This window comes from Trichogramma pretiosum, unplaced genomic scaffold, assembly GCF_000599845.2.
Source record: "Trichogramma pretiosum strain Unisexual culture from Peru unplaced genomic scaffold, Tpre_2.0 scaffold53, whole genome shotgun sequence".
Taxonomy (NCBI): Eukaryota; Metazoa; Arthropoda; class Insecta; order Hymenoptera; family Trichogrammatidae; genus Trichogramma; species Trichogramma pretiosum.
The window spans coordinates 598,748-887,105 of NW_019641626.1; the positions used below are offsets into that span (position 1 = coordinate 598,748).

The 288,358-nt window shown below is 41.6% G+C and overlaps 11 protein-coding genes across 17 annotated transcripts; 6 read left to right on the top strand and 5 right to left on the bottom strand.

Moving 5' to 3' along the window:
• Positions 1-17,911: 17,911 nt before the first annotated feature.
• Positions 17,912-112,070, top strand: LOC106651213. 2 transcript variants are annotated; one of them, XM_014369646.2, is made up of 7 exons: positions 17,912-18,395; positions 28,602-28,945; positions 94,142-94,350; positions 97,732-97,867; positions 100,917-101,056; positions 102,938-103,208; positions 108,769-112,070. In XM_014369646.2, exons 2-7 carry the CDS (start codon positions 28,882-28,884, stop codon positions 108,888-108,890), a joined length of 942 nt encoding a protein of 313 aa, XP_014225132.2. In that variant the 5' UTR covers positions 17,912-18,395; positions 28,602-28,881; the 3' UTR covers positions 108,891-112,070. The 2 variants fall into 2 exon arrangements, with proteins under 2 accessions (XP_014225132.2, XP_023314825.1); XM_023459057.1 differs by having other exon boundaries at positions 108,802-112,070.
• A 100-nt stretch (positions 112,071-112,170) lies between these two features.
• Positions 112,171-113,755, bottom strand: LOC106651578 (ribonuclease H2 subunit A). The gene is made up of 2 exons (XM_014370141.2): positions 113,310-113,755; positions 112,171-113,237 (listed from the first exon to the last, which is right to left on the bottom strand). The coding sequence occupies exons 1-2, from the start codon at positions 113,673-113,675 to the stop codon at positions 112,395-112,397; spliced, it is 1,209 nt and encodes a 402-aa protein (XP_014225627.1). The 5' UTR covers positions 113,676-113,755; the 3' UTR covers positions 112,171-112,394.
• Positions 113,756-114,980: 1,225 nt separating this feature from the next.
• LOC106651568 (putative sodium-dependent multivitamin transporter) lies at positions 114,981-119,732 on the top strand. Its single transcript, XM_014370114.2, has 8 exons — positions 114,981-115,172; positions 116,617-116,746; positions 116,827-117,048; positions 117,125-117,465; positions 117,558-117,677; positions 117,777-118,215; positions 118,311-118,576; positions 118,652-119,732. Exons 2-8 carry the CDS (start codon positions 116,633-116,635, stop codon positions 118,944-118,946), a joined length of 1,797 nt encoding a protein of 598 aa, XP_014225600.1. The 5' UTR covers positions 114,981-115,172; positions 116,617-116,632; the 3' UTR covers positions 118,947-119,732.
• A 37-nt stretch (positions 119,733-119,769) lies between these two features.
• On the bottom strand, positions 119,770-125,157 carry LOC106651572 (cytochrome P450 4C1-like). Of its 2 annotated transcripts, none has more exons than XM_014370128.2 (12): positions 122,670-122,960; positions 122,360-122,472; positions 122,179-122,269; positions 121,909-122,094; positions 121,731-121,827; positions 121,530-121,632; positions 121,279-121,387; positions 121,083-121,189; positions 120,929-120,997; positions 120,689-120,857; positions 120,433-120,612; positions 119,770-120,355 (listed from the first exon to the last, which is right to left on the bottom strand). In XM_014370128.2, the coding sequence occupies exons 1-12, from the start codon at positions 122,824-122,826 to the stop codon at positions 120,180-120,182; spliced, it is 1,557 nt and encodes a 518-aa protein (XP_014225614.1). In that variant the 5' UTR covers positions 122,827-122,960; the 3' UTR covers positions 119,770-120,179. The 2 variants fall into 2 exon arrangements, with proteins under 2 accessions (XP_014225614.1, XP_023314824.1); XM_023459056.1 differs by lacking the exon at positions 122,670-122,960 and adding an exon at positions 125,078-125,157 and having other exon boundaries at positions 120,180-120,355.
• A 3,718-nt stretch (positions 125,158-128,875) lies between these two features.
• On the top strand, positions 128,876-133,806 carry LOC106651453 (sodium-coupled monocarboxylate transporter 1). The gene is made up of 9 exons (XM_014369963.2): positions 128,876-129,302; positions 130,928-131,314; positions 131,390-131,615; positions 131,697-131,764; positions 131,833-132,128; positions 132,203-132,421; positions 132,535-132,718; positions 132,976-133,263; positions 133,348-133,806. Exons 2-9 carry the CDS (start codon positions 130,943-130,945, stop codon positions 133,615-133,617), a joined length of 1,923 nt encoding a protein of 640 aa, XP_014225449.1. The 5' UTR covers positions 128,876-129,302; positions 130,928-130,942; the 3' UTR covers positions 133,618-133,806.
• Positions 133,807-134,258: 452 nt separating this feature from the next.
• Positions 134,259-136,430, top strand: LOC106651591 (45 kDa calcium-binding protein). Its single transcript, XM_014370167.1, has 5 exons — positions 134,259-134,565; positions 134,721-135,206; positions 135,294-135,557; positions 135,646-135,815; positions 135,886-136,430. The coding sequence occupies exons 1-5, from the start codon at positions 134,457-134,459 to the stop codon at positions 136,063-136,065; spliced, it is 1,209 nt and encodes a 402-aa protein (XP_014225653.1). The 5' UTR covers positions 134,259-134,456; the 3' UTR covers positions 136,066-136,430.
• A 39-nt stretch (positions 136,431-136,469) lies between these two features.
• LOC106651586 (PDF receptor-like) lies at positions 136,470-177,674 on the bottom strand. Its single transcript, XM_014370153.2, has 14 exons — positions 177,467-177,674; positions 154,058-155,159; positions 152,124-152,231; positions 147,922-148,082; positions 147,220-147,323; positions 146,684-146,831; positions 145,814-145,916; positions 145,636-145,753; positions 144,556-144,625; positions 144,298-144,383; positions 143,320-143,503; positions 140,584-140,695; positions 139,240-139,336; positions 136,470-138,682 (listed from the first exon to the last, which is right to left on the bottom strand). The coding sequence occupies exons 2-14, from the start codon at positions 154,137-154,139 to the stop codon at positions 138,670-138,672; spliced, it is 1,386 nt and encodes a 461-aa protein (XP_014225639.1). The 5' UTR covers positions 154,140-155,159; positions 177,467-177,674; the 3' UTR covers positions 136,470-138,669.
• Positions 177,675-180,376: 2,702 nt separating this feature from the next.
• LOC106651228 (chymotrypsin-2-like) lies at positions 180,377-181,846 on the top strand. Its single transcript, XM_014369669.1, has 6 exons — positions 180,377-180,434; positions 180,506-180,704; positions 180,802-180,913; positions 181,232-181,393; positions 181,466-181,618; positions 181,694-181,846. Exons 1-6 carry the CDS (start codon positions 180,377-180,379, stop codon positions 181,844-181,846), a joined length of 837 nt encoding a protein of 278 aa, XP_014225155.1.
• A 190-nt stretch (positions 181,847-182,036) lies between these two features.
• Positions 182,037-193,679, bottom strand: LOC106651310 (O-glucosyltransferase rumi homolog). Of its 5 annotated transcripts, none has more exons than XM_014369753.2 (8): positions 193,390-193,679; positions 193,140-193,318; positions 192,415-193,070; positions 192,223-192,343; positions 191,807-192,156; positions 191,467-191,739; positions 191,117-191,332; positions 184,087-184,180 (listed from the first exon to the last, which is right to left on the bottom strand). In XM_014369753.2, exons 2-6 carry the CDS (start codon positions 193,234-193,236, stop codon positions 191,494-191,496), a joined length of 1,470 nt encoding a protein of 489 aa, XP_014225239.1. In that variant the 5' UTR covers positions 193,237-193,318; positions 193,390-193,679; the 3' UTR covers positions 184,087-184,180; positions 191,117-191,332; positions 191,467-191,493. The 5 variants fall into 5 exon arrangements, with proteins under 5 accessions (XP_014225255.1, XP_014225265.1, XP_014225262.1 ...); XM_014369761.2 differs by lacking the exon at positions 184,087-184,180 and adding an exon at positions 187,385-189,202; XM_014369769.2 differs by lacking the exons at positions 191,467-191,739; positions 191,807-192,156; positions 192,223-192,343; ... (1 more) ...; positions 193,140-193,318; positions 193,390-193,679 and adding exons at positions 182,037-182,429; positions 182,508-182,740; positions 182,816-183,094; positions 183,197-183,398; positions 183,465-183,636 and having other exon boundaries at positions 183,959-184,180; positions 191,117-191,285.
• A 108-nt stretch (positions 193,680-193,787) lies between these two features.
• LOC106651486 (ankyrin repeat, SAM and basic leucine zipper domain-containing protein 1-like) lies at positions 193,788-195,313 on the top strand. Its single transcript, XM_014370011.2, has one exon. The coding sequence runs from the start codon at positions 193,919-193,921 to the stop codon at positions 195,260-195,262; it is 1,344 nt and encodes a 447-aa protein (XP_014225497.1). The 5' UTR covers positions 193,788-193,918; the 3' UTR covers positions 195,263-195,313.
• Positions 195,314-198,147: 2,834 nt separating this feature from the next.
• Positions 198,148-253,772, bottom strand: LOC106651235 (discoidin domain-containing receptor 2-like). The gene is made up of 16 exons (XM_023459055.1): positions 253,500-253,772; positions 249,355-249,460; positions 242,100-242,331; positions 232,480-232,627; positions 231,870-232,180; positions 223,286-223,493; positions 220,620-221,025; positions 216,066-216,256; positions 214,608-214,831; positions 207,811-207,933; positions 207,292-207,401; positions 202,718-202,918; positions 202,231-202,323; positions 198,714-198,855; positions 198,388-198,636; positions 198,148-198,312 (listed from the first exon to the last, which is right to left on the bottom strand). The coding sequence occupies exons 1-16, from the start codon at positions 253,633-253,635 to the stop codon at positions 198,148-198,150; spliced, it is 3,045 nt and encodes a 1,014-aa protein (XP_023314823.1). The 5' UTR covers positions 253,636-253,772.
• Between the last annotated feature and the right edge of the window lie 34,586 nt (positions 253,773-288,358).

The following is a 288,358-nucleotide window of genomic DNA, read 5'->3' on the forward strand; positions in this document are numbered from 1 at the left end:
GTATGTATTAGGTAAAAAGAGACTTCTTCAACGATCTTGCAGATTATTCATGCAACGATCGCGTGTAAATTTCGATCCTTGTGTAATCCATTAATATCTCGAGCCGAAAGACTTAACATTTCAATTAAATCCTACACAAGAGGATCAGACGTTCTCCTTGAAACTTGGGACTGTTTCACCTATATATATTTCGGATTAATAAAACGAAACATTTCCACTGTCTTGCGAGATTTCAATTTACCATAGTGTCAGAACTGATGCTCTCTCATTGAATTTACCTTGAAGTTTCTCCGTTGCTTAAAACCTCCCGGTAATGATTATTACAGGGCCACTGGTCACGAAAAATCAAATAATTTAATCCGATGCAGCAGATATTGACTTTGTATAATAACTCTTGTAACTAGAATTCATCAATAGATGTATGTAACTTATGTTATAATATTTGCGAGATATTTAGCGAGGCTTCGACTGTTTGACAAGATGTCCCGGCACGCATCCTAAATCCTGTGAGATATCGTCGCAGGGAGTCGATGCTCGGATGGATGTGTATACGTGTTAATGTATGCACGCGTCGATAGGCGCGCACAAGTGTCGAGTATGAATATATGTGCAGCGCACACTGCACATGTGGCTTCGATACACATAGACGTGCAGAGTCCTCTCATCCGAGTCATCGCGTAGATGTATGTATTATATATATCTTTGAACTTTGCCGACTGCTTAATAACGAGCTTTGGGCGTATATAATACTCTCTACTGTTTAGCTCACTCTCTTGCTCCTCTTCCTCTCTTTCTCTATGGGCAACTCGCTTCAACGTACGACTTGAATTTCAAACTTTGATATTATACGCAACTGCAGATACTACTGCTTTATTAAGCTCATCGTTCTCATACATATACATATGTTATAATATCGGCGCTTTAATTGCGCTCTTCGATCAGAGAATGATTATAAAAATGATTTAACACCAACGGGGAAAACAATCAGTGCGAGAGAAATCAATTTTCGGTGTACATTTTCAGACGATAAATATACAAAAAGAGAGGTGGTAGTGGAGTTTCCGGCGTAGCTGCTGGAGTGGGAGCGGAGCAAAGAGATTTTCAATGTTTCCCGCGAGCACTTGGTCAATAAATCAAGATCAACGTATCAGAAACAATCTATCATTGAGAATTGGCCATGCGACCGGTTGGCAAGGTCTCTGAACGCGTAGTATAGCCACTATAAGCTGCCATACAGTCACACGCCTGTGCACATATTGAGAACTAAATCCCACGACTACTCGATCCGCAGATGAACCTATCCCGAATGGTCTCCATATTTCTCCCCGCGTATAAATATCATCCTGCTACTTGTCTGCATAAAGCAACTATTGAATTCCGGTCTTTTGCAGTGCGCGTATACGCTGCGAAATTGTTATGCGTCCTGGAAACTGTCGCACGAGCGTTGATTCGACTCGCGCACGCACGAAAAGCTTCAATTATCCACTAAAACCCGCCCGTTGCCAACGCACAAGTCGTCGAGCGATGACTGCACACGTCTGTATTGTCTATCCTACGCACGTTACCTGTGTAGATGATCAAACGCGACGATACTGCAACAAAAACCGCAGATTTTTCGTGTTCGGATTACTCGATGCTCTTGATGTTTCGCAGCCTATCCTACGAATACACTCTTGTATCTTTTGCTAACAAACGAATATTTTTCACCCAGTCTACAAAATCGAGTTTTTCCAGTATTTTCGTTTGATTAATTTCTTGTTGTTTCGCATAATAAAATTGTTGCCTATACCACTACGCGTTAAGCCCAGTTTTGTTGTGTACAAATCAAAGTGGCAAATATATTTTTCCCCTCTGTGACTTGTATTTTAATTATGATTTTACATTTTCATTACAGTTGCTATGATACTAAACCTTTTTTATATTTTTTATATTCATTTTTATAATTATTTTGATTGAATATTACGGTTTCTTTTTTTCATTTGCTTATGAGCACAAATCGATAAGTAGTATCGATGAGCGTTAAGTCAGACATTCCGAGGAATTATTTGCAGCAACGTTTAACCATTATGAGTTCCAATAAAATTCGTATCGTTCTGTTTGAATCTTTCAACAAATCTATTATTATTATAAAAATATCTTATTATTACAAAAAAAACTTAATTTGCTCTAATCACCTAGTTTTAATTGGAATGTAGCTTTCGTAGCAAAAGTTATTTCAACTCTTTGATAAGTCTTGATAAGTCTTGATAAGTCTTGATAATTCTTTTAAAGAACGATTCTCTAAAACAAAATCTACAAGATGTAAGGCCGTACAAATTTTAATTGAACAATATTCAAAATCAAATATTCTTCAGGAATAAAACTTTTTGAAATTGTTCGGTCATTTTCCAATTAAATATACCAGTTTATTTTAGTAATAAAAACATTCATTCAGAAAAAATTGGCTTCATCTAATTTTCTTACTTATGCTTAATTATTATAATAACGATAACGAGTAAGAATTATAATTTAGTTTAACAAATACATTTTCTTTTAGATTTGAACTTTTAATTCCACATAGATCTTGATACTTGCTAGTGAGAGCATCGCAAATCCAGTCAGAAATGATATTTGATTTTGTTCTCCAGTAAACCGTAAAACTTAGTATGTAATAGAGTAGAAAAAGAAAGGGAAGAAAGAAGAAAAATAAATATAGAAAGTGATGCGTGATAGCTTAGTAAATTTCATCTCCTTCAGTCAACTTGATAATTAACGCTCGCTTCGCACGCACACAGTGGTTATAAATTAATCAAATCCTTCTCCATTTTTTTTTTCAAGATGAAAACGAAGAATTAATTAACCATGCTGACCGTCTGGTTAACTTGTCTTTCTCTTTCCAAAAACTCAATTCAATGCAGCTTAGTAAATTAATGCATATACTTTTTAAATATTCCAAAATAAATTTTACATTTTTTATTTTCCCCCACCTAGATTGTTTAATCAGTGCGCTCAAATAAAGAGCATAAATGAACTTTGAACATCTATAGATTCTCGTGACTGTGACATTGAAATGTCGAAATTTTGTACGATTTTCACATTTTAATGTACTGTTTGTAAAAACACATAATAGATGATGCAATTTTTCATGAGCCATCGGCCACACACAGCACTCGAGCAATACATATATCTATACGTACTTCTTAATTTTATCCATTAATGCGAGATATCCTTACACGCGCAAAGACGTAGGTTTGTGCAGGAGTAAAGCGTAAATTTTGAATCAAAGGGACGCGTGTGTTAGGGGGCGGCAGCTTGGATTTTGGAAGTGATTTAAGTTCCGGCTATTCGGTAGTTTCCGTGGGATTGTCCTGCTCCTTTGGTCTTTGAGCTCAAGGCACTATTTAAACAGACTCACACAAGCTTTGCATTATCATAGAGTTTATATGTATAGGTTCGCTCACTCACGAACTACAACGGACAAAGTTAAGCAGTCCGAGTTTTCCGAGCGAATAAGACCAGTTCCTCGACAATCACACTTGATTTGGTTTATACCAAAGAAACAAAGTGTTATATCGCCTACGTTGTTGTTTATTAGCAGCTCGATCGATAATAGATACTTCTTTTTTTGCGTATACGCGGAGGTCTTTTAACGAGATACCTGGTCGAGCGAAGGCAGATATCAGCAGAGCTCTATCTCGTCCACGTAAGATGTGTTTTTTACGATAAGTTGAAAGTAGCGAGTGTGGCGCAGAAACACACGTTTCCCTCGCTCGTATAGTCAACCTCCTTCCTCATTATTTTTCCTACCTCTTTCTGCTGCTCGTTTTTTCCCTTGGCCATCTTTATCTTCTTAGCTGGTTTAACTTTTACGCTCTGTTTTCTCATCTCTTGTGCGCATTAACATTTATTCTTGATTTTCTCTCGCCCGCTCTCAAGTCGGTCGGTGCAAAAGCTCGAGTCGCTCTCTTTCTCCGGCATCGCAGTCGCGTATTCATTGTTACGTCGAATTTTATTTTATTTTTTCTTTCTATTATGACTAGAATTCTCTCGCTCTTCTTGCCCCCACCTTTTTTTTCTCTCTCTCGTCTCACTCGACTTTTTAACATCGTCGATCTCTGGCTGGTTGAAAAGATTGGATCCCGTCTTTTTTTGCTCGCTCATCGTTTTTCCATCCCTTGGTATTCCGCTGGCTGCTGCTTCTTTTATTGAGTGCGCTCGTAATTCATCAAAAGTACCGAATATATCTCGCGCCACGAGCTCTCTGTAGCGGAATGTCCGTTTTCCTGTGGCCCGGTGCTCGAGTCGCGCGCGTGTGTGCCTCCGCTCGGCAATGACCATTGAAAATGACAAGGCAGAACGTATTGAAGCGTTATAAAAAGGGGTGCAGAAGCAGCAGTAGCCTGCCGGCGATTTATTTCTTATTATTTCTGGCCCGTAAGACACAATCACAGTGCAGCTCTGACTTTTATCGTTGTTCACGAAAATGCTCGGCTGCGCGCGCCCCAAAAGACTCGCCTATAATGTATAGGTGAGCTGTAAGTGTGCATGTGTCGAGGTCGCTGCTTTCGGCTTGGCCTCAACTCGCTCGAAAGGGAATCATTAAACATTTTTACTCACTGTGCTACGTGTGTGTATGTGCATGTGTGTGTGTGTGTGTGTGTGCGAGAAGATGGAAATCCCATCATCGGATGAGGAGCTAGCCGAGGAAAAAAAAAACGAATGGATCGCATAGAGAAGAAAACTTACACGAGGAGAAATTCAGTGCGCTCTGGTAGTATACGCGCACGCTCCCAAAGAATAGAATAAGATAAAGAGATTTTTCGTAAGAGGAAAGCTGATCGTTCCAGCGTCAAGAGATCTTTCTTTTCTTTTTTCTTTCCCCGCCTCTCTGCTCTCTCTGCTCTCTCGCTCTCTCGCCTTGATACTCGCCCGCTGACTATATCCTCTGATTTTTTTCCTCCCTCTTAACAAGAGTGAGAGAGAGGTAGCATGGAGCAAAAACGATTTTCTCTTTCTCGATCGCAGCCTCCACCACGGCGCTGCTGTTGGTGCGAGAAAACGAGCTCGAAGAACGGCGATGAGTAAACGATTATGCGATCAGAGCGAAAAGCAGTAGCAGATCAAGTGGCTACGAAGGAAATAGACTTGAAATACGGAGATCGGAAGTAACTATAGAGTATCATCGAGATATATATATAACGGAGCGGTGTGTGTGCGCGACGCTCTCAAATTTTCCTTCCTTCCTTCCTCTATCGGTGCGCGCCCTATCCCATTCGTGTAGCTATACTCGTGATTTCCACTCGCAAGCTTTATTACATCTCCGGGGCTAACTGCTTTTTCGACTAATGCAATAGAATTCGAGTGCAGTTTCGAGCTCGTATTAGCATAATTTTCAATAGTTCTTTCTCGCAGCGCGATCGAGAAATAAACAGAGGTCGAGTTGATTCGACGACATGCAGCGAGTTATACGCTCTTTTTTTTCCCCCGCTTGTCTCGCTTGATAAGATAAGTCGAAGCTTTGTGTGTATAACACGTTGCGCGCGTCTCGATGGGAGTGGAATTCGAAATGACGTCGCGATTCTCGCACGCGAGTCGACCTCGTAAAATCAAGCTCCCTCCTCCTCCTCCTCCGGGCCAGAGCTGTAAAATATCGCTGGAGATGGATACACGCAGTGCGCATTCGAATGTTGCCAAAGTCTATATCTGTGTGCGCACTCCAACTGTGTCGTCTTTAATCACTACTTGGACTTGATCATTAACCAGAGCGATTAAGCTTTGGCGTGCTTCGATGCTCGAGCTACTACTACGTGCACGTAGTCGATTACATCGAGCTGCTGCTGCTGCTACTGCTACTGCTTCTGCTTGCACCAGTCCATTCTCCCTTGGTCAAAGTGTTTATTATTGACGTTTAGCTACTCATCTCTCAATGGCTCCGTTTCCTTTGCTCGCTCCGACTGAATCCCAGAGATTAGATCGTTGCGAGTCGAGCTCTCGCTCGGCATTACCTGTATATCCACTGCGATTCGTCGACTTTCCCTTCAGTCGTGTCTTGTACCTGCGTCGTAGATCAAAGCATATTTCGCAGAAGCTTCAAGCCAGCTGGGATCGAATATAATTGCTACGCTGGCTGCACGCGAAACTCGGCTCAATATAATGATTCGCTGGCTCTACTCGGACCCAGTCGTAAATAACGAATTCGTTAATGCCCGAAAAACATAAAAATTACGATGTAAACACACAAGTCATTGGGCGCGAATAAATAACGGCCCGACAGGTATTTTGAGCCCTGCACAGGCGCACATACACACACTCGTGCTTGCAGCAGGTATAACTACAGCACAGCTATGCAGAGAGAGCTATATATACGCAACAGAACGAGAGAGGCAGCTGCAAAAAAAAAGTCACACACAGCTTCGCGTAGGTATGCGAGCGAGAGACTATTACCGTAAATCGTCGGGCGCGACTGCATTTATACGTATACACGAAGCGCACGTCGCGTGTATTATATATCTATAAGTCTTCTGGGCAGATCTGCATTTTACATACATATACAGCAGAGAGCCGAGACTGCAGCCGAGCTATATAGCAACAGCAGCAGCGTTCTAACTTATTCTTCACTCGAAAACTCAAAGGTCACTAAAACTCAAATAAATTAACCATAATCCCGAGCGCAAATCCTTTTGTGACTTAAAAGCTTTCAAATAGCAGCAGCAGTCGTTGCAAGCCCGGGCGCAGGAGTAGGAATAGGCAGGACGAGGAAGAGGCGGAGGGCAAAGGGTTGGCGCGCAAGACGGAGCTAATAGCACAGAAACAAAGCCTTATTTGGAAATTCCGTCTCGGGCGAAACGAGTCTTGTTTCCGGGGCAGAAACGTCAAACGTGTACACACATTACCTACGTCCACTAAATCCTCCGGAGACACTGCGTGTGTAGTCGCAGTACACGTAATGCCTGTATATACCACTTGCTTTTCTATCGAGCTTCCAATGGAGCCGACGGAGCTGCACAAAAAAAAAAATAAATAAAGAAACGAGCGCGAGAGCTTCAATCTAGCCAAGCGAGACAAAATGATCTCCCAGGATATCCAGTACTTATTTTGCCTTATTATATCGTACGTAGCCGAGAGCATTACGAGTAATTCGTTTTCCTGGTGCAGCTCGTCCTTACCTGCAGGCTACATACACACAGACATACACTCGTAGAGAGCAGCCCCCCCGAAAATCCACGTGCGTACCCATAATAGCAATCTCGACTGCATGTATAGCGAACACGCCTCGCGCAATACGCTGCGACTCGGGGCTTTTATTTACGAGCGGCCCTTTATTGTGGTCGATGTATCGGAGATTAGGAAAACCCAAATGCTTACTCACGCTAACCTACATTTGCTCATTTGAATCTCTCTGCGACCTTCTCCCGAATCCGCTTTAATCAAGCGTGTAACCATATTTTTTTTCACAGCTATACCCAGCTGCCACTCTCGCACCACGGACATTTTTCCAATTTTTCCAAAGAAAAATCCCTCCGCAAAGTGTCATTTCGTTTCCCTTTTTCGCCCCCTTTTCCACCCGCATCGACTCGGTTGCATTTCAGGTTTTCCAAAGCAATACTCGGAGTGTAATTAAAATGTGCAATTACAAAAGTTTGCATGCCGAAACACTAAAGAGGTTATCAAGTAGCTTATAAGTTGGAGCAATGGCGCTGCGGTTAGACTATAGCCCAAGATAAGAGCTTCGACCATAAGTCACAGCGGCCCGTGCTGTACGATTCTCCAAGCCCCAGCCATTGTATAAAGGATATATATACGTGTGTTTGTACACGATCGCGAGAGATTACATTAATAGAATTAAAAGTTTTTTCCTTGCCTCTCTTTTTGCTCGCTTCGTTTTGCCTTCTGTTTTTCTCTTGGCGCACCGCCTGAAATAGAAATCGATTATAGTTTTGCTCGCTAGCTCGGGTTAATGTATTCAATATGAAAGGGCGAGCGCCCAATTAGTTCCTGGCCAACGTTCTGATCGTTAATTGGCGTGAAATGATAGCCCAAATAGCTGCGCGCAGGGCCGAGCGGATTTAGAAACTTTTTTAAAGGAGCCACAGCGGCGGGCAGTTTAGGGCGCACAGCGAGTTATGTCCGACGGTCCTTAGCACACGCGGGGGGTGACATCGGAAATATGTCCGCGACTAACTAGTCGGCGCGCGCCTCGATCCTCCCGCAGCTGCAGGATAGCTCTCTGCCATAGCTCTCCCATAGCCGCGCGCGCCACGTCGATCACGTTTACGGCGTCCATTCTTTACGAGCCATCACCTTTTCCGGAATGCTCCGCACGAGCGAATATATACTGCCGTATATACTGCCACCTCCACTCGTCCATTTGACTTTTAAAATACGAGTCACGTTATTATATGTGTGAAATTTTTATATGCGCAAAGACTAAACTCGTCTCTCTTCTGAGCCAATAATTTTTTTGTTGCAGCTATCGTCTATTTGTTTAATGCGTTGACGTTCGTGTAAAAAGTGGCATTTTTTTGTCGACACGCAAGATCTTACAAGAGCTCGATTCAAAAATAGTTCTAGGCTCGATAAAGAGGTTTGTTAGTTACAGGATTTTTAATGTAAATGGAAAATTTGAATTCGTATTTGCCGGCTATAAGCGAGCTTTTGTAAAATTGCGAGCTGTCAAAGCTTTCGTCTTTTGTATGTAAAGTAATTACGCCATTAGCAGGTGTGCAAGACATTGGGAATTGGAAAATTAGTTGTAATTGAATTAAGAGCCCATCCTTGCTCTCGCTCTGTTCTTTGGGTTAAAGGAATCGACGAGTTTATCGGCAGGCGAAGACGGAAACAAAGGCGACAAAGACGAACTGCTGCGTCGGGCTCGGATGTCTTTCCGTCGAGAGCTCGTACTACCTAGGACGGCTCACGTAGAGCCTCTGAGCAACGGCTGCAAGCTTGTGCAGTTCTTGATGCAGACGCCAGACTGAAGCAGCGTATACCAGTAGCAGTAGCAGTAGTAGTAGTGGTAGTAGTAGTAGCAGTAGCGCAAGCAGAGATCGAAATTGTAACTCTAGCATCAAAGCGCCTGCCGATATCCGCCAGGAATGTTGAATATTTGATGGTGTGCGAGCTACAGCCGAGTTATATCTCCCGAGCGCGTGCACACACACACACACACACGTACACACATACACACAAGCGCACAAACACAATAGCAGCAGCAGCAGTCATACTCGGCGCAAGCACGCGCGAATCGTCAAACTCGTGCAGTGCCCGGCCACAATATGTACTATCGCGCGGCCAAATTCGCATTACGTCTTCGCAGCGTTGCGTATATAAAGGAGGCAGACCAACGTTGCGAATATAGGTGGGCGTTAGCCGAGGGAGGCCAAAGATTCTCGAGGTAAAGAGCGATAAACACGAGCGCGAGAAGTGGTTACGCGCGGCTCGCTCGCGGAGCAAAGGTATAGTATCGCGATTTTCCATTATGCAATAGGCCCTCGGGGCGAGACGAGAGGCTGAAAAATAAAACGACTCCGTAGTAGTGTCGCTTTGGGCTATACGTGCAGCGCCGCGAATTCAGGTTAGCTTTCGTCGCGAGCGTCTACCAGCTGCTGGGGGACGTATTATTTTTTCGGAGCTTTCAAAGCTGCCGCCTCGATGATGGAAAATTCGAGTTTGGCCGTGTGCGATATCAATCCGGCGTACGAGAAGCACGTGCCAAGTGACTTGACTCGATACCTTCGCAACACCTCCACACATATGAGCGCGAGATTAAAAATGTACCGCGCGGATAGTGAGATTATTTTGCATCGCTGCGGCGCTGTTTGTTCGCTTTGGAAATTGCTGCGCGAAGCTGTCGTACGCGCGCGCGCGCGCGGCTCAGGCTCCAACTTTATTCCGAAATCGCTTTTCTATCGCTTTTGCGAGCTCTGCAGCGGGCCCGGCCACGCGGCGCGAGCTACCTCCAAGTGTGTGCAAACACACCACGGTCTATAGTTCTTTTTGATCACGCTGATTGAATTGAATTTTACTTTCTTCTTTGCGTATACACGACTAGCTGTACATGCTATGTAACGTACAATTATATTATCAATGTTACGAGCCTTCGCGCGCTTGATTGAATTGACTTGTTTATCTTTTCTATCGACGACCTTTTTAGCTTTTTGCCCTTTTTATTTGTTTTCATTTATTATTATTATTATTTTTTTTTTTCTTTTTACGCACAAATGCATTATTTCATTTTATGTAGGTATCGACTATGCTGCACTTTGTCATGCAGCGCTTAAATTTTCTATATTTTATGTTTTACTATCCATCGTATAAAATATGTCTCGCGCGAGACTGTCCTTTGCCGCGCGATCTTTCGCCTCTTCCGTACACACACCAATGGTATTATGTCGCTGTTTACTAGTAAAAAATTGATATCTTTTACGATCTAATATAAACTTTGTATAGTTAGCGCGTGAGTATATATTATGTTTACGTACACTACATATACTGCGCATTCGTTTACTACTCTCGTTCGGTCAGTATAGAAAAATACCCGACCGTAAGTTAGTGGACAATAAATATTGCCCTTCACCATCGTATATAGATGTGCATCGGGAAAACGACTCGACCGTCATTGATGTTTTGGTGCTATTCGAACTGCGCGCGGGCACAAACCTCGCAGGGAAGTAGAAACTCAATAAATGAAAATTATTTGCTAACTCGTTTGTTCGTTGCTTTCTAAACAAAGCCTTGGAATGCCAACGTTCGAATCGGAAAATTGAGCATAGGGCAAAAGTATCGCGAACCATCAGTGTCAATCAGCACTAATCGCCGCCAGTGTCTCGTAAAGAAAAAAAAAACCCGGTCAGCTCTTTTGGGACACGATCTCTCGCTGCCTCTCTCTCTCTCTCTCTCTCTCTCTCACTCGTATGCAAAATCCCAACGCACATTTCCGTAATTGAACCCAAAAAGCTCAAATGTTTCCGTGCATTTGTGTGGGTGAATGTGCACAGCGCGGGGTAGCAAAAAGAAACAGGAACTTATCGATTCGAACGCGAGTACTACGTGCGTGCATGTCTACATCGTTGACAAAAAACAAACGCCAACGACGACGGACTCGAAAAATACAAGAGAAAAAAAAGAAAGGAGAAAAACGACGACGAGCCGCACGTGCGACTGTGAGCGTGCATACGCGTACGCGGCAGCACCTACACACACATACACCCACACTGTGGATAGAAAAGAAAAAACTGCGGCAGAAAGATAGAAAGAAGATGGGAGAAAAAGAGTAGTGGGCTAAACGAAACAAAAACAGCAAACTATATGTATATTGTCCAGTGGAGCATGCAGAAAGGTTAGACTTGAAATGAGTATATACATGTACGTACGTTTACATTGGTACAGGTTTGTGCATTTGTACCAGAGGTAGTGCTTCACTATGTGTCTCATTGGATTGCAGCTTTGCTCCTATTTTAGCTCTTTCTCTTATTCGTTTATTCACTCGTTTCTGAAACACTAAAAATGTATGTGCATGTCTCGGCGGCGTTCATTATACATCCAATCCTGCTGACTCGGCTGGTCGATGATCTTCGCAACTTATGCATTCACGTTAATGAGCGAGGAGTAGCTTCGATTCGATTGCGAGCAAGTCGACGCTTGCTTTCGCACCGTCCTTGCTATTTTCTGATCTTTTTCATTTTCTTGCCTTGCATCGTCTTATAGCAGCGTCTGTTTTTTCGTCGCTCACCTTGAACACCTTTACTTGGTTAATTCAACCCTTAACTGTCCAAAAGTATATAAGTGTACATACTAGACCCTTTGCTCATTCGCCTACTCTTATGTAAAGTAGTATTTAGAAACATACCACATGTTCGAGGCCACCCCCGGTCCAGTCGTCTGACTGCAGCACTGCCACATCCCTTCTGGTATATCCCTGTTAGTGGAGGTTCGAGAAAGAGAAGAGAGGGAGAGAGAGAGAGGTCGATTAGTACAAAGTCATTCCTGGTGGAGCCATTGGAGTATTGGATCTCGATTCTCATTTTGTTATGTACCTTCTCTGTATACCAACTTCTCTACTGCTTCTCACTCCTTTATCTCGGCTCACTCTCGCTCTCTGCGTTTTATCTCCATTATTCGATTTTCCTGCGAGAATCAACAATACGTAAAGTTATATTGTGTAAGTAAAGCTTAAACTTTGGTAAATGCTGTCTATCTGTTTTACATCAAAGTAAAATTATTTTTTACTATGCGCAACCAAAGAAAAAATAAACTCGAGTCCTGAAATCCAATTAGGCATTATTTATAAAGATCATTGCGATTGCTAAGTGGACGATGGACGCGAAAAATAAATTAGTAAGTGTAGAATATAAACTTTACAGAAAAATTGCTCGTATAGATTAGAAAGGTAATTTATTTATTTTTCGTTAATTAAAAAAATGCGCACATGCCATTATTTTGTCTCGATTGAACGCATCTTCAATCCTAATAAAAGATCGAAGTTTCATTGCACAATCGATTAAAATCAAAAATGTCGACATGCCGTAATTGAGAGCCGAGTAGATTCAACGATACACTTGTCACTGCGCGTGCGAATTTACGCCAAGTTTATAAACGTGCGCGTATATAGGATAGGCTAAAATTGCACGTATACAGCAGCTACTGCAGGCTACACTACAAGTTTTTTAAGAATCGCACATTTGCTCTTTGGCAAAGTTAAATATCAAACGAGCAACAGGTCGTGAGTGCATCGTCGTCGTCGTCGTCGTCGTCGTCGTTGTCGCATTTGTGATTTACAATAAGAGTCGGAAAAGTAGTTGTACGAACTTCTCCAAGTGGAGTTTGAATCATTTGCGACGCGTACGCACTCGACAAAGACATCGGTCGTCTTTCTTGTTATTAGACGTGTAAATATTGGAAAAGAGGTGATTCGATGTGTTGTTGTTTCAATCAAGCTGAGTGAACGTATAAAAAGAGATGTTTATCAATAAGGTTCATCGAGCCAAGCTCGTTGGAAAATGTTTACGGTCCACTCGTTCATTGTAATTGTTTCAAACAGAGAGATAGTTCGAAAGCGTCAGTTTTGCACATGAAATTACTCGATTAGAAGAAGCCGATTTCCCGGCAGGTTGCAAAAAAAAAGGAGGAAGCTCGTTGTATGCTCGTTCGAGCGGTAGCCTCTCTCTACTTGCGACAGTCAAAATTTCGCATCTGCTGCACGGGCGCGTCGAGCAACGATAGCTGCCGTAATAGTTGCAGCTAGGCGAAATAATATACAGGTATAGAATCCATGTATACAGGGTAAACTTGTGGCGCACTGTAGACAATTTAATTTTAGCTCCACTTAATAAGATTGTGCCGAAGCAACCTTGGGTGGGTGGCAAGCAGATACTGCACGCCTGAGAAATTAATGATAGACGATGCATCGAAAGTTTCGATGCTAACCTCTCTCGCTGCTCCTCGCGTTATGTTGCTCGGCGCTGTATATATGCAACGCACACATTTACACACACACATATATACTAGGCTGCTGCAGTAGATCGCGCACACTAGCTGTTGCTTTGTATGCAGTTCATATAGCGCCTGGCTACATGCTCCGCTTCGTGCGCTCCTTGATCGATAATATCACCTCCCTCACTCCCTCTCTCCCTCTCTACTTGGGCCAAGATTAAGCTCGAGAGCATATTGCTGAACTTTCCCATATACCCGCAGATGCGCAGATGCCTATATAGAAATTCATTTTCGAATCGTAAGCTCAATAATTGATTTGTCTTGGCTCAATGTTTGAGCTCCTTAATTTTAGCTCCTTTATTATCTGGACTGTGCATAAAACGGTTTGTCTATCACGTCGGTCGATTGGCACGTCGAGCTCGATGGAAAAGCTATAATTCCATTGCTTTTCATGTTTCGATTCAACTGTTCAAAATATAACTTTAATTAACCCCAGCGCATTAAACCTCTACATGATTATCTTCCGTAAGTTTATATAAGTGATGGTCGTTGTTCGTTCGATTCATATAGTTTAAACCGATTAAAAACTGACCGAGAATTAATTCAAAACTTTTAAAATTAAAAAGCCCACTTGCAGAAACTTTTGGAGCTTTTATGATGTAAAATTAAAGTATAAACGGTTTGCGCGCGCGCTCACATAAATTATAGAATGAAAAAATGATTACGGTCTAGTTTAATTTTATTTTTTATCAACAATTTGATAAAAAGAAGAAACGAGCATTTCGTAGTCAAGAGAGCACGCTCGAAGCAATAGTCACAAGTGGAAACTAAATCAGTAATGGATCGTCAAAGTTGTTATTTATATTTAATCATTACGCCTCGCAGCAGAGAAATAAAAAATATTGCCAACTATATAAGGCATAAATTATAAGTGCGCCCGGCTCGTTGTAGTATTAACAAGCTCGGCTCTGTATGCTATTACGTGCAACGCAACGCTCGTCGAGGCGGCTTCATGGACTCTGCTTCGCTGATAGTACATCTGTGCCGCTGTAAAATTACCTCGCAATGTGTTGGAATAAAAAGAGAGAGAGAGCGAGAGAAATGGAATTCCTTTATTTTTCGTATCATATAGAGGTCGGTATACGAGGACGCGTACGCACATCGGAGAATATAATATCTGTCCTCGCAGTGCGCGCGGGCCCGTTCGAGAAGATTATATGGGAGTTAACTTTTTTTTATTATCATCACGTGGAGCTCATATGCTTTCCTTGTGGGTGGGGGCAGGCGCTAGCACGTGCTATAAGGTGAAAAAAGGGAAAGGAGCGGTAATAAAAGTCCTACTTACTTTTGTGGAGCCCATTGACCAGCGAGGCAATGCCACCTAGCGCATATGTGTGTATACGTGCGTATTTGTCCTCTGGGCTGAAAATGAAATTTGCATATTTCATATATATCGTCGGGCCGGGGAAAGGAGCTGCTGCGCGTCTAACCTGTGCGCGTCTGAGATGGGGAGAAGGAAAAGTCGGTCCGGTGCAGCCGTCGAAATATTCGCGCTTAATATCGAATGAGATGTCGCGAGACGAGCAGTCTGGGTGATTTTCGCCGACTCCGCTATACACATACATACACACAGGCGTATTACGCTACTTAGATGCGACGGGAAGACATGAGCGAGTGAATAATGGAGTAGCTGCTCGAGGAATAACGTCGATGCGTCTCTTATATAATTTACAAGTGTTACAACTAGCGCAGGAGCTCGAGCTAGACGCTGCATATATATATTATATATATATATATCCGAGATGTACGATCCGACCTATGAAAATTTCACGTATTCCGCGACTGAAAGGAGCTCACGTATGAAAATCAAAAGAAAATCTCGTATAAAAAGCGCGATATTGCCGCGTCTCTCACGGCTTAAGCCGCGCGTCTCTCACGGCGAATCTTTTATTACATATATGTAGTTTTCAAAGCATAGAAAGAGGACCGTAGGACGCGGGTCTCGACGCATGCGCCGCCCTTACAGCCCTTATATATCGTATGTATATCATATGAAGTTCGTTTCCTTCAAAAGCCAAATGTAACTCGCCCGCGACCTTATATGCGCTGTCTAGTCTGCTCTCCAAAGGCCAATGCATACGCGGATGTAGTTCGAAAACGGCCGCTTATCATACACACGTATTCGCATCAAACTCTCTTCAGTTTCAGTCGGTTTCATACCTATGCATAGGCATACATATAGCTGTAAAAAGTCGCGTCTAATAATAATAAGTTCGAGTCTGGATGCGGCACAGGTGTACACCTCTACGCCTACATAAGCTATAGACATCCAAGTTGGAAACTCAGGCGCTATATCTATATAGCTGTATACGTTTACGCGAGTATTTATCGTATGGTTTCGGAGCGAATCTTTTGCGCGAGTAGTTCCGCAACCAAGGCCCTAGAGCGTATTCCTATGCATGACAAATACCCATACGACTCGTGCCGTTGGCTCGTCGTATCAATTTTTTTTTCTTTCTCTAAATATAACGGGGCTTCGCTTTTCCGCGCGCACACGCCTATTTTATTCGACTCCGTATGTGCTGTGGTCGCATTTGCTTGTCGCCTATAGTGCAAGCCACGTACGAGGTGCACTACATTTTCTCCGCACTCTTTTTCTTACCCATACGTGTACACGGTCTTGTATATACATACCGAGACCTTTTTATCGAGCTTAATGTTTGTCGAGTTTTCCACGAGAAGGTTCCAAGAACACCCAAGGAAATAAAAGGATGAACGAGTCGTCGTTGCTCTACAACGCCGATTTGTGTGTGCGAGGAAAAAAATCCTGCTGCTGCTGTGGAAGACGACGACACCGAGAAAGACAGGCTTTCGACCCGATATAGGGAGAAAAAATATTTTTATTCCTCCGCGAGCACGAGTAGTGTGTTGAAAATCCCAACTGACGTCGCTGCACATAGCTACAGAGCTCTGTATAATATCGGGTGTTTTTCAAAATACCCCGGCCAACGATTTTCTCGTAAATATCGGGCAAAATTATTTTTTCCTTACCTCGTGACAATCAACTCAATCGAAGATGCTCCAGTAGAAAAATTGACATTTATTTTTTACAAATATTTATAAACTAAAATCAAGATTTTTATTAACGTTCTAATTAAAACACTATACTACAACAGACAAGGATTCATGTAATTAAAGTAAAAGTTGAGTCGAGAGTTTATTAACATCGTTGGCTTTTACATTAATTTATACTTATGCAGCAGCGACAAGGTATATTGAATTTCTAGAAAATAATTTTTATTCCACTGTCATATATTGCATTGAATTATTTTTTGAAACGTCTTATTTTTGAACATAAGTCTTGTGATTATTACTCTGAAACTTAATAAAAAAGAGCCCCAATGTTTGTTTGCTCGAGCATAGCCACTCTATACAAACAGTTCTGGCTGAAGAGCTTGAAAATGCTCACGAAAATTGTTATTGCGCATTACTGAAAATATTAAACAGCTTGCTCGTAGACGAAAATGAAACCAGAGAGCTACTTCGATGCTCATGGAATAACTTTTCAAAATTAATATCGGCCGTCTATTTTTTCGAGTCTTATATATTTTAACGAGCTCTCTCTCTCTCTCTTTTATGTTTCCTACTAATCAGCACTTGAGTAGCAGCTTGCTTCATTAAATGTTCCGGGTTCCGAGTCGACTTTACGAGAGAGTCATCACTGACACTCATTTGTAAAAGTCGAAAACAATCGCTGGAAAATAAAAGAAGCTACTACACACGCCCTGCCGTATAGATATGAAAAATTACGCCATCATGGAACGAGCAAAGGGGCTCGACGTAATTTTCGGCGTTTCGTTCTTTTGAAATATCGACAGGCCATTAGATTCTTTATTTCATTAAATCGAAAGAATAAAATGAATTTTTGTAAAACGTTGGGACGCGCGGACATTGATGAATTTGACATTATCGCGTAATATTTTCAGCGGAAGTTGGACACGCGTATGGAACAGCGAGAAGCAGCTGCACAGATTGAAAAAAGGATGGATCGGTCAATTATCAAAGAGCGAGGTTCAATTTATGAGATATCGTTGACGTATATATATGCGTGCAGGCAATCGTCAATCCGAAACATCGCTAAACAGCAGCTACGGTAAATAAGCAGAGCTATATAACGTCTATGCAGTGGCACATGCGGCGGCGGCGTCGGCGGCACAACGCGCGCGAAAGCGAGAAAGAGAAAGAGATAGAGAGAGAGATGTGGAGGGGATAGAGCGCAGACGGATGGGAGGCAAAGTGCGCGTGGCTGTGCCGCACGCTATATATACATCTATAGTCGCTATATACATGTATATATCTATACGGAGCACATAGAGCGCGGAGCAGCAGAGTACGAGGGTGCGGAAAGTTCCAAGTGACGGGGGCCAAGTAAGAGTGAGACAGGGCCAGTAGCCGAGCGCAACTGCTGCCGGCTGGCCGTGCGTTCTATCACGCGCTCTCTCTGTGCTCCGCGTCTTCTCGTTCTCTGTTTTTTCTCTCTCGAGCTCTTGTTATATTACGCCGCTATTACTCGTGCGAATCGCGTGCGTTGACTCTGTCCAAGCGACGTTTCGCGCATTGCCTGCCGATCGCTCCGACGACGAGATCGCACGTGTGCCTCCGGCTAAGCTACAGTGTGTGTGTGCGTGAGTGCGTGTGTACTGGCTTACGCGAGGATCCTCGTTCGCGGCTCCGAACTCCGCGCTGTGTCACTGTGTGAAAACTGCCAATGAAACTATATTTTGACCGAGTGAGTGCTGTATACGTAGTGCTACATCGTTCTCGACTCGCGCTCCCTTCCTGCTGGGCCGAGAGCTCGTTATATAGCTCTTCGATCGACTCCTTCTTCCCAAGTTTTTTGCTGCATTGCAGCTGAATTTTTATGTAACTACACACCGGCGTTCGCTGCTTTCGAGCGCACCGAGAGAGACAACAAGCGCTTCAACGTAAGTCCAATGTGTTCTTTCAACTTCGACGACCCCTTTCGAACGATCAACGCGAGCCGTGACAGTCGTGTTGATACGCATTCACGTCCATCGTATACACCCGGCGTATATAATGAAATACGTTTATAACAAATGCGAAAACAGGACGAGCCGTATAGGTGTACATTCTATTATTTATCGATTGTTGTCGACGCCGAGGACTGGATAGCTCGTTCATCTATTCAATTTGCTATCTCGCCTCGTAACGCCGCGTATTTACGAATATAACCTGCTGCAGCTTTGCGCTTCTATTATACAGGTTCTATATATTGTCGCGACCGATCGACATGCAATATACACATGTGCGCGTTTGCGAGGCTCTCGACATAACGTGTCATTATCGCGTACAACTTGGCTGCAACGGCGCTGAATATATATATCTGTAGATAGAGACGCGAGCCAGAGCCATCTGCGCGCGTGTGGTGTGGCCTTTGTATAAATCAGCGACGAAGATGGCCCGAATTCGGATTGCTCTTCTCTTTTAATATATATAAGAGACGTATACGCAGGCAGGCTTGAATTTTAAGCTATAGCCATTGGATTCGCGACTCCCAATTTTCCATTGAAGCGATTCAGCGACCGATGAATAGGAATAGTTTTAAACGGAGGCGCCATGTGTCAACGCGCATGCGTCTCTTCAGCCTCTGGACCATATGATTTTAAAACCGCAAACTACCGACCGCATACATGTGTGTCTATGCCTTACTTTACTGCCAATTCGAGTCGTTTCTCGGAAAATCGATAAAAATCCCTAATGACGATTCCAACGACTTCGACTTGTATTCGATGTATGAGCAGCCAATGTGTTTTCCTATAAGTACCAAGTGCCTTAACAAGATAATTCCCGTAATGAAAACTTTAATTTTTTATTACTTCGCGATTCGATGGGAAATTGAGGAATCTTATCGAGCAATTCCAGTTTTAAAAAGAAAATTAATGTCGGAAAATGAAACAGTCGATGGAAACCGTATTTCAAGTAGCGAGCATTGTTGTTGTTGCGTGCGCGCGGGCGCAAAATCTCGGAAGTCTACTTCTATGAAACGAGCCTGTGTCACGCCGCATTTCCGTTAAAATTTTTCCTCTCTCTCCAAAGTGTACTCTCGCACTATCCGAGAGTATATATATTTAAAAAAAGCTTTTCATTGTAGAAATTACATTATTCTCCATTTTATTTTGCCCCCTTTTTTCCAGCTCGCGCGCTATATTTAGTTTTATTTCCTTAATGCACAAACAATGTTGGATGTAATCATTAATATTCGTACAAAAATGCGGAGAATGCGAGCGCACGCACCTTGTCAAGCGTGCAGTCGCAACTTGGCGTTAAATTTCATGGAAAATGTTTCGCAGAATGTTTGGCGCGAGGATAATTGTAAAAAGTAGAATTTTCAAACGGAGAAAAAATTATTTTCCTACGAGTCAGTATATTAAAAGACTTTGAGTACACAGCATCCTCGTGGCCCTTGGTAGCCGAATAATGAAGAAAAAATGTATCCATAATAAATGCTGTGGCCCGAATCTTTCATTTTTGTCTGCGCTCGGGCTTGGGCGTAGAGAATTTTCTGTCGAAAATTTCTCGCTGAGCGTCCGTATTTTCGACCTTTTCGTGAAAAAAAAGGTACATGGCTCGGTGTGGTACATCTATATACAGCTCGGTACCAGGTAAATCACAGTCTGGGAGCAGCAACACTTTGTCTGGCTCATACAGATACAAGTAGCTCCACTCACACATTTCACGCGGCCTCGCTGGTGTATATGCCCGTGCAAGAGCGATAGTAAGGGTGTCGAGGCATTTTTAATTTATGCTTCCGGCTTATTGTACCTAATGCGCTGGCCAGTCGGGCCAGAGGTATTATGCTTGTATATTGTCAAGTTCAATGCGCAGGTGACGGCTGTTTCGGTACACACACTCACTGATTCTCTATGTACACCTACACGTACACACACACACCCACACAAGTGAAATAGGCTATTTTATACCGAGAATCTGGCTCTATTGAAAGACAAGGGGGTGTCGCGCGCCGCAAATGCTCTTTGGCTGACTTTTTACCTACGGCCTATAATGGAGGGATATTCAGGCGAATTTTTTTTTTCCTTACTTTACCTTTATTGTCAAAGAGTAGACACAACAATAATCACTCGGAGAAGAGGCATGTTTATAGTGAGACGTTTTGAGTGCTATTATGCGAGAGCCCTCGAGTATTATGAGTTCGACTCGACCAATAGAACGTGCGAATAAATTTCCAATGGATTGGGAAACACCTTTCGACGATCATCTCGAATATAATTGAAATGTCGTTGAAAAATGAAAATCTAACCGTCGGTTATCTGCAATCAAAAACTCGTCTACAAACGATAATTCTACAAGAAAGACGATTCGACCAGGAACGGGTCATGGGAAAATTCACGAAAAATGTCTCGTATAGGATTTTTATCCAACCATGCGATCCAGAGAAATTATAAAGATTACGCCCACTAGAGTCCACAGAGAAACAAAGCGGCTTCGGCTGTATAAATATAAATCTTGGGTCGGGTGCGCTAGATTTCAAAGTACAGTAGCGAAGAAGCCGATTAAAAAGCCAAGTTCGCATCTCGTCCCTCGTGAATAAACACACGTTCCTCTCTCTCTCTCGGCTAGCATCCTAGCATGCACTGCAATGAAAAATACGAAAAAATATATAAGTTGCCTACGGAAATACAGAAAGAGATTCCCCGAGCAATCGTAAACACGCAAGAGCTCTCTCAAGAATGCATCGAAATTAAGAAGAAAAAAAAGGAGGAAAAAAGAACGGGAAAATTTTCTTTCTCTTTTTTGTATAAAACACGGGGCGCCACACGAGGAATCCGAGCGAAAAAAAAGGAAAAAGAATAAGTTATAGGTGTAAGTGTAATACAAAGCTCGGCAGGCAAGTCTGGCTGTGTGTGTGTATGTGTACGACAACGGCGTCGGAGTCTCGGAGTCTCCGCTATACTACACCTGCAAAAGTCAAGCTCGGCGCTCTCGTGTACGTGTAGTACACCGGCGCTTCCAGTTATATTCGAGTTTAATTCAGCCCGAAAAGCGTAAACGTAGCCGAGTCGGGGCTCCGGCCATGGCTGGCCTCGATACCATTGTTATTGTTGGCGCGTACTCTTAGCGCAGGCCCGAGCCCCCCTACGCTGGATGCAGCTTTTTGCTCGGGCCGTGTGTTGCAGAATTGAACTCGAGAAGCACGCCGGTGTATGAGTGCACGTAGTAGTAGCCGAGGCAGCACCAGGGAATCCTATACATAATATACAGGCCACGCGGCGTTGGTGTAAAGGCGAATTTCATGAAATATACATAGGAGGCAAATAAAGTGTGCGGATTCCCGCGCGATAAAACCGAAAAGATCCGCTGCTGTGCCGGTTTGGTTGTGTATATAGAGGTGAGCTCGAGGAGAGGAATTGATAATCTAGAGCCGTATATACGCAGTGCGATGCGATGCATGTATATAGCAGAGTCTCGTCGCGTACACGGCGCCCAAAGAGGATGCATGCATTTATCTTTGGCACGTGGCGCACCAGAGATTCTTACAACGAAAAAAAGTCTTACAGCCAAATGTCGAGCCCAAAGGCCAGCAGCTCTGCCTTTGGACTTTGCAACGTAGAAACGAATCAATCGATTCGCGATTCGCTTATGTATACGTGCGGAAACTTGGATTTATTAAGACGTCTTGGCAAAAAGTTTCGCTACCGTTTCCCGAGCGCTAAATGATCAATTTTCCATGGCTGCAGCAGCGGCTACTATTATATATTGCCTCCGCTCCGCCAAATTGACTTTTTGATTCGAGGCTGCATGCATATTGTACGCCACGACGTCTGGCGCCGCGTTTCAATCGTGAAACGCATTTTTATTAAATGCAGATCGACTGTCCAAGTGAACGCGGTATAGAGAGATAAAATTTTATGTATCGCCCGCCGAGATCGACGCGCCAATCTGCGATTCGATCGTTTTCTAATCGCTGATACGCGTGTGCGTCGTAATTCAAGCGCGCACGAACCCGACGCCGATTGACGAAAGAGCCCCGGATTAAGGGAAAGAGACACGATCGCTCGTCGTTCCATATACATGCGTATATTCAACTTTTCGATTTATTTTTCTAGGCAACGGCTAGGCGCGCGCGTATAATAGTCGAAAAATCTCGCGCGATAACAAATATGCATACGTGTATACGCGGCGCCTAAAAATATATGAGTCGACACCCAGAGAGAGAGAGAGAGAGAGAGAACAGAGAGCAGCAGGTGGAAATAAAAAGAAGAAGCTATACACGGTGCTACGTCGGGGATATAAAAGTGCGCCAGCGAGCGAACGCTCCGGAATGGAAATGGTGACTTGATGCTCCGAGCACGCGTGTGCGCGTGCAAGCATAAACACATACTCTCACACCGAGCCGAACATTGTTCTTTTCATTTTTTTGGATCTCTTTTTCGCCTCTTTTTTTCCCGCTCGATTTTTAGCACACGGCACTCGTTTCCATATGCACAACGTACTATATTCATTTTCTTTCTCGGATTTACGGATTTTTATTCCTTTCTTATTCACAGCCGAATTGTTACGGGCTCCCGCGCGCGCGCGCAGATCGTTTGATGAGTTTGCTTTTGAGCGCGCGCACACTTCGCGCGCGAGCTCGCAAGTATCGACGATGAAATATTCCAGATGGAGCTCAAAGTGTATATTATCTTTAGCCTTGGCAGTGCGCTACATTTAATAATGTTCGAATTTTCAACTTTACACGTGAGATACGTACGAGTTTCTCGAGCTGCAGTGTGTAATACGCAATTGACTGCAGGGCGAAGCGGATTACATGCAACTTTTTGTCTTGCTCCTTTTTGTACATATAGGCTCGAGTATATAAGACGCGCGTATAATATAAGACTCGCGCGCGCGCGCGTGGCTGCCTCCTAAGTTACACGAAAAGCTTCGGCGCAGATAAATTTCGGCTGGCGTATAAAGCCTAGTCAGCAGAGCGCCGGCAACTCCTCGAGATAACTTTAATGTAAGGCTAGGTATAGTAACTATACGCTGCCACGCTGCCATGCCCTATAATAATATGTATAGACGTGGGCGAGAAATTATCGACTTTTTAAGCACGAGCTCTAAATGCGTGCGAGTGGTTTGGTGCAGGTGGGGCTGGAGCAAGTTATAAACAAGTTCATCTGAAATATCGATTAACTTGGTATATATGCATAATAACGCGATACACGTCCAAATTCTATATGCGCCCCCGCGTACGGCACATGCACTCGCTCTCTCTCTCTCTCTCTCTCTCTCTCTCTCGAGCAGTAAAATCAAGTTTATCTTAGCATGTTAATGGGCTATCATCGATGCATAAAATTTAGTTATATATACGTACGGTCGGCAACCGCACATAGCCGCGCACATAGCCGCACATGGATGTAGCCGCCTGCGTACGTGTACATATGAATACTTTGTCGAGGAGATATATGCAGTCGGCCTCGATGAGCGCATCATCCTCGTTATATTGTAATTTATGAGTTTGAGTTTTATGCACGTATATATATACATATATTTATCGCGTAGTCGATCGACTAACTCGAGCCTGATCCAATTGCAGTAACATAGTACCTTCGGATTACAATAATTCAGTTATCGACGAGAAGCCAGTTCGGGGGCATTTTTTACCCCTTTTTCCAGGAGCGCATTTCCTAAAAGTTCCAGGCTACACCTACGAGCTATATGGAATTTCCAAAAAGACGAGCAGGTGTATATATTCATGCGAGCCGCAAAGCAAAAACAAAAGTAGAGGTTGTGTAGTCGTCGTCGCGTATACACGTACACGCGAAAAGCAACATATGCTTGGGATAGCTGAGCCGCGAATCCATAGGGCCAAGCGGCGCAGCACGCAGTGGGAGGCAACACCGTATATATATATCCTCATGCATATATATGGTATACATCTGGCCGAAATAATTCCCGCTGTTTCTAGAACCAAATTATTGCCTCCTTAATTCAAACGTATTACATCCGCAGTGCCATACAGTCGCTAGCCGGGCCGGCCGTTTCGCAATAACGAGATCGTATCGAGATGGAAAATCAAGTTTGCCGCGCTTATAATGCGCGAACGCAATTTACCGAGACTCCGCAGCTCGTTGAATCGTCATCCAAGGGTGCGAAGGGAAAAAACGAGGCGACAAAAAGCTCGGCAAAACTTCGTTAGGAAAGGTTTGTTTACGACATGCTGCTGCTGCACCTCGTCTCCGAAAGTAAACCGAAGCGCCGTAATTCACGTACTGTGTCGCGTGCCTATTATGCATCGTGCCTGCGTGTGTGAATTTCATGTGTGTGTGTGTGTGTGTGTGTGCGTGTGTATGAAGTAGTGCTCCCCCTCGATGCGCTGCACGTACTGCACGTATAGATGCACGTATAAAGAGCCTCCCTCGCACTGCAAGGATACGCGCGTGGGTATAAAGCCACACAAGTACACGCGAGCGCCGAGCCCGAGTCATTTAAAGGCGAAAGAAAGAAAAAAAATACGCAGGTCGAAAATGAGATAAAGCTCGTACGCGTCCGGGCCCCTGCCTGCACTGGGCGCGAGAGATCGAATGCGCGCGACTGCCTAGGAGCTGCTAATCGAACTTCTTTTTTATTCAAGTGACCCTTCAGCCTCAGCCTCGCGTGCTGACGTCGCGGCTGCGTTGCAACTTTCATCGCTGTATATATATCCTATAGGCCCTCGACTCTTCCGTACACACACGTACTCGTTGCCGCTTGTGTATAAAACACTTACCTGCGATCCTCTTTATAATAGGCACTTCATTTCTTCTTCTTCTTCTACTTTTTTTTCTTTTTTTCTACCTGTCTGTCACGGTGTAAACCATTTACGACGTCTACACTCTTTGAATAAATTGAAACGCATGGAAGCTCGATTTGGCACATAATTGTAACAACCAACATTTGGGCAAATCGAAAAAGAGTAATCTACTTTCATCGTAACAAAATTGCCGACCGGGGATTACAGTCGAAACTCGGACGGATCATTTTTTTCGGCATGGAAATATGACAGAAGCCCCGGAAAGTATCAAGGTGCAATGCCCTAAAAAACTCGGATCGTTGCGAGCGTATTAGACGTACATAGTAGTATATTATATATAGAGAAGACTGTCAGGCGTGGAGTGCAAAGAGCTTAGTTGAAATTGACTAAGCGATTTTCACTTGGCGAAGTTCACGATGGTAACATCAGCAGCAGCAGCAACAGCAGCACAAGGTCTTTTTCCAACATTTTTTTCAATCCTGTAACTGCAGACACGGGTGTGCAGCATAAAAGCGTCGATATATCGCAACGCTACTTCGAACCTAATTTACGAGTAATATACACATAAGTTACAAGTTAAGTAAAACTGCTTCGAAGCAATTATCAAGTGCAACTTTTGCCCTTATCAAACTTGTTTAACTATCACACACAAAGTTTGGCTCCACAAGAAACGGATGATATGGGTCAATGAGATTTCGATCTCGGTGAAAACACGCGTACATAATTGCTCGAAATTACAACTTTTATCTCGCACAATCGCACGTAAGTTTTTTTCCTTAAAAATCGCTCTCTCGGCTGATGCTAGAGAAGCCGCACTGCGGATATAAAAAGTATAATAAAAAAATATTCGCCGTGATTCCCGTGACGAGCTGTAAGAATTTTTCGGACGACGATCGTCGTACACTGTAGGCCTCTCGATACCCAAACCACGTGCCAGCAGGGCAATCGGGCGATTTCAATCTCGATTTGACGCACACGCCTACGGGCCAGCAGCCATACCCAGTTGACTACTCCTGCGCACGGTAAGATGGTTGCACTGTTCCTCTCACGGTGAATTCGGCCATTTGAACTTTTCTCAGGTGGCGTAGTTAGGGGCCTCGCGCACGGCTACGGCGTTTTCCTCGTGAGCTGCCGAGAGCACAGCGAAAGAAAGGCGTGTGCAGCTGCTTTGTGCGCTCGGTCTTTTGGAAAAGATCCGCGCGCACGCTCGTGCCTCGACAAAGCTCCCAGCTATACACACGCGCGCTCGGCTGCCTCTGCACTGCCGCCCTGCGCGTGCAAGCTGCCTCTGACTTTGCACGCCTCGAATTACCGGGATTACTAGAGCTTCGATTTTTCTCTCCATTTTTAAAGAGCTACTGCAGCGGATGATTTTTTTTCTTTCTCTTCCTCTCTCTCTCTCTCTCTCGTGGTATTGTTCGTTAGAAAATGAAAAACGCAGCTCGTTTTTCGTGATCACCACATAAGTTCTATAACTCTTATGAACCTTCGTTTTTCCTTGATCATTATTGCTCAAAATTATTTCGTTTCTCCTACATTCTATCCTCATTTGTACGATTAAACATGAATCCTTTGAAATATTTGATTTGAAATAAATAGGTTATTTTGGACGCACTTGCAAACGAAAAAAACTAAATCTTTTGTACTTTCAACTGTTGGATATTCTTACCACTATTCCATTCGAGTGATTTTCATATATTTTTATTGCAAATTAAACGTCATAGGATCCACGTCTACTTTCGGCTTGAATTTCGCGTAGCTACCAGCTTACGCGCACAAAATGTTCATATATATTAAGTAAACATTTCTCCAAACTAGTTTAATGAGAAAATTAAATAATATTTATTCAACTGCTAGGCGAGATGTCGAAAAGTTTTCGAAAGCAAACTATTATTAACAGCGGCGGCTCGTTCGGGAAGGGGACACGGAGCTGCTGCTACAAGTTTTCTTATCTACCGAAACAACCAATCGAAGAAAAAATTTCATTCGTATATATGATGTTGATTATTGTAGCGCGAGCAGCCCCGGTGTATGCTCATTTTTTGCTCATAAAACTTTAGCGCAAGCAAATCTTCCACTCACTGGTGGAAGCTACTATAAAAAAGATTTTCAAGTTTGATAACTTTTTCTTTTCGCGTATACAGGAGGAAGAAGAAAAAGTTATACATCCAGCCAACTGACCCCTCGGGGCAAGTTCTGAGCCCGAGCTTTTACTTATTCTCAACATCTACTCGATTGAGATTTTTCAAAAAGAAAACATGTATTTCTAGGATTGCTTCGAGGCTGGCGTACGTGTAAATAATCTACGCGGTATTAGGCATTTTCTTGATCGATTGCACAAAAAAAAGATCAGTAATCGCTATTATAGCATGAAAAAAGAGTCTTTGGTATAAATTTGGCGCGAATAAAGGCGAGCGTATAGGCCGAGACTTATCGCGCGCGACAACGACCTGCAGACGCGACGCGACGCGACGACGAGGCCGAACAAGAAGAGAAGAAAAACAGCTCGATCGGGAGGAACGTCGTCCGAATACGTGATAGGAATGACGAAGCGCGCGTCCTGCATGTAGCTCTCGCGCCTGGAACATTTCAAAATGTTGAATGAATCGATGTCATCCGCATTGACCCGAGCGATTGTTATACAATGCAGATTGCCCCCGAGGCGTCCGGAGGCATCGCTCGCGCGTGCAGCCGCAGAAAGAAAAAAGCCCGTAATTTCAAACAATATAATCGATATATATTCACGCTTAATGCCCTGTACAAACGGCTATGCGTTGAGCGAACCTGTAAGAGTATTGGCCGCGCGCGCGAGTTTCGGGGTAATGTAACCACTGAATAATTCGTGCAGTATGTAAAAAGCCATGAGCCGCTTGTAACTGTGAGTGGCTGCTTTTCGCGTGTATGTGTATGTATAAATTATTATACGCCGGTGGAACTTTCTACTACTACTACTCGGCTAATATATTCTATTTTATGTCGCACTCGAAAGTAGTTCAAGCCGATTTCGGTGGCTTTGCTTGAGAATTTCGATCATCGTCACGACAGGCCCTGCATATAAATATTGGCGGCCAACCGCGCAAATATTCCCAATTTTTTTTTTGTTCCAACTACAAGGGAAGGATAATTATTTTTATCTTCTCGTTCGATCGCGAATATTTAGCCTACCGCTGCATCGTCCAAAATCTCTGCGTGCTGATTTTTTTTCTTCTTCTTCTCGGGTTGGCCCAGTTTTGTGAATCATGCTCTATCCTCGCGCGTACATGGGAAGGTATATAGAGATCGAGGCGCGTCAAAGTCACGCCGTTAGCATATATATATAAAAAAAGCAGCAACTCACCTGATGTCATGTTTACAAGTTAACCTTTTATTTTTTCAGCAAGCATAAAGAGTCGGCGACGGCGTAGTGGAGCAACTGCAAAAGGAGAGCAGCAGCAGCTATGAGCGGCTTCTCGCAAAAAAGTAGCAGCGACGTCGCCGTCTTCGTCTATGCTGAAAGAGGCAACAGCAGCAGCAGCAGCAGCAGCAGTCTTTGAGAGCAGATCACTTATCGACGAAGCTCGGGCAACTCTTTTCCTCTCTCGTTCGCTCACTCGCTAGCTGTTCACTCACTTTCTCTCTCTCTCCTACAAGCAATCTTTATCCTCTTTTGACTAGCCATGGATTGGCTCTTCCGCAGAATTGCCTCTGCTTCGCTATTACTGCTCACCCTCGTTTCTATAGGTAAGTTTTTCTTTTTCCAGTTTTATTTTTAATCTCTATATAATATTGCGTGTATACAACATGTATCACATGTATCGTGGATTGTACCACAAGTATTACCTTTTCGACTGAAAATGTAATTCGAGTGCTTATAACAATGATGCTTTAGATACTTATTCTTCCGAATTCGAGTGCCGCTCCAATTTTTTTACGGAATAAATTCACTCCCAGCGCATTCATACAATCCGAAATAATATATTCCCGCGAAAATCTCTCGCCATATAGCAAAAAAATAATTTCCTCGTCCCATCGGCCGAATCATCGAAAAAGAAAAATAATGCATCAGCCCATGAACGAAAAGGGAAATTTGAACGGCGTTATGCGCTTGCACGCATTATCCATCGTTCGGAGTAGCTACGCGTCGAGTAAATATATACCGCACGCATAGTCGCAAGCGGAAAACAAAAGAGAGCGAGAAAATCGAAGGGCACGAGGCACGCTATGAATGATTATAGAAAAACAGGGAGCTTTGTCAGACGTGAGCGTGCAAAAAGCTCATAGATAAATTCACGCGTCCAACTCTTTGGAGTGTCGAGTACCGCCTGCAACGACAAGTTGTCTACATTTTTGTGTATTTAGCTCGTTGCAGGCAGCAGTAGTATCGAGCGCGGCTATATTTACCTCGTTTCGTCGGTCGCTCGAAACAAATTTTCCGTCCTTTTTTCTCGACGATCGTATAAGCTCGTCGGTGTGTGCGCGCGCGTCGCGCACAATGCCGCGTCAACAGACACGCAGCCGCACGAACGCAGAGAGTCTCGCGCGCGCAAAAGGACATAATCCACGCTATGAATTCTCGAGTGGGGCCCATTCAAAGACAAAGCTTGGCTTTGAAGCGCTACAACACATACGAATTGCGACGATTTCGCAGGCATCGCCATGTACGCGGCAAACACGCTCTTTTTGTGCGCGTTTCTCTGTTTTGTTTTTTATTTCGCTGGGCTATATAGATCCAATGCGCGCGCTCTGCACTCGGGTGGCACTCGGCCTGTGCTGCTCTGGCTTTCTTTATTCTCGCGCCCACGCGCGCCTCAGTGTGGCTTTTACGATCGGCGCTGATGGACACTTTGTGTTGTTTGCCATGCGCGCTGCTCGTAGTCTCGTTCGACGCACAACACACGCGCGTTTAGCCGCAATATCGCAGAGCACTTCTCTCTCTCTCTCTCGGCTTATAATTTTCGCGCCTTTGCTCTATTCGCTTCGCGCTCATGCAGTCTCGAGTGGCTTCGCGGACGCGCGTATTTGCTTTTATTTCGCGCCGCAACTCGTCCGCGCATGTATAAGCTGGCCTCGCTCGCCGTCGCGTTTGTCATTTTGAGTATTAACAGAGCTTCGCTAGAGATGCATGTCCCACAGCAAAATCGCCACGCAAACCCGAGCGACGTAGAGACAGCCGAGAGAGATAGTGTATTGTGCGCAGTTCGCGCGAAGAATTGATTTACCGTATTACTCGCTCCAACGTGCGCATATGTATATCACGTAGTGCTGACGAGAGCTTCTCACTCCCTGTACAAGGTGTGTGTGTGCATCCACGCGCGGCTATGAATTTTCCAGAGCTTATCGCCACGGATAGCCGTGTTTTTCTGCGCGCTCTCGCCTCGCCGATCTACTTTTTTCTCGCCCGCGTATTACGCCTATATGCGAGAACCGTTGCCGTTATTAATAATACATATAGCGAGGGCAACAGCATTATATTGCCATTTGATAAATTGAATATTTCATTCATCAGTTATTCGAGATCGAAACTCTCGATGTAATGTGCCCCAGAGACATCTCGTTGGAGCCGTGCCTAAATTTTCAACTTTTTTTGCGCCCACGTCCTGCGCGCGTATTAATGCCGTATTAATGATTCAGCGGGCCAAACGAGTGCATATATTTATGAACGCTGCTAATGCAACACTGCGCAGCCGCTGCGGAATATCTTAATTTTATGTACAATATATTCGCGCAGTTCGAGCTTATTTGGTAATTGTTATATGAGTAGAGCGCGAGAGAGAAGCGAAGAGAAACGTAGAGGCGAGTATCGTTTCGCCCTGAAGTAGAGGCGCACTCGAGTATGATTTCATATTAAATAGGCGCGCGTGCACGACTCGTAAATAATTACATTTTAATTTATTCATTAAAAATGCATACCAGCTCGGCTTATGATATACGCATATTAGCACGAGCCGAGAGCTTGTTTTACACGTCCGTCGACAGATCGTCGTCGCTCGAATCGGCTCTGCGTCATATTTTCACGACTCGACTCGATGATACGAACGAGAAGAAAAAATTACTATGTGCAGTGTATGTTTCATTTGTTTCTGGTTAACGCGAAACGACTCAATTTGACACGGCTTAATTCGATCCAAGTGACCTGCACCAGCTGATGTTTCGTACTTAAAACGTTCGTTCATTAGTATCTTCAAAAGTTTCAACGGAATACATATTATATAGCGTTATCGCTTGATAACACGATCGTTAGGCCGTTGCGATCTACTGCTCTACGAGCTGCAACTGAGTAGACGGCGTCAAAGTCGATATACGCGTAAACGATTGCGCAGCGTCGCTCGCTCGTATAATGTTGCAGTGAGGCCGAATCCAGTACAGAGTCACCACTTGATACTTTGAATAGTACGAGCATCTGATGTTGCTGTTTCTCCTTTTTTTTCCTTCTTGATTTTGCTCTCGCGACGACGCTGATGACATCGAGTCTGCGCGATAGTCGCGCGCGCGTTAAATATAAATACGAGCGAGATAAGAGAAAATAGTCTGTTTCCTGCGAGGCTGCGCTGCATCATGGAAGTAAATAAATAGCTGCACGAGGAGCGAAAAGAAGCCGAGGAAGCTAGAGCGAGCTCGCTCAAGTAGTTGCGCAAGTGGCGCCTTTACTCGATACTAGTTTAGAAAACACCTTTGGATTTTCTGTTTATTATACGGCTGTGCGTTGGCGTATAGGTATCCATGTACATAGGCGCAAAAGTAAGCCAAAGGGCCTCTCGTTTTCCCTCTCTGAAGAGAGTGAGTCGCATTAGAGATGTGCGTGTGTGTGCCATCCCACGCAGTGCAAGTGCAAGTAAGGTAGCTGGCTGGCGCCGCGCTGCTCTTTGAAAGAATTTTAATTAACTGATGAATATTTAAATAAAGTGAAAATAGCATATGCGCACTCAAACAGTCCTTGACTGACACAGAGCGTGGCAGCGGCAGCGGCAGCAGCTTTTTCCGACGCTCACGTGAAAAGCTCAAAGAGTACGTGTATATTCGCGCGCGCTGTCTTTCCTCGTCGCTTTCTGACACACACGGACACGCGTTGTACATCCGTGCTAGAGAAAACATAATGTAACTCTTGAAGAGAGAGAGAGAGCGTGTCTGTACGAGCTCGCTCACGTGTGAGCGAACGTCATTATATAATTTACGCGCGAAATATGCGGGTAGTAGCGCGACATTGTGCTTTGGGGGCTGCAGGGATTAATTAAATGAATGGCCTGTGCGTCGCGCCGTGTGTGTGTGTGTGTGTGTGTGTGTGTGTGTGTGTGTGTGACGCGAGCTCCGTGCATCTACTGCGCATTACTGAGCAAACCCAATTCGAGCCGCAGGAGTACTTCGACTGGACCAGCGCGTCGACGGCTCAATTTTTGTTTCGACGCTGCATCTTTTGCTTTTGTCAACAATAAGATCCTTTTACACTCGCTATGCATTGTCGAGTACGACACTGCACAAATAAATCCTGCACTCAGTTATCATTATTAATATGCGCACCGAGCCGAAGCACTCTTGTCTCGCGAATATAATAAATTCACCGAGTCTCGCGCGCCCAAGTTATTTTGAAAAAAAACCGCCAGGAATTCATAAAAATTTAGCCCAACTATGTACAGACTGCATTCATATTTGTAACTTTTACGTGCTCCTCCAGTTCTTTCTCTCTCTCTCTCTCTCTCTCTCTCTCTCTCTCTCTCTCTCTCTCTCTGGTATAAGCCTTTCATGAAATTAATTTTTGAAAAGACAATAAACTTTCTTTAAAAGCAGCTAGCAAGCTGCGGCCTAATGCCGGGAATATGTTTTTTCGAGCTTGTATATGCATACAAGAGCACACGTGTTTGCGCGCGCGAAATTCAGCCGCAAAAGAGTAAATTCCCTCTCCACTTAGGAGAACGAGAGAGTGAGAGAGAGAGAGAGCGCCTAAAAACTGTTATATAGAGCTTTCGCGCCGAGGCTGAGTGGGAACTGTTCTTTCTCCAGCCACGTGTAAGATAGAAAAAGATGGCCTGGACTCGCAGTAACGAAGTATATATTCCGGCGACTAACTTCTCCTATCTGAATTTCATAAATTCGTAATGGACGCGCGCGCGCGCGCGGTCAAACTGAAACTACTGGGTAGGTAGCGCCCCATCCGCGTACGCTATATGTACGTGGCGGAGAAGGTGCCGCTAAGTAGATATATATTATCCAGCGAAAAAAAGCTCTGGGTTTGTCGTCGCTGCGTAGAAAAGGTTAATTATGGAAAGTAGGGAGCAGATAGAATGAGAAAGAGAGAGGCTGCCTCGAGAAACAAACTTTAGTAATAAAGCGTGGCCCTCGCTATATACGCGCTACCGAAGAGAGAAAGAGAGAGAGAGAGAAAGAGAGCTTAGCTCTCTACATCGAGTTATTTTATGTTTTGTAACTTGCCTCTCCGAGTATTATCCTTTGCTTTGTGAATGTAAAAGAATGTCTGCGTATCCCTGCCTGTTGGCAAACAAAGCTATACGTGTGGCTACAGTTTGCACGGTCGCGATTTTAAAAGATCCACTTATACACTCATCTATTATGTATATACACACACCCACACAAACCCACACAAACGTAGCGTAACAATCAATGAGATATACGCGTTAATTAGTGCTCACACTAGAGAGAGCCAAAGTTAATTAATACTTCTAGTTTCTAGTGTAGAATTGGCCGAGAGTGCAAGTAAGAGATAAAGAGTACTAGTGAGCAAGAGAGAGAGTGAGAGAGCAAGTGGGAAGAAGAGCTTGCCTTTGCTCTCCCAGCTTCAAGGAGCAACGATTTCTGACTTAAAGATGGAGTTTATAGCGCGCTAGAGTGGATAATTAAACGGAGATCTCTTCGTGCGCGCCTTATCAATTGAATTTTTCCTTAACGTATCGAAACTTCCTCACCTTTGGATTCAAATGCTTTTCCCAGCTATCTGTGCGCTTCGATTAGCTAAGCTCGTTTCTGCTCTATCGAGTTTCGTTCCTTTTTTCCAAGCTTCTTTGTAAATGTTCCCTGCGCCTTTTTCTTCATTCGCGTTATTTCAATGGAGAATAAAATGGTAAAAATATAGTCTATTGAAATTTCCTAGACAAAGATTGTAAAAAAGCGTGCTATATCGTTACATTATTATTGAGCAGGTGATGCTTGTTACAGTAAAAAATCTCAGGCATTCATGATTAATGTTGCTAATAATGTTACGAAGGGTTTGAGTAACAGTTGGAGAGAAGAAATGATTGATTAATAATATTGTAATCAAAACTTTCATCTCATTAAAAACTAAAAGGATTATTCCATAAATATAAAATAAGCCTGTCAAGTGTGTACGGAGTTTTTAAATAATCACTCGTTCAATTAAATTCGTTGAAATTATTTTCAAGGCTCATTTTGAATTCACATCTATTTCCAAGCTTATGTTTTTTACGAAAATATGAGTATTTTAATTTTACACGTGAATTTATTTTAAAATTTATTGAATTAATATTTTACAATTGGAAAACGTATTAATTATTAAGAGAAGTTCTCCGAGTAGAGTCGAGCATTTAGGAAAATCGTTAAGTCATTATGCTTTACGATGCAAGAGCGGAGAGATATAAAATGGTCCTAAAGTTAAATGAAAGCGAGTAATAATTCAAAAGCTCTGTCATTCAATTGGATTTCTATCGCGCTTATAAATATTTGCGAGCGGCATTTTCTCTCCCCTGCTGTTTATCACTCGTAGGCCAGTTAATATATAGAGATCTCGCTCCCCAAACGTCAGTCACGCTCAAACGCGAGAAATAAGTCATAAGGCGCGAGTCCGATGTAGATAAGAACGTGGAAAGACGATTCAGTTCGTTAAAAGTTTTAACTCGCACAGCAGTGAGTTGGCCCCGCGCGCGCCACCTTCTTCATATCGCTACCTCGAGCCCCATCATTCTTCGGTTCTTCTTTTGAAATTCATGAAGCCTCGGTACGGAGCTACTTGGCTCTTCGCAAATATTTAATCCTTGATTCGGACCCAACAGCAGAAGTGTATAACTTCGAGATTCGAGATGTGCAGCTGTGTATGTTTGCGCCTCTGTGCGAGTATGAGTATAAAACTCGAGCTTTTATATTGTATATATATTGGACACGCTGAAAATATAAAGGAAACCCACTTGACTCTTTCGAGCGCTCCAATAATCCCATCTTTTTCGATTCAAGTACGTAATCGACCTTTTCCTTTTCTTTGCTCTCCGACTGCGTGTGTGTTTGCGGTACAATCGAATTCGCTAAAATTTCATACAGTCTGATGAGTGCACGTGATATAATCGAGATTCCAATATATGAAATACATCGAACGTGTTGCCGTCTTTATCTCAGATACCGAACGATTTACCAAATCTTTTCCTTCGATTCGTTTTGGTTTCATTTTTTTTTATTTACATGGATTTCCAAAGATGTAAAAAAATGTTTAAAAATGTGTAGTTGGATCTTTGATTCATAAACTACTTTTGCATGTAAACTTGAGTTGAAACTTATAAGATGCAGGTTAAATAAATGCAAAAATGCAAGATGAATGTATTTCTCGATATCTCATGCCTACACCAAGTTTCATTATTTATTATGATTAAAAAAAGAAAATAAAATTTAACTCAAAAAGGTAATTACATTTATTTACATGCCATTCCGCAAAATTCAATTTAAAGTTATGACATAAATGACTTAATTTTGAATAATCTAAAGAATAATATCGCATGAAATATAAATGGCCGGATTGATTCGTTCGGATCGTTAATATCGTATATATGAGCTAATAAAATGAATACCCATGAATACTTGAAAGAAAATGCAGCTTTATAGCTGATTTAGTCGTAATGTAATTGACTGAACGAACGATCCGAGCATTTGAATTTTTATTAAATCTGGACGCAGCCGATCGTACTTGATGCGCGCACCTCTTCTCGCACGCACACGTCCACGATTAGCCAGAAAAGTTCATATAGACTAATTATTTGCTCGCCTACCTGTAATGCAGCCATCGGCCGTGAAACAATCGCTAATAATAATCGAACGCGATTATATACGATGCCATTGTTTCGTCGAGAGATACATCCGAGGATTGTTTACCAAACGATCGCAGCGATCGATTCGAATCAGCGGCACATGCTGCACACCAATCGAGGGATTGATACATATCGAGAGAAGAATTGGCGTCGAAGCGAGCACACGAGGTGTGCAGGTGGTTTTATCGTCGATTTTCAATTTTTCCGTTTGTTATTGCTGGCCGCGCTCTCTGTGCCCTTTCTACGCTTTCGGAGCAAGAAAAAGAGTTTGATTGATTCGCTCGACGCAGGGAAAAATAAAACATTAATCGCGCCTAATAGCCTCGTACGCTGGAATATTTAATACTCATTCCCGTTGAAATTACATCTGAATAGCATTTCACGAATGTTTCCCCGCCTCCCTAGTCGTCGAGCCCTTTTTCCCGCAAATTGGATCATTCGCACCAAGTAAAAGTGTACAACTGCTTTCAGACCGTGTGCGCATTACATACTCGCTCGTGATCTACTTATTATTGTTCCGACTGGGTAATAATAATTCTACCACTGTACTTCGTTCTCTACTCTTGTGTTTCTCTCATCATCGCCACTAACCAAGGCACATAACGAATCGGTAATTTCTTCGATAATTTATAATGCTCAATTTACTGCTGTTTATGCCGCGCTGCTCCATTCGTTTCAGTGCAGATCGCTTATCGACGTGAATTGATTTGGTATATTTCTCCGCTCGCGGTCAATGATTGAAGAATAATTTATCGATTGGCAACTTAACAAATACACCATTTGGCAGCTTAATAATGGAAAATCAAAGCGGAGCATCTCTCGACGCGCACAGAAATAAAAGACTGGATCTGCTCGTTTCGAGCGAAAAGCGAGAGTTTAGGGCTGGGGGGAAAAAAATAAAGGCTTCGGCAAATATGAGCCGGGGTCAAAGGACGTAGAATACGTCGGATCGCCCTGATCGGCCCATTGAAGATCAATCAAAATATCGCGCAGTTCCCGTGTGGACTTAAATACCTGTCGCGGTAACTAATGACATCCCGGAACGTAAACCGCAAATTCGGTTTACAATAGCCTCAGCTACGCGTACCTATTGGACGCAGCGGCACTCGGGGAATTCAGGCCGAGATTCGGACTCAACTGACTGTATATAATATCCATTCGTACGGTCGGCGACGACATACACCAGAGACAATTCACAGATCTCTCTCTCTCTCTCTGCCTCTCTCACTGCTCAAAATTTAGAATGGTCCGGGACGAGTTTCCCCGAAACAATCGGCCCTCCTGTGCGTACATGTATACACACGCGGTTTGGTGGTCCGGAAAAATTAAGATTCTCAAATCGACTGTGTATAGCAGAGCTCGGGTTTTCGTTCGGAAGATAGGATCGCTAAATATGAATGACAAGGCGCGCCACGCTCGTTTTGTCGGCCGAGCCTATCATAACACAGGAAGTGCAGAGCTTCGGATTGCAAACTTTTCTTCGGCAACGATATTTTTTCCTCCTCGATACGGCAAAGTCAATAGTGGCTTATTTTCCTTACGCGCAAGTTTGCCCGAGTGATTTTTATTCTAATGCGATCGCTCGGTGCGGTATATCTGTGCAACTTGCTCTCAGCCCTAAACGAGTAACTATAGCTCCAGCTCGTGTAGCTGTAGTTTGCGAAAAGGAGAAACGACTATGGCTTTGTAGCGCCGAGAGTTTGTGGAAAAGAGACGAACAAATACGAGCGTCAGAAAGCACGTGTCTGTATACACGCGAGTATGGAATATAACCTGCAGACAATGGCCGATCGCTCCGGAGTACAAAGGCCGCATGTGAATTTGCACTTTCTCTGGGCTGTCTTTCGAGAGAAGCGAGGAGCTGTGCTCCTGCGGGATTAAAATACACCGCTAGTCGCGTCGACCGGAGAGGGGGGGAGGGGGAGTCGAATTGAAGTATCCACAGGCCGGCGGGCTTGCGCGACCAATGCTGTATTATTCAATCGGTGACAATACCCTCGCGCACATGCTTCGATTGACTTTGCTCGTACGACGACGTTTTCCCATATCGCCGCCACCGACTCCCGGCCCTTTTAAATTTTCAGCTCCGATTTTTCGCCCTGCTTGATCGCATATTTTATGAACTCGAGTGAATACATGCAAGTTTGAATTATTTGTTAATTTTAGCGGCACCGTCCATCTACGTACGATCGTGCGTCTCTATAATGATTTACTTTGCGGGTTTCTGCAACTTTTTACTATATACGTACGCGTGCGAGCTAGTGTCGTGGCATCCACGAGAGGTTTTACCTGTATAAACACGTAAATTATCACGGGTACTTGGCGGGCTTCGAGCTTCTCTACAGGCTATGAGCTTTTATCGTCGGAACAAATTTCAGCCTGAACCATAGCACACATAATGTACGTACACACATCGGTGACTGCCTTTGCGTTAAAGACCATAAGTGAATCCATACAGAATTCCGCCTGCGATGAGAAAAATTGAGGCAAAAAAGAGACGAACGCACATAACTTTTCGCCTAATCAAAGTTTAAGTACGAACGCGATACGCGCACGCAAGGACGTGAAAAATGAGTTTGTGAAAATTCAGATTACACTGCCGTAACTGTGGGCTCGAGTTAGGGAGAGATAGATGTGCGCCAACATCGTGTCGGGGACGAGCTTGGAGCCAGACGCATCAAACAATTCAAAAACAGAGAGAGATATTGATATTTGAACAGGCTCCGTACACGAGTGCTGTTTACGCACTGTATATGTATCTGAATAATTGCAGCATGAAAAAAAAAACAGGCCGGAGAAGCGGCTATAAATTTTCATTAGCGCGCGGCTGCATCGTGGCGCGCTCGAAAATGTATTATTATCGCACCCCATCAGCAGTCCATCAGCGGGAAAATAATATCCGAGAGTGTGGGATGAAGAGAATAAAAGGTATAAACGGCCGGGCGTTACGTATATAAACGCGGAGCAAGAAACTTTAGACTCGAGCTAGAGGTAGGCGCGCGATTGTCGCGTGCCGTGTGTATTCAAATGCCGTAGGTGGAGTTGGCATGCATGTGCATATAGTTTCTATATACATATGTAGGTAAGCTGTCAGTGGAAAAATCGAAAGTTTCAGCGAGTCGCAATTAGCGCGTCGCGAGCTCGAAACTATATAGGGGAAAGCGGGGCACGTAGACGCACCTAACTAAAATGCTCAATATAAAGTTTGTAATAAGAATAAATGAAAATTTAAACAGACCAATATCAAGATGAGAAGTCAATGAATACAATGCAATAGTCAAAAGTCATAATTTTTGCATATTAATTAAATGACAACCAAAATAAAGGAAGCGTTGAAATCAGTGCTTCTTGCCCCAGCGTGGGTAAGAGTAACTGGGGTGCGGGGCAAGAAGAGCGCACTAGAGAAGTAGGTTGCTCATGCTTGATACTGTCTGCGCGCACATTGTTAATAGACGTAATTTGTTTATGAACTGAAAAATTATGAAAAAAGTTGAATACATAAACATGTAAGTGTAAATTTTTAGCTATGATTCAAATTTTTACAACACAAAATCTCTAAAATATTCAAAAAATTTTTTATTCGAAAAAAATCGAGTTTAGAGGATAATCCTCGAAATTTTCTGAGATGACCTTAGAAAATTAGATTTTCCGTAATTTCGGGAAATAAACAATCTTCTCCAAAAATATTGAAAAAATTTACGGATGTTTTTTAATTAATTATACAACTTATTCGTTCTATTTATTACTCAAATCAATCGTTTTTGCGATAAAAAATAATTGGATTTTTTTGTATAAACAATTAACTTCGGGAATGCCGTTTTGCTAGAAAAAGCTAATTTGAAAGTCTGTGAAAATTTCTGAGATACAATTACACTATGACAAACTTTGATCATATTTATGGAATTTTTCATCGTAAAACTTTGAAAATCATTTTCAGTTTAAGTTTTGCAGAAATTTTTACTGCTTGTTTTGTTTAGATATTCATAGCTTTTTTACTACGTTTTTAATCCTAAATCTGAACCCGGATTCGAAAAAGGCATTGAATTTCATACTATCATTGTGAAATTAATCGTTTTTGTATTGAGTTAATAATTGCGATCGGCGACGAGCAAAACAACAACACGGTAAAATGAGGTTAAGTTTGAACGAAAAGTCAGCAGACCGCCGTCACGAATCGTCGCAATGCCTGGCGTACCGCGACACTAATGCCCCGCTTCAGGCGCTACTCTTGCCCCATTAAGACATGTTTTTAAAAATTAAATATTTCATAAAATATTGCGTTTAATGAAATTTTGAAAAAAGCCTTTTCATCGGGAAGACATGACTGTTCTTATGAAAAAAAAGCGGTAGCATAAAAATCATTATCAAAAAAGATACAGAAGTGTGAAATAAGAAATTTTTGTAATAATTTTAGCGTATTTTTGTTTCGAGCTAAAATTAATAAAATAAACGTTTTTTCGCGTCGTTTTTGCATGCAATCGATAGTTACAAGTATATTTCAACAATATGTGGGGAAAAAATTTATTTAAAAAATCATTATCATTGAAAAAAACAAGAAGTCGTATTACCCCGCAAGTTACACTTGCCCCGCTCTCCCCTAATAATCGTGCCCGAGCGCGCAAAATTCATAAGCAGTTGGGGCTGTCGTTGGTATAGCGGGTAGTAGTAGCTAGTAGCGGTAGTACAGTGGGATAGGATGTGTGCACAAGCGCGATATCGATCTCTCGCGAGCTCTCTCTCTCTCTCTCCCACTCCAGGCTCGGGGGCAGGCAGGCAGGCAGGTATCGTTGCGGCTGCTATCCTATATACATATATGTGCGCGCGCCTGTGTGTGTGTGTCTGCGTGTGTGCGAACATTATACGGTGTGTTTAGAGTGATCTTCTCTCTCTCGTCATCCGATAAATAGCGTGCGCGATGCATTATCCGTCCGAGCGCCTATACAGCTCTAGCCGCGCGCGCGCTTCAAACATCCTCGGCTGTGCTAGTAGCACACGTGCCCGACCGCCACACATTTGCTTACCTATGTGCTCTACATAGGTATAGAGTCGTTGTGTGTAGGCCGTACATAGCAACGTCCGTGCCCTGCAGCTCGAGCTCTGTGCCGAGTGCTTTTCGAGCTTCTTGCTCATATTTCATGCACATCGCGTACTCGACCAATGGCGATTCCCAAAAGTTATTTGCGACTCCAACAATTTCTCTCTCTCTTTAAAAGTCTTTGTGTCTTGCTCCGCTACGTTTTTCAACCAAGATGATTTCTTCTTTACAGTACTGCTGCGCATTGTAAAAACCGAAACTTGGCCATGACTGAGTTTTTTTAATTCGACCAGTAATTTCTCCATTGTGCCAGCACACTCGTATGTAGCGCGAACCAACTCAAACTTACAAACTGACGTATTAGATTCCTTTTATTTGTGTTGATGTTTCTTGTCTCTCTTACAAAGGAAAGATACAAATCTCGTCTCCTCTTCCATGGTCAGTTTTTTTTTGTCCGCATTTACTCCCAGACACTTTTAGACGGCACATTTAAATGTTCAACTTCATCTCGAAAAAATTTAATTCGTTCCGATGCTTGCGAGTAGGCTCGTTATTTCGTCAAAGCAGCTAATTCGCTCAAATACAAAACAATTATCTCCGAACGCGGCCTCAAAAATTTATGCCATGTTATATGCGTAAAGATACTCCGCTAGACGCGCAGTTTCATGTTTGTCGAGCCGCTGCGCGTCGAAGCTCTTTGCCTATATGCGTGCGTTCGATAATGCACCGCGCTCTGAATTTCGTGCGCGCGAAATAATATTCTCTTCCGATACATCGCAGAGAGCTGCGACGAGTGAGAAAGCGCGGAGAGAAATTCGACTCCAATTTCGCGCGCACGAATTCACGCTGTGGGTGTACTTGCGCGTTATACACTTGCCCGACATGTATGTAGCACTATGACGAAGCCGATAGTTCAAGATTTTTATCTACGCTGGTACGCGCGATGATTCCCACGAAAAATGACAGCGACGCGGATCCTCGAGCATTTCTTCCTTTTTTTTTTATTCCAAAAATACTCCCGTATCATTCGATTATGGTCTTTTTACGTACACGTATATTAGGCTTGCGATCCGACGTGTAATTGACTTTTTCCGCGCAGCGCGTCTCGTGTACAGCGCTATACAGAACTACCTATAGGTTACGCACCAATGCCAGCGGTAATTTAATCCTTGATAGTGACTAATGATTTTGTACTTCCGCCTTTTTCCTAAGCTCTCTCTCTCTCTACGATATAGGCGCTCTGCAGAAGCGAAGAAAAATATTTTCGTCGAAAGTTCGCATGTATAGCAGACGCGAACAATGCGATAAAAGGAGAGCGAGAAATGACGTGATATTCTTAATAGGCGTTTTAACGACGATTCTATGGGATTTGCAGCGCGCGCACGATATGGCCAAGTTTTGGCCTCAAGAGCGGTACCAAGAGTACTACACGCACGTACGACTGCGCGGCAACAGCTGCTACCGACTACCGACGACGAAGAAACTCATAAAATTAAAATTCGTGTATTAACCTTGACACTTATAATTGAATCGTATATAAACTGTTTGAATTGCCAAAAGTCTAAGCGCGCAGCCACTACTATGTACGAGCAAACGGATTGAATGAAAAAAAATGTCTGGAGAAATTGCGATGCCTTTAAACTTGGAATCCATTAACAATCGAGCGTGTTTAAAAAATAAAGAAAAATCTAGATATCGAATATTCTAAGCACGTGTGGAAATAATTATTAATCACTGGAATGAATAATAGTAGCGAAATTACGGCAACAGCTCGCAGCGCTAGCAGTATATATCTGTAGCGAGCGATCGCATTTAATACAATCAAGTCGCTCCTATAAAGCCCTTCTTTCTTTAAAAGGCTCATCCTGGTTACGTGGCGGTGTAGCCTGCACCCACACACATGCACACGCGCGTATATGCAGCACACAGACAAGCGTGGCTCATCAATAAATACACAGACAGACAGGCGCGCACACGCGAGTTGCTTTCAATTAACAACGATTAAGGTCCTGGCAAATATATATATACACACACATACACACAGACTGTGAAGAGAAGGTATAGAAACGAGCAGCCGGCACGCGCGGCCATCTGCCTCCATCATCATAATGATTGCGTGCGCTGTATACGGACTATACGGACGTATACGCGCGGGCGCAGTTTTTTCGACGGGTTTTTATATATAAATACGTCGTACGCACACACGGCTCTGGTCGCGCATCCCGGAGATCCCTACGAATATATATATATATATACGTATTGCGTAATGCGCGCGACGAGCCAGGCCAACAAAAGGAAGAATACATGTAGTTCGCCCTGTGTGTGTACATGGCCGTGCGCTCATCTATATGACGCTCTTTTTCTTATAGCCTCGGCTACGACCGATGGGAACGAATTCTTCGCTTTTTTCACGCCGTAAATAAGTCTAGCGTATTGCGCAATACGCTCGAATATCATTCGATTCGGAAGCGAGCGAGGATCGCGATATAACTGCACTCCCTCATCTCTCGCTCGATGCGCGCACTCGAGCTCGTGTGATCAAATTTTCCATTTGCTCTTTTGCTTTTTCGATATATACACGCCTGCATTACGTATTACACACACACTCACACGAGCTGCTGGCTAGACGCGCGTATATTTTTCAAAGTTACGCCCGATACGCTGTTATACAGCCTTAATGCGCGCGTCCGCTGACGCGTGTAATGTGAATTTGTCACGAAAAGTACGCGTTGTGTGCCGCCGGTGTTGTTTGGCTGGAGCTGGCTGCGCGCGGCGCCTAATAACTTTTAATGGGCTCTGACTTGAATCTGATTGATGCGGATAATTTGATTAAATGATTAACAGCTTGCGCTTGTGCGCGCGAACGTGTGCTCGCACCTACGTACACGATACGCGATAACGTGTAATGTGTAATAGTCTTTGGACGCTCCATATGTATAGACGCATCGTCGCTCTCGAATTAGTTCGCTCGCAGTTTTTGCGCGCGGCTCGGCTGGCTTTGTTTGCGCCGATGCGGCGACTGCTAATAGCTGGCGAGCGCACATTTTCGATGATTGATCGCGCCGTGTAAATCATCGTTTTGCGTATAATTTTCGGACGCTGTTCGCGCGCCCATGAAATGGAATACTCGAATTATATGGACACACGCAGCTACTACTGCTGCATCGCAGGCAACGAAATTGCATACAGGTGGCGGCGGCGCTACGGCTCTAGCTCCATCCTCCAAACAGTCCATTATAAGCTTATGTATAATTTCATTTCTGCGCCTCGCTCGTCTCTCTCTCTATCTGCTCGTGTGCTAGCTCGATTATTAGCTAGCCAACTAATTTGACCTATACAAATAGCCAATATACATACATTTTCGCCGTCTGTCGCGAATAATATTTGCGAATGGGGGGCTGCTGCTGCTGGAGCGTCGCGACGCATCGACCGACGTGTTTCGGGCCAAACTTTTCGTTTGAATACGCCATATCTTGTCTTTTCAGCTGACGCATGCGATGTATAATATACAGCGCATTGAGAGCGGCTCGATACACATAGCTTCGCGAGCCAATTCATCACGTTTGCTTTGTGTATCTTTGCTCTTTAAAAGCTAGACGTATATCAAAGCTTAACCTTCGGACGACTTTCCCCGCCTCGCGACTGCCGCTTTCACGAGTTGACATTCAGCGACAAAATACAAGCTCGAGCGTCAATTAAACATACATGTCTAATTAGCTTATGTCTGGAAGGTGCGATTGTAGCAAACTAAAGCACGGGTCTTGTAGCAAATCGAGTGTGGACGCACTGTGATTACATCTATTTTTCATCCGTCTACGGAGCATCCATTACGCAAATGGATCGCTGATATGATAATTATCGTGAACGGATACTTATTACGATACATCATTGATTGTTTTGTGCATTTGATTCCAATTGAACAAATGATTTTAATGCACTGAACGTAAAAATATACACATCGTACGTAGCTGAGCGCATTTAATACTTCAAGACATGTACGTACCGTTTCTTTCTTTCTTAAAAATTAATCCAATTACCGTATCTTTAATTCGGCCAGATGTGTCTATGCTACATACGCTACACACGCTCACACAGCAAAGTATATATAGAGCAATGTATACGAGGAAGCAGTTCAATCTCGAAGAAAAAAATCTCGCCGTTGCGCGCCTGCGCTAAACTCTTTATAATTTAAAGTTCTGCTCGGGAGCACGTGCCTAGAAGCGAATAGCAGCAGCCAGCAACATCTTTCAAAAATCCGAGCGTGTGGCGGCGGCGGCACGGCCTCGCGCGCTACGTATTATACGAGCCTGTATTATATACGAATGCGCGCGACGACGACAGCAATGCTGCTGCGGGATTGAACTCTCGCGCGCGGAAATGTCACACCGACAAAGCTACTAATGAATGGGCTCTTTATCTTTTTTTTAATCCCACCCTAGCGCGCACTTTATGTAACCCCTTTTTCACAAAAAGAAAAACAAAACTGAAAGAAAAAACGAGTGCGAGGACTCTTTAAGAATCAGCTAGGCGCTGCATTTATCCACATCTCGTGTACGTGTAAAATTTTATTATTGTCACGAAAAAGTGAGGCTATTCTTCGGCTATACGTGTAAGCTGGCAAACATGAAAATTTATCTAATTGGGTATGACTATTTAAGCATCGAGAAAATCTTCACCTTTCGACCGGTCAAGAAAAAATCGATAGCTTGGCTTTTCGTTTAATTGACATCCTTTTATAAATAGTTGATAGAAATATTTATTTTTACCTCGAACGCGATATCCGCTTTCAGTCGAAAAAGTTCGCCTTACTTACGGTGAATCAAAAAGGTTAAATCGAATTACCTGTCATTCAATGTTTTGCTTTATACTTGTCTCGATATGATACGTGAAAAAAATTGGGTTAATTATCACTGGTTGATGACGACTCAGGTAATTACTCTGCGATGTATTTTGTAAAAAATCTTGTTAAAAAAAACCAACGATGTGGACTGTATGTTATTTTATTCGAAGTAAAAATAATCATGGTATCGCAAAATTATTGAAGGGAAAAATATTTTTTCAATTAATTCGCGTAAGACGAGGAAACAGCATATCGATGCAACACATGTAGCATGCCGCAGAACATCGTGTGAAATTATTAGGGTCAACAAAAAAACCTGTGTACGTACACGAGTTTGCGGATACATGTTACAAAATCAAGCAACCGAGTTAGCAAACGCGAAACTGTCAAGAAACTTACATCGCCGTACACACACGCCTTGCGAAGATATCGAGTTGTTGGAGCGAGGCACGTATAGCTTGGCGTATTATATATCTATACTTATAGACACCCATGACGATGCACCTTAATGGAATCAAGCTCGATCTGTACAAACTTGTGTGTGTGTGTGTGTGTCCACGCATACGTATACAGAGCAGCACATGCGATACTGAAATCGAATTAAAGCATGTATACCAGCATCGGCGACATACATATACTCACACACGCGAGTGTCTCATCGATCTGCACTGGGATGTGTAAGAGTACGTGCAGCTACGGCACAGCCATTCACCCAAGCTACACATATATTTTTACCCATTAATTTTTTATACCGATCGATTTTTACCTTTGAATGCTTATTGAGCCTAGAATAATTGAGCGTCTATTAATTTTTCTTACTTTTATTTATGTATCCACCTATAGACGTTTGGCGAATAAGGAGTGGAAAAAGCTCGAAGAATCGAGGAAAACGATGCGAAATATATACGACAAGATTAATTTGATCGATCCGATCTCTGGCGTTGATACGTGAACGAGCCATAATTCGTCGCACATGACTCGAATTTGAGATTGTCTTGCGACTCGTATCCGCTCTTGTGTAGAATTATTTCGACGATTCGAGTGTAAATGTAATTACTGGACTCACCATTATTACTAATATTTTTCTCTCGATATTTTTTTTTTTTTTTGGAAAAAAAGATTGGGATTTTGTTGACAGATTTATAAGTATCAAATCATGGAAAAATAAAACAAAGTACAACGATAATAATAAAATATTATTAGAACCATTTGAATTTTGTCTGCGAACAATTTCGATGAGTTGGATGAAAAAAAAGTAAAAAATAAATATTAGAAACGATCAAAGGGTGGTGTAAAAAAATTGTCAATCGTAGTGGAGGAAGGAAAAAATAGTAATGGACTAGCGTTGTTGTCAGCAGACACGCTTGAAATTTGTCAGCGACCCATATACGTAAGGGGGCACAGAGTGTCTAATTGAAACATTGTCGCTGGAAAGATGAATAAAAAAGCTCGCCTACTGACAATACATGTACCAGTGTGTCAGCTAAGCCAAGTGTACTGTATAATTGCGGTACTAACGCAGCAATTGGCTACAAACGCGCTATATATACTCGACAATTATTCACTTTTGTACGAGTTAAATATATATAGGCATAGTCGTTACGAGGAACGCAGGTATTTTCGGCGCAACTCGGCCCGAAGAGAGTCGCGCAGAGCTTTCGAGCATATATACGAGCAACGAGAAGGAGCGAGGGAGAGAGAGAGAGCAAAATAAACATTATAATAAGCATCGAGCGAGACAGACGTGGAAATGTAGAGCGCGAGAGCTTTTTTTAAGTAGGCAGCAGCCAGTGAGGGAAGAGGGAAAGGTTGGAAAACTAGCGTAGGGTACTAGCGACAGTCGTCGTCGTCGTGTTCGTCGACTTTCGAGTGTGAATGCACGCCAGAGAGGGAGAGAGATGAAACGTATACGCTTAAACGGGTCCTTTTACCTGGTGCTAAAGCGAAACACACACACACACGCATCCGACTTTTTTATATATATGTATATTTAAGCTGCGCGAGAAAGGTGAAAAGGGCGCGTACATACATACATACATGCATGCAGCATCTGTCGTAGGCGAGCTCGCGCGTTGCAACTTTAGTGCAGTTTATACCCAGCTAAAAAAAGAGATGGAGACAGAGAGAGAGAGAGAGAGAAAAGGGAATAAAAAATGCTGAGAAAATAGTAGAGTAGTAGGGAAAAAGAGATAAGATGAAACTAGATGAGCTGGCTGCTTGCAGCTACATACACACACCCACGCACCAACTGCCGAGCATATAAGCAATGAGCTCGGAGCAGAAAGAAAGAAGCGAAATAAAAGAGATAGAGAGAAAGATGTAAGTAAGTATCAGTGAAAGAAAGAAGCTCAGGCTGATTCACCAGTTCCAGAAGGACGGCGTTGGACGAGCCTTGGGATAAAGTGGCTCGTCGCCGCCGATAGACTTATTGAGCTGCTGTACAGCGCTTGGCCTGGGCTCTCCATGCCACTTGTCTCTGCCTCGACTTTCTCGGGGCCGACGATGCACAGGTGCAGTACAGCTCCGATCCACCGACAAAGTGACTCGTCGCGTACGTACCGACGGATTACTACGTCTTAATATACGCCCGAGCTAGACGCGAAATAAACTCCATTACGTGTATAGATGCGCGTACACGTAGCAACACCTGTCACATTTTCAATTCGACCTCTCGAAACTCAAGTGCCGCGCGAGCATTTAAATGGAGCGTGTAAAAATCATCCAATCATGCCGACTCCCTTGCAGCAGCCTCAATGAAAAAAACCTATCGGTTACGATGATATCCGATGCCTATATGCAGGAAGTACATATATTCTCTCTTGCCCTCGCTCTCACACCTCTCCAGTGTTTATATTTTTCTTTTCTTCCCTTTTTAAATGATTTCGTCAAAGAATCACTCGCGTGCCACACGTGTTTATACATAAATATAAACGCGTGCAATAGCTTTCACGGAGAGATGCGAGACAGCCGACTGGCATTTCCGTAATGAAGCTCTCGCTCTCCCTCGCGCACTACTTGGCAACACACACACTGTGACATATGCGATTAATCGGAGAAAACGTCACATTATCGTTGACGCGTGTTCGTGTAAGAGTATATCTATGTGTGCGGCCCCGTGTAAGCATGTGTGTGTGTGTGTGTGTGTTTGCGTATACACTCACACAAGCACGGAACAGCAGTCGCATTCTCGTACAGATGTTGGAAATGGAAGACGGCGCGGATAGACAAACAGTGCAAGAGGGAAAGAGAGAGAGAGAGACGAAATGAGGGTAAAGGCGTTTGCGAGAGTAAGCGAACTTTTGTGGAAATAGCTGGAGCTACCGAGATAGTGTCGCTTATGTGTAATGAGTCTGCTACTGCGCTACACTGCCAAGAGTGTGAAAAGTTCAAGGAGGATTATACTACTGTCGTGCCGCTGCCGCTGCTGCTGCAACATCCGCACCAGCCAACCTCTGTGTGTAGCTATACTGTACCGGGGGGGAAAGGGCGAGAGGAGCCCGAAAGTGGATGGGAGTAAGAGAGAAAACATTGGGAATTAGAATCTCTCAAGTGTGGCATGCGCGTATACACACAGATATATGTACCGAGAAGAAAATTCGAAAATAATTTAAGCTTTTAAGAGAGGCGTCGAGGAAGAAGAAAAAAAAAGAAAATATACCATTACCGGTATATCTAACGCGCGACTGGCTTTATTATTATAGCTGAGTGGAGCTATATAAGCCAAGTAAAATTCAGCATTTTTTTCCCGATAATCGTGCGCGCTCCAATCGTGCAGAGCGCGCGAGCATCGAGCAAAAAATAATTTCAATCGCAGCCGAGCCTCCAGATATTCGGCTGTAATTGATTTAGTAACACCGACTTGTTTATTATTATTATTTTTTTTTTCTTTTCTTCCATCCAAGTTGGAGCAAAAGTTTGATTAAAATACGACTTTTGCGCACGATGGAGAATCGAGGAATCGATACCTACGACGCGATTATTACTCTGCTATCGCGTATGATGGGCGTTGCGCTGATTGCGGCGCGCTCCGAGGAAATTTGCTCTGCTTCCCGCGTTTCACACGGGTTGAAATCGACGTGAACTCGTGGCTGGAGAAATGAAATAAATACGTACTTTTCTGTACTCGTTGCGAGCCACTTGACCAACTCGAATATAGCAAAAAATTGCAATTCTTGCTTACTCGCCTGCACGCGTCAAAAAATGTCAAAAAGTAGCTCGCATCTTTGGGAACTCGATTAGAACTCGCGAGGATCAAATCCTGCAGTTTTGTCGCGTGCAGCCACTTCCTACAAGAACACCTTGTAAAAGCGCACAATGATCGTAATCGACAAGTTTTGGCTTTCGTGTCCATTCATACATAGTTTTTTTTTTTTGTATCGAGCTTACGAGCTCGCGAACCGAACGCTACACACACACATACACGAGACACGAAACCTATAATTTGCGCCCGTGTGGCAGATGGCGGTGGCTTGTATCGTCGTTTTCAAAAGCCAACAGCAGCAGAACGATTAGTTCGATATTATAACTTCGGCCGAACCAACGACACACCCACGCGTATCGAGCATCGTGCATCGTAAGTATGATCGATAGCACCGATTCGCTAATAATATTTGGAAATTAAAATTCGTGAAAACAAAGGTCGATCAGTTGAATTAATTGCGGCGAGGACGGAGCGACGCGAAGAGACGAATATCCACACCTCGCAGCGAAAATGTTCGGGCCTTGTTGCGAGGAAGGACGTAATGTTTTCTTCCCATCTGTTTAGATAAAGGGACACGCAAGGCGGCAGCAGCAGCAGCGGCGGCGACAAATGTCTCGTGCCGTTTGCAGAAAAGCCGCGAGGATAACAAAGGACCTTACCCAACAGACCTCCGCATTAAAGGCGTGTGTATACAGCGGAGCGAGGAGGTACTTTGCATGTTTTGTGTCGAGGCGCGCATCGCACAATGGGCGGCGAAAATATGCCCCCGCTCACTCGCGGCATCGTCCAATTTTTCGCTGCTTAATTCTCTCCATCCGATGCTCCTCTATTTCAATGAGGATGTATATAGGTACTCCGCCGTGAGCGCTCTTGTTTGACTTGGCTCCATTTCTCTCCTTTTTCTCGAGTATATCACATCGAAGAATTTCTCGCACATATCACGGACGATAGCTGGCAGTTTGTGCAGAGAGAGAGATGATGATGTTTGTGTTGCAGCGCGTCGACGGGAAACAAATTATCTCTGCGCATATATGCGCGCTCGGCTATATGCATCGCGCGCTTGCAGTATCGACGCGAGATATATTTGAATAGCAAAAGAAATGGAAAAGCGAGGATCGGCTCGTGCAACTCCAACAGCTGAGTGGCGGTTTCGTAAGCTACATCCACCTTGCAGCTTTTACTTCGTCCTATTCCTCTCTTTTTTTGATCTTTTAATCCAATGTAGTAAGTAGAAGGGATTTCCGGGGGCTCAGCTGCTGGCTGCGCGTATATAGGACATTGGCGGATTTTTCTTTCGGATCACTATACTGCTTATACTTATGGTATAGCACAGTCGAGCTGGTGCACGCGCGCTTGCGCCCCCACGACACTGACGTTTTAATGAAATATACGCGCGCGAAGCTCGACTAGCAGCACCTCGCCAGCCGATACACGTATTAGCGCCGGTACATACCGACTATAAACCTGTAAATCAGATAATGCGTAATGAAAATGGAAAGACGGCTCGCGCGAACGAGATAATCGCTCACACGGACGACGAGATATATCTGGCATTTAAGGAAAATCAGCGAGGCGTGTTGAACGAAGAGTAAGCCTGGAACGCGAGTAATTAGCTTGGCTGCGCGCGGGTCAAGAAACGCAGCCGGCAGTGAGTAAGGCTCTATATACATCGGGTCAACACACGAGTATCGCGATCGGCCGCATCAGCTTAGAAAGCGCCGCACGATAGAGCAAGGGGACAGCAAAACGAGCTCCAGTCGTAGGTCCGATGGCGCATCGCTGGCTCAACGCACGCGCAATTCGCGTCGTCATAAATTCTTGACGTTTCTCGCTCCGCAACTGCGTATTGCGTGCTATATACACGTGTACAGAGGAGGAATATATCGAGAATTGCGCAAAAATATGGTCTCGACGATAAGATGCCCTCGGAGTTGGTCGCGCGAGCAACAAATATATCGTACACTACCACTCGTATAGCTATATAAGGAGAGCGAGTCTAATAATCTATCTCGCGTACACGTAGTACGTGCATAGGACGTAGCATGGGTATATAGCATGAACGAAAGTCTGTCTAGTGGGGTGGTAGGGAGCAGATGACGCAGTGCGCCACGCCAGATAAAAGCTACATTACAGCGAGACATTACGTTGCAGGGCGTGCTGTTTTTGCTGCGTTAATTTGGCCGTATCGGCTGGTCGCCCACGCGGAGGCTTATTGCCCGGCGATACGTTGCCCGTCCTTATACCAAGCCCCATACCTCATTCACTTTTCCGAGGGATTAATTTTCACTTCCAAGAGATAACGTTTATCGATGATCTTCGACTATAGTTTGCGCCTCGAGCGAGCGAGCGAGCGAGTGAGATCGCACCGTTCGACATAATCTTCGGCGAGGGCAAAAAGCTCGTAGCGCAGCGATCCAAGTATTCCGGCTGCGACGCGAGCGGTATACTCGAGCAATTCTGTATCGCCTTTTATTCGCAAGCATACCGATGGCTGTGACGCGCGCACATCTCGTGCAGCGCATACACCATCCAGTGTGCATTTTCTCTGCGAAACAACTGCAGACACGCGACGAGCACACGCGGTATTCGTTTCGGGCCAACTGAGACGCGAGAATTCGCTTGCTTCCTCGCGCTCTCTCTCTCTTTCGCTCTGCGATGCATATTCGCTAGACTCTTTTCTCCTACTCGGTGTTGTTATTTGCATGGGTGTATTTCGCTAAAGGTATTCGTTCATTTGCATTACTCGTGCTTCAAAAATTTTCGTCGTTTTCAAATAAAAAATAAACTTCGAGTGTGTGCAAACAACGAGAACATATCGAAGCCACTGTGCTCTCTCTCTCTTTCTCTTCGCTGTATTACAAACTCGCCCTCAAAACAACTTGTTTCGTTCCGGGTCAACTTTTGCAAGTTCACGCATGTGTCTAGTGTCGGTGGCGACGACCCAATGACAAAAACCCAACCGTGTATTTCCAGTTTCCGATTTGGTTTTCATACGCGTACGTACATCTATTTTTTCTCTATTTCAAAATATCGATGCTTTTCAATAGCACTCCAGAGAATGATTATTTTGAGCTTAAAGCGTGAGAACATCTCTTTCGGAAGGGAGAAAAGATGGAAAGAGTGGCTATTTCCGGCTGAACTTCAGGTGCGCCAAACATTTCTAATACACTTATAGATTTTATCTGTGATACATATTATACATGTACAAATTTTTATAAACACATGTAAATACATAATGTACTACATATACTACATTTACACGAGTTGTTTAATAACTCAAATTTGCTCGTACATTAACGTAATATGAACTGAAGCTAGGCGTCAATCGCCTTGGTTCAATCAAAAAGAAAAAAGACCTCAAAATTTTTACTTTTGATGTCTATATATAGAATGGATAACAGATAATAAAATCACTAGAAGTTCAATTTCAGAGTCTTCTTCTTTTTTGATTGAATTTTTTTTCTGGGACTTTATTTGCCTTTTTTTATTTTCATGTTTTTAAATTGAATTGGTCGACTTGCTTGGAATTAAATTTTTTTGTGAAAATTCTTCAAAGTTTTACTTCTGACGGTAATTTTTGAACAGCAGCTTATTGATTTTTATTAAAATTCAATTTTTTATGTGTCTAAATTGTTTATTAAATTTATCTGAAAATTGGCTTCTTCTTTACTACAACTATCGATAAATAACATAAGAATTTCTGAGCGTGAAATTTCTATAAAATGGCATTTTTCAATGTTTTCAATGAATACATGTAAAAATTGCTCGCTGCTGACTCTCGTATATCGTGTTTGATAAAATCAAAAACTTTTCTAGTCATCGATATATTTTACCTTATCGTTAGCACTGAAACTTGTTTTCTTTATTCATGTAAAAAATGTACGTGACAAGTGAATGAAATTCATATTTCATATATCTCGTCGGCGTAGGACATTTTTCTCGCTGCCTGCACTAATTACCTTAAATCATTGCGGGCATGCTCGTTGCGCTCGCTCGCTCGCGCGCCAGTCTCGATCTAATGGGAAAAAAATTTTAATTCGAAGCAATATTTTTAAAATGTCAGATACTCGCGCGGGGTAACGGCGAGATGTTGAATGTGTAATTTCAAGCGTTATTCGATTGTCAAGTAACTTATCAAATTTAAATTGTCAACCGGGGCTTGTGTACCACACGCGAATACGTCAATGCCCTGAATTGTTTTATCGCACGTCGCATATTTTGCATAAAAAAAAAAGAATTCCCCACTTTCGCAGTGAAATTATATTCGCGTTATTGTTTCCGTTATATCCTGCCAATAATTTATTTGATTTATCAACACGCACGCTCACATATTCCCCCCCTGCACATGCCGATAAAGAGCGAGATAGCGCGAGGAAAAAATTCAATTTTATGTCCCATGAAAATCGTTGATAATCCTGCCGGATATAAAGAATAAAAAAGTCAAAAGAATCGCGACGATCAGCAGTAGCGGCTGACCTATCCCCGCGTCCTCGTATAATCCTCGATTTTCCAGTCGAAAATGGTTGAAGCTCGATCAGCAGGAAATCGCGTCGAGTATATATATAGGCAAAAATCGTCACATAACCCATTCAAAGACTTGCCAAGGTCTAATGAGCCGTTATAAAAGTCCCTTTGTCCCCCTCGTTGGAAGTTGAGGAAAACCAAAGGAAAAAAAACTTGGTTGGATCAATCGAGAGAAATCGGGAAAATTAATTCGTCCGTCCGACTGCTTATTTTTATAATGGCCAGTCTAAATTATTCGGAAACTTGTGGTTAATTATGCTTTTGGCAAAGTTTTGCCCTCTTATTCAATATTTTTTATTCAACTACTGGTATACGTACATTTAAAAGTGCTGTTAGGTAAACTTAAATTTGTTTACAGAAGTACGCGAACGCTAATTTTTTTTTTTTTTTTTGCTCTGGCTAATTTATATAAATAAATAGCGCTGCTCGTGCTGAGCTAAAAAGCGAGTGTTTGCAACTTTAGCAAAGAATTAAATCGTCGAATCGCAATAAGTCATGCGCAGAGCGAAACTAATAGCAATATACGGAATTAACGGTCCACAAGGCCACAAAAGTTTTTCCACTGAATAATTAACTTGTCTATCTCGGGATCGAGCGTGTGTATTTACCGAGCAAAAACAAAAACGTCTACGACGCGACTAGCAATGATTATTGCTGCCTAACAGTTGCGAGTTTGCCCGTGCGCGATGTTTTTGATTGAAAAATACTCCAGTTCAAGGAGTTGTATTTCTTGCATTCCAATCATAAGATTTCTGCAGCAAAGTTTGTATATGCTCTCCTCCGCAAGAGCAAAAGAGCCTGGCACAAAAAGTTTTGCTTTCGCGTAAAGATTCCGCTGGAACTATCTTTGAAACGAAATTCATTCCGTTCGAACTGTCCGACGAGTTTTCTCTCGTATAAGCCAGGACTAAGAAAGTCTAAAAAAAAATATTATTACCCCGTCCTCGCCTCTGGCTGGCTGGCTCCGCTCGAGTATACGCGCAAATTTTTTTCTCCAAAACTTTGTATAATGATGAAGGTAACATTCGCGAGCGGCGTGTGCGTATACGAGAAGCACAAAACAGCATATCGCGCGAATTTATGAGCAGAAAAGCAAGTGATATTTCATGCGTGTGTTTGCAGAAAATTCCGAGCTCGTGCTTAGAGCGAGTTGCGAAACGCAATGAAACAGCGCGTCTATACACAATTTCGGCGCATTATTTTAGCTGATTCTTCATTTGCTCGTTGAAACGAAACTCGTAGGGAGTGGACCGTGCAAGCTCGAGACCGTAGGAGCTGCATTTAAATTGTGGCGCTACAAAGTCATTGTTTAATTTTAGAGACGGCGGCGTGGCGTACGTACGCTGCGGAGAAAAACGACAAATGGACTTATAGTGGGCCAGAAAATTCACAAATAAATACCTGGGCTAGTATTTCACTGGGATTTCGGCTGCATGTGCCGCGAAGCAGGCAGAGGGAGAGAGAGAGAGAGAGAGAACAGCTTATACGAAATTGGAAGCAATATTAACATGTTCACTGACAAGTTGCACCAGATGGTCAAACGCTATGAGTATGTATGAGTGTGTGCCCTGTGCGAATGTGCAGCAGCACGGCGCGCACCAGCCATATGCGCTGATGTTTAAAATCTATTTACGCCGCTACTCGTACGCCTGTACACGCTAATACCATCGGTGTATTTTCACCCGAAAATGAAATTCCAATTCAAATTTCATTGATCAAACTTTTATTCTCGCGCTCAATTTGGTCACGGCATTTCGCGCGTGTGGCCCCAGTGTGTGTGTACACCTGCGCACTGGACACTGCCCGCGCTCGACAATTTTTACTTTTCTATTGTTTTTTTCTTCTTTTTTTTTTCACTTGTAGCGCGAATATTGACTTTTGCAACTACATACCTGCGCGACCCGCACACTGTCCTCTCGTCGATATAAAATGTATAAGAATATATATACGCGAGCAGGAAAAAAAATATCAGATAAAATGTCCATAAACTTTTTTTTTCTGCATAGAGCTCTCGTGTAACTTTGAAAAAATTGCAGCGCGATCTTGTTATATTTTTTTTTTCGCCCTCGATGCCACGCATTGACGCGCGATGCATCTATTTTATTTATTTTTTTCATTTAACGAAAAATAAAAATGCCCCTAGCCAGAAAGAGGTCAGTCCGGAGCTAGGGAAAAAATGTCTTCAAATACGACTTTGGAAAGCAATTAATGTAAATGAAAAAGTGGATTGTCCATTTGCGATCGCTCGGAAAGTAAGCAAATGACGTATTAACGTCGGAGTAACGACGCAACCGGCTGCGCTCGCAATCACTTTTGGGCAAGTATATAGAGCGCCCACGCGCATAGGAGTTTTGCCCCAAACTTTTGTATAAATACGTTTTAAAGCGAGTATACACACACAGCAGCGGTGGTGGTGGCTTGAAATTAGATCACTTTGCTCGTTCCGAAAAGCATATTAAGCTGAAAGAGGTCGGCAGCAGCCAGTGAGGGCTGTGTAAAGCGCGCGCGCGGGGTGCAAAAACTTTTTTTCCATTTGCTCGAGCGCGCGCACCTACGTATAATGCGTACAACCCACTCGCACAACGCAACAACACGGCACACAACACACAAGGCCGTTAAAATTCCAGAGCCGGTATTATTTATATATATAGATATAAAAGCGCGCGCGCGCCTGCACGTAAGTCAAGTAAAATAATAAAGCGAGAAATAACTGCAATATTCGGCTTTCAATTCAAGTGCTTTTATTATGTATAAATCATGATTCGCAGAGGCGCAATTCCGTTACAAATGCGGAATTGTGTCGCTGGGCGAGGGCGCGCGCAAAGTCGTTTTCTGCCCTCGCGCGCGCTCTCCGAAAGCTTAATGATTTTAATTTTCGGCTAAAAAGTGCGACTACACACAGCTGCGCGCTTCTGCACGGAGCATTGTATATATACGGGGTAAACTCGCGCAATTCGTTTCGCAGCGAGGGCACATCAGTCGTGACATTAGCAACGCAACATTCCGAGACAGACGCGTCGCGAGAGAGAGAGAGAGAGAGAGAGCTAAAACCAAGCAACAAATCAGCGCCACCCGAAACAAGGAGCACAGCTCAGCCGACGTTTTCACCCTACATCCGACTGGTACTACGACGTAGCAGCAACAGCAGCGCCCGTCTCATTAATTAATGGTTTCGCCAGCCCCGAAGATCAAACTTGGCCTAGCAATCTCGTTTCTTTAAATTAAGTCGCGCGCATCCCCTCTGTCGAATTTTTCTCACTTAGTCGCAGCTATTAAGCGGCCCAGAGATACAACGACACACGTACTTGTAATATATACGCGCACCTAACAAGTATTTGCAGATTTATCGTCTATACTTTCGATGTATATACGCGACGATTTACGGCTGATTCGTTCTAGCGGCAGATTCCATTAAATGATTTTATTATTTTCTATTTTTTTTTCTCTCTCGCAGCTATCCTTTGTACTCGGGTGAGGCACGCGCCTCAAAGCCCAATTCCAGAAGCATTGAGTTTGCCGGCTATACGTATATATAGCCTACACCCTATAGCTCGTCCCGTATGTATGGAAAAAAGGAAGAACGACTACTAGTAGGATTTTATAACCTCGTGCGAGTCTCCATCTAGATTATATACATACTCGCGAGACTATATATAGACATATATATTATACGCATCGAGTAGGAGAGCGAGAGAGAGAAAAGAGACTCACAGCCACCAAGTGCTACGCTATAAAACAGTAATTTTCTCGCGGAAGTGCCTGGGCTTTCTCACCGTCAAAAGTAATGCCTTCTCGCTCGGCTCTTTTGTTGATCTGAATAAGTTTTTTTTCCTCTTGCTATATAGTGCAGTTATAAAAAAAAACTACCCCCGGTATCAGTCAGAACATTGAAAGAGAGATCAAACGAACGTCAAAGAAATCAATTATACGCTTGCCTTTTGTCCCGACGACTACTCGTCTCGCGCGTTGTTCTTGCCTGAGACGTCGACGTCGAATCAACGTCATTGTCGCATCGAAATATTTCCACTTGGCCAGTAGCGAGTAACGAAGAGCTGCATTTTCCTAGACCTGTAAAAAATGAAACGTTTACACGCTCTTAAATTTCTTCGCAAGTGCGAGCGAGCTACGTAAGAAGGAAGACGTTGCAACGCGCCAGTCAGGATGATTTTATTTCTTATTCGTGGACGTATACGTAGGAAACGGTGTGTTGGACTTGCGCGCTCGAGAACGACGAAAAGGACGAAAAAAGGGGCAGGCACGCGTCGACGACGTGCATACGCAGTATAGCACGCGCACGTGCTGCAGTTGTCCACGAAACTCGACAGCAGAAACGGTGCGGGGGGCCTCGAACAAGACGAAGGACACGAGAGCAATGCGCAAATGTCTCTAGCGCGCTGCGCGCGCGACTTTTAAGGGTGGGAATTCGCTGATTCATGGCTATAGCCCTCGGTTATCGGCAATATTTCCTTCCTTCTTCCCTTCCTCTGTACGTATATAACCGGTGCAACTCGCGCGTCTCCGAATTCTGCACGTATATAGGTAAAAATTCGCGCACACGAGCTAGCACACAGCTCACGACTATAAATACTCGCTGTTGTTTTCTCTTTTTCCGACGATCGTCCTCCTCGTGCTCCGGGACTCTACATGTGACACGCGAACTTTGCTCGGCGCTATCAAAGCAAAAAAGGTTCCGTTTCCTTATAGCGAATACAATATTTTTCCCTTACACGCATGGCGCGCACTCACTCGCTCTCTCTGTACGGGCCTCCGTATACATGTATATAGATTGATAAGGACAAAAGAGATATATCGCCTTTAAATTATTCCCCGTGGTAATTTATCGCCGATAATTTGTCATTGCAGTTTCCAGGCCTGTTCTCTCTCTTTCCCTCTCTCTGTGTGTATGCTATGCGTGCCCGGAATAATAATACACACGGAGTTGTAAATGCCAATCGGTCGGCGTTTTATTCCGTTTTATTCACTCACGTCCTATCTATACAGGATTTCCGCTTTTCAAATAAATTATAACAAAAATAAAGAGCAACGTTTCGAGTAATTACGTAGTTATATGCACTAGTGGCATCATATTATATGCAGGTATATTTGATGCGCCAAGAGGACATTTCTGTCGCTCGGTCGGCTTTGCTATATATATCGACGCTGGGCGATCGAGCCGATGATGTTCGCTGCACGGCGAGAAAATTTAATCGAATTTTTTCGATACACACAGCACGCGCGGGGTAGTAAGCTCTCGGTAGCGCGCGAGCAGAAAATATGCCACGGTCGCGCGTGCTCAATAATCTTGCATTATCCGTTTGAAAAATATTTCTCGATATACGTGCGTAACGTCGAGAGCCAAGCGCAGCGGCAGCCGCCCTCCCCTCGCGCGATCGTACGTCATTTCTGCACTGCCACTGCGATGTAAAAAGATCAAATGCACACACTGCGCGCGCGCGCGTATACTGTAATGTACACTGCGCGTGCATTAATCCACACTACACACACAGCCGGCGCGCGTCAGTTGGCTCTCGCTCGTTCGCTCGCACTTCTGACTGCGCGATCCGCGTGTACTCGTATAACGAATCAGCGCGTTATGACTCAGTACTGTATTTTTTGTTTATATGCATATAAAAATAAAATAAAATGTAGAGAAATACGAAATAAAGCAGTCGTCGTCGTCGTCGCGCCTCTATATATGTGCTCGCTGCAGCGTGCGTGCCATAATACGGCCTCGTATTATGTCGAGCCGAGCACGTCCCGGTATTATTCATACGAAATAATTAAAAATTGTCGCGCTCTCGATGGCTGCCCGGGTAATAAGTAAAAACTACACGAGACGCGCTACATACGTTTTTTATGAAACCGGCTGAAATTGTATATATGAAAAAAAAAAAAAGAACAGAGAAGTAAAATACGTGTATCGCCCCTTGGGATTAGGGGGGTTGGCAATAAAACGGTCAGTAAACACGATCGTATAGGTAGCCTGCGCATACACAGTCATACCTATAGGGCTCGCGCGACTCGCGTCCATGTATGTGCGCCACGCGAGCCTGTATCAGCCCTGAATATCTTCCCTTTCCACGCGCGCTCGTGTGCACGTGTGTGTCTGTTTTAACGCAGCAACAAGAACGACAACAAACTAGGTAGGTAGGTAGGTAGGTAGGTAGGTATGCGTCGTATCTCGTATCTCTATTGCTTGCCATTCCGGCGGCGACTGATACGAATTTCCGCTCGTCCAGCTAGTATAGTCCAGCAGCAGTGTGCCGCGTGCGGTCGTCGTGCGGCCGAGGCTGCGCTGCGTGTAGTGTATAGGGCCGAGCTACACACTACACCGTCGACGCCGCGATTTTTCACGCGCGGTCTAGCTCGGCGACCGCGGGGCTATTCTTAAACGTCAAATGCACGACTGCGGAGCTCTCTGGCCGCACGCGCTATATACGTACGTGTAACAGCGGAAAAGTCTCTCTCTCTCTCTCTCTTTTGGCCCCCCAACGACAGAGAGACTCTGTCATTATTTTTGCAAGCTCTGTTCCATTTTTCGGGCTTGAAAAGTCGCCATCGAGTTCGATTACGACGCAAAGCTTTGTGATGTAGTACCCTTGGTTGCAGTGTGCAGCCGCATATATAGCGAGCCATGCATACACGCAGCTATGCAGAGCCTACCTCGCTCTATACTCTAGGCCGCATGCAGGCACGAAAGTATGCGCGGCACGTGATGTATACGTGTATTTTTAATTTTGATCTCGACGTGTCGTTTTTCTCTTCTGGCCTTTTTTTTTCCTCTGGCTCTCGTTCGAACTTCAAACTTGTACTGCACATAGTCCGCTTAGTGGCAAAGCATTTCCTGAAAATATTCTAGCGAAAAAAAAAGTACTCGACGTCGCTTCTTTGTGTACGCTGTAAACGCGCGTGTAGCACGATCCCAAAAGCTTTTTTCCAAATTACACGAGAAAATGTATTCGTCGAGTGATCCGAAATGCGCTGCGGATTATAATGAAATCGCAGCGGATTCGCTCGGTATACTTTTATAATTGTTAAAGGAAATGAATCATCGGATCCGATATTCGTCATATTCGGGGAGCTGGCGGAAAAAAGCTCGCGCAAGCAGGTAGTTCTCCGGCTGTACAGTGGACTGCTGGCAGTGCAGTATCAGTATAGCAGATGTAGCCGCCGCCACCTCTTTTCTCGGGCCGACTGGCAAAGAAATGATGAAAAAGTTGAGCTAATAACTCATCTATATTTATAACATACGTCGAGTCGCGTATATATTCGTCGCGTCCCAGACGTCCGTTCCTTTTTCCGCTCGTATAACGTCCTTGATACTCGACTCGCTCGACTCGCTGCCCGTTTATTATCTATCCTTCATACTCTCGGCCGTTCTTCTTTTCCGCTAGACCCTATAGACACGAGCTCGTGCTCTCGTACGTATATGACGCGCGCATCATTCGTTTGGAAACGTCCTGAGCTATACTTTTTTTTTCTCCTCGCGTCGTTCGGGGCTCGGCGGCCAGCAGCGCATAGCATAGCTATCCCGTGCGTTGGTTAGCTGCGCGCCGCATCTTTTACAACTCCATGGCAAATCGGAAGGATATACAGAGAGAAAGAGGAAATATTATGATTGATAGCGCGGCAAATTTTTACCAGCTCTCTCTCTTCTTCTCCTTCTTCGGACTCGTTCCTTTCTTTTTTTTTCTTTCTTTTTCTCTCTTTCGTTCGGCCATTTCTCACTGCACAGTATGCCGCGCGCAACGTGTAGGCACGAGTCAGGATATGCCGATTGGACTTTACGAGCTCGGCCCGACTGACTCTCTTAACTGACACGCGAGGGAGTCGTATTAAACGGCATATAACCAGCACATTTGCCACATCCTAATATGCCGGCACCAAACCGTTTATTACCCGCAGATATGACTGTTGTTAAATTTAATTTCTGCGCTTTCGATTATATTATACCGCTACTGTGCGGAATCGACGTATATAATACCAAATGTGCGATTCATTAGCCACGCCAAGCTGGCATCTTACACTGCGTTACGCCACGATACACGCCGTGTATTTAATTCTTGACCCTTGTTTTAATAAGTAAGAATTAGTTTTTCTCTCTTTCTCTTTCTTTCTCTATGTGAAGATCCATATCGCTGCTGCCGCGTGTGCGGCAATTACTGCATTATCGCGCGCGATCCGCACCTTATTGCGATACGCAACGACGAGTGCGCGCCTCTCTACTTGCAAAAAAAAATGTCGCGTGTGCTGTGTCGATCGCCCATAGTAAATATGACGAATAGCAACGACAACTGCGTTACATGCGTTCTTTGACGAGTTAGCTCGAGCGCGGAGAGAGAGAGACAATTTATCGCCTTCCGAGAAACAGTCGGTGCTTCTGCTGGAACGAGGAATCCTAAATTGACCCTCTAATTAGCTTCATGATTCAATTACGGCTTCGAGCGAAAAAGGAGGAGCAGCTTTGCCACTGAAGGAGAAACACTTTTTAAGAGCTTCGTCGCGAGAGCAGGACTTTTGCAGATATACTTTGACAATTAGCCGCGTATATGCGTACGTTTCATGAACTGCGCGATACGAGTCATTATTATAATTTCTGCAAACAGATCTCGTCGCCGGCTTTTTCTAGATATACGCTAATAAAAGTAATGTGCTTCGAGTTCGTGAATATACGGCTGATTCTCTATCGAATTGAATAATTGCAACATTTTTGTTTGACTCAACAAGCTGCGTCTGTCGTACCAACAATGACCCTAACTTTTATTAACATTTTTCATAAATGAGGCTCCACAAGGACAACCAAAATTGTTTCTGTCCATTAGATTTGATCGAAAACCAGTCATATACACGCATTTCAAACGTAAATATTTCATACATTGAAAATGCGCACGAAGTCAAGCGGTATAATCAAGGTGCAGATTATTCGCAGCTTACACGCGCATCCCCTGACTTTTCTTGCGCATGGATCAAAGAGCAGCCGGAATTTTAGTACATATTTACGATGTGTTAAAGGACAAACTCGGCTATATACATATTTATTATGAATGGAATGGAGCTCGAGCGAGGCATATTCGAAAATATATCCGCGGCGCAAAAGCGCGCACATAAATGTGGAATAACAAATGTCCGTATGGAAGTTAACAATTTCACGCGGGCAACTTGGCACTCTCGCAGTCGTTTCAACGCCCCTAAAGCAACAAACGAAACTCATCAAACTCACACCGGCCCCCGGCCGAGAGCAAGTTCGTGCGTGTGTGTGCGCATATACGCCTGCTTGCAAAAGCTCGGGTTTGATTAAAAACACGCTAGTAATATATGCCGTTCCAATTGCCACGGGGAAGCAGTAGTATAGCAGTGGTATAGCAGTGGTATAACAGTGTACAGCGAGAGAGAGAGAGGAAAATAACAAATGAAAGTAGCAGTCGCAGCAGCGGTGCCTAATCGAGCATTAATTTCATTAATGAAGGCAATGCGTTGGTGGGGCTGCGTGCGACTCGCGTGTGTGGGTGCGAGCACAGCCCTAATGACAAAATATTCGGTAATTAATTAACAGTCAAGAAAGTTGCTCGCAACAAGTTTTTGCTCGAGCTCGCGCGTTTTCGCAGGCCGGCGCACGAGGCACGATGTAGGTCGGGTCGCGCTACTACGCGTTTGCGCGCCTGTGTGTGTGTGTGCTACGCGTTAAAGCGCACGTCGTCTATCAGCGACACTGATTCAAGAACGAGCTCGCAAAAAAGCGAGGAAAAATATAAAGGAGGAGCCGCGACAGGGCGTATAACGCGAGAAAGGAAGAATGGCGCGCGAGGGAAAGTGCGTTAAAGGCCTCGTGTGCCTCTGCGAAAGACTGTATTATGTATAACGCGTAACAGCGCTAAAGTGAAAAAAAAGAAGAAGAAGAAGGAGAGAAAAAAAAGAGAATGGATATGTTCGCAGGCGACATCCACGCTAACACGTACATTTTCGTGTTTATTTATACACTTTGTAGTAGCTGCTCGCGTGTGCTGTAAAGCGACGGGTCCTGCGGAGGAGATAAAAAGCCAGGGGCTGCGCAGCAGCGCCGCGCGAGATTTGTTTGTACGCGCGCGCGTGTGCGGTAAGCATTTGGCGTATGCGCGCGTACACATAAAGCTAGAGAATAAAAATGAAAAAAAAAAGCGAGCGAAAGAGTGAGAGATACATTTTGCCGCGAGCTCGAGAATTCCTTTTAATTGCGTAAATATTTGGTGGCGTGCAGCGCGGGGATGATTTATCGGCGCCGTGGATCGATCGAACGGCGCGCGCGATCTTTTCGCGCGCGTTTCGGATGCGAAAGTATCGCGCTCTATACAGTACGTGTGGCAAAAAGCTTTGCAGCAGGCCCTGCACATAGAGCGATGAAAAAAGCTCGCTGCATTCGCAGTTGGCACCTATATGCTACGTTATATAGCGCGGGTGGCATATGCGCAGAGCGAAGGGCACAAAAACGAGCGCCGCGCGTTCATCGATCACGCTAACTACTTTGTGTGTAGCGCGCTGCCGGCGGAGTATGTGGCGCATTAAAGTTGCGCGTATGCATTGCGCTACATAATTTGCATTTCCAAAGATGACTGCTATACGTGCATCTAGTACGGCACATCTATGCGCGCGCACACACACACGTAACTATACGTCGCACGCTACCTGCGACTGCTGTACATCCAAGCCTGTTGCCAGCGATATTATTGTAATAGCATAAGGCTCGTACTTAATTATGGTCTAGTGCGTACAGGCCGGCTATATTATGTTGGCGCGCGCGCGAGATGCAGGCCGTATATATATATAGAATTCTGCTCGGCCATTAGCGTTATATGGTATGGGCTAGAGGGTGGCGTCGAATGCCGTTTCGTTTCGCCCTATACTTGCTTTATGGCTGCGCGCGCGTGTGTGCCTAGGCTCTAGGTGTTGGCTGTAATATGCGCGCGCTGCACTTTTGTTTATTGTCCAATCAATCCGACTGCTCCTACCCCTCCCCGGCTCGACGACGACGGCGATGATGACGAGGACGATGACGAGGATGAACTTGTGTATATGCGCGCGAGTCACGACGAGGCTTTTACGTTACTCATAATAATTGTTTATATACGTATTACAAGCTGGCAATATTCGAGCTGCCGACACACTACGCCACTCTACAGCACTACACTACACTACACTACACTACACTACACTGGAGTAGGAGGGTAAAATGCAAGCTTGGCTATATATAAGAGGCCTCGTGCTCCAATGTCATTTCCGGGTGATTTATGCTAATGCGTATAACGCCAAGCATATACCAAGTCGACTATGTGCAGTAGCGGTAGTAGTGGAGTCCGCCGCCACTATAGGTAGTTATGGCAAATGCAATCATTATTATTGTTACGGGCGCCCTTTCGAAATAATTGCCAAATGATTCTTCGTTGCCCAGACCATGTGACCATGCGTGTAGGTGTATGTGTATACACGCGTGCGGCTCGGCTACCACGTTCGATTATTTTCAACCCCTTGGCCTGCCTGATTTATGCTCTATAAGGCTTTTGGCGACTCGACTTGTGCACACACACACAAACTAGCGCACAGAGCGAAAAGATTGGAATTCAAACTTTCCAAGCTGGTATAATTTTGGATTTAAATATGCTCTCTCTCTCGCGCGCGCTAAGTCTCGAAGAAAATAGCGCTCAAGTTTTATTATTGGCTTTTCCAAGCATATTACCCCGTGCTGCCGTCGACTGCCGAGCTCTCCTTCTCTCTCTCTCTCTCTCTCTCTCACTCTGTATATGCACATAAAATGTATATATAAAAGTTAGTTCGTATAAGTCGAATTTTCTTCTGCGTGTGCAGCGTAAACTTGCCCGCACCTCTCCCCGCGCCTATATACCGAATCGACGTGCCGAAGAAAAGCAGCGAGATTTTTTGCTCCTTTTCCCAGAGCTGTACCTGCTACACTGCGGCTGCTGTTGCACTCTATACCACCGCTGCGCCAAGAAATATGCGCAACTTTTTCGACGGATGGATAATCTCAAAGAGGTTTTAGCGCCGCTATATTTACACGCAAACATTTTCATCTCTCTGCCTATCTTTTTTTCCCTCCAAGCCAATGTCGAATGAAACAATCAAAATTCTAAAATATTTTCCAAAACTAACCCCACGTACTCTCTTCTCTCGGCACGTGCAACAACAAAAAGACCAAATAAAAAAATGACTTTTTTCCAAACTTTTCTCTTCTCTCGACAGCTATAAAATGCACCGTACGTAGATAGCACATGTACGTATATATCCTAGCGCGCGCGTGTATATATATAAAATGTACGCGAGAAAGATGTATTATATTTTTATACCTTTTATAGCATATATACACGGAGAAAAATTTATAGTAAAAATTGCTATAGGTCTTAATAAAAGTGTGACATCTTTGAGGTAAGGGAAAATTTTACTAAAATCCTTTGTAATTTTTACAATATTTCTCTCAATTTTTATTTTATTTCTTATAATTTTTATACATTTTATAGCAACTTTTCACCCGAACGTCAAAGATGTCACACTTTTATTAAGACCTATAGTAATTTTTCCAAAATTTAAAGAAATTATTACTATATTTCTTCTCTCCGTGTATCCGCTTGTGAATAAAAAAGCCTGTCGAACTGCGCTGCGCTGCCTGATGAGCCGCCACCTGCACCCTGCCATATCTATTCCTTTTTCAGCTCTCTGCAGCTAGAAAATATACGTTGCCTTCTCTCGCTTCATACACTTTTACATTATTATCTGCCCTTGTAATTTTTCTACCTGCTCGAACGCGCGCGTAACTGAATATTTATCATATAGTCACAAATCTTTTTCTTTTATCCACCTGCTCAGACGGCACTCGGAACGTTCCTACACGCGTCGACGGAGATAAAATAACATCCCTCGTTTATCCGCAAAACACTCAATGATCTTCTAATGATATAATATACATAGACATTCGCGAAAGCATCGAAAACAAATTTAATCAAATGAAAATTAAACGAAGATTGCATCGCAGAATTTTGCCTGGCGGCAATCACACCGCTGCGGATGGCGTCACAGCACCATTAAAAAGCAATTTGATGAAGTTTGGCTGCGATGTACCCTCGTTCAAGTTATATAATAAATACCCCGCGCTATACCCACACACGCTCACACACACATACTTAAATACAGGAATTGCTATAGTACACGACGATGCCGACGTTATTTATCAAATATTGGATGCGCCAACAGTTTGCCGCTGTTTCAAGAATATATAGAGAGGAAAAAAGCAGTTGCTATCGCTATAATGGCGTTTGTTGCTTTTGCAATCCATGATAAATGGTGTTTTCCACTGTTGCTGCACTTTCTTTATTATAAAAAAAAATTATTAGCCTCGTGCATAGAGGAACTCTTGAAAAACAATTTTTTGCTCGTAGCTAATATCGAATTTCACAAACGCTAAAATCACTTTGATACATCTTTCGCTGGGTAATTTAATTCTCGCTAGAAAAAAGCAAGTGAAATAACATTACAATCGAGATGATTCTACATGAATTGTTACCCGCGCTTTTTGAAAAGTGAGTGCTCGTTTGAATTTTTCAAGGGAATTAAAAATCTCGTCCACAGCTACTGTGCATTTATAAATTTCACAATGTTTAAGCTGGAAAATGAAAATTAACATATTTGCGATATTTTATCCACGCTTAGAAAAAAAAAAGAGTAGAGAAAAACGAAATCATCTAAATATTTCAAATGAGATGAAAAAGGAAAGGATCGTGACAAAGAAGGGCTGCTGCTGCTGTGGCTGCACTGCTCTGCAGGATGAAAAAAGCAAAACAAAAAGTTTTTCACTTTGAGCTCACGAAGCGTCGCTAAAGACACGCGCATTTAACAAGTTACAAAAGAAACTAAGAAGTAGTATATAAACGAGAGAAACAAGTCGAGTCACCTTTAATTCAGCGGAGGAAAAAAAAATACGTCGTCGCAGATGTGTCAAGTTTTTCATATGAAAATAAAAGGCTTAATAAAAGGCACGAGCTTAGTGTAGCAGTTTAAGACAGAAGATCGATAAAGTAAAAGAGCTCGCATCATCGCGCAACATATGCGTATGAAAAAAAAGTTTTATTTCGCCTCTCGCGGAAAACATTGTTTCACGGCTCTTGGGAAAATGCGGTTATTTAAACGGCTAAAGCCCGAGATTGAAAGTAAAAAAAGAGCAGTCCGCATTTCCGCGACTTTTATCTTGGCAGCGCATATACATATCCGGTGCGTGATACAGCTGTAAGTGCGAGTAGCTCCTTCTTTTTTTTTCTTTTACATTTTCTCATGAAGGTAGAAGTATTGTAAAAGCTCGAAACTATCCATATAAGTCTATTACTCTATCCGCCTGTACTTTTCTATAGTGCAAAATCGCCGTTATCCATCCAAGAAACACGATAAGGGGTCATTTCTCGATTTTGAATTAGATACTTACGAGTGAATTTTCTCTTTTCAATTTCGTCCATAGCAACGTTTTTTTTCACTTCTGTCTCTTGGCTTTTTATATAATACATGCAATCACACTTACGACACATAATATATAACCTCCTGCTATTTCTTTTCTCCCTTTTGCTTTAAAAAAAATGTCTTCTTACGTCTCACAATCCAGCTGTGAAAAGATAGAGGCTGTATTAAAAAGAAAGGAATTAGACTGAAACAAAGAGTGAATATACAGGCTACAGTATTTGTGTACTTTTTAAATCAGTAATTTGAATACTCAAATTAATTTGAATTTGCTGTTATCAAAGGAAGAATATTTAGTCCGCATTGTACTTATAATGAAGTTGAACGAATTATTAATTTCATTTTAATAATAAAAATATTGTTAGAAATACTTTTCATAAGAGTATCTTACTTTTGGAATGATTAAGTGAAATTGAATATTTTTTACAAACTTTTTTAATAATGCAGCAAGTAACGGGTAGGAATATTTTATATTCTTGGAAAATAGGAATGTGGTACACGTCGAAGATGAGGAAATGTTCAAAATTCTAATATGTACACAGTTCCTCGCTACACCGTTTTAGATATTATTACTAAAAATTCATTTTCATTAAAGTTCAAAAGTAATTATTTTTTTTAGCAAAATTATGATTTTCTAATTTTAAAATTACACTCTTCTTAATTGGATTGTAAACTTGATGGATGATCCTTCAAGAGAAAATCGATCTTTACCGCGTGGCATTTGAATTTCTCTATAATTTTTTCGTTATTCAAATGTTGCACTTGTATAATACAGTGCGCAGTACTATTAAGTAATGTTCATTTTTACACCGGTTTTACAAACATATTTTAAGTATTTGTCTATAAACTCGGAATACATAATAATTTTTTTGTATGTCAACAGGGAGTATAGGTTTATGTCCTGAATTTATGTCCTGATTACCAAAAAAAAACAAATATTTAATTTGATTAATCGCGAGTAAATTCAATTTGTTTTAGCAGAGCGAAACAAGAAAATCGATCAAATTAAATTTTATAACGAATATAAAAAAGGTAATTTTCTCGAAATACAAAAGCTGTCGTCTCGTCGTAGAGAGAAAAAAAAGGTAAAAATATATAGCCGCAGTAGCGCATCGCACGCCCCCCATACAATGCACAGTTCACCTATTCTATACGTGTTTACGCGATAAACTTTGCGGATGCGAAGTATCCGGTAATTTTGCATTGTTGCGTAAACTTCTTTCTTTTTTCTCTCTCTCTCCGTACATACACGCGGGTGCGCACACACGTGAGCAAGCAGCTCTATACCTCCCGCGTGTGCAGATTATATATTCTGCGGCGCGGGTTTTTTTTTTCGCCGAGCTAATGTAAGTTCTGTTATATCGGAGAGAAAACAAAAAAAGTACAAGATGATTTCGAGATTAGACACGTTACAGACGTATACATCGCGTCGTCGTATCGATGTAATGACACGAGGCTTTGAGCACCCACCCACAATCGGATAAGTATCGAACACTTCCGGACAACTCGAGATTATTATTGCTCGATGATGAAAAAAAAGAGAGGCAGATACTCGTCGTCGTTATCGTCGGCTAGGCGATACGCCAACTGCTGTGCATGTACAATTATCGACTCTCTCGGCGCGTCGATCTCGAATTTCATATCATTATATTGCCCGTTACATAATGATGAGATGTCAATGGTATCGCGCCTCGCTCTGCGTATCGTGTATCAAGTATTGTGCATCACGGTGAAAAAATTTTATTGTTAATAACGACGAGGAGAGAATTGCCCTTGGTGCGTGCACGACTCATTGCCACGACCATTTTAACTCAATTAAACGCTGTAATTGGCGGATATGCGTGCGTTGAAGGTGTTACTTTTATGTATAATATCATTGTCGGACGCGCTGCTAGATAAGTGATTATTTGCGTACTATACTTTTGTTACACTAGCCAATTGACTCTTTCGCGCGCAGGTATTGAATCGCATTTGTACAATACAATTTTTCTAAACACTATTGCACTGATGAAGAAGCTATCGCGCACAATCAGCGTCCCGTTCGCATTATCACCCGGTAACAAAGAGTGGCAAAAAATTTTGCAAAACGTTCTTTTTATAAGCTAAATCAAAATTCTAGAATTATAACTAATTTCTACTAACGAACTCGCTGAATAATTTGTTTTTTCGAATATTTTCTAATCGCAAATACTTTTTTGTTACAGGTGAGTTCATTACGCTATACTATGCAAACATTTTTATCAAAGGTTTCGTAAGTATTGAAAAATACAAGTATAACTATTCTACAAAACTCATCATTGATACAGCAAAAATGTATACGTAAAAAAGAGGGACAAACGTTCCATTGCCAGCAAAAAAGTTTTTCCAAAGCATGAAATAACATAATTAGTGCGCGCACGCGTATCCCCGCATTTATTTGTTCTAGCTGGCTTGCGCGTAGAGGCATAGAATTTGTTAGGTTGAAAAATGCAAATTACTTCCAAGTCGTAAATTAATTCTCGTTCATTAGTAAAAGAGAATGTGTTTTTCATTTGAATTAAGCGTAACCTCGGTGTATAAGTCCCTTTTGCAGCCGCGCACACGAGCAATGCTTCGCTTTCTGCTCGTACACACACTCATACACACGGCATAGATGCGTACTCGCACAAAGCTGCACTTTTTCCAATCTCCGAAAAAAAGGCAGCCAAGCAGAGCTTTAAAATGCAGACTGAACAGAGGGTGAGAGAAAAGCCAAGCGGAGAATAGACTCGCGCGTGCGTGCCGCCCTGTGCGTACCAGTGACACATATAAATCTCCATCATCTATCGCCCATGCGGTAGTTTTACGCGCACACGTATGGATATGATAAAACGAGCACTAATATCCAGGGGGATGAAGTGAAAGAAACGGAAATAAATACGAGCTCGTTGCGGGCGGGGGGCTATACACTACACAACGAGGGCAAAAGTAAAAGTATCTCAAAGAGAATTAAAGAGTTGAATAGTATAAGTGAGAGACAAGTGCAATCCAAGGCGGCATTACGATTCTCCTTTTTTTCTCTCTCCTTCTCCTTCTTTCTATCTCTATATCCTCATTACTGCTACAAGGGGAGGTGATTTCTCTTTTGCTCCTTTGTGTACGTGTACATGTATATTCGAAAGGGAACGAGAGAGAGAGGGAGCTGGGAGGGAGTGGGGAAAAAACGCGAGAAAAAATGGCAAGTACTACTGCAGTTCGTGAAGCACAACTTTGAATAATCGTCCCCTGGAATTGCTAGCTCTTCTTTTTTTTTCACCTCTATACTTCATTCCCTCTCGACGTTCCTTTTTTTTTATTTTTCCATCCTGTTTCATACTCTATTATACCGGCTAAGTGACATTTTTATACTTTTTCTCTTTCCCATTTTTAAGTATATATAAGCGAGAGCGGAGAGGGATAAAAAAATGGCATTTTCCGCGATGGTCATTAGTTGGCAATAAATGATACGATTTAGTGTTATTGCGGTTAAAGAGATTCTGCTGCTGCAGCAGTATAGTGCCGAATCTGGGGAGGGGGCTGCATTTTTATTGTTTTCGGATTTCTATAGGGCGGCTACACACACACATACACACTCACACACACGTATTGTTGTGGATCCTCGGGAGCGCTACACGCGTAAACTCATTAGGCCGCTCATTGGTTTTTAAGACTCGTTATTGTGCGCGCGTGCAACCCGTGTAATTAGCCCTTACCCGAGCTAATAACCAAAAGAAAATTGATTTAATCTCTCATTGTTGGCGCAGGGCTGCGAAAAGACGTTGCGCGCATTTTATATTATATATAATTTTCATGCGCCAATGGACTTTTTAGAGGCAATATCGCAAGGTGGGATAAAATTAGTCCACAGCTACTCCGTCCCATATTCTTATTTCAATCTTATCCCCTTTAATTGGTGCAGGAATTAATTAATCGAGCTCATTGGCGATACGAGCTGGCCGGATGAAAATCTAGTCGGCTCTTTAAATCATCCGATCGGGGCGAATTTACACGGAGTAAAATTCGTTGCAAGGAGTCTCGCGATTTTGTCGTGGCGTATACTACGCAGCGCGCGTTTCGCTATCGCATGCATGAGCTGGTCGAGGGGCGGCAGTCCAGGCTACAACTACAGGTCGCTATACTCGGCGCGTTTGCATCGATTAGAAACGATACGCTTTGCTGCGCTGGGCTGCAGGCCAGTGTATATAGCTACCTATACGCACACACACGCACGTACTGTTATTTTGCTCGCTCGACGATCGGCGCTCCTCGTACTAGTCCATACGTGTGTGCGTGTGCGCGTGTATGTAAAACGATGTTTATCGCGCTAGAGTGACTTTTTACGCTTTGCGAATATGCACGCGGAAAAGCATGCAGGGGGAATCGAAATGAAATTTTGCTGAATAAACGCGATGCTCGGCCAGGCAACAACACACGCACACGCACGCACACAACTATAACCAACGTGCACGACGGTGTGTATACGTCATGCTCTCTCTACTGATGCTGCCGCGCTGATCGTTCGTTCTATAGTAATTTGACGAAATCTGCGAAACTCGCTCTACTTATATAATCGAATTGCCTGCCTGCACTGCTACCTATGCGTGTGTATTCGATGTGTGTTTATACGTGCGTGTGTACGTGTGTGTGTGAGTGTATGCACGCCAGGCGGGGTTGTTATTTCTGCTTCTGCTATAGCACCGCAAACGTGCAATCAGAAAATTTGCAAGCGACATATCCTCTACGTGTATCTGCACGTGCGCGAGCGAACGAGCCAACAGCGCTCTCTGCACTGGATGTGCGTTTGGGTTTTTGATATCGTTGCGTTAATGAATACAACCACGGATGCGGTTGTAATTTTCGGACGAATAAAAAACAAAAAAAAAGGCCAAGAGAAAGAAAGCAAAGAGCCAGTGAATAAAGCGCGCGCGCGCCTGACTAGTGCAATTTCAAAATTTAATTTCAAGAGCAGAGGATTTTTTATGAGCTCACGGCTAAAAATCGCTGATTAACGTCGCGCACCAGATTAAAGTTCCATCTATCGAGTACAGTAGGTCCGAATTATGCGCCTGCGATATCTCGACTAATTTCGAATGAAAAACACGAGGGTCGACGAAAAAAAAATGCCACGTTCGAAGACGCGCTTGTATAAATTAACAGTTGTTCGTTTGACGTTGAAAATAAAGGCGAGCTGCGCATCTCCTTTGCTTCGCGTATACGCGACTCCGATGAGCAAAACTAGCTGCGATATACTCTCGTCTCGGGCGCTGCTGCTTCTTCTCCGATTCTACTGCAGTCAAATAAACATGCATATATTTGCTGGAAATATCGCATTAGCCTCGCTTCGCCTATCCTTGTCAGGTCGCTAATCAGATATATATATAGCCGCGCGCGCGCAGCGAGGCAAGAAAGCGAGAACGTGAAAAGAATGCATAAAACAGCTCTAGCTGACTCTCCCTCGTCGCGTCGAGCGCACCGAGACCGCTTAATAACGTGTGTTATAACGAGAATAATTATGCATGCTTATCAAGTTATTTTTTGCCACCTTTGCTCTCTCTCTCTTTCTCTTTCTATCTCGCTCTCGTTCTCGTTCTCTACCCTCTACCCCCTCGCGCCTTGGCCATGCTGCTGGGCGAGAGCTCTGTCACTGCGAATGCAAACGACGATCGAAAAGTTTTCAAAACGAGGAGTTAATTAGGGTCTGGCGAAGCGACTCAAGCCAGATGGCACTTATTAATTCATAGGGACGGGGGCTAAACTATGACTGACTTTTCTCTCGCTCTCTTCTCAGGAGCCGACACCTACCAAGAAGGTAAATAGGCGCGCGGAATTAATTTCTCCTTCTTTTTTGCCTTTTTTTCGTCGAGCCCGCGTCTGCTCCATTTTGAGCTCGATGCGAGGCACTCGCTCACTGGCAGCATAGAGGACTGTTCCAGATCGCTGAAAATGTATTTTGGGACTTGCTCCAGGAACGACACTTTTACGCGTCAGCTGTCACAGGAATTTACGTACTTGGTCGGTGACTCGGCGCAAAATTTTATTACCCGCTGCATATATTGCCTTGTTTGGGGAGTTTATCGACAGGCGAACAAACATCGTTTACGCGATGGGCTCGATATGATATGAAGATGAAAGGGTGGATGATTTTTAATTGAAACGAATCATCCAATGCAATCAAGGGAGAGAGAGAGTGAGTGTATTTTTCGAGTCCAGCAGAAGTGCAGACTTCGATTGCGAAGGCCGTCACAGCAATGAAAAGCGAGTCGGTAAAAGTCATCGACTGTTGTGCAGTGCACGCAGGATTTGATTCGATGAACAAAAAAAACTGCGTCGACGTTGGGTACAGTACGCTCGTCGGGAACAAAGCTAAATACATCGAGACAAAATTTGCCCGACTAAAACAAAGCTATTGCCACATCAACTCAATTAAGTTCTTACTCGTGCAGGTATATATACGACTCGCGCAGCTTCGTAGGTATACGGCTGATACGGAGGCTGTAATATAAAAGCTCTGTATATATATAAAGCAGTGTGTGTTTCACGCGCGTACACACGTACAAGTATACAGGTATATAAAGTCAAGTCAGGAAGCGAAAAAGCCCCGAACAACGCTTACACGCAGACCAGAGAAAGAAAGAGTCGGAGCTATATAGCAAAGGAGTTGGAACTTAGTCACTCACTCCTACAGCGAGAGAGAGAGAGAGAGAGAGCTGCGAAAACAAAAGAAAAAGCAATTCAAAGCCCGTTATATACCCAACTCGGCGACAAAACTGCAAACTCGTCCTTTTTCTCCGCTACACATACACACTCTACGCGGGCTTGAGACCATCCCGTCACCCTTGGCTTATATATTATACGTCTGCTGCAGTACTCAAATACATACGAGTTACGTGATGGTGTCTAAATGTACCGATGGCGTACGTTCGTTACTACCTATACGAGTGCACATATACTTACTACTACCAATACTAATGCTTTATGCCCGAGGCTAAATTCCGTGCGTGCGAGTCCCGTGCTAAAAGTGCGAATAACAGCAGCCACGGCAAGAGAAAAGAAACGACGCGCAGTCGTCCGTAGCGTACTCGTGCAAATATCATTCTAGGGTACAATCGTATATGCAGCTTTATCGTATCGAAGCCGATAAATAGGCTCTTGGCTCGGCGGCGCCCGGCCCATCGTAAGGACTGATTAGGTAGTCGCTAACATGCAGATCGTGATTATTCAAAATTTTTTAAACTCTTTGTCACTTTTAAATCGAATCAGACTTTTTATGTACGGCACATTTCTCCTGCAGTCATTACCAATTTTAATTGTTTCATTTCTTTTATTTTCATCCATAGCAAACTGCGTTTAAAGCAACGAGGATTATTATTTAAGTAAACACGTTTCTCAGCAGTACGAAAAAGCTGGGCTAATTCAAGCTCGGCGTAAAAAGCCTAACCAAGTTGTTTCTAATATTCCTTCCTAATAGCTCGGGCCCTGGCGTATTTAATATTTCCATATTTAGCGGCTCTGTTGGCTCCAGTTAAACGCAAGCCGCAAAAAGCCTCGGCTCTTTTTTTTCCCCCGAGCTTTAGAACGAAAAAGATTCCCATTATATGTATCTGGCTCGTTTACGGAATTAACTGCCTGCCGCTTCTTGTTTATTCAAACTCTTTCATACGAATGTTGAGCAGGTAGGTACGTATATAAAAGGATCAAATGCTTTTTCCAACACTCTGTGCGTCCGGACTCCGCGTACGGTCTGCTCGAGAGCAAATAGTTGTGTAGCGCGTTCTATAGCGACTGGATGGCTCGGTCAATTAGTGCTTGGGCATTGTTTTTGTCGACTCTTCGATTATACGCTTTTAATCAGGATCGTGGTAAACTTCCAAACCATTATTATAATCAATTTAATGGGTAAATTGATTATCGCGAATAATTGAATGGATTCGGGTCGGAGGAGAACGGAGATTGTTGCGGACAGAATCTAGGCGAAATTTTTCATCGTAGTAACGTGCGAGTACATCTGTTGAGCACGGCTCGCAATGCTGCCTTAGCAATGGACGGATAATATAGGTATATGGGGCAGCGGTAGATCAATTGAAGTTATATATCACCCAGTAGGAATATGATAATATTGAATTCCGCAACAATGGCGTCGGCAGAGGCCCGAGGCTATGCGCGAGTAAGCCCTATTCAATACCCCCCTACCCCCGATCGCCGTCCCCGGTGCGACTGCTGCTGCAGTCAGTTGAATCATTTACTTAAAGGCTCAATATATCGCGCATAACATGGCGCAAATAGGATTAAATTCGATTATGCATATAGTATATAGATATAGAGCTGCGCGCATATAATCTCGTTGAATCGAGCAATAAGCAATGGGTGCGAGACGCGACGATCCGATTGCAATATATATAAATGTGCAGCAACGGCAGCAGCATATATCGAATGTAGAAAATGTTGATTCGTCGCGCGGCTATAATACGATATATATTTCTCGAAATCGATCAAAGCCGTAGATGTGTAGGTAGGTGGCGGGCGGGGATATGCACACGATCTCTCTCTCTCTCTCTCGTCGGAGTCGTCGGAGTCGTCGAGCATTCGCACACGCGAGTCGAGTCTATAAGCACATAGCGAACTTCTCCAATATGCATTGCGCCGCAGAGACGTCCCGAGGCTGCTTCGTCGCGCACACGCACACATATAGCACGAGCACACGAGCCATATTACCGACGCTCCATATACTATATGACGTGCGCGCTCGTACTCGACTCGATCCTGCTGGTACTACAATAATATACAAATGTGTGTACAAGCAGTACCTAGCTAGGTATAGGTAGCTACAGACTCGAGCTTGACTCAGCTGCTGGCGCTGCATCGCGCTGCACACTGCACAGTTCGTGTGTCTAGCCTATTATAGTCGCTAATAGGCAAGCGTGTGTATTTTATAATGGCGATACACGTATATACCTTATTCTCCCTTAGGCTTTCGATCTTCCATTCGTACAACTAGCCGTGGCTCTAAGTATAGGTTAGCGACTAGTTTATATCGCTGCGAGGCTAGCCCAATAATATAGACCGGTATAACACGAGGGCCGAGCTTTTTTCATTCATTTCTCCATACGCTTGTTCGTTTAGTCAAACATCTTTTCTAGGACTAGAAAAATGAAACAAATATGCCTTTGTTTTTTCTCAATTCTACGTAATTATTGTTATTTTTTTTAATTACACCTTTGCTCTGCCGTCTATGGGGATGTGTGTATAGGTCGACGAAGAAAATGCACTCGTCCGCATGTAGCTAGAAAGGTATCCGTTGCTTGGGAAAAATGCATAACTAATGCCGAGCGCGGCAGCTCAAAAGTAAGAGCGAAAAGCTCGGGGGATAAGCATACAGTACAGGACAAGCACAACTATACTTGAAATATACATGGCGTCAACTCTGGGATTTCCACGTGGCACCGCTGCAGCGTGTCGACCTGAAACCGTTTACGATTGCATTTCGTGCGCGAAATACATACGCCTGCCTATGCGTATGCATTTCCTTCTTTCTTTTCTCGTACTTTCTCATATTTTTATTCTGGAATGCATATTGGCCCGCGAAAATCCATTCCACGTTGTTTATACGGTCGATCGTGGAATGCACTCTAAATGCATTAGCCGCTTCAATTTTCACTCTCTCTCGTACGAGTCTCGTACAAACGCGACGAAATTGTCGAGCATAAAATGTACGATTGGTATTCGTTCTAGTCACGTATTAAGCTCGGCCGTCCAATTGGAAGATGCGAATAGCGAAAGAAACTATCGGCTCGCGCGCAAGAAAACAATCGCGAAAAAGAACGAGTTCTCGGTCTCGAATCGACGAGCCAAGAGCTAAAATGACATGCGTCAGCTATAAATTACAATATAATGTTGTAAGGAAGGATAGGTTCACCCGAAGGGACGAATTCACCCTCTTCGTCATAATCAAACTGTCATGGCGTAGTAGCGAATGCGTGTAATGCTTATATAGCGCAGTACATATACTCTTCCCTTGCGTCATCTCGATCATATTCGTATGTGTGTGTGTGTTAGAGACAGTCGTCCGAGTCACGCATCGGAATAATGCGCGCAGGGGGTCGTTGCTGTCGTGTCACTCGACACCGCGGGATCGCTCGGCTACGCTACACACATACATATAGCGTACGTACGTGCACAGCTAGCGTAGGCGGCGACGGCGAAAGGGAAAACGCGCCGTATCTACTTACCGGGTCTGCTGCTGCTAGCCAGGTGAAAGAGTTGGGCACACACACACACACACACACACACTGTACACCGTACACAGCGTATATATAAACAGTGCGGGGGAAGGACAGGTGGGAGAGGGTGTTTCACGCTCACGTGCATTTCCACCCCCCCGGTTACATATATAGTTTAAGAGTGAGAGAGAGAGGAGGTAAAATTCGCTTCGCTTGCAACCGCAGCTCGTCGTCGTCGTTGTCATCGTCGTCTTCTATAACGCTATTAGCCGCGCGACAACGCGTTCTACCCGCGCCTGCACTGCAACTACAACTACTGGTAGTAGCAGTAGTAGCAGCGTTCGCCACGAGCATAATTTCGTAAGAGGTGCAGCGGAGAGAATTTCTCGACTCGACTCGACGTCGTCGTCGTCGTTGGCTGCGCGTCATACTCTTATTAACCTGATAATATTATGACGTGTTTACAGCGACGTGCTCTCGAATTTTGCCGTGCGCGCCTCGAGACTCCGGCGGCAGTCTCGAACGCATCCAAGATCGATATACACCTTATATCGGCCTACGCTATTTTTCTTTCTTCTTTTTTAATTTTCGATCGCTGCATCGTACCGGAGCTTAATTGCTCCTTACAGTTGCCGTATAAACAACGACGTGCCACGCGATATCGCCGAGTCGAAATTCCCTTCTCTCTCTCTTACAAACTCCGTAGCTATAGTATAGCTGCATCGAAAATTCAGACGATCAAGTTTTTATTGTATACGTTCAATCAAGCTTATATTTATTCAAGCATATATCGGGTTTTTGCCATCGCCGCCGCTAACACACAGTTTTCACGCGGCGCGGCTATTCATCAGTTCCGATCGAATCTATCAATATCTATGCTATATACCCGTCGGACGAAATCTCGGAAAAATTGATGTAAATATTTTTATTTCTCGGCTTGTATTCGCTTGCACGGATGAGAAATATATTCCACCCATAGTCCTCTGTATGCTATACACACGCATTATTCGGCACGGATATTTTCCACGCGATATACGTATTAAATTTCATTGACTTTTCCCGGCAGCGCGATTCCTCTTTTGACCCCAATATAACCTGAGTCCATTAATTTCGCAGCACTATGTTGTGTACTATGCGCGCTCCTGCTATATAACACGATCGGCTATATGGAGCACTTGTTTTTCGGCTATTATTATTAGACTGAAAAATCGACTCTCGGCTTCGTGCGAGTCTATGTCTCGTCGAAGCGATTACACGAGCGAGTCAAGCTAGTCCGGTGTATTATGTCGTAGAAAAGTATTAAACGCGATACGAGCTTGCGGACGCGTTATGATAATGCAGGCAGCAGAATATGTAGAGAGAGGCCGGCCACAGCTTAAATTATAATTTGTACGTATCTGCGTGGCTCTAATATGCGCCGCGGACGGCCCGTATATAATACATATAAACATGAGCCATATGTGCGAGATGTAGCCAGCTAGTCTCTTTGTTATGAATAAGCCAATAATCCTCTCATCTCTTTCCTGCGCCGCTCTTGATGTATTGTCTGGAACACGATACGCATACGATTCCATTGATGCCTCGGCTCTAACGGCGGCTACTACACACGGTACACACAGCATCAGTTATACATATCGCGTATCTATATCAACAACATCTTGCTCGCTCGAATGCAATTATATCATATACCGTAACAGCTATATAGCTCCGTGTTTAATGAAGCGATTGAGCTCGTCCATGGCATCGGGAGCTTCGAAATCGCGTTGAGCATATATTCAGCAAGACGATTCGCACTAATTAGACGAGTTTTTTGTGGAATCGACAGTCATGGGATGCATCCGCACCTCCTCCCCCGCAGGCCCCGATCGCATCCACTGCAGATCTCGGGCTTCTCCAAAGTATAACATAATACCCCCTGCCAACGTATCGGTTGGTTGTATCGAAGCGCTACTAGAGAGCTCTATGTAGAGAGAGAGAGAGAGAGTCAAGCACTAACTTTATACGCGCTCGGCTCTGTGTGTGACAAACGCGAATCGACACCGCACCCGAGACGACGACGATAGCGATAGCGAAGCGTTGGAGAAAAAAAATTCATTAAATTCGACATTTGAGCGATACCAGTGCTGGCATCGAGGCGCGTGTCACACGAATATAAGAGACTCGTCTTTCGCTCACGCCCTACATACTACCACTACTGCTACTACTACTACTACTACTACTACAAGTTGGCTATACTTTGATGTACGAGATACGCGCTCGAGTCTCTTTCTTTTTATACCATCCAACGTCTCAATATATAGCTTCGTATAAGCTCGAGGATAGCTCAGCCACTGCCTAGATATGTATTTCTTTTTTCCTATACCCATGCTCGCTCGCTTATATATCTATATAGATGTTTGCCAATATATCGCGCTTACGTGTCTTCTCGTGCGCGCTTTCGTTTAATATTAAATACATTTGGCTTTTTCCAGCTAAACAGGATTACCTCGTTATAAAGCACCGATACCCACTGCAGCACGTGTAGGTATAGCAATAAACGGACACGCGTGTGCTCTATCTCGCGCGCGCGCGCTGCACAAAAAAAAGCCACAAACATTTTTTAATCATATTTCTTGGCGAGCTGAAAAAAAAAAAAAATGGGGCGACAAAAAAAGCTCCTATTATTCCGCGCACAAATTGCAATCCGCAGCAGGAGGAGGAAGTATATGCCTCGCTATATAAATTATACACGCGCTCTTTGTCAAAGAACGAAGGTTTGTCGACGAGTGTGCTGTACAATGCACACATATCAGGCTCATTCGTCGAGGTCATTATCGTCGCCATCATTGCAAATCAAGCTCTATATATACGTATTTGAGAGAGAGAGAGAGAGAGTGGGAATACACAGTCGGCAGTACATAGTCGTATTTTGCATCTGACCGCAAAATTCGCGCGTTTAATCGTAACCGTCAGCTTCTCTCCCTCTCTCTCTGTAGGCCCTCTCTCGTGGCGCCAAACGATTTCGAGCTACCACAGCGGAAAATGTATCGCGTTGATAATCGAAAACGGGGGGATGGCGCTCGATGTGTGCTGCAGCTATATACCCACCCCCGTCGTGCGGGCGTTACACCGAGAGCATTACGCAGCCACACTACGCGCACGTATTATATGTAGTGTCACACCTATATACACTACAGGCAGAGAGAGAAAGAGCGACGATAACTCGGATCGGATGTATAAATATATATATATGTAGAGGCCGCGAGGAGCATAATTTTCACTGTATGAAATTTAATTTCGCTGTAGCTGTGCCTCGCTTCGTCGCTTCGTCGCGGGGGGGGGTCGTGGTGCTGCAAACGCATACACAGAGGCTGCACACGCTATGTATATATAACTCGACCGAATCCATAAATTCGCTAGTAGCGCGAGCTAAACGCAATCAGTAGATTTTCGCTAGACGAATTTCAATTCGTCTCTACTATAACTATACGATATAACTGCGCGTTATAGTGACGAGAGCTGCTGCTGCTGCTACGTCGGTATATTATACGGCTCCGAGTTCCCTTCCTCTACTTTAAACCTGCTGCTGCTGCTGCTGCTGCTTCAATTCGTTCCGAAGAAATTAGCATATAAATTCCTAATATAGTTCGACGTTTACCTATTGATATATGGATTCGAGATCTATATAGCCGGGCGCTGACACCGCGAACGCGTATTAGTCGAAGTTGAAGCAAACTAAGCCACCCAAGTCGAGCGTGAGCGAGAGAGAGAGAGAGAGAGAGAGAGAGAGAGTGGAAAATTGAACTTCGGCCTTTCATCTAGTTCTATGCTCTATACATGCATATATACATATTAAAGAACAATAGCAGCAGCGGATGCAGCAGCCTTGACGCGACGCGTTTTATTGCATAAATTAGCGCAGCCGACGACTCGAATTTATATCAAGCATACGCATCTCTCGCATTATGCTTTTATAACTATGCTGCAGCTCGCGCACGACTCCATTGCACATTTCTATATGTATATTGGATTTTTCTTTTTCATTATTGATCGTATTGATATATATATCCAGGAGTGTGGTTGACAAAAATCTTAAACGCCAGCTATACACATTGGCATATACATATCGATCGCTAGCTGGCCGCGCGCGACGCAACCGCAAAATATTTAACGCGCGATTTAAAATTTTTTAAATACACCCGTCAATATTGATTGCGGAGCCCTACTACCGCCACCGCCATCGCCGCCACCGCCGCTGCCACCTCTGACTAGCCAAGCGGATCGATACTTATCAAATTTTATACGGGGTGACACGCCGCCGCCACTGCCGCCAACGTCGCTAACGCTGGGGTCGCTAGAGGCTTCGGCGTTTGTTATTGACTGCACAGCCGCACGCGCGCGAGATCGACTTGCTATATGCCTCGCGTACAGCTGGGGCTTCGCGGCTTCTTAGCGCTTTGTCCTTTGACGCTGCTGCTGCTGGATAAGACGCGGCTCGAGCATAATACGCGCGACGTTTCATCGATTCTTGCGGTCTCTTCGTTTATATGCTCATTTTCCTCCCTGTCCCACGTCGTAACCGAGCGATTATATGGACAATTATTATCGTCGCAGTTCCGAAAGATCGTCGAATCGCGTCGAGTCAGTTTTTGCCCGAGCTTCTATATCGAAGGGACTCGGGGTAAATCATAATCCGACGTATTTCTCGACGCGGCGGCGACTTCTTTACAAGCCGTAAACAGCAGCAGCAACAGCGAGTTACCTTAAACTCACTTTGTGTATATAAAGGAGCAAAGGACGGTGAATTATTGCAGCGCTCGCGCACATCAGGCGCTATACAGGGCCTTTTAATGCCTCCCTAGGTCCATAAAAAAGGAGCCAAGAATGTGCTGCGCTGCTCTCTCTATTTCTTCGTCAATAAGTTTGCCGGCCACCCCCGCTTATATATACGCGCCGCGGCAATATCTCAGTACAGAGAGCGCACTTTATATTTGAGTTGCGAAAAACTTTTCATCCTGCGCGCGCACCCCAGCTGATACTTACATATATTTCTTCCGTTTTTTTTTTAGGATACAGCTTCGAGCTAGTTTGACGAGTTGTAAATTCTTTACGGTTAATTCACAGATTTCTCACCCTTTTTTTTCTTGTATATACATATAAACGCGTATCGTAAAATATATCCCGCTTTCGTTCTCGCTCTCTTCTTCTTCTTTTTCGTGAAACTTTATTTATCTCTTCCTTCGTCTGACTCGTTTCCTCGATATGACCTTTGCTATTGACTTATACGTTAGCGTACGTATATGGAGAGAGAAAGAGAGAAAAAATAGTCCGTCGATCGACTATTATGTATATACAGAGGGAAAAGTTGCGGCGCGGGGGGAGGGTTGAGTGCAAGTTGCGCCGTCTTTGTTTAATGCTCGCTCATTCGATTCTTCTCTTACTCGGCCAGATAACTTAGGCCAGCAGCTAAACTCCACCGGAGATACTTGACTTCTTTTACTCGTTTTTCTCTCTCTCTCTCTCTCTCTCTCTCTCTGCCGGATAAGTTACTTGTAGCATACATATATATATAGGGGGGGCGCAGACCTGACTCTTTGTTCTTTGAACTACACGATAAGAGTGTGTTTTAAAACTTGGAAATGTTGCATAATCGAGGAAAAAAGTTTGGGCCGCGCTTAAGGATTCGATATGCCGCCGACGATCGCAATTGCTGTTTATCCCCTATCAATTTCAACGAGTACATATATACGAGTCATATAGGGTAGCCGAAGGCAAAAATTTGACGAGTCACGAAAAAGATGAAGGAAAAAAAAAGATGGACTGTGCCCGTGGCAGGTATTTGATTAATTATAAAAAAGCTACTGCCGCACTGCGAGTCTGCGCGCGCGAATAGCCTTTGAACCAGGCCTCGATGACTTTTGAGTAGTCGACTTATTAGATTTATTCGTGTTAAGAGTCTTTTCAATGATTGAGCGCTGAAAAGTAGTTCACCTGAGCCAACGGCGTAGTAGTAGTAGCGATCGCGCGCACATGTGCTAGCTGCGAGGGGCTCCGTGTGTATATTACCGTATAAGCCCCGCTACACGGAGAAACATCAAAGGGACGAGCGACGTGTATATATATACGTGTATCTCTTTTACGTGCGCGAAATAACACACTCGAGAAGTCGATAAGTACTTGCACGTATATACACGTTATGTTACGTGTGTACCTGCGGGCTGGCGGGGCGCGTGCCAGCCTACAGCAGGTATTACACGCGGAGCTCTGCCAGGAGAGCCTCTCGAAACAACATATAAGTTCACGTGTATATATATCAATTAATAATCGATTCGCAAAGGCTGTGTGACAAATCGAAACAGGAGCTCGCGCTTATGTACGCGCATTACGTTTGCTTTTGCTTATATCGAGTGTCGAGATCGAATCGAACCCGCTAAACGGCAAATCGCAGCTTTGGCATATACACACATCCGTTCGTCGCGGGCTTCTCTCGAGCTGCACTCCGCTGCGATATCTCTGTATATACTCGGCGCAGCCTTGCAAACACAGGCATTCGCGTAACTTCCAACTCCGGTAAAAATGGGCTCGCGCCAAGCGCAGACTATAAAGTCGATCAATTGATTCCCGCGCACCGCTATTACAGGCACAGGAAGTTGCGCTGCCGCTACACTGGGTTTCTCTCATATTGTGGCGTAACGAGGCAATATATATAGCTGCGCCAGCGCAGGGACACAGACTTTTCGACGCGCGCGCGCGATTACGATAACGGCCTGCGGGGCTGCTGACACTGTTTCTATCGAGCGCGCGAGGCAGAATATAACAGGCCTTAGGCACGAGCGAAGCTGGCTGATGATCCCTTGCAGCTTCGGTACGACGTCGCTAAATCCATTGCGCTCTCCTCCTCGTGCAACCCACAGACAACACACGGAGCATCTGAATATTTCAAGATGATGCCGACTGCGATTCGTACATCTAGGCAGTGCCAAACAGATCTGGGGCTGATATTTGATGAGCTCAAACGGCCCGGAGAGGATTGCGATCAATGTTCTGGAAGTAATGTTGTACATGATTCTTTTTCCCCTCCCGCTTTATCTCCCCCGCACTGATTTGCTCTTGTCGTCCTTGTATATATACCTGCGCCGCAAATCTGCCTTTGGGGTAGAAAAAATGTATAAACGCGTCGGCTTGCGGGCGAGAACTGTATCTGTGCTTCCTGAACAACGGAAGTATACCGTTTTTAGTCGGCCGAAGCGAGGAAAAAAAAACAAACCACCGACTTAGTCGTCGTCGTCGTGCACATTTATCTTGTCAAACGTATAAGCAAAGACTCTAATTTTATTCCTATTCCTTTTCGATTTCCAACTTAATCGGGGAGGATCAGATACGGAGCGAGAGACAGAGAGAGAGAGAGAAAGACGTTGCTGATGGAATAAATCTAAACTAATCTGGCTTAATCACTCTTAGTCTAGTGCTGCGACGTTGCACGCGCTTATCTGATTATTTTGCTTTGAAATATTCCGGCTGACTCTCTGTGGCTAAAATCTGTTCTTATAATTTCAACAGCTAATTTGACTAATCTCGTGAGCTCGAGTGCAGAAGCAAGTCCTGCGCGCGACAGTCTAAGCCTGCAAGCTCGCTCGGCAGCTCCTATACGAATAACGACGTGTGGCAAGCACGAGCTTGTAAACTCGAGATGCAAAAATCAAACTGTCTCCCTTTTAATTTAGCAGAGCGCGAATATTTCGCGAGCTGCAAGAAAAATGATTAAAAAAGTACGCGCGGTGTTGACTTTGCGCGCGCGCGCGCAACAAACTGGAACGAGCTAGCTCCTATCCGATCAGAAATCTAATAATCGAACGCTCGTCTCGCGCGTAGAAAAATTAACAACTTGGCAAAAACGCTCGTGCATCCAGTACAGTGCAGGGAAATAGCAATTTAAAACGCAACTTCAGCTAGATACAGCCATGGTTAAAAAAAAAAAAGCGTCACGGCGACGACGACGAGGACGACGACAATGCAGTCGCGCGGCGCATCTCGAAAATTTCAATTTCGAATCAGTCGAGGTGACGGTGTCGTCGTGCGGCTGGCATATTTTACTTTGCAAATCCCGCGCGCCTATAGAAACGTCGCAGCATCGCATTGACCCCGAAAAAAAAAGGGAGAAAAAGGAGAGAGAAAAAAACAGCCCGCGACTCAGCGACAAAGCAATCGGTAATGATCGTCGCGCGAGTGTGGGTCGCGCGCGCGCTTGGTCATTAAATCGTTCCCCTCGATGTGCGCGCTATTTTCATCCGAGTCGAATAACTTTCTTCTTTTTTCGGGGCGCGCACACACACGCGCGCCTATAAAGTACAAGTACACGCGGAATTGACGATGAAAAAGAAGAAAAAAAAAAGCACCAGGCACTCGAGTGAGAGTGGCGCGTGCCGCTTTCTCTGAGTCACGCGCGCGCCATAGGTATCTCGCTAGGCGATATATGCCTTCTTAAACCCGTTCAATATGCATGAAAGAGTGAGAGGAGAGAAGGCAGCAGGAGCAGCAGCAGCAGCCCCTTGGTAGTGCGGTACACACAGAGAGAGACATATCAGCAACACGTACACGCCAGCTCCAAAAGTCGAATGAATCATATTCATCCGTGTTATATATACATACGTATATATTATACGTACATATTCTCCGCAGTGACTTTGAAACACGCGCCGATCGATTTTTGCCTGCACAGCTATATACGTAGCGCATATAGCAGCTCCCACAGAGACATTGAAAAGAGCTACTATACGGTTCCTCGTCCTAGTCGTCTACTCCTTTTCCCTCGCGTACGCGCGAATATGAATAATATAATCGACGCTTTCACTGCAGCGGTCCAATTTCTGTAAATTTCACGCTCTTAATTTGTCAAAACTAGCGGGGATCCGAGTAACTTTCGACGCTTCTTGCGCGCGGTTGATAGTTGTACTGCACTATAGTAGGAGTTGCTGCCAGCAGAGGTGAGATATTTCGCGGGGGGAGGGAGGAGGCAAAGTTTAAAAAAAAAGCAATCTGTGCAGCTGCACGACGCCGAGCGAAAAACCAGCTGTCCTGGCGTATACGCATGTATTCAATTTCACGTTTAAACTTGGCCAAGTCGGTGCATTTACGCGCGCGCGCGCAAGCCACAGCAGTCGACGTTATTTAATATGATGAAATACAACAATGTGTAATACTTGCGGAGCTTCTTGCGCGCACGGGGGCATGTGTTATGTATATAAGCGGCGTACGTATAGGAGAGCTAGCTGCTATAGAGCTGTCGTTTGTGTGTTGCCTTGCGCCTCTATGCGAGTATGCCTGCCTACTACGCGCTATACGTATATAGTTGCTTAGAACAATTTGAAAGTAATTAACCACAGCTGCTACTGTTAAACTTCACATTATTCTCTCTCTCTCTCTCCCTCCAGCTCTCACCCTTACTCTGCGCGCAGCTTCTGACTGAAGTATAATCTTAATAGAGAACTATACTTAAGTAGCACGCATAGTCAACCGACGTTGCATAATAAACACATAGTCCCAGAGCTCCGCTGTATAGGGATCCGTGTGTTGGAAAAGCGTTTCAATTACGATCTACGACCGATCATCCAATCAAACTGAATAACTTTTAACCGACCTGTAAAGTCTCGCGATTCGCTTTGAAGAACGTATCATCGTACAATGCTTTATGACGTTTTCTTTTGAAAGGAACAAATGTATCAATTTCATTTATGTATGTCATGAAAATTATCCTGCAAAGAAAAGTCGACTTTTATTGTACCGTTGTCCAGAAAAAAAATAATAATAACAACAACAAAGTAACGCAACACAATCGATGTGTGTGCATTCAGCATCGAATCTCTTTCTTTGGCTGGAAAAACAGTCGTATATACCGCGCGTAGTCCCGCGGTCTGACTTAATAATGTCCGCAAAGGGCTGGGAGCGAGCTTTATATTGTTGAGCTTTCGCGCATAAACCGACAAAAAAGCAGCGGCATAACTCGCCGGGCTTTCTGTCACTCGAATGGCTTCCGCGAGCTCGCGCGCGCACGTGAGTACTTTTTTTACCGCGCTCTCCCAGTACTGGTCTTCTGTAGTCCTCTGCCTCTCTCTCTCTCTCTGTGGGCAACGAATAATTTCAGCCACGTACCGGAACCTCTGCTGGCTCGAGAGAGCCTCTTTTTTTTCCTCTATTTTTCTGCAATTCATAAATATTTCCAGTATACGCGCGGGCTCGAAAGCCTGAGCCGCGAAGAGGGATGTGCTGCTGTGCACTGTGCAAATTATTTGCGAGCTTGAGCCAAAAAATGCTAGAATTAGCGCGCACGCGCCCCGCTCGCCGCCGCCGTGCCCATTGCGAAAAGAGAAAAAGTGTATACGTAACGAGAGGATGGCCTGCAACGCGGGCGCTTCTATAGGGAGAAAATTAACGGAAGATGAAGGGAGAGAGAGAGAGAGAGAGCCAAAGCGAACCCTCTCCTCTTTTACACGCAGCGAGTAAATTATGCACTATATCACGACTGCGGTAAAATATGTTAATTCCTAATGGACATTTTGGGTTTTCATTCGACTCGTTGAAACGTTTAATATTTAATATACAAGCCGGCCAGAGCAGCGGAACGGGCAAGAAAGAAAAGTTCATTGTGCAACATTGACACATTGCCCGACATATATAGGGCGCATCTGCATGTCATATATGAATTAACTTTTGACAAACTCATCGGCGAATTTCATCGCACCATGTACAGATATAAATAACCAGCTATGGTCGTGTTAAAAGTGGCCGCGAGCTATACTCCATTTGCAGCTGGCATCCCCAAGCGGGGGCTGTATTATAAAAAAAATTAGAAAATTTATAACTGGTCGCGCGCTCGATTATGGCGCCTCGACAAAGAAATTCTATCGCGGCACATATCTTTCTTCCGAGAGAAAATCGTCTTGATAATTACTCACGAAATAAAGGGAAAGTCGGTGCGTGCCTCAGCTAGTATAAACACTGCGCGCGATATAAAAATTCAAATTTTTTAAGCAATTACCTTGGCTCGAAGTGCAGTGCTTATCGCCACGCCTGCAGAGAATATTATCTTCCTTCACAGCCGGCTAGACGGTGGCAATAATAATAATAACAATAATAATAATAATATAAGTACGAGCTCGTGAGATGCAATTCAACAATATACATGTAGCTGGTGTGCGCAAGACTAGCCGAGAAGTACGCGGCGGAGTTTGCAGGAAAAAACAAAAGAGTGAGACGAAGGAGGAGGAAGAGAGAGAGAGAACGACTTTTTCAAGCTCCATTTATCGGTAGGGAGCATCGAGCTTAAGCTTAAAGGTGCCCTGCTACTCTTTAAAGCCACGGAATATGCATTAGCTCCGCGAAGCGAAAATTTGTGAGATAAAGCGATGTTAAGTTGATTTACGTAAATGCATTTGGCGATTAGCTCTCGGAGTCGCGAGAGAAAGAGAAAAAAAAGGGCTGAGCGCGCCAAAGTCACTGATACCTCAGCTTCCCTATATACACCTCGCACGTTACGCGTTCTGTACTTGCATCGATAGACTCGTTCGCGCGTGTAAGTATATATTTTACATGCGACTGGAAAAAATGACAGGAGCGTTTAGGAAAAAATAAATCGTCCGATTTGCCAGTCATTTCGAATCGCGAATCCTCGCTATAGATTACAGTTTCTCGGCGGCGCTATAACGTCGCCCGCGCGCGATCGATCCACAAACGATACAGATCCGCCGATGTAAATGACAAGGATGATTCGGTCCGACAGCGGACATAAATATGCCAGTTTCACGCGCGCGCAACAAAGTAACATCATTTCTCCTCCTTAGGCGCGCGCGTGCTCCACATCGCCTTCGTTCGCACACGTGTAGCGAGAAGCTGTAAGGAAAAAATTCGCGATGACGCTGCTGAATTTCGCGCGCATCGCAAAATTTCTTCTCACGAGTTCTTCATAGGAGAGAGAGAGAGAGAAAAAAAGAAGAAGAAGCCGGCAATAGTTTTCGTTGACGTCAAAAGTAGTGGCCTTTGGGTTTTCCAATAATACCCGGAGAACACGCACATGTCGAATAAGCGCGGCGCATCGCGTCTATTTTATTTATCCTCCTGCATCGTAAGCGCACAAAGAATCGTGCCCGTGTAAACGAAGCCAATGTAGAGCAAATGCGAGCTGGATATTACATACAGAAGATATATGCGTTATATAGAGGATAGCCAATGCATACGCACTTTTCCAAGCCATTGAATATTAAAAAAAAGGACGTATAATAGACGTGCGATTCGAATGTAGGCCACATTGAAATGGCTATAATGTACGTAGTTTGCGCGCGGGCGGCTCTCGAGTATTACAAGATGTATATCCAGTGTGTGTGTGTGTGTGTGTGTGTGTGTGTGTGTGTGTGTGTGTGTGTGTGTGTGTGTGTGTGAAAAAATTGCTGACGTGTATTTTATATAAAGATATATTATATAGAAAAGTTTGCGCGGATGTTTGCGGGCAATGCCATAGTCATGCGCCGCGCTGGGCCGCGCGCCTCGCTCACAGTTCATACAGCCGCGCGCACACGTAGACTTTAAGTCAGCTTTAAGGGCGTATATATGGATTCGGAAGAAGAAGGATTGCTTGCAGAACGAAGAACTTTTGGAAAATATACTGCCGCTGCTGATGCTCGCTCGCGCGCATGAAAGAGAGAGAGAGAGAGAGAGAGCGAGAGAGAGTGAACTCGAGAGAGTTTTCCTTTCTAATTGAATTATTGTAATTTATGAGCTATACTCTCTCCCTCTCTTGAGGAGCGTTGAAACTTTGCCTCGCTGAAGTGTTGAATTGACTGCGTATTATTATATAACTAGGACCATCCCCTGTGTTCAATAAAGGATTATGAAATGGAGATGCTGGGAGACTTTTTATTTCCCAACGATCCACAAACTCTCGAGTCTCGCGCCTCCTCCGATTCGCTCTTCGGCTTTAACTAGCTCGAGCTATATAACCCAACGATCTCGACGACGCCCCGTCAAGGACTCGTGTATAATTAATATCGAATTTTCCGACTGCGCGCTTTCTTTCTTTTTCCGCAACTTCCATGCTTCTAAAAGTATATAATATATTGAAACAGTTGGAGCGAGCCGGAATCGGAATTTTTTCCTACGTTACGATTCCGCTGTTGTTGGCCAGGAATATTTCCCGATAATAATTACGAAATGATTGAGTGTCCGTAAGCGAGTACGAGTCAAGAAAATTCAGTGTGTGTGTGTGTGTGTGTTCTATACAATTGTTGAAGCATCGAGCGAAAAAGTATATGTATAGGAAGAAAGCGAGCTGCTCTAGACAGAATCCTGGGCCACACACACACACACACGTGCTCGTGCTGTATCCGTGTGGCTCTTGAAGGAAACGAAAGGAAGGATCGCGAGCGAGAAAAAATAAAGAAAAAAAGCTCCCATCCTTTTGTCGACGTCGGAGAGCTAGCTCTCGCACACGGGAAACACGGCTAGGGCACCGCTGCTGCACGAGAGGAGAAAAAAGTTCATACTTACCATCATCGCCAGAAAATATACGAGCGAATCATATTCCTTAAGTCTTTTCTCTTTCTCTTCTCTCTCTCTCTCTCTCTCTCTCTCTCTCTCTCTCTCTCTCTCGATAAATCCCTGCGCCCGAAATATAATATAGGATGAGCTTCTGGCATTTTTTTTCTTGTCTCTTTCTTCGGCTCGTACAACGTCGACGACGAGTTAAATCGGAGAAATCGCTCAAGCTCTATATGCAATATACGTGATGTCGTAAAGAAGCTTTTGATATACAACACCGCATCGCGATCGTCGTGTACACGTGTTTCGCGTAATGAGAATCTAATGATAATTAAAGACGCGTCAGCGATGTAGCGCCGCACATTTTGTGTGTGTATATTAAAAATCTGCACTCGAGAGTTTCTCGGTACAGACGACGTGGCTCGACGACAGTCGACACTTGTTATAAGATACACGCTCGACATGGTAAATATAAGACTCTTGATTTTTTTTCTCTCTCTTTATAAAAACATAATGGCGTATATATAAAGTTGAAGGCGATATAGTTTTTGATCGTGGCTCGTTGCGAGGAAGCTAATATATAAATCGTCGAACAAAGTCGTCGAAAAACTGGAGCACTCGAAAGAGAGAGAGAAACTCGAAGACAAACAATCGCAAAATCCCCGGGTCAAAGAGTTACGCTCGGCCGAATTCTGTTTTTGCTCGTTACACTCGCGCTCGTGCGCGCGAGCTTTACGTGGTCTGCGTCTCTCTCACTCTCTCTCTCTCAGTGTGTATGTGTGCATTAAAGATAAGTCCTTATCTATCCGAAACCTTAATAAATCGCTCTTTATCTGCGAAAGGGAGGGAGTAGTACGTGCGAGAGATTCAGCTCCTGCTGACGCGATCGGAAAAGACGAGCGAGCTGCGTATCTGGAATTGTTATCGAAAAGGCAACGAGCAGCCAGCGGAGAGAATATCATTGTCCGGGAAAGCTTTACATCGCTGCGTATTTTATTTTATAGATGTATATAGGAGGACAATTTACACGCCGTATACAAAACGTATATAAATATACTAATGTTGCTTTGTTGTTGTTTTTTTGTTGCCGCTGACAGAAGAGACGTGGGCGCTGCGCATGATGGAGCTGGTGATACCGCCGCACGCGATAAGGGGCCAGAACGTGAGGCTCGATTGCAACTTCAACCTGGACAATGTGAACCTCTACTCGGTCAAGTGGTACAAGGACGGCAACGAGTTCTACCGATATCTGCCGGGCGAACAGCCGCCCGTGCAAGTTTTCACGCTGCCCGGCGTCACCGTCGACGTGAGTATTTAACCCGGCTGTACATATAATGCATAGAACAGTTTCGCCGAGGCTCGATTTCTATAATCCGAGAAATAGCTCCTAGTATACCATACGATAATAATAGAGCAAAGTCGCTTGCGATAAGAGAGAGTAGTAGAGCGTAGGATGTTGCAGCTCATGGCCATTGCGGTGAACGTATAGAGACCCCCGGCCAGAGACGCGCGCTATTATACACATCAGACGGTGGAGCAAGAGAGGCAAGTTGGCAGCTCGGAGGAGCGTGACGATGACAATGGCACCGAGAGAGAGAGAGACAAGCCGTATATTACGCTTATTATATTCCCAGGGACCGATTCTCCGCACGTGCGCTAGCCCTCTTTTGCTCTCTACTCTGCTGCTGCTGCTGCTGCTGAAGCTCGCATACCTATTCGACTTGCGATGTTGCAGCTATAGTCGGCCACGATACCCCGCCGTCCTTTCATATCGCCATAACGTGTGTACATAGTCTCGTACTTGGCCGGACATTTCCGCCAGCTCTAGCCCTTTTTGCTCTCCATTATACGAGTTACGTGTATATAATGTATAAATACGCCAGCTCCTATGCTCGTATTATTATTTCAATGCCGCGTACACAAGTTGATTTTGCAGTTATGCGTGTATAAATATGTGCGGCCGCGCGCGCTTTCTGCTCAATTTAACCTGTATATCGTGGTATTGACGGAAGCGCCAACATCGTCCTTGTACCGATTAAATATTGAGACAAGCTCGTGTCTGTTGCTGGACAAAACTATCAACTATTAACTAACTAACTACAATTTGTTCCGACTAATCTTTCACTCCTTCACTTTTCATCCACGTTTCGTCTCTAAGTTTACTCGGTGCCTTCGGGCCAATTCGGTTGCGAGCTATAAGGGGCAAATATAACCAGCTACTGTACCCGACCTTATAAATAGAACCAATTAATTTTGCGAATTATCGGACGCTCGTATTGATTTTCAAGTCTATTTAAGGTACGGCATGGTGCATCGAATTTTATTTTAAGCGTCGAACCAAAAAGAAAGGAATATTCCTCCATTTTCATAAGCGAGCATAATACACCAAAAGATTGAAAAACTTTTGAGCTCATTTTGACGGTGGGGTACATTTTCGCGCACGCCAGCTTATAATATTATTTTCCAACAACGGCGGTATAAAAATAAAAGTTGTAAAAACCGTAAGCCCAGGAAAAAACAATTTGTCAAGAACAAAGCAGGAAATTTTCCAAAAATAATATTCTCAAGGCTCCGGCAACAAGACTTTCATCCCTGGACAAGCTGCTGCTGTTTCCGTTCTGCGAGGGCTGATCTTTATAATCCACGAAGAGCGGCGCACGCTCTCTGTCTTTCTTTAGCGCCGCGCGCGCGAAGGGGGCGAGGCAACGACGGCCAACTGCCGAAAGAAAAAAAAAAGAAGAGTGTAAAAAAGAAAACGGGTCAACCCATCAAACTCAACGCCCCATCTGCCAAAATCGCCTAGCCACTTCAAACCGCGTGTTGTGACTGAGAGAAAAAAAAGCAAAGTAAAAAAAGGAGAAGAAGTTGGCCGAAGAAAAGTCAAAGGCCTCGTTAAAGCTAACAAGAGGGTCTAGCCGCTGAAAAGAAAAGCAGGCGCGTACAAACTCCGCATCCGTTCTTTCTCGCGCTGCGTGCGTATTTGCGATACATGTAAAAAAAAAAAAATGTTTAAAGAGCTGCTGGCTTGATAAAAGGTGCGCATACTGCATATATAGCCATCGGTCGCATATTCGCGAGCGCTGGCGACTAATAATCCGAAGCTTCGCGCATATTAATCACGGCCAAACGAGCCAAGAGCTCGGCGGTGGTGCGACAAGCTTGCGTAGGTCGGGAGCGAAAGATAAAGCTGGCCAAATGTGTTCGAGGGGAGAGAGAGAAGATGCGCAGACGTGTAGCATTCGTTGAGAGGATTAAGGAGTGCGGGGGAGTTACGCGCCGTCCCGCGTGCAGCAAAGTTGTTAATTCAATCAGGATAATTGGCGTCTTTGTCGCGGCTCGCTTGTTTTGTCGCGTTTCAAGCGGAGAGAGAGAGAGAGAGGGACAGGAGATGCGAGGCAGCTCTATGCCACTGCTACTGTTGCCGCTGCTGCTGAGCATTATGGCAATTAACTCGACGCGCTCAGACAAACTTTCCTCCCAGCCAAAGGATATATACTATTTTGTCGAAACTTGATTTATGCTTATTGCGCAATTTGTCAAAATGTTGCCTATATTGCAGCTAATCGAATAGTGCATAAATTCGCTGGAGCATAGAGAAAAAAAGCTTCGGATCCATTGTTCCTTTGGTAATTTGCTGTGAATGCGCGACACAAAGCCCGGAAAATAATACAATCCCAAAGTTGGCTCAACGCTACATAATGTATCATAAATTCAATTTCCTAAATTTTCATTTACATCGATTGTACATTTATTAAATTCCATTATTCACAATTTGGGCGTATAATGTGTAAGTCTCGGCTAAAGATAGGCTTATCGCTTCATCGCCGAATCCAAAGGGATTAATTTTTTATTTGGCATCGCGTTATTATATAATTGCATATGTAGGCATACATACAGGAGGCGGCAAGTGCTATTATCATTATGCGCGCGAAGCGGCACAAGATCTTCTTTGATGATTTTCCCGGCGAGCCGGCACTCGGGGGGTGCGCGCGAGTGAGCTACACACCAGCGACGTTATCTTTTAATTAACCTTAATACTCTTTTCTACGTAATAATGACTGTAGTGGGCTCGCGCCTACGTACACCTGCATACACCTACAATATACCTATACGTAGCAGCGAGACTTTATCAGGAGCTGCAGTGATTAATATGATTTATAGCTGAAAAATTACCTGCTCCCCACCTGTACAACAAACAGTCTAAATTCGAGTTTTAGCTTTTCTCTCGCTCCAACTGCGCGAATAGCGCATAATTATCCGCCTAGCCTCGTACGAGCTACGAGTTTTTCTTGCCGGTGCAACTTCAATATTGACATTTCCGCTTGTACGCATAGTGTAGCGAGGCAGCGCTAGCGCCAAAGCCAACACAGTCCATCTCTTTCTCTCTCTCTCTCTCTCTCTTTTTTCTCTCTTTCTCTGTGAGTACACGTTTAACGTTAAACGCATGTAGAAAAGTCGATGAGGGGGCGAGCGAGCGAGAGGGGGTGAGGAAAAAACAAACACGCGCTCGGAAATTTTTAATAAAGCCCCTGCGTACAAAAATTTTTAGACGAGAAAAAAAAAGTGCCCCGCGTGCGAGCGAGCGAGCGAAAGAGGCGCAGATTGAGCGCGAAATGCAGACACATATACTAATTGAGCATTTGCTTTAAATACTTCTTTTTTTCATTCTGTTTCGATGGCTTTACAGATTCACAATTCAACGGAGCGATCGGTGGTCTTGCAGTCGGTCAATCTCATGAGCTCCGGCCGCTACAGATGCGAGGTGTCCGGCGAGGCACCCGCTTTCCAAACAGTCTCTGAGCACTCGGACATGCAAGTTGTCGGTAAGTCAAAACACATCAATTATATATCCATATAATTATATTTCGATCATTCGGATTTACTCTAAAATTTCGTTGTTGTAAAGATTTCGGGTCATAAAATGCCCGCGCGCATATAATACGGAATCATAATGAAACGCAGGCACACAAGGACGATTAAAAGTTAACCGCATATCGATAACAATACGAATGGCATTATAGCCTTCGGCGTATAGGCAATCGGCTGATGCCGAGCTTTAATCCAAAACACAGAGCTAAATTCAAAGCTCGATCCAACAATGACGACGCTGCCAGACGAGTGCATAGGCAGGGCCCGAGCAATTAAATATCCGCGCGCGCAATGACTATATCTTGCCGTGCAGTTTACGCGCACGGAATACGAAAATTGAATTCATAATAGTGCTTAATATATTTTGACGTACGCGAGCCATGGTCGTGTCCAGGTGCGCGCGTGCCTATTCCCACGCACATAAATTATACATCAAAGTTTATACGCGCAGAGGACGATGATTTTTAAAATGACCGATTCGTGCATAAAAGACCGACTGCGTCGGGATTTGCTCTCTCTCTCTTTCTCTCTCTACGATGAATATTTACGCCCCGTACGTGTAATGCATTAGTTTTGCGCTGCTTGGTAAGCGCCTCTGAATCTGCGTGTCAATCAAAGCTCTCGAATATGACGTACATTGGTCTCGTGAAGAAATCGATATTAATATATGTTTACGTTATCGACTATTGCTCAAAGGTTTAGGCTCAAAGGTACTTTTATTTTTATCTAATATTTTTACCGAATATCAGCCGTAATAACTTGCTTTTAATATCGGTAATTTTGTCGTTTTTAGAACTCTAATTTATGCTCAACTATATCAAAAAATTAATTAATCCATAGTCAAAGTATTATTAACTTTAAGGATTATTGATTTTAGTCTCGTGAAATTTAGTTTAAAAAATTGGCTTTATCGATTTTCAAGAGGTTTCTTTTTATTCGATGGATCATTGCCCCCAGATGCAACTTCAAGCTAGGCAAAAGATCCGCCTTTTTACTATATTTTTTTATAATTAATTACTTGTAAAAGTGGTAAAAGTAGATCTTGTATTTAGTTTGCAGTTGCGCCTCGATTCAATGACCTATCAAATTAAAAAGAAACCTCTTGGATCTTAGAACCAACTTTCGAAACTAAATCCTGGAACAAAGACTAAAATTAATAATACTTAAAGGCTCGAGGGCTATCTGTGATGTTTTGACTATGTACTTAAAATATTTCAATTATAATTTTAAATGCAGAATTAAAAAAGATAAAAGTGACTTTTTTCTACTAATATTTAATGCTACATAAGAATTAGAGGTATCTCTGAGCCCTGCAACGAACGGGTTCGGACGAGAGAGAAGAGATGTTTCTGACCCGACACGCACGGCCAAAGTGCACAAGCACGAGCAAATTGTCTCGAAAGTTGGCGGCTGTAAGCACGTTACAGGCATTATTTTGCAAACACAGAAATGCGCTGCTACTCGGAGACGCACTTTGGTAACTCTAGGCCGTACACTAGCGCAGTACTCGTGCGCGACTCGAACGCCTCGACGCTGTTTATCGTGTTTCCAGCGAGTAAACGATAGCAGACGCAAGTCGGAGACTTTGCGTTTACTTGGCCCACGGTGCGTCTCTCGCTTCGTGGCGATCGATCGGCTCAAAGTCAGCAGCAGACTACTCGGATTAAGTAATCTCGCGGTCCAGCACTTCATTACAAGATCGTGGCTTGTAATATATAAAAAATAAAAAATAAAATAATCAGAGACTCGTGTCGTTTGGGATTTAAAGACTCGTCACTCGAAGGGAGGAGGAGGAGCTGCATAATGGAATTGACAAAGCTGCACAGAGCCGCCGGTGGAAAAGTTGCGCTTGGTTCCGCACGAGGGCGCTTAGCATCGATAGTATACACGTAGCATGTGTGTAAGCCATGCACTGCGACGTCGCTTTGATTTGGCTTTTCGATACGCGCCCAAGAGCCCCTGCTAGCTTATATAGGTACAGTAGCTCTCGCTGCTTGTGTGTTGCAGCCTCGTGACGGATCATAATTCACGATCAAATTTACGATTAACGAGCCGAATATTAATTGATACCAGTATACTCGCTCGAGATACACCGGCAGCAGCAGCAGCCTAATCCATGATTGCAGGAGCTTTTCATGTATATCGGAACTATGTGTATAAGTAGCAGCAGCAATGGAGAGGGTAGAGCGAGACGACGACGACGATGATGATGAGCTGCACGAACAGCTTGTGTACCGTAGTACGCCTTCGACTACAAGTTCGCTACTTAACGCGCGGCAAATATTAAAGCGCCGAGTTTCGAGAGCCTAGACGAGGAGCACGCGATATAGCGAGCCAGCCGATGATAGAGAGATAATTGCTTCGAGTCGCGTCTTTTGTGTAATAGACAGTTTGTACTTACCTGCTACTAACTATCGTTAATCGACCTTTTTCCTTGCTATACCTGTACGCGGACGCGAATCGATCTTGAAATTATTTATATCGAACCCCGTCGTTGCCGCCGCGTATACATTACGCGCATTATACGTACCGTGAAATACGAGAAAAAAAGCGATCTCTCCGGGCTATTATGAATTAATTCACGAGGATACGTATAACACCGGTGCGCAATGTGTGTGATGTTGCTACTATAGTTGCCTGCTATAATACTGCGCTATTCATTTTTTAATTATGCAACGCGGCTATTTTATATTCAGCTACTGCATTCTTTGATGCTGCAGCCGCCCGCCTGGAAGCTTCATTAAATTTCTTTCCTTCTACTCTATCCCTCTATACGTGTTGATTATTTTATCTCGTTCATAAATAATAATTTTTCCTTCCATCCTCTCTCTCTCTCTCTCTCTCTCTCTCTTTCTCCTTCTTTTTTGTAAATTAAAATTAATTATGGCGATCATTAATGCGCTGGCTGCGCATTTGTTATATACTCGAGTAAATAAAGTAAGAAAAAAAAACGGGCCGCATCCTACTCGAGTTTTAATGCGTTTAATTTTCGATATGTTGCAGCGGTGCCCGAGGAAGGTCCCAAGATCACCGGCCGAACGAATCGATATCGTTATCAAGTTTCGGACGTCGTTAGATTCAACTGCACTTCGTCCAAATCCAAGCCGGTCGCAACTCTCAGCTGGTTCATCAACGGAGACCCGGTAAGTTTCTCTCCTCCAAAGTCTTGGAGAATCAATTAAAGCAGCGCCGAAGCAACCAAGATGCCGACGCAGCTCAGCGTATACCATAATATATAAGCCGGTGCATCCCCCAAAGGGACACTATATGTATTTAATCGATAGTAATAATTTGTGTTTGCTCGATTAGAGCAATTTTGCCTGCGGGAGCTGGATTTTAGGCCCGAGCCACAGCCGTATCCGAGACTCGACGAGCTTCGCCTCGCTTTGATGTTCTAAGATACGTTAGTCTATACCTAACAGTTTGCTCGCAACTTGGCGTAAATCACATCTTTGGCAGTGACGATGCAGCGAGATGATCGCCAAGATCGAGGAAATGATACAAGCCGAGCTTTGTTGGTCAAACTCGACAAATAGCCAAATATTGACTTTAAGTAGTTGGCTCTTGCTTAAGCTCCGCTCGCGTTGACTCCATTATACGTATAATCTATATCCATTTGGCATTGTTACTCGAGCCTCTGCCACCGCAACAATTTAAATTGAATCGTCATAATTCAATATCACTCGGTGGAAAGTAAATGAATCTCATATACCAGTAGAGACAGTTGCATCGATCATTTATTCAATTTTAAGGCTAATTGATTATAGTACTCAATCATAAATAACCGTGCACTTATAGAGCATATATATATCTATATATTTTGTATTTGTTTTTGATTTATTTATAGACCGCCGGGGCTCAGTCAAACATTTGTTTCTGTCCATTTGCCATGTAAATTAATTCCTGACAAATATAAACGTAGAAAGGCGCAAAAAAATGTGCAGCACGCGCGCATGTAATTCGAGCTCCGCGCTAAATGAATGGCAACGTGCACACTCGGGTGAATTTAATTGAAAAAATTGACTAAAAATGGCAATATACCGCGCTGATTTGTATTCGTCAAGCGCCCGCGAAATACGACCGTGTATCGGCTATTTCCCGTTTTTCAATATAAATTTCTCGAAACAACAAGTGGAAAAAACATGCAAATATTCGAAAGTTAATTCGAGTAGGTATGCAGCTGCATTAGTTACAAGGGTATCCTGTCGCAGGACAGGGCGCCACCGAGCTCGTGACAGTGCAACAACGTTCCGTGCGCGCGACATCGTTAGTTACTTTGCAGCTCCGACACTCGAATCTATGGCTAGTTATGCACGCACATGCGTAAGGTACACTCGTCGACGATCAATCATAAATTTCTCATTTTATGCTCCCGCTCGTGTAGCCCAAGCGCACCGTAATTTCAACTTCAAAGTCAATATTTGGTGCGCGTAATGATCTTAACTCAATGTATAAATTGGAGCATCAAAAACGACGCGCAATTCGTTTTATATAGCTGTAACGATTTTAGCCTCTTAGTCCCGTACATTGCACACTTGTAGGTGTTGCGCGGAGATTCATAAATATAAATTATTGAATTAAGCACGACAGCCCTTTTGTTCCCTCGAGCCTCTGCCATTGCTTTTTTGAAACTTATTATGCTTTTATACGTTCACACTTTTGGTGAATGTATTATGCCGAGCAGTGGATCAAACTCGATGGACACGTGTCAAAGTGCTATTGTGCGATTGTTAATTTGAAATTGTTTTCGGGGCACAATACCCGAAAGCGAAATAATCATGGATCAATGTAAAGTATAATTCAATTGCGTTACTTAGAGCATCGTACCGCAGGAGACGAAATTGAAACAATTTGTCAGTAAAAAAGTGCAAGACTAAATGTAAACGCGTAGCACTTGAAAAAATTTGTTTGTAAATGAAATTAACATGAACATTTTCTTGAAATTTGTCAAATCGTACAGAGTTGACTGGCCCAAGAGTCAATCGCATCTGGATAATTGACTAATTCTACATTAATTTGCGCAGGTGGATCAGCAACTTCTGCGAGGCCCTTACCTGGAGGAACAGGACCGAGACGGGCTTCAGAACGTGACACTGGGTCTGGAGTTTCGAATAAAGCAGAAGCATTTCAAGCGCGGGGATATGAAGATTAAGTGCCTGGCGAACATAGCCACGGTTTACTGGAAGAGCAACGAGCTCAGCATCGAGGGTTATCGGCCGGAGCAGAACAAAGTACCGGTCATGGAGAGCCGAGAGACTCGGCCCCAGGGTCACACGCACGCCGAGCACATACTTGGTAAATCGAAGCTATAGTCTGACTCACGAACACACCAACACACACGCAAACATACGTACATATAAGTAAAAATATGCAGAGAGCTTCCCTACTACCAAAGAGACGTTTGCACGCGTCCCATTTACACACGCGCGCGTGTACGCGAGAGCATAAAGGGTTGCCGGCGAATTAACTCTACCCGGCTGCGCAGTGCACATCTTGAGTACTACGTAGCTTGTTTGCGGCTAACTGACTGTATAAGGGGCAAGGAAAGCTGCGTCCGTAAAGAGCCGAAATGCTCTGCTGCGACGAGCAACCGTATGGACTGTCATGGCGTATTTCCGCGGCGTAGAATTTGAACGTAGCCCCTGAGACACTGCGTCGAGTTTGCCTTACGAGCCTTTCTCGTCCGATTGAACGCTTACGCGTATGAGTTTTTTACGGCAAATGCCTCTTCCGTACGATCACGAAAGATACGTCGTCAGCTCGTGGTTTTAAAGTCGATCCGAGAACGTTGGTGGCGAGGCGCGCTAACTCTAGGCTTTTTACTTCGTCCTAAGAAAATAATTGCCTTCGAACGGCATATGGCAAAACGTATATTGTAGAAAATGTCGTCGTTTTAAATATATCAATATAGTCTGGCACGAATCTATTGCAATTGCATAAGAATAGCCGAAAGAAGGGGTGGTCGTTTATACAGTTGAAAGACAGGACCCGATCGGATACCCTCATGACCGTGCGTGTGCATGTATAATGCATTAGCATCACAGGCATATAGGAACACTTCACCAAAGTCCATTATCTCTTTTGCAGAATTGCTTACTCCAAAAGAGACTAGGAGTAGACGGTACAAAAAACTCCGCTTTTTATTTAGTTCACAACGCTGCAGAGATTTCGCCTAGATATCGCAACAGACGCCCTGACCCCTAATTGCTCCATTCGTGCACCGTTCCGGAAAACGTATACCGATACAATTTCGCAGTCGCGCATCACTGAAATAAAGAGAAATTTGCGTGCAATCCATACACTCGATTTTTTGCGGCTTGATGATTTTTTCCCTCCGAGCAACGTATGTGTATTCATGTCCAATTACTACAGACCAAGAAGGTGAATAACAAGAGCGTCTCGGGCCGGGGAACGATAACTTCGTTAAAAAAGCATAGACTTCTTTTGTATCAAACGATCGTTGGGCCGCCGCGGCTTTATTAATCTTTCCATGTACTGCAGCGTATGGTAATACGTATGTACAAGGCAGACTTGCGGAGAAATGTGTGTCAAATGCGGCGGGAGTTTTTGAATAAATGGCAGGGTTTGCGACTTTGTTTTGATTTTGTTACTGCTGAGAGTGCAATTTATTAATGCAGATTTAAGGACCAAATTGGACATGGAAATTGAAATAGCCGATCTTGTTTTAACACCACACAAAAAATGTATGAAAATTCACTTGTATACATTATTTTTAAAGTAAAAATGAACATAAAAGATTTAATTGTAAATTCAAATTTATGCTTTTTCATAGAAAATTAATGTTTCAATAGATTGTTAATTTTTTTTCGTTAATTGATAAAAAAAAATTAACAGAAATGCAATCATCACTAAAGCCAGCTTCCACCACTAGATGGCGAGTAGCTTTATCAGTAAATCTACAAGTGCCAAAGTAATATTAATGCTATAACTCAAGCACGGGTTTGTAAAAATTCAATTCCCAGTTCTTGAAAATTTTTTCTTTGGCTATATAGAAAACGAATCAATTTACTTCGGGTCAATTTCTCGCTCGGGTATATAAAGGGACTTTGAATGATTTCAATGTAAAATGTAATGATAATTTGATCGTATCAATGACTAATTAGATGGTTAATTGTATAGCGTTTGCAGATCACGTGCGGTAGGCAGTTACTCATTAACGCTGAGCTACTTTATAATTCAAATAATTATTTCGATCGATACAAGTATAAGAAATAACGACGGAACAATTGGCGCGAAATCGTTAATGAATACAAAATCGTCGATGCGGTTGTTCGTTATAGGATACGCTGGCTGGAGTTGCGCAAAAGAGTCGAAAAGCAAAAAAAAAATGTCGAAAAAGAGTAAAACAAAAAGATAGCGCGCGCACAAGCGAAATACATTAGCCCCGTAAAACGTGCAATGCTCGAAACACATTCATAATATTTTACTATCTCAACGCGCGCCCCCGGTATAACTTTGAAATTCAAATGGCGTACCCTATAATACAGAAAAGGATTTCTCGAGCCTGATAAGGGATATATCTGGGCGGGTGTAGGGCTGCATACCCAGAGCCACTCGCACACACGTATGCAGCAGTCGACGTGTCTGTACAGTTGCTGCATATGAGTGCCGCTATGGCCGCCGCCACCAACCAAGTTCCCTCTCAATGTTGCGGTTTCGCGCGAGGAGAAATACGTCTAGCCTCGCGTCGCGCACGTCGCACCTCGTATCTCTCGTATATAACACGCAAATAGCTACAATTTTGCGCTTGCGATATTTTAACCGCGCGTACACACACACACACACACACACACACACACAGCCAACTCGGCTGCAGCTCGGCTATTCGAGGCTATTAAAACGTTTCTTCGTTCGAATTTCAATCGAAATTTAATACTCGAATAATCCTCGAATGTCAACTTGCCTTTTCTGTTCATATCAATCTTGTCAATGTTTTGTAAAATTACGCTCCCGGTTTTATTCGAGCAAAAGATGACTCGGCCCTTGATAAAAACTAAATCAGCCCGGCTAATACTTTTTCTGCTCGCACACGTGTCCGAATGCATTTCTCGCGTTAACGTCAGAAGTTGCAGGCTTTTATTTTTAATACTCAACACGTCGGGAAGATGAAATTCGACCCCCGCCGACCGAGCTCCGACTGAGCATTATATGTAGCGGCGAGAGAACTGACTCCGTGTGTGTGTGTGTGTGTGTGTCTGTGTCTGCAGATGTACGTCTACGTGCGATGCGATGCGCTGCTAGCCAAGCTGAATTTAGATGCGCGCAAAGCTCCAAAATATTGATGCCTGGCAAAACCGCAGTTGGGAATATACCTACATAATATATATATAGCTCACGTGCGAGCATATCTTTCACGTGTGCGCTCGAGTGTGTAGCAGCTATAGAAGCGTACATGCTACTACTGCACCGCACGATGCGGCCGTATTAAAACTCTGCTTAAAGTATAATAACGCATTATAAAAGTTGTTATCGGTGTCTCTCTCTTTTCTCTCTCTCGTGACGGCTCGTGCGCGTGTTCGAGTTTCAAAAAGTAAAAGCGTCCGTTGTATTCGCGCGATGCTTATGTGCGTATTGTGCATGATCAGTTGGGCAAAATAAATAATGCACAGCTCGTGCGACCCTTAATGCGTGCGAGCTTTTATTGCATTATTCAGACCATCATGAATGCCTTTCTATATACTAGCGAATTATTATGAATTATTGAATCGTCACTTTATTCACTATACAATAATCCACTGAAACGCACCTTCGGCGATTGTTTGGAGAAAAAGTTACGTAGCCAATTGTAAAAGTCATTAAAATTCCATCAGATTCTTTACTGGCTGATTCACGCAGGAGCGATAAAAAAAAAGTGCGCCGCACCCTCGTGCCCGACCGACGACTTGTCATCGGATTTACCCCACGCAACTCGTTGAGTGCTTCTTAGTTTTCTGTCAAATGAGTCACTCGAGGGCCGACGACGTCACTGACTCTCGGACACCCCAATTTTCTCGAATCATTATATTATATAATCCGATGCTGTACGATTTGCTTCCAGTACTAGTAGCAGTAGTAGTAGTAGTAGTAGTAGTTGGCAGTGGTATACAGCCTCGATCCACACAAATCAACGCGATGGCGTATCTAATCCAACGTGACTCAACGCCAACATATATATCGCGGAGCTTCCATGAATCACTCCGACTTCTCAACTACTCCCCGTTGCTATATGTCTCCGTGTTTATGTGTGCCACGCAGATATTACCTCGAGACATATCTCTCGCGAGCTGCTGCTGCTGCTGTTGCTCGGCTCAGCTCAGGGGGCCCAAAGCTCAAAGCTGACATTATTTGTTCCAAGGCTTAAGTTGTTAAATATATGCATAAACACGAGCTTGGCAAATAAACTCTCGTATTTTACTGCCTTAGGCTGATAGAGCACATTGTGCCTCGAGCGTTATCGGGCGCTAATCGGGCGTGTAGAGCAGTGCACGGCTCGTATCGACGGCAGCAGCGACGCGCACATAGCGCTGGAATTCAGAAACGTCGTGTCAAGCGTCAAAGTGAGAGGTGAATCGACGATGCAAGTTCTCTCTCGCTGCGCGCGAGAAATCTTGCTCGAGTTATGTCCCGACGCTGCGGATTTTCGGATGCACCTTCGGCAATAAAGTTAACGGTCGTTCACGTTTGCTTAATATAACGCCGTCGAGCTTGTTCGGCGCGACGACCGAGTATTATGCATATTTTAAGTGTGCAGTCGACTGTTTTGTAAAGCGAATAAACACGAATGCGCAAGCTCGAGAGATTCTCGTGTTCGCAGACTGGCTCTCGTGTATACTCCATCATCTTTTCCGCCACGGATAATCGCTCCACGCGCCACGACGAGCCAGCCGTATAATTGGTGTAACGGCGTAACGACACAGACTTAGCTAATTTTATTTGTTCGAGCGAGCTAAATCTAGCAGAGGAAAAGATATGTTTACTCTCAAATTGCGGAAAAATCGGGCAAAAAAAAATAAAAGCCGAGGCGCGCAGTTATATAAAGCTCGATTGTACATACCAAGTTCACGGTATACACAATATCAAAAGTCAATAGGATTTCTGTGCACGTGGAATAAGCTCACCTATATAAAAGTATCATGGGGGCTTGGCGGTATTGAAGAGACAGGTAGCGGCCGAAATATAACAAAAGACTCGTAGCCACAGATATATATCTATATAATATGTACCTATAGGATAGGAGGAGCAGCGGCTAAAAGCTCGCTTTCTCTCTCTCTCTCTTTCTCTTGCCGCAACGAGGCAAAGCTCGTTTTCGAGCGACAGAAAGAGAGGAAGAAAAAAACGAGTGAGAGAGAGAGAGCGAAAAAGGCTTCATTGTCTCGTAGAGCTCTGCAGAGTCGAGCCGCGCGACGCTTTTTCCCCGACAACAACTATTTCGCGCTCGCTCGTTCGCTCGCTCGGCGAGCAGCATTATAGCCGTCGGCCGGGTTCGCGCGAGGGCAAACAAATTTTAATTAAAGTCGTAAGGGCCTCTCTTTCTCACACTCGCCCCCAAAGTCGCCTTGGCATTAATACCCATGGCGCTCGACAGTCGCACACTAACCCACACTAACCCCGAGTCTTTGCCGAGAGCTCGAGCTATTACTTTATGCCCGGCTTAAAAAACTCGCAAGCTCGCCTCACTGACGAGCTTGCGAGCACGTTTAAGACCACCTCTTTCCTCTCTACATATATACACACACACTTCTTTCACATGCACCTGTATGCATAATACACATCACACGTAATTACAACATATATACGTAGATACATAGCAGCTTGCAGGCTAGCGCATACAAACAAAAACGAACTTTAATCAAAGTCCGTCTCTTTTCGGACTTATTTTCTGTTGCAGCGAGTGCCAATGCCGCTCAGTCGAGGCTCCATTGCGGCCTGCCGATGCTCCTCGTCGTCGTGGCTCCTCTTCTGCGGCTCCTGCTCTGAAGAGGCCTCCGCTCCGCTTCGTCCGATCGAAGCGATCGAGCCTAGATTTATGGCGTTGACAGAGACAAAGCTCTCGAGGTGAGCGCCAATGGATCGATCGTTCAGCCGATGCTCTCTTCTGTAAATATCGGGATACCGAGCGACGCGGATTATCCAAAGAGCGGCATCAACTAACGATCACATGGCCAGAATATTATATTCGTACGAAGCATTATTATATACGTATATAAGTATTGTATTAAATAACATGCGATAAAACGTGGCTATTTATATTTTTATAAATCTATGTGTAGTGGGTTGTGCAGCAAAAGTGTAATAATAATTGTAAGAATTAACGTGTCAGTGTGATTCTTTGCGATTATCTAATATACGGACCAGATAAGCAGTGACTTACTCGCCGCATTTGAGTGAAAGCCATGCGATAATTTGGCAAACATATAAACGTGAAAAACTTGACATTGAAAATATTTCTGAAAATATAGTGCAGCTGTAGTAACGTCGTGAGAGAACGAGAGAAAGAAAGCGTATAAAACAGAGTCTGTACCAGGCGATATTTTAACATTATCGTTTCGTTGAATCCATGTGTATGTATGTATGTATGTATGTATGTGTGTATATATAAACGGTTTAGGAGCTTCGGAATGACTTTTAAATCAACTATATTATGCAGTCACGCGCGCCATCATTAATATATCGGAGTAGTTGGAGCCATTCTTCTCGAAAATTATAACTGTATATTTAATTTGTCAAAGTCGCGCGCGCGAGACATCTTTCATTCAAATTTAGTAGGGAAGAATCGTTGCCGCAATAAAATCACTTGAGAGTGTAGGTATTTTTAGGTATTTTTGAAAACTGGTAAAGCTCGAGCTCGAGGAGAGAGAGAAAGCGCAGCATAAAGACGAATATAGAGCGAATTTATCGAATTTCACGTTAAATTAAATCTGTCAAGGAAGTCGGGTTTCGATGGAAGTGGCATTTCATGTACGGTACAGGCACATTTGCTTATGTACTTAATACGTATTATAAAGGGCCAAATTAAAGTGTGACTTTTGTGCGTCGAAAAATAATTGTTTATGAAAGACGAAAAAAATCAATGGTGTGATCGTAGTGTGCTAAATGAGCATGTAAAAATGATGAATTTACCTTGTTTTTCATGCATAGCCGAGCGTCATGCACGCGGCAATGATACTGTTTATCTTCCATGTATGAGCGTGTGACAGCCCAGAGAGACTCTCGAGTAATTTAATTAAGGTTAAAGACAGCAAAATTTTCAAGAATTTCCCGGCATAATCTAGAGAAATTCGCTCTTATACGCGTCTTGGAGCTTGCGCCAAAGTCACAGGTCTCGTTTTCCGTATTATAAGTATAGTAGACGCAATTAACTTTAAGTCAACCGTGTGAGAAAGAGAGAGAGAGAAAGAGAGAGCTTGATAGCTAGGATAATGCAGAGGAGAGACTAGAGAATATTTAGGCGAACATTTATGCGATTTCATTAAATTTAAACGCGTGACATTTCGGCGAACATTTTACAGCGCGCGACTCGTCAGAGTCTAACTCGAATTTTTATTATTCTTCATGATTGTAATTAATCGGTGCACTTGTATGATAATTTAGTTTTGAGCATGTAGTATGCAGATTTTTTTCGTAAAATGAAAAGAGAATCTACGTAAATTATTTTGTCACGACGAACTTTATATTTTTTCTAATTTTGCTTCACTTGTCGTTCAAAATTTTTTATAAAAATTATACGAGTGCTTAGGGCGTACCAACTGTATGACTCAAAATTATCTAAAACGCGAGAGTACAAATTCAATATTTTTTCTCATTTGAGAAAACATCATTGACTCATTGGATACATACAATAGATCTGAAACGTTGTATCATACAATTTGAACGTGTAAATACATAATCATATTAATTTTGGAAGATGAAAACTTTAACTTATTACATTAGATATAGGCACCTTTCATCGTTTGCAAAAATCTTTTAAAGAATAATAATATATTACTCACGATTCAAGTGTGTTGAAAAAATAATATTAATATTTGACGTTGTATAAGCATTTTAAAATTAAATCGTTCAACTACCAAACTATAGCCACGACAATTTTGTCCTTTACAAACTACGAGATTTTACCATATTTTGGATTTCTAAAGAATATTTATAGAAAAGAGTCGATATTGTGTACGACAGAAAAAACTCAATTATTGAGATTAAATAATATATTTGTAAAGATGTTACGATCGTTGACAGAATCTTACATTTTAAAAATGTTCAATATATAAATAGAATAAGTGAAGGGTACCTGTATCATAACAAAAGATCTAAGAAAAACTTTAAATCATAATTCATGTAATGGTGTAGGTCTATTTCATCATGCATATTACGAGAGGATAATTAAATTTTTCATATCTAGTAAAAAAAGGTGTATGAATCGTCTTATACAAATATTAGATACATGATTTTCTTTTAAATAAATGTGTTATGCATCAGACATTATGTTGATGTAAAGTATTATCAAACAACAGTAGTACTGCGTTTAAAATCTTAACCAATCGCGTGATTCCAAACTTTTGTGAAAATCATACTTAATTTATGAAAACTCATTTCATAAGGTTTTTATTACATACTGTATATTTTGAATGATAATTTAAATGACTAAAATAGCATAGAATATTAACTTATAATCCAAGTAAATTATTATGAGAGGCTGCGTGCAAATGATTTCTACTAAGAAATATATTTTTCTAACAAATATTCTTCCATTAACATTCAAAACCCAAATGAATTAACGAATTTACATATGTAATAGAAGTTATCCATTGTCAATCTTGTATGAATAATTTTTCAAACCCTGCCTACAGCAGCCTCTTGTTTTTCACTACATACTTTATGCACGATAATTTGTAACTCACACATACACACACATATACATTTATTGTTCAGTGCTGAGAGAAGATATATAAATTTCTTAATTGCGTATACACTATCACCTTCACCAAATATATTAATAAGAAAGTACGCCTCTAATCTAGTCTATGCGAGCAAAGAAAATATATGAAATCACAGAAAATCTATAATTTATCAAGTGTTCCACTTCATACGCTAAATTCAAACATTCCTAGTTGTTAATCTGTGTGCGATGTATGAGATTTAAAAGTATGGAATGTATTATTTTCATTTTTTCCAATAATTCATAGTTGTTAATGTAAATATGTACATAAAATAAAATGAACTCTTGATGATAGTTGTAATTCAGAAATAAATGATTCTAATTATCTTGAAAAATGTTACGTTGTTTTATTATTTTCAAAACAATTTCTTCACAATTACTTAGACAAAAATAAACAAACACAGTTATCTTATTGATAATACTTATCGTAATGACAGCTTATAAAAATATAATGTTACTTTTTACAGTGTATTTCAAAATGTCATGATTTAAAATTACAAAAATTCTACAATCTAATAACAATAAACAAATTTTGAAAGCTTAGAGTGCTACTATAGAGATGTAGCACTTGAAAGACATCTATGAGTAAAGAAGTTGTGTCTTTTTCTTTCATTTCCTTTGGCACTTGAACTTCTACCAAAGAAATTCGATATTTTATTTTCAACTCCAGGAGAATCATCATCTATATTTTCCCACTCAACATTAATAGCTTTAGATTCTAATATTTTCTCCGCAGTTGACCAACTGAATCTTACAAGTTGAGGAAATCCAAAAATTGGATCCACATTATCAGCTAGCCAAGTTTTTGTTACTGGGTCATTTGGATAACCACTACCATAAGCTGTTTCATTTTCTGCTTCTCTAAATTGCCAAGCTCTGAGAGCATGATCTCTTGATACTTTTGCACAAATACTGGCTGCACTTACAATAGGATATGTAGAATCAGCTTTTTTAGCAACAGTGATTTTGATTCCTGGAAACAAAGATTCTAATCTAGCTTGATACTTTTCTGGCTTTCCAACTGTGTCAACATAAATTTCAGTGACGAAAACTCCAGCATCCAAAGTTTTACGTATCAAAGCAATAGCTGAATTCATAGAAACTTCATTTAATGATGTTTTACTACGTCTATACATACAATTGGCTATATAGTTTGGAGATATAGAATCCACAGCCCAACCCATTTTATCTTCATTTTCACAAATTTTATCAAAAATTATGTCTCGTTTTTCTTCCGTAAGACTCTTGGAATCAGCACAGCCTAAATCAACTAGCAATTTCTTTTGTGACAAGGGTGCATATGCGATCCCATAAACCATGGGACCCAATACAGGTCCTCTACCAGCTTCGTCCACACCTAATTGACAGGGTTCATCCTTACAAATTTGAGGAATCTGTAAAATATTGAGGTATTAAAATAATAGTGTATTGGATAATCAAGAAAACAAATTAATGATTTGCTATACTTGTGACTGATAAACATGATTAATGCTGTGGTCCCTCGAAGCAAAATAAGAAGTCAAATCATTTTTCTTTGTTATTACATCAATGGATTTATCTGATTTTATTGTTAGTTCATCGTCTTCTTCCTTGACTTCTGGTTTTATTTTGAGTTCATCCTTTACAATTGCGTCACTATCACTTATGTCTATTTTAGCTTTTTTTTCAACAGGTTCATCTTCCAGTTCGATTTTAACTTTTTTTAAGATTTCTGAATCTGTAATTGGTACATCTTCGTTCATAGAATTGGCGGAATCATTTTCATCCACACTTTGATTAATTTCAGTTTTTACAACAGTTTCATCGTCTACTTGTTCATTTGTTGCAACCATTTTGTTTAGTTTGTAATAAATATTATCACTATAAATGCGAAACAATCGTCTGATGCAGAAATAACCGATGAATATGACGATTATCTTCTGCTACGAGCCGGCGATGAGAAATTTGGCGCCAATATTACGCGAAAACGGCGCATCAACGCTGCGCTTCTGCGGCGCGCGAAATTTCGAGAGATTAAAATTTTGCAGAATCATAATGATTTTACAGTAAGTCAACGCAAAAATTGTACTTTTAAAGATAGTATAAAAAAATATTCATTCACAGTTTTTTATATGCTGAAATAGTTAAGATTAAAAAACCATTAAAATAATCTTCATGCAACCAAGTCTTGAATATTATCTACATACTGGTTATAATTACCGGAAAATCGAGTCACGCGCAAATCGTAGCCGCGCGCTGTTTCATGTATTTCAAATAATTTCGACTGCAGGTCATATATGTAGAGTAAAACGTTATTTCAAATTTGCTACAGGTATTGCGCGAAATAAAAAAACTCTCAAGGGACAGGCTGAGCTTGGCCAGGCTATGCAAGAGGGCAGCACATACCAGCTTTTCGCGCAAAAACGTGAAAGTCATGATGCATGTTCTAGTTTTTTTGCTGCTGTACATTTATTAATGTTGTAATGGAATAATGACTTCCTTTGAGTTTACGCAACCCATGATCTCATTATTTTTCAAACAGGAATTGTATCAGATGTAAAATGATCATTATACGATACTGTAGAATTAAAAATATATTTATGTAGGTTTTTCAATATAATATGAGTGATTTTAGCAATTATCTATCGATGAACAACTTCTACCATTGGTTAATTTCAAAATTAAAAATATCGAACAGCTCTAATCTGTCATAGGAAAAAAACTATAAATTTCTCTTTAACGTATGAATAAATAATAAAATTACAAAATTCATTCGTTCGAAGTAAAATTGAAATTGTCAGGTTGGTGAAACGATAACGTGATCTTCATTAAGTATGAAAGTTATCTAATGGTCCGAATGAAAGTAAGATGTTTATAGATTTTTTCACCGTACAGTGCAATAGGCTGAGCGTACAAATCGATAAAGAAATATACCTCCCACGACTCGTGAAATACATTTTCACGCTCTCAATAAGTGTACAAGTCTTAATAGAGGGATTTTTAACATAACACGCGTAACATCACGCGCGTATACATGCCAGTGGGAAATTTAATTTCGAGCTTGGAGATCCGTTCGAGAGATGTCGTTGGCGCTTTTATGTGCCAGGGCGCGTGTTCGGCACTCGGCAGCTTTCAATATACACATAACACAGCGGATTTTCAGTCTAGCTAGTACTGGCGAGCGCGGCCGAGGTTGTTTGTTTCACCTATGTGTCAAAGCTTAACCTGCCAAAAGCGTTGATCGCTCGATTTTCTCGCCTCTATTGAAGTTCCTTCAGAGGCAAAACAAATCATCTCGGCCCCGGGAAATAAAGCTCGAGCAGTTCTTCGTCCTTGATAGAGCAGTATTGGTGAGTAGGCACTAGTTGTCATTTTTTTTATCGAACAAAATTTTCATTTGCAAAAAGTGCATCGAGATGACACAGTTGGCTTGTTTACGCGCTATAAGTAACGAAATCACGTAGTGCGATCGATCTCGGCCTCTCTCTTTTCCTCTCTCTCTCGTATAAACTATACGTCAACTATGATGTTATATACATATCTAGAACGGATAGCTAATTGCGGATCACATCGTGCTATGGTAGATATATAAGAACATTGGATTACGTCAGAGATTAAGCGAATCATTAGACCCAAGCCAAGATGTTTGTATGGGGTATGCTTAATTGCTGTATGTACAAGAACCGATCTTGGCGCCTGTTACATGATTTGTTGAACGTTCCAAGGCAATGATATGCGGCAATCCGAGAATTGATTCCAATTGTCGCATGGAAATATTAAAATTGAAGCTCGATTGTGGCTACTCTGCATTTGTCCCTATCGATACAAGGCGTGAGATTTATTTACTGTATACACTTTTATTGTGTAACACACAGCATGTGGTGTATAGGCAACAGCTCGGGTCGATTGAACAGCTTGGAATTATTTTATAGGTGCAATTTAAAAGACGCGACTAAATATGACACGATGTGCTCACGTTTACGTCGATTCGCGCGAATCTCTTTCGATGCCTTCGTATATATTTGTTACGGCATGTATGCGAATATAAACGCGCGAGCTTTACTTATTATTGCTTGTTGATTGATAAGGAGACGCGCCGAATGGGATGTTTGGGTTTATAACGCGCGTCTCTGTACACACAACTGATTTGCGAATTTCGTTAGTTTGTGAATATTTAAGAATGATAATCGATTTATTTGCATGCCTCTGAAGCCAATGCTCGACTCTGCCTTTGCAGCGATCGTGTCGAAATACCATTGTTGCATGTATACGGCTTTGGAGCTTCGTTGAATACGATTAAACTAAATTCAAGAACGACCAAGTACTACACGCGCGCGTCTCTCCATATTTTACGCTCAAGTTCGCTCGTAATTTTTGCTTTTTATGCGTCCACTTACTCAGCATATTTTTATTTTTAATTTATTATTATTTCGCCGACAATAATGCCACTTTCATTTGGCGATTAGCAATTTTTTTCCATCTCATGTTTTTTTGCGTACTTTTCCGAAATCAATTTTTCCTGAAATCATATACTAGCTAGTGTTTACCAAACGTTCATTCAAGAACCATTAGTTCTGATACTAATTAGATCTTTATCTGTCAAACACGATAGGAAATCTTATCTATGACAGCAATTCGAATGTAAATAATATTTTAATAGACGAACGTAAACTCGCAAGGTTCATACTTCTTTGATGATTTGTTAAAGAAAAAGTTTAATTGTAGTGCAACATTTTTCATTTTATTTTTAACCGTAATTTTTGTTGTAAAATATAAATAATTTATTTTTTTCAGATTCAAATCATCCATAATGACTGCTAAATTGTTATGGCAAGATTACATTGTTATCGCAGCAACAATGTTTATAAGCATTGGCATTGGGATTTACTACAGGTTTTCAGGAGGCAGACAAAAAACCACATTGGTATCTATCAAAAATTACTTTTTGTTTTTTGTATTTTCTTTTATTGCGCAACAGAACTAATTTTTTTTTAATTTTTGCAGGAATACTTTTCTGCCAATAAATCAATGGGAGTTTTGCCTGTCGCCATTGCACTTATGGTTTCCTTCATGTCAGCCATCACTTTACTCGGAGTTTCAGCTGAAAATTATACCTACGGAACACAGTTTGTTGTTATCAACATTGCATATTTAATAGGAACACCTATCATTTGCTATGGATTTTTACCAGTATTTTATAACCTGGGAGCAGTCAGCGCATATGAGGTGAGAAAAACTTTCACTGTAGACTAAATAAACTATTCAGGAATCCTTGATTATTTCTCTACGATATGTTATTTAGTACCTAGAAAAGAGATTTGGATATTCTGCTAGAGTAGCAGCTAGTTTTGCCTCATGGGTACAATTATTATTGTACTCAGGTGTTGTGCTGTATGCTCCATCGTTGGCGCTGGAAGCCACAACAGGGCTGGATAGAAAATATAGTATAATAATAATTGGTCTTGTTTGTGCATTTTATTCCACTATTGGAGGAATTAAAGCTGTTTTGATAACAGATGTTTTTCAAGGAGTATTGATGTTTGCATCTCTCTTTATTGTGATAATTAGTGCTGCCATTAGAGTTGGTGGATTAGGTGAAATTTGGAAAATTGCACAAGAAGGAGGGCGTCTTGAATTTAACAAGTGCGTATAAGCTGTTATTATCTACATTTATGGGAAAATATATTTAATAGTAATTTTTTAATAAAATTGAAATTGTACTTTTCCTATTTCAGCATATCATTTGATCCTACAGTTCGTCATACTTGGTGGGGTTTGATTATTGGAGGACTATTCACATTTTTATCACTTTTTGGAGTAAATCAAGTACAAGTTCAACGAATGATGACCTTGAAGTAAATATTTTGAAAATTTAATTATAATTATAATTTATGAAAAGAAGTTCTGAACTATTAATGAACTTTATAGTTGCTATAACTACTTTTTTCTTTCAGGACAATGAAGTCCTCAAGAACAGCTTTGTGGTTGAATTGGCCGATTTTAACCTGCCTTTCTATTGTAACATGTTTTTCTGGACTTGCCATTTATAGCCATTATTATAAATGTGATCCTAGAGAAGATGGTAGAATAAAATCTCCTGATATGTTGATGCCTTTATATATAATGGATACTCTGTCAAAGTTCCCTGGAATTCCCGGATTATTTGTTGCCGGTATTTTTAGTGCAGGTTTGAGCACTATATCAGCTGGTTTGAATTCTTTAGCAGTTGTAACTTTAGAAGACTATATCAAACCAATTTACACAAAAGTAACTGGAAATGAGTTCTCAGAGCCAAAATCGTTAGTATTTAGTAAGCTGTTAGTGCTTACTTTTGGAATTGCTTGCATTGCCCTTGCTTTTGCTGCAGAACTGTTAGGTACAGGTGTGTTGCAGGTAAATAATTTCGTTACATTTTCAACTATTAACTTAGTTAATTAATTCTGTTTATAATATAATTTTATTAACCTGCATTATTTATAACATTTTAGGCTAGCTTGACAATATTTGGTGTTGTTGGTGGACCCTTATTAGGAATTTTCACACTTGGAATGGCAGTAGAATCTGCTAATGAAGTTGGAGCAGTTACTGGTCTTTTGACGGCTATGACATTTTGTTTATGGATTTCATTTGGGCAACCAAGACCACCTATCCCAACTTTGCCGGTTTCAACAGAAAATTGCGCTTTGAAACGTGAAATAGCTACGATTTTACAGGCTTCACTACCGATGTCAGAGAAACTTGTTGCTGCACCACCGTGAGTAGCATTTAGTAAATTAATTGAATTATTTGCCATTATACACTCATCAATTATGTTTATTTTTTTGAATAGACCTGAAAGCTTCTTTTACCTTTACCGAATTTCATATATTTGGTATAGCGTAATAGGATTTGCTATTACTATAATAGTGGGCATTTTAGTAAGTTACATTATTCGAGCGACTCATGGAAACTTCAACGACGAATTGGATCCTGAGTTATTTTTCCCAGTAATTGCCAAGCGCATTCGTAAACGAAGACAAGCTAGAAATGCACTTAATGGTAATCTAGAACCAAATAATTTATATGTTTTCGATGGTAAATATCAAGAATCGGTGAGAGATAAAAACGCAAAGATCTATTTATAGTTATGTTTTTTTAAGCACCTAAATTATTATGGTGGATTTTTCGATATTTTATGCAACCGCATAAAGATGTGATATTATTTTTCATGCGATATTTTCTTTCTGAAAACTTTTTAGACTAATGTATATAATGATTCAGAATATTTCATGGAATGGTGTATAAATTAGACTTTTTTATTAACTTCAACGGTATAATATTTTTATTTTAACTACGAAATTATTATTTTAAAACTTATACAAAAGGTTTCAAATACCCTTAAAATAAAACTACTGAAGTTCATTTACAATTTATACATTCCATGAAAATAGATGTTGGCCAATTGTTTCAAGCAAGCAATTTATATAGTGCTTACGATGATAACGCATGTTCTGGTCGATATTTTTTAATTTATTGATAAGAACTGTAAATTATAAAAAACGTGTATTGTTGAATTTGGTGAAGCGATGACGTACATGTGCCCAATACCTACGACAATAATATTACAATAATAATTGATGTTACCTGTGGACTTGAAACAATCGAATATATCATATCAGTAATCACTATAATTAAGATCTCTACGACATTTATTTGAAAAATAAGTTAGTGCGAGTATTGAATGTAATTCTATATAGGTACTACCATGTTAATTTTGAAAGAGTCATGGTGCTCAATGTTACTTACGTATATTTTTTACAAATAATACCATCATGTATTGAAATTTAATTAAAATCGTGCTAAAGGGCATGATCGAAATAAGATTCTGTGAGGTATTTTATTAATTTAAAATACACTGTTTTTTATTGAAACTTTTTGTTAATTATTGTTAACTAATCACTTTGTTATTATGTATTTTATATTTTGAATAATTTTTGATTCTTGTAAAAGTATTTATTGGAATGTAAACTTTTCTTTTATTTATGATGTACATGTCAAAGAGCGCGTAGAGTCTACACTGTAGACGCTTTTTACTACAAGTAGGATGTTTGTATCTATTTTGATCTTTGAGCATCCTACTTCTCGTATAGGGCATCGTGATTTAGGCATTGATAAGCTTTAAGAGTTATTTAGAATAATAGCTCGACATGTTTATACAGATGTACAATTTTTGAAGAAACTTTTGAAGTGCTATAAGTGTTGATGATGTAAAAACATTTATAAAAAAGTTATGAGTAGGGTATTGCAATGATATTAAACGATTTATTTTATACTAAAATCTTGCATTAATCTGACTGATCATTCATTATCTCACCTTATTACATGTTTGCAGATTTATCGATCCTTACGAACTTGGTGAAGACTGGCTTAGACGGTCTTATAATGATATCAAGTAGAATTCCAATGTCCGCCAGACGAACCACTGGCTCGAGTTTGAAATCATACAAGATTCGTGCCATCAGCGACTTCAATTCCATCAAAGCGAACTTTTGACCTGAAACGATGTTGTGATTGTGCATTGTGGTTTTTAACATTCGTCTGTATGTTCAATTATGGGTACAGCTGAATTACCGATACAGTTTCGAGGCCCAGCACTGAAGGGCAAATAAGAAAACGGATGCCTGCCATGACTGCGCTCGGGTGAAAATCGTTCTGGATCGAATTTATCCGGATCTTCCCAAAAGTTTGGATCGCGGTGTGTGTCGTACAAGTGAAAGATAACTTCGGTACCAGCGGGCACTAAAAAGTCCTCTGCAAAAGAGCTCGAAAAGCATAAAAATTTCCGTTGGACGATTGCTACGAGCTTAATGTAAGAAATGTACTTTACTTAGCTGCAGATCTTCGGTCATCGTACGCATCATGGTCGATACCGGCGGATAGAGTCGCAGAGCCTCTTTGACACACCACTCGAGATAGGTCATATCTTGAATGTCTTGCATCTCTATCTTACCGTCGCAACGATCGAAAATTTGCGTGACTTCGGCTCTGGCTTTGTCCTGTAAAAATTGAAACGAAATGAAAATCGTACGTCGCATAATTTTCATTCGATTTCTTTTCGTTCTCTTACTTGGGCTTCTTCGTTTTCAGCTAAGAGCATTATCGTGAAAGTCATAGCCGCCGCGGTCGTATCGTGACCCTGTGAAGTATAGAAAAAAAGAAGCGGAAGAAAATGAGACGAGAGTGCGAGAACGAACGATAAATGGAAAAAATAACGAACGTACTTCGAACGTAAACGTGTCGACTTCCTCCATTATACCATCGTTGTCGATCACGCCTTCTTGCTCGGCCGACAGCAGCAGATCGAGCATAGCTAATCGCTTTCTGCGTCCTGCACAATAGACAATAGACGACATATATATGTGAAACGACGAATGTTTTGAAAAGTGCGCGATTCGCGCGGAATGTCGCGAGCTTTACCTCTGCTCAAATAGACGTCGTTCGTGTCGGATTCTTTTTCGTCGCTCTCGACGCCGTTGATGTATTTGTAATCGGTTCGCTCGTGATACTCGCGGCGTTCCCGCACCACCTGTACACAAGAATCGACAGCAACGCAATGAAAGCTCGCCGTTTCAAAACAAAACGATCGATGTTTGCAGTTATGCCGCGCGATTGCTTATCGACGAGTTCTTCGATGCAACTCATTTTTTTTCTAATTTATTGGCCTTTACCTTTTGCGTGAAATCGAGGAGGATTTGCAAAGCTCGTTTCTGCACACTACCCAGCTTCATGAACGTGTTCATCATCCAGTCGGTGATGTAAGGTCGCGCAATCCTTTCGTGGACAAAATAATGCAAATATGAAATGAAATGCGTAACAAATATTATACGGTCGATAAGCTAGTTGACCAACAAAGCTGAACTTTATCACACCTGTAAACTACGATACTTCCGTTCTGATGTAATGCTTGAACGTATTTTTCCGATGTCTCTTTATCTAGTTTTTCCAAATTGATCCCCATTGCAGATTCTAAAATATTATGAATTGCTTTATTATTCTACGCTTGATCGATCAATAATTTAACTTTAAAAATTCAACAATTAGTATCACCTAATATAATACTCAGAGTATATTTCGAGCATAACGTCACGAGATTTTGAACCGATTCTTTGCCCTCCAACTTGAGGGCCTCGATGAATTTGATACCGTTCTCATTCGTAATGTCCATGTACTTTTTCAATATGTTGAAATGAAAGGCCGGTGTTAAAATTTTTCTTCGCTGTCGCCATTTTTCACCTTATAAAATATCAACAACGATTTTAATCTTGCAGACAACAATTGAAGTATTTATTAATAAAGATAAAGAAAGATGCACATTACCAGTACTGGTGAGAAGACCTGATTTGAGCCAAGGATGCAAGTACGAATAGCTGTCGCCTTTTGTGATATGCTTTTGACTTGTTAAGAGGACCTACGCAACGAAGCGATGACGTATGACAATTTTGTTTTTTGTTTTACACGAATCGACAACGAGACAATGAGCGATTTAATGAAAATTTACCTCCAAATCGTCGGGATGTCGTAAACTAACGTATACGTGAAACGGGCCGAAAAGTATTTTTGCGATTGGATAGTACTCTTTGGTCAATCTCCTGATAACGCTCCACTGCTTCTCTAAATGCAAACATATCAATGTGAGATAATTTTTTGCTCGTCGCGCGTGAATCTGCGCGCACAGCTATATGAGTTCAATGACATTTTTCGTTAAAACTTGACCGATTGCAATTGGTGTATTCACTTTTTATATTTATCGTAATTTATTTATAATTTATTTATATCGCGCCTCTACACGTATGTAGTATATATCTCACCAACTGGAACGTTAAAAATTAACAAATTCCCGAGTATCGGCCAAGACGGTGGACCCCACATAGATCTTAAAACCCAACGGATTCTCGAGGTGATAGTGTACAGGTGGAGGATCAAAAGGACTCCGAGGATCACTAATAACGAGGCTAATAGTATCATGTTGACGCGCTATATTTTTTTTTCTTATGACTACGCAGCGGAGCTCTCGCGACTCGTGCAAGCAAATTGTCCGGCAGAAGCTACGAAGAAGATTGCCAAAACGAGACTGATGAAAATCGAGGAACAATGAGCATTTCTTTTCGATCGCTGAGCAATTCCGAGGGATCGTTCATTGTTTATGTACTGAAAAGCGATAAGCTAATCTGTCGATAATATACAATGAATATGTATGCACTTGAACTTCACGTGCATAGACAAAAATGTTACACATTTTTATACTCGCAATGGAAAAAATATTTCATTTCATTGATTTTATCATTTCTTGAAGATTGAAGCAAAGTATTTAACGTCAAATTTTAAATTAACATGCATTTGAAGTTGCACGTAAGATTAAAAAAATCGACAAATTTTTTGTATGTTTTCTAATTTTTTGCATGAAATATTTTACAAAGATTGCGACATGTGTGCGTACTGTAAAATAGAAAAGTCGTCTATAAATTCTTATAACGTGTGTCGAAGCCTGAGATGCGCATACACAGCTTTTTTTTTAATCCGCGTGATATTCTCGATAGAAAAAGATGCGAAATAACTGCCTCGAACCAGAAACTTCTTAAAAGCCGATCTCGCTCCTCTTGAAGGATGTGCTCTTGCTGCTACTGCTCACGGATTTCCAGTCACCGACTTGTCAAGATAGTAAATGGAGGCTCAATTTTGCCGGAATTAAATTTTATGAGAGAAATGCAGCGATACTTGATTCAGATGAAAATTTTCTATCGTTATTCGATTTTTATTCAATTTTTGTGAATTTTTCATCAATTTTCACTCGACTATTATCATGCGCATGTATTTGTAGATAAATTTTTTCACGAGCTATTCCTACATTCTTTAATCCACAAATAATTAATCTTTTTTTTCATCAAAATAGTAGCTTCAATTCGTTTCAGGTAAGTACTATACGAATGACTCAAATATTCAGTTCCGACGTGACACATTTTTACTCGGGATATAAAGTATTGTAAAGATAATAAAATAGCCAAAAAATTTCTGTAATTAGAGCTAAAATGATTAACTTACAATTGATGAAAATGATCGCAGCTGGGTTTTTGCTTTTTTAATGAAGATAATACTGATATTCGCATTTTTTTGTAATAAAATACCCATCTTACAGCACGTGAATTAGCAATCGGAACACGGAAAGATATAAATTAAGTTTAATATATTTTTGAAAAATCCCACATGTATTTTTTTATTCAATCACATTTTATGCTATCTAGATTATTGACAAAAAAAAGAATTATAAATATTTCAAAAGAATGTCGTAAATCAACTTAAAACTGGCACATTCGTTATTTGAGCTCAATACATCGATAAGTTAGGTTTGTCACGAGCGGTGTTTCAAAGCATCGAAATTATTGAAAAACGTACTTTAATAATTTTCACAAAGAAATGATGTGAAATATTAAAGCGCGTAAAGAATTTTTCTTTCCATAAATACATCAATTTCAAAATGATCCTATTTGAATTAAATCAAAGATTGTCATCAAAATGTAAAAATGGTTGTTTAAAAATAAAAAATGCAGTAATGAATTATGAATGTTCAACTTTGGCGCAAATTATAATATGAATTACAGCAGCGAGTCGAGAGTTTTCCTCTTTATTATCGATTTCCATTTTCCACGAAGCGTTGTGACAATTGAACGCCTGGAACAATGCAATTACACTTTTGCCGCTCGAATATTAGCATGTAACGACACTTTTCCAAAGCACTCAACTAAATTACACCAATTCACAATGTTTAATTCGACTAAATTGAGCTTCATGAAATCTTAATCGGCACTGGCTAGAACACACGGAGTCTTGGTAATTTCGTTAAACTAATCAGCTGCGCATAAGAAAAATCAACTGGTGTGACAATTGATCGCGGAGTCGCATCGCAGATGCGAACTTGGAACTACGCGTAAAAAAAAAAAACGAACTAATCTGTCAGTAACGCGGAAACTGCGACTCATTGCGCGAGCCGGCGAACGATCGCGACAATTCTCTCGGCATCGTTTCTTTTTTTATTCCTGGATCGTCGCGGCGAAAAAGCGCGCCCCGAGGCGTAGAGCGTCGCCGGTCCTCTCGACGTAAATGCGACCAAATTGGAGCCCCTCTGGGATCCCGAATTTTTTTAAAAAGTATGATATATCGTCAGATAAGGATTGGGTGCTGATTGTAAGAGTCGCATGTATCATTGTATACATGTACGTACCTAGATGTGCCGATGAGAGGCATCGATACATGTCCAGATAAAAGCAATAGCGAGCCAGCTATAACCAGTTTCAATTTAAAACTCATAATGCCAGTAGTGCTGCTGCTGCTGCTGCTGCTCGCGGGTTTTTATACATGACTGCATAAATGCGTACTATATAATACCGCGAGTTGCATTCGGCAATGCGCAGAAGATCGGCCGATACCGATTTATGGCGCGTGATACGCGCGTCCCGCGCCAGTTCCGCTGCGATCGGAATTGCTCGGCGCCTCTCGTATATACATACGAGAGCCGATCGATATTGGGGCGCATTTGTTGATGTTATTGTTGACCGAGGCTCGCCACACTGACATCGTTCGGTAGATATTTACATGTAAGGTTGCACGTATCCTGTCATATAGACGCGAATGCGCGTGGCCGGCAATAATAGCCTCTGTCTTCCATCGGTGTCATTCTCGTTTTACTTTTTTTCCACCACTAGCGCGCGCGCAACGACCGATTAGCACGAAATTTCGACGCTTTGATAAAGAACAGTCGTAAAGATTGTACATTAAGATCTATGATTAAATTTTTACCTGTTCGCACCATCGCCGTTAATGTCAATTATAATACCCTGCGAACTGGTTAAATCCAGTTTCAGCACACGATGATATTACTATCAATAGGTATTTTTCTCATAAACAAAATATTAATTTTGACTAATAAGCCTCGAATGAGCACTATCAGCCGCGCACGAATTACTTAATGAATCGGGCAATAAAAATGTACGTATCCACGACGGCAATTTCCTCTGCGTGCAGATGCAAGTACTTCGATCTCCTAATTGATCTTTCGAGTCTCGACCTTCGTCTTCAATAATCTATTGGTGGCGAAAAACTCGCATAATTGAATCGATGAGGGTGAAGGAGGAAAAAAAGCCATTCATTCGTCGCGAATCATCGATACGACTGTTGAATTCAGAAAAATCCGGTTAAATGTTTTGATTTTGAATCTAAGTAAACATTTGCTGCGAGATTTAATTAATTGTATAAAAACAATCGACAAATATTTATTTTATATCTCATTAGTAAATCTTCTAATTATCAACACGTTTTTTTTTCAAGAAACAACGTTTGCTCAAGCAATATTTCCGCTACTTGAATCTTGTCAGATTATAGTTTACATTGATAGTTCCTAAAGTAAACATAAATTGAAAATTTCAAAAATTAACTCTTTCATAATTGAACATTTCTTACCTCTATGATTTCATGGATATAAAGCAATAAATTCTACCAACATTTTTTGATCAAATGAAAGTAACTTTCGGGAAGATAGAAACTGCAACTATTTATTATTAAAAATAGTGTATACTTCGGAAATAAAGTATGCAATGAGCATGATAATTTGAAAATAAATACAAAAACACCCCGCATAAAAATATGAACGATTTCCATAACAAATTTTGCGGTTTTATCGTCGGAGATCTCGTATCTTCTCTATGCAGCAATTCCGTCAACATCTCGCCGTCTTCTCTCGGGCTTTTCACAAAAATCTAGTTTGATCCTGATCGACGAATGCTGTAACGCAACTTTATGCACGTATAGCGTAAACATGTGCGTTTTCAGTTTATACGGTTTGCGCGCGGAATACGCGTCGGCGCGCGCACATACGTCATTGTACTTAATCATTAGCGGTGCGCGGATTTTTTTTCTCTCTCTCTCTTCTCTTTTCATGCACCGAATGACTCGATATAACATTTCTAGAAATGAATTGTCCGAGCTGTTTTTGATTTCTTTCGCAATCGCGAAACTTATCCCGCGCGCGCGACAGTGACGCGCTAAAAGTCCTTCCGCTCAATCTTATTACCAATTAGATGCGCTTGGAAAGTCTTTTAGTGGTCTTTTTTTTTCTCTCGCCGCGCGACGCGTTCCAATTGACGATCGCAAATTTATTGTCTGTGTGGCACGACCCTCTCTCGATGACACTTTTATTAACAATGGCCTCTTTAAAATTTTACTTTGTTTCTATTGTATTCGCGAAAAACTATTCAAACGGACGCGTCGCTAACGTTTCGAGCTGGGAAAAAAAAGAGTAACTGGTGGTCGCTCGGGTCCCCGCGTCCGAAATTCGAAAATTAATCGAATCCAAGTGTGTACTCGAGTACGCACTCGATTAGATTAATGCCGAGAGCAAAGTTTGTACGGAAGTCTTGCTATACACCTGTCATTGTCGCACTAGGAGATAATGGCTTTATAATGGATGATCAGATATGACCGTAACTCCTTATCTCTCCTGTAAAATCTCGTAGCGTACAGCATACGTTGTCGGACCACGGCACTGTGAGTATAAAGAAGAAAATATTTTTCATTTGTTCGGCTCGAATCTGTTTGTGTGTTTTCGTGGCTATTGTTCGGCGCGTGTGACAATAATTCAAGCATTTTCCGTACGGCAATCAGAGGCAAAAAATAAGCTGTATATTACGCCCGAGTGACACTTATGGCAGTTAGCGCGCGATCTCGCGCACACAAGTGCATCGAATACGTGTGTCCGTATATATACGCTCATTCGCGGACAGGCGAATACACACGCACAAACCGATTAAAGACATAACGCACATGTGTACTTACGCGTCGCGAAAGACATCAATTGACCGAAGCTGTGTAGACACGCGTTATCATTGCTATAGGCGCGCGCGCACGCGAGGCAAAAGGGTAAAAAAATGTTTGTTACAGATCGAGATCTTTGTGTGTATATTACTGGCAGCCGCGCGTTATGTTATTGTTACGAACGATTGACATTTTTTTTCTATTCATTATCATTGCGTAATCGCAGCGAGCCTGTTATAATCGATCGCACATTTTCGTGCATAGTGCACCGCGCACGTCGGCTCTAGCAAATCGATGACGATTGCGTTGCTTATTTTTTAATGGTCGCAATGCGCAACGTTCTGTGATTGTTTGAGGAAATTAACAGATCATTTGAAAAATTAATTATTCATTTAAGAACAAAAAAAAAAGATACCTTAATACATAATACATTTTTAATTGTATTTTTGAGGGAATCGGTGCATCTAACGAAAAACGATTAGAACGAGATGGTTTCTTTTTCAAGTGCTCGAGATGAAATTGATGAGTCTGTATATCTCAGTCAGCACAATACATGGATCATTTTCTCTTTAGATGGAGAGATAAGCCCTTTAATCACTTTACCAAACAATGAATTTACTTCGATATTTGAGATTTTTTATAATGAGATTAACTTAATTAACCCAAAACAATATATTATGATTTTCGATTGCACTAATGACTAATTTTTATCACTTTGAGCCTTTTGACCCAAAAAAAGAAAGTCTCTGCATTTGTGGTACATCCTGCATCATAGTTGCAAGTCATCGTTCAATATTGTGTTTGAATAAATATTTTTGTTTGCCAAGTGCGGTAGAACTCGTGGGTCATTATTTAGTGATTTTTTGAATTTAATTCGGAAAACCTTTCATTAGTAAAAAACAGCCCACTCGAGGGACATTTTTGTCTATAACAATTTCGCGCGTGTCAACGATGTTACAAAAATTTTCTTCACGCTACCGTAGACACAGCGCGCAGCACAATAGTTGGCGTGTGTCAAACCCACTGTCGTCATCGCAATCATCGAAATTCTTCTCGTTTTTTTTTTATTGAGATATGTTTACCGTTTATACGTGTATAACAATGGAAGCTCGGGAGGCGCTGCTCGATCGCTATACATACATATCGGAGTCCGGGGGCAGAGATGCCCGCCAGCGGCGAGCGTCTCTATAAAAGCGCGCACGTGTCAAACTTTATTTCATATCGATTTTAGTTCACATGCAGTGATGATCGTCGGGCCCCACTCGTGACATACTCGCTCCCGCGCACTCGCTCTCGTGCTGTCAAAGTCTAGTGATCGTTCGTCGTCGGCTCGGCTCTCGATATAGCAGCTCACGTTTTTTTCTTTCTTTTTCCCCATTGTGTCAGTTTTGGTTTTTCCTTGGACAATTTAGTGCTGCGGACATTTTACACGCTTTTTTGTTGTGCGTATTTGGACGATAGGAGAATCGACGAATCGGCAAGTCTGCCACAAAATCTGGGAAGCTCGAATACATGCGTTACGCCAAGAAAACCAGTAAGATTATTCAGCTGCAATTTCGTACTTTTCTCGGTACGCGATAAAACCAAGGCGAATCAGCACGTAATTCTTCGAGGGATTTTTCGTTCATTCTTTGTCACAAGTAAGTAACAGATGATATTATGAATAATAATTGATATGTCTCGCGGAGTGTATTGGCTTCGCACCGGTCGTATTTCTATATCGGCCGGCCGGTATCAAATGACTATGTAGTTTGCAATGGCAGCTTTCTTTATGATCACTTCGCAGTCGATTAGTTACTCCATTTTTTGTTTTAAAATTTTATTCAAAATTATTATATAATAAGCACTAAAATATTTATTAAATAAATTTATTCTAATGCTATTAATAATTTAAAAATTTCGAGTGCTTTACAATAGAAACGAATTTACGTTTTGATAAATAGTCTGTGTCTGTGATATAATATTTCTCACGTGAAATATTCACTGTTAATTACCTACAAAGAATGACAGGTAGAACTTCATGACAGATTTAAAGAGATAATATTTTAACACTGTATTTTTCATATAATTTCAAATTGAACTATTAAAATAATTAAATATGTTTTTTGACAAAATGCTTTACATCATTCGAAGATCTTTTCGACATTGATTATCTTTTCAAGAATCGTAAAAAACTTTGATTTCAGAAATTAAAGTTTAAAATTTTCAAGTTAATTTTTTATTTTTTTCTCGTTGATTACTTAATATCTTGATAATATTTTAACCCATATGGGATTTTCGTAAATAATTGAGATTAATCAAACGATTTATCATTTTATTTCTCGTATCTTTAAGATCTTATGATAAGGTAATTTTTTTGAGCTAAGATACTTTTATTTGGAATTGACGTTTCGATTGTAACTCTATGAAAGTTGTGAGTTTAATGTCAAATCATTCCAAGTGATATTGAATTGGTCTATTTACAATATCTTTTAGTTTTAATTCATATCAAGGACCAATCTATGAATTATCGTTGTAAAACTTTATAACTCAAAAATGTTTAATATTATAATGATTTAGTTACGATGTTCAATTCAATTATTTCGTCGTTGAATGAGATAAAACAAATTTTTGTTAAAAAATGTCAAAAGTATAAGTATACAGAGTATAAAAATATAAAACCTAAGTATATTGTAATCGGCATTTAAAAATAAAATTAGTTCATTTCATCAAAATCGTAAGATCAAAAAATAGAAATTCATGGAAACGATCTATTCTAGAAAGATTGAATGGTTAAATTGCATTTTGCATGCTGTCAATCGAAAAATCGATAAAAAAATCGCGCAGCAGAACACATGCAGCTGCAGAGATGAATCAAACGTCGTCGATAAAGCAGTAGCAGCTTGCCGATTTCTTTAAACTCGAGCCTGACACATTCGCGTGAAATTTATGAAACCGACTCAAACCAGAAACATTACAATGGCGCATGCATCTAAAATATCGCTTCAATATAAAGTAAATACGAAGATGGTACAGTTTCATTGTCATATTACAACGCGGCGATTGCTCGTTTATGCTTAAATTGAATATCGATGCGTTTTTATTATTGATACATGACTTGCTCAAAATGTTTTCCTCGGACGTTCGTGTAATTGTTCGTTCGAATCGTATTTAACGAAAATCGGTTAGCCATGAATGAAAATGTATGGAAAATTTTTATACCATTTAAAAATTTTTTGTAAATATTATGCATCCAATACTCATGCGTTGAAACTATTGTTTACAGAAATAAATACGAAAAATGCGCTGCCTAGCATTGATCCTGCTTTTCGCTCTGACAGCCAGCGCGTCGGCCGAGCAACGCCATAAAGCATCGTCGACTGAACCTCCCGCGATAGAAGAAAAATTAAGCGTCCAACAGCAATGCCAAGCTGAGCATCCAGCTCTGATGAATCCGTTCACATGGGCCGATTACACGGTCGTCGTCTCGATGCTCGTCATTTCCATTTGCATCGGATTTTTTTACGCTTGCTTCGTGGGCAAGCAGGTGTCGAGCAAAGATTTTTTGCTCGGTGGTTCCGACATGGGCACCATTCCGATGGCTATGTCGCTCGCCGCCAGTTTCATCACGGCTATCGAACTCCTCGGTAATCCCGCTGAAATGTACGCTCATGTGAGTATTCGATATAATATTAATAATGTGCACGTTTCAAATTTAAACTTAAAATAATAATATGACCTATTGCAGGGCACCCAATTTTGGATGACATGTTTGGCTTTCGTTTTGGTTGTGCCTATCGCCTCGCGTCTGTATCTTCCAGTATACATGAATCTGAGGCTTACTTCTAGCTACGAATATTTAAATTTACGCTTCAACAAGCACTGCAGACTGCTTGCAAGCTCGCTTTACATGCTTCAAATGGTTCTCTATACCTCTGTGGCCGTGTATGCACCAGCTCTAGCTCTGAGTCGAGGTACTTACTTTTTTTCATAACTCGAGATTTATTTACTCGAAAATAACTATTTATACTCTAACCTACGTATTTTTTTTACAGTTACGGGCCTCAATGTTTACTTGGCTGTGTCTCTAGTCTACGTGGTCTGCATTTTTTACGCTTCTCAAGTAAGTAATCAAAATATTATAAAGAAGAAGGTGTAAATTCGGTGGCATAATAATTTTTTTATTTACAGGGAGGTATGAAGGCCGTCATAATGACCGATACTTTTCAAGCCGCCGTACTCATTGGATCGCTTCTCCTCATCGTTTTTTGGGGTGCCTCCATGGAAGGTGGTTGGCAAAAAGTTTGGGAAACAACCAAAGAGTCTCATAGATTAGAATTTTTCAATCTCGATCCGAATCCAACTGTCAGACACAGCTATTGGAGCGTCGTTATCGGCGGTACCTTCTATTGGACCACCATGTATTGCAGCAATCAAGCAACAGTACAAAAGTATTTGAGCGTAGAAAAAATTTCACAAGTTAGAAAGTACGTACACATGCTGAATAAAATCGTACCCTCTTTAAAATGAACCCCAATTCATCAGTGTTTTCATTCTTTAGAGCTTTATGGGTGTCTGCTTTTGGACTAATTTTCATATACACCATCAACTTTGCGACGGGTGCAGTCCTACTCAGTGCGTACGAGCATTGCGATCCAAAACGCGCTGGACAAATTGAAGGATTGGATCAGCTTTTGCCATTATACGTTATGAACTATATGGGCAAAGCGATAGGAGTACCTGGATTTTTTGTTGCCGGAATTTTCGCAGCTTCGTTAGGGTTAGTACTTTTACAATATTCATAATAATGCTGTAAAAATTACATTGAAAATTTTCAGTATAGAAAAAATTATTTTTTCACTCGAATTCATGTTCAATTATTTAAATTTCCAGAACTGTTGCAAGTGCCATGAACTCATTAGCAGCAATCACCTGTGAAGACATCTTAGGAGGTCTCTTCAAAATAGATATACCCGCCGAAAAAGGTGCTCTTTACGCAAAATGGATCAGCATATTTTTCGGCCTTCTCAGTTTTGCTCTTGTTTTCGTAGTGGAACGACTTGGTAGCGTATTACAGGTAAATATAATATAATTACTCTAATGCGCTTCCGTTTCATCTTGCACAATATCGTTTGGAGTTGTGTTAACGCGCGACCTTAATTATAATCATAATTCACATACTTCGCTTGCAGTAATTCGTATTTTCTAAAAATAAGCTCGTATATTTATTAAAATTATTATTCTTGTGAGAATTTGAAAATTTTAGCGACATTATGTTACAAAAAAAACGTAAAATTATCGTCTCACTTTATCAATTGTTTTTTTCGTCAACAGGTTGCTTTATCTTTCAATGGTATGGTTGGTGGAATAACTCTAGGCTTATTTTCTTTGGGGATGTTTGTTCCTTGGGCTAATGCTAAGGGCGCAATGACTGGCGCAATTTTGAGTCTTGCACTTGTAATGTGGATCGGCTTGGGTGCTCAAATTGCAACATTTAACGGAAATATTCGTGACGACACTTTGCCGACTTCCATTGACCAGTGCCCCTGTCTCAATGCAACCACGTCTGCAACGGCGCAGCCCGTGGACACAGAGGTAGAGGAGGCATGGTTCATATACAGGGTAAGCTTAATTTTATTTTCTAGTATCAGGCAATTAAGATATGGGTAAAGTAATTTAATATTACATAAAATTGTTCTTTTTTAGATAAGCTACTTATGGTACAGCGCCATCGGATGTTTAGGAACTATGCTGATTGGCGTAATAGTTAGTTACTTCACTGGCTTCCAAGAGCCCGCCGAGCTCGATTACGGATTGCTCAGTCCACCGATCAGTCGATTGTTGCACCCGAAAAAGCCAAAACACCATCCACAGCTGCAGCAACAGCAGCTCCAAGAAAAGCCTGAAAAGCCTGAGAAGAAAATCGATAGTCATCTGCAAGGCATTACGAATTTGGGTCTTGTAATCGACGCTTGAGCACTCACAATTATTATCGATGCCTCGAAACGGGGTTTTTTTAATTTTAATGCCAAAGAGCCGATGAGCGATTCATCGGTATTTTAGAAATAGAAATTGTAAATACCGCGAATGAGCAGCGTGCATCATGCTGTACAGTTTGCAAACTTTTTTTTAAATAGTTTTTAAGATAGCACTAAAAATATTAGATTTCTCACAATAAAATAAATTATATTTTGCAATAATAATCAAAAGTCATTCATTTTAATAAAGAAAAACCTAATATTCCTCATTTCTATTACCATTCAAGTGGATTTCGAAGGCAATGGAAATAAAAATAAAAAGTTTTTAAAAGCCTTTACCGAACTTTTTACAAAATTATAAAAAAATTCAGCAATGCTTTGATTATCTGAATTTTCGAATTTTCATATTTTACATACGAGTTTTACAATAAAATAAAACTGAAATTAGTTGAGGAAAAAAAAAAGTAAAATTTGACCAACTTACACACAATGCCATCACGATGGACTATAAGTATGAGAAAAAGAGAAAGGGAAAAGGCGCGCGCTGCTGCTGTACTATATACACGACTTTCTGCTCGACGCGGAGAAAGCGGATCGATAGAAATGCACGAGCTAGTATCGCACGTACTCTGAGCGCAAGCAGGACACACGCAGTCAGTTTCCTCGACTACTCGTGATAGTGCCTCGAGTTTTTAAATATTTTTACAGTTTTTTAGCGACGATACTTCGAAAAGATAATTCGGTAATTTTTATCGAGATAACGAACTAGCTAGCGAGTGCTGATGTGAAAAAAAAATAATAGAGTAATGCGTCGCTGCAGCAGCAGGTTCATGGCGCATGCACCGGCATGGGGGGAGCAGCACCGGCTTTTGCATACGCCAATGCTCATCAACAGCTTACTACCAATATTACGTTTCCAAACAACTGCTTTTACCGATAATTATAGGTACAGTGCACCGACTGATGCATTTTTTTGTTTATATATTTTCTGTCAGTGTATTTTTTTGAGTCTCAAGATTTATTTATGTTATAAATAGATACTTTAATAATGACTTTAAACGAGTATATATTTAAAATAATCTAATTTGATTGACTCTTCAGATGAAAAAGAAAAAGCGGAAAGATTGTTCTCTCGTTTGTGCTCTTTGGCCATGAAGAAATTTGATTTAACCTGTAGGCGACTTCCTCGCTTGACGGTACTCGTCTCGCTTCTTATTTACTCCGGTTTATTGTTGGTTCATTATCGTCACACCTTACCTCTTAAAATTGACGATACCCATTTGGGAGATGGTCGGGTTATGGAAAAACTACTGTTGGAGCTCGAAGAGAATAAAATCGAGAGAGATCCGTTACAAAATAATGTAAATATTCAAGGAATAAATGTCGAGCAGCCAATTGAAAAGAGAGAACAGCGCTCCAAAGGACTCTTGGAAATGATATTCACGAAAGCCGATACGAACGAAGACAAGTTTCTAGACATAAAGGAGTTGTCCAAGTGGATTCATGGGAAAATAATCGATCACATCGACAAGGCAATGCGAGACAATATCGGACTCTTCACCACTATCGATAACAATCCGAGAGACGGTAAGGAAATATCGGGAAGCAATCCGGAGTAGCTTGTAAATTCTTTTTCAGTAGCTTTTGTGCAAGCGTATCGAGTTATCGTTTCAGGTGAGATAACATGGGACGAGTATCACGCTCATTTTTTACGCCAGATCGGTTTGCCCGCGAGCTACATTTTAGAGCACGATAAGAGACACTCGGCGCTGTCTCGTCCACTTAAAGAGGCCATCATGCGGGATCGAGCTCGATGGACCGAGGCAGCGCGGACCGATCCGGACCGCCTGGCGCTCGACGAATTTCTTGCCTTCACTCATCCCGAAAGCAGTCACAGGGCCCTTCTACAAATGGTCGAGGATCTTTTTGAAAAATTTGGTAATTTTTGTTACTCTTCGTTCTTGAAAATCGATTGTTTAAATCGTTTTACTTGATGAAGTAATTCCATTCTCAATTGCTTTGATAGATCGAGATGGCGATGAGCAATTGACGGAGGATGAATTTTCCGAATTACCTTCGGATGGAAGTGGTCCGGATCAAAGTCTTTCCTTACCCGTAAGTCAAGAGCGTCGAGAAGAATTCCGGTACCTTATAGACAAAAACAGAGATGGAAAAGCTGATCGTGCAGAGCTTCTAGTAAGGTGTTCTTTTATCGAAGTTATGAAAATAAAAATTCCTTGATTTATTTCAAATGTTTGTTGTCCAGGCCTATATCGACCCAAGAAATCCACGTCACGCGATTCAAGAAGCACGTCACTTGATCGACTTGTCAGATTCAGATCATGACGGAAAATTAAAATTAGCTGACATGCTAAATAAAAAAGAGTTATTTCTAGCGAGTAAAATGGTCGATACCGAAGGAAGTTTTCACGACGAATTCAGATGAGTTGTTCCTTTTGGAAGAGTAGTACGAAGAGCAATATTTTGATCTGAACGTTTTGTACCTGGTTCATCCATAGCTTTACTGCACATTTAATACAATTTTTAACTATTGAAAGATAATTATTCAACTTTTATGCTGTGCAGATTATTTTAAAGATAAAAAATAGCTTAAATATTAGCATCAAAGCATAATCAATGCATAACAAAGTGAATTGATAATACTACAATTTACAACTATACTTGTATATTTTAATAAAAAAATTAAATGTAAAAAGTAAGTTTACGTAAAAATTTTTTCATAGATTATAAAATGATTTTTATATGTATTACAAAATATTTGCTTAAAATATTCGGAAAAAACTACGTTAAATTGATCACCATCATTCTCAAAAAATGAATTAAAATTAAAAGAATAAAACGATGATACATTTTTAATAGCAATAATATTTAACAAGAAATGAATATTATGATTTTGAAAGTCGTAATAAAGAATATTAGTAAATCATTTTATATTTGTTCCAAGTAAAATAATTGTATTGAAAAAAGGTAGTTGTATGAACTGGTGAGCGTAGTTTTGACAAATAATTTATTTTATTCACAATAACCAGTAACATAATTCATGATATTTTCGGAAATTATAAAGAAGTTCATTAGACTGTAAAGTAAAAAAGGTTTTCTTACTAGGGCATTTATAACACTTTGAAATATATATTAAAAAAAATTTAACATCAATGCGTATGTTAACATTTCCAAATTATCGCTTTGAAAATTTTTTACAAATTTGCTGAGTAGACGAATAATTGACATCAGTCAAAAAGAGCAGAATTTAATCAACTAGGTCAACATTATAGATTTTAGTCATTAGTATTACCAAATCCTATTACTCGTTGCTGTCGTTGAGTATTTTTTATTTTTACGTTATACATTTTTAGTATCTATATTTATCACAAAAATTACGTTACACGTAGAACATTAAAAAATAGACACATCTTGCAAAATATTAAAAAAACGTACCCTCAAGTATTCAACTGTCTTTTGACTTTTTTCGTGCTGACACGATAAAATTATCGACATCACAGCTCAAATATCATCAGATGATTTACTTTATAAATAAATTTAATTTTTAAACTTTCAATGAGCAATTAAAAGTGTCACATCGATGTTAAAAAATTATCCAAATAGGCACGTTTCATAAAATTCAGCCGATAAATTTATCGCCACCCAGGACCATGTTGTGCGTGAATTCTTTTATTTCAAGTTATATTTATATAGCCCTTATAAAATTTGATTCTGCCATTTTTAGTTTAGAGTATAATTATGTATTTAATAGAAACCAATAACTAAATATCTAATTTCTGTAAACCATCTGACTATCTTTTTTTGACTCATTAAAATTGCGATTATTTTTATTAGCTGACATTTTTTAACAACATATAACCCGTACAACATTTTTGTAATAATTTTAATAAATACACTAGCCTTGCAGCTGACGTTTTCAACATTAATTTTGTAAACTTTTACGCAATTTTTAACTTTAGTATATCAGCTACTTTTTACTGAAATTACTTTACAGACGAGTAATATTCTTTTTGAGAATACCAACCAGTGGCAAACATCAGATGTTATGTTAATTATACTTTAAGTCTTTTATTCTTATCAATTATTTTTATTTGAAATTGCGTAATGAGTTTTTAATTTTACTATTATACTCAATTCGTTAACATATTTTTATGAATTCGATATTTCATTTCAATTTGTTTTTCATTATGCAAGTACTTTTGCAGAATACGTCAATATAATTTTTTTGGCCTATAGACTTAATAATTACCTCATTAAGGAATAAAATTATAAATATGACAGAGAAAAATACTTTAACCACTTGTTTTAGGACGTTTCATTTAGAATAGTTTTACTTCAAAAAAACATCAATGCCCTGCATAAATAATTTTTATGAGTTATCTACAATTAATTACGTTCATAATATAGACAAAGAGACACAGCTGCGAGTCACATCAACTGATTATAATTTTAAGATGCGTAGGCCATTTTTACGCAAGCTTAGAATGAAGAGCTGGTGCATTTTTTACAATGATTTCTTTACGACATGTGATTTTATGAATAATTAAAGCTTGTTTCACAGAAGTAAAAAATTTTACCAAGTAGAAAAACTAGATATCTGAATCAATAGAACATAGTTTTTTGAATAGTCCCACATTTACCCGCAAAATATTGATTCAGTGTTGTGTTATATATGCATGTATATTTATTTTTTATACACCCACTGTATAAACGTTGTCGTGTATACATATAGACCAAACTATTATACTTTTAAGAACTAAGCAATCAGTCGGCTGCAATCGTCTCAAAATCATACGTATCCTTCATAGTTGCTCGAAAAAATTACTTCACAGATGAGCAATATTCTCTCGCATTTTTTTTTCATTTTTTTCCTTTATTTTCTTCTCGTTTTGTCTCGATGGTGAAATGCCCAGCCTCTCCAGTGCTGCCTTTTTCCATTGAAATGAAGAATGAGTTTTTTATTCTCTGAAGATATTCAACCAAGCGAATTTAATTTGGCGTCTTTTTTCAGTCGCCAGGGCCACCATGGTCATAGACTGGTTCTGTAAAGAAAAAATGCATGGGCTAAATAGAAAGTGGAATTTACGCATTTTACTATTCATGAAACTTTCACCAAGTCATTGAAAAGGTTTTTATTGTAAAAAACGGAAGTCAGAATAGAATAACAAACTGGAGAGCACAGATTTATTGCAATAATATCTGCAATCAGAGCTACATCTATTATTTATCTATAAAATGTGCCAAATAACTTTCCGATAGGATTAACCTAAATGTGCAGCTGTAAACAACAAAAAAAGTTCATTGCTACTCAAATCTTAAGTCCCTCAAGAGCCAGTTAATTAACCTTCTTTTTCAGCTTCTTCGAACTTATAGCTATAGTTACGACTTAAATCCAAGTCAGTGTCTATGAATTATTGATGATGCATAGGAAATCATACCTATTTATATCTCATTCTATTGTACAAAATTATTTTTTTAAAAAATAGTAGACGCTTCAAGTTATAAAAGAAGAGTTGAATTTAAAAATAAAAGTTTTTGCTCGAAATCACTATTTTATAAAAAAAATTTATCGGAAAATCTAAAGTACATTTTTACTTACTCAGGCGGCCGATCGGGCGGTGGTATATTTCCCCCACGGCAGCAAAGTCTGATCCAACCAGCACCTGGTCTAATCTCCGTTTCCTCCACTTCAATGACTTTAAATAAAAAAAGTATCATTTATTTCACTGTCAAAATAAAATATCGATACGTGCCTTTAGATAATAAATAAATAATTTGCTTTTTATAATTAAATATTATCCATAAGGAATGCTAATAATTTAAATATACATCGAATTAACTCTTTGGGGAAAAAAATCACTTTGACAATTGTGACTTTTTTTAATTAGTACCAGTTCGAGCTTTCCCGGGCATCGCTAAGTACACGTATGCGTCATTTAATCTTTGAATATGAACCGACGCTTTTCAGCAGCCGAATAAAACAGCTAGCCGAGCAAAATGTCGGATTTTTCTTTTTTACCGTACCACCAATGTTGGTATATGAGTTTCCTCAAACAAAAACGTTTACTTTAGCGTGTATGATATTTGCTTAGTACGATCAATGTACATATTACATGTAACTCTTTAGGGACCCTGACAAATCGGACGGAAGTTTAGTTTAGAAAACTGTGCGTTGTTTTTGACAATATACAATGTAAATTAAAATTATTTTATTTTATGGGGATACGTTTTGTCGAGAAAATTCTTGGAAACGTTGCATAAACCAATTCGTTGAAATAAAATGAAAAAATTTATGTAACCGCCTTTGAAATCAGATTTTATAAAATTAAGCGATGTCATGGACGTCGAGACAAATTTACAAGGAAATTTATCATTACTATCAAAATTTGAAAAACATACGACATAATTTTCACGATAGAATTTCTCTCGCTCATGTAATATATGACATCTCGTTCGCCGGCGCTACTTGAGCTCTCCTGCTCTTCCCCAAAGGTCTGGAAAAGAAGATAAACCAAACTGGGATCCTCAAGAGAATTAATCTCACGTTGCACATCACTGGAGGATAATATTCTGAATTCGGAAGGATGTATGAGAGACGGATTCAAACAAAGAACAGAATATCTGTAATTATCGCTCTATATGCATCGGTACTTATAACCCGAAGATGCGCGTTATTATCGATAAATCCCCTTGCAATAGTTATTAGCTGTGCGAGGGTATCTGTGATCCCCTTTTTCATTTAAATTTTAATTACAAAATATTCAGTTCGTGATATATATTGTAATCAAACAAATTAATACGAGCATAGAATCAGGCTAAAAAAAGCACAGTGATTTTTTAAGGAGTTGGTCGCATTCGATCAATTTTTACCATGTAACTAATATCGAAGATAATGCTATTAAAAAAATGAAGGATCGTCGAATTATGCAATATTTTTTCTTACCCGATGCCATTCGTTGAGGCTGGCAGCCACTTACAGTAGATTGACGCCTCGTGAGGTCGGTACCGCGCACCGACATATACACCGATATCGTTTTGTCCAATGCTGATCTTACCTGTAGTAAAAAAATAATGAACGTTGAATTAATGCTTATGTTGTTTATGAACACTCATAATAAATTCGAGCATATATCGATTAAAAGCTCAAAGCTTCCTCGATGCTAACGCACTAAATGCATAAGCCGCCAAAAACAGGGAAAATTGCAGCATTGAAAATTGACGATAAACCATCTGATACACGGCCAAAGTTAATAGACAATCAAAATTAATCACGAGCAGCGTTGCAGAAAATTTGTTCGTAAAACGTGTACAACATACTTCTGGCCAAACACTTTCAATAAGCGAGATACAGATGCTGTTATATAAACAGTTACTTTTTTTTGTATTATTGATTCATTTTAAAGGTACTTGAAAATGTTGCAGTTATAATAAGCCACAAATGCATATTTATACAAAAGTTAATGATCCGCGGCAAACAATAACATAGGCAGCGTATTTTTCTCTCTCGAGGAAATTTCACGATGATGTTGCACGATATTGACGCACAGAATCGATTACTTGGTGTAATTGAAACACGGATAAAGTGGATTATTAGTTTTACATTACATAACATAAACTGCACATATCTTCAGCTAGTGGGGCATGCCGATGCATAATTCACATTTTCATCAGTACACGGCACTGCAAAGAAAACAAGTACTGCCGCACGCCTAGTGATAATTATCAAGCTACAAATAACTATATTTAAATTTGCAATCTCAACTTTACATGCATCGGCGTTGACCCGTTGGAACAGTGCATCGAAGCCGGCCTATGTAACACTGGCGCGCCAATATTTTGGAAAATACATTCTGACGTTATTGCGTTGTCATCGAGATAGAGAAATTATTTACTGCACTAATAATAACAACAATTGGCGAGGATTAATTGAATTTTCGCTTACGTAAATTCCGCTGGTCTGTGCGAGTATTTACGTTCGATTTACGGAATGGACGTGACATTGATATATGCTCGATAGTGTAACGACTAAAAATGGTTTTTTAATGAAAACAGCTGTATAAAATAGTATCTCGGGGTTCAAGCAGATGAATCGATAAAATTGTTGATCGCTAATTATTTCAATCGCAATTCATGCTTATTCGAAACAAAAAAAGGTAAAGGAAAAACCTAAATAGGCACGAAAATGGCAATAACGTCCGTGAGCGGATACAAATCAAAGTACTCGGTAATAGCGATCGATTCCTCGGCGTATTTATTTTATCAGCCAAGCAAGCGTCGCTAGAAAACATCCATGTGTAAGCTCGCCGATAATAACGTTCATCATGTTTCGTCGTGGGAAAGCAGCAGCGAGTCGCGTCGAGCACTTAATGAGATTCATGATTCGCCCGAGATGCAGTTTGTTTGCGCCGCGGCCGTATAGCGCAGATTGCTCATGCATACGCAACCTGCAGATTGAACGCCATATGACTACATCGAATGATAGGATGTGTGCGTGTGTGCCGTGCGCGTCGGTGTGTATGCGAGTATGCATATAAGCGCCGGTGTACTCTCCTATTTTCCCTTGACAGCCGAAGCATATCGCACGCCGCTCGACGATTCGCGCGTTTCGTACCTGCGAGCTTTTCCGTTACGTTGTGCTCGCGTTCGCCCAAGAAGTCAGTGAAAAATATCCTCTCGGCTGGACTCGGGGGTAGTTACTATTTAATGGAAAAGTATTCTCGATGCTCGACTACCGATACTCGCTAAAAATTACTTCCGGTATCGAAGTATGTGGAACTATTTTTCAATCCATAACATCGCCAGTCACGATCGATAAGCCGAGCTTTAAATTTAATATTTTAAAACGTCGCGTAACAATCAATCGTAGCGCATCCACCATGTGATTTATTAATTCAGCAAAGTTTCGAATGTGTTGTATTTATAGATTTGAAATTATCGATTTTGTTCTCCGAGTGCACCAGCGATTGCCTTAGGATTGCTAAAAACACTGTGGTAATACGATGAAAAGCACCGATGATTCAACGCGAATTGATCGAAATTGAATTTCTGCACTGATGCAGAAATAAAAAGTGAAACGTCATGAATTTAATCGTCACTCGCTTCAAAAAATACGCTCCATGAAATTGCTTAGTTCTCAATCACGTTTGAATTTATAGCTGCGAATGTTCAAGTTAAATCGTTAACGTTTGAAGATATCTTTTCTTAGCTGTAATTATTTCGATCAAGTCTTTGGAAAAACATCTCATTCAATCGTTATAAATAACTGTCATAGCTAAAAGTTACATCTTTCATTCGATATCAAAAGGTTTTTGTCAAATGAACAACCTATTTATTATATTCAGGGATAGTAATGATATTCCGGAGAGAGTATGAATTAGAGTTGAGGCGCAAATCGTGGCCTGAAATTTGTATGTCGGTGCTCAATGTATATAATTGAAAACGTTCCTGATGGACGAGAAACCGCAAGATAAGATAGGATAAGGGAAGTGAGGAAATTCAACATAAGAGCGGTCTACAATTAGATTTCCAAGTCCGTAGCCAAGGCGAGTATAGTGCGAATAACTATTAATTTATAGAGATAATGAAATTGAACTTGATAATCTAAGATGAAAATAAAATTAAAAAAAAATGAAATGAATTATACACAGTAAACTAGTTAGTAGTTATAATTGTTTTTTACCTCTCCATTGAGGAAGCAGTAAAGGGTGGCAATGAAGAGGCCTTGAAACGAATTGAGAAAATGCGTCGTGTAAGACCAAAGTGCAAATTCCCAGATGCTTTTGTCCAGAGGTGCCTCAGTCATGGAGATAATATTGGTTATTCCTAATAGAGGCACTAAAACCGCCGTGGCCCTCACTGCTTTCCTGCCGAACACAATTCAAATGTTCCATACAGTCAATATGCTTAAACTATACTTATATATTTTTGCTCTTTCAAGCGTGATTATTAGCTTTCGGTAGGCGAATATCGAAATTAGATTTCTTCCAAGGGCTCTGCGAAAGATAAAAGAAGATTAAGCGTTAAATCGATTTCTCAGTAAAGAAAAAAACTACGAAGCTTTGGATGGTGCGAAAGTATTTAGTAACTGTGGATCTTTGATTTTACAAATGGCATCCGTGTAAAAGTTTAATCTGTGGAAAAGTTACATTAATAAGTTATTTAGTTGGGTGTTGATTCTTTACTGTTCAAAATCCCCCCGAAAAAAAAAGTTGTAGAGAGAAAAAAAGTTTCGGTAAAGAGACTAAAACGAGAGAAAGTAAAAGAAAAAGGAGGAAAGAACGCGCCGATCAGTAGAATATCGTGTGCCGTTCTAGCTCTGACTCTTTGACTCTATAAGCTTTTTTGATGATTTCATCTATACGATTTGAATAAAGCGCGCAAGTATATAGGCTCCCTTTGGCTCAAGCATACATATCCGATTCGAACCTGAAAGTTTTTGATTGCGAAAGTTCGTTGTAAGGTTCAAAGACGTACTCGCTCGCACATTTTACGCGGCCAAGTTTTTTCTAGGCCCGCATTCTCAAAAGTAGTTTCGCAGCTTTCGATGAAACGATGGTAAATAATTCATGCATATTACCGCGCGAGAGCTCAGGCAAGCCTATATAAATCCCGATGCGAGAAAAAAAAGTAGTAGTAGCAAGATTTCGCCCAGACTTACCGAACTTGTTCAGTTTCGCTAGTGTGGCTTTCGCGTAGCTTCACAATAAGTACCCTTATAATATTAAGGAGGAACAAGAAGTTGAGCTGAAACACAATCATCGGGGCTGGATTACCAGACATTCATAGCTTGGACTTTTTTTTTTATTGCATCTCAAGCCTCGTTACGTAATATGCTCGCGGATTATAAAAAAAAAAGGATTATTGGCTTATCCATTTTATTGGCAAGAGTTTGCAAAGTTACGTGAAATGACATTACCACTATCACCGCCATCCTTGGTCCTTCGAGAATCCAGAAGTAGTGCGTTAGATTATAGCCCCACCAGCATCTACAAGATACGCGAGCGTTAACAGACAGAAAGAGAGAGATTATATACACATGGTAGTTATATATGTATTTTATCACGTGTGCCTTTACATACGTATAGACCCTTTACGTTGGGAATTATACATATTGGCCTGGCAAAAGCTCGACTGCACCCGAGAGCTCGCCCGAGAGTCAAGTGTGTCGATGAAATTGAAGTGGATTAATGGGGGAATTCGATTTATATGTCACCGGGTAACTTCGCGCCGGCAGTCGAGCTTACACGCACGTGAAAGTATGTCTCACAATTATGGAGCTGCAAAATCGATAGTAATATTTATGTACGTATGCGCTTGAGCTCGATCGAGCATTCGATCAGTCCGATTCATTCGATTACATTTTTTTTTGCATCGATCGTCGAATCATCCGAGAGAGAAAATCTTTTTCTTTTTTTTCCCCGTTAGGTCGATACACGGGTATGAACGGCCGCGAGTATATCAAATATCAAAAGGCTCATTCTCGCGTTATACAATGGCCGCTATAGGCGACGACGCATTGCAGCTGGCGTACTGCACGTGTGTATGTACGTACGCGAGTCGCCTTTGATGGAAATTCAACTTAATAAAATTTAGCGGGCGCGCAAAGACCGACCGCAGAGGAAAGCACTACTACTAGATTTCTGGTTTCGGCGAGATAAAAGGTCAGCGTACGTGTGTGTGTGTGTGCGAACCAACAGTTCCGCATACGTATATACGTATGGTTTGAACAAGTAAATGTACACATTGCCGAAAAAGCGACCTCGATTTTCAGCCAGCCTAGGTTAGCGGCTGCCAAGCGAATTGTGACGTGTGTGTGTGTGTGTGTGTATAGCGACCGAACACGTTTGAGAACGACAATGGCTGAGATAGGGATTGACTGAGCGATGCGCTCCTATATAAGCTTCGTTTTCAAAGGACGAGCTTGTCCCGATAACGTTTAGAATTAATCGCCGCTCGTTTATATAAGAATTGTTCCAAGACTTTTATATATACTCACTTCGACGGATTACTGTAGAGCGCCGTAATGATGGCCCAGAGCAAGGTCATAACCAGCGGATAGCCCCAGCCGACCAGTCGATAAATGCGGTAGTGCGAAGTCTCGTGAAAGACCGTCACTGAAAAATGATTAGGCCCCATTATTTCCTTTTAATCGATCCGGATCCAGTAACGCTTACCCGTAATCATATTGTGTAGAAAAAGTCCCTCGATAAACATCCACATGAACATGGCCGTCCTCGCGTATTCTAGAAGAACATACGTAGCCTCACACAGAAAAGGCTGCAACGGTACTCAAAATTATCATCAACGCGGATCATTTAATAATGTAATAATGCAGCTCATTTAATCATCACAGTTTATTGTACAGAAACGCTGAAACGAGTTTTTGAATAAAAAACAAGCCCGAGTTTGGAAAAGGGGGTAAAATTGCTTCATTTAAAATAAAATTAATAGCATCAAGCGGCGTACGCAAAGAATTCCGACGCGTCATGGCGTTGAAATGGTCATTACGGCAATTGAGTACGTAACCGTCGTGAGGCTTGGCGCGCGGCACAAAAAAACGTATTACGCGATGAAAATTCCAGAATGAAAAAGTGTATGCGCGAAGAGTACGTACGAAAAAAAGCAGCTGGCAGAGGCTCCGCTGTGTGTGCATGCGCAGTGTAGCCGCGCGCTCCAGGTCAACATCCATTAAGGTTACACATAATTACTCCCGACGCAACACGTCCGACTGGAAACTGTGTATGTCTACTTGAAGCGTTGCCGAGACGACAACTGCAGCGCGAGGATCCGCGCCGGGATACGCGTATATATAGTGCCTGGTATATTATGGCAGTCAAAGCCCCATCAAAAGTTTTTCTTTTTTTTTCTTCTACTTATCAAGCGCGAGTGTACGCGACGTAATCAACTTGGATATTTTATAGGAAAAAAAAAGGAATAGTTTTTTTCTAGCGTGAAATGCGCGAAGCCGACGAATAACTGATCGTCGGAAAGATAAAAATAGAACATACTGATGAACTAATTGATGAGACGCGTGTTCGGCTTACCGTGTTTTGAATGCCAAGTTGCGGACCTCGGGATCCGGGCGTCTTGAATACCGCTTGATCTATGTACAAAGTCAACCTTATAACGACTTGAATCACCATCGCGACGAAGAGATTCTTGTGAATGCGAGTACGCGTATTCCTTAATGACCTGAAAGCAAATTTTATAACTTTTTACCTCTGCGTTCGGGAGAACAATGCCGACGCGTTATTTGTATAGTCGGCTGAATTTTTAAGCTTTTAGTGTCGCAAAAAAGAGCCATTCTTTCGATCTTATGCTGATGCTGTATAAGAGCTCATTCCAAGTGCTCTCTCCACGTCCGTATAACGAGCACATGTAAATTTTTTTAATGGCCCAATCGAAAAATTAGCATTTGATTCGATTATTTTTTTTTTTAACCTAATTTACAAAGTTACTTTGTCAGGAGTGCATTAAAGGCTATCGAGTACATGAAAGTTTATGCAAATTAAGAAGAGTTTTTTTCATCAATTGCATAAGTTGTTTTGGATCAATTCTAAAGTAAATTGAAAATGATTACCTAAATCGACAAAATATCGATAATGATATAAGTAGTGCCGTTAATGATATGCCAAGCCCGACAAGCTCCAAAGTTCTCGTTTTTTCTGCAATTTCTAGCTTAACCTGCAAAAAGAATTATTAATATTTCATCATTCAATTATCACGAGTTATTTTTTCCTTTGAAGGGGTAATAAATTTACTCAGTCTACGTGATCAATTTCAGGAATAAATTGCGAACATAAATATAGTTTAGCTTGTAACGAATCTTTGAAGGATGGGTCAAATTTAATTGTTCCAAAAAATCAAGAGTCTTGAAATTCGCCCCGGAATTATAATTGATTGGATGTAATAAAAAAAAATTGATGAGTTTAACCACTGGTGGTGGTGGGTTGGTGTTTGCATATTTTCAGAATATAAAAGATTGAAAATTCTCGAAAAAATATAATTGATAAGTTTCAGAGCCAAGTTAATACAACTTTGCCGAACAATATCACGAATAAGTAAAGTAAACAGACAACTAATTTCGATGCACATAATAAACTTGGTCGGAAAGACGATGCAAATATTTTTGATACAAATTACGTACAACAGCAGTGTTCGATAATAATAATAGCAAACAATATAATTCACGGTCTAATCAAGTGTTCAAGTTACTTGTACAACACGGGTGGAAGGGGAGGTGGGGTTGGTATATAGGTAGTAGCAGCGGCTGATTGCATACCTGAGCAAGATCGCTACTGCCGGCGTAAAGTTTCTTCACGAGCAGCAGCATTTCCGGAGTAAAGCACGGCGTGTAGTTGGTCCAACCACTTGGAGCGTCTCGCTCGCTGCCTTCGCGTCCCTCCCAGTGACCATCCTCGCCGCAGCGTTTTAGCACGAACTCTGCGCATATAAGTAAAGCGGGAATATGTATTAGCTTTGAAGCTCTATCCGAGCGAGGCGAAAATTGCGCACGTAACCCTCGTGTGTGTCGACGACGATATGCATGTTATACATAAATACTCGGCGCGAGCGCTGAAGATATTTCAATATAATATGCAGAACGTGAGATGAAGTGTCAATCCGTCTAAAGAACCTCGCCTACATGTGAATGCGTTTTGTACCATGCATTTTGTTCGAGTCACGCTTTCGTGACGTTATATTGCGGCCTTTCTATTCACAACTTCATATTTCATCTTAATTACAAGAATTATTTCTCGCGACAATCATCTGCGAATATTTATGAAAATAAATATTAGTACCTAGGATTATCTATCATTTACATCGGATGTTTTTAGACCTCCTTTAAAATTTTATGATCAAAACCACGTATAATCATTCTATTATAAGCAAAAAGAGATACGTACGATGCAAAAATGCAAATAAATTTTCTACAGCTTATCTATAGCAAGCAAAAAAGTAGCTGTTATAGTTTCATTCGATCGCTTCTTCTCCAACAAGATAAATTTACCACTTTCAATAAAATTCAATCGACAGTTAAAAAATTGATTCATAATTATTTTTCCCATCCTTTCGTATGGGGTAGTCAGACTGATCAAGTCTGCGATGAATATATGTTGTTGCCAAGAGAAAAATATATATTTTACTTTGATTATAATTTTTTTATTCAACTATGAATGTTGTAGCTGTAAAGTAACTCTAGATAAAGAACTCAGACTCAATTAATGTTAGCTGTCTTTCCGGAGAATTTGTAACTCCAATGAAATTTACATATAAAAGGAGTAGTTACTTATTTTCTTTGAAAGAATCAGACCTTTCAATGAAAAGGTCTCTGTAATCTCCTCCCAGAATTAGAGATCAGTGTGCATTTAAATCAGTGTAACAAAAAATTTACTTAATTTCATCATTATTTATAATCAATTTAATAAGTAACTTTTATATAATTAATTTGAGTTCGGAGATACAATCAAAAAAATGGTTTATGAACTGAATAAAATAAATGCTTTTGAAAAATGCGAATCGTGAATTTTTGAGACCTAGGTCAGTGCAACTTAGTTCCAAGTTATACTTTGGTCTTTTAATAGACATATTTCAAAGTATATTTCAAGGAAATGAGCTAATTAATTCATTCTTTTTTGGCCTGTTTTATGATATATAAAAAGATATTCTACAGTTATGAACAATGTACATTGTACGTACATTTAATAAAAAATTTGAATTCCTTACTAAACAAATACACGCCCCATAATATATTTTAGTCGTGGAAAGTAATTAGCGTTACTCCAGCTGATATCGCATGAAATAGTGTAGTTATAACAGTAAAGAGCCAATACGTAAGGCAACATTTATTGTTTTTTCGTTTAAAATAACTTTACGTTCATCGACTGACGTTTGCGTGTGTCTAAGCAAGTACCCCTGTGTATACTGCAGCGGCTTTAATCTGCGCGTCGACATCAGCTCTGTGAGTTGCAAACTTGATCGACGGAGTTAAATTGCTCAACACATTTTCCTTGATTTGCGCAAAACTCTGCCTTTGCCGCCCTGATCATTTCGCGCCACAAGAATATGGATATGTATCTTATATGATGCAGTTATCTCTAAGGTATCGAATAAATGGATTTCGGGCTTGAGGGTTGTTGCGCACTGTGCGCAGTTCTCGTGATCGAGATGCATTTAGCGACCTGTACATCCAAATGAATCTATCATGAGCTATATCTATCATGAAGTATATGGTAATCATAAAGGATTAAATACAGAAAATGTTCGTTGCATTTCATATTTAAAAAGATGCCATTAGCAGAGTGTGCAGCGACCATTAGTTAAGTATAAAAGTATCACAAGCCGCTAATAATGCTCTTTGTATCATATTTTTTACAGACCCTCGCTAATTGCAACAATATAGTGAAAATATAAAATAAAAATTTAACTTTGAGAGAATTAATAGAAGAAAAACGATTTTAGTCCGTTCAGATTTCAGAATCTTTTAATAGATAAAAAATTTAACTCAAAATAAAAGGATTTTTGTTGGAACGTCCTACTTAACGGGAAAGTTAGCACAACTCATTGCATTTGGCAAGCTTTTGCAAGCTTTACCGAGTAAATAGAAAACTTTCCGTTGATAAGTTCAAAGTTGGCTCTAGTCATAACCTTTATTCAAATATATAAAAAACACTTCCATAAGAACAAATTAATAGACGCAATAATAGCTTATTTATAAATAAAAAATACTTGGCATATTTTGTTTTTTATAATGACGATAAGCTTTATAACTTGAGTCCATTCAAAGCGTAGAATAGTTATTCACTCGCATCTGCACCTATGTGTCAAGGAGAAATACTTGACATTTTAAAAAATAGATTGATTTTTGTAAGAAGAATCCATAAGTTTTGTCGAAACTAACTAGTTTGGCACTTGTGTATAAAACTTTTGACGTTCTCGAAGTAATTTCAAATCGATCGAAATATATTCAAACTACTTGCTAATTTCAGCAAAACGTAATTATAATACAGGATTGCAATTGACAAATATTAATAACTTATAACAAATGTGGACAATTGTTACATCAATAGCCAAATAAATAAATATTGTTACTACTTATAGCTTTTCTAAGATCGAAGATCTAAACTTGGAAAAATATTTCTGAAACCGAACGACAAACAATCGATGCAAATGTCCTGACTGCATTATTCGTTCAAACGGGGCACAAATAATGTACTATAGAAAGAGACTAAACGTAGCTAGTTAATGTTTAAAAGGCATCCACACAATGGTATTATCACCTGAAACAGCGGTTTGCGGTGCTCGAGAATGTATTGTAGGAATTATGTGCAATATAGCTGCTCCCGTAAGTAGTCTAGGCGCGTTAAGCGGAAATAAAATTAAGAAGCATTGTTGAAGTGCACAACGGTTTAATCGTGGCTGAAAATTATAAACGCTCGAAAGACTGCAGACTTTGGCCGGGTAGATGTATTTAATTCGTCTAGGTATATACAAAGCTTTCGCGCGCGTATTAGCGAGTGAACAGATTTTGCGAGATGCGAAGGTGAAAAATGTTGAAACTTTTTCGCGCACTTTCCATTTAATATTGACTTTGATCAGTTATCATTGTGCAAACCCGGGATATTCGCGTGCTATTTAAAGAGCGTGTGATCCTTGAGCGAATATTCGCGTAAAAAACAAAGTGTGTTAAATAGACGTCAGCGTGCATCGAGACTGCAATGTACGCAGCGTTGAGTAGTGTCATAATCGAGGTTTGCTACTGCACCAGTCGCATAATGTCTTGCATATGCTCGGAAACTCTCTAAATTATATAAAGTTCCACGAGGACATAAGCGCGAGAAACTTTTCTCATATTCTTGGCTATAGGATATGTTTTGTTTACAGCGTTGAACTTGCTCCAAAGACGGGGAAGAATCCCCCGTGACATTCGGAAATGATACGCATCTACGTATGAACGATAAGCAACGAGTCTTTATTCTCACCTACACCTACATTGTGAAACAATATCATAGAGAGAAACTAGACATAGCCCCGTGAACAACAGTAAGCCGTGGAAATAGTTGTAACCGTCTGGCGTGACTCTCGCCGACATTATCGTGGCTACAATTTTGTGCAGAGATTACCAAGATTTTATCGCATCACAAAATATAAGCTATCATATTACGGAGCTTAACGGAATTCTTGTCGACGGTGCTAATGGGAATTCCTTCTCGAGACAATGCCATGAAAACGATTGTACAATATGACTTTAATGCTGATGTATTACTTGAATTCCGTACAAAGAGTTGGAGTGGATTTATGTTATAGCTGATTCTAGCATTATTTAATATATCAAGGGCTTATATCTGTAGAATGAGTGTGAGCCAAGTGTAAGTCATATGCATGAGCAAGTCTTTTTGTTAAAATAAGACTCTTATGGAGTTACGTACGACTTTGAAATATCTGCAGAATATATTTTTCATTTTAAAATTTTTAAAAACTTACTTCGAGTATCGAAACCGTTTTCCAAGGGACATCTTAACTTGTGGATCGACGACGCTTTCGTTGGAGGCCAGCACAGCATAGAGTCCCATGTAAAATTGCACCAAATTTCTATAAATAAATTTGATTCTTAGAATCCATGTATAAGAAAAAATTGCTGTAGAAAATATCAAAAGAGTAGCAATGATTACTTTTTGGCAGAATCAATTATCCTTTATTACTAGCGCTTGTAAAGAAAATTAAATCTCTATTTTTCGGTGGAGATTGGCATTTATACAAGAGGTAAAATGGGCGAATGAAGGTCTTGAACGTAATAAGCTTTTAGTTCACCTCTTTAAAAATGTTTGAAAATACTCTTGGGTCCTTTCTTCCTTTTTTGTTTTAATGAATGAACCACTTGCGGTTAGCGCATGTTGCACCTCGCCTATATGTCTGAACGCGTTTTCGCACTTCGTAAAACTACTTTCTTCTCTCGAAAAATCGTGTAATTTAGCAAAGTCCAAAAAATCGCGTCTCCCAACATTTCTCAACTCGATCGGATCAAGAAAATATCGCGGTAAAAATTTTTGTCGTCGATTTTTATTTTCGATAAAAGGACCAGCCGAGCAACAAAGCTTCGTTCTGAATATCACACGTAGGCAATGTGTACGATTATCGTTACGTAGTGTACTGGCGTCGTGTGTCGGTACAGAGCTTGAGTCTCTCGCGAAGGAATTTCCACGAGCTGACCTAAATTTCTTTTGGAGTTACTCCCTAGAGGCGATTCTCTTCAGGCCGCACACTGTCTCGTTCCCTCGACTCCGCTACTCTTATCATTCGGGGGCGACTAACGCGTATAGATATATACGTATACACATAGCCCGCTGGGCTACTAAGCGCGAGCTGATACTCGAGTGTGAAGCACTTGACGTCGAGTCTGTGCACGCTCACACGTACTACGCACACGGCTACACGCCTCCATACACCTGCGTGTTCGTCAGTTGGAAAATACAACGAAACCGACTACGTTGGCTTGTTAGCTTTTCGCTTGATGAGAGGTGAATAAACCTATAATTACGCCTGGGAAAAAGGACACGTTTAACGCGAAGCTGCCGAGGCGATCGATCTGTGCGAAGCGGCTGGAAACTTTTTACGAAGAAAAAAATTCTCAACGATAAAATATTTTTCTCCTTCTTTTTTACCCTCGACGCGCTACTCGTTATTAGACAGAGTGAATAATTAAAAGTCGAGTTCGTTCGGGTTGACGCGGGCAATTTATTAGAAAATTATGATTGGTGCCGGGAACTTTTAACAGCCAATTGCTGCAAACATGTGTTGAAAGAGCGAATGTGTAATTGAAGCACGCGTAGCTACGAAAAAAAACTCGACTGCCCAAGAAAGAGAGAAAGAAAAGAGCAAAGACAATTTTTGAAAAAGATGTTGCAGCGGTTCGCGCGGACTTGTAGTGAACAAGAACAAGAAGCGGATGAAGTAAAGTGGGTTAGAGAGAGAGAGAGAGAGAACCGACGTCGGCCGTAGCTGAGGGCTCGCAAGCTCGACGTCCACCAAAGCTACAGACCTTTTGCTGATTTACATTCTCATTTGCATTTAAAGGGCCTTACCACTCGCACTCATGATTAAGACATTTAACCACGGCGCGCATTTTCGTTCTAATAAGACAAGCATCGCTCCGTCCTTACGGCTGACTTTGTGCGCGCATTCGCAAAAATATAATTGCCTCGTGGCACGGTTATGGTGTAGCAGCCAACGAAACAGCCACTCGCACACTTTGTATTTTCTAATTCGTTTTTCGACAAACATTAGTTTCAAGCTTCGCCGATGCTACACAGTTCGAACAACATCGTTTAAAAACAAAAGACGGTAACTGTGCAGCGTCAAGTGCTTTTTTGGCCAAGCGAGCCGGAAAATCGAGCAATCGTTTTTGTTGCTGTACTCACCGTCTTTGGGCATGGTGAAATTCCTTTGCAGGAGCTCGCAGTGCGACTGCGTATTGTTGCCGAGTGCACTTGCATAGTCCATGTTTCGGCGGTCCCCCGGGGCCTAAATTGATACCTCGAACGCAGGAGCCGGCTGCAGCGGTAGTGGCATCGTTGTACGCGATACACCTTGTGCGCTCCGTGTCCGTCTGCGTCGACGAATTGATTGACCGAGCTCGCTCTCGGCTGTCGATGCTACATTTTCAGTTTTTTCTCTTTGTTATAGCAGCCGATCGAGAGCCCGATTCGCGTTCGCTTCTTGTTTTTTTCATCAAAGCTTAGGATTCAATCGATAGTAATGTTGACAGAGTCCACTTAATGCCCTCGTTATTCTCAAATAAAGAGAAAATAATTTAATGCAAAATGTTTCGAGCGTCATGCTGGCTAAAACTTTTGCGATCGTTCTCGATCCTTGCCTGGATAAATGAAAACACCACCGCTTCGCGTGGGCGTGTTTTTTAAACTAGCGTTTAAACGTGCCTAAATTTCAATGTCTTTTCTTAACGCCAAACGTAAACAATGCAATTATTACTTTCATTCACTTTACTTCGGGTAACGAACCATTTTTTTCAACTGATGAAGTAAACCCTGTATGCTCATTTTTCGTGCTCACAAAGATTTTTGACAAATTTTAATTAAAATATTTTTTCTTTTTCCGATTCATGAAGAATCTTTTGATAATGAATTTTTTCAGATTAGCTTTAAAAACAGTTTCTTTATAATGTCTTTTCCAATTATAAACCTCAGTTGATATTTCTTTTCAGTTCTTTTCAGAAAACTTTGAAATATACATAAAAAATGGAGTGCGATTTGAAAAAGATTGATTGAAACGCGTTTAGCTAGCTCGAAATATACGTCGAAAAACTCCTTCCGTTTTTTTCTCAGTTTTCTTTGAACTATCAGCTTCTCTTTCGCCTAAGTGCCAGCGCAATTGTCACGTTGTTGTTTGATGTCACTTGAGAATATGAGCTCAAGTTTATGCAGTCCACACACAACACTCGCGAGGCTTCTCCGTCCTGTCATATTATGCACATCAGCTTCGTTGTCTGGACTGATGAGTCTCCTGAAAAATAAAAAAATTCATAAAATAAGTACAAGGTTTTTTTCTCAATATTAATCTTCATTGCTTTCGTAAAATTATTACTCTCTTTTCAATAATATTCAAATTAAACATACAATATAGAATTTAGGTCTTGCAAATCACCACAGTAGAAATTTCATAATATTGTTTTCTACCACCAATGCAAAGAGTTGAAAGAAATCGGATGCTACTAAACAAAGTGAAAGCTAATTTCGATCAAAGATAAATACTAAACAGCAAAGTACGAGCAAGATAAAAAATCGATTGTTTCCATCAGTGTCAACCGATTCGCGTTATATCAGAGGGATAGTCAAACATCCGAGGTTGTAGGACGTGGAGTATGTGTTTAAAATATTCGCATTCGAGTCACGTAAAGCGGCTTGCGCGGGGGCCGTGCGAGCTTTCATGCAGACTGCAATATACTCGAAATACATGTGACAAGCGAAATTTCGAGAGACCGATTTATATGTATATTATGGATTTTCGAGAGCTTTGCCGACCAAGAGAGAGAGAGGCCCGATTAAGAATCGAATTAGCCCTTTAATGCCGAAAAACCTTGAGGAGAGATTCTAATACGCTGGAAAGGACACTAAATGATCACCGAATGCCCGACGAAAAGACTCGGCGGCGAATAAAAGTAATCGAAAATTGACAAAGCGCGACCGAGAGATATATACGTCTTGAAGGATTTGAGATTAGATAGAGGATTGTAATGACTATTTTCCAATAAAGTTACTCTATAGGTTTTGTTTGAGAAAAGTACATATCAGTAATTTTATTGGACGGACGGATTTCTCGTATGATTTCATTCGTGCAATATTTCACGACAATATATGACTCGAGCTTTTTTTGTCGTAAATTACACAATGAGTTCATGCGCGTGGAGAATAATTAACGAAGCAGCGACGAGATGTCTGAAGTTGGATAAGATTCGTACTTCAGTGTTCATTTCTCTTACACCGGCTTATGATATATTCTTACACTTTCAGAATAAAAATGTATTTCTTCTCGTTCGAATAAATTTTTTAATAACTACACTTGGGTAAAAAATTTAAACTATTGTTTGAAAAATTGCTTATGATAATACGATTGGCGACCATTTTTAGATTTTCTTTTTTAATCCTCTTGGTCTAAAGTCTTACGCGCATTGACACAAATTGATATTGATTTTAATACACAAACAGAGATTGTTGGAAAATAATTGAAAATCTCATGGTACTTAGCCATATGACGACATTATACGGAGTTAAATTTAGTCTCGCACGCGGTACATGCACGTGGTTTGCTCACGTTTTGTGAAACGTGACGAGGTGGGAGAGGAGGAGGAGAAGGAGGACAGAGAGCAGGAGGCACTTTTGGCCCTACGGCAAGCTTTCGTCAGTCTATATTATACATAACATAACTGTTTGAATAATCTTTTGTCAGGTCGTGTCGAACAGCCTCGTCGTCGTCGCTCTGCAGTCATAGCACTGGCTCCGCCCGACGATGCGTGAGTATTATTCAATAGACGATTTTCTTGTAAAATAGAGCGCATTGTTCACCTTTTCTCTCTCTCTCTCTCTCTCTCTCTCTCTCTCTCTCTCTCTCTATCTATATGTAGGTGTGTGCGCGCCTGAATGACACAGTTTTCCACTGTGGAATAATATATACACGCGCGCGGACATATATTGAAAGGAAGAGAGGAACGATGACGAGCGGCGCGTGCATGTTTGTACGAGATTGAAGCTCTATTTCCATCGGGCCAATTGTCGTTCGATTTCCCAGCAGCAGCTCGCGCAATAATGCAGCTGCACGTGTTTTTGTTATTTATTTCGATGGATAATGTAAATACGCGCCAGTTCTCGCTGCCTCCAAAGCTTACATTATTCGAGCGTGAAATTCGCCGATAATTCGCCAAGTTTTTAATGAATCTTTCCATAAATCATATTTTCATCAGCATTAAGGAAAGCCCGAGCTGCAAAATCTACTTTGGGGAATTTTTTTCATGAACTACACAGCGCTTACTCCGATAACGCGTACTCGCCATTTGTTTCGAGCTTTATTAGTTGGGATACGCACTCGGGGATTAATATCCTCTCCACCGGCATAAATGAAACACAAAGCTCGAGCTTGGACAAAGCTAGGAAGGGGTAATAAAAAAAAGCCAGCTGATATTATAATTCATATCAGCATTTTCCATTCATCGCGAGCTTGCGCGGACAGCGCGCGTTGAATAATTTACACGATCCTAGGCGTCGCGGGAGACGTGAGGTGATTCGAATTATAGCGATGTGAAAAATTCACGGCGCGTATATAATAGCCCCTTTTAAAAATCGACATCAGCTCGGTCGAGGAACGCATCGTGCGAACACACAAAGCTGAATCGCCAAGTGTCGACGTACTTTATTTAATATCTTAGACGATTGAAACTCGAATCGTGCTTGCCTGGGTGTAGATCATATACAGGGATTAAATGCCGCGATGCGCGTTCGATAGCCGGGAAAAATCACAAAGCCGACGTGTGCGTCGGCAGCACAATGCGGCGCACAGACGTGAACCGAAGCTGTCATTTCGTCGTTCGTTTTCTCTAATACAGATGTATAAACTATATACACGGGGCCAAATCCGACACGTAGCTCTTTGTACGCTTGGTGGTTTAATCTTTGGCTGGCGTTTGCACATCCACGGCGCAGTAGAGATGCCGCGCAAAGATGACGTAGCGCGCGAGTACGGGACAGGAAGGCTGAAATTAGTATAAAGCTACTACACACACACGCGCGATCGCGCTCAAATTGCAATAAAATTGGGTTAATGTTTAATTTCAATATTTGCCGCGCGCGCGCGCGCGTGATATACGTAGAGAGAATTTCGGAAGCCCGGAGTAATTAATCTCGAATTAAATTGCAACGCAGCACGACGCTCTAACGACTTATTTCGCCGCTTACGCTAGGCGATCCAGCGTATACGAAGGCAGCTGACTCCGGTGCTGCTGCGCCCGCGGCAAGTTTACCTCTTCGATGTTAAAAACAGCTCTCGGGCCGAGAGCTAGAACTCGTGCGCTGTGCGCATAATACGTCTGTGACATGTAGCTAGCTAGACGCGCGCTCGCATAGATACTTTTTATACCCACTCTAACGAGTATATATAAGCGTTATATGCATGCGTGCTACGTGTAGAGACGATTCTCAGCGGGGAAAAAAGCTTATATATATATATATACACGGCTAGGGTATACGTATAGCGTTGAGCAAATGTGCCCGCGCATGTGTGCAGCCTTCCATTCTCGGTGGAATTTTCAATTTTCATAGCCAGGGATTTTCGCGTATGAATATGTAAGCTTCTTTCTGTGCGTGAGCTATATCGTGTGTGTCGCGAATACCTATACACGCTCGCGTATGCAGGCACACATATGTTATATAGGCGAGCCTTTGGCAACGCTCCAAAGACAAGTCCTGCCAATTTTTATTAGTAATTTGTACCGCGCGCGCCGCTCTCGCGGTGGCACGAACGAGCTTAAAGCGCCACGACAAAGCGAAATTGAAACAAATTTACGCATCGAGCGCTATACGCATCCTCGTCCTCTCGTATATAATTGACGCGTTAATAATTGCGGAACAAAAGCAGCTATGCGGGGGTGGAAGGGAGCGGGATCCGTCATGCGATACATAATATATACATCGACGGCCAGCCGGCTTATGATACGCCAAGCGAAGCCCGCGAAACTCGCGAGAAACGGTTTGATACGCGCTTTTACGTATTGTCGTACGAGCCACGCGCGTTATATTTATGTCCGCGTATTTATAATGAATTGCTCGGCGCGAGCTGAAAAGGATCGCTTTTGCTATATATAAAACACTGCGTATTATAGAAGCGCGTGCATGACGTTTTTGGCCCGCGCTCGCGTATACATAATACGTTTATGCGCGGCTCGCGCAACTTTTCCAAGTCGACGCGAAACTGTGTCAGAGAGTCGCTATGGCGCGTCAAAAATATACAACGTCAAACGCGCCGAGAGTGCGGGTTTGTGCATGCTATTTTCTTCTCCCTTTTTTTTTTGTTGACTCGACTCGAAAAAGAAAAAAATGACCAACGGTAGCTGTTCTCGCAGTGGCTCAAAAATTTTCTTCCCTCGAGTTTATATATGCGTTTCCTCGATACGCGCCGCCCCGGCGATCAATATTGTTTAATGCATTGTGGACGTCTTATTTACATCGTATATCTCGTGCATCTCTTTCTCGAGAGCCAGAGTATTTTTCCAACTTATTATTATCCCATTTTACGCTTCGTTGGCCGCGGCGTATATCTTACGGATATAACCCGATACGATAGGTGATAACGTTAAATCTGCAGAAAAGTAGCTTATGTAAAATCTGCTAGTGAACCTTTTCTTTTTTTTGTAAATTTATCGATTACAACGCCTCTCGATTTTTGAGAATATTTTTCACGAAGCTGATTCGAGAGTTCTGCAACGACAAAATTTTCGCGCAAACTTTCACGACTCTCGACACGAGTAGGTTCGTTACGTGCGCGGGGGACACCTGCGACGACAGTGTGGCCATTGTAAAGTTTGTTTCAGCTTATAACTTCGCGAGAAAAACGCAACGATTCAACGCCTCGATTTATCATCACGTATCTGCCGCGGGCAAATTTGCATTATACTCTGCGCGAAGAGCAGAGCAAGCCCGCAATTATATACCAGCACGAGTGTAAGTGAATTATAAAATGCTTCGTTTTAAAAATCGAACGGTATTATATATACCGGGGGAACGAAAATTTTTCCTAATTATCTCGGCTACTCTGTTAGCGAAAAAAAAAGAGAAGAAGAATTCGACCGACACGAAGCCTCAGTGCTTATTACACATTAGCCAGGCTAATTGTAGATTAAAAATTTGCCGTTGATTAGCGGAGTGCTGCTGCGTGCGCTGCAGGGGTGTCTACAGCCCGTCATTTCCAAATGCCAACTGCAAAGAACCTTTTGATTAAGCAAACATTAGAAACTTATTCGAGCAAGAGCGAATCGGAGATGGAGAGAGCGAGCTCGAGCCTGAAACTTGAGAAATTCTCGGCCGATGTATATTTGGCTGAGAGCACTGGTCACTCTATATACCGCAGTCACTATGGCGCTGCGCTATAGCCCCCAATGACCCGGGGCTCCGAACTAGCAACAATTATCATTATACGGTCTTATTTGATGAAGCATTGGATATTTGCGGCGGGACGAGGGACAGACAGACATTTTGGTTATTAACCCGAGCCAAATCTGGAGAAAGTTCCTGGCCGATTTGTACATTCATTATGAGGGAGAAGCAATTAAAATAATGGGAAAAAATGATCCGGGTGCTGGGAGAAAATCCTCGAAAATCCTAATTATGGCACCTTTTTTAATTATAAAACCGACGAATTTTCCTGCTCCTTTCGGTAGCGTGAAAATGTAAAAAAAAAAAAAAATTGCACTCACTGGCTCCAATGCGTCGGGGCTCGAAATTCGTTACATCAACATGCATCGATTTTACGTGGGCGCAGTGCAATTGGCCGAAACTTGTAAGCATATATATAGAATGCAAACTAGTTCTGCACCTATGTACATACACTCTACAGGTGCAAACGTATGTGGCGCGAGTTTTACACTTTCACCTGGCGAGAAATCCAATTAGTGACCCCTCATCGACGCGACCCTTCGTTTTATGCGTTAGTTTGAATGCGTATATCCAAGCTACGCTGTAACAGGTTTTCGTGGAGTTATAACTTGAAAGAATCGTTGGTGAAAATTATGAATATCACGGGAAGCGCAAGTTTTGTCGAATCTGAGATTCGAATCAGCAGAAGAAGGTGTCTATTTTACGTGAAATTTTTCGATTTCAACACCTGTTGCGGCTCTGGTACAAGTCACGATGTACTACTACGACTTGGTTGATAATTTAAAGCAGTATAAAAATGATATACAGATGTATGTTTGCGACCATCAGAACTAAACGAGCAGTATTAAAAAATGAAACTTAGTCACGGCATTGGGCTTATACGCGTGAGCCGCGAAGGTCGTCGGCATAAATCTTTTTGGCGCAGCTGTCTGTGGACGAAGGAAAAAGTCACGAAAATCCGCCGAAACTTTTTTCATTTTATTTTCTTTTTTGTTCTCGCTTCTTCCTCCTTCGGCCTTTTTGCATTCTTTCTCTCTTCGGGCAACTTTCGGCATATATCGCAAACGCGTTACCGATATGGCGGAGCCTCGGCGAAATTACAAAACTGATATTTTTGCAACTATACAGCAGCGAGAGCATTCGGGCGCATATAGGAAAATAGAAGCCGAGTCGAAATTCCCAACTACTCTCGAGGCCGACGAGGAAAATATTTATGGCTAACTGCTATTATCACAAGGTTGCGCTTCTCGACGCACTCAGCGACGATTCGCTTTGTATATATACGCAGCGCCGGGAGCACGCGCGTCAGCCATCGGAATTGTTGCTCGCTCGCTACTAGTCGACTTGCCAGTTATATGATCATTTTACTGCAGTTTCCACTTTGCATATTATACGCGCCGAAATATATACTGCACGCGCATAGTCGGGTGTTTTTTTTGCGCGTGTCGGCGGCTCTTTGAGGTCTGTGTATTATACATCGCACTCTCTGGGTGCTTTTTGCGATATGCCCCCTCGCATATAACGCCAGTTGTCAGCTGGATGCAAAGTGGCCGTGTGCATATGCTATGCCGTCTGTATCGTAAACGGGAGCGACGTATTATAATACATAAAGGGGCTGCTGCGTGAAGGAATGATTTAATTTTTCTCGGCTGGAATCAGTTTGGCCTCGCTAAGTGCAAAGTTTACTCGGAAATTTACATTTTTCACTCTTCATACGCTCGCTGCGGAATATATATTAGCGCGTGGGCGTGTGCGTATATGTAGCTACAAGCGAAAAAAGTGTACGCTCGGATGCTTTTCCACCCGATCCACCAATTCTTCTGGTAAAAGCACGTAATAACATTTTCGTACATTCCCGCGCGGAGTATCCATGAACACACGGAAAAACAGAAAAAAATTGCACTCAGCTAGAGCTGGCTCGCGCAATCAGGATTTTCGAGAGTGGAAAAAAGCGAAAAGAGCTGCTACCGCTGCTGCTGCTGCTGCTCTCTTTGACGGCGCGCGTTAAAATCGCAAGATACTCGTTGTTTCACGTGCGCAGCGTTAAAACGACCTCCCAAGTATATAGACTCGGAAGTTTTTCGAACTTTATATCCCGTTGTAATGGGCGGCATCTGTTACTTCGTAATATAATATACGTTGTAAAGGACGCGGGGAATGTAAAATCTGTCAAGTGCACAGCGCCACTTGCCACTAGCAGCGACTCCGCCGCTGCTGCTGCTGCTGCTGCCTTACTTCGTGACGAGCGTCAAAAACAGCCGCTACTCCACTGTCTAATTCTCAATTTGATTATTATAATACGTATAGGTATGTATAGAGCTTTATGCTATATGCTCGGATTATGTGTACATGCACGCCTACGCTATGCCGATGCCGCGCGTGACTAATCATGCAAATCGTAAGTAGCGACTCGACGGATAATTAGGTACACGCCCTCGACGCGTATCTCTCTCTCCAGCTCGTTTATACATATTCGCGAGATTGATGCACAAATGTATGCGCTTCCAGTAGTAGTAGTAGTAGTAGTCGTAGCTCTAGTCGCGTAACTTAATTCTTTGTACAGAAAGAAGATAAACGAGGTATGACGAACGACGTCGGGCTGTTGCTTCGTTTTTATACTCGACGCGCTGCCGTAGCATAATACATATTGTATGCGCGAATTGCCGTCGTTTTCCACCGAGGGATTGTCTTTGCTGCTGCTGCTGTTTTTTTGTTCCTTTTCATCTTTGCCGCCCCCCGTATAGTGTAGTGTGTCCCCAAGCCGGTCGCGGAAAATAGGACGGCACGACGTATAATGAGATCGTTAAAGGATGATAATTAAATGGGCATGACGCGAACTTATTCTTTTTGCGAATGCGCATAAAAGCCAGCTGGAGATCGCTGACAATGCAAATTAAACTCGCAGTCAGAGTGTAATGTCATTACAGTAATGATACTCTAACAATCGGAATGTGATATTATTTTAAACAAATATGAAAAATTTGCGCTTTGTCCAGGCTCGGGGAAAAGTCGAGCACGTCCGAGAAACCATGTCCTGCATCACGGAGGTAATCGAAGTGGGAATTAAATAACGCTCGTCGATCGTCCGGATGAAACATTGGTTGTACATCGTTGCAAGCTCGGCGACGCGCATAACAAATTCAAGTGTGGTGTGCTATTCGACCTTGCGAGACATCTAGATGGATATAATGGACGATCTCTGCTGCTTGAATTATGCACATAGCTGCGCGTAGCGTATAGCCGATCCAACTTTTTCATCAAATATTCATTGCGAATTCCGAAACATCTAGCTGCACATCTATTATTTGATTCGAAAGATTAATTTTTAGGAAAAAAAAGGAAGAAATTAAAATTTTTATATGAGCTCGATCATCTCTAAATTTAAATTGATTGTTACGTCGAGGTCGATCGTTATTCAATTTAACGAACAAACGAAGCAAGAGCATTAAAAAAAACAAAACGACCGACCCGAGAATATAGGTACGAAAAAAAATGGGTGGAGATGAGCTAGATATCGGCCAAGTGGGAGCAGTAACTGCGTCGCGACATACGCATAATGTGCGCGACTGTATGACAAAGGCCAGTCATCAGGAAGCCCATCGAGCGAGCGCGCGCCTCGAGCCACACGTACTCGCGCGTTGATACTCGAAAATCCCGGAGGATCGCGCGCAATGGACCGCAAGGATCAGCGCGTGTGCATCAAGTTCTGCGTGAAGAACGAGAAGAGCGAGAGCGAGATCTACGAGATGCTGCAGAAGGCTTACGGCAAAGCCAGCCTCAGCCGCTACATCGTGTACGAGTGGGTGCGCTGCTTCAAGAAGGACCGGGACCTGATGAAGGAGGACCTCTGGTCGGGCAAGCACTCGGCCTCGTGCAGCGACGCCAACGTCGACAAGCTACGCCGTAAGATCCAGGAGGACCGTAGACTGACGGCCCGCGAGTTAGCCGAGGAGATCGGCATACCGCACGACACCTGCCAGGCCATACTCACGGTCAATCTGGGCCTCAAGCGGCTGGCCTCCAAGCTCGTGCCGAGATTCCTCAGCGACGACGAGAAGATCAGGAGGTGGGAAATATGCTCGGAGCTCAAGAGGAGGGCCGAGACCGATCCTCTCTTCACCGACTCCATTATTACGGGTGAGCTCTTACCTACTCTCTTAGTCTCTTTGTTTCGTGTTCGTACTCGATCGTGTAATGCCAAAAAGCAAAGTAATTTTCCTTACTTGCACGACTCGACTGATTGTGCTCGAAAAATAATCAAACTTTAGCATTTCATGATGAAATTTCAAATGAATAACTATACTGTGCACTCTATAAAATTAATGAATAATTCACCGCAAGCAACTTCATTATATTTCACAGAGGCAAATTTCTACTTGAACTTGATTGTTCGCGCGACAATATACAAGTTTATTCATAAATTTACTACGCACTTGTTTACTCGACTGTTCGCGGATAAATTCTAAATCAAACTTGGCCGAGTACGGCACGAGTTATATGCTATGCACATCTTTGCCGAAATCCTCGACGGAACTGTCGTGAATTTTAAAATTTCACATCCAACAACGAGGAAGTAATTATAGCGGAGAAAAAATAATTGCTAAACAGGTGACGAGATGTGGATCTACGGCTGCGACCCGGAGAGCAAAACGTCCCAGCACAATCAGTACGCGTGGCGCACGCCCACGGCCGAGTCGCTGTCGCGCAAGCTCCGCCAGATCCGCGCCACCGTCCGGACTCTGCTGATCGTGTTCTTCGACTCGCAGGGCATCGTCCATCAGGAGTTCGTGCCGCAGAGTCAGCCGGTGAATCAGGCCTACTACAGGGACGTGCTGACGAGGCTGCGCGAGAAGGTCAGGGTGCGCCGTGCGGCGAGCTTTCGCCAGCGCTCCTGGTATCTGCACTGCGACACGGCCCTGTCGCGCAACTCCCTCGCCATACAGGAGTTCCTGGCCGAGAAGAAGATCGCCTGCCTGCCGCATCCCTACTACTCGCCCGACCTCACGCCCTGCGACTTCTTCCTCTTTCCGCGCGTCAAGCTCTTCCTCAAGGGCAAGACTTTCGACGACGTCGGCTGCATGAAGCGCAGCACTCTGGCCTACATGCAGAGCCTGCAGACTCAGGATTATCAGGTCTGCTTTCAGAAGCTTCAGGAGCGATGGGCCAAGTGCATGGAGAGCAAGGGCGAGTACGTGGAGGCCCTGGACCCTAAAAACGAGCTGGCATCTACTCTCTAGGAAATAATATATAACTGAAAATATTTGCAAGTTCATGTTTTTTGTTGCATCATTAACATATAAATATGTCAGCGACATCGTGTTTTAAAAACTATGCATTCTATTCATTTGTTTTCACTTAGCCCATTAAATTTTTTCAAGACTCTCAGCGCTTTTTCTTCAATTTTGAATCTTGCTTTGAATTTTTCTCGAGTACGATTATTGATCGAGCTTGTGAATGCAGCCACGTTCAGACCGGAAACGCAACGCAAATTCGATTCTAAATTTGAAACACGTTCTGCAAATTTAATCATCAAAAACATCGACTCTCGCGCATGTTCGATCGGGTTTCTTCGGGGAAAAGCGAGAAAAATATTTTGTTATAAAAAAAGAGAAACGAAAATTTTTGCAACGGCCATCGGTGAGAATGTTTAAAAGCCGTATACGTTGTATATCGTCAGTTTGCCGAGTGAAACAGTCATTGAAGCTGATTACGGAACAGCGAAGTTTCTCGCGTCAACTTCTCGACTGGAATATAACCGATAAGAAGGCACCGCTACATAATAGCTGTAACATAATAGCTATATACGTGTGCGCAACATCGGAGTTGGTCGCGCGACTGGAAAGGCATAAGGGAAGGACTGCGCATAAACTTACTCTCTTTTCTCCCTCTTTACTCGGGCATACCCCGTATACTAATTAATTTTGTCATCAACTTATCTTCAATTTCGCGCATCGGCGAGTGCATAGAAAATCCAAAGGTTCGCTGCATTATTCCCGAAGCTCGGTTCTTTTCAATGCTCGAGTCTCGATGCCGCGTCGGATAGTGCCTCCTTCTCTTTGCATTATATAGCTCTTTCGCAGCCTCTCCCCCGAGTCTCGTAAGTATATAACAGCTCGTATACCGCGCGCGGATAATAAATGGAAAGCAGAGCGAGTTTAATAGATTCGCTGCCATTGTCGAGCGGATATTACCATTTATAAATATTACATGCGCCTATATGACTCGAACACGTGCCTCGGACTTGACTGGAATTTATTCTAAATGTATCAACTGGATTATCGCGTTTGCGATGTAGAAAGAGCAGCAGCAACATGAAACAAGGACTCGAGAGAGAAAAGCAAAAAGAAAAGAGGATAACATTCGCATTACGAGGACTTTTTTCGACGTCTTCAATTTCACAGTATATAAGCTAGGTAGGTTCGTAACTTTTACTCTGAATTTGAAATAGAACGAGTCGCAGTTCGCTTCACCCAGTAGTCGCGCGAATATACTCGAATATCGCTGCGCGTTATTTCGTCGATGTGTTTATTTTCAAACCGGCGCAGATAGCACAAGAAAATAATTTATTCCGTGAAAACGACGCGGCACAAGTCCATCGCACGATAAGCTCCTGACAATAGATTTGATGGAACGTAATGCAAAGATAAATAAACTCGCAATATGTAACGTGCACCGTGACATGGCATTATAAGGGCGGATGAATAGAAATTTACCGTGATTTTTTTTTTGTTGAAAATAACGTAACCGATAAGGAAAACTTGTATTCTATATACGCATAAAAGTTCGTTTTTAAATTTCGTCCGGCGGCGGTGGTAAAAGTCAATTTGGAGTAGCGTAATAAAATTGACACTATACGCACGAATCAAGAACGGGGTCGCTCGCGGCCAAAAACGAATCCTGGCAACTTTCGATCATTCGAGAGTAGCAAGTTTTAAGCAGCCTAATAGTCCGCTAAAATAGGCAGCAGCGGGAGAGTAAATCAGGCCTCTCTTGGCACTGGCCTGTAACTGCAGTGCCGCCGCTGCTGCTGCTGCTGCTTGCCTGCCGAGCGCGCGTCAAATATCGGATATCGATTTTACGCGCGCGCGCGGGCAAAAAAGAGAGAAACTGCCAGGCGCAGTCCGTCTATTGCCAATAAAACACACGTGGACATGTACACAGAGATTGAGCATGAGGAGCTTTTAATAATACGTGATATGCGGGTTTTCGCGACGTGTGTGTGATTTTGATCGAAAGTAAAAGTTTTCCAATTGGAAAAGGTATTTTTATGTTTCTGTATACGACTGTAGCGGCAAAAGATTCTGTATCTCCGACGAGCTTTTTAATAAATCGTGTAATGCATAATGGATGGAAAAATGGAGAATTTTTAGATAAAATAGTTATAAAATTATTATTTCTCAATGAAACAATAGAAGTAAAAGGTCGATCGTTTTTGATTTCGTGGCAGGTAAATACACATTCACGAAGAGAAAACCATTAGACGAAAGTAGTAACGTTAATCCTTCCTCTGCCATATATATATACGTGTAACATGCGCAGCGAGATAGGATATTTGACATAGCCTCGGGGTATAGGTGTAAGAAACGCTTTGATAACTCGGCTGCGCTCTATATACGTGTATAGAAAGTTTTGTAGAGCTCGCAGTACGATACGCGCATATAGTGTATAGGCAGTTGTCGGGCCGAGCCAAGTTTGGCAAAGTGCTTATGCAAGAAATAAAGTGAGCTGCATAAGTTGCCGCTGCGTAAGTTACATAGTCGGTGCAGCAACCAAGTATCTCATGGCGCAGCAGCATCGTTGCACACGGAGATTTTGATGTTCTTCTCGGTAGTCGCGCGCGGCGCAACAACGGTTTAATTCATACGCGTCGGCAGAGCGAAATATAGCTGAGCCGAGCGGAAAAGACAAACGATTATGTAAGAGATTCAACTTTGCTATTAATTTGCAAACAGAATCGCTGTACAAGCGACAAAGTCAAACGTTAAGGCAGCTATAATACATGCGTACTCGAAGGCGAATCGCAAAAGCACATACATATATTCGTACGTGTAAGCCGTTTATGCGGAAACTTGTTGAGTAGTTTATTCTCTAGCTCGTGTGTGCGCGCGCGAAAGAGCTACACTCGCAGCAGCGCCACTCGGGCGCCCACCAGCCAATATCCCTATTAATTAGTAGCTGTATATAAACGAGGTTACCAGCTGCGACTTTGGCTGCGCAGTTGTCGTCGCGCGATCGAGGCAAATTCTCTCCGCCGCGTGTACCGCGATCTTTCGCGAGCTCCCAATCAAAGCGAATTTCCCGCTACTTATTGCTCGGCTCGCGCGCGCGTGCCTACATCGGAGGATGTGTATTATTACGTGCACACACGTGTACAGCGAGACTCTCTTTCGATTTTGCCAACGACTCGACCTTACACGTTTATTATAAACCAATAATAATGAGGCCGCTCGATCGAATCCGATGCGAGCGAGAAACGAAACGAAAAGTTAATGAAATTTTTATCGCGATACACTTTTGAAACGAGAAATCGATGCCGATAAAAGTGTATTTTTAAAGATTTTGAAATTGCACAAGCCCGCCCTCTCCCTGCGCGCGGCTTTCATTTTGCCTCCTATCCCGGAGTAAGTATATATACCGAGCTCGCAGCTTATACCGAGGCGATTTTCGCGAAACTTTCTCAATAAACTCTTCCGAACGGTTTATTCTCGGCATAAGGCTGCAAAACGGTCGGAGAATAACGACACCGATCAAAAGCTCATTTTACACGATTTTTTCATGAACAATATCCGCGCTGTAAGTTACGAGCTACTAACTGACAGAATTTTTTTATTGGAAAGGGATGAGCTGCTAAATAGAATAATGATAATGAAACGACGCTATGTATCTGTACCACGTGTATCACGTGAATTATATGGGCATTCGATTGCATTGTTTGTTTAAGTAGACGTTACAGCGTACACGTTTGTCGCATTTAGGGTTGATGCTATTCATGAGCGTACGGATAGAATGACAATTCCAAAAACTGTATTGTAATGTTAATGTTGCAATGTAGATCGTTCAGTACATTCTAATCAATAACTGAATTTGTTCATCTGCTACAATCAAACTAATCCTTAAATCGATCCTTACGAGCCCAAAAATAATAAATAACAGTGCAGTAAATTTTAGAATAAACTTTATGCGATAAATGTATTTACTGCGGAACAAGAAAGTTTTTTCTACTTCAAATTCACGAAAATTTTCATGATTTAAAACTCTCTCAAATTTTACAGAGTCTAATGGATTAAAAATACGAGTACTCGTACACGTGTTGTAGTGACTAAAATGTTTTCTACGAATTTAAGCTACAAAAGAAAAATTATAAAATTTGGATTTTTGGCTTTTGAGTTGAAAATGAATTACAAGCTTTAAATGATAGAAAGTTAAACATTTTTCACTTGAATTCACTCAAACTATTTGAGATCGGGATGATAGAGAAGAGTGCTGAAGAAAGCACGAATCAATAAATTAGAATCGATTTTTCAAATCTTTCAAGTTCCTGAAAAAATTTTGAATAAATTTATTATTCATACGAGAGGAAAAATACAAGTGTCACGCCTTTACATAACCGTCCTCGGCGATACTTCAATTGGCTACATGTTTATGCACTCCTAAGGCAACGTATAGTTATACTGCTTCGCTATTTCAGTTATCTCGGCAGTTTGACCCACAATATACATAAACATTTATTCATTCAAGCATATATTCTATCAAATTAACTTTCCTATTCCGTACGGCGGGATTTCTAAACCAAAATATAACTAGCCGCGTATCTTGCTTATCTTTGAAATTATGATTCGAGTATACAGTTACGTATTATTTTAATACAATAGCTGTATGGATCAGGAATAGCAACAGAACCGACGATAGATACAACTGAATATTATACGCGTACAGTATGGGTAGCGCAGGAGGACACGAGCGAGCAGCCATGCATCCGTATTTTTCACTGCTCTATTATTAATCGCTCGCTAGAAAGGAAATAGAGAGCGCTACAAAGCTCTATTACGTTTTTACTATTTCAAAGAGTAGAGCGAAAAAAAGAGAGAGAGAAAGAAAATCGTTAGAAACGATTCGTGGGTGAATAACTCTGTTTCGCACACTGACTCCTGCTGTGCATACGGACACACAGACACAAATAAGCGACAGGCGGAGTATATGCATATCGTGAATCGCCGCAAGCACAAGAGAGCGCAGAGATATCTCGTCGCTGGGATGCCGTACCAACCTGCGCTGCGATGTTGTTGTGCTTTTGCACTTACTTCTGTCTCTCCTTCTCTTTCTCTCTTTTTTTCTAGTTAATCGGAAAATGAGAATATAATACATCTAGTAAAGCAGCCAGCTGAATTTCGTGACTATTAATATCCTGTAATAACATGTCGTTGGGATTTCAAGTAATTTTTCTAAAATTAAAGCTTAATTATACCATTTACGCCTCGTCGCTTTTGTACTACGTGCGCTTTTAAGGAAAAATTACGAAAAATTATTAAATTTTGAAAACACCACCTACAGTGTAACGAAATTGTACTTATTATGAACTGAGAAAATCTCACAATGCGTGTAAAAATTTGGTGCCCACTTATCGTCGTCATTTTATGAATTTGATGCTTCACCTTTAGGAAAAATATTTGAAAGTCATAAGTAAAAGTAAAAAAATTTTTCGACACTCAATCAATTTTATGAAAACTGTCTATCGTAATCACTCGGAACTAAAACATTGAAACTCTACAAATATGATTCAAGTTCAAAAATTGCGCTCTGCAATAGTTGGCTATGATCAAGTCAAAGAAGAATAAAGATCGTAACGAGTATAAGTCTCGCGACAATGAAAATTAACTCTGAACTTACTTTTAAATCTCTACTCCTTTATACACTTATTACAACTACGCGTATAAAGGGTTCAGATTAGAGATAAAAAAAGCAATTAAAACATCAACCTTGATGAAATTTTTTCTCATATTGAAATCGTCACAGAAAATTATTTGAATCTCTGTAGATTTTGTCCAAATCTGAGTTCTATGAGCGCAGTGGGAATATATAAGGTAAAAAAGTTTACTTACACACAAAAAACTGTCAAACGAATTCAATCCCTGATGCGAGGTAGAAAACATATATGTGTACGTACATAATAAAATCGTTTGGTTGGTCAAGGCGATTCCCAAGCGGCCTTAAAGCGCATGAAAAAACTGTCGCTGGCCTTATACGTATCGCGTTCGTATATGCCATCAACAATATTGTTCCGCAATCGACAAAAAGAAGCAGCAACGAGGAAAAGGAATTCGCTGGTTGAGCACTTTTTCACCAAGATGTTGCCTTTTCTCTTTTTTACTCTGTGACGATGTTTAGAGTCGAAAAATAAAGTAAAGGACGGGCAAAACGAGACGAGAGAGAGAAAGAGAGCGGTTTATACGAAAGCGAGCGAATTTTCCAACCAGCAGTGAATCTATCACGACGCTGAGCTGTGTGATCGATCGTGTCTCGAGGCCAATGTAGAGAGTAAAGCACCTCGACTTTTTAGCCGAATCAGCTGCCGCAGCTTTTTTCGATCTATCAACAACGAATCGCGCGCCCTGCACGTGTGCGCGTATTTACCTATCCTGCAATTCTTCTCTTTTTTTGCCAAGCTTTTTCGATGGCTCACTTCAATGGATTTAAATTTCCGAAATTCAGATCTCCACATATTAGGCTTTAGCCGGGGCTTAACCGACAAATTATAAATTCTATATCATTGAGGATTTACGCGACTTCACCTCGAACCGATGCCTTGCACTTTTTAAACAAATTAATTATTCTTTGTTTCACGAGCATAATACACTACTTGGGTCATAATTTTCAGTCTTTACCGCAACTTTGTTCCTCTCGACATTTATGTTGCACGAGTTCGATCCACGTGTTGTGCGCGGAATGAAAATAAAAATCTCGAGTCTCTTTTTTCTGCCCCCCGTAATGGAATAAACTTGGCTCCGAGCGTGGAAGTAAATAAGCCGAGCACGTGGTAAGACAAGTCATCCAGAAAAAAAATTCCTAGTACTAGGTAATCCGTTTTTCTTCCTTTTCATGCCTTTCCAGCGGTATACGCGTATTGTTTAGTAGCTGCGGCGTCTTTGGCTTTTTCTTTGTCTATCCCTATAGAGCTCGGTATATACTCTACTTCTCTAGTGCCGGAGGATGGTAGGGGGAATCTTTTTTAACTATCGTAATGGCTTCGAGGAAACTGCAACAAAGTTACGATTGCGCGCCGCGAAGAAAAACAAGGCTTGAGAATTCTTGAACTTAGCAGCGTGTGCCTCGTGCAGTACGTGGTAGTGGTGGTGGTGGCTGTGGCGGCTGCGAAGGCGGCGGCCACGCACGTAATCACCCATCGCATATCGCGGCCAACTTAAATTAAATCTTTCGGACCTCGAGCTGGTGTAAAATAATAATGCATTATTCAATATTTGTTTCGAATGAAATTTGCGCGGGTCCAGCGTCGAAAGCGCGCGAATTTCATTAAAAATTACGATTCGAGGTGCGGGAGGGGTTCGCTGTATAAAGCGGTGTGTGATCGAGTTCGCAAGAGTACACACTATGCAGAAAATGCCGCGGCAAAAGGGACGCGTAGGAGAGTTTCAACAGCGATAATTTTAATACCGCAACGTTTGCAAAAGCCAGAAAAGACTTAAGAGAGCCAACGAGGACAAAGCTTTTTCGTTTTGTATATCGGATTTAAACTACTTACAGCTTTTTCTGCTTCCAGAGAAAAATAATACATGCCTCATATTTCAGGGGCAAAATAACAACGACTTAATCAAAAGAAAATGATATTATTGGATTTAATATTTAAAAAGATGAATAGTTTATGTGCGCATCCCTTGATATAAAGAAAGTCGCCCGGCGTCGTGTATATAGCCACCCTTCGAGCGGAATGTTAAAATCATACGAAGCATGTAACGAAAAATAAAAATATTAATTCGAAGAGAAAACATTCGTACACAAGGAGAAGGAAGGATGTAAAAACTTCGAAGCTTGGCACAAAGCTCAAAAGTTTTTTTTTTCACGACACAAAAGAGATGTCAAACATTTTTAAAAATTCAAAACGGTTGACTCACAAACGGAAGGAAATAACTGGGCTTTCGTTAACAGTTCTCGTACGGTCAAGTTAACGCGTGTGCGTATACGAGAAAAAATAAATTCGCATCGATCTCGACCGCATATATATATTTCGCGAGTATATTACGTAAGTCGTCGGGGGGGGGGGGGGCCCANGCACGAGCCTCGTCGGCGGCGTCCGCTAATTAAGGCTTGCTTCGTCGCGACTACAGCAGCAGCTGCGGAGAGACGCGCCGAGTCGTCTATTGTTAGGCGCTGACGGGGGATCTATGCCGCGCGACTTGCACACCTATACGTAATGTACGTCGTGCAGCGGCACTCGAGCTTGCACCGCCTAGAGAAAGACACAAGCCTCGTGTGTCGTGCACGGCGCGATTGCTCGTCTCTCGCTTTTTGACACACAGCGCGAGCGACTCGGGCTGTTTTTGTATTTTTCACGGCTAAGCTTTTCTCTTGCCGCTACTGCTGCTGCTGCTGCAACTCTGCAAGTCTAAAGTCGACGCGAGACCTAGGCTCACACGTACGGACACGGCTGCGGCGCATACGAAGTCGAGGATCGATAACTCGTCTGTGTAAGTGTGTGTGCTATCAAACACGAGGAGAGTACTTTTGCTTACATGTCGAGTACGTACGTATATATGTATGCACACACGAGATTTTTATGAATATTCCCTGGTTATACTGACTCGCTTAATTTTCTAAAAGCCCTAAAGTTCTGATTTTATAAAATCGAGAAAATGTATATTTGGAAAAGTCATGGTCGTTCGAGTGCACGTCAAAAATGTAACGCCGAGGTTCGAGATTCGAGATTCCCACGCTTGAGACGACGATGCATATATGAAAAATATTTTTCAAGAAAATATCTTTTCAAGTATCGGGTATCAGTTTGAAATGTCGAATCTTCAAAATATCCTGCATTTCTCTTGAAAGTATTTGTGAAAAAGTTTTGTTTATCACGAAAAAACTCTCGACGCAAAAATTTGACCACTTTCAAAGTGATTTAATTTTTACATTCGTTCGCGATGTAACGAATAACGCGACGACAAGTAGTAGACGCGCGGCTAATGACTTTGGCCGAGCTCGTACGAAGGCGTAAAAGCATATAATAAGCTCATTTAATAACTCGCATTCTATATACCTTCGCGGAGACCTTTGTCAGATCCGGCGGCATAAGCAAGATTCTCTCGACTGGCGACGTTTCCTCAAAATCGATCTGTCCCTGATGCAGCAGCACCAGTGTCGCCTTCACGCCCGAAGATCTAGTTCAAGGTCTGCGACTTTTTATCTTTCTAGGCATATAAACACTTTATGATCTTAGCGCGCGATGAAGAGGCGACGCACAGGTACCGGTGTGCACTGTCTCGGGGGAATGTGACAAGTTCCGATACAAGTAGTGCAAGATAGAGACGCCTTGACAAAAACTCCGAGAGTCGTTCGACGAATTATTTTGGAAATATGTTTTACTTATACTGCTGGCAAATTACGAAGAAAGATTAAACGCAATCATTCATAAATTGAAATTTTTTAATGGTTGAAAATCAATCAGCTTCGCAGGGTAAAAGTACCGTTGAACGCGTTTTGCGCGCAAAACCATTCGCATGAAATATAATTGCTTCGTATTTATAAAAAAAAAAAAATAATAATCCTCACAAATTGAGTTCGTAACGAAAAGCAGCGATCTGATGTAACGTTTCGTTCCATTCAGTTTTGGTGTCAATGGAAGAGAGAAGTCGGAGGTGTTGATAGCTTCAATAAATATAAGTGTAACTTCATTGAAAAGGAAATTTCAATAAAACGTATAAACGTGCAATATAAATATACTTGTCGTATCGACTGTTTAGGTTGTTTTATGAAATACTGTTACGAGAACTCGTCGGTGGTAATTTAATGTACTCGCAGTTGCGATGTTATACCAACATTTTACAATCATTTAGAGTGACGTATTTTTATTTATTTTTATACTTTTGTCGAGAATCGCTCGCTTGTATATATATTTTATAAATTCGTAATTAAAAAAAACGTTCAAAGCCTGTAAATACTTGATTGCTTTTTCCAATTTACACCGTGCTCTTTTTTTAGCTTTGCGAATTTTATTCTGCGACTGTTCGAATAGCGTTTAAAATTTCATTGCTTGTTTACACGTTCAATGACACTTCGAAACGTAAGACAATATGTATAATTATTGAAAAAAAGTGAAAAAAGAGTTATTTTAAAATTTGCCAGAAAATACAGAAAGACGTCGAATAATCCAAGCTCGTTATTCGTTAGGCTCGCATAATAAAAGAATAGCGCCTTGTCTTTTATTCGCCCTTTTTTCATGTGGCAGCAAGAGAGAAGCAGGCAAAAAATAGGTTATACGATAGCTCTAGAGACAGAGAAAGAAAGACAGAGACAGAGAGAAAGAGAGTGAAATCACAAGCACCTCACTTTACTGCGCGTACACACGTACTTATAGAAAAGCTCTCGGCGCAGTAACAAATTGCGATTTTGTTTCGCTGATAAAAGATGCGAGCATTATACGAAGGTGGCGAGAGAGAAAGAGAAGTCGAGACAGAGTCGAGAAGAAAAAAAGACTCGTAGACATTCTCTAGGTGCAGACTGCGGAGTACACAAGAGCGCAAGCGAGCCTATATATACACAGATTCATATGTAAAGAGACGCAGAAAGAGAGCTTCATCCCACGCGAGCCCAGTGGCAGGCTGCTGCCTTTTAGCATCGATCGAATTAGCGTGACACAGATCTTTCTTTTATACACACACGCGCGACGAGATGCATTACGAATTCATGAGCTCGCTGTCTACTCTCGACGTTCGCCATCGGCCGCATATAATCACATTAACGATCGACGAGGCTCATTTTCGTTCGGCCGTTTAAATCGAGCGAATAACATTGGATTTTGCAGCGATCGAGCGAATGACCGATTGTCGATACATACATATGAATCGTTCATAATGAATGAGCGACTAATCATAGACTTTATATTATAACCCGCAAGAAATTCGCATAATGAGCCGAAGCTTATAATTACGCGGATGTAGATCTAGGCTTTCCTCGCTAATAACAAGCTATACGTTTTCCACTTCGATTCAATAACCTCTCAGCCGATAAAATAAATATTCCAATCCGAGAATGAATACGTAAGGGAAATCGCGAGAAAATGTGTTACGAGCGATATTATATGAATATTTTAAAGAGAAAAGAAAAAACAACGTTGATAACGTAATTCTAGAGTGTAAATAATAGACCTCCACGCAGCGCGCGTATATGCATGCTATTTCAAAATCAAATTAAAAATTAATGAGGCTTCAATTGGTTTTTGCGTAATTATTTCAACATGACTAGTTCAGCGTATATTTTCAGCTGCCTCGCGTTGTTGTTGTTACTTTTTTTATTCGAATGAAATTCAATATTCGCACATAAAGTACGCACATGCGATGAAAAACGAGAAACTTGTGCACGATACCGTAAGATTTTAAGCGAATAATGTGCAATTCTCATGATATTAACGGGGGCAAAAATGTTTTGCGATACTCTTATAGTAGTACTCCGTTGCGCAACACTCGAGTTCTCATCGCCTATCATATTTCATTACAGGCGCTCCGGCTCCCACTGTATATTCACATCTAAATCTTGAAACTTTTTTAATAATTAAACTTTCCAACTTAATTGCGCAAGAAAGTTAATGAAAATATCTTCGATAAGTTTTGAGTATCTCAACTTGATGACCTTGTCGCGCGCGCGAGTGCTTTGTTCCACGCGCTTATTTTCAAAATATTCAAGTTTTAAACGAATTTTAATTGAACCTTACTTGCCGAGATACTTGACAATTTTACGAGTCCTCGGAGGAAAAAAATCGAGAAACGAGGTGAGCTAATTCGTCACGCTTTGTGTACCATAACATACATTTTCTTGGGATTTTGTTCGACAAACAGTATAAGTTAAGCAGCAAATTTTCACTGGTATGTTTTTATTAATCAAAGTAATACTTGGAAAAATTCATAATTTGACATGTTTCGTAGAACTTAGAAATGAAGAAAAACTTACGGTTTCGTTGTCGTTGAGAGAAGTTGATTTCTACTTTTTCTAGCTCCGGATGAGAAGTCGTGAAAATTAAAATCAGTCCTTAATGTAAGAACAGTAGTACTAGTAGTAGTAGTAGTAAAAGTGCGGCAAATGCTCGGAGCTCGGAATAAAACACGACGCGCGAGGAACTCGTCGGAGCTGGGGCGGTGCACGCGTATCCGGCCTGAGGTACACGCGCCGACTGAGCGCCCGCGAGCGCGACACAAAGCTCAACGGTAGCTGCTTCAGCGGCACGGCAAAAAGGATACACACGTACACACACGGACGGAGTCTCGCGCACACACGACGAAAGATCGACTACACGCGCGGACAGTTTTGCGAGCCCTCGAGCGACGCGCGCGCTCCGACGCCATTGGCTCGACACCCGGCCAATCCTGAGCGCTTCGAGCACGCGGTTTCGCGGCGCGCGCTCTGTATACGTGTCGCCCATTCACTCTCGTCTGCACCCTTGTAATACGTACGTGTGTAAAAAAAAAAAACGCGTGTATGTAAACTACCACACGCGCTGGAAGATCGAGCCAGAGAATTGGCCACGTAATAACGTGAGGATCGATTTCTCTTTCTTCCTTTAAAATGAGAAAATGCCACACGTGTCTGACTAATCATTGATCTTGACTACTCGTTCGTAACACACGTTTATGTTGTAGGCGCGACGACCAGACAAGATTCCTATCTACTTTTCTTTTTCACGACTTCTTTTTCTTTCCGGATCATACGTGTGGCTAATTCCGTTATTCTGTTTGAACCTTGGCCAAGCTCAAAACCGACCCGAGCTTTACATACGACCAGTTCGTTCCTACTCGAATAGTCGTATTTTATTATTTTTTATTTATACGAAAACAGTTCGCGTGTGATTGAGTGAACGAAAAAATGTAAAAAAAAATAACTCTGCACCGGCGTTGCATGAATAAATTACTGAAAGAATTTTCATTTCGAGTTAAAAACTCGTTCAATAGCTATATGCCGCGCTGCCTAACTCTACCGCGTAGAAAGAAAATGTTATTATACTCCGAAAATACGCTCTCCTTTTTTCGGCGTATGAACTCTGATAAACAGGATATTTTTCTTTTCAAAAAGTCGTTCTTCGCTGAGCACAGTCACAAGAGAGAGAGATAGACGAGATAAAGAAAACGTGACGAAAAATTACAACGGTTTTTATCATTTGCATCGCGCGGCTCCGGCTCGATTTAAATTTCAAATGATTACAAGACATGGACTAGAAATAAAAGAAATAAGAGATCTGCGCGAGCCATCGTCCATGCAAATCAAACTCGAGTTCTTTCGTTGACTCAGCATTTCAAATTATTCACATCGAGGAGATAAGCAACGTCGGGCTCGGAGCCATACACGCTTGTCCACCGCCGCGCCCCAGAGCAGCGCCTCTTGATAATTTTTTCGCCTTTTGTTTATACCTTTTCATTCGCTCCGCTCTTCATCTCTCTCCCTTTTTCCAGTTATTTCTCGAGCAATATATTCCGGAGTACCCTTGTACCGGCAATAAGCTCATTTTATTCTTGACTGCGAGATTTTTTCTCTTTGCCTCGCAGCGGAGAAGTCGAGCGTGTTGCAGAAGCGTAAGAAAAACTTGAAAAATCATCGAGTGAAAAAACTCAGCATATGGTCAGACAATCGAGACACGGGTATAGCGTCGAGCTGGAGAGCTGCACGCGTTTTTCGGGAGGTGGATTTTCGTTATGCACGATGTCACCCACTCAGCTCGACCCCGATGCAGGCCAGGCCAGAAACCTTCGTGCCGCTCGGAGGCTCGTTCGTCGCGAGAGATGCGGGAGATTCGGTCGATGATGCACCGGCGGCTGTATCGCACGGCAAGGGCCCTTTTATACGGACGACGTACTACTCGCGCGCACTGTGTGCCGCACGGCTTGCGACTCTACACCTCTCTCGTATTCTCTTTCATCCACAAGCGTCTCTTCTTCCTCCTTTTTTTCCTCCGAACTTGTGTACTTTCCGAGCATCTCTCGTGTGTACCCCACCTAAGCGCACCTTTTTAACTCCCTCGTATTCTGCTGGTTACTGTTCACACCGGTTACAGATGTTTTGCTTCGAGGCCACTAGTTCATGGATCGCACGCGCATTTTAGTATTAAAACGTTACGTGACAAATCTTACAAATTAATCGGATCTTTTGCCTGACAAATTGCTATCATTTTACAAATTATTCAGACTGAAAGATCGGATGATATATGTCCTTTAAATAGACAATGTGAAGTACGTTGATATGTAGATTAATGCCTCGTTTGCGATCGCATGGAATGTTTACATTACGTAAACGTTGTTTACAGATAACCCGTATCTCTGGCCAATTAGCTGGCCAAATGTATTTGTATCTGAGACTGCGTAAGCAACGTACGTCATTAAAGCCTAATTCAATTGTTTGTTACGTTTTATGTTAAACATTTTTTTTTTCAACTCACATTGATCAAATTTAAACGGTAATCGTTAGGTAAAGCGTGGAAGTAGTAATTTTAGCTACGCGATAATTATTTTGAATATTGCGACGTATTTGATAAAGTTAAGTCACGATCGTTTTAGTAACACGAGGAAAATGATTTAGTAGGCTTCATTAAATTTATCACAATTATAAGTAGTAAAGAAATTTAAAATTTTGGCTTTTCATTATTGGCGTTATAACTCAAAGCAAGTTCAATTCTTACAATTCTCTACATTAAAAAACAATCGATCTTAATTGGAAGACGATGGAAAATTTAGATGTTAATATATAGATAACATAATCTATAAAAAAAACAATGGATTGCGCAAAACGTTTAGTCGTATTTTTATCTTCGGGCGTGAAACGTTATTAAGAAATATTTTGTGAATTATACTTGCGGAAAAATATAGAACCATAAATATGTATTATAAAGTTTTATGTTTAGTAGTACTTTCTCTTTTATCGGTATGCTATGCAGGTAAATTCATAATTTTTTACATATTAATAATTTTAAATAGTTATATTTATTATAAAAATAATTGAACGTAGGCCCATTGAAAGCGAAAGAACGAATTCTAAATGGAACCATAGCTGAAGAAGGAATGTTTCCGTACATGGTTTCATTACAACATAAAAAAACATCTTTTCATTATTGTGGAGCGTCGATCATCAATAAACGTTATTTATTAACAGCAGCTCATTGCTTGGAGCATCCAACATACAAAGATGAAAATGGGGACAAAACGGGGTATTTTTTTACTCTTTTTTCACGATGAGAAAAATTAAAGCTCTAATTCATCCACGAACAAATATAATTCTTATTTTTATTTTTTCATTGAAATCAGGGTAATGGATTTAGATACATTAAAAATTGTGGTCGGCATTAATCGATTAGATGATAAGGAAGGAATCACATTAGAAGCCGAAAAGCTAATTAATCATGAAAAATATAATATAGTGAGTGAAAAACGTATTACTTTACCAAACGGTGTATTTTTAATTTTATAAAACGATTCGATAAAACTCATTAACTTAAGTTACCGAGATAAAACTGAAGCCAGAGTATAAGTGATAATTTTCAGAAAAAAATGTGTTAATTGTCTTATGTATATTTTTCAAAAGATATATGGAAGTTTAAGAAATACCACAACTAAGGCATTCACGGAATTACCATTTTAAACACATTTCGAAAATCTTACTTAAACCCTAGCTTCAGGATCTTCCCAAAAAACAAAAAGAATACATATAAATCAAATAAATTTATTAATTGTACAGTACCAGCCAACACATATTAATCAATACGATATTGGATTAATTCGATTAAACAAAGACATTGAATTCAACGATAGAGTGCAACCAATAAAATTAATTACAAGTAAAGATGATTATCCCAAAAAGGATGAGATTCTCAAATTAACAGGCTGGGGCATCAGTGAAGTAAAATAATTTTTATTCAAATTATATTGAAAAGTATCAGTTGCTGAATGTACAATTTATTTCATTTCTCAGAAAGGCAGTCATGTTGCATCAAACGATTTGCGTACCGCACGTTTATTATATATGAATGCAGAAGATTGTGAGAAAAGATGGACTCCAGAATTTTATAATTATTACCTTGACGATGGAATGATGTGCACTGTAAGCTTTCAAATACCCGACAGTGTAAGAAAATCATTGCAATAATTTCGTTTCAAGCTAAATATTTTTATCATTTTCATAAATTTATTATTTATATAGGGAGATTCGGGAAGCCCTTTGGTTAATGACAGGGGAATCCAAGTAGGCGTATTTGTTACCGGATTGGGTATACGTCATCTTCCAAATGGTTATACGGATGTATTATTTTACGCTGATTGGATTGCAGAACACTCTAAAATTGCTGATGATTAAATTTAATTTAAATTTATAAATTAATTTAACTTTCTCTCATTCATTCTTTTGAAAAAAAAATATTTTCGATTCATATTATTCAATTATTCTGTATTCAAAAATTAATGACACTTATTTTTACAAGGCGTTGAGTGATTTTAGTATTTTAGAGCTAGTAATCTTAGGTATAATAATTATCGAAAGTACACAATTCTTTTCAACTATTTAATATCCAAAGAAGTATTAAAGTACTTTACTATTAACAATGGCTTGTAAATTTTTGAATTTTAAAATTCTCATAAAATTTTCTCAAAAATTAATATCTTAAATTTAAGGGTATAAAAAATATAAGACACTTCGCATCACATTATAACTATTCACTTTTTTAAAGAGAACTTAATGCGTTGATTTTGATTTTTTAATCAAAATCATATCTTTTGCCATTGTTGGTTTGTAATCAACTAATTTGGCATATCTTCTTATCAGTCTTCTCCAATAGCACATGACATCTTCAAGTGTCAATTTTTCAAAAATGAAATCCCGCCCTCTTTCAGCTATTCTTTTGGCAATCGCATCGTTGTCTTGAGCAAACCGGATAAGATTTCTAAACAGTCAAAAAATAAGTTTTTTAGATGACATCAAATATTGATTTATTAATCTAATAAAAATATAATCATATTACTCTAATTCTTTGGGCGATGCGTTCGGCTGCACTGGAATGTAATGAATCCACGGCTTCAAAGCGTCGTAATAAAACTCCTTCCATTCATCGCCAACGTGAAATACCAAAGACCCACAAAGAAATAAGTGTTTGTGTCTAAATGAAGCTGCAACGCCTCGATAATTGAACAGGTATTTATACTCGCAGTGTTTTTCTAAGGCCACTTCTTTGACTGGCGGCATGTTTAAAGTATCCTTTAAAGTAATTTTTTGGAATTCAGTATAAATTGTGAGTCTTGAATTAAAAAATAAAATGTAATAATATTAGACCTTTTCGGATTTCCAAGCTTGATTTTTGGTATACTGCGCTTCGACGAGTTCAGGTTTGGCTCGACTCAAAAGAACCAAATTATCCCTCTCCGAAGAAGTTCTAGATCCACGGAAAAAAGCTACATCCCTTTTTTCATCCCATGGAAATTTTTGTCTAGCATCATCAAGTGTAACTCTATGTGTATCCCATCTTCCCAAACCATTTGGATAAAGACTAATTGCAGGACCACCAGCCCAAAATGCCCAGGCTGGATACATTATATCATTATAGTCAGGCGTCTAAAATTATAAAAGAATGTTATGTGATTTTATCATAAATTATCATAAATTATCATAAATGGTAAAAATGCTAAAAATATTCGTGTAACAAAAAAAATGTACCTTACTGAACGAAAAAATGGGTAGTGGTTCGCCGAAATGATTACCAGATTGAGGGTAATCTCGAGTATTGATAACTAACTCTAAATTTGTGGTATTGGTTATGACCCTTGTAAGAAAATATTCAATTCCAGCGCATCGAGACGGAAACATACAATCTTTTTGTCTATACAACTGACCACTGATTATTTGATAAAGAGTTCCTCTATAACCAAAAAAGTTACATGAATCAAAGAAAATAGAATAAATATTCAAATTAAGCAAAAATCACCTAGATTTAGCATTCTGAATTAATGTTTGGTCGATTCTTCGTTTGGAAAAAACATCTAAGTCTCTCGACATTACATCTGCGAAACATTTGCATCCTGACGAGTTACACTCGATATAATTGGCCTCGGCTTTTTCAATGGCTGCGTAATATTTTGCATACTTGGTATTTGCATCTACGAAAAATATTTTGAAATTAGTGGTAGTACAACAAATTGATATTGATTGAAATAATTTATAATAATACAAAAAATAGGCAAGGTATCATTCGTACACATGAAACTTGTACACGGGCATTTCTGTACACAAGTAAAGAGTGTCCAATTTTTGAACACATAATCGAACTTTTTAATTCAAAAAATTACGATTACGATTATTTTTTTTATTTTTTTGAATTTTACTTGTGTACAGAAATGCCCGTGTACAAGTTTCATGTGTACGAATGATACCTAGCCAAAAAATACCAAAAGTACAAAAAAATAACAAAAAAAAACTAACCTTTAGAATATCTATTAGTTTTCGATTCGCTTGGACAAGATTCCGATGAACATGTGTCACCGAGGCAATAGTTTGTGCAAAGAAAAGCCACAATAGCTATTCGTATTAGGCACTCCATTTTTGAGGAAATTCATAAGTACATATGTTCGAGTCTGGAATTTTTTATTGGTGAAAAAATTTCATCGTGTGGGACTGGACGCTGAAGCGTTTGCTTCATTACACCTACAAACATTTTATTACATTTTATTACATATGAATTAATTTCTTTAGATTATTAATATTTTTGTGACTGAACTATTTTCTAAACTTTATTAAAAACAAGATTTCCATCTTTTTAAATGAGTTCTCGGAAAGTATTTCCGTCATAACCATAACTTGGCGCATCTGTTCTTCAAAATCATTGACGGACAAAATCAGCTCTTACAAGTTGACGGATTTCGCTGCATAAACTTCCGAATTTCCCAATTTTGTATTGGCGCCCCTTCTAAATGCACGGGGCGCCGATCCAAATTTGGAAAACTCAAAAGAAATGACTTCTCTTCTTCACAAATATTTTTGCGAGGCAAACGACGCTGGTGACATGGCAGATGCTAATGGCAGATGTTTTCTACGCGCGTCTACATCTGCCCGGCTTTACTTTGTGGAGGCTCGAGTGTGGATAGCTGGTCTACAATTGCGCTCTCTACGTAGCGTTTCCGGTGCATGACGCAATCTTATAGGCTGTTTTCACAGTCGTCAGTGACGGTCACAAATCGACCAGCTGATTTGACTGGAGGCCAAACAAAGCGACCGTCCGTGTACTTTACATGTCAAAGTTGATTGGTAAAAGTTCTTGTAATTAATTTAACGTTCGGTAAAAAAATAAACAAAAAATATCTGGAGAAAGCGGAAATCCTTGTGTATCGAAATATCGAAGCGGTTTTTAGTTAAAGTCTTCAGATTGTAAATAAAAAAACATTGAAATTTCGGCTTTTTTGTCTGTTATATTGTCAATAAACTCTAATAAAATAGTTATTAAAAGTGGTTTTTTGGGTTGCAATACAAACACTCAAGCGGAGAATTGTTTATTCTTTCAAATTACCAATGAAAAACTAAAAAACAATCGTAATTAAGAATATTATCTTTCCACCAACAGCAGACTTAGTTTGGAAGACGATTGCGAGATCATTTTCATAATTTTTCGAAATTACGATTGTTTTTTAGTTTTTCATTGGTAATTTGAAAGAATAAACAATTCTCCGCTTGAGGGTTTGTATTGCAACCCAAAAAACCACTTTTAATAACTATTTTATTAGAGTTTATTGACAATATCACAGACAAAAAAGCGGAAATTTCAATGTTTTATTATTTACAATCTAAAGTTTTTAACTAAAAACCGCTTCGATATTTCGATACACAAGGTTTTCCGCTTTCTCCAGATATTTTTTGTTTATTTTTTTACTGAGCGTTAAACTAATTATAAGTACTTTTACCAACCAACTTTAACATGTAAAGTATACGGGCGGTCGCTTTGTTTGGCCTCCAGTCAAATCAGCTGGTCGATTTTTGACCGACACTGACGACTGTGAAAATAGCCTATAGGCTGTTTCCAGAGACCGTCACTAACCGCTTCACTCGAACAGCTGATTTGCCTGTAGGCATAACAAACCGAGCTTCCATTCACTTTATATGTTAAGTCGATTAGTTTGACTGCAAATTACAAATAAATGAGATGCTCTAAAAATTATGTCTATGTAGAGGAAGACTTCATCTTTTCATCTATCGAAGCGGATTTTACGATTTCTCTTTAGTTATTACAAAAAAAATTGTTGAAATTTCGGTTATTTCGGAGTTTTACTCGCTGCTCGGCTGCTGTCAACACCGAGTTGCGCGTGTCCGTGATCGTTTTAGCGATATTTGAGATTTGATTTCGTTTTTTTTTATCAATCTGCAATCATAAAATAAAAAATGGTGTTGAGGTGTTATTTAACAGGATGCAAAGCAAATTCACAAAATGGAAAGTTTTCCTTCTTTTGTATACCAACAGGAAAGCCGAAAAATGATAGAAATTCTGAAGAATTAAGGGAACTGAGTCGAAAAAGGCAATATACTCATTCTTTAATATTTAAATGTATTTTCAAATATCGCTAAAACAATCACAGACACGCGCCAGTCAGTGTTGACAGCAGCTGAGTAGCGAGTTAAACTCTGAAATGACCAAAATTTCAACAATTTTTTTTGCAATAACTAAAGAGAAATCGTAAAATCCGCTTCGATAGATGAAAAGATGAAGTCTTCCTCTACATCGACATATTTTTTATATATTTTTAGAGCATCTCATTTATTTGTAATTTGCAGTTAAAGTAATCTACTTAACATATAAAGTATATGGAAACTTGGTTTGTTGTGCCTACAGCCAATCAGCTGTTCAATCCTGACCGTCAGTAACGCTTTGTGAAAACGCCCTATTGAAAATAACAAATTTATTAAATTTTTTTGTATACTTAATATTTTAAATTCTTCAATCAAATAATTTAGTAAATTTCAGAAAAAAAATCTATCATTAACCATAGTTGTTGCGTCGCGCAAACATTGTGGAATCCAAGTATCAACTGTTTACATTATAATAAATTTTTAAATTAATAGGTCATTTACCTCGTTTGACTAAAAATTAGAAGCTTCCAGAAGAGCCCATGTTAAATTAACAAACTTTACATTAATATATCTTTTAAATAAGGTCGTTAACACATATTTTACTATCAATTTGTATGATTGTAATAAATCATTTCTCCACATTTTAGTCCCGCGGCTTACAAATGCATTTTCGCTCGAGCCTCCTTAAAGTAGTAAATTTTGAAATCTATCGGACTTACGCTGATTAAGTTATCTCTTTGTTATTTTAAAATTTAATATAAACCCGAATAACGATTGTAATTAGCTTCAATGTTTCATTTGAATAAGAAATCCTAAATTTGGAAAATCGTAATTACAAAAATCGAACTAAAATGTTACATAATAAACGAAAGGCGTATTAAACGATCAAACGTAAAAAATCAAACTTGATGACTTGATTTCAATGTACTCTAATATAAATAATGCCACATGACTCTTTATAGTTGTGATGAGAGATCTGTGCATTAAATTCAAATAATGACTTACGCAATGACGTAAAATGAGTACGATCAATTCAATTAACGTCTTTTGTGTTATACAACTCTTTACTAAGGTTTAAATCATTAGGGAAAAGCAAACGGAAAAAAGAAATGAAAAGATAATTTTTGTGTAATGAGGTAACTTAATAACAATAATTGATTATCGAATTTTAATATCACATTTATTCAGTATCAAGCACGAAAAATTGATTCAATTATTTCATGAATGCGTACATATAAGAAGATATGAGATAATTATCGTGAAAAAATATGACTATTTTTATTGGATGCGATGATTTACATTTGTGCAAAACAGCAGGATATCGTTAGTATACATTCTCGCTTCATTTAGGAATGTACTAACTACACTATGCCTGCCAAATTGTTACAATAAATAATTTGTAACATGAAAATTTATAAATCATTTTCATTGATTGTAAAGCAAAATATATCATCGATAATGTCTCTATTAGTAGAAATGAAAGCTCACTAGTTTATTGAAGTAACTTCGCATTATTGATCAATTGAGTTTGATCAGATGGAAGAAAATCACCAAAATTACCATAACGTAATGCAACTATTATAGGCTAGCATTGAATTATAATAGGCACAGTTATTAATAGTAATTTATAAATATCCTGACAACAAATACGAGAAAAGTAAATACATAATAATTATGTGATTCCAGAAAATTTAACACAATAACAAATATGTCAGTTCGTCTCAACTAGAGTACTAATTTCAAGTTCGTATTCTGTAACAAGGATTAAATCATTCAGAATTATATTTTAAACAATTTAAAGTTTTAAATGTAAAATAGGTGCAATTGTAAATACGAAAATTTAATGACTATGATCATGTACTGTGAGGTTTAACCACCTTACAAACTCCTAAGCTAACGAAATTCACAGGATTAGTTCTTGCGATGTAGAGTATTTTTTCATACAACTCGATGAAAAATAATTTTAAATCTAATAGATTCGTCAACATTTGCGTTGACCCAAAATTCTCTCATAAGGGCTTTTTATATACTTTCTAATAAGGCTTAAAATTAATGCAGTCTGTTAATGTCTCTAGTTTAAATTGCAACGAGTACAAGAGAAAGCGTCGACTCCGGTCTGGCCGCATTGAAAACAAAATCGTCTTCTTCTGGGAATGCCGCACTCCTCGTAATAATGGCCCCTCTCATTGCAATTCCAGCAGTTTTCCTGCGATCGGTCGTTATAAGTCAGATAATTTCTCGCGGCCGGCACGATATTTTCCCTAAAATTGTCCGCGATGGGAGGAGGCGGCGTTGGTAGACCGATGCGTATGTCGAGGAGACTCGGTATTTTCGGCTTCAAGTCCATCAGTCGCGGAAGCTTGGAGGGATCGGGTCGCGGCCTAGGCGTATCTTGTCGGGTTTTCGCGAAGGGCCTGCCTCCGGAGAAACGACTGGGAGATGACGATTCGTCGCACGAGTCTCTCTCGGACTCGTCGTCTAGGTGGGGAACTCGCTGACTAGCGTCCTCGCGCGAGAGCTGTTCCTTGAGCGCTTGGGCCACCTTGATAATTTCTTCGATGGTTTGTTTGGTCTCCTGCTCTTCTCTGGCGTAATCGCTCATTCGAGACGAGGGGCCAGCGTATCTCTCGCCAAAATTATCGCCAGCCTCGATGGCTCGAAGCGACTCTCGCAATTTTCGCACCGTGGCGGGGGGTATCAGAGGCGGTGGTTTCATTTGCACGTTCGGGTCAAGCAACGACGGTATTTCTTTTGATTTTGAGGGGCTCGATCTTTCCGCCTCTAGGCGGGAGAAGCGGCTGATATTTTCGTAAGGATGAAAGCGGCTCGCGCGACGGGGAAAATTACGCAGCGGCGGCAGCGGAGGAGCAAGAGAGGCCGCCCTGGATTCTGCAGGAAATTCATCCTCGGAATCGTAGCCGTATCTCTCGGGTGGCTTTCTCATTGGCGCCGGCCCTCTGATGACTGGTCCGCTCAACAATGACGGAATTTCGTTGGGACTTGAGAATCTGGTGCGTCGATAACCCCCCTTCAGATCGGGAATCAGAGGCCTGATGTGATTTCTCCTGGACATCTTGGCCAGCCGATTCTTTGATTTATATGCTTATACACCTGTAGAAATTTTACCATGTTTAGCATCATTTTCATTCAAGCTTGAGGCATGGACTTTTTTGTCTCAATGCTTTTTACGGTACAACAAAAATCTCTACACTTTCACATCTAGTGTACTTGTAGCGGTCCGAGTCACATGAGTTTTTTTTCATTTTGTTGGGTTTATTCAGGGTAATTCTAATATTTTATGCTTTTAGAGTTTGATTATTATGGCCATATGATCTTTGAAAAATTTTTCCTATGGTAAAAGCGATATTAGAAGCGTAACATATTTCTGGTCATGAATTAAAATATTTTTTTGTAAATCGTATAAAGCAGAGAGACAATAATGGGATATAATAAAATAGTATTTGTTTCAAAATCTCCAAAACCTTATTTTGGATCCCTAACTATATTTAAATTAAAAGCTTTTAATTCTCATCTTGAGCAAATGCTGCGTGGGAAAAACTTGACTAATACATTGGGGTGAATATAAACGAACGAACTTTTGACTCTGTTATTTTTTAATCGTCGATTTTCATCGAGATCGAATTCATGTAGCATTTTCGAAATTGTTACGTAAGGAAAATATCACATTACGAATGAAATAATAAATGGGATATCTGCTATGCAATAACGATTTAACATCACGTTGTTGGACATGCGATGTCTGCACCCAAGTGCCACGTGAGTTATGGAACTCGTGGCTATATTCTTGCCTAACAATACACAAAGAACTAATAAGGGTTCTTAAAGTTGACGAAAATTTTTACATTCTGTAAATATGGTTTTTCCGGTAATTATGTAACTATAACGGAGTATTTGCCATTTTTTGATAAATTTTTTAACAAATAAATTACTTTTTTAATGAGAGATTAAAAAAGAACACAATAAAACGATATTAAAAAAACACGTTGAAAGATTGTTAAAATTTAAATTAAATAAAAAAATTTTTTACACACGATAAATCAGTTCAAGTTTCAATTGTCATGAGTCGATTTTAATTTTGAATAACAATTTTAAAATATTAGCAAATTAAAGTTTACATGATGAATAGCAATTATTATGATTTTAAAAAAATTTTTTTTTCATAACAATAAATATACTTATTTAAAATTAGCTTAAGAAATTGATTGGTCTAATCGTACAGGACTATGCTCATATCACTGCTGAATGTTCGATTCTATTTAAGGGTTTACAAAGCTCTTATAGCAGATTAAAGAACATTTTTTTGATTCAATATTTAAATATATAATTATTTTTAATCATACAAAGCATAGATAGCATAATATGAAATTTCTCATATTTGCTAATTTGCTATATTGTCATAATTACTTAATAAATATATTTACAACAAAATTTTATTTTCTCTTTAAAAATCTTTAAGACTGCTACCTACATTATCTTACTATAATTCATTTCTTTATCAAACAGTAAACAAAAAATTAAGTTTATTAAAAGTTCAGTTTATTAAACGTTCAATGAAGTGGAGCTAAAAATGTTGCCTTGCTCTTTCTATGAACTGAATTTCAAGAAATTGATGTCAGCCTATAATTAACTGTTTAAAAACTAACAGTACATTGTAAAATCTGATCCTAATGAACAAAAGTAATGAAATATTAATTCTTTCAATAACAAGAAAATCAATGATATCAATTTCATACAATTTTAGAACAGAAAAAGGATAACGCCAACAGAAAATACATAACATGTAAAGAAATGGTTTTAGAAACTATCATAGTACAAAAAGTTTATCTTTTTGTGAGATTAATCGTTTTTTTCGTCACGTTTTTGATAAACAATCTAAATGAGTCAAAGGTGAAAATTTCCAACTTTTAGTTGATGTTATTTTCAGTATTTACTTAACCTCAATTAGCCTATACGTATACACTAAGAAAAACTTCGTAAAAATAATTGATAAAGTATAGTACTCACCCAATGGAATATTTATTGACCAGACTTCCTATATAATAGCACAAATACTATTTTTCAAGTACATGTATTAGATGCATATTTGAGACACTTGCTACAAAACCAATATACCAATATACAAATATATATATGTCACAACATATCGACGGTACACACAGTCACATTACAGCAATAAATACTGCGCTTGTATGTGTCAAGTACGATTGGTAAGGTAGAAATCTGCAAAGAAACTGTAATCAAGAATCGGCAAATACGAAATCATCCAATAATTTTTTATTGACAGATTCTTTGTATTGATATAAAAATAGTATTTCCTAACAATAAAATAATATTTATTTTATATTGGTACTAACGGTTGAATTATTTCATCAAAATTATCATTATAATTCTGAGGAAGCAGTCGTAGTTGTTGTAATAGTGTTGACTGCAGAACAAATTCTTTTGTAATCATTGTAAGCTAAGATAGCAACATTTCGTCCACCAATAGCACTCATTTCCATTGCACTTGCTGCCCACTCAATTGCATTTACATGATACATTGCGTCATCAAGTTTAAACTTATCCAGCCTCAACGATGATGAATATTTAGGATAAGCTTTCCAACTGATTTCTTGAATTTCTTCAATCTATAAAAGATGTATATTTTATTAACAACTTTCTAATTTTAATTAATAGTTTTGAATATATACTTACATTTTTGAACATTTTATTCAGTAAGGTTTGATTCAGTTTTTTTCTACTAAAGATTTTCCATATATTAGTCTTAGGATTCTTAGTTCCTTCAACAGAGGATAGTTTACCAATTGAACTGATAATAGTTTTTTCAGGTTCACAACTCATAATTCCTTGAATATCTTCATCTAGATCAAAGTAAGAAAAATCAACTTCACCAGAGACAAACGTTGCTATTGTAGTTTGATATGTTCCTGAAAATGTTAAATCATCATCAAAGCCCTCAAATATAACAGAACTGAAATGATCATTAGTCATAGGAGCAGCAATAATAACAATGTCATATTCTGAAGTAGAGTCAGTTTCTTTATCTGAAAATAATATATTAATTCTTTAAATTTTCCTGAGAATTGATAAAGGAATAATTCAATGTTTACCTATTTCAGTATAAGTGATTTCATACTTGACTTTGTCATTCAAAATAGATTTACGAACTTTTTTGACAGCTGAATGTTTTAAGGTAACTTGATCATTTTCTTGAATTAATTTTTCTGGTACCTGTAGAAGTATATATATTATTGAAAATAATTGGCTAATTGAAAATAAATTTGTATAAGAGTATTTCTTGCCTTTTTATTACCACCCTTGACTGACCACAAATCAAACCCTGCTCCTGCTATAGAAACAGATGCTACAAAAGAATGCACATCGATGTCTTGTCCATAATTAACAACAAGAGTTGCTTCTACTAGTTCTTTAATTAGTTTTGATGAATATCCCAAGTCAGTCAAATGTTTTTCCATTGGCGTTTGAAGTAAATTAATAAAATCTGGATTCATAGCTTGTACTAATGCAGTTACATTGTCAAAACCTATACCTTTATTTTGAAAATCATAAATTCTTTCAAAATCATCTAATATATTATTTATATATCTATAAAGATATATGGGATCAAATCCATATCTATAAATTAGTTTTAACATTGTCACTGTATCCCAACTACTTTCTTCGAAAACTAATTCTTTGCCATTCCATATTCCAAACCTTCCACCAACAGAGGCAGGGGGTCGAGCAGATAAGTTTAAAAGTTTAACAAATTCTTGCATGTATTTATTACGAGGATGAATGATTGCTCCTCCAGCTTCAAATTCTTCATTTCCAAATTTGACAAGCGACAAACGTCCCCCAACAACATTTTTTTCAAATACATGAATTTCTGCATTTCTGAAGGGTTTAGTTAAAAAATGTGCTGCTGAGGATCCACCTATTCCAGCTCCAATGATTGCTAAAATGTGTAGAAGTATGTGTTAATATCGACATAAATTATTTGAACTATTTAATTCATTCAACTCACCAATTTTTGGTTTACATGCTTGCAAAGAATTAATTGTTTTGAATTGAATCGTTCCAATTAATAAAAATATGTACCAATATTTTAATGAGGCCATCATAAATGACTGTGATTAACAGTAGGATAAAACATTGTATCTTTTCAAACCTTTGATAGCAATATTTTAATCACCAGAGAATTCTCTAAAAAATACAGATTAGATTATAAACGAAGCTCATGAATTTGAAAAGTAAGACACAATAATGTTTCTAACCAAATTCATGATCGAAATTCTTATTTTTATAAATGTTTATCCATATCCATTTGGTAAAACTTAATGTGGTTTAATTTAATAGTGAAAAAAAAAGTTGATTTATCGTATAAATATCATTTTATGACTCGCCTGTCATATGCAATTCCATAAAATAGCCGTTGAAAAAGTAGTGCTTAATTAGCAATCATCTATCTTGATTCAACTTTATTGATGATGTCAGGGCGAGTTCAATAACTTTGAATTCGGTTCAAAATCGCAAAACTCGCACACATAACACAGCTCTAGACAACGGAAAGCTTCCCGCGCACTTCGTCTGCTACTTATAAATATAGTTATATTAGCTGTACTTTTCAAATTTGTCCAAATCGACATAGAGGTCAGTATCGGCCGGCTTTTTGTGTTCAAAGCAGACTTTCAAACAAAGGGCCAAACCTGATCAACCCATTTGCTCCCGACACGTGCCTGTGAAATTGATTTTCGAATTTAGTTATAAAAATTTTGAGGAATAAAGCTTGATTATTCACAAAAGATGTTTGATTACCGCAGGGAATTTTTATCAAATGATACAAAAATAGAACACAATGGACATCTTGATCATTCATTCATTTCAAATGCTTGTAAGAATAATGACCTTGGTACTATCAAGGAGTGTTTACAAAGTGGACAGAAAATTAATAGTTTTTTACAAGACGGATGGACATTGCTCATTCATGCATGCATGGAAGCTAGTTCAGATATTGTCAAGTATTTGATAGATTCAGGAGCTGACACTAATTTGGATGACGATGCTTTTACACCATTGATGGCCCTTTGCAAAGCTCGGGGAGCAGAAATTTATGAAGAACGTCTCAAATGTTTAAACTATCTTATAAAAGCAAATGCTAATGTTAATGCTACTGATAAATGCAGATTAACATGTCTCATGTATGCATGCAATGAATTTCAAGACAAAGATCTTGATTTTGTTAAGGAAATTATAAAATGGACTGAAAACATAAATGCAATGGACAACGAGAACCAAACTGTATTACATTTTGCTGTCAAAGCCAACAACCTTGAATTAGTGGAACTTCTTATTCACAATGGTGCCGACATTGCTTTGAGAACTCGACGCAATGATCTCCCTTATGATATTGCTATGTGCAAGGGGTTCAACCAATTATTACCAATACTAGATATTCAAGACAAAATTGAAGAAATTATTGAAGTTATTCACTATCTTTCTTGGGTTGATATGTTCAATGACAAAAAAATTGATTCAAATAGCATAGATTCTGATGTTGATAATATCTTATATGGAATGAGTCTAGAACATTATAAGAAGTGTTTTAAAGGTATGCAATTGAAAGAATTTTTGTTATTGGATCAAAATAAATTACAACAATTAGGAATGGATATTAGTGTACATAGACAAAAATTTTGGGATAACTTATGGAGAATTCATAGCAGAAGATGGAATTACCAAATGATGATAATTGACCCAAAAAAATCATACACAGCGTTCAATGTATTGTTAATTTTGGGAAATATAAAAAAACAATTATCAATCATCAACTCAGACTTAATCTATGGTGAAAAATATTTCAACAGTGTGGAGTTCAAAGGAAAATTTGAACACAAGGAGCAATTGATTAGTACATTTCTTGAAATGAAACTTAAAGTTCAACACATATACAGACTGACAAAGCAGATTAATAGTTTAGAAAACAAGAAAAACGCTCAGTTAACAAATCATCCTTTATACATTGGTGATAATAATTATAAAAGTCAAAAAGGAAAAAATTATCGTTGGTTTTTCTTATTACTGCCTTTAGTTGGTAGTATTTATATTTCAAATTATATTATGAAACCAAACCTTTTTGGCATTAACTAGATTTTATAGTAATCTATGAAAATAGCACCCTTATTATTCTATTTTCATTCACTTGACAAAATTATTAAGTAAAATGATTTGTTTTTGAATTACTTCATTCTTCAATTAAATTAGTTTTTAATTTTGTAACTAATAAAATAGAATGCAATTTTGTGTTATTTGTTTCATAAAATTTAATATTTTTATTTTCTTATTCATTTTACAATTACATTGTAGCTATTGAAGTTTTTAACAAACAGAACACTTGTTGCTTGAGTTTTTGTATTAATATACAGTCTTATTGAAATAATTATAATTACAAATTATTTTCCATTTTCATTAGTGAAAATTATTATAAATGAAACTTCAAAAAATAAAGAAAATGAAGTGCTTTAATTAATTTTTAAATCAACGTAATATTGGTAAAATAATATTTATGAATATTTTGTTACTTTTATTTTTATAATTTTATAATTTCTAAATAAAATAAATTAATAATAAATAAAAAAATTGATTAATTAAATTAATGTAAAACTAAGAACCCAATTTTTCAATAAAATTTACAAATAATGACATTTGTTATGATGAAACAAAGTGTTTAATGACTAGTAAGCTTATATTTTATTTTTTTTTACAGTCTTACATGCTAGTAAAATTTTTTATCCAGTATACTCTCACAATATACAGATGCGTTTTACTCTAAATCGTTGTACATACATTACACTTTTATAAGTGATGCCCACACTAGGTAAGTTTTTTATATTAATTATCTTACAGTGAAAGTGAAGATACTTTTAAATATTTACAAAAGTAACACAATTAATCAATCATACACAAAATGATAATATTTTACATAAATTTGTTCTTTTATACATTAATCAAAAAAGTTGTAATAAATGTATTTATTTTCTAGATCAAAATATAATTTTTAATAACAGCAGTTGCATCAGATACAAAAAGAGCATTTTCGAATAAAATTTGCATTAATTATTTTTACTTAGATTCTGTTCATCTTCTAAATAGAAACATAATGATACATCTCTAAAAATTCTCTTTAAAGCATGGGGTATAGTGTTGTTTTAATTCAGTCTCAAGGCCTAAGCACGATTGTCAAACATAGGTTTATTTACTATAATCAATTAGTTACTGAAAATTAGGCACAAAGCAGCTAAATATATCAAGCATAACAACAAATGAAAAAATCACCTAAATTAATAAAATTAATTTTGCTATTTAGTTTTTTACTACAATTATAATAATCAATATAGAGCATTAGGCATTACAAATAGGATCAGTATAGGTACAGAGATATACAAATTATCACATGAGTAGAACAGATCAAGAAGTATGCCAATAGAAGAAAATTATTTATTTTCCGACCCTATCTCTATCAAAAAAATAGTCATTGAAATATTTGCTGTTATGAACTTGTGGATACATATGTTTTTGTGATATTTCAATTGACATACTTCTGATTTGTACAATAGCAGTTAGGGGCAACAATTTCAGCCAAAGGCAGCGTCATGCTTATTTTTAAAATGTCATTTCTTTTAATTTGTCATTTTCGTAGTATTTTTCTATAATCTTATATATGTCATATATATATATATATTTTTAGTCTACTCCGATTCATTTTTCTTATATGTATAAATCTTATTATATACATAATATTGATAACGGTAACATTTTCTACCTTCGCAATAATCTACTGATATATTATATTGTGATCGTTATGCTGAATTATACGCACGACATTCCTACGTATAATTTTATATATTTTCTTATATTTTTCATAGTCAGCTCGTGAATGATTTGTTGAATTAATTTGAAATCTTTTACTTTTTTCGTATAATATATTTCATATAGTTTAATCTTTGCTTGTTTATTTATAAATGAATTTCCTATGAAAGAATTCATTTTTAGTATTTTGTAAAAAATAATTTCTTTCGTTTTTCGACTTGATATGTCTGTGCATACACGTGAATTTATTATTTATCTTTGTTCTTTCCCTGTGTTGATTGATATCGTAATTTATACTGAATTCAGCTTTTTTTTATTAATTTAAACGTAAAAATTGAATTGAGATCTTCAAATTTAATATACTCTATAGGTAAATAAGTTAACTTTTAATATACACAAGATATTTTGTTTCGTTTACTCATTGATCCCAACTATCATATTTCATGAACTGTAATGATGTGTCATTGCTATATGAATTATGGTACTCTCCTACGAGCGCGCGTGTTTTATGTCGCATAAAATTGTCAATATGATCCTTTAACACTTTTTATCCTATATTGACTGTATCATTTGAGAATTGATAACAGAATTTTCACGTCAAAACTTGATTATTTACACCTACATGGTAGTCCGGGCAGATTAAAAAATCGTTTCATTTCTGATTATTGATTAATAGCACAATTAATTTTTATCGGTTCGGTATGGACTACTTGCAATTGATACCGGAATGTTCACAGTCGGAGTGCAATTATTTCGCTGAAAATATCCTTCAAGACTATTGACGATTACAGGATTCAAATATGGATCAATTTAACAGAAAATTAATATGCCGATCGAGCTTTACCCAAATAGTAATTACCAAGCTATATAGCACCGCATTTTTCCTCTCCCAGTTGTAGCTTTTCTATTTAAATTTTCGTTCGTCTAACGAAAAACTCATTTTGTGGATTATCGAAGCGCATCGCCGGCTGTTGCTGCTGCTGACGTCTCGATCAAGACGACGAGGTCGAGGATATCGACGAGACCGAGGAGGCCGTCTTGGCCGAAGCCTCGGAAATGAGCTCCACGTCGGCCGCCACTGTACTGCAACACGAATGGATCATGAGCTGCTGTGGCGGCGGCAGCGGCTGCTGCGCGATCGGCTGATGATCAGCCCTGTCCCGGTATCAGGAGGCCGTGGTCGGCGCGTAGCCGAGATTCTTCCGCTGCAGAAATAGCGAGATCTCGCGGAAGGTCGGCCGCTCCGAGTCGTCTCGGCGCCAGCACTCCAGCATGAGATCGTAGATGTCTTTGGAGGAGCCGGTCGGTTTGGGCAGCGGCTCGAAATCCATCTACAAGTTAGAAACGAGCCAATTAGTACGTCTATACGCGTTGCTTTCGTTTTATTTCTTTTCTTTTCATTTTACCCTCTCGTGGCTGAGATGCTCGCGATCGTCGTCGTCGTCGTCGTTATCGTCGTTGTCCTCGTCTTCGCTGCTCTTCATCTGCGACGTCTCCTCGCTGGTGGCACTGCTGCACTCGCGGCAGACTCGGCGCAGCGCCCGCACGACCTCCTCGTCGCTCAGATGCTCGTAAGGCAGGCGTCGGCCCAAATTCAAAATCTCCCACAGCGTCACCGCGAAAGACCATACGTCGCTCTTGGTCGTGTACTTGCCCTGCGAGAATAATCGTCCAATTTTCATCGCGCCTCGCTATTAGACCGTATGAGCTTGCAATTTGTTCTCGTACTCACCAGCACCAAGGATTCCCAAGCCATCCATCTTACGGGCAGTGGAATGCCTCCGTCGACTTTGTAATAATCGCAAGAGTATAATTCGTTGTCGGTGCCGAAATCCGATATCTTGATGTGGTAAGCTTTTCCCACAAGGCAGTTTCTATAAGCGAATGAACAATCATCAGTATTTGAATCGATGATAAGTATTAATTTATTTTCGAAAATATAAAATTTGACATCTCGCAAATTACATTGTCTTGAGACAAAATACATTTTTACATAATACAGCAAAAAGGAGCACTACCCCTTGAAAAAGAGAATTTTGTAAAGCACAGACTTTGCGTTGATAAGAGCTGAAATTATTATGAAACAGAATTGATAAATTTTCATAATGCTCATTCCGGGCTAAGCTTTATGTAAAAAGTAGCAAAAGTACTCTCGGGCTGCAATATAAATGCGCGATGCGAGATTTAGATAGATTAAAGTCATTTTTACGACTTGATGCGCGTGAGCTACGCACAGACGCGGAATTGAATTTCTAATAGAATAAATTTAACAAATGAGCTTTCGGGCCGCGTGAAAATGGAAATAATAAAGCGATCGAAAATTGTAAGCGCCGCACGCAAGAATAAAATGAATTACTTCGCTGGAATATATCCACAATGGTGCATGTATATTATGAAAGCTCAGGTCATCAATCAACAATGAGCAAAGACCAAATTCATCCAATTTTCGTGACACTCGAAACTTTGCTTGTATCTTTTACTGTACATAATAGAGAAGTAAAAGAATAGCTCGAGATACATTTGAAAATTGTGTCAGATGGAATAATAAGTTTAAAGAGAAAAGAGGTAGCGAAGCGGATTGATATGCTCTCGGCAGAAGAAGCAAAAGCCAAGACAAGCAAAACGCATTATTGTAATATACATTTATTACCGGGTCACGCGTAACTATTGCGTATTATGTTATCCAAGAGCGAAGGTTTTCAAGAAAATCGTCGACCGAATGAGATTCAGCCGAGACTCGCGCTCGAGAAATATTTGAAAAGGAACGTAATTAATTCCAGTTGGGCCGCTCGCGTTAAATGAAAATATAAAATGCTGTACTGCAGCTCGTTCATGCATACGAGAACAAACAATTAACGTACGCGACTTTTTCTCCGAGCGTTGAATAGCGGGAGATATAAATTTTCTCCCAAGCAAAAATCGTCCCTCTCATCGATCTTCCTCCGACATGGCATACTCTCTCTCCCACTGTATCACATAAATATATATATGCACACACAGAGAAAACGAAAAGTAGAATATAGTGCATATTTATGTTAGCGCGCGGCATACATGCGAAGAGCAGCCGTGAACGACGAGACGACGACTGCGACCGAAGGTACATATAGGAAGAGGAAAAAAATTCGATTCGTGCCATGCTCTCGAGATACTACTATATTTATAGATCAACGACAGCTTCTCTCGCGCAGCAGTGCATGAGCAACAATAAGCGTCGAGCTTTGTTGCGCGCGCGCGCGCCGAAAGAAAAGCGCAGAGCAGCTGTGCAAGCGCGAGCGAGCGAGCGAGCATGGCTGCGGGGGTACTTAGCCTAGTTTTTTTCTTTTCTTTTTTTTGTCGCTGCTATTCGTATACAGGTTCTTTTTATACGCATATATCTATATACAGGTACAATGGGAGCAAAACGACTCGACGACCGAACACTTCAGATTATTATTATAAATACGACGAACGCATTTATCTCAATTTTATGCATTTTCCGCGTTCAGCAGCCAGCGCACACGGGCGAAAAGCATATCTGATGGACACGAGGTAGCGCACAGGCAACGTGAAATATCATCCTTTCGTTTCGATTTAATATACGATGTCTTGCTTCGAGAAACTCTATAGGTCGACGCGAGCAAAAAAAGAAGAATGTATGGAGAGAGGAGGGAAAAAATAACGCAGCTTATATACGACGATGGATAATCGCTGCGTACTGCAACTGATCGAAAGACTACTGTATCGAGTTGTTTGATCTATGTTTTTACTGTTACACGAGTCGTAGCAGCAGCAGCAGCTTGTGTATACGCTGACTCAGTATATCAAAATCTGGATATATCATTTCTTTTTTTCTTTTAATCTCGACAGTTTAACGACGATATCGTTGCGTTTGATATATTTATTTCGAATGTACGCGGCGCAGTGCGGACGCAAATTCGTGTGCGAGTGCGGAGAGACATTCATCCAGTCTCGCGAGCATCGAGTTTTGCGCCGACTTATTAGCAGACTATACTACGCGTATTATCCGAAATTCGGAGCGTCTGCGAAAGCTGAAGAAACGTTTATTGCGAGGAGGAGCTTCGAGATATATACATATGTATTCGGCTGGGGCGCTCTCGTGCGCGAACAAGTAGTATCGAGGCATTATTCATGCTTATGTAAGCTGTTAATGCAAGGGATTCGTGCTCGACTACTACATAATAATTCGAAATAAAAGAGCAAGTTCATAAAGCAGTCGGAGTCAAGAAGAGCAGCAGCGGCAGAGGCAATGCTGTATATAAGCGCCTGCTGGTGCAGCGCTGCAAGAGCTAAGGATTGATTTGCCGTTGCAGTGGTATAAGCATACGCTTCAAGAAGCCACAAAGCCTTCAAGAACACACAAGCCTTTCCCTGCCTGCCTCTCTCTCTCTCTCTTTTCATTGAGATTTACGGCCGTATAAGCTTGAATGAGAGAAGAGATTGAGAGAAACTATACCGTATACCCGGAGAGAGTACGTGCAAGCTCAAGGCACCGACTACGTGAGCTTTTTCCCTCTCTCTCCCTCCTCCTTTCCTCCTGCACTATTGCTGCCGCAGTCTGCATGTACAACTCTGCGAATGCAGTCTGCAGCGCCGTTTCTCGCCAGACTGCATATACATATTAATTCTACGGACGAGCTTCATAGCACTGGCCCAGCTCGATCCTTTTTTTTTTCTCTCTCTCTTTTTTCGATAAATTTTGTAGAGAATTTATCGCAACGTAAAAAAGCTCGTATTATATATACGTTGTTGTTACGAAAAAAGCTGCGCTCGCTTGTTGCGCGCGGTTTGATTCAACGCAGCGTTGAAAATAATAGAATTGTTTGATCTAGAGAGCAAATGAAAATTTTATCGTATTATTTACTAACGCGGGCTTTTAGGAGAGCGTCAAGTTGGTCTGCGTTGTTTTTGACCGAGTAAAATAAATCTCTTTCTCGGTTTGAAGTTCACGCGCGGCTTTGTCATTATAATATTCGTGGATTTTCATGCTTATACACGTACACAAGCTTTGAAGAAAGAAAAGCGGGTGACCAAAGTACCGCGCGTTATTTCGCCCAAAACACCGGCCATACGGTGGGCTGCTCGGAACTCGAAGCTTCGTCTCGCGCAGCTCGTGCAACTTTGACGCTATATAATACGAGGACAGGACGCGAGCCCGCGGTGCATTGCCCATATAATGTGGGGCACACACTCGCGAGCCTTTTCCTTCTCTCTGCCAGCCAGCACGTATTACAACGTGCATGCGTACTCACCTCGTTGCCAGATCTCGATGTACAAAGTTGAGGTTTTCCAAGTACCGCATCCCCGATGCAATTTGCGCAGCCATGTAAATGAGGCAGTTGAAGCTGCAACAGGAGAGACAGAAAATTGTGGCTACTAGCTAAATTCTCTGTGTATATGTGTGTGTCTGTGTATGTAGCGCGCAGGGGGCTAGTAGAAAGCGACAATGGAAAAGAAGTGGCCCTCCCCCACAAGCCTGCTCTATTTTCCCACATTTTGTTTAGCCCCATTAGAATAATTCTCCACCGCTCGCGCGTAAACTCGCGTTAAAATGAAAAATAAATTATCACAGAGGCTACGTGTAGTCTTGAAAAAAAAAGAACCACCTGGAATTGTTTCAAAGTTCCACAAAAGATTTCAAGTACCCATGCACAGGTTGAATCGTTGACGATATAAAAAAAAAACAACGGAAAAACAATCGCTCGAGCTTCTATCGTGTATATAGAGGTCCATGCTCACCTGAGAGTCTTGACACCGATGGGCATGGAGTGGGCGTCCTCGGCCGTGACGTGGGTCTTGAGAAATTGACAGAGATCGCCGTGCTCGAGGTACTCCATGACGACGCAGTAGGGCTCCTCGCGGCAGCAGGCGCCCAATACCCGGGCTATATTGCGGTCCTCGAGCGCGGCCAGTATCCTAACGTCGCGCTGGAAATCCAATCTGCAACAGGCACGTGTGTGTTATAGTGCGTCTTAACTCCATCCCCAAACTGCGAAATTGCCTGATGATTGTATTATTGTGTTATATGTATATATGTGTATTGTCAGGTTTTGACTGTGGCGAAGCCACACGAGCTTCCGTATATCTGTATTACAAACGTATATACGCGTCCGAAGAAATAGCTGATGTGTACGTATATATGGCTAGAGGGATGGAGAGAGAGAGATTGACGTAATTCGACGGGAGAGTCCCAAGAGTTGCAGGGCAATATCCGCTTTGTAAGGGATATACCGTACAGATGATATTTCTCTCTCTCTCTCCCTGACTCTTGGTGCTTTTCCATATAATATATATCTATATAAGACATGTACACTGTATGCAAGATGCTCAGAGGAATTTTGCTCGCGTATATATATTAGATTTCCATTCGATGAATCGAGTCGTCAGCAGAGAAATCAAACCTAGAGCTTTCTTCGAGTCGATTTCAGGAAGAAAAAAAATGCTCGTGTCCTTCGAGCATCGAACATCTTTATGCATTAAAATGCTAAAGCAGCTTCCCGATGTACAAACGATACAACCTTTTTTTAAAGGAAATTTACAATCTCGTGTAAAAAATATATTTAAAGCTTACTCGTCGGATATCTCTAATTTCGTTTTGGTATTATAGGCGCGAGCTTTTATGCTTCCGTGTAAAATCGATTAGCTAATAACATCCTTCCCCATAGCCATCCTCCGGTACTACTACTCGTCGTAGCGTGTGTTTCTCGCGCAGTAAAACAGTTGTTAAAGATAAGCTCTATGAGCAATACGTCGATTGGCCGTATAAGATGCTACGCGGCGCAAGCTCCCCCGCGCGTCTACACGTATCTCTCTCGCGCGTACATAGACGTGAGCTCGCGCGCGTCTCGCAAGCTCCATAAGTTTCGTGCCCGGGTTTTACTGTACTTCGACGCTTGAAAGTGTGTTACATTCCGGACACCTTTGAGGGCAACTGTAATTCCGTTTTTTTGCGCGCGTAAAGCATGCCTTTTTACGGCCTTTTTGACCCGAGTTTTAGTGCCTTGAGATATTATCAGAGGTAAACAATAAAATTTTCAATAAAGTAGAGAAAGATTCCGTTCGTTTCGGAAAATAATTTATGTCTCGCGCGTTATTCTTGTCTTTTAACGCAAGCGAATTCAGCAATATTTTTAATCATCATTGAACAATTTCGATCAAATTGAAACTATTACAAAATAGGTACACAGTCGATTTTTTTTCATTTACGATTTTCTTATTGCATAAAATATACGGTTACTCGTCGGAGAAGTTTATCAAATTTTCCAAGCTAGCGTGCTCGGGCGAAAGAAGAAAAATAAAGAAAAAAAAATTATCGAGTGTAGCACAGCTGTGCGGGGTTAAAAAGCTGCATCATTCAGCTTTACCTTCCAAAGCACGTATACCATAATTAAAAACTAACAAAGAGAAGCTGCCCCCCCCTGCCGCCGACAATCACCGCAAATCGCTGGGCACAAACGGAGTAATATCAAGCTCTCTTTCTGCAGCCAACTATGTTCGAGCTATATAGTTATTGAAGTTGGATCGAGCGAACCGCGCATGCAGCCAAAAATTCAATAAAAAAAACACCGATATCGCAATATACCCGTTGCGGCGTGCAACGTGTGTTTGTATCGCGCGGAATTAAATTCTTTTTGCTCGATACGTATATATAAGTGGCACGCGGTGAAAAATCGAAACAAAAGGAGGAGAAAAAAAAAGAAAGTATATAAGCACGACTCTGGCGCGAGAACTTATTTACGGCAGTTTAAGTTCGACGTCGAGAGAGAGCGAATTTCGGTGTATTTTTTTTCGCTCGCGAGCGCACAACCGAAAAGCGCGCGTGTATAATATATATAAAAAACCGACGAGGAAGCGGTTAGCATATTGATATCGCGCAACTATTACGGAAATGATACGTTCGTTCTATACGTATACGCCGCTCGTGCCTGATCGCTGCAGCTTTCAAAATTTTTCCTCTCTCCGCTTTTTTCCACGCTAGCTCCTTTTTTTTTCTTTCTTGCTTGTTCGAGCCAGGGCTCGCTTGGATGCACTCTTACTTGGGAAAACAGTTTGGCTTTTTTCACTTTTGCCGAGAGATGATGCAAAGTATATACGGCGCACGATGAAGCTTTTGCTTGTTACAATGCGTGTATCTATCAGAGACTCCCAGCTCCCGACTATGTGCTTCTCTCGAGCACACTATACACTGCTGCATGCGCGCACGACGGGATGAAATAAATTCTTCCAGCTCGATCGAGAAATTTTATATTCCACGAGCTGGCTGCACTTTTTCGCGTGCGCGATGGCCTTTTTCGCGGACGCGTCGTATCGTGCAGTCGGCTGTTTTTCTTTACTCGGGCATTATTACATTCTTTTAATAAAATTACAAAAGGACACGCGTGAGCTGCACGGAACGAGCTAACTCGATGATCGATCGAGTATCAATATTTGATCGAGCGTCTGTGTTGGTTTATGAAAATTGAAGGGACAATGTCTGCTGACGAGGAGGAAAAAGGAAAATAAAATTAAAGACTTTTTTAATAAAGTGTCTCGTGCCGTGGGATTATAAGACGTCGCTGCTATCCCCGCTGCAAAGAGACGCGACGCTCGGGATAAAACTCGAGCTGTTATCTTTCGTCAACACAAACGTCTTTTGCCTCCTGCAGTCCTCGTCGTCTGCCTACTTTGCCCTGCGTACCATGGCTCTCGCGGAGTTTATCCACTTTTCCCTTCACCGGGTATATATATTATATATAATCCAGCGACGGTGCGGCAGCCGCGAAATGCCTCGAGGCCCATTACCCAATCCGCATTATACTACATTAATATTAGCATATCGCATTTATAACGGGAAAATTCTCAAGAGCCGTCGCATTCATAAATCGGACCGAAAGGAAATTGATACATATTTTTCAGGCTAGAAAAGCTTATTACGTTATATTTACAACTATTTTGCGAATCAAGCGCGGACAAAGGCGCGGAGCTTTTTTCGTTGCGGCCGCGGAGCTTATTCGAGCAGTCGTTCGTCGATTCGAATTCAATCGCGTCTCCTCGCGCGCACACAAAGCTCTCTCCTTCCGAGCGCGGTATAGCGCCGCTTATCCAGCGAACACAATGCCGCGCGGAGAAGAAAATTCCGCATTTGTCCGGAGCGAGCGAAAATAACCCGCCGACGACTGCCGCCGACTATAACGTCGCATGAATAGTCCAAATCACGCGAAATCGGCAAAAAATGTTTCGCCTGGCCTATAAATAAATCCCTCTCCGTCCAACCCTCAAAAGACTCGACAAGTCGACCATATATACGCGGAGGCGATCGTTCAAAGTTGAAGCTTTATATAAAAATACACATCTGTATGAAATTGCACGTAGCGTTGGTTGCCTTGCGTAACGGCGCGCGGCTTTCGCTATATTTTACACGAGCTCGGCCAACGTGCACGGGACTCGACGCAGGACAAATGTATCCCGGCACGTATTGTATGTAAATCGCGCGGCTCTTTCGAGGAAGAGGTTGATCCTCGATTACGTGGTCCACGCCACTTCTCGTATATGACCCCGTGAAATGAATTTCGAGGGTGGCAACAAAGAGCGAATATCGCGGAACAATAGAGCCACGATAGGCCACGAGAGGAGGCGATATTTTTTTTCGCCGTGCCTTATTCGACCGTTGCTAGATGTAGAGTAGACTTTCGGAAGAAAGAGTCGGAGGAAAAGAGAGACGTATAGAGAGAAAGAGAATGAAAAATAAAGGACGCTGGATGGGATACAGCTAGATCCAGTGGAGAGAAGACAATGGACGAGACTCTGTGTACGTAAGCAGACATCGAACAAGAAGAGTCCTTACGGCTCGTAAAGGGATGATTCGAAAAGAGTTGCGTACTGCACACAGAGACCAACTCACGTGTTTACTCGGCCGCGACGAAATAAGACGCATAAAAAAACGGCCGACCCCATTAATTTCGAGCATCTCGCGCTATGTGCGTGCCACGAAAATTTGTCTCTCTCTGTCTCTGCGCCTGTAGCAGGTACCTGAATGTTTTAAAAACAGCTCCGAACAGAGATATACATTTTTGATATTCTCTTCTTTTTTCTTTCCCCTTTCTATACTATATGCTAATGAGACAATGAGCTTGAAAACAACGAGCCAGGTTTACTGTACACACTTTTCGTCCCTCCGACGAGCGCATTAATAGCTAGAAAAAAATATATACAAGAGTCCTATATAATAATACGTACGTTGAATATGTATAAAAAGTGGAGAAAAAAAATGTGAGGCAGTAGGAGTCGCGCGCGCAGTGAAGCATAAAATGGTGCGTTTTGTTTAATACACTCACTTTTCCTTCTCGTTCGCTTCCGGCAGTAAAAACTTGACTGCCACGAGCCTCTTGCCGAGAGTAGTGCTGCTGCCATACTCCGGAATCCCTTCCGCTTCCGCAATGTAGACCTTCGTTGCAAACAAATTTATATTATTATTATTATTATTATCGTTGCTATTAGATGCGTATACATTTTTTTCATAACCGACTTGTTTATACAGTCTCGATATTGCCCACGGGTTAATCTAATCATTTTCTCATCTCGCACGTGCACATATGGGGGCACGAGGCGCTAATATCGAACGAAAGGCATAAACGAAACGCGCAAATGCAATAATCGATTAAAAACGTATTATTATATATGGTTAAAATTGCAATGGAACGTGCGCGTATAGAAGCGTACGCTGCCCCCGCGTGTAATGGACTCGAGCTCCTACGCGAGTATCGCGCAACTTTATAATATTTGCGAGGGAAAGTAGAAAAAAAAGAAAGAATGGAGGAAGCTTATACACACGGTATACGAAAAGATAAACTCACAGAGCCAAATGCACCTTCGGCCAGTTTGGAGAGCATACGCAGCCGATGCCGTGGGAATACGGGCACGCTCGTCTGCTCGAGGCGTTTCTTCAGGGCTAAGAGCACCTCCTGTTGCGTCGGCGACTGCAACATGCAAAACATATTATGAATACATGCATATAAGAGAGAGAGAGAATCGAAAAAAGATATGGTTCAAATATATGTGTAGTATTCGCGATCAACGGTTGATATATAATATCGAACGATCGATGATTTTTTTGCGCTCCGCCATGTGCGAGTACGACGAACGAAAAGTCCCCGATAAGAGTCGGAGAGACGTCGCTCGAGAGAAACATGTGTCGCGTACGTTTGATGCAGAGTCGAGTAAGTTTTACCCCTCTGACTTTAACATGCATACGTCGACGAGTTGAATTTAATAACGGAATAAATATCTTGAACTGCTACGGAGGTTAAGCTTATCTCGTGATTTCTATGTGTAATTTGATAATCAATAATTCGAATGCATCACAGATACGTTGACGTAGATATAATAAAGATATTAAAATAATCGGCACGCTTCTAAGTTAATTTCGTAAAATAATACGGCAATAAAGGCGATGGCAAATCATTTGAAGATTTGAATTAGTCAAATACATAGTCCAAAGTATATTTGTTTTGATAGTTTTTATTGGCGTTAAAAAAATTTTACATAGCCACAAGTATATTTGTTCACTTTCGGAATCGATCATGGCATCTAGCGGTCTGAAGCTATAATACAAAAACTGACGTTACTTCGGGACATAAAACTACGGCATATTATGTCATAATATTGCATTACTTACAACTGAAAATTCTCAACTATTTCGAGGATTTTTCTTTTCTTCCTCTGACAGCTCTTGCTCCAGCTTCAGTGGTTTGGCGAAGGGGGTGAGCGACGTGTAGCTCGGCACTCCGGTATATATCCATAATTAAGCTGTATATACGGGCGCAGATCGATTTAGCCTACATATACTCGGTTGGGCAAGAGGAAGGGTGGGTACCGGTGCACTGCAGTGCAGGCGCCAGTGATTAATACGCGCAAACTCGCCGACGAGATATATGCTATATAATCGACGGCCCCATTCGATTTCATGACACACGGACACATACACACAGCCGCACATAGGCGAGCAAAGGTAGTATATTATTGTGATTGACGCCAACAGCACTCGAAACAGTCAAAACGCCGTTATGGCGCGCCGGTGTGGTCGTGTGTGCGTCCGTTGACGTGTTCATGTATGTCTGTGTGTATGTGTGGTGGCGTACAGGCGAACAGGTACTATGCTATATATACGCCGTACCGCTAATACTACTATCCCAATCTCTTGGCTTGACGTGAGCTTCGCAAGCTCTCGCTTTTCTCGTATATGCCAATCAAAGCTCGGCTTGGCCTGTGTGCGTGCCCTACACACGTACACACATACACATACAAGCCCAAGCTGCAGCAGGTAGAATAGGGAAAAGATTATTACGCGGGACCTTTGATGTCGACTGTACGTTTCCATTTCACCTGTCGGTGAATGGCGGCTGTTCCCCTCCACCCGTTATACAGCACGGGGCGTGTTGTTGCAAGCTTTGTCCTCTCTCTCTCTCTCTCTCTCTCTCTCTCTGGGTATATGCGTATGCGAGGATAAGCCATGTGTGTATGTGAAACTCCTGCGCGCAATTGTCTATGTGTGTGCAGTATGAAAACTTAATCGAGGGAAGCTCGACTCATAACGGGAGCGTAGACTCGCGCCGCCGCTCGAGCTTTCGTTCGAGTTTAATTCGAGCGAAATTGTTTCCTTTGTGTGCCCCGCGTATGCAATAGTATTTGTCAAAAGAACTCAGTCCGATATGTGTGGCGGGCCCATCGAGCCGCCGGGAGCTTATGCGTCAGCCTATATCGTCCAAACTGTAGAAATTAGCCCAGGATTAGTATGTCACGAGGACCTTCTGACATTTCATACATTTCATACACTTTTTCGGCCCACCGAATCGAATCATTTTCTCTTACACAGACAGCACACATAGCATACGTAATCCACATTTCAGATCAATTCTTCTATTTTTTTTCTTTTCGTTAGCTGCCAAAAACTATTGGCAATTCGATGGGTGGCCATGTAAAAGCTCGACAAGCCGACGGGGAAATATTTAATCGACAGCTCGCAGCCGAAGAGCGCCCAGAGGTCGACGACCTCGCGAGCTGCAGCTATCAAACGGCAAAAAGAGTCAATTTTGCCGTGCGCGCGCGCGCTTTTATCGCCGCGCTAATCCAAACACTCGGCCTATGTGCGCGATAATATGCACAAAAGCTTCACTCGTTCGGTAGCTATACGAACGAACGCAGCTGTATGTACGAAGAGACGCTCGTGGAGGCGCGTACCTCGAGCCGCGCACGGGCCTCCGATGCAGAGAGACGACGGGCTGGCGCAGCTCGCACCGTACACTACCAGCGGACATAACGATGCGGTCGTGCATATCGGACGCTTAAATCGCCGATGAATCGCTCCGAGCGTAGGGGCTTCCTCGGGTGATTGATAGTCCCGCGAAGAGGTGCTCGCATTAATCACGTGCCTTTGCCCTCTCTCCCTCCCTCTCTCTCGACATCGACGCAGCGCAGAGCACTGCAGACGTGCCCCGCTAGAACTGCTACTGCTGCTCGGTAAAATGCGCTGCACAGCTAGACTCGTACCTACATATAGATATACCGTAGATCGGCTGGCTATATAGATAGTCTAGCTCATCGTCTCGCTGACTAAGCGCTTTCGCGCGAAAAGGAAATTAAGTTCGACGACGTGATCGCGCGCACCTCTCTAGACGAGCCGCGAGCCTCTCTAAACTCTTCGCCTTGAACAAGCTGTTGTGTACGACCATCCACGTGTGGGGGTGTGGGTGTGTATGGCATACCCAAGTAAAGCAGACTACATATTTTTTCCAACATAATGCGAGCGCGTGACTTTGATTCGCGGTACGTTTTTGGTAGTGTGTTTTTTGTTTTGATCAGCTCTTCTGAGCTTATTTAATATGTCTCTTTCAAGCTCACTTGTCTCACTCGTACAATACATACAATAATTTAATTTTGAATTGTTTTGTTTTTATATCTTTTTTTTGATATCATACATCATATTTGAAAATGACAAAGTATCACTCTTCGATTTGGTTATGATTAGAGAAATTTCGTTTCTCGAATTCAATTTTTCAAATCCAATTTAAATATGATGGTCTGAACAAAAACTTGCCAGTTTTTACTCAGGCAACAATAACTGCACTCAAGAGCAATCGAAATTTCAACTCTTCAATTTTTTAAAACTAACTCGAGGGAACCGGTGTTCATACACGCATCTAAAAGAGAGATGCCCAGTGCCATACAATGCGAACTCGCTGTTCTCTCTTAAGCTTCTCGTATATAGCCATGTAAGATAGTCTTGAATAACGTAAACGCCCGAGCGATGCTTTTCTTATGAAAAAGTCACGTGATTTGTAAGACGGCGCGCGTAGTTTGCCAGAAATTCAGCGCCTTAAGGGCGCATAACAGGCCGAGGATGGCACCAGCCGAACTAGGCCATCGAGGGAAATAGCCGAGAGAAGCACCGAATATTGATTTCAATTATTAATTGCAAGCTTTCCTGCAAGTATTGTAAAGCTCCAGAACGGGGGGCAGCGATGGCGGATAAAATATATAGTGGAGGCATATACGAGGGCTTTACGAGAGTCCGTATTTCTCTGCCACCGAAGTGAGCATAAGAATTTAAATATTTATCACTTTGTGCTTTTAGAGCTACAGTTATGCTGGCAAACATATTTTATATGTTTTTATTTTTTTTTTTATTTTTTTATGATTTAGAGGAAGTTTTTACTTTGTCGGAGTTATTTCTTTGTAATAAATTATGGTGTAACTTTGATTACAATCGTCATGCTGATTAGTTGAATAAACAAGATTATTAACATATATATTGATCTTCAGTAGCTATCTTAATACGATAAGATGGTGCGTTAATCAAACACTTGAAAATGTAACAAGTCGAAACAGGCATCGATTTATCACGCAGTCGAGTTACGTCGATGCGTCGAGTAAGACCAAACTTCATTACAAGTGCTATAGAGTTTGACAATTAATCATAATGAAAATTCTATGCGGTAATATACTGCTTCTGCTGTCGGTAGTTCAGTGCTGTTTCGCCTCGGGATCCGAAGAACTATTTCGCCAAAATGTCCGTGATCTCGTGGAAGGTAGGCTCGAGTTCAACGACGAGGCCACGCCGCCTTACGAGACGGATCTGGCCGACTCGACACCCTCGGACGAGGACGAGTTCGATTTCATCGTCGTCGGAGCGGGAAGCGCCGGCGCCGTCGTGGCCTCGCGCCTCAGCGAGATCCAAAGCGTCCGAGTACTGCTGCTCGAGGCCGGTGGCAAGGAATACCCGATAATGGACGTGCCGCTGATGGCCTCGTATCTGCAGAGCAGCGACGAGGTCAACTGGAAGTATCGGACGGAAAATTCCGAGCGATATTGTCGCGGACTGGAGCACTGCACCTGGGCCAGGGGCAAGGTCATGGGCGGCTCGAGCGTCTTGAATTACATGCTGGCGACCCGAGGAAACAAAAACGACTACGACGGCTGGGCCGAGGCGACCGGCGACCCGTCCTGGTCCCACGAAAGCATGACGAAGTACCTGAAGAAGTTGGAAAACTTCAACGTGAGCCACGTGCCCGTGGATTGGAAGTATCACAACAGAGACGGACCGATGCACATAAATAGTCCGCCCTATAATTCGGAGCTGGTCGACGCCTTCCTCGCCGCGGCCAAAGAGCTCGGATATCCCGAAGCCGATTACAACGGCGCCGAGCAAATCGGATTCTCGACCTATCAATCGACGACGAGAAACGGGGAAAGATGGAGCACCAACCGAGGCTATTTGCATACGGCCGTGGGCAGGGACAATCTGCTCGTGTCCAGAAGGAGCCTCGTTACGAAAATATCGATAGACGAGGCGAGCTCGCAGGCTCACGGGGTGGAGTTTTTGAAGAACGGAAAGACCGTTCGCGTGCGGGCGCGCAAAGAGGTCATCGTGAGCGCCGGCGCTATAAATTCGCCGCAACTGCTGATGCTGTCGGGCATCGGGCCGAGAGAGCAATTGAATGAGCTCGGTATACGAGTCATCAAAGATGCGCCGGTCGGTGAAAATCTCCAGGATCACATCGGCTACGGCGGATTGATATTCAAAGTTAACGACTCGGCGACTTTCAAAGAGAGTAATCTCTTCGATCCGGACAACTCGGACATTCATCGCTACTTCGCCGAGAGAAACGGATCATTGGCTTTGGGCACGGGTTACGAGGGTCTGGGCTACGTCAACGTGGACGACGACGAGGTGACCGATCCCCCGAATCCGAATCCAAACATCGAATTATTGTTCGCCGGTATGGCGGGCATCAAGGACGAGGCCATGTCGAAATTCGTCGGGGTCAAAGAGGAATATCGTCGGGCGATGAGCAGCGACAAGTTCGATCACAGCGCCTACACCATATGGCCGATGCTGATGCACCCCAAGAGCCGCGGCAAGCTCGTGCTAGTGAGCAAGGATCCGCTCGTCAAGCCGAAACTCTATCCGAATTACTTGGACGAGGCGGAGGACAGGAGGACGCTGGTGAAGGGCGTCAGAGCCGCGATAAGATTGACCAAGACCGGCGCGCTGCAGAGGTACGGCTCGCAGCTGTACTCGGGGCTGCCGCTGCCCTGCGGAAATTACGCGTACGACACGGACGATTACTGGGAGTGCGCCACGAGCACCTACACGATGACCATCTATCATCAGTGCGGCACTTGCAGGATGGGCCGAGAGGACGACCCGACGTCGGTCGTCGATTCGAATCTACGGGTAAGCTGATTTTGTTTATCATCGTGCAAATGTCCTCATCATAATCCTTTGATTGACTTTCTAGGTCATCGGGATTAAAAATCTACGAGTCGTCGACGCATCGATTATGCCTCGAATCGTCAGTGCCCATCCCAACGTACCCATCATGGCGATCGCGGAGAAAGCTGCAGACGTCATCAAGCAACATTGGAACTTGTAAACTTCCGAAATTTTCTTCAAATAAAATAAAATACATACAGAGATAAAGCAACGTCTACACAGGCCGAAATTTTTTGTTCTTTCCAAATAAAGGTCAAAGCTCGGGCGTTGGCTAATCGTATAAGCTAGGCTTGAGAAAGCCAGACATCGAGCGAAATTATTTGCAGACTCGTCTATATTTCGTGAGCGCGGCCAACGGGCAGCGCTTCTGCTGCGGCCTTCTGTCGGTACAACGACTGAATATTGCAATGCCTTTCCTCGTCCGTCCGCGCATATACACAAGAGTATATACAGCTGGAAAACGAAGAAAGCCCAGCAGCAGCGATGTGTTTGATTCCAAAGCCACACGTCGTACTTTCTGCGAGGAAAGATAAGGGATTACTGCGGCTCGGCAATATTGGCGAGTGTACGTACGTACGTACGCCTCGGCTGCAAAGCCCGAGGATTGACCAATGCCCGACGACCTATAGCTTGCGAATTCGGCCCGTTTTTTTTAATTCCGCATTCGAGACGAGAATTACAAATAGCATCGAGAGCGCTCGATCCTCGAATATTCAATCGTCGAACGCGTTCGTTTTTACACTTTGCGACATCAAAAATGTATCATCGCGAAAACTCGAGAGCGTTTATTTCTGACCCGAACATTATAAATCGATCAAGCTTCCACGACACGTCTCACGCGTATAGAATATTCGATGAATAGCCAAAGATATGACCCACCTTCTTATCGTCGGGCTTACTGCTGCGAGACGAGGCCTTGGAGAAGCTGCAGCTGTCCTGGTCGCTTCCGGTGCTGCTGGCCACGAGCCCGTTCATGCCGAGAGCGACGACGCCGCCGCCGCCGCCACGACCATCCGAGGAGGCATTGTTGAGCAAGGGCTGCTGCGTGGCCATTTCCGGCACCGCGTAGTCGTAAGACGCGTCTATTCCTCCATTAGCATAGACTGCGCTCGTGTATGCACCAACAACAACAAGAATAAACAATAAAGAAAAATAAAACAATCAATTTTTCGTTCGCTCGGGCTCGCGTTTCGGGGGGCGAAGAAGCTTCGCGCGCTCGAGCCCACGGTGATTCATCGAGGAGCAACATTTCTCCGTGATAAATCGCCTCGAATTATTTATGGCTAGCGCTATTACGAGCGCTCGCGAGCGCTAAAGCACAATAATGTATTTTGTTCGCGCGCGCAAACTGCAACAACTTAGCCCCCGCGCGCGCGCCCCATACATATATTGTACACGACTCGGCGAGCTGCAAGTACAAGTGCAATAGCTCCTGTGCGAGAGAGAGAGAGACTTTAGGAATTGTTAAAGTTTGGTCATTAAGAAAGAGTGACACATGGGTCATATTACAAGAGTTGATCGTCGCTACGCTGGGAGAGAGCAACTTCTTGATTTGATTGATTTTTGAAGGCATTAAGCAAATAAAGCGCTGAAAACTCGGAATAACTCGACGTTGCTCGCAAAAGTTCCACTAACCCACTTATATACCCCCCTGTATACGCGTCAAAGCCAAATTTTATTCAGCCATTATATTGCTCGCGCGCGTGCGCAACCCGTGCCAGCGAGCTATCTCTCTGCGGGCGCTTGCACCGCCGCGTGTAAATTAAATTCTTCGCGGTAATTTGAAAAGTGAGATGTTCAAATATATATCGAGCATAATGAAATTCAATGCGCTCCTCTGGTGCAATATACAACGCGCGCCTATATATATATAGTGCGACGATCAAGTTCAAAAGATTCAAGAGTCAAGTGTGTGTGTGTGTGTGTGTGTGTGTCGCGCTAGTGAAGAATCTCTATATAATTTGCCATCGTGCAGTGGCAAGAAAATTTTCTAAACTACTTAGCTTTAATTAGATCCGGGGCAAAATAGTTGGAGCACTCGTTGCGCCTGCATATAATGTACGCGACAAGAGGAATTTTCAGTAAACACTGCAAGTGTCTCTCTCTCTCTCTCTCTCTCACTTCGCGTTCGAAGTTAAGGTCCATTCAAGTGGTGCTTTGGGAATCAATGGTATAAATGGCGAATGGCATTGCATACGTAGATTTACTTTGGGTAAAGTTTCGAGTTACGCCGTATATCTGTTGCAACGATCAATTTCATTAAAAACTTGAATTCTCTAATTACGTAATATATATTATGCAAATGCATGCGTGCGGAGAGGAGTAGAGCAAACTCACCGGATTGATTGACATTGTTGGGCTTGTTGTTGGGCGTCCTATCCTTCATCTCCATGACGACGGTACTGTAGCTGTAATAGGGCGCGTACTTCAGCGCTTGATACGGCTCCTGATAGTCGTCGAGCTTAACAATGTCCAGCAGACGATTTCCCAGCTCCCTCGGCAAGGTGGGCAAAGAACCGCCGGCGTACCTTCGCGTCCAGAGAGTCGACGGGGAGCGCAAAGAGAGAACAAACAAAAAGAAGCACACGCCAAGACCACGGATTAAATGGAGCTCGCTTTTTTTACTCTTGTTTTTTTTATTTTACTCTACTGCCCGCAAGCGCCTTTCTTTTTCTACCTCTCTCTTTCAATCGTGTAACGAGGTGGAAAACGACCACCGCACTACTACTGTGAAGGCAAAAAGTAGGGAAAAGTATCGGCTGTATCGAGCCAGCCAATGAACTTGTGTAATTGTCGAAAAGAAGAGCCGATCTTTGATAAAAAGAATTTAATTTGCTGGATGTGCCAAGCGATTTGTTGTGTTTCGTGTGCAGGTGCTGATTTTGTGTTTTCACCCCGTACAACAACACGCAAGCCACGCGAGCGGACGATTTTTCAAAATATTTTCATTTCAGGGCAGTTTAATTGGAAATTTCAGGTAACATTTATATTTTCGAGTAGTAATGGCAATTATCGCAAGAGAAAAAATAAGGAACGAATTAAAAGGAGATGAAGAGAATTTTTCAAACAATTCCATTAACGAGTTTTTGTCAGTATTGTTTCGATTGTAGTAGATGAAAACTTCAAGAGTGCAAAATGTGAAAAAGTGAAAGTTCAGCTATCGTGCTTACGCGATTACTTTTCAAATTCGATTTTCGAGTGCTTATTTAATGTTATCATGCAGCGCGTGTAAAGTTCAAGCAAAATGTTATCTGTAAAGGCATATTTTTAAGCTTTTGCAAATCATACAGTAACAATGTATCTGCAAATAACAAGCTAGATTAGCCAATAAATTTGATAGATTGTTCTCAAAATTATGTAATGTACTTGTCAATCAATTTTGATTAATTTTGATTAATTTGGAGGTAGGTAGTATTTCAAAACACGTTTTACTTTTTGATATTTTTATTCAGTTGTTTTTCTTTCAAGAATAAAAAAATATATAATCATAATGCTACTTATATAGCTTTAGCCATTTCAAATTGTAATACTTAAGTTTGTACATCTTGGTTGAAAAAGTATTTCTTATTCTATCTGTAAGACTTCGTACAATCACACAAACTGTTTTATACGAATATCAATGCTAATTTCTTATTCTCAAATACAGTGATTATGTATGTACATTCGTGGTTTGAACTACTCTGCTATGATTGTCATTGCATGATTGCATATGTGAATGATTCGATCATACTATTTTACTTTTAAAATACTCAACATTAGAGAATAAACTTTTTCAAACGGAAAAAACATGACTAAATAGTTTTTTAAATTGAAATGTGGATTGTGTGTGAGGAGTTCAAATACGTGCAACAATGTCGAGTATCAAAGAAATGAAAGAAATCGATTGATCTCGATGGATATTGAAATCATGCATAAAATCAATATATTTTTATAAAATAAATTTTTAATATTTATAAGTATCTTAATTTTGAATTGACTTGAACCTTTGAAGCCAACTCATTATTGTTATGCAGTAGCAGACTAAAATTGAATTAATAATAGAATTCCTTATCGGAAGTATAGATATAAAATCTTAAACTAAATACTCATGGAATGTCGTTTTTCATTTTAATAATTTCATTAACTTCAAAGGTTTAATATGCGAATTTTTTTTGCTAGATAAAAAGTGTAATTTTACAAATAGTGCATACCTATAATGGCTAAATACGAACTTCGTAAGTCATCAAATTGCATGAGATTACATAATTATTTTTTCACAAGTTCAATCTTCTAAAGAATCTCATGCAATCTATACGAGGAATTTGAAGCAGTCTCATAAGGAACATGTTATACTCTGTTATAAAAGGGCGCTCTTTTAAAAAATCATCATTTAAAATTTGTCTTTCAGTGTCGCGAAAGGATTATCTCCATAAAAATGAATACAAGAATTTATCATAGGGTCAACTATCCAGTGAATGAATGGTTTCAAAAAATGCGACATAAATCACATTATAAAAACCACAATAATTTTTTTTATTTATGAAGTAGATGATTTTCAGATTTTAATGCTCTTAATTAATAATTTGATCTTAATAATTTGAAAACGTATTTTACCAGTAAATGAACGTGTAACATTGTCAATTTTATAATTGAATATCATGTAACCATCCATAAAATATTAAATAACCGGGTCACATTAAAGAATTTATATTAAGTAGTTTACTTTGAGTAGTTTCACTCATTAATGATTGTAAAAATCTTCCAAGAGTAATCGATTCTTGACGATTAGATTCGATAAATACATAACCTCTGCAACGAAGATATCTTAGGATGTCTATTCAATTACTGGGTAAAAGATAAATAGATTTACTAATAAAAAAATGGTTTTAATAAAAATCAAACTGTTGTTGTTAAAAGTGCTGTTACCCAAGAAAAGATGAGTGGATGTTACAAAAAATATTATCACAATATTCATTATTTAATTAACCCGTTTCGGGCCAAACGGACGAAATTTTAGTTATTTTTTCATTCGCTGTAAACTCTGTGAAAAAATTATGTCAGAAATGTCAGAATAGTCATAACCGACGTAAAATTTTATGAACTTTTCAAATCCGGCGTCAGAATTGGCAAAAAAATTGATGTGGAAAAGTTATGAACAATTAAACAATAAAAAACACGATTTTTTGGAAAAAAAATTTGATTTGATCCGAATTTTCGAGTCGAAGCAGACTTGCTCCATAGGTCTAACACGTTTTTTTTGCGTCCATGGGGTGTAGGCTTGAAGGTCCAATAGTTACGATATCGAAATTTGACATGGCGGACACGAAAATGGCGCTTCGTAGAAAGAAACCGTATATGAATTTAGTCAATTTTTTATATGTCAACCAAGCGCCTAGGAACAAAACGTTAAAGATAAAATGTTGAATTTCGATATCGTAACTATTGGACCTTCAAGCCTACACCCCATGGACGCAAAAAAAACGTGTTAGACCTATGGAGCAAGTCTGTTTCGACTCGAAAATTCGGATCAAATCAAATTTTTTTTCCAAAAAATCGTGTTTTTTATTGTTTAATTGTTCATAACTTTTACACATCAACTTTTTTGACAATTCTGACGCCGGATTCGAAAAGTTCATAAAATTTTACGTCGGTTATGACTGTTCTGACATTTCTGACATAATTTTTTCACAGAGTTTACAGCGAATGAAAAAATAACTAAAATTTCGTCCGTTTGGCCCGAAACGGGTTAATTTAATGTACTAGTCATTCATTTACTGGTGGTCGTTCTTTCTCTAGTCAGTTGACCCTATAACGATAATATTTCTACAAATTTTCATTTTAAAAATATAATTTGAATTATGTATGTATAATATCAAAGATGAATAAATGATTACATTTAATACCAATAAAACATTTACGATATGAATCGAATATCAATCATACTATAATTGAATATTTATATGTATTGAATTATTCTATCAACATGCAGTTTCATTTGAATTCAGTTTCCCAAAAAATATTTTTATAATAACTTTCGAAACGTGATATTCGGTTTCTCGATTAAAAAATTTTTTTTCAAATATCTGTGAAAATGTTTCAGATTTATCGCGAAAACGCGGTAAAAAAAGTAATTTGATAAATGCAATACTTTTTGCATCCAAATCATGCACTATTGTTGGATCCGCTAGTACATTTTACAGAAAAAAAATCTATTTTTCTTTTAGCGTATACGGCTCTATAAAATGACTAGAATCATCAAACTGAATAAAAAACATAAGCTTGTCTCGCTTTGCAGTAAGGGTTTTGTCGATCAAAGCGAATCAAAGGAACACAGTGAGTGCGGACGAAGGCTTGGTCGCGTCGCGAAAAGACTGCCTCAAAAAATCTCTCGATAATAATAAAAGAGACGCGCGCATGTTTTTGTTGTATGTTTTGGATCGAAGGAAAAAAAGATAAAAAGAAGCAAACAAGCGCAAGCCGCATGGGGCATCGTATTCATATTTTCTCTATAATCTGTGAAGTAGAGTCACCTACCCAATGAATGAAACCATTATAATTAATGATAATATATTCAGAAAGTTATTAAAAACTATTGAAATATTTATTATTAATGCTCAATTATCTTATAAAATTTCAATACCGATGAATTAGTTCAGTATAATTAAATAATATTAATTTATAAATAAAGTTTCATTCACTGGTGCGTTTTCAATCACTGGGGAAGTGACTCTATATAAGTAATGAGCGTGTGTGTACGGAGAAGCTCAATCGCTCGCAGCTTTTTAGAAACGTGCATGGGCTCCGCCGCGCGTGCAGCTATGCGAAGTAGTAGTACGCTGGCCGCCGCCGCCGCCGCCGCCGCCTCTGCTGCCGATCAGTATCGCGGACTCGTCGAGTAACGGAAGCTCATACCTCTCGTCGTCCTCGAGGGTGTAGGCCATGAGGGCCGCGCCCTTCTCCACGGTGGCGCAGGTCGACGAGCCGCCCAGGTGCGACGGGGCCTTGCCGCCGTTCACCGGACTGGCGAAGCACTTGCGCTGGCGGTGGCGCGACACGATCAGGAATATCGCCACGGCCAGCAGCAGAATGACGGCCGTGAGCACGCCGATGACCACCGCCATGTAGGTCGGGTCGTCGCGCTTGGCCTGCGACACGGGCGGTTCCTTCAGCACACCGATCGGGCTGGACGCGTTGTTGTTGTTGCTGCTGCTGCTGCTGGCCTTCGAGTCCACGACCAATTGTTTGCTCTGCTGGTGCACGTGTGGCTGCTCCGTCGCTGCGTACAGCGACTCCTCGCTGAAGTTGCCGTGCGCCACAACTGAAATCAATCGCAATCATTAGCTACCATACGGGTTACATCAGTTTAACAATGAAATTAAATAATTGATCCGTAGAGCAACAAATGGCTATAATTTATATCAGTGAAAGCTCTACGTTCATAATCTGTAGATCAAGTATTTTTATACTCGGTGAGTTTTTCTCAGCATTTTTCTCTCTTCCGTCGCGAACCAGCTCGTGTTTCCAATTAGCATAATAAGTATATGCACTCGAAAGGTCAATGTAGCGTGTGCAGCCGAGCGAAAGCATTGATAAGCTCAGTTTTTCATAATCTGAGTAGTTCATTCTCAATATCGTTGGCATCAGATGTATCTACGAACGGCATTGAGAGACAATTTTTAAAGATTTCAACGACGACGACTCGAATTTCAAGCTCGAGTTTTTCTTGGCGAATAATAAGCAACAGCCGTCAGTCGCACTCGTTCGTGCGTGCGCCGCAGAGAGAATATACGCACGATACAAATGTACAACATAATGCAGAGAGGAAAAGCTATTAATTTTGAAAACAGAGCGCGGAAGAAGTTCGTTTTAGCGTGTATCATTTTATGTACACTTGTCTGAGCTGCAAAAACGAACGTTGGCATCCTTTGGCCGTGTCGGATGGAGAAACGTATGTATCGCGCCGAGAAGAGCTTGCGCGCGCGCGGGTCGGGTCGGGCCGCGAGCTCGTCGTCGTCGAGCGTCATTTATACGGCTTTTCCTGCTGCTACTTTTGCTGCTCCGACTAGCGCGGACGTCGACGTTGTTGAATTCTCTATAGGCGAGTACAAGCGAGGAGAGGGATTATGCCTCGTGAAACAGAGCTGTCGCTCGTCGCGCGCGCTGATATCGGATTTTGGACAGTTTTCCGCCTATATACGCATGCACTTGTGTGTAGCGCGGCAAACGGCGACTGCCTACGATATCCCGGATGGCTGCGGCAGCTATATGCTGGTACAAGGCTTATACGCACACACACACACACACACACACACAAATGCACGACGCGTTTTTATATAAAATACGGACTTTTTCACGAAGAAATCTGATATTAAACATTCTTCGCACGCCGGTTACCAAGCCATATCGCATGCCTCATCACGTTGACAGCGGGTCACCGTCGCCACGCGCGCCATCGTTGCGTACACGTATATACGTGTGTGCGAGCTAGGCAGGATAGCTACATGGAGGAGATATGGGCATCTCTTTGGGGAACGCGCAGGCTGCGAGGCATATATACGCCAAAAGGAAACTCAAAGTCCGCAGCAGCAGCAGGCGAACCTTGAGCTTTTATATATATCGCAGCTCGACTTTATATACAGATCTCGCGAACGTCGTCCTCGAGCTTTTTTTAACTCGTCTTTATATAATTTTGATCCTTTGACGGCGCGACGGGAGGAAAAAATAAGAGAGTAAAAATAAATTAAAGCGAGTTAATTCGTACGAGCTCTGGTCTCCGAGCTTCCCACAGTTTGGATTCGAAATTAATCGCAGAAAGTCAATTGCAACGGTACACTCGACGTATTGTGACGTGCGCGATGGACCAAAGCTTATATTGAATTTGAAGATTTAATTGACCCGCTTTTTTATGTACACATGCAATCGTCACAGTGACAAACGTGTTTTAACGAGATTCGATCCAGCTTGTGTACGTATACACTCGCGAAATTTCAACATTAATTAAAGTTTGCACGTTTCTAAGGTAAACGGGTCAAGACACTTCATCGAGAACGTAAATAAGTTGATTTATTAAATTTGAGAAATTTGGGAAATTTTGTCAACCTGTCCCGGAAACGCGCCCCGACTATACTTCAGCTTCATTTATATTTTATAAGAATGTTTAGCTTCAAAGTTCACTAGGACTATATATTCGGAAGATTTGAACGTGAACGATTCGCGGTTCACTCGTGAATAATACATTAATAATGGAAAAAAGCTCGATTCTTGCGACGAGTCAATAAGCGATATATTCTGTTGCGGTTGTATGCACGAAGCTCGTTGCGATGCGTTAATCAGTCGAGAAAAGCACAAATATGCTCGCGGCTTCGCAGATGCGCCGATGAAGAAACCTCGAGATTTTTTCAGTCGAACAAACAAATTATCATCGAGCTCCGCCGTAGGATATAACCTGTAAACGGAAGCGCCGAGCTGATTCGACGAAACGCACAGAGAGCAAAAGGGAAGAAAAACGAGAGCAAAATTGCTCGCTTCGGAAGGACGACGTTGCGCGGATAAATAAAAACGGGAAAATTGTAACTTACCAGAAATGAAGGAGATCTCGCTGACCATAATCCACTTTGCGGCGAAGTAGAGGCGCAGTTTAACGAATCTTCCGACGCGATTGTGCAGCTTAACCGTGACATTGTGCGCGGTCTCAAAAATGCCGTCCTCCATGGAGCTGTAGGTAATCGGCTCAACCGTGTAATGCTTGCCGCCGACGCTGAACAAAACTTCCAGTTGAGAGAATACCTGCGCGAAACAAAAGAAGCGAGAGAGAGATAGAGACGAGATGAGAAAAAATCAATCATAATTTCATCCAATAAATTATACATTATTAGCTCTTCAATCTTTTTGCGAATCACTTTGCGCCAAAGTGCGCCCTGACAATGATAGATGCAGGCACAATTGGAACCCTTGCTAACTTTGCCGCTATACGCACTCGCTCCGCGGCTCGCTGTGTCTCTCTCGTGGCCTCGGCCAGAGCTTGTCAATTGAAGAGTTAAACTTTTCCGCTAAAAGAATCAACTTCTGCGGTTCTATATATAATACACACAAGTCGCACTTTCTCGTCGACTTATAGCATCGTTGCTTTAGCGCTCATGATCTTCCGCTTATGGGCACCGACACATACACATATATTCACAGATGCAGCCGAACGCACACACACACACACACACACACACACACACACACACATAAACACGTACATACTCGCTTTGTGCCACAGAGAATTACACTCGAGGGAATTCGCTTGGAACTGAGAAGCTTTTCCTATGAAGTTCGATGAACTGCGTGATCCTATTATAAATCAGATATATTTTACCGCAGTCGAATCGATCCGAACTCTGTAAGGTAGGTATACGTACGTATCGATTCCAGATCTTACGCTTTTTTTAACTATTCACTTCAAAGAATATCGAAAGGATTTGGTCGGTCCAGTGCAAACTGCACTGCGCTCGCAGAGATAAGTTTACAAACTCGATGCGCCGCAAGAGGCATTAAAAACAGAAATTCGCCGATAAACTTTTTACTGCGCATTAGAAAATATTCCAAGTGCTACTCTGGAAGAATAATATTACTCGATCTCGAAACTGCGGGTAAAAATTTAATTGTATGCTTGCGTCGAAGAACGCGACCGGCCGGAATGTAAATTTCGAAGCGATATTTTACTGCATCGAGTGCGAGCTGAGCAAAGAAAAGAGACAGCAAAAATAGCTTTACGCATCCAAGTCGTATAAGAGCGCGTGGAAAACTCGAGTCGAGTAAAAAATACCGACACACGCGCTTTTATCATGTACATTATACACGAGGGCAAGGATATATGCGATCATATATAAGTTATACCTGCGAGAGGAAAAAATGCGAGTTTATACACGTCAATTTTTCGAGAGCTCTACGATGTAAGTATTTTTTTTTTCTTCATTTTTTTGTGTTGCGAGATCGCAGCAGCAGAAGCATCGTTTGTACTTGTCCGCCAGCACAGTTTACCTCGTAGTTATCGGGCTATTGAATCGTGTAAAATTGGCGCGAGCAAGCTCCGAGAGCTGCAGCAGCAGCAGCACACGTGTCCGCGTGCACGTTACACGCCGCGCAGGATAAAAAATAGTTTGTTTGCAGGCGAAATGAATACATATCGGGGAAAAATCTGTGTATTTTTGCATTTCCATGTCGAGCCGAAACAAAAAAAAAAAGAAAAGGCTACACGCACGCGAAAGCGACCCATATCAGCATCGACACATGTTGGAGGCATTTCAATTTCAAATATCGACTATAAATATACGCGCGCCTGCCTCTGCCTGTGTATGTTCCGCGTTTGGAGAAGAAAAAGACAGAGAATACGATTCGAATCGAGTCGCTTCGTGCATAAGAATTGTGTGTTGGCCTCTGCTGCGCACACAAAGACGGACTCGTGTGGGCCTTTCAGTCGGAGATATCGCATTGTAAGTCGCTCGAGTAATTGCTTGCCCTGCCGAAAGATGTATTTTTACGTATATTCCATCGATGGTCGTTGACGTTCGTTATTTAGCCCATTATTTTGGCTTCTCACATTTTGCTAAACAAGTCGATAAGAGGGTATAGCGATGTTTTCGAAGGCGAACTTTTATGATTGTTCAGCAATAATCCGTGTTTCTACTTTCTAATATCGCGATAAAAATCTCCTCTTACGAATACAAATATTGCAAGAAATTGCATTTACGTATAGCTGTCTATCTCATTCCTGGGAAATACTAATGGTCTGAATAATAACGTGATATAAATGTAAATTACGCCGTAATTTTGTGTGAGAGTTTATAAACTTCGTAGAAACAAAATAACATGGTTGCTTTTGCGTAAGATTTTAATCGTACATGAATATGAAAAGAATAATCAGCAGCTGGTAATGAGGGGTAAAACAGAACCAGAAAGCCCATTTCTATATTATAAAAATGAAAATTCCAAAAGTTGATATTTCTAGAAAAAAAAATAACGAGCACTTCAGGGGGAAAATACAATGAATTTTTGATAAAATAAGATCTAACACAGCTTAACGACCATGTACCGTATCGTTTTTGATATATTTAAAAAAAATGTGAACGTTAAAAAGACCTTACATGCATCTGGATAAAGTACAAACTGAATAAAAATCCATTCAAATCACGAGAACATATTTCAATGGTATATAATAAGGTGCATCGAGTAAGCGCACTTTTTTCTTCATAAAATTCACGTATGCATTCAGAGTGGAAGTTGATATATAAATACGCGCTGCGCATAGGAGGAAAGGATCTAAGCGTCAGTCAATCGCGAAAAAAGTCTACGAGGGGGCGAGAGCACATGCAGCGCTGCGAGTTCATCCACTCAAACCTAATCGTACGTAGGTAGGTATATATTGAATTGTAAATGCCTGAAAACTTTATCGATTTTACTTGCGTTTTCGTCTGGTACTGCTCTCTTCATTTTTTCTTTCCCTCAAGTTTCGAGAAAAAATATTTCGCTAGGAATGTAAAGATTACTGTAAGAATTTGTGCCAAGGTTCTTTGCATTTTTTCGATGAATAGTTTAGTTCGATCTCTTCGGCCTACAAGTCAAATTTTTCAACTTTTACAAATGATAAGGAATATCTGTTCAATGCTCTGCATTATTTCGCATTTTCATATGATATAATTTTAAAATTTTCTCCATAACGCCATTTTTGAAAATTTGTCTGAGAACTATAATTTTCAACATTTACGGTAGTTCCAATTATAAACATTAACAGATAACCAATAATACAGTAACCAAAGTGTCACTTAAAAGAAGAAGGGAGCGAAAAATTGACGAAATGTTGAAGCTCAGCGAAAGAAAAAAAGCAATAAAGTTGAGTATATAATAAAAGTATTTCGAAAAAGAGAAAAAGAGATCCGAATTCGCTTGAATTTTCTTGGCCAAGATGGAATTATTCAAGAATCTACAGCAGTGAAGTTTTTAATTAATTTCCATATTTTAATATCGCTCGGCGTAAGAAGTCCAAGTCGCGAAGATGGCATAATTTTTTTTTTTCAACTTTTCGAGTCCAGCTTATCAAAATTTTATTTTATCGCAGTCTCACACGCGATGAAGCGAGACACGTCGTTTTCAAATGATTCGCTGCACTCGGCACACTGCGGGCGTCGATGTAGCACACAAGCCGTATACAGCAAAAAAAAATTTTCAATCAGGCACTCGCGCGATCGAGCTCGAGGCGCGAAAGAAAAAAAGAAGCACACGCACGGCCCGGGAACAAGTGAAAAAAAGGTAATAACCGGCGCGCAAATTGCTCACGAAATCGGAATCTCTTCTCGCGCGCGCGCGGCACAGCGTAGCCGATATATATACATATAAGCAATGCATCCAATTAAATTTTGCATTCCGCAGCCCGAGCGCGTATCTATTTATACGCATTGCTACTTCTCCTCTTGTACAAATAGAGCGTCTTGCGCGTGCGGAACGAAAAGGAGCAAAAAAAAAACCGAAAAAAAAGAAAAAAAAACTGCCGCGCATGCACAGCAGTAGCAGCGCCGAGCGCGATCATGCACGAAAAAGCCTCTCTTTCTCTCACTCTCCGGAGCCGAGGCACGAAAGATAAGATCGGGCGCTAAGGGGATAGCAGCTACGGCCTGTTGATCTCTCTCGCTCTCTCTCTCTAGACTACTCGCTGCTACTACTCGCGCCCAGCCAGTAGCAACCAAGTTCTGGTTTGGTATTCAAGTCGCGAGGAATTGAAAGAGAGAGAGAGGGAAGGGGCGCTTTATGCCAAACTGAGCAGAACAAGCGATATCGCAAGTTTAACGATCGGCTTCTCCGTGAATTCTTCAGCTTTTTCGCATTCGCCCTTTTTCTCCTCTCTCTTCTTTTTATTTTCATCTGCTCGCCGTACGGCTCTCTTGATTTCATACATAGTGCACTGCGCGCACACCCAACGACCAGCTTATAACTCTTCTCTTTTTGCTTTCTCATAGAGGAAGCTCTGTGATAGGCTCGAAAACGAGATTTTGAACCAGACCTCGTAGAACAATTTGGTTTACATATTTTATTGTGAGTTTATATTTCAAACATGTCGTTGAATCAAAATTCAACAATGAAATAAGAAATTTCCCTTTAATAACCAAACCCTTTCGTTAATATAATTTTTTATGAGGAAGCCCTTTTGTCAATAAATTGGCAGCAGTTTGTAATTTCTCAACCCAATCGAGGCTTTCATGAGTTTGATTGAATAATGTGGAATAGTCATTAAAAATTCGTGTTCAATTTTGAAAAGGGCTTTATTGAGTCGGTTATAATATGTCTATAAATAAATTGTTCAATGGTAAAATTTTTCCTTGAAAATTTGGCGAATTAGGCCAGGAGATATGCGCAGACGATTGCAGAGCGCGCTGCTTTCGAAACCCATTATTGGAAGTAATGGTTACGAAAATTACCCGAGCCATTACGAGTTCAAGCGTGCAGCTGCCAAACAAATATTACGCAAATCTTCGTTAGAAAGCTCCTCGATGATCATTGCAGAAGTGAGAATCGGCAGACGACAATGCGTCAACTCCATAAAAGAATCCAGGGCCCAGTCCTTGAAAAATTTTCTCGACATCGTCTCGCACAGGTGCCCGGCACAAGTCTCGATTGACTGATTGAGATTATCATATCGATACTTTTTTAAGAACTTCAAGTACTCGGAATACGTGAGTTGTTTGGTCGCCCGTTTGGGTCGTAATCGAACCAGGTCACAGAGCGACAGGCACGGCTTTACCATTATATCCTTCGCTTTTTTTTCAAACTCGCACCAATGTTTTGCAAGATCCGCCGATTTCTCGAACACTTTTTGCTTGTCAAATAGATTCATGATCGTAATGGCATCGCTAAGGTATAGTTCAAATCCTCCTTTCTCGAGATTTTCGACGACGCCCAGAGCACCGGCTGTCACTCTCAATTTTAATTCGATTCTTTCGCGTCGATAGTCCTGTATGCGCTTTTCGAAATGACTCTCAATGGGAAAAACGAAGCTGGACAAATTGGCGCCGTTGTCCAGAAGTATCTTTACCACGTCTGGTAAAAGACTCGTAACGGCCCAATGCAGCGGCGTCCGACCCAAATTGTCCTGCGCGTCGATCTGCACTGGCTGATGTTTTTCTTTGCTTATTTTGAATAATAACACCATCAAATCGTAGACATCGTAGTCATACTTGCAAAGAATATGCAGAGCTGTCGATCCCTCTGCATTGGCGAGATTAGGATCCGCACCTCTCCTCAGCAGCAACTCGGCTACCTTCTCCTTTCTCCCTTTCAAAGCCAAGTGCAGCGGTGTGTCACCCTTTTCGTCCTGAGCATCGACGTGCACCTTCTGCTGGATATCGTCATTGATCTTGAAAAATAACTCCGCCAAGTCGCTGGTGTATTGGTACAGGCACATAATGTGCAAAGGAGTTAATCCATCTATATTCGGCAAATTTGCATCGGCGCCTCTTCGCAGCAGTGTATCGATCGCGACTTTCGAGTCCCAAAACGCAGCCACGTGCAGCGGTGTCCAACCATTATTGTCTCGAGCGTCGACCTGGACCGTCCGATCGATCTCTCCGTCGACATCGAGAAACAACTCCGCCAAGGAGCTTTCGCCTCTCCTACTCGCATAGTGCAGAGCAGTGCATCCAAGCATATTGGTTACATTCAGATTGGCGCCTCTTCTCCGCAGATATGCGACCAAGCTGGAGCTGTCTCCGGGACGAATTTGGATCACAGCCAAGTGCAATGGCGTTTCGCCGTGATTGTCCTGAGCATTAACTTGCACCGGGTGAAATTTTTCGTCGCTGAGCTCGAACAACGCCCTCGCCGTTGCGTCATCGTCGCGATAAGTATTGAGTCTCTCTCCGCAATTATCGACCCACATTATCTGGCAAATCGAGTGCAGAACCGTCTTTCGATCGTTATTAGCCAAATTAGGATTGGCGCCTCTTTTCAGCAACAATTTGAATACGTCCGTGCGATCTTGCCTCAGAGCCAAGTGCAGCAGCGAATCGCCCGTTGATTTCGCGAGGAAGAGATTGGGATCCAGGCCGTGCTCGAGAAATTTCTCGATGGCGTCCCAACAGCCGAACTCGCAGGCCGCGTGGAAATGCGTCCATCCATTCTCGTCGGTGTAGTTCACGTCAAATCTATCGTAGATTTTAAAAAGCTCGCGGATCACTTTTTCTCTGTTAAAGCCCCAGTTTCCAGCTGCCAAATGCACTGCTGTGGTGCGACGCGACGATGGCTTACCGTCTTGACCGAGGTCGGGCTTGTCTTTGTAGCCGCTGCGAGACACGAACTCGACGATTATCTTTCCCAGATCATCCCGCCTGAACCATGACATTGTTTCCACGAGAAGACGCTCGATTTCTTCGAGCAGGAAGATATTACGGAGGTTGGGAAGTTTGCCCCTCCAATTTCTGATCAAATGGCCGAATTCAAGGTAAAATGTACGACGCTCTTGGTCGATCTCCCACTTGACTTTTTCCTTCAAGTTCTTCAATTTTTCGAAGCAAACTTTGCGCGCGAGCTGGTGCATGTTTGAAGTCGTTGTCGTTGAATCACTCGTCGAAATTAAAGAATAAATCAATTTTTTTCACTGAATCACTCGCAAGTTAGAACAAACGCGTACGTACTCTATACGATCGGAAAAAAATATACAGAGCACATGGGCGAAGGTTAAAAAAGTACGAGGAGCGCCGGACATGCGCAGTTACAGGTAAAAGCCCGCGCCGACACAACTCATATACGCCGTGCGCATATACATAGCAGACGCACACAAGTCACTTTCTCCAACAGTCATACACCCACGCTACACCGCGGCTACTACAATAACACGCCTCTGTGCCGGGCCCTACAATAGAAGCCGCGCCGACACAACTCATATACGCCATGCGCATATACATAGCAGACATATACACGACGTGTTCCATCTATTATTCCAACGTACTTATAAGCAACAGTTTCGAATATAGCAAAAATGAATTCCTAGACTATTTGAGGTAAAGCTCAAGGTCTGAACAATTGATTAAATAACTACAATTAGTTATAACACTAGACAGAATTTGTGACTGATGCCTGTATTTATGTGTGTGCAAGAATGAAGCCCGGAAAAGTTTTATTTCGATCTGTTAATATTTAAAAAGCTATTACGATGTTTCTTCTTTTATTTTCCTAAATTTATTTGAAAAAATTTTTTTTATTGATGTTTGTCAGGGTGAAGTGTTAATTTTGATAGACGAGCAGCCAACCTTTAATTTTAGATCAAAAACGTTAGGATTTATCAATTATTTTAAAAATTACACGGCGAAGAAAAAAAAGGATTTGTCTTTATTTTTTGGAATAATATTAGTTTCTTGCATTGGGTTGGATTTTTTTTATTTATTGTTTTTTAATTTGAGGTACGATTTTGAAAGATGAGTAGGCAAGCATAAATTCTAGATAGAAAACGATAGTATTCATAGATTATTTTAAAAATTACATCGTGAGGAAGAAGTTTTAGTTTTTTATTTGCAGGGTCTAAGTTCGAATAATTGCTTTTAGCATTTACGATTAAATTGGAGCGATAATTTTTTTTACAAGGAAGTTATTTGCCAATGAATTGGCAGCGATATTTGGTGTTACACTCGGTGCGCTCGGGCGGCCTATATAGAGAGGGCTACATCCCTAGTATCAAAGGAAGGATTTCGGGAATCCGGCAAACATGATATGCGAAAAAACCATTTCAACGATTTGTTCTTCTCTCGATTGCTTTTTTTTTAATCAATAGGTAATATTCAAATGCATTACGACTGCATAATGTGCAATGGGCAGCGAATAAAATCCAACGACTTTGCTTAATTAGGCCCTTATATCTAGCCATTATACGCGCACCATTCCAGGCACATATTTGTCCGCAATATCAATGACGTTCACGTGCCCATGGAAATCATGACTTGAATATTCAAATGTCCAGCCTATTGCCAGAAACGAGTATGCTCTCTAGGAAACACAATGCCTTGAGCGATTATCATCTCCAACTGTAAATGGCTGATTCGCGTTTATGCTCTTGCGCGCGTCGCCTAATGTCATTTCTGCGAATCCACTGTTCGCCCACGCGACATTCGATATCAAGTACAAAAAAGAGCGACTCACCTTGATGTCTTTGCTGAACTGATTGCTGCAGACGATGTGCAGGGCCGAGAACTCTCGGACGCGATCGAACTCGAACTTGATCTCGACGGGCTGGCCGTTCCTCGTGTCGTTGCGCCAGCCGACCCAGCCCTTGCCGCGCTCGTGCGTGTGGAAGCCGAACTTGAAGTTGTCGGGGCCGGCTCGGCCGTCGGTCAGCTGGCCCAGGCCCCGGCGCAGCTCGCCGTCCCAGAGGCCGTCGTAGGTCGCGTCGAAGAACTCCCAGTCGGCGCCGCGCTTCTCGCCCTGCGGCATCGAGTACGAAACTATGCCATCTGTGGAGCAGCCATTTTTCACATTCAATGCCTTATAATATGTACGATATGCAGACTATTGGAATTTTCGAAATGGAAGTTCAAGTGGAAGTTACATTGTTGTATGTGTCTGCTGTAGATCGTGTAAGAGAGTGGATTATCGAAAATATGACATTTTTCCCAGAGCAGCGAATCGCGAATGTAAGGCTATGTCGATATACGACGTCAATTTTTTCGTTTTGTATAAATTACGAGAGCAAAAAGTCGGTGGATTATTTTCACTTCGATATTCGATAATGCTACGAATCAATTGCACTCACCGCTCCAATAGCAGCCGTAGAGCTCGACTCGCATGCAGACCGTGCGCATGTGCGAGTCGTAGGGCAGGAAGCGCACCTTGCTGGCCCATATCGGCGGATCAAGCTCGTGCTTCGCTTCCAGATACGTGTTGTCGTTGCCCTTAATCACCTGTGTAACAAATGAGAATTAATTAGTTCGACGACACAGGTTACGATATTATGTGAATATAGAAAATCAATCATTCTCCAATGTATTTCACTGCCACGTTACGTCCTCTCTCTCTTTTTGGGTAAAGTGAGCAGACACTTTTTTTTGTCGAGGGACAATAGACGCGGAGAGACAGAAAAAAAAATTGTATACATCGTGCGGGCGACGCGCGTCGAAGCGCAAAATTGTCCAACGCCAAGGAATACAGGCGGCGAAATACTTTGTGCTCGGCTTTATTCGTCAACAATTCACCCTCTCTATGGGCTATCGGCGCTATACTTTTCGTGAATCAACAGCTTTGCTTACGCCACGCGGTATGAATGATTCTCTCCAGTCATCCTAAATTTCAACTTTTACCCCGTGTGGCGTGTCACGCGCTCCGATCGTGGATTAATCGCTACTACGCGCGCGCGCCTATGCAATTTCCAATGCCTGCAAAAATATCATCAATTTTTCATTACAAATATGCTCGGGCTTTCGAGCTGGCTAAAGGTGACAGCGAGTGCCCCTCTCCCGTTTTGCTTCTCTGACACCAAAGTCTTTTACCGTACGTGCACATGCGCCTCTTTGAAATTCAACGCATGCCTCGCATAGCCTATTTGCCGAAGATCTATGCAGTCTCTCGAAGGTCCGCGTTTTGCCAAACGGATATTAAGCTTTGGCTTCGGGGCTTTGGTTTATGATACGGCGCATTTCTCGGCTTTTTGCGAGCAAAGAACGTCGCTGCGGATTAACTTTTGATTGAATTTTCCATTGCGTGTGATTTACTTTGAAATCTTTACCCTCGCGTCGAGTCCGTAAAAAATAAAGCGAGAAATCAATTTGCGATTGGACATGCTTACATTTATGCGCCGAGTTTTCTCGCGGATGAACGATCGGTAAATCCATCGGCTATCATTAATTATGCTTAGTCAATACGTTGCGCTGTTTCGTGGCTTATATGGTGCTTTTCTATTTTCCTCATCCAAAATATATGTTATCGATACATAATTCGTTTCCAATTTCTATATCATTCAGAACGGAAGGGTGAAAAATATGTTCATTTCGCGCGATAGCACAATTGAGACATGCGATATGATTGTTTCATTATTAATTAATTGCCGCACGCGGCCACTGCGAGTTTCTAATTAATGAGGCCAATACACACGCGTACATATTGAATGGATGTGTATTACAGGTATACATTGGGAATAATATATGCGCTTGGCACAATTAACGAAGGAGCGAGCTCACATAGCGCTCGGCCACACGACTGACCGCGTTCATTCGAAAAACAAGCAGCCGAGTAATCAAGGCTAATATTCCCGTATCGTGGCATTAAATGTACGATTTGAACTGGCGCGAAAGCAGCGCGAAACGCTCCGAACCAAGATAAATATTATTATAAATAGACTCTGGTATATGTGCTGGCTGTGGCATGCACAGCAGCAGCAGCAGCAGTTGGCCATAACGGCCGCAGGAGGAAGTAAATATTAACCAAGTTGCGCGCGCGTGAGTGTTAATTTTCCCAAAAAGCTCGAGCGCACAGGCACTTTTTATGCTACTTGTAGCATGCATCAAGCGAGTAGTAGTTGGACGAGCGAGCATCGAAAATTCAGCAGCAGTCAGCGCTAATCTCTCAGCCGTCGCTCGTACATTATGCACTCGCTCTTGCCCGTACTTGCAGCTGTATTACACATGTATGCGCGCGCGCGTATGTATAATATATTTTACAAGAAAACGCGCGACGTACTACGGAGGCGCAACCGAACGCGCGCCCGACCCGAGCTTATACGGGGCTTATCTCGGCCGAGGTGCGCGCGTCACTTCACCGTAAAACTGATGCGTGTGCGAGCGCGTCTGCCTTGTTATTTCTTTCGAGGGCTGCTCGTTGTTTCTTTTTTCGCGTCGCGTCCGATGAAGATTACGCGTGAATGACGTGCGGGGGTAAGTCTGCGTGTTCGATGAGACGATGCGGCTTTGATAAATAACTCCTTCTATGCCGGAGCCATTGTTTCTTTTTTCATTTTGGACATTTTGAGACGTGCGCCTAATCGAGTACGACGCGCGTACGCGAGACGAGACAAATTTTCAGCCGATATTGCAGCTGCGACGTTGAATTAAGGCTGTTGACGCTGATGCTCAACGTCAAACTGACGTCGAAATTATTAACAATGTACTTTATTTTTAGTTCGGCACTGTTCGAATCAAGAGAATTCAACATTTTATTTCTTTGCCGCTGTGAGCTTGTGCCGATTCAAAATCAATTGACTCGACAATCGGCGCTATTTTATTACAATTTACTCGTCGATATTTTTCGTTGTTTGTTTCTAAGTTGGATTCTTCTATGCGTTCGAAAATTGTACGAATGTCGCGTATAAAATGATTGAGCACTGGTGAACTGATGTCGCTTTAAAATTAATCAACTCGACAATTGGCGTTTTTACATTTCTCGTAATCTTTGTCTGTTTTCACTGCTGAGATTCGTTCAAGAATTATTCGTGGGTTGCGAATCAAATAATTGTCGGTAACTGCAGGCATACGGTATACGATTAATCGAATAATGCTACACGGCACATGCGAACTCATCAGCGCCACCAAACCGGCAAGATACGCGGAAACTTTCGCGTCTAGAGCATAAAACAATACGTTTCAAAAGTTAATGGGAACAGCATTTTACGTTAAATGTTCAATTTCAGGTTCGAAATTGAAGAAGGCAACGGATAATATACAAAAGTCAGAATGTATCGTTAAGACTAATTCAGGTATTATACAGGATCCGACCACCCGGATTCAACGATCACTTGTTTGCAACCAAAGGCATTGGATACAATTTTTTCTAGTCCTAAAAATGCTCAATCGATGGGCGCATGACTGGGAGACCGGTGTAAATAACGAAGACCCCCATTCTACAATAAGGAGTCAAGTGAAAACAGTGGCTTATACAAGCATCTCTGCTTTTACATTTGCGGGAGCGACGCCTAGAGTCGGCGCCACCTAGCGGCGTTGAAAATGAACACACTTTTACGTCTACTACACCTAAAATTTAAAAAGTTTTGTACTTTGCATCTTTGTGAGATTATGTCGAGAAGATTTTTCCGTTGCTGGGCACTGGTTCTTTTCTTGGAATTAATACACTATCGACTGCCGATTCTTTGCTGTGACATTATCATCGATTCGCTGATGAACCAAGATTTATATAATATTTGCTTGTCAGCTTGGAAGGCTAAAGTTCATAATGACAATCAGCAAATTTGAAGTAGTTTTTTGTTTTTTGATGTGAAACATCTATTTTGTTATTAATTTTTTCCGATTCTCTACATTATTCAAACGAATAAATTTAAAAAATACATTTTAATCATTGATTCGCGTGGATACTTTCATTTACCAAAAATCACAAATAAGTTTCACATCGCGCAGCTGTTTTTATGCAGCTGCTTATTGATTCAAAAAATAAATTTTAAACACTCGAGGGTTCATGAACTGATCTCGGTAGCGTCACGCCGAGAATTTCATAGTTGCTTCTTTCAATCTCAACAACTTATATCGTTCACTCAATTAGTCCTGAAATACACTGAAGACTCAACCAATTTTTCGATAGGTTTTTTGTTTTCGTGAAATTATGCTTTCGTGTACACAAGCAATTCCTTATTTGCATTTAAAATTTAACCCTCTCGTAGTTACAGCGTAGAGCTGTCAAAAATGAAACTATTTCTCCGATACGTAAATTTTCAACTTGGTGCTGCAGTCATTCAAAATTGAGTCACGCGCGAGCCTCCGTACTTTTATTGCACACACAGAGACGGGCATATTAAAGGCGCGCGCTCACGCGCCAGCATTATTGCACGTAGCGCAGCAGCGGCAGCAAGTGCAGTCGAAATCTAAAAATAAAAATCTCGTATGCATGTATATTTCGCGGCACATGTTGGTGGATTTTGACTGTTTTGACGCTTGCGGAGGGATTTTTGGTTACGCCACGCTCGCGCGCATCCGGTGCCACACCATAACCATATATATTATAAGCGAATTCGAATCCGCGCCTGTGCATTGCGTTCCCGGAAAGACTCGACTGCGTTTAATCCATCCGGGACACACGCGCGTACGCACGAATGTATAATACGCACATAATGCGAGCAGTGCGGTGTGCGACACGCGTATACGCATCGCAACTGGCCTTCGGTCCGCTCCTCGCAGCGCGTGAAATGACGAAGATGAATCGTCGTGGCACGAGAGGGCTCGACTTTCCTCGCGGCGTGTTTCGCTCGTACAATTTGATTCTGTTATGACTTAACTTAAGCATTATTAATCGCAGTGGTCACTCGAATTTATGCTCGCGCAGCTCGTTGATTTTTCAGCGCTCAAAAAATAGACGAAATCAATGAGCCCCCGACTGCTTTACGGGGCTTATATATGCAACTGCGCTTAGCAAAGCCTATATAATAATATCATGAATATACGAGTTCAGCGAATGGAAGCAGAGTCGAGCCGAGCTGTCGTCGAAAGTTCGTATTCGTTTCGCGCCGGTAAGACACACGCGTCAAACGGCACTGCACTACTGTTGATGCTGCTGCTGCTGCTGATGCTCTCGGCGCGATAGCGCGAGGCTGCGCTGCGTGGGTGTAGACGACTCACTCAAAGAGAAGCCGCGTCGTCGCCTCGGTAATTAAGCCGGCTTCTGCTGTTACAGTCCCACGTCTCGGTCGTCAATAATATATAACGCTCGTTCGCAACGAAACAGACGACGACTTTTTACATGATATTTCGGAAAGAGCTCGGCAGCAGCTCGTCAACTTTCGGCGCGACTTTCGGAATCTTTCTATAAATTATGTATTTGTACGTCATAAAAAAATAAGCGGAGAAGCTCGCTCCAATTGTTGCGGGCTTCTCGATGGACGCGGCCCTGGCTAAAATACGTACGCCGTGTATATAACGTAGCTCAGTTTACAATACGTAACATAAATAAAATTATCAACTACATGTTGAACTTCGTGTCGAAGTTTGCGATTAAGTTATAAAGTTTGCTGGAAAAACAAGTGCAGCTCTCGACGCGCTTTGCTGCCAGCCATCGGCTGTCGAGTCGGCTTTTCTCTCTCTCGCGCTAACCTATGTGGCGGTCTATGTATAACGTTATATCCGCTGAAAGTTGCAGCTCCAGCTGTATAATTAAGCCGCGCGTAATGATATATCAATAAAGTTGGGGATAAAAATTCAAACACTCCATATAACTTGACGTTATGATTATTAGTAAACATATTCTAAATGGATATGCGACCGACGCAGAAGTAGCTCTATGCTTCCCTAGCATAATATAAGCTCTCCCGCGATCAAAAAACACGTTTACAGCCTTCCTTCCACGTGCTCGGTACGCAGTAGTGCCTCGAACGAGTGCAGCTCGAGCGGCCGAGCTTCGATTGGCCTATCTTTAGACATCGACTTATTATGCATAAATCTGGGTAACGATCGTGCTGCACAGCCGCGCGGCACAAATGATTGACGCTAACAAAGCCGTAAAAAGGAGAAATTCGTAAATCATGTCAATTATAAGTGCAATATTTTTTTTCTTAAATACTTTGCAGCGCCTCGGCATCGCAATCGATCCACGAATAGAGACATTTTTCTTCGCTGAGGAATGCGCAGAGGTGAAGGTGCTCTCGGCGATCGATTACGTAAAAGTCCGTAGAATGTGAATAGGATTTTTCGATAAATATAGCTTATGAATTGTGTGTATTCTCAAGGAATCAAATAAGAATATTCGTTTGCTATTACTGTACGAATCAAAAGCAAGTTTGCAGACAATTATTCCTATTTTAAGATAAAAATGTATCTACAGAGTTTTATTGTGACATTTGTCAAGCTTTTAAAACAACGTATCTTTCTAAATATTTATTTTCTTTGACAGCACTTTGCAATTGTTTTTTAAAAATATTACTCTAACGAAATTGATAGTAGATCTTTTGAAATTTGCATAATTACCTCGCTATCTTTTCCTTCCGCACTTGAGAATGCAAATTTCACGCTTTTCATAGCTCGTGTAATCGAGTTTCTCGCAGTTGCAAGATTTTTATAATTGCCGTCAAAAGTTTCGCTTGTCTATTATAATTAGGCAAAACAAGAAAAAAAAGTTGAAATAATAATTTTTCAGGCACATTATGTCCACTGCCACTTGCTTATACCGTTGTCAATTTCGTAATAATTTCACATAGATATGCGCATTAAATATCGGTATTCATTGGCGCGTTAATGAGATATTCTCGAAAGCAATTAAGGTTCAGGGCGAGCTGAAAATTTCCATCTCTCTGCGTTCGCGCGAATGAGTGATGATGTCGCGCGCCTCGAACTCTCGAACGAGCAGCGGATCGTATGTAGGAAGTTAAAAAGAGTTAAAAAGAGTAAAGATGAAAAGAATGCTGAGTAAATTACGCGCCGCCTAATGAGAAATTCCGTGTTTTTTCCTTTATTTGCGTGCATAAGTATATGAGTATAATAAGAGCCAAGAAAGCGAGAAAGGCCTCGCGAGTAGTTACCTGCATCGTGCGAAGGTACATTACGAATATAACCTACAGCGCGAATACTCGCTACTCGAATGAATTTTAATAACTTACGAAAATTTAATTAATCTTTTGAGCTTCAGCCGAAAGATCGATGGAGCTCAAAATGCCACCGTATATCATCGATTCTTATTTAAATTTCTCTCTTCGCACTGGTCAACGAGATCGCGGATATTTGGTGCAACAGAACGCATGTAAATGAAAATGGGCGTCGGCTGTATCAATCTCATCGACGAGTTGTCACAGGACTTTGATTTCGGGACTTTGAAAATCGATCTCGTCACTCGAGCTTTTTACACCCATACAGCAAAAACAGTTCTGATATCCTTTTTCCCCTTCAAAGGCATATTATTCACATTGAAAAGGGCCAAATATAAAAGTAAGAAGAAAAAAAATTATTAAGATAAAATTGATCGAGATAGTTGCGTAACGGCCTGACTGACACAAGTAGAGCAGGCAGAGCTTTCGAGCTTTACGCTCTTCTTCACCGCGGTATGTGTTCGCAAAGAAAGCGTGAAACTCACGCAAGCAGCCAGAGAGAATGAGAGAAGAGAAGAGAGAGAGAGAGAGGGAAATGACCTGTGTAAAAGGAGCTTTAGGGAGATTACGTGAGAGCAATGATAAATCGCGCGCGTTCCTCCGAAGCGAAGGTAGTAGTCTACGTATATAGATATGTATGCGCGAGCGAGACGGTATGGATAACGCAAGCGAGAGGTGCGCGCTTGTTTCTGGCACTTTTACAAATACAGAGAGAGAGAGAGAGAGAGAGAGCGAGAAAGTGAGTTGGATAACAGAATCGCAGAGAAAACATTTTTCCGGCGGGCGGGACGAATCTCATGAATTCCACGATCGAGTTTGACTAATCGATAAGTATATAGAGAAAAAAAGCTGGAGAGCATCGAGGCGGTATTATACATGTAGCAGCGTGAAACATTCACGGAATATAAAGCGTGGACCAACAGAGAGATAGAGAGACCGATCCATATAGCTATATTTATATAGAGTTGCTTTATGTATATAAGTTTCTAAAACTCCAGATCTTGGGCTGCAAAAATCAATTGTTTATTCAGCTCAGCCGCCATCGAGTGTACACACGTGCGTCAAGCGTTTCTTCGCGCTGACGTTCGAGAGTTGCGATCCGTATTCCGTATATATATAAAAAAAAAAGGGTGTTGATGCAAGTGCAGAGCTACTCGTCGATGCAGCACACTCGTAAGCTCGCTTACACAATAGCCAGGCGCAACTTCAAAGTGGGTACATAAACTCTGCTATATAATATGCATAATTCGTCGTTCGAATCGTTCGAGCGCTATATGAGTCTACCTGCCTGGCATATGTACACACGCAGCTCGGGTGTGCGTGGATTTTCTCTCTCCCGAGATATACGCAAGATTCTCTTCTGAGCTGCAGGCAAAGACATAAGTGAGAAATACTGCAGAGCTGTATACGCAACTCGCTACACACGCGTAAGCGCAGAGTTCAAATGGCTCAAAGAAACAACTGTTGGGGCTGCTGCTGCTGCTGGGGATGGAAAATCAGGTCAAGAGGTAGCAGAATTCACCTAGATCCATAGCGAGCGAGCATAGTATACCATGACTCGGAGCAAGGCGCGCAAGCGATATATATTACCCGAGTAAATGAGAAGCGAGCAACTGCACCGAGAATAGTATACATAGATATAGGAGTCGCACCCTAAGAGCCATTTCTCTCTCTCTCTCCCTCCTGCTGCACTCTCTTTCTCGCTCTCTCTCTCTTCTGACTAAATTATCATTTAATGGAAATCGTTGCTCGTTTAGCATCACATTTATTTATGCAACGAGCCGCCAGCCAGCCAGCCAGCCACCACCGCCGACCCTCCTTATATACACTGCTGGCGCTGCTGGTGCACGAGAGAGAGAGAGGAATAAATGTCTTGAGCGCGCGCGCGGCGATGAGCCGCTCGACGATAAAGAGATTTGCCAACGGCGGATCAAATTGTATATTTGCCGCCCGTAACGGATGCTGCTCGCGCGTCGATTTTTGTCTTATTTTGCTCGACGATATTTTGATTACCAGGGCAATGATATTAACGACTACGTAGGAAAATGCGGGCCAAATCGCAGCGCGGATCGAGTGCAATGGATGAAGTCACTGCTTGCCACGCGTCCGATGTACTTTAATCCGAGAGTCTGCGGAGCGTCAGTGTGTCACAACAAACAAGCGGAATTCAACGAACTATAAGTGTATTATGAGATTCTTCGGCTGTACGATCAACTCGAGCGCATATGCCGATCACGCGTGTACAAACTAAAATGTACCGTACGATATACACACGGTCGATTTCCTATTTAGGCTCGTCACAGTTCGCGACGCCTGCATAACGAGATTTCGCGTGCAGTCGGAATATAGAAATAGTCCCTCTAAATGTACTTATATATTATTATAGCGCACAGCTCGCTGGCGGATTAGCGATCATAAACACGTATATATAAAGGAACGGGACGAGCGAGATGTGCGCAGCCGAGAAAACGCTTTATCAAAGAAGCGCCTTTGGTATATATTACATATATTTGTTGCGTGGCAACTGCTGCTCCGGCTCGACGCAACTAATGGAGCGTCAGAGAGAGATTAATACATCGGCAAACTGCGCGTATATATAGTTGATCGCGAGGGCCTAATGGCCGCACATACATTATCTATATGTATCCGCGCGATTCGTTTCACGTCGATGCCTCTCGCGCAGCCCAAAGAGGAGGAGGACTCCAATTGGATGAACACGTCAATATTTGCTACGCGCGATGCTCGTCCGATGATACTCCCTCTTTCTCTTTCATTTGCTTATCATCGATACAGAGTTCGCGAATTCTATCGGTCGCTACACCGTTGCGCAATTGAAAAATTGAAAAACGAAAAATATTGGTACGTACCTCCTGGCCTTTGATGTCCTTGTAGCGGACCCACTTGCCGAGCTTGGGCCGCCAGTACTCGAGCATGTAGGCCTCGGCGTACTCGACGCCGACTCCGTTGCCGAAGCGGCCCTGGGTGCCCGTGGCGGTGATCAAGTGAACCGTGTGAAGATCAATTTCCAGCCACTCGCGCGGATCGTTTGTCACTTGGTCCTTGGGGCACCAGGCGCCGCCGTGATTCTCCGTGCGCAATCTGTTGATCGACAAGACAGGAGAATGAATAAAAAGAGAGGAAAATTATCATCGGCGCTGCGCTGCAGCCACTGCGCAGCCGACCCATTAGGCTTAATTATGTTACGGGGAAATGATGTATCGCGAGCGGGCGCGCGCCGAGGGACGATTATTACACATCGTAAAGCATCATCGGACCCTTTCAATCCACTTTTTCTCGGCCAAAATAACGATTATCTTCTTCGAGAGCTGCTGCTGCTGCACACGCCTAACGTCCCGTAATGAATATGTATTTTATGCAAAGATTTTACACGCGCAATACGTATACGCACTGCGCATACTACGCGTGTGCGCATGTAATATTGTGGCGAATGATGCATATGCATAACACGACAGCTGCGACACTGAATCATTTGTAATAATGAAAAATAAAATCCCATTAGCAATGCGTTAAATCTACATCTCGATTTCGCACCTGTATCGCGTCTCGCACTTCGGTAAAACAAAAAAAAAAAAAAAGTGGAAATCATCGCCGCTGCCTCGAGCTCGTACTACTCGTTGAGTGGACTGCAAATTACTCATACGGCACGATGTATACGCGCGATACAAGTTCCATTACAGATGCAAAGCGAGTTTCAATTTCAGTCGGTGCGCAGTAGACCGATGTTCGCGTGTAGATATCGCAATTGCTTTTCGCGCGTCTGTCTTTTTGCACTTGACCGTCGTTGACAACTTGACAAATATCGACCATTTTATAGGCGATCGCGAGTACATTCGTGTTATAGATCCTCGATTGAACGCAAGGAAAGACCAAGTCGCGATGTTGATGGAATATGCGACAATATTAAAAGGGAGTACTGTGTGCTCAATCACTGTTAGGAAAATGACTATACAATATGTCTAATAGTCATGGGAAATGCCATTGTATCCAATATTCGCATTATATAGCCTACGAAAATATTCTTAGTACTTGCTAGTTTACAGTACTCCATCTGTTGGCGAAACCAACAAGCTTATAACCAAACATAACGTATCTGTGATGACGATAAATTTTATTAAAATACTAAACTCTAATCCTAGAATATGAATTCAGGAATTTTGCTACGATATAATTAAAAAAGGTCAACTTCAATAATTGTTCATATGTGAAGTAACTTGACAAACGAATGAATTAATAAAGCCGGTTTATAATACAGCAGCGTCGCTCGCGATGAAGCAATCTCAATCATTCGCGAGCTTTTACAGAAAACACAACAATTTACTCGTGTATATATGTGGCCCATCGCGCTCGCACTCCTTTCCAGCTCGCTGAGCCCAAAAGAGCCGCATTGTATGTATAAACACATGCGGACGAACTCGGACCTTTGCCGGGGAACAAAGGCCGCGTGGATATCCTGCCCCCGCGCAAAAACGCATCGTCCGCGCGAGGGTCAATGAATAAATGCAATTTTAATCGACCGCGGATGAAGTCGAGCACGAGTAGACTTTGCCAGGGAGAGAGAGAGAGAGTACACATTTACGCCTGACTATAGATACGCTACATACTCAGAGCTAATCATTTGCACGTAAACCGGTCAATTTTGCAAGCGCGAGCGAATTTAATAATTGCGGTAATGCGTATCCTTATTATTTTTTCTGCTACTTTGAATTTTCCACTCGACTCGCGGGTTTTAATTGCATGCACAGAGTCACAACTGGTCGAGACATTTTCGCGATACGCGCGAATCGACCGCGCAACGCCAACGTTATTATCAATTTTTTTTTATCAACGTCTCGTTTCAGCTCGGCGTTTAGGTTGGATACTTTATTGCGCGAGATCATTATGAGAAAGGGGCCCCCACGTGGCGCAATCGGCGCGTGCGAACGTCAACTCGGGCTTCGCTTTATCGAACGAATATCATAACGAATTCCTGCGCGTAACGCTCGCGAATCGAGCACGTGTGTATGTGCAGTGCGCGCGCCTTTGAAAAGTACACACATTAAGTATTCGTTTAATCGTCTTCGATTACTACGTGTATCGATGCCGTGCGTAAGATAAAACTCTCTACCTTTGCCGATATAACGTGAGAAGGAGCTAGATTATATCGTGCGTATACGACTGCTTATATACAGGTATGCGCTGTGTCTGTTTCAATACGTACGTACACACACAGCTAAGTTGGCTCGCAGCTCGCGAGCGAGAGTTCGTGCCACCGACGACGAGTCAAAGTCTCGAGTACATAGTCGAGCCGCGCGAATAAGAGTCACGTATAAGGCGCGCAACGCCAGAAGGAAGAAGTTAGCGCGATAACTGACGCCCTGCCGAACGTCGGAACGACTCTTTAACCGTTTCGTACTGCTACTGCTTCGCAAACTCTCCTCTCTCGTATCCTCCCTCGCCTATATAAGGTTTTCCCCGCTGCGTACGATATATGTATAAAAGACGTCGAAACTTTGCCAAACAATAATGTCACGCCGTTTAAAGAGATCCTCGCGCGCCTTTTCTCTCCCGAACTATGTGCTGCACGCGCATATATATAACGCCGGAGAGAGCTCCGCTTGTATCGATCCCGCGCATGCAAACGGGCGAATTTGTTTTTTATATATATGCGCGAAGCCCTCGAGGGTGTACTCGGTTGTTTATAAGGACTCGAGCGCGATACGCGCCGCTTATGAATTTCGCATTTTTCTCTCGCGTGTTATAGTTGAAAACTCCGGAAGCGAGTCGGAAAACAAGACGCATCGGGAAACTCGATCGCGCGAGTATAGAGAAAAAAAAAGAAGAAGAGTCGGAGGGATCTCTTTACATCTGCATACGGTACTGGTACGTAGCTATGGAGTGCAGTGGCAGTAGTATACCAATGGCAGGGTCTAGGTGAGCATATATGAATGCGCGCACAGTGCACAAAAGCTCGAGCTGCTCGCGCGAGAATGAAAAGATCTCCAAGTAGCAAGTGAAACTCACGACGCGATGCTGCAGTGGTGTACGTCTCGCGTTGAATCTTATATGGATATACGCGGTAGGCAAAGCCGAAGCTCGCTCGCGCGCAGCTACGCAAAGGAATGTCTAAGCGTGCAGGCGCGTATATATAAAGCTCGAGCGCGAACCGAGGCTTTATCGAGACGGTACTCTGTGCTCAGTGGTAGTAGTTGCAGCGCGAAATATAGTCTGTGTGTGCGCGAGCGTGCTTAAGCCATATCGTTTGTTGTCTAGATGAGCCGTGCGCGCGTCTTCGCAGGCGTTGCCGGCTGCATAATCGCTGTATATATACAGGGCTCTCGAGCGACGCCGAGAGCCGAGCGACGCCGAGCTTTGTTTCTGCTTAATTAATTACACGAAGCTCGCAGCCCAGCTGCAGCGACGACGATGATCGTACGGATAATAATGTAGAGTGCGATGATCGTGGCACTAACGTACCGCCACGAGGGGCGTAATTGCAGCTCTGGCTAAATTAAAAAGAAAGCTGCAGCGCCGAAAAAGCTGCACTCTCTCTCTCTCGACACCCTCGGGGCCACGTAGTAGCGAGAGAGATAGGTGTACGAGCGATCATCGTACAACGCTACACTGTATGGGACGATCGATGCGTTGGCCGGCTCTCGAGAGCATCTCTCTATTAAATTAGACGAGCGAGTGCGGATGCATTGTGTAATCATCGGGACATCGAGGCGCACGGATCGCTGCCAGACACGCGCGCAAGCTCTCCTCTATGCAAGCTCCCCGAGAGTTTGGCGCTGCAGCAGCCCGACGCGTAGTACAACGTGGCGCGGCTAGTGTGCGTAATGGTAGAGCTTCGTCTGCTGCTGCTAGCGCTGCGAGGGGGACGCCGCCGAGGCCATTGAAACCCGTCATTGTGCGCGGTAATGGAATGTATTAATATCAGAGAAAGCTGTTTCTGGCCGTCCAAGTGCACACACGGAGGCACGCGTGCGCGTATAGCTGACGTTGGAGAGTCCCTGCGCTCATCCCGCGGGATGGCATATCTATATATATATGTATAGCCGGCGAGGTAGACCGCACAGCGACGCACTGCATTAATACCTAAACCGCGCGAGCGAGCGATCTCTGCCGAAGCTGCCCACGGACGGATGGAAAACACGCGTATATGCCCAGGGATTAGCAGGAATTTCAAATTGTTACTCGTCGGCTGTGCCGCTACGCGCGCGATTCCCAGGTAGATTTTTTCCATCCCCCGGCTTGCAGCTACTACTCTACGCACACATATACCGCGGGGGAAAAATATTTTAAATATCTCTCGCGCGTTATTATTATCTCATCGAGAATGTGCTGCGCGCGAGCCTTCAAAGCTACCTTATACCTACCTCTATCCTATATCCGTACCTATATATATCGACAAAAAGCCGTCGAAAAAAGTTTTATTTTTTTCAAGCGCCGCGCCGTACCATGTTCGACGTTATACGGCCTGCAGGCTGCTGCCATTACCGAGGGCCAAGGTTACAAAATTTTAATTAACATTTTCTTTCGCGCTGCGCGCTCGGCCAATAGGGAAAAAAATTTCATTACGACGAATAATTCGAACGATTTTTTGCCGGAGCTTTATGCTCTTACAAAAGGGCCAACATTACCATTGTTCCAAGCCCATGGCCGGAAAAAGTCAAACTAGCCCATAGCTCTGTGCTGCTGCACTACACGCGCTTTGCAATTAAATTTTCCATCGGCCTTTTTTTGCTCGCCGTTATAGTGCTCTCTTCGTGCGCGTGTGTGTGTATTTTATGCACTTCGCCACTGACGAAGATTTAAAGTATCGTTAAAATTTAATGTAACATCGAAAATTGCTTTTAAGATATTTACACTGTTCTAAGCCTCTCTCGCGCGCGCGAAAGAGAATGGCGAGGAGAGAGGAGCTTATCGTAAAAAGCTTCGTCATCAAAATTACATTTCGGTGCGCATCCGCGCGCGCGCTTTGGATGTGCAGCAGCGGCGGCGGCCCTGTATAGAGGGAAATTTTACACGACATGTATCATTAAATAAAACAAGTTTCAATTTGAGCCAGACGACGTAATCAAAATATATGATCTCGGCTCGGGATAATGCTCCGTCGGGCGCGCTCCGTGCATGTAATACCCGAGCAAATCCAACGCCCGGATCCTATATATGCATACGCCGCGTACATAATACACAAGGCAAGCTCCCATCATAGAGAGAGAGAGAGAGAGAGAAGAGTCGAGGCTCGGAGGACTTCAATTATTCAACGAGGTAATTAATAAGCCATCGTTTATTCACCACATATATAGCTAACGCTGCACACACGCACAGTACGTGTATTATATTATACGGAACTTGCAAGCGTGTAGAGGCCCCGACTATTTCACGATCTTTCTGCCAACGAATTAATTTACACGCCTACTTGATTCATATCTACTTGGCATGCAAATGACCTTTGCATCGCTGGCATAAAATATACATCGATGCCTCGAGTATTAAATATTTATATAGAAATAGTACAAGTCGTGCGCGCGATCGTCGCAGTTAGTCAGCAGCTCGCTCGGGCATTGGCTTTTGATGCGCGTTATGGACTGTTTATAGCATATCAATGTTGTTATCGTACGGATAACAATTACGAGAAAAGTCTCGTTATGGTAGTGAAGATTTAGTGGACTGTGTCGGTACGATGACGTTGAATCGTGAATCCGAATAAAAGAATTAAATGTGTCACATGCCAATGGAAGCAAAAAGCTCCAGAATGTTTCAAAATCGGAGATAACAAAGGAAGTCATGGATAATATTTTTCAACCATACATGATTTTGTCAAAATGGTTTGAAAAAACAGAAACCACAGTGAAAGAACTACTACAGCGTCCGAGCCTTGCGACCTACGTCTACAAACTCGATTTTTCGCTCTATGCAGATAAGCTGAAAAATTTTATACATCAAGATGATCGAAAGCGGACAACGAAAATCACCGGTCCTGTGCTCCAAAAAGGTAAACGGCAACGAGATGAAACACCAGAATCAGAAAATTCATCTGGACGAAATGCTTCACCTGACCAGCCGAAACGAGCAAAACTTCCTAGGTTAGCGAAGTCGTGTTACGAAAACGGATCACCTCCAAGGCGACTTCAATCCCCGACAACAACTCCTCGCGAACATAGCTTCGTTGATAATGAAGTGGATGAACACTTTAGAACCTTGAGTCAAACTTATTTCAGGGCTATCAATCGACTTATAAATGATTCACAAGAAGGAAGTTTGGGACATTCTGCTATGTGACGCGGAGTCTCTTGCTGGCGCCATAAAAAAGACGAGGAAAAGACTGTTGTCAACGTCGATGAAACCTCCAAAAATGAAGAAACTTTCCATCGTAGTGAAAAAATGGAGTCCCTCGGAAAAGCAAAATTAAAAAGTTCTAAAGTAAAATCTCTACTAGTGCGCGCCTACATGGACTTTTAAGCATTTTCATTTGTGGGTTACAAGTTTTTGCAAGTCCGCCACCTAGTGGCTTGTTTACATATTATATAAATACACAAAAAGAGTGCGCTGCTGTTATAACAGCGCAGCATATAACAATGTCTTTTCGAGACCAGCTTGAGTAAATACAAATTATCGACGTACTACATGATGGCTTGTATCAGTGAATAAATGTACGAGAAAATTACGGCCGACTTAAATTACACGCATGTACAAATTTTTATGCAAAATATCGCGTTTGTCCGGTGGATGATTGTTATACTTTTAATGTATCCGATAATTAATTAGAGTAGTTTATTATTCAAATATCGACAAGCTTCGCCTGGCCAGCGAGTCGGATCGATGCAGCGTAATTACGCCGACTCACGAGCAAAAATCAGCCCCATTAAAATTCAAACTTCGAAACGAACCGCAACGCGTGGGCAAAAATTCAGAATAAACCGCCTAGTGTTGAGTATCACGACGAAAAATTCTTTTCACCTTATTATCGAATATAATATCCCGCAGACGCTCTACATAGTAATAACAAAAGAGAGCGAGAGAGAAGAAACGAAAAAGTATATAAAGGATAGAAAAAGTCAGTTAGTTAAAAGGAGAGATAGGGCGATGTAATATAAAAATGCCCTTGGGGTAACTCACCGGGCCTGATGAGGGCCGACGTTGCCGCTGTCGAAGCTCGAACTCGCTGTTATGTCGGCGTCCGGTATCGCCCCGGTCTCCATGCCCAGCGGCGCGATACATTGTGCTGCAAGAAAATGAATTTTACTTTTTACCTTCTTTTTCTTTTTTTGTTGAGACAGCGATCTACATTACTAACAAACTGAAAAAAAAACACATTCGACTTTGCTGTCCAAAAAATATAGCGATGTAAATAAAAGACAACTGCATGACTTTTCTGAACGATATTACCATTGAAATGAAATTTTCCAAGGAAGTGGCATGCATCGCGAGGAGGAAAGTCGTTCGCACCGGAATTTTCGTGATAATTGTCGAAAATCAAGACAATGTCTGCTCGGCGGTAGATGTATAGGCCCTTTCATTGCTTATACGCGATTGCCAGTCGGCACGATCCGATATTTAAATTAGCTCGTTGTTGAAATTATCATGACCGAGTGATTCGTACGTACGAGTCTGTATCTGTATATGGCAGCAGGTCACAATGAGATAACAAGAGACAAAAGAGTAGTTGCAGTTTTCAATGCGCCTATATAGGTGCTCGGAGATGGTAGACAATGCGCCTGGTATATAGACAGTGCCCCGCAGGTGCAGCGGCGCACAATTGTATCTAACGTATACATCGACTGCCGTCTTTATTACATCGAAACCCAATTTTTTTTTTTTTTTTAATTAACACGCACAAAAAAAGCTCGCGCGATAGAAAAAGTTGTTAATTGCAATGAAAGCGTAGAGATCGCGGCTATTTATCGATTCGCTGGGCTGCAAGCTTGTACAATAAATTGATAAACAAGTCGAATTTACATACGATTTCGTGTCGTACTATATATACAACGGTCGGGGAAAACATGACACGTGCAGATTTACGTTTGGCCGAAATACAGAGTCATCGATAGACATTATATAGTTGCCGTATATATACACACACATATTACCGGAGGAATATAAGCTGCGCGCATTAAATACATAATAGAGAGGGCGAGGAGAGAGAGTGCAAGAGGCGCGCTTTGAAGCTATATAAACGCACTGATCACTGCTGCTGCTGCTGCTGCTGCTGCACGAGCCATAAATATGCAGCGCCGGGCCAAGCCGGCATGGCCCCGTGTATACGCATATACATACGCACACTCACGCAAACAGCCAAAGTAAAAACAAGCTCGTTAACGAGCTTTAACACGCACGCAGCCAGCTCAAACGCGCGTATACTCGCACACACGCGTGTAGAATATGGCAGAGTCGAAAATATCGCGAGGGCGGGTTCGTCGGTGGGCGCCACCGACATCATGCAGCGGCCATAGACAGAGAGTAAGAGAGAGAGACTAATGTATGCAAAGCAGATGGTATCTTGCTCCAAGGGCCTCGCCGCGCGACGTACGACCTCGTGCAATATACTACATCCAGAGAGAGAGAGAGTTGCGCACTCCATGACGCAAACTTACGAATAACATGCCAGCTCAAAGGGCAGCTCGGCCGGACAATACAGCAAAGTTCGTATATACAACGAAATATAATCGATGGAAAATTCGATTCTTTCGTCGCGCGTGAATAATATACATTTCAATCGCGTCGATGAGCAACGTATTACAGCTCGAGAATCCGCCCTCGGATCCGTAACAAAATACGCGGACAGCCGGGACCAAAAAAAGCTGCCGACTCCGCTTTAATTCAAGTAAATACGTTCGTCGAAGTTTGCGGCGCACCGACGAGTTTATAAACAAGTTACACCGCTCCGGGGGTATTAGCGTTCTCCTCTATATGAAAAGGCAATGCCGCCGCCGCCTTATTCAGAAACGAACAATTAATACCCTCCTCCCTCCTCGTGGACGACGCTGTGTACATACTGCAACTATACACACTTGCGCGAGCTTACGGTCCAAATTGTATATAATACAAGCCGGTAGCGCCATCGTCGTCGGCTCGCGTGCGGTGCGTGTCGATCTCTCGCGCCCAAGCGCAACTTGATTAAAAGACCGACGCCACTAGTAGTAGTAGTAGTAGCAGACTCGAAGCAGCTCCCGTGCCGGGCACAAACTTTATCAAACTGGATTGAAAGTTGAAGGATTGAAATTGTTCAACAATGGAATATCGGATTATCCCTTGAGCTCTATACCAGTGGTGTACAGCGACTCCGCGTTGGATGCGCGATTCGAATCCTAGGCTGCGCCCATTTTACTTTTACGGTTCCGCTGCTAAGCTGGATATTTTTCGGACGCGAATTTTACTATCCTCTCTTCGATGATCGTTGCAGCTACTTCGATGCCGTAATCTTCGAGGATCATTTTTTTTTTTACTCGCCCATCATTTTTCATCTTGTCACTTTGTTGCGGAGTAGTTGCGCGCCGAGCCCAAAGTTCATATCCGTGAGATATACGCGTGGAGCAGCTTCGCGATAAGCTATAAATAGGTAAAGCCGTTCAAAGGATTAACGATCGATCGCGGCGAGAAAGCTCGAGCTCGATCAATCTCTATTTTGAATATAATATCGAAGAAACGATGGCGAAATTATTTTGTTATTTAGCCGAAGGAAGATACTTGACCCGCATATATATCGGGAAAAAAGTCCAATCATTAGTGCACTCGGCAAGACTCTTTGTGCGCGCGTGTCTTTGTAGGTTACTCGGCAGATCCTTTTAAAAAGTCGACATTTTTCGTTCGATGGCCAATTAAGTTTCAATCGAACGACCGAAAGTTGGTAAAGAAAAAAGGAAAAAATCGACCGTATCAGAGTCACGTGGAGCCGTATTATATATAAAATAAAATATTAAATAAAGTTAACTTTATTATAACTATATACGTATTTACAAGAAAAGCAATTACGTCGCGCTTGACTCGAGAGATCGGGTGGCTCTTTTTTTTTTCATCAATAAGCTCGCATATTATATCGCTCGCGCGCTCGGCGCTCGGTGGGGCTTTGGAAAAGGATTTTCAAACACTTTTAATCATAGTACCTATGATATAACACCTATATATACATCGTTGTCGTGCTCGTTTCAAAGTAATAACATTAAAAAAATGATCCAATCACCGGCAGCCTTAAACTGGAGCGCATTAAAAGTACAAACAGCCAAGCCAGCTCGGCCGAGCTCTTTGCTCCTCGGTATCAAATGCATACTATAGCTATAGTATAGACGTAGCGAGGCAGGCAGAAGCTGATCGACGGCCAGGTCTCATCGAGATTAAACGATCGCGATAAAGTACCGTGACGAACAAGCATCTCTCTCTCTCTCTCTGTTGCTCTTGCTCTCTCGGCGTAAACTCGCACGAGTGCACCTTCCTCCATCTACATAGATATGCACAGCTGCATAAATCAAAAACTCGAGAAAAAAAAGCATCGCGAGAGGAAGGACGCGCTGAAACGTCTGGTATCTACGTTATAATATAAGGACGACGGAAGAAGTTGGCTGATTGGTATAGCGACGCTGTCTTCGATGCATATAATGTATGTATATAAGTTGAAAAGCGAAAGGAGCAATGGACGCGATCTCGTTATCGGAGAGTACCCAGTAGCAGCTGACTTAGGCACTTGGACATGCAAATCGAGAACGGCGACGAGCGACGCTGCGCTGCCTAGCATCTATGTACGAGAGGGACACATTTTACTAACTGCTGTCGTTGCAGCGGCTGCCGAACGAGGATTTATGGCATTTCGATTGGCGGAGAGACTGGAGCGAAGTGAAAAATTCAAAGTAGTCGCGACGTCGGTCGGGGGCCCTGCGCGTGACACATACTGCCTGTCGTTATAACGCGAGAACTGCTATATGTAGTGTAGCCGCGAGAAAGAGCAGTAAAATGCAGCGCGTATCACGATGCCGCCTATGTAATGATGCTATCTCAAAGAATGGAGCACGATCGAAAGATGATATAGGAGGACGGTTTATCGACGCGTAATTGATACTCGACGATAGCGTAATTCCCGAGACTTATGCGGCAGGCATTTATCCTCCGTTTTTTTTCTCTCCGACTCGCTGCTACTCCCGCGGATACTCTCGATGAACATGTCAAATTGACTGCTTCATTGATAAATCGGGATAATTGCTCGAGGATAATTTTCATCGCGCACAAATGTTGCACGCGCTATATATACACTATACGATGTTGGAGAAACTTACAAAGATCGATGGCCCTGGCGGTCGTCGCGAGGCCGAGTACGACGAGGAGCAGCCCAGCAGCGATAAGATCGGCGGCCGGGAGCAGCAAGCGATGTCTTCTGGGCATCAGCTGTTGCTGGCGGCTCGTCGTCGTCATTCTTCTTCTTCTTCCTCCACCTCCTCCTCCGCCTCGTCGTCTCCTTGTTGAGGGTCTCGAAGTAACCCTCGTAGCCTCTGCCTCACCGGGACGACGTTTTCGCGCTGGTCTGCCTCATCCCAAAGCTCCGCAGGACTCTACTTGTTCGACTCCAGCGCAACTGGAAAATAAAAAACACCAATGGTTAATACGGGGCTTTTAATCGTCCGCCGCCGCGCAGTCGGCATTAAGGAGAAATAATATACAATCGATACATCCGGGCAATATTGGATGGCGCGTTTATATCAGCATATGCGGGAATTAAGGAGAGATCAATTCGGCGCAAACGACCGCAGCCGCAAAAGCAGGGCAGGGCAGGGCGCAGGGCTGCTCTCGGGATAAACGTTTATCGCAGTTCGTATTAGCGAGAAACAGCATTTCGACTAATACAGTTGCGTTGCCGGTGCGCAATCACTTGCCTGTTAAAGCCGCAGCCTCTCGCTCTATACATATATATACGGCTCGTGCACATCGCCCCCGCACTCGACTACACTGTGCGAGCTTGCAACAACAACAACGGCAGCAGCAGCAGCAGCAGCAGCAGCGAAGTCGGCGCACGGCACAACGGAGCCAAGGAAATTGTGTATACATATAGCTGCTCTGCGTAGTATAGTCTCTGAGCAAGCCGTAGCGGGTTTGTAACGTTGTACTCGCTGCGCTTCGAGCGATACGCGTTTATGACTTGACTGCATCACTAATGTCTGTGTGTGTGTGTGTGTGTGTGTGTGTGTGTGTGTGTGTGTATGTGCGCAAATACCCTGTGCACACTCACTACCTCTCTCTCTTTCTCTCTCTCCTCTACATATGTTCGTGTATCAAACGATGCATTATTGAAACTAACTCGGTTCACGAGAGCGTATTGTGTTATGTACAGCAGCCCTCGGAATAATGCATCGACCAAGACAAATATAATCATGTATAAAGAATTGATTTATTATTTCATTTTTACGATATATAATTCGACCGACGAAGTTGCACGGTGACGCGCGACGAGCTATAGCGAGCGCGATATTTTATTAACCATATTGTATTCCCGCTAATAGATTGCAAAAGCTAACGAATAAATATTTCATTCGCATTCGTGTGTACAAAGTAGCTTTTGTGTGCGTAATTATTGACAGTGAATTGTTTGACTTCGCAACGGATTAATACGTTGGATATGAATAATAATGCCTCGCCGTACGCTCCGTGTGGAATTGTTGAATGCAATATGATTTTTTGTTTATTAAATATTACGCGCTTTATGTGGATGGCATTCGTGCTCTCGGAGAGAAACAATGAAAAATAATGACGGAATGAAAAGGTACAATGTAATTGGGGCTACGAGGTCATCGGAGAGAAGCTTTTGCAGAAAAAGTCCGCGTTTAACTTCCATCGTTTTGAATTTATGGAAACAGTAAGCTTTGAGTTACGCATAAAGGCATACTCGGTGATATTATGGAAATTCAGTAGGTCAATTTTTTTCGAGGTAAGTTGTTACTTCTTGAGACGAAAAAAAAACGAAAATATCACTTCATCTTGGAGAATGTTATCAGAATATGATTTAATCAATTTTTCGCGCCAACCACAAAACTCCGCAGGTACTGTTTTACGCGCAAAAAGATACAATTTCATTTGTAGGGAAAGAAAACTTGGTGCGACTTGACAAAATGACGCGAGTATGTGAAATTCCCCTGGAGCTGTATTTATAACAAAAAATGTGGCACTCAAGTGGAGTATTACGTGCGACTTTACGCGTCTTCACTCTTGGTAATTGTATCGAGGTTTTGAATAAACAACGAGACTCCCTACCTACTTTTTGTATCAATAACGCAGTCATTGACACGATCAGAAACACTTGGCCAACTGCCTTTTATTTTTTTAAACGTGAATTTTTTCGCTCAATATACCTGTGGCTTCGAAACACTACCGATATTTCAATGCTTTTAGTTTTATACTCGCGAGGGTATTTCGGGGATAAGACCAAAAAACAGAGAAAGAGAACAAGTTTTTTTTTAACGGCAAGTTTCGATGCAACAAATTGTCGTAAAATACGCGCGCGCCTATTTAGCCTGAAAGATTTTTTATGCAAGACGATAAAAAGTTTTTCCCGGCTAGCAGCTTTCCTCTCTCGCTTTTGTCTTCTGGACGTTTTATGAGCTTCTTATATGAACCCCAAGTGTGTATGTGTGTACACGTATACGTATGTATGTGTGTGTGTTGGGGGTACGAACTTTTGGAAGAACGCGGAATTCGTAGCTTCTTCTGGCGCGGTGGTAATGTATCAATTTTATGAATGAAAGTCGCGCAGCTTGAAGCGCCTCCGCACCTTCGGGAGCGCTGATGGCGACTCTGCATTCTTCTTACCGGCGAGCGTAGAGTTGAAATTTTTGCAGCGGCGCTCGCTAGAACTTCGTAATTACGGATCCTGAAAGATTTATCGTTGATATACACGCGAGGAGCCTAGGCTCTATATACACAAAGAAGGGAGAGAGAGAGAGAAAAAAAGCTTCGAGTAAAAAAGTTCTCTCTGTATGGCAATAATTATTTCAAGACCGCTGTTTACATGCAATAAACGTTTCATAAATCACAAGCCAGCTTACATCGGTCGAGAAAGAGAGAGGGAGAAAAACTTCGTTTAGATCATTAGCAGAAAATTAAAATGTCCATAAATTCAAATTGATCCGCCGATACAACGAGCTCGAGAGAGAGAGAACGACGATCCTCGAAATCTCTTTCAGTGGCTCGGGCTCTCCATTTGCATAGGAATGAGTTTATGCAGATTATTCCCAACGCGAATGTATATGCGCGTACTATTCGCGTATTGCACCTGTACTATTTATAATTTAAACGTCGATCGTTAGTCATATTTTTGTTTCACTTCATTTGTACGCTCGAGTTCATTGATACAGGGAAAGATATCCTGTAGCGACGTGGATCGAGTGTATACGATTGGTCAATTATTGTACTTCAACGGCCATATGACCAAAAACCGAATTATTTACCGATTAGATTCGGATACTGTAATCTCGCATGATTAAACGACGCCGGTGTTATTATTATTGGATCTACAATTTATATACCTCTTTCCATGCGCTGCGCGTGTATTCAGAAATGGTTTTGCATGTATTATGTATTCATTAGGATTAGAGGTGTATCGACGCCGGCTGATTTCAATTTGTCCAAGACACGATCCTTGAAAGCTTGAGGCATGCTTCGTGCACACAACGTCGAATTTCATCCCTCCTGCATATCGCACACGAATCCTTATACTACCCACACAATGCATAACTTTGTTTTGCTCGAGAGAGGGAGAGAGTTAATTGGATAAAGTATACTTATTTTAATTAAATAAAAATGATCCTTTGAAGTTTATCATGTATCCTATCGTCGTAAGCGTAACGAGTTTCTTTCGTGCCGCTTTGTGAAGTCCGCAACACGGGAAGAGCAAAGAGAAAAAAATGCAGGTATACCTCGGGGGTATTTTTTCTGTCGAATATGCGTGAGATAAGCTGAAACTGTATTGGTTATTGTAATGAATCACGAAGCTAATGTAACAAGATGAAAGTATGATCGCAAACACGATGACGAGCTTAACGGCCAAAAAGAGGATCTTGGGCAAATATGCGAATATCATTGATATTCAACAACAACAAAGAGAGACGAATACATTTTTACATGATCGAAATGCGGTGTCATACCGAATAAATATTGAAAATAGAATAAATTTCGAAAGCCATTCCTATGTACATACGCGGGCGGACGAATTTATCGTTTGAATGTTAATCGAGTTCGCACGTGCCTCCAGATGTTTCGTGTGTCAACATTTGATTCGTCACTGTTATTTCAGACTGAAAAATTCGGATCTTTCGCGCACATATATAGAATTGCAGCTCGCGCTCGGAGCAGCAGCAGCAGCACTTCGAAGTCATCCGAAAACACATCACTGAGTGCAGCAGCAGCAGCAGAGTCAGCCTACAGGGAGAAAGAAAAAATAGGTATTCCACGCGAAGCTTTTTTACGGCACAAACAAAGAATTTTTTTTTTCGTTTTCAGCGAGAAATGGGGATTTTCCATTCGCTATTGGTGTAGAGAAAGCCCGCCGGTAAATTCGGCTAGAAACTAATGCAACATTTTTCTGGATTTTCGTTCGACTCGGCAGCGCATATAAATAATAATGTAAAAAATGGTCGCGGGGGGCTAAACTCGTGACTCAGCTCGGCGACGGAAAAATTATACGAAAACTAAAGTATAAAGCGCGTTTAAAAACGCACAGCACAAACAGCGTAAAGCAACGAGATTTAGGACGATATGCGCCGCGGCAGCAGCAACAACGTATAGCCAAGCTCCAGCGAGTCCGCAAAGATATATACCATCGGGGTGGCGCACGTACGAACGTTAATGTCGGTTAATTATGCGTTAAAACGCACACGCTCGACGCTGGTCAGTATACGGCGTGTGCAGGAAATCGCTTACGCGAGAATCGCCTCGCTGTGGCGTATTTAGTCGCTGCTCAAGCTTCCGATTGTCCTGCTCCTTACGATGGCAGATTATCGGTACACGAGCACACCTCTTTGGTTTGTGGTATTGAATCAAACTTTTCAAGACATATGATTGATTATAATAATGTTTCGTTGATAAATATAAAAAGATCATTAAAGTAATTTTTTTAAATTTATTTATTTAAAAGATTTGAAAAATATATAGCTACCAAGTACATGTGTTATAAAGTAATATCTTTTTCAGTCCTTTTATTAATTTCATAACAAAAATAACAATGTGCTTTCAGAATCTTGACCATACATAATCATCAAGCTTTTTTGGAATTTTTTTAGCTCTTATGGATCTTTTATTACATTGTATTGCAGTTATTACTTTTTTTTTATTGTTCTTAGGACTTTGGCTTGAAACAGCCAAGCAAATACGAAATAAATCTTGATTTATCAGCTGCTCGATGATCATTTCACAGCAGAGAATTGGCAGTCGGTAGCCCGTCAGCTCCAAGAAAGAATCCAGTGCCCATCGCCGGAGAAATCCACTACACAGAATCTCGCACAGATAATCACAACAAGCCTGTCCTTCTCGCCGAAACCAAAATCTTTCCGGTCTCGCTAATTTTATGTAGTCCACATACGCGAGAAGTTTCGTCGCCTCTCTGAGTTGTAACTGTATCAATTTGTAGAGCGATAGGTCCGGCCTTATCGTTATTTCTTCCGCATCTGTCAAGACCTTCTTATCATCAAACCAAGATATTTCAAGATCCACCGATTTGTCGAACACTCCGTGTTTAGCGAATAATTTCATGATCATCAAGGCGTCGCTTCGGTCCAATTCGTATCCTCTTTTCTCGAGACATTCGGCAATGGCCAAAACACTGGACGCTAGTCCCAATTTAAAATTTATATCACTAGGCTGCGGTTGAAATCTGTCACTGAAGTAACCATCGTTGGGAAAAACGAAACTCGACAGATCTGCACCTTTATTTAACAGAACTTCGACAGTATTCGGCATGAGATTCGACACAGCTGATTGCAGCGGTGTCTGGCACAAATTGTCCTGGACATCGACCTGCACCAGCTGATTTAATTCTTCGTTGACCTTGAAAAAAAATTCTGCCAAGTCATCATCGTGCAATTGGTTTCTTTTGCAAAGCATATGCACAGGAGTATATCCTTCTGCATTGGCTAGATTCGGGTCGGACCCTCTTTCCAGCAGCACTCGAACAATCTGTTTTTTATTGCCGTGGTATAGAGCTAAGTGTAGTGGCGTGTTATCCAATTTATCACGGGCATCTACTTTCACCACCTGATTTAATTGGTCGTTGATCTTGAAGAAAAATTCAGCCGAGTCGTCATCATCATATTTCTTGCAAATAATATGCAAAGGAGTTAATCTATTCTCGTTGGCCAAATTTGGATTGGCGCCTTTTATCAGCAGCTCTTGGACAACCTGTTTCTTACCTGTGTGCAGAGCTAAGTGTAGTGGTGTCTGTCCTGTCTTGTCACGGGCGTCGACCTGGATCAGCTGATGTTTCTTGTCACATATCTTGAATAACATCTCGACTAAGTCACTATCGACGTATGCGTCGGAAATAATGTGCAGAACAGTGAATCCCTTTAGATTGGCTATATTTGGATCTGCGCCTTTTCTCAGCAGCAATCGGATGATTTTTTTAAAATGCTGGTTGTAGGAATGAACAAGGAACCAGTTAACCCACATCTCCACCGTTAAATGCAGCGGTGTGTTACCCCACTTATTTAAGGAGCCTACCTGCACTAAGTGGTTTTTTTCTTCGCTAATTTCAAATAACCTCTCCACCCAGTCATTAACGGATTTTTTCTTACAAATAATGTGCAAAGCTGTCATTCCATTCTTGTTGGCCAAATTCGGGTCGACGCCATTTCTCAACAGTAACTCAGCCAACCCCTTGTATTCGCATTTCACAGCCAAGTGTAATGGCGAATCACTTGTTTGTTGCCAGAGGCAATTGGGATCCTGGCCGAGCCCTAGAAATTGCATGACGAGGTCTTCACAGTTGAATAGGCAGGCCGCGTGGAAATGTGTGCGATTGTACTCGTCGGTGTAATTCACGTCGAACCTGTCATATATTTTAAAAAGGTCACGTACCGCAGTATTCCAGTTAAAAAGATTGTAGTATTTAATAGCATGATGCACCGGTGTGGTGCGGCGTGACGATGGTTTGCCATCTTTACCAACGTTGGGCACATCTTTGTAGCCGGTCTTGACCACAAACTCGATGAGTGGAAATTCTTGACTAGACCAGCAGCAGTTGTCGACATATTCCGCCAGAAGCCAATCAATTTCTTCGGGGCGAAAAATATCTCGGAGGTTAGGAAGTTGGCCCTTCCAATCACTTATCAAGTTGCAAAGTGAACGTAGAAATATTTCTCGCTCTTGTTCGACTTCCCAATTGATCTCTTGTCGCGTGGTTTGCAATTTTTTCAAACATTTTCGGCTATATTGAGACATTGTTAATTACACTCACAATCAAACACGTTGTTGCATAAAATGTATGATACTTTCACTTGTCAAGATCACTTTTTGCAGCCAAAGCGATGTTCCTTTGTCATTGTTCTGCGGCGTCGTAACGTTAACTGACTATTCACCGCACATGCCTTACGATCAAATGCGTCGTTCGACCGAGGTACTCGCACGGACACGCACATCAAGTGCGAGGTTAAGCGAGCGCGAGAGAGACGAGAATATATTTAAGCATGGACGTTTTTATACGTGCTACTCACTGTGGCAGAAGCGAACCAGCGAACATAAATAAAAACTACGGGGAACATCAAACTTTTCAAGGCATACATTTGATTATAAGAATATTTCGTTGAAAAATGTGGAACGATTATTTGATTAATTTTTTAAAATTTATTTATTTCAAAGATTTGTAAAATATGCAACATATAATGACATCGGACATTTAAAAATACTACAAATATATTCATCATTATTGCATATTTTTGCTTGTAGCTACCAAGTAAATGTGTTATAAAGTAATACCTTTTTCAGTCTTTTTATTAATTTCATAACAAAAATAACAATGAACTTTCAGAATCTTGACCATACATAATCATGAAGCTTTTTTGGAACTTTTTTAGCTCTTAAGGGTCTTTTATTACATTTTATTGCAGTTATTACTTTTTTTTTATTGTTCTTAGGACTTGGGCCTGAAACCGCCAAGCAAATACAAAATAAATCTTGATTCATCAGCTGCTCCATGATCATTTCACAGCAGAGAGTGGGCAGTCGATAGCGCGTTAGCTCCAAAAAAGAATCCGTGGCCCATCGCCTGTAAAATCTTCTGCACATCATCTCGCACAAATGCATAATACAAGCTTTTTTAGGTTCTTTAGGAATGTCCCAATATTTTTTCGGCCCCACTAACTCAAAATAGTTCGTATACGTGAGACGTTTCATCATCTCTTGGGGTCTCAACTGTATTAGGTCGTAAAGAGACAAGCCCCGTTTTATCATTATTATTTTTGCTTTGCTCACGAACTCTTCGTTTATGCACCAATATTCATCAATTTCTGTCAATTTGTCGAACACTCCGTGTTGAGCGAAAAATTTCATGATTGTCAGCGCGTCGCTTCGGTCCAGTTCGTATCCTCTTTTTTCGAGACGTTCGGCAACGGCCAAAGCACCAGAAGCTAGTCTCAATTTAAAGTAAACATCGTAAGTCCGCGGTTGAAATTCTTCGGCGAAGTAACTCTCGTTGGGAAAAACGAAGTTTGACAGATCAGCACCATAATCCAAGAGTACGTCAATCGCATTCAGTAAGAAATTCGCCACGGCCAATTGCAGCGCTGTCCGGCCCGCATTGTCCACGGCGTCGACCAGCACCATCTGTCCGATTTCGTTGTTGATTTTGATGAACAGCTTCAACAAACCCTCATCATCGTAATTTCTTGTGCATATAATGTGCACAGGTCTCAATCCATCGTTGTTGGTCAAATTTATATCAGCGCCTCTTCTCAGCAGAACTTGGATCACTCCCTTGTTGCCGCAGCGCAGCGCCAAGTGCAATGGCGTGTTACCCAATTTATCACGGGCATCGATTTGAACCAGTTGATGTGTCTCGTCGCAGATCTCGAAAAACGTCTCCGCCAACTCATTATCGTAGTTGTACTGGGAAATAATATGCAGTGCAGTCAAACCCTTCGCATCGGCTAAATTTGGATCCGCGCCTTTTCTCAGCAGCAATTTGATAATGTATTTGGACTCTTCTACCATCCAACGACACGTACCGAAAATGACACATTTCGAAACGCACATAGAAACAGCTAAATGCAGTGATGTGTTACCCCTCTTATCTAGAGCGTCAACCTGCAACAGATGCTGTTTTTCTTCGCTGATCGTCAATAACATCTGGGCCAAGCCATAGACGTCTTTTTTCTTACAAATAATATGCAGAGGAGTCAATGCATTCTCATTGGCCCAATTCGGATCTGCGCCATTCCTCAGCAGCAATTCAGCCACTTTGGTTCTGTTTTCGATCAAAGCCAAGTGAAGTGGCGAATCACCTGCCACGTATCCGAGGCAATTGGGGTCCTGGCCGAGCTCTAAAAATTTCTCAACGATATCGTACAAGCCAAACTTGCAGGCCGCATGGAAATGCGTGCGACCGAGCTCGTCGGTGTAATTCACGTCGAACCTGTCGTATATCTTAAAAAGGTCAAGTACCGTGTCGTAGTGACGATATCTCATCATTTGATGCACTGCTGTGGTACGGCGCGATGATGGTTTGCCGTCTTTATCAAGTACAGGGTCATCTTTGTAGCCGGTCCTAATGACAAACTCGATGAGTGGAAATTCATCATTAAGTCTTAGCCAGTGGCAGTTGTCGACATATTCTATCAGAAGCCAATCAATTTCTTCGGGTTTAAAAATGTCTTTGAGGTTAGGAAGTTGGCCCTTCCAATCTCTGATTAAGTTGTAAAGTGGATATACAAATCTTTCTCGCTCTATTTCAACTTTCCAATTGACCGCTTGACGCATGGTTTGCAGTTTTTCAAGGCAGTTTTGATCATCTTGGGCCATTATTTTGCGCACTCACAATTGAACACGTTGATATCAGAAATTTATATTATTTTCACTTGTCACTTCAATCAATTCCGAGGTCGATACGATCTTCTTCTGTTGTTTTATTAACACTTGCGGCGTTGTAACGTGTGCTCACAGCTCAATGTGTATATGCGTCGATTGACCGAGCAACTCGTTTTATCTACGGTCAAGCAGCAGCAAGATCGAGACACTGTGAACTGCGAGCGCGAGAGAGACAGAGATGGCAGAGTCCAGAACGCCGGCTAATGTAGCAGCGCACGAAAGAACTAGATGCTAGGTATACTGAGAAACAAAATGTTACCTCTGCTGCGCTCGACGCTCGTTCGTCTTTCGCGGAAGGACTCTTGGCCGATCGCGCCTACGGACATTTTAGGCCGCAGATGGATTCGACTCCGAACGCATTTACAGTCAGAACCAAAAACACGACTGTGCCGTCAGCCATCCTTCCGCTTTGCAAATTGTGCAAATGTGTAACTTGTAGCGTACGCAACGCAATTCGAGCGCGAAACGGTCTGCACGAGGCTGACTGTGTACGGCTCTGCTACGTTCGTGCGTGTGTGTGTGTGTGTGCAGGGCACGGACAGGCCGCAGCAGTCGCGGGCACGGAATACATGTATTAAATACGCAGTGCTTTGACAGCGAGACGTGTATGAACTGAGCAATATATCGATGATTTACGACGAGGGCTCCTCCTCGTAAATCCTTTACAGCCTAAACCTTCCGCTTTGTGTACGGTGCGCGCACTTGCCGTGCACCCATTTATGCGTATTCATAAATGCCGTGTGTGTGTGTGTGTATACAAATCGAAGCTGTCGTGTGCGAGTGTAACCAATGTTATGTACAGGTGGCTCGCCTAATGCTAATGCAAACATGTGTTTTTGCGTGCGATGACGTTGCTTTCCTCGACGCTTGTATATATGCACTCGCGAAATTGTCCACATTTGATGTTTATTAAAAAAAATACACGTCAATGGGCCGCGTCGATTACATTATCGATCGACGCTCTAACCAGGCGATGAAAGGACGATAAGACCGATGAGGTTACTGGACTCGAACTTTCACTGACGATACCTTTCCATCAACGTTCAAGATGAAAATTTATTCCCAGCTGGCAAGTAAGTGCGTTTGTCTTTCGATGCGATCATAAAAAAAATGCTTGCCCGAACGCTCGCCGAGTTAACTACTGGTCGATCGCGTTGAAAAGCTGCGAACTTCTCTTATATTATACCTCTCGGCTGAAATTCGATTGGAAACTGATCTAATCTCATTGCAGCTCGTAAATTACCCGACTCGAATGCAATTATATTTGATTGAAAAAACCCTATCTACAACTATGTATATTCCTGCGCTTATATATACGTCTTCCATATAATATATTAACCTCTCGATCGTATACCTGCGATTGATTCGGCGTTGGCTCGCGCAAGCAATAGAATCGAATCTTTACTTTGTTCTTGGGAAATCCTATAAGTTAACTGCATCTCTATACAAGCTTGGATCCTGATTACCACAAAAGTAAGTGCGGCCGATTCACGGCCAGCAAAGAGGAAGCGGAGAGAGAGAGAAAGAGACCAAAGTAAGTATACACACGCGTCTATGTATAGCTGGAGAGAGAGAGTGAAAAGCTCATGAGTGGCTCGACATCCAAAGCATATATACGTGAGCCAAGTCAAGCGAATAGAGAGAAAAGAAACTTATATACGTCGCAGCGCCGCGGCTCGTATTTATAAGGAGCTTCGATCGCAGTTTCCCCATTTTAACAAGTATAATATACCTATATAGAGCCGAGGTAGTCCATCGAATGCTTCGAGAAGTAGCTTCTCTTACTCTTGGCCCCTAATGTGGTCGTTGTTCTAACTCTCACTGGGACAAGCTTAGATGCTGCTATATACACTGTAAATGCACACATGCACGGGCACGAAGTAGAGAAGTGCTTCTTCTGTCTCGGCGACGCTCAACTTCTCTCTCGCGGACTTGAAGTGGAAGAAAACGAAAGTATCGGTAAAGAAAGACACAGAGAGGGACTAGCCAAAGGATATGTGTTCTTTCTTCGATTCAACGTCCGCCTTGATGTACTCGTAAGAGTTGTTTCAGTGATATAAGCGTAAGCTAGAGCATTACTCATAAGTTTTTGAATTTCGACACTGCTTGTCTGGTTATCGCAAAATAAAAAGTTACACTTTATCCTTATTATCCTACTTTTTTTGTTATTATTTAATCTTCGACGTTTTTTTAAAGAAAATAGAAAAAATAGGAAATAAAATGAATCCAAGAGTTGTTGCGAAAAAAAAAACAACAAGTGAAGAAAAGTGAGAGAGCTGTCATTACGCATCAGGCGGTACGGATAATGCATACGCGCGGAGTTGCATAGCTTCACAATGATGGAGTGGCAGGTAAAACAATGGCTCAGAATCAACAGAATATAAACCAGCTTTGTACTCGGTAGAAAAATTTCAAATAGAAAAAAGCCAGATGTCATAATCAAAGTACGGGTGTACTGTGTGATTCGTTGTCATGTGAATAATGCAAAACAAGTCGAAATTTTTCTTATTCTCTCTTCGCTCGGACTCGTATTCGAAGTAATTAGGATGTCTCGTTGCTTTATGATCCTTCAAAAAAAGGGAAAGAAATTTTACGTTTAAAAACAAAGCTCGGACTCGAAGGTTTCGAAGAACAGGGTAAAAACTCTGCTTTTGAATAGTCAATGTTCGTATTGGTTAGTTTTCGTGAATAAGCCCCTTACCAAACGTCCCCGAAGAGGTTGCACACCAAAAATTCTTCGCAGTACAAGGAGAGATACAACGAGCGTAATGAGACGATAAAGCTGTCAGATTTTTACCGGCAGGCGCAATAATTAATAATAATGCGCGAGTGATGGAACGAGCCGCAGGGACCGTCGTTTCATTTGTGCGCAGCGGCGAGCGCAATCACACACGAACTATTTCCATCGAGTCCGGTTAATTAGCCCCGTAGTCGTGGTCGCCGAAACGGCTAAAGCTAACAACAACTTATATATAAGTGCGCGGGCACAAACATACATGGCAAAAAGAGGCGCACAGCGACCAACAGGGCAGCAATAAAAAGTAGAAAGAGAGAGAGACTGAGCGAGGCGAAAATTGAAAGAGACCATGCGTGCGCTCGTAAACGACTTTATTTGGACTTACGAAGATTTACGCTGTGTCAGTGTGTGTGTAGTGCACATTTATATAGGTACGTACAACTGGCCAGACATGCACAGAGAGAGAGAAAAAAAATGAGAGAGAGACGTATGCGTTTCTGTGTCGATTGGCCATTAAAGGGCTATCGCCGACGTTGAGTTTGTTCAATTTACCGCGTGCGCGCGCGACGAAGAAAAAAATACACTCGCTTTCTCTCTCTCTCTCTTTCTCTCTTTCGTTCCGCGCGAGTCATAAAAAAAAAGGACTTGCTGCTACACTACTACAACTACACTACTACTGTACTACTACTAGTGGCTCCTTAAAATTATCCTCACGGCGCTCAGCAACGGAGCGCCAGCAAAGCGATACTTTTTATTGGAGAAAGAGCAAGCAAGAGAGAGAGAGAGAGAGAGAGAGAGAAATGCAGAGGTAAATGTACGATGCTGCTGCTGCTGCTGTCAGTTGCACGAACCTTTGGACAAATGGTTTTTACGGCTTGTGTTCGGTGTGTCTATACAAGAACTACTTCTATCGCTTAGCGCTTACTCGCTTCTTTTTTCTCGTTCTGATATATATATTAATACATAAGTAACACGTTTACTTACGAACTTTCTTACGATATTTGAAAAAAAAAATTGCCAACGATCGATGCTTTCTCAGCGAGTTACCTCGTAAAAATTAACGCAAGTACACATAGCTCTGTGTGAAATCTGCATTGTAAAAGTTTCGACTGTACTACGTCTCTCGGAAGCAATTAATATTTAATCGCGTGCCTTCAAGATCGGCCTGTTATTTGCACAAATCAACGGGCGTATACTCGATGATTCGCGTAGATTTTCGCGCTTATACCTACACATTTGTAAAAGCCGAGCGTTATCGTTACGGTCTCATCGCTCGTTCGCGCACACATAATAATACGAGGAGCGCGTCGGCGTATTATATCGGCTCATTGAATTACACCCGTAGCACCACCTCTTCAATCGCGCGCGCCTTCTCTCCTTCAGCTTATATATACCGCACCTCCGCACCTCTCCTCCCTCCCGCGAGCTCGACGCGGATAATGTATGTGTGTGCTTTTCTCTCGATTATCCCTGGAAATTAGTCCTTGTTGGCACGCGCACATACACTTTCGGCAAGTGGGTATTAAATTATTTTCTCTGCGCTGTATGGACGTTGTACGAGGCTGGGAGAATTTCTCCAGATACTTGGGATAAGGCCTTTTTTCGGCTCGCTACGTGCCAGAGAAAAGTAATTTTCGATTGATTTTAAAAATGATCTATCGAGATTGAAATTTATTATTTATAATATCATTCATCGACAGCACTCGTCTCAATGTAATAATGCAATTTGGAAAAAAAAAATTAGTAGCGAGTCGAGCTCGATAAAAATGATTCGCAATTGACTTTGAAGAGCTGCATTTGAGCAGTCTGCACACGATGGCCGGTGAATTTCCTCTCTCGACCGCTATGTCCTACTCGCTTCAAAGAAGTCGCTCGCTCAGCTCTCGATAATAGCTCCAGCTCCTCCGCATTCATACTCGTCCTATACTCTCGCACACAAGTACGTCGCGGTGCTGAGCGGATAATTTCCGATCTACTATATAGGAGCTATATATACAATGGTAGGATGTAGTATTAGTAGTATAAGCCACGCACGCTAACTAACCACAATTGTCCGTGGATTTATTTCCTTCGCGAGCGAGAGAAGCCCAAGTTTATTGGGAGGGAGAGAGAGAAGTGCTATTTATTGGACGTTCGACTGATTTATCGTTGGCCCTCGCGCGCCGAAATTCCGTACGCTGCGCTTAAACACACGCCTCCGCGTCGATTAATGACACGGGGAGGCCGGGACTGCTTATACGTAAGTACACCTATATATATAGTGCGCGAGTAAGTGAAGGCGCCGCGCGACGAGTTATGTAGCCGCACAATTGTAATAAGAGCAATCCTCGCGTATAGGTAGGCCTCTAATTTTGACTCGCGTTACTTTTTGTCTTACGCAATCGAGGACACGGGCATATAGGATGCGGGGGGCTGCTGCTGCGGCTGCTGCTGCTCCTCGTAAGACAAGGGAAATTGGATACTCGCCAGAAGGAGGCATAATTTTATTATATCGACTCGGCTGCCGCTAAGAGCTGCCGATGATTCATGTTTTATTGCGCGATAATGCGCACGTACGATGCGATTTATTGCACCGAATGAACGAACGAATAAAATTATATAAAAATGCGCCGCCACTTTCAAAAGAGGTGCCCGAGCGAATCCAAGCAGATATATACCCTCGTGAGTGCTATTGTAAATACATTTGCGATACACTACGACGCGTTGTAAAATAAATGAAAAAGAAAAAAAAAAACACGGCGAAAGATAAAGGCGGAGCGCTCGACGAGCGAAAAATAACTAGTCCGGAGCTGCGAGCGTCAAGGTGCCCATGGATTGGTGACGGGATAAAGCCGCGAATCAAAGGGACAAAAGCCAATGAAAACGATCCCTCGGGCTGCAATTTTCTCTTTACCAGCGCGTATCGTGCGCCACATATATATACACACAACCATCGGCAAGTCGGCTTTGTGTCGCTGCGTAAATATATGCCGCGCGTTATATAACTTAGATATTTTCAACGCCTGTGTATAGTCCTGCGCGCGAAACTTTTATTGCGTACGTATACGTTTTTTTTATTGTCAACACTTGGGACGCGCGATGACACGAGCGATATTTTAGATATTTTTAGAGAGCCATTATGACTTTGCGTATATATTATGGCTGCGTATGCGTGCCTCGAGGTGCACAGGCCTTTTTGTGCAGGGGGGACGCGAGCGAGCCATTGAAAATACGCGTATACGCATTGTTTAGAACTTTTATGCCGTTTTCGCGTGCTGTCGAAACAGAGTTACAAAAATATTTTGCCGAAACAGATGTAGAGATTTATGTTCCAGTCATTTTTATACGCACAAAATGCTCGCTCGCGCGCTCGTGGATGATGTTTTTATCCCATCGCTCCGCGCTATACGCGCGCATATACAGGCAGCGCTTTTTATTCGCAAAGCTTTCAGCGGGATTTTTTGCGCGGCGGCGAAAAAATTTATCGTTTTTTACGAGCCGATAATGCAAAGGGCATCGCGGAAATTCAGGCACGAATTTCAATTTCTGACAGTTGCGTTGCTGCAATTATTTTTAATTAAAATAGAAAAATGCATCGCGAGTCCGTGTTTTATTTTCTACCAGCACAGCTTGTGCACGCAAAGAAATCGCCGCGACCCGGACGCGACGAAAAAAAAATACTTCAAAAATTCATTGTTAAGCCTGAAAAAATACTAATTAGTTTATAAATTCAGCCTTTTTCTCGTTTGCCGCTTGAAAGTTAGACAAATACGAATGGAGAGAGAGAGAGAGAGAGAGCAAGGAGTACAAAAAAAGTGGTGCACTCTGACGGCACGTATACATAAAGAGAAACCGATGCACGACACGAATATATATAGAGAAAGAGAGCGAGAGAGGAACGGAACCCCCGGTGAAAAGAACAACAAACGAATTCAAACGATTTACATGCAGAGACCGTAGAGCTGCACCCCCGCCCCCTGTGTGTTTTTCTTTGCTTTTGCGTTCGCTTTGCGTTACCCGCAAATAGCATGTATATATACGTCGAGCTTTTTAACGTTTTATTTACCTGGCCCTTTAGCCGTGGAGCTCGTGCGTGCTCGCATGCACCGCAGCTTTCTCCGGTGCGCCCCCCCCCCCGCGCGCCGCATCGCTCCCTTATTTTCCGGGCCGGAAATTATGTCATACATATAAGATGCCCGGGTATATATGTTTATTAAACTAATACCGCGGCGCACAACGCAGTTATTTATGCTCTGAAGTTACGTGCGCGTAAAATGAGATTTTAAGATGATGACGATGACGAAGTACCGGGTCGCGAGATGTATTTTTTTTCATATTTATATTGTACACGAGCGTGTGTGTATGTGTATGCGGGGCAGAAAACTTAAATTAGATATAGAGCCGGCGCAAGCAGAATTGCGCTTTATGCATTTCTAGTTAAAATTAATTTAATTTTTCCCTGCCGGCAACTTTGTGAATTCTTGCAGGCTCGTATACGTGTCACGCGTAATCAAAACTTACACAAAGAATCGTAGCCCGCTTATATGTGTGTACACGAGCGCTTGGTGACTTCACCTTGATGAACCAATTACACGTGCTGCCCTTATACACACACACGCACACACACACACTTTGAAGGAAATTTCTTGCTCCTATGGCTTCTCTACTTTAGCCGGTGGTCGGACTCTGCGCTCGCGTAAATATATAATACGTACGCGGTCATCATCCACGCGTGCAAGATAATTACGGGATTTAAATACAGAGGAGGCTAATTCGAAGCAACGTTCCGAGATTCAACCGGATATATAGCCATAGCAGCAGCGTGCGGTGAAAAGTCGAGCGAACAGCGGCAGCGAGGAGGGAAAAAAGTCGCTTTGAGCAAGAAACTGCAGCAGCGGCAGCGGCAGAGAGAGAGAGTTATGCGGAGGAAGTAAAAATGGAATTCAGTGAACCGCGCGCCAACATTGATTTTAATTCGTTCTAACTGATGAAGCAGCTCTTGCGGCTCTGCACGACCTGGTGGACGCATACCTATGTGATATGAAATATCTGCGAATATAAGAGCTAAAGGAAGGTCGAGATTTTGTTTATTTATTACACGCGCGCGATGTGCTCAACGATTATTCCATCAGGGAATCATAATTAAAGCAAACTGGCAAAGTCACGTAGTCGCGTATATACGTATAATCCATACACGCGCGTCTGCCATGCGGAGCTAGGGCAGTTATATTCCTTAAACTGCCGCTCGTATACGGCAGCCACGTGTGCCCCCGTAGACGGTGTACAGTCTATATAGAGCAGGCGGCTTAGATTCGTAGCTGAAAATTGATTTACCTGTGTTGGCGTAGCTGCTCGAGGGTCTCGTTCTCTCTCTCTCTCTCTCTCTGTCTAGCTCGCTCGCTGGAGCGCAAGCGCAGCCCCGTGCAACGCAGCTACAAACAGTCCAATTTCTAGCGCGCGCGCCCGGCTATCCGTTCCCGAGCTCTCGCGTGCAGTTATAACACGCCACTCTCTGCGCTGTATATACCTGCAATACGTACATCGGCAACAACATTCCAAATCTGAAATGAGCTTTGCACTCGCCGGCACAAACACACAAACACAAACACACACACACACACACGTACAACACATACATACATATACTTGCATACATTGGCGCGGAAGTTTGTTGTTTGGGGCCGCGCCCGGGCTATACCGCAGATATCGCGGAGCGCGGCCAACAATGGGGGGGCTCGGAACTATTTTGCGTTGCAGCAATCCTCGAGCTCGACTCCTTCCTTTGCTTCACTCCTACCCGCAACGCAATAATCTATCTACCGACTTATCGGCAAATTGATTCGAGTCTCTTTCTCTCTCTCTCGGCTTCTGCCCAAGATCTGCTCACTGCTCAAGTAAAAGCTCACGGAGTAGGTGAAGAGCAGAAGTGCTCGAAGAGTCGAAACAGTGTCAACAGTGCATCGGGTCTGGGAAAAGGGCGTCACTGCCACGAGAGATGCGTGTATGCAGGAGGGGCGACGACAGTGCAGACTAACGGGCGAGAGTTGGAAAATAATAGAGCTACCCAGCAGGTAGTTAAATTAATTAAATGTTTGCGCGTTCGAGTTTACTTTGTTTATTACGCGATAACAAGCTGACCTGAATCTATTTGCTGTTTGCCTCGGCTGCAACTTGCGCAAACAATGTATGCCGGGGCGTGCGACAATAGCATCTAAGATATTGTAAGCCAGTTACAACTCGACTTGCAGGCACGACGGGCCAATGCATGGAACGCGCGTGCATTTGCTTTTCATTTGGCCAAATTCTTGTCTCGTGCAACGATTAAAGCTGTACCGACGGTCTTGAGAATTATGAATTCGGAGAATTTCCTGTCTCCATCGGAATAAATGGCTTTGCCACGCTAAACATTCTATCGAGGCGCGTGTACGTATACGTAGTGGCAATATAATATGCAGGGCACCTTGGCAAGCTGCAAGCTCGAAAAACTTATCCGCCGGAACATTTTCTAATGCCACGGAGAGCAAAGAGCCGGTAATGCCCCCCCGCGTCCTCCGTATTTACGCAATTGAGTCTGCCAATAAACGTAAAAGCTCACGAGAAACATCAGCTGTACGGGAGGTCTACGTTGAATATACGCCCATACGAAAGCTCGTCCTTTGCTCTTTAACGTTCGAGCTTACGAGCCTCGGCTAAAATCCTCGCAAGCTCACTAATTTCTCGATCCTATATTCGATAAAAATTGAAAATGCTTCGATGAAACCGACGCACATTGTCCCTGGCACTCGCAAGACCTTTTCTCTCTCTCTCTCTCTCTCTATTTCTTCTACGGATCCATCCTGATGCTCCAGTGGCGGCAATACGAAGACTATTTGCAACTGTTATTATGGGCATTCGTTAGCCGCTTGCTTTATCCGTAACCTTAACTGATATCTGGGATAGCCGAGGCGCGTGCCTGCGATCCTCTCCTGCTCTTCCTCCCTCTCTTTCTCTTTAAAGCTCTCAATCTCAATGGCGTGCGACCTCATTACTGGAATGGAACTCATTATCGTTATGCAGAGGGAGAGCCGAGAGAAGCGTTTGCGTTTGAGAGAGAGAGAGAGACGGAGAAAGAAAGGTGGAGAGGAGCTTTAATGACCACGAGTCATTCAGACGTTGCATGTAATGGCGACGACGACGTCGACGTCGACGTCGTACCCAAGCTAAAGGCAGGAAGAGAAAGGGAAAGAGCGTGTCTTGCCCTGCTTTCATTTCTGTTACTGGCTCTGCTGCACAGGCTATATATGCTATATAGAATAGGCTCCAAGGCTACAGTAATATGTATCTGGCGGTCAAAGATGCCGAGGCAAAGTTACGAGTAGATACCGAGCTCGAGTGTTTCGAGAGTTCGGGCTCTGCTCGTACACCGGCTTTTTTTCTCGCTCCTTTCTCGCTCTCTCTCTCCCTTTCTTTCTCTCCACTTCTCACTACAGTCGTCGAAGCTTTTGTACTTTCGAGAATCGCTAAGAAGTTGTTTCAAACTCTTACTCTTAATTAGACCTTGTCAACTCTGTGTGGTCGCGACCCTCGGTTATTAAGTGTCGTTCTGTGACAAATGTTACGATTTTTCATTGCATTACAAAAATTAAGGGTGAAAATTTCTTGAAACTCCTAATAACTTTTCACTAAATATTTCAATATCAATCAGTCGGTTATTGTAAAATACACTTCAATATTGCTCCCACGATCTGACGCATCGCATTGTTCGGGCGAAAAAATAATTCTCGTATGCTAAATTATAATCTCATTCAGCCCTAGGTTTATAGTTATCCAGGTATTACGGCATATTTTATTAAGGCTATTCAATCTTTTGAGCAGAAGCGTAACAAAGACTTGAAGTTTACGAGCTCTAATTGTGCATGAAAATTGCTCCAGACTAGATTTAAGCGCACGAAACGGTATTTTGCTCGCGAGTAATTTTAAAAATAAACCGTTGTAAGGATTAATATTAATTGATTAATATAAAAGCGGCGATGAGTTGCAAATTTTCAACAGATAAACGACACTTTTGAGCTCAAAAAAATATACATTGTAACAAATGTAAGTATATGCATATGTCGGTGCCTATTCTTCTCCGGCCCCTCTATAAAGTTGAACGTAATGCGAGCGGCATGCGAACGTCTAATCGAGTCGTCGCGTATACGAGGCCATATTTGCTCAGCCATCATAATTTATCCGGAGCGGTTGGCGCACGAGCACACACAGTACACGCGCGTACATATATGTATAAATCTAAACAGCCAAAATAATTAGCATCGCGCCAGCTGAAGCAATTTTGCAGCTGAATGCGCTCGCAATATGTGTGTACGTACGTCATATTTTTTTGTTCTTTGACCCTTTAACCCCCATAACCTGCAGGGTATCGAGCGTCATAAAATCCACTCGTAAATGAAATTATCAAACCGAATGAAGAAGTCTATGGTGCGTCGAATAAAAAAGAGAAAAGTATATGCCGCGTGCATATATGCACACGATATGGTCACCCCCTTTTTTCTGTGCTCGCAGCTCATACATCTCTATTATTGCCACTCGATGTCATAATCTGTTTTACCCCATCATCACATCATCCATTACAACCCCTTTTTCTGATGTGCGCCGAGTGAAAAGTCTTTTTTTCTCCCGCGCATAACGTTCAATTGCCAACGGATGAAATATTGTTTTTGGTTTCGTATGAATTCGAGATGCCTTTTTATCCTTGCTCCTTAATCAAATTTATTACACAGACCGAGGAGGAAAAATTAGCAGCTTGTACAGAGTCAATTTTCTAAACTTTTTCAAACGATGGAAATATATTTGTTGAGAAAAAAAATATTGCGTAATTTTCACAGATATTGTTCACACTACATAATGTATCCGGTCACATCGAATTTCCAGCGTCGAGCTCGGTGAAGTATCGCGACCATGGCTATACCGTTGCCACTGTACGCGCCGCTGTATACCTACGGTTTCTGTCTTTTTCCACTGCAGCCGCAGCATTTGGCAGAACTTCAACAATACGAGCTCGCGCGAGTACTAAGGGGCCTTCCATAAATTACGTAATGGTATTTTTTGATTTTTTCGATACACCCCCCTGCCATGTAATGGATAGTAAGATTCTACATACCCCCCCTCCCCCTCTTTGTAGTAATCGTAATGACCCCTTCCTGAAAAAAAACTGAAAAAACTGATGCATCAAAAAAAAAAATCACAAAAACTGACGAGCAATATATTTTTTATAATTCAAACATTGAATTCTTTTTTTATTATTTATTTGTGTTCTAATTTCTAGATTTAACAATTTTTGGATCAATATTTGGTCTCTTGATTAATAAATTTTTGAACAAAAATAATTCTTACATTATAAAAATAATAATTTTTAATATAATTTTAAATTATTTTTAAGTAATTAATGTTTTAAGCGTCTTCAGTCCAATCACACTCAAGCCATTCTTGTATGGACTTTATGATGGGTAAATCATCTTCTGGTACAGGTTGCTCATTGGGAATTAATATATCCCTCGCAATAAGCTCCTCGATATCCCACCATTCAACGTCTTCTAAATCATTGTTTTTAACAATACATAAAGCTTCATTTTCGCGGCGCTTAATGACTTCGACAGAAATTTTTTTTTTTACTTTCTTAATTTTAGGATGAATAGCTTTTCTATGCGCTTCAACATTTTTCATACTCGCAAAATATATATCACAGTAGCGGCAAACTCTATCCTTCAAAAATATTTATAATATATAGTAAAAAATGTGTGCTCACGCAGTGTGTGCACTAAAACATAGTTCTGATTCATAATACTATTGATGTGTATAATTTTATAAAAAAAATTTCATACGAATGTAATATTCAAATTACGTAATATTTTTGAAATACCCCCCTACCCCCCCTACATAATTATTAGTAAGGAAATTCGCCAACCACCCCCCTCCCAAAGGTCATTACGTAATTAATGGAAGGCCCCTAAGTAACAATGGTCGAAAGCCAAGTCTCCGTACGTGTGCTCGCTCGCGCCTGTGTGTGTGTAAGTGCCCCCGGGAAAGGTCCGCATGCAGTGCAGCGAGTGTCAGTGTGTGTGCGCACGGCCACTCGAAAACATTTGCCCATTTCTTACCACTCACTCGACGTACTCGCTCGCTCGCCTTTTTCACCCTATTGTGCGAGAGAAACGTGTTCATACAGTAGAATCGGTAACAAGCCTCGCGCTCTCTCTTTCTCTCTACTCTACTACTATACGTGTGCTGCTGCTGTTGCTGCCGCCGTTGGGGTGCCGGGTTACGTTTCTACAATCCGCGTGGTGCGATGAATGAATGTCCTTTAGGCGCTTACGTACTTTTTCTCTCTCTCTCTTTCTCTCTATTAGCGCACTCGGATGATTTCTATTAGTCCGGGTAGTTATCATATTCGATCGAGTTATGAGAACTCAAATAAAGAAACATCTTCAGAGCTCGTTTGTTCGTCAGTTGGTAGATATACGTACCGTGTAGAAGATCGAATGCCACATTGTGTGAACGTAGGCGGATCAGATCTGACTCTCGAGTGGCGTAAGATTTTTTTTTCGGGTGCACCAATGCGATATTGTTCAAGACGATCGCTGCGCGGAATTCATCCGCGTCAACTGAATAGAATCTTTATCGATGAACTCACGCGTGTGACATCCTTTGATTGTTATAATACTTATAAGTAACTGTGCGTCGCATCGATATCTCAATCAATGTTTATAATTCTGCGAATAAATTTCTTTTATCTGTCGTTAATGAGAAAAATGTCGATCGCAGATATATAAAAACAAAGCCAGCGAGTCCCGTACAGCGATCCGACTCGTACGTCTATAAGAGCTTGATCGAATAACGCGTATACGATACTATATATTTATCTTTCGAAGCCACGAGATCGTACCAATTGCTGTTATTGTATAGCTCATGCTGCACAGCTTCTCTAATTGGTCGCACCAATATTTTTCTATTGGAAAGCGATCTTCGTTCTGTCCCGCTCTCTTAGGTTTCAAATCGCGAGAAGAAACTCTCGGGCAGCAGATGTATCGCGCACGTATGTACCGAGAGTAACGAAATTTACTAGACTGCAGGGAGTGAAAATGAAAAAAAACGCCGTCGAACCATTGAGAACGACGCGCAATCGCATTTGGGATATAGGTCACGAAACAAGTTACTTTTTACCATTCAAATGCATTGAAATTTATTTAGCGAGTCACTCTGGTTGTACAAATAAATAAATATTTAGTATGAAAAAAAAACGTAAAATAAATGAAATACGTAGGTAGAGGACGAGATTATAAGCATCAATTAAGGTGTAGGAAATCCAGGACACGTCGTTATTTTGAGGGTAACGTCGCTGATGACACAGGGCAAACAGCGAACTGTGCCGCATGCTCGTAACTAGCCTAAATGTCCCAGTAAAGACGTGCGTATAACACAGCACAGACATGTGTGTATGTATGTGGGTATGCATAGACATACACACACACACACGTGTACCTAGATTATACATATATGCTGCAGAGACAGTGGTGCGCGTCGGAGCTAACAATTAAATCTTTATCTTTCGTCTTTGTCTTATCCCTGCTGCTGCTGCTCCTTGCCGTTGCTGCAGGTTCTCGTCCTACGGTAATAAGTTGGTCCTGTACAGGCACTGGCAGCAGCAGCAGCAGCCAACACAGACGGAGCAGCAGCAACGGCATTAGTCTGTCTTTCTCTTATGGCTTGCTCGAGCGTTAAGGCTGAGAGTTTCTCTCATTAGACGAAGAGTAAATTAGCTAGGAAAAGCAAATACACGAGCTGTGCCCCGCGCTTTATAGTATCAAGCTTTGCTCTGCTGCTGCTGCTGTTAGACGACGTAGCTGCGCGCGAGCTTCTATTTCAGCCAGACGTATACGCGACGTGTGATTGTGTGCAGCTCTCCTCGACGAGCTAAGCTGCTGCTGCACCTCTTTTTCATCAGAGACGTGTTACGGCTATTTTTTTTCCTCTCTCTCTCTCTCTCTCTCTCTCTCTCTCTCTCTCTGTCCGTCACTGCCCTGTGTGTACCGACGTTTCAACCGTTCGACATACATCCTGAGAAAAGAACTCTCATAAAGAATCTGCTTAATTCGTCCGAACGAGCCGAAGCTTCTATACTCTCGTGTACTCGCTGTTCAAACACATGATAATTATTTTATATTTCTCGTTCAACGTTGCATAGGGGCCGTGCCCTCTGTATCCGCTGGACTTTTCAGCGTCTCGGCTAATCTGGAGGTAGTTGCGCGAAAGTAAGCCACCGCCCCGGGGTGCACCGCACGTCTGAGCTCTAGCTCGCCGCCGCTGCCTGCATACAAGCCAAGCTAAGAGGTGTATGGACGAGATTGATTATTCTCCTTTGGCCATGAAGCTGCGTCTGAAACTTGCCGCCCGCGCCCGCGTGCACCTACTGATAATAAACTTATATGCGCGTCTGGGGAAATGGATCTTGCGAAGCTCTTCGGAGCTGCTGCGCAGGTGCTGCTGCTGTTGCCACGCGAGTTTTCACGGATTTTATAATTTCCCCGAAGCGAGGGCGTAACTGTGTTGTCCGCGTGAAACGAGCTCAACGCGCAATAACAGTACATTTGTTAAATTCGCTCGCAAACGTGCGGTGATGTCTAGGGCATGCGAAGCGGGGGGACTACCACCGATCTTTCGGAGGATGTATTCGTATACAATTGTAATCGAACTTCGCACAAGTTCGTTCGATTGTTTAATATTATATATAGCTGAACAGTATATAACGGAGTGCACATTCGCATTGATGCCACAGATTGGAAATTGGAAAGGACGTCCGCATTTAATGGAACGTAAATAATTAAACGCAGCTCGGATGTACTTTATGATTGTTCATTGAATATTGAGATTGATTTGCCCTATATTATATGTATGTTAAAGTTGGCATACGAGCTGATGGCGGTTGACCCTTCAAAATCAATATGTAAATTATTATACATCCGCGCGCCTAGCTTTCATTGCGCCGTCGATCTATTTCGAAATTCCGTTTACGGCTTCGATCATTTATGTATCTGCCGCCGACGCAACTTGGTAAAGTTCGACGAGAACTATAACCGACTCGTCTCCTACGTACTGGAACAATTTTCCGTCGCGGAAAGTTCGGTGCTCTCCTCTCGCGCTAGCCTCGATAAAACAAAAAAATACCCTTTGAGGTCAAAATCAGATTTTCCGAAGAGCATAAAGTATAGAGATAAAACAAAAAAAAAAAAGAAAACCAAACAGGTTCAGCGCCGCACTTGTGCGAGGGAGAAAATCAGGCGGACAGCTCGTGCTCGAGAGAGCATAAAAAACTAGGGCGCAGGCTCCTATAGCCGACGACTTGGGCAACTATGCTCGCGACTGCCGTTGCTTATAAGAGATGATTTTGGCGACTTTTTGTTTTTCGCCTCGAAGCTCCGTTTTCTGCACGTTACCGGGGAAATAATAAGGTTCTTTTAATATAGAGACCGTGGAAAGATTCCGCTCTGGGACACACGAAAATGGAGTCTTGTCTCTCTCTCGCTCTATCTCGCCGTCTGCGCGCCGCCGCACAGATTCCAGCCCAAGCGTGTTGCTGCACCGCTCCGAAAGATTGGTTTGTTTTTAGTGGCAAAAGCTCTCGAGCAGGAGTAAATATATATGTAATAACGAGATGATGTTATTTTGTATTTCTTGCTAGGTCGAGCAAAATTGCTACTCTCTCTCTCTCTCTCTCTCTCTCTCTCTCTCTCTCTCTCGAGCGAGCGAGCGAGAGAGATGAAATTTCAAAAGGCGCACGGGGCGGTATATATATTTTGTAAATAGCGCCGGTTTTGGCCATTTGCGAGCGAGCGCACAAATTTGATTTAGCCTCAGCGAAAAATTCAAATATTTCGGAAAATGAATGAAAGGCCATTTGAATGTTTGATTTGCCTGCGCCGCTGCAATGGAACACGTGCTCTCTCTCTCTCTCTCTCTCTCTCTCTCTCGAAACTCCCGCAGCAGTCTCTAACTAACCAAGCAAAAAAACTTACCCATTGCGTTTTAGTTTATAGAAGCGGAAAATCCGCAAATCGGATTCCTCCCCGACTGACTTGAGTACGCTTATAAAGTATATAGTCAGATCTATATACACTTGCAGCGCAAGTGTACATCTACTGTATGTTGGGAGTATAGCTATAAAGGGACTTAAACTCGTAGGCGTGTAGCGATTACGACCAGCAATAATCCACTATCCGACGGACATACTGCGATTGACACACGCATCGAGTGCTTCGCCGCATGCCCCCGTATATTATACATACGTACATATTTGTGTGCGCACGTTTTACGAGGGCAGCAGCAGCAGCAGCAGCAGCCCAGATATTTTAAATTATGTAGCCTTACTTTACGCGTGTAATAATCCCTTTTACGTAGGGGCCGACGAGCTTGCGCGATTTGAAAATTTCTCGCGCAGCCATACCCGTGCGCGTCGTTGCTGTTGCAACGACGTAGTATTATAAAAGCTTTATGTACGCACAAAAGTGATTTACACGTTGGAGTCGTTATACGTTTTGACGGCCGATGCGTTGTTTATCATTTTTATGCCACGTGCTACAGAGGAAACGTAAACTTTGCGAATTGAGCAGAGACTATTTTTTTACCTATTTTTGGTTATTTTTCGTAGCGAAACTTGTTTAAGCCCGTTTAGTAAGAGAAATTATCTCCAGAAAAATTAGCGAGTGCTACAATCGCAGGATTAAAGACTCCTCGGAAATAGAGAACAACGCGGGTCATGATCGACCCATATGATATTCAGGTGCGTCGTGTCTTCGTGCGGGTCAAGTATTAATAGCTCACGCACATGTTTACATTTCTTTTTTACAAATTATCAATGCATAGTTCCGTGTAAACTCTTCAAAAATATTTCGATGCATTAATTATGCTAGTATCCAACTGATCAATAATGAAAAACTATCTCGGTTGACAGTTGCTATATATTATTTCGTCGATCGTCGGAAACGTCTCTACGTATTTTATTGGCGCTCGTATGGCTCTATATAAGCTCGAGTCTGAATTCCCACATGAGCAGTGAAGGCACGCGTCGTCGTGTCCCGTTGTTGTGTGTACCCAAGAACAAGGTGTACCAAAGCCACACGAGAACGCATACACACACACACGCGCGCGCCGCAACGATATTCCATGCGGGCATTAAGTCTGATCTCGACAGGCGCCTCCACGCGTATCGCTCGTTCGAGACCCAGACGCATTCATTTTCGCAAAGGGCGAAATATATGAATGAGGCGCGCAAGAGAGAGAGAGAGAGAGAAAAAAATTCATTTTATACACGCGCGCGCGCGTATGGATACGTTTTCAGCTTGAAGCACAGCTAGTGAATATTTAATAAACGAGGGAAACAATGCGCAGCTGACTTGACGAACGTCACGCGGCTTACATCATGAGATATAACAATATATTTAGCTTTTATAATGTATACGTGCGATCGTCGGATTAAGTGCGATATGCGCGGCATGCGTATACCTTATCCCACGAGGCGCTGCTGCAACCTTTGCATCAGAAAATTCTAATTTCGTTTTCAAAACGTCACGCATGCTGAATACGGAGGGAGCTGCGTTGAAGGGTGTGCATGTCGTATACGGGATTTCATAGCCCGGCTTCGGAAGAACTTGTGTTTTGTTACTGGCATTCTGAGATTTGCGGTGTTGTAGACACTCGCTAGCTTGCAATAAAAAAAGTACCTCGAATAAATTTAAATCTTTTGAGTGTAAATAAAGGCATCGAAAAAAAAGTATTATTTTGACGAAGCAATTGCCGAAAAACACCAAGTAAATCATACACAAGTCAGTGTATACCGAGGGTATTGGCTTTCATGTAGCTCGGTATGAAAAATTTAAATTATCTGTCAGGCCTATGTCTCGTTAAGTCTATTATTCAATATATAATTTCCTTCATTGAAGTACTTTTCTCTGAATCGCCGGTTTTTTGTTGAAGTTAAATTATAAAAACTCATAAAGAATCATTCAATTTTAAGCTGATAAACCATTTAGATGCGTATAAATTGCAGCTGAATTTCAGGTGTTTCAAAGGGCAATTGGTAGTCAGAACAAAAAAAAAGTATCCAACGCTCAGACGAGGATTTAAATTCAAATAAAGTACAGCATTCCCTCCGTATACGCGGGGGTTACGTTCCAAAAAAGCACCGCGTACGAGGAAACCGCGTATACTGAAACCAAGCTCTTATGGGATTTCAAGAGTTGCGTTCCTAGGAATCTCAAAATTTAGGAAAAATGTACAGAAAAATGATGAAATTAACGTATATTTAATACTTTATTGTGAAAAAAAGTCAGTTATACGCGATTGCTTGATTTTTCTTTGATAATCTTTGTATAAATCTTCGTAGATTTGAGCTGCTGTAGAACATATATGTTTAAAGTGCATGCTACGAGTTAATACGGGGTCTTCAGCTACAGCTTGAGTCATCAATTCTTCAAGAACATTAATGATTTTCTTTACTGTAAAAGTATGAAAATGCTTTTCCAAGCTTTCTATTTCACTTTTATCCTCCGTTTTTTCTTCTGTAGGTCTTTGCAAAATATCTTCAGTTTCTTCAGCAGTTAAAAATTCTTCACTCGGCAAAACAATTTCTAAAATTTCAGATTCTTGAACATCTTTCAAGATAATTATAAAATTCAAGAGCTTCGTCTCGTATAGCTCGTTCACCGGCAGGAATACTTTTGTGGAACAGATCTTGAAGCCACACCATTAACATTTCTTCCATTTTTGTAACGTTGAGATTCCGAGTGACTTTAGTAAGTACAGCATGTTTACCCAAATGTGCAGCGCTATTTCGAATATTGGCAGCGTTATCTCGTATGGTTCGAACTGTGGATTCATTAACATTAAATTTTCTTCCAACAGCCGCGACTTTCTCGCCGTCGTCGAGAAGATTTAAAATTTTAATTTTATCAGCAATGTTTAAAACTTTTCTGGATTTAGGTTTTGATGGTTTTTTTGCACTTGGAGCCATGATTTTGATTTTATTGCACAATAATATTTTTCAATGTCAACAATAAAAAAAATTGGTTATGTCTTGCAAAAAAATTGAGCTCCGAATTCGACTTAGATCCGCGTATACAGAGGACAAAAAGCGCGTATAAGGGAGGAATGTCTCAAACAGCAAACCGCGTAAGTCCGAAACCCGCGTATAAAAAATCCGCGTATAAGGAGGGACTGCTGTATTTGAAATGTTTTTGGACCCGTACGTTATCACTTTTTATATACTTTTTTATTCAGAAAATTTTTAAGACATGGAACAAAATTATTTTTTATAGGAAGAAAGATGATGATTCTTCATTCCAATTTATGGAAAATCAAGTACAATTCAGACTTTGCTATTCAGATTTTGCTATTCAATACTAAAAAGAAGACGAAAAAAGTCGATCGAACGATAGGTACTTGTTGGTGAGTTAAAATCAAAATGAGAATCGAAATTTTTTTAGTTTTTTATAATTGTTGTATTAATGATTTCGAATAACGAATTTCGAGGTATGAATCGAATAAAATCATGTTAGATAACTAAAAGTAAGGACAATCCTTGTTTTATGAGAAAGCTCCTTGCCAATTCATTGACAGTGGTTAGTTTTTATACTTATATTTTTAATTTCTATAAATAATAAATTTGATTTGCGTGATGAGATAATGAATACACAATATGAGATCTTAAGTTTTATTTTTTAAATTTATTTATTCAAGTGATAAATGAAAACTGTACAACATTGATAAACGTCAAACATTGAAAAAATACTGCAATGATCCTTTTGGACACGATGAGCTTCATTTGGAAACTGCCAAACAAATATTCCATAAGTCTTGGTTCGAGGGTAAAGTATTCACGATCATTTCGGAGCACTCGAGTGGCAGCCTGTAGCCTATTAGCGGCCAAAAACAATCCAGTGACCACCATTGGTAAAATTGTCTCGATAATTTCTCACACAGATGCACTTCCCAAGACATTTCGAGGCGCGTAGACTCGTCGTTGATGATCGAGAACTCGTGGTAGTCCCTAAATGTGAGTCGTTTTGCCGCCTCTTGTGGTTGTAACTGAGCCAGCTTGTACAGCGACAGGCTCGGCTTTATCATTATCTCCTTGGCTCGTCTCTTGCCTTTTCCGAAGTGGAACCCATTTGCTGAATATGCAGACTTTTTCTCGATTAGTTTGTACTTGTCGAACAACTTCAGGATCGCGAAGGCGTCATCTCGCTCCATTTCGTATCCTCTTTTCATAAGACTCTCCACGACGATCATAGCGCCGGACGCAAAATTCAATCTTTGATTAATCACATATTCCCGCGATTTACATCCATCTTCAAATTGACTCTGATTCGGGAAAACGAATGAAGACAAGTCGGCACCTTGATCCAAGAGAATATCCACTGTGTTCGGCCAAAGTTTCGCCACTGCCATTTGCAGAGGTCTTCGTCCATCCTTGTCCACGGCGTCGATCTGCAGCTTTACACTTTGCTGCTCACATATCTCAACTAAGGTCTTCAGACAATCACTTTCGCGTTTTCTCCGACAAATGACGTGCAGACAGGTCGATCCGTCCTCGTTGGCTATGTTCGGATCGGCGCCGTATCTTAACAGCAATTCGACCAACTTCTTGTTATCCCGATCCAGAGCCAAGTGCAACGGTGTGTTACCCTTTTGGTCCTGGCAATTGACCTGCAACTTGTGCTGATTTTCGCCGATGGCATCGAAGAATACCTCCACAAGGTCGTCGTGCGCTGCTTTCTCGCAAATGATATGCAAAGGAGTTATGCCGTACGCATCGGCTATGGTCGCGTTGGCGCCTCTTTTCAGAAGAAGCTCAGCTACAGAGCTTATTTCCGGGAAAAGCCTAGCATACGTAGGGTTTATCAAGTTCAGAGCCACATGAAGCGGTGTGCAGCCTTGATTGTCCCGAAGATCGAGCTGCATCTTCTGTGGCATGCTGTCGCTGATTTCGAAGATCGACCTCGCCCACGAGTCCGCAAAATGTAAATTTGCGCAGTAAAGGTGCAGCGGAGTCGAGCCGCTGAAATTGGTCAGATTCGGATTCGCCCCTTTACTCAACAGATATTCGCCCACGGACCTGTTGCCGCAGCTCATGGCCAAGTGCAGGGGCGTGTTATCCTTTTTGTCTCGAGCGTCGACCTGCGGCGGCTGGTAATTCGGGATGTTAGGCTCGAGTAACTTTTTCGCCAAGGCGACAGGATGGTTTCTCTCAGCAATAACATGGAGAGGTGTCAAGCCATCTGCATCAACCAAATTTGCATTGGCGCCGTGTCTCAGCAGCAATTCCAGCAAGGTTGAGTAACACAGATCAATAGCCAAGTCTAGCGGTGATAGGTCCAACTCGTCCCGGTTGTGGATTAGCGCCGACTTGTAATGGTCTTTGCTGTGCTCAAATAATATCGCCGCCGAGTCATCGTCGCGTCTCTTGTAAACGATCTTTAGAGGTGTCAATCCGTCAGAGTTAGCCATGGTAGGATCGGCGCCTCGTTTTAGTAACAACTCCATTACCTTCTTGTGTTGTCTCTGCATAGCCCAGATCAACGGTGTGTTGCCTTTCTTGTCCTGAGCGTTAATCCGAAGCAGCTGATGTTTCTCGTCGCAGATCTTGAATAACATCTCCGTGAGATTGTAATTTTCATGAGTAGAGTTGCAAATGATATGCAGAGCAGTCAATCCTTTTGCGTCGGTCAAGTTCGGGTCGACTCCGCTGCTAAGCAACAATTCGACCAAACCTTTGCGGCGACGATACATAGCCATGTGTAGAGGCGTCTGGCCTGATTTGTTCGGGGCGTCGATAATAAGCGGCAGCTCGAGTCCGACGTCGCATATCGTCTGTAAAAATGTCCTCGCCCAGTTTTCGTTGTCGTAATATTGCTCGCAAATCTCGTGGAAAGGTGTCACGCCCTCGATGTTGGCTATCGTTGGATCGGCGCCGTTTTTCAGTAGCAATTCAATGACCTCTTTTTTCTTAGAATACAGAGCCACGTGTAGAGGTGTATCACCTGTCTTTTTGACGAGGCAGTTGGGGTCTTGCCCGATCTCAAGAAATTTCTCGATGAGATCGACGTAACCATACTTACAGGCCACGTGAAAATGAGAAATGCCGAGTTCGTCGGTGTAGTTCAAGTCGAAACTGTTGTAAATGTTGAACAACTCATAGATCACGTTACCTCTGATGAAATTATTACGTTCGGCCTCTCGGTGTATAGGTGTAGTTCGATCCAACATTGGCTTGCCGTATTTATTAATTTTGGGCTCGTCCTTGTAGCCAGTCGCAACCACGAACCTGATGAACAGTAGCACCGCTTCGTCATAATCCAGGTTTGCGAACACATATTGTACAGCATCCGAGAGAAGCCACTGAATTTCATCTGGCTGAAAAATATCCAGCAGGTTAGGAAGTGGGCCCTCCCAATTTCTGATCAATAGATATATTTTTTCGAGAAGATCGAGTCGCTCTCTTAATTTATGCCAATTGACATTGATACGTAAGCTCTTCAAGTCTGCGATGAAGCAAATGTTGACGTTAACCATGTCTATATCCTCAGACATTGTACGGCACAGTCCACCCTTGAAATTCATCGCTTAAAATTCAAAAAATTATTCACTTATTTCACTTTTAATCACTTGATATCAGGAGCACGAGGTAGTCGCGTATAGACGTGGCGGCGTTGTAGCGCGTACTTAACTATTAACTGTGTAAAAAGTGAAAGTAAACTCGTGGCAGAGTCAATGAGATATCTTCTCTACGAAAATAACTTTGGTCTAAGCGGTAGCTGCGTAGGTGTGTATGGTACGGCGTTGCAACGTATACTGATCAAGTGTGGCGTCTAGTGCCTACTCAATGACTTTCGTATTATTTTAGAAAGTAAAAAATTAGGCTTGTATCATATTAGAAAGTAAAAAATTAGGAACGGTCCAACAGTGCTTTCAAATACTGGAGCGACGTTCACATTTCGGAATGATGAATATTAGGAATTATGAATATTCGGAATGTGTAAAATTCGGAATGTTTGAAAATCAGAATATTGAAAACGGAACATAAAAAATTCGGAAAAACAAAATTTCGGAATGAAAAAACTTTGAAAAAATTAAAATTCGGAATCCTCAAATTTTTTAGTGGGGAATTTTATAGTCTACATTGCTAAATGGTAAATTATTTTTTTAATTCATTAAAATAAAATACGATCGCCAATCTTATATTGTATCGGCAAACCCGAAAAAAATTAATAAAAATTTTTAATCATTCAACATAATAGTTTTTAAATATTAATTATTACAATTTTCCCATTATTTTTTTGGTTGTTTCTATTCGTACGACTGATAAATCGTGTAAGGATAAGAACAAAGGCTAATTTAATACAACAATCTATTTTACGTACATTGACCGCGGATATATTTTGTCTACTGGAACTCGGAACGTCGTATATTTAAACATGTTCCATATCGACCAAATCCAAGTTCCAATGCACAAAATATATACGCGGGCGGTGTAAAATTTATCACGAATGATCGCATAAAAAAATCTTGTTTCCGGACTTATTGAACAATTAAAAAATGAATTTATAAATAAGAGTACTTTGATAGCCGCGATTAAGCACACATGGGATAGTTCGACTAAAGTACCAGTGAATGACCACGTAGTCAATAATAACATATAAATTTCAATCAATTTTCGACCCATATAAATTGTATTAACTAAGAGTAAGAAAATATTAAACATTTTTTTCACCGCCTGTTTTAATAAATTTGACTTTGGCATCGCCTTTATCGCTGTTTTATTTATATTGAAATTCTACGATCACTGATTATTCCAGAATACAATAGTAGACAGGTTAGGTCTTTTCCACGTGGGCGTAACGGTCATTCAGCGGAGAGTTTTTCTGGAATTGGTCATCACAATTTTTAATAATATTCATGATGCTAAAATGATTTATCAATATTTTTAGTCGATTTAACATTTAATTAACTATGAAATGATATATTATTTTTCTTTTGTCGCAATCATTAAAGTTTTTCTGTTCTCCAAAACTAAAAAAAACAGCTCGGTCATTCACTGGTTATCCTAAATGTACTGGACTACAATATGCAGAATTTAAACAAAAACTAATGTATAGTTTGGAGTTATAATTCCTCATATGGAATAAAAGTTTGATTAAGTTAATTCAGTACTGGTCGAGTCAGTACTGATTGAATTGGTTTCATTCAAAAATCAATAAAAATTGATTAATAAACCTAAGCCGTATACTAGCGTATTTTCAAAGAATCGGTGTTTGTAGAATTACTGGTCGT

Coding starts and splice junctions, on each gene's coding strand:
- LOC106651213 (XM_014369646.2), top strand. CDS start 28,882: ATGGATTGGCTCTTCCGCAGAATTGCCTCTGCTTCGCTATTACTGCTC. Junction 94,351..97,731: donor TGCCCGGCGTCACCGTCGAC/GTGAGTATTTAA, acceptor ATGGCTTTACAG/ATTCACAATTCAACGGAGCG. Junction 101,057..102,937: donor GGTTCATCAACGGAGACCCG/GTAAGTTTCTCT, acceptor TAATTTGCGCAG/GTGGATCAGCAACTTCTGCG.
- LOC106651578 (XM_014370141.2), bottom strand. CDS start 113,675: ATGGTTGCAACAAATGAACAAGTAGACGATGAAACTGTTGTAAAAACT. Junction 113,238..113,309: donor ATCATGTTTATCAGTCACAA/GTATAGCAAATC, acceptor AATATTTTACAG/ATTCCTCAAATTTGTAAGGA.
- LOC106651568 (XM_014370114.2), top strand. CDS start 116,633: ATGACTGCTAAATTGTTATGGCAAGATTACATTGTTATCGCAGCAACA. Junction 117,678..117,776: donor CAACGAATGATGACCTTGAA/GTAAATATTTTG, acceptor TTTTTCTTTCAG/GACAATGAAGTCCTCAAGAA. Junction 118,577..118,651: donor AAACTTGTTGCTGCACCACC/GTGAGTAGCATT, acceptor TTTTTTGAATAG/ACCTGAAAGCTTCTTTTACC.
- LOC106651572 (XM_014370128.2), bottom strand. CDS start 122,826: ATGATACTATTAGCCTCGTTATTAGTGATCCTCGGAGTCCTTTTGATC. Junction 122,473..122,669: donor AATTTTTAACGTTCCAGTTG/GTGAGATATATA, acceptor GTTTGCATTTAG/AGAAGCAGTGGAGCGTTATC. Junction 121,190..121,278: donor CGACGTCTATTTGAGCAGAG/GTAAAGCTCGCG, acceptor TCTATTGTGCAG/GACGCAGAAAGCGATTAGCT.
- LOC106651453 (XM_014369963.2), top strand. CDS start 130,943: ATGCGCTGCCTAGCATTGATCCTGCTTTTCGCTCTGACAGCCAGCGCG. Junction 131,315..131,389: donor CCGCTGAAATGTACGCTCAT/GTGAGTATTCGA, acceptor GACCTATTGCAG/GGCACCCAATTTTGGATGAC. Junction 131,765..131,832: donor GCATTTTTTACGCTTCTCAA/GTAAGTAATCAA, acceptor TTTTATTTACAG/GGAGGTATGAAGGCCGTCAT.
- LOC106651591 (XM_014370167.1), top strand. CDS start 134,457: ATGCACCGGCATGGGGGGAGCAGCACCGGCTTTTGCATACGCCAATGC. Junction 135,558..135,645: donor GGATCTTTTTGAAAAATTTG/GTAATTTTTGTT, acceptor TTGCTTTGATAG/ATCGAGATGGCGATGAGCAA. Junction 135,816..135,885: donor CTGATCGTGCAGAGCTTCTA/GTAAGGTGTTCT, acceptor TTTGTTGTCCAG/GCCTATATCGACCCAAGAAA.
- LOC106651586 (XM_014370153.2), bottom strand. CDS start 154,139: ATGGACTATGCAAGTGCACTCGGCAACAATACGCAGTCGCACTGCGAG. Junction 152,232..154,057: donor TTTCACCATGCCCAAAGACG/GTGAGTACAGCA, acceptor ATTTATTTATAG/AAATTTGGTGCAATTTTACA. Junction 143,504..144,297: donor AGCGAAACTGAACAAGTTCG/GTAAGTCTGGGC, acceptor TGTGTTCGGCAG/GAAAGCAGTGAGGGCCACGG.
- LOC106651228 (XM_014369669.1), top strand. CDS start 180,377: ATGTATTATAAAGTTTTATGTTTAGTAGTACTTTCTCTTTTATCGGTA. Junction 180,435..180,505: donor TTTATCGGTATGCTATGCAG/GTAAATTCATAA, acceptor AATTGAACGTAG/GCCCATTGAAAGCGAAAGAA. Junction 181,394..181,465: donor CAGGCTGGGGCATCAGTGAA/GTAAAATAATTT, acceptor TTCATTTCTCAG/AAAGGCAGTCATGTTGCATC.
- LOC106651310 (XM_014369753.2), bottom strand. CDS start 193,236: ATGATGGCCTCATTAAAATATTGGTACATATTTTTATTAATTGGAACG. Junction 192,344..192,414: donor TCAAGGGTGGTAATAAAAAG/GCAAGAAATACT, acceptor ATACTTCTACAG/GTACCAGAAAAATTAATTCA. Junction 192,157..192,222: donor AATCACTTATACTGAAATAG/GTAAACATTGAA, acceptor TATTATTTTCAG/ATAAAGAAACTGACTCTACT.
- LOC106651486 (XM_014370011.2), top strand. CDS start 193,919: ATGTTTGATTACCGCAGGGAATTTTTATCAAATGATACAAAAATAGAA.
- LOC106651235 (XM_023459055.1), bottom strand. CDS start 253,635: ATGACGACGACGAGCCGCCAGCAACAGCTGATGCCCAGAAGACATCGC. Junction 221,026..223,285: donor CGAGATCTCCTTCATTTCTG/GTAAGTTACAAT, acceptor GATTGATTTCAG/TTGTGGCGCACGGCAACTTC. Junction 216,257..220,619: donor ACCCTCGAGGACGACGAGAG/GTATGAGCTTCC, acceptor CTGGACGCGAAG/GTACGCCGGCGGTTCTTTGC.